The sequence below is a fragment of the Chiroxiphia lanceolata genome, chromosome 2 (genome assembly GCF_009829145.1).
Source record: "Chiroxiphia lanceolata isolate bChiLan1 chromosome 2, bChiLan1.pri, whole genome shotgun sequence".
In the NCBI taxonomy this organism is placed as follows: Eukaryota; Metazoa; Chordata; class Aves; order Passeriformes; family Pipridae; genus Chiroxiphia; species Chiroxiphia lanceolata.
Window position 1 is genome coordinate 60,665,196 of NC_045638.1, and position 288,358 is coordinate 60,953,553.

Below are 288,358 nucleotides of genomic sequence, written 5' to 3' on the forward strand. Positions count from 1 at the left end.
TATCCGTGATACCTTAAGGCAATATATTTTACAGTTTAACTGTTCACCATGAAAGAAATAACACCCTTTTTTTTTTTTTAAACATGTTAATTTAATTTGATTTCCTCATACTGGTGAGGTAGCAGTCACTTAGGATTTTCCAGAAGACTAGTTTGTCCCCACCCAAGACATCTCTTCTTTAGTCTGACTGTCCCAGTCTATTTAATCATTTGAAAACTATTTTATGTCTTCATTCATTTCTGTTGCCTTTTTCTTTACCTTCTTTACATCCACATATTACAAGATTGCCAACGTAAACAGGCTTTTCAGGGTGAGTGCTTCAGCTCTAGATAGCATAGGCATTAGTATAAGCAGATGGAGATATCCATGGCGTGTAATCACAAATCCTTGCACTACACCAGGCACTCAGTGTTAACAGATCCTGTTCAACCCCTTAATAAACTTGCACCTACTTGATTTTTAAATTATAAAATTAAGAGCTCTAGATGCACTCGGGACTCCATTTTTGTGTTCAAAAGCCAGGGAGTATGGCTTAGAAAACATTTACACAGTTCTAAAAGTAACTATGAAGGAACACTGCAGGCTGTATAAGAGCAAAAATTGAATTGGTGCATTTATTTTTCAATGCTTTTAACAGAGAAGCTGGAAGATGAACCTTTCTCAAGCAAACACAGAGCTACAAGTGTGAAACATTTCTGAGAGCACAAAACCAGACTGATTTAGCTTTTCAGTGTTATTGTAACTTTGGTACAAGAAATACTAAAGTGTTTCCCTTCTCAACCTCTCATAAAGTCCAACTTTCCATTCATTATCCTAAGCCTAAATTTGGAAAACTGTCCTGACATTGCCACATACTGTGCTAGCACAATGCACTGACTGACATGCAATTTAGACAGGCAAGCCAGCACTCTTCTTCCCAAGCTTATTCTGACATAAGAAGAAAATGCTATCTGTAAGAATGCATCAATATAGCTGCATCTACGGTAGTGGCTTTTGCCAGAACAGCACACTAGCACAAATCCTATTTTATCACAATCAACATAGGCTGTAAATAGGAAAGAGTTATAAAGTGTTCCTCAACTTAGAAGTTCCAGCATGATTAATAACCTAAAGTACGAAGCTGCTATACTTCCATTCATTTGAATACATCAAGTTGAAATATAGCCAGTACTCACAGTCCAGCAACTCAAGAATGCTGGAGTAACTCCTCAGTTGCATCAAGATTTCCAGCACTGACCCAATCAGCTGTTGCGGTTAATGTAATACTTGTAGGCCAAGATCATCACGGACATCTGCACACACAAGCCTTTCTGACACTGTAAGGTTTTGAGTCCATTCTGGTACGTATAATATTTAACCACAGCCAAGCCAGACCTCATCCAAAGATCATTTAGTCAAATAACAGGACAAGATGCAGGAGAACAAAGTACTATCACACCCATTTTCCACAGTAGTGTCTTCAAAATCATACTTTTTCTTAAGAGCCTGAAATATGTAATGTAAGAATTTAAATTAGTATTTTTGGAGCTACCTTCTCAAGAGATTTTAAGGATAAAAGTAATATCTGAAGGATTAACTACATTGATAGAGATCTTTTGTAAATTTTTTTGTTAAATTAAATGGGCTCATCCTCGGGACAGAAACCCCAGGAGAGAGGTTTACCTTACCCTACTGGGCAGTACTGTTCAACCACTTGACATCCATTACTAGCTTCTCATAAAGTTGAATTTAAGGTTGATTCAGAGGCACTGAAACAAACAGTTGCAACAGTTTAAGAAGTGTTTCCTCCCCTTACAGTTCCATCCCTGACTGAAAAGATAGCACTGCAGGAGAGGCCAAAAGATACATACACCTAACCTTCAACCACACCACATCAGTTAGGAGGATTAGATTAAACAACAAACAACAGATAGTGCTAAAACACAATAGTCTGAACTGTTCTATACACACATGACAAAGTGTACTTGCAATAGTCTTGGCACTGGATAAGATTTTGCAAAGATTAAGTCTTCATAAACAAAAAGATCATTCAAACTATCTACAGATAATATGGTTAGAATTTCTTTTGCATTGCTACATATTCATATTATCAGAACTTGCTCTTTTGGCCCAGTTTCTCCTTGATCCTGCAGCGGTGTTTAACCTAAGCATGACCATGGGAAGAGCAAGGTCATGAATTCAGAAAAACAGAAAAAGCTGGGGTAAGCAGGAAACTCTCTGCATCTATTCTTAAAATAGGTGTAGCTGGATTACATCAGACACCGGACCCTAATTTATAAAAGGCACTTCTCATAAACCTGCAATTGCTCTCCAATACTACTCTAACTTCAAAACAGAAGTTGTTTGCACTGAATGATGCCTTTAGGAATGGGGAGAGCTGGCTATTTTTTTGTTTCCCTTCCCTTAAACATATCCTCATACGCTCCTGGTGTACCCTCATGATCCCATATATGCCAGTGTCCAGAAGACAGTCATTTTGATTTCTCCAGAGCCACCTTTTACATGATGCATCACCAAGGGAGGAACTCAAGCACAGATGGAATTTGAAAACTTGACAAGTTCCTCATACAAGATCTTTGAGGACTTTGTACAGAGTCATTAAATCCTGTCTATCCTACTAACCCATTAATCTTTTCAGCCTAAATCAGTGCAGATTTGTGACACAGACTTTTATTTTACAGAACTTCCTGAAGATCTGGTCTGCCCACTTACACAAGCATGCTGTTTTCTCACCAGGCCTTCTGCCCAGATAGAGAACACTGTCATTTTCCTCCAAAGATCTTTCTTGTCAATTCTAACAGAGCAATTTTACACAGTTTTTGAGGTTGAAGTTTTCTGAACCATAGCAGACATGCTAAGTAACTGCAGATAGTTTTATCCATGCAGTAAGTTCTTGATATTGGGTTGAGAGTTTTTTTGCGGGTTTTTGAGGGTTCTAAACAGTGGAGTATTTCACTCTATCATTATAAGTGTCTAAATTGTGAGGTACAATGAGTGCATGTGAGAGGTTAATATATAACAACATGGAAGACTGCACAAGAAATAGTAACACTGGGGCTGTACTGCTGAAGTTATTAACAGACTTAGAACACAGCTCACATAACTTCAGTTCAGATCTCACCATAAACACTCCCAGTCATCCAAGACACAAGTGTTCAGACTAAATTGGGCACACGTTTCCAAATCTTCCTTGCAGGGAAAGAAATACTAACAAGGAGTGATTCGTCCACTACACCATGAAAAGCAGAACAGTACCTTGATCCCTGTACTACAGAAAAGACCCAAAGGCACTGCTAGGCAAGGCATCCATGTTCAGGGCAAGTAAAACATTGCCCATCAGTGAAATAAATCATATCCATGCTGATGAAATAAAGGGCTCCGATAATCTGCAGAAGCTATGCTTTCACAGCTTAAGTACTAGGAAGATAGTATTAGTGTTTTAGCGCTAAGTCAACAGAACTGCACTCTTAAGTCCCTGAACTGATAGAGGCAGAATAGAAATTAAAGGAGCAGGCTTATTATAAATAGCTGCAAAATAGATAAGTTTCATAAAGCTTCCTAGGAACTAAAAAACCTGGCTATTGTTCACTGTTAGCAGAACTTATTTCTGACAAAGTAACCTACTGTTCTCAAAGAGAATAGCAGTTTCCATCCAGACTCACTGTCTGGAACAGAAAAGATGTTTTCTCTCCCTGATTATTAAAAACACTAAGAAGAGTTGAACGTTTTTCCAATTTAACTAGAAACAATTTAGTTCCAATTCTATATTTTCTTGCTCAAAGCACCTCTACACCCTCCCTGTTCCATTTTCTGCACACACCATTCATATATACATCTACTGTACTTGGGCACAATGTAACTTAAAATTAGCACCTCTGAAACAGTGATAACGCTATTCCATCCAGTTGGATGGGTAGATCCAGCTAACGAGAAATCTGGATGTGTTTCCACCTGTTGTAAAAAGCACACTTTAGTTCACTCTCTTTCAACAGATACTTTTGGCTACCGAGAAACAATACACGGTCCCTGCGAACCTAAGATATCTTTTACTCCAGACGCCGGGACAGCCGGTGTCCCGCAGTCGGCTGGCAGCACGACCTTCTCCCGTAGAGCGCTTTTTTGCGCTCATCTGCCCTGCATGTGGCTCCCCTCCAGCCACTCTACCCTCCATTCAACACCTCAGAGTAAAACCAGCAGGATCGGACTTCTCATCCCTGCGACTTCTTATCCAAAACGTTAACGAAAGGCATTGTTTTTAAAGAAATAGACTGGTTTCTCGCTCCCCGATCCCTGCCTCTCTCAAGGAGGGCGACGTGTTGGTTTATCGCTCGCTTTGGAGCGTCGCTTCCCGCGCACCCCCCACCCCCGGGACATGCACAGCCGGTACGGACGGACCGACGGACACTCACTCTCGGAGTCGCTGAGGCCGCTGCCGTCGCTGACGCTGGCGCTGCTCCGCCGCTTCATGCGCTCCAGGTGGTCGCCGTAGTAGAAGCGGCGCCGGCCGGCGGGGCAGGAGAACTCGGCTAGCACCGCGTCGAACTCGCCCAGCGCCTCCGCCAGGCCCCCGCCGCCGTCCGCCCCCGGCCCTGCCGGGCGGCAGCAGCGCCGTCAGATCGGGATGTGCGCTGCCCCACCACGACCCCCCCCACCTCCGCCCGCCCCGGCGGAGGGAAAGGAAAGGGAGGGAAGAAGGAAGGGGTCCCGCCCGCCCCCTCGTCCCGCTGCTCCCACCTTGCCCCGCCGGCCGCTGAGCTGCCGGAGACTTCATGGCGGCGGCGGGCGGAGATGCCCCGGTGACGCTACCGCCTCCCGCCGCCAGCATGAGCCGCCCGGCTCCGCCGGCCCTCTCTTATAGCCCGGCCGGGCCGGGCCGTGGCGGAGCGGCGGGCGGGGGGCGGTGCCGCGGGCGGTGCAGGTGTGCCGTGCGGGGCCGGGGGCAGCGGCACGCCCGGGGCTCGGCCAGGGTGTCCGGGCAGCTGGAGCCCGGCTAGCAACGCAGTCACCGCCGGGAGGTGTCGCTTCTTGTCCTGCGCCCGCCACCCCGGCAGCGGGATGGGGGCTCCTCCGGGGTGACGCCGGTGCGCTTTCTTCGGGACCGGGTGTGTACCAGGCTGCTGGCGGAGGAAGGATACAGCGAGCGTCAGAGCCAGCTGCAAGGAGGGACTCTCACGGGAACACAAGGCTGGATCATCCTCACCCAGCCCCGTGGCTGCTCCCGACCGAGGACACACAGCAGGACGAGGTGGCAGCAGCTCGCTCTGAGTGAGCCAGTGGCTTTGCACGCAACTGCTGCTCGGCCACCCTGAGAGTCCCTTCCATCTCCATCCCCATCCTCACCGCATTGTGCTGGCATCTGTCCGTGGTTATTGCCCTGCTCCATACGTTAGTGAGCAGTGGACACGGCCGTGGGGACAGCTGAGCCACTTTATTCCAAGGGGGACCCGAGGAGAGGAGCAGGTGGCAGTGGAAATGCAAGGAATGCTTAGGCACAGGGAGCCATGGCCCCAGGTGCCTCAACCGGGGTGTTCTCCGGTGGAGTGCTTTCCTTGTTCTTAGGAGAAAGATATCAGCACTTGTCCTGAAGTCAGGTTAACCTGGTGTTTGTACATGCCATAGCTACCGAGTATTGCTCTTGTGCTGTCTCTTGCTCGTTTTAAATGAAAGCTGTCTGAGCAGCTAAAATACCAGTTCTGTTAAATACTCAGCGGGGAAGAGTGTCATATTTAGTTACACCCAGAAATACTGAAAACAGACACCAGGTGCTATTCCACGAGAACGCATCAGGAGCTATAATTATGTTTGTGTGTTGATGAGAGTAGAGTTAGAATAGAAGTGTCTGGGACAGGGAGAAGGAAGGAAAATCGTATTTCCAAAACTTTTTGACATTTTCAGACATGCTGTCATTGCTCCTGCAAGATACAATATGAGAAAAACAATATTCTAGACAATAAACCAGATTTGTTCACCTCTCCTTACTGTCTGATATAGAGGCATTTATTTATTTTTGCAGCGAATCAAAAGAAGTTCTCATGGTGAAGTTCAACTATTATTTATTCTGTGGCTTCCTCCTCCCTGGTCGTCTTCCTCTGTTTTTCTTTCTGCTAATAAAAGTGGCTACAAACAATCCTTTTTAAAGGCCACAGTGTCACAGTTGGAAAGCGAGGTTAAAAAGTGGGGAACAAGGAGATACAAGAGCATGACATCAATAGCACGAGTAGGACGAAAGACAATAGACATAAGGCAAAAAGGAGAACTGTTGAGTATGTAACTAGGTAGAACTCACAGCCCAAAAAGACAAGGACTTGGCCCTGCAGCTGATGTCAGTTCTTTTTTGCTCAAGCATCTAAATGTGTGATCAGCCCTACCTGTCCACACACATCCCAGCCACGCGCTGGTCCTGTGCTTGGTCTAAAGACGCGACTTAAGGGCAAAAGATGTTTGAGGCTTGAATCTATCCATTTTGTGAGGAATACAGGCAAAATAACCAAAGGATAGAAGTCCTCCTGTGCCCTTCCTGTTATTTCTCACCAAGATGGTCAAGCAATCTCATAGCTTTTTGGAATGGGGTCTGAGATCACGTCATAAAGAAAGAGCACAAAGGGGGATGATGCTGTACAACAGGGCTTGAGTTGCTTGAGGCCTTGCTGCCACAAAAAGGGAAATGACCTGCCCTGCTTCTCCCTTCTTGTACTCCTGGCCTAGACCAAAGCATGTGCTTTGAGCAGGTTTGTCTCATCTTCTGCTGAGCCAATTCAACATGCTAGAACAGCAGAAAACTAATCCGCAAGAAAGTGAGTAATTTTCAGTTGAACTGAGTTGAGCGGGCTCAGCGCAGGGAGCTAATAAAAGGAGAGAGTGGATGGGTAGGGGGAAAAAATAATTGCTTCCTTGTAGTAATATAAGAATTTATCCCCGGTATTCTCTTTAAATTATTATTTTGCATTCAAATTGACATTTTCAGAATAATTTTTAGGCACGATGTAGAAATTATGCCATAAGCTTCCATTCTTTACAGTCACATGTTTGGGAAATCTTCTTTCCTTAAAGACAATCTGGGCTTAAAAATCCTTGGTCATGCTTACTGCTCCATAGATGAGTCTTTTAACATTTCTTTCAGTAAATACTTGTGTTTTCTCCTAAGTAGCCTTGATTCTGCTGAATGCAACTGAGACTCAGCTGGTGAACTTTAATTTTCCTCATAAACCATTAGCCCTTACAGGAGGAAGCAAAGATTGACTTTTATGCTTATCAGTTCTATGTCATAGACCATGTAGCCATGCACATCCATAAATATTCTTGAAAGGCCCCAACATGCTCCTGCTGAACTAGCTGCATTTTTGTCCCTAATGCCAACAGGAGGAGTCCATGTCTGGCAAAACGAAGAAGTCACTTTTGAGTGCAGTGCCCTGAAACACTGCAGGCTGACACGCCTGGCTGCTCATGTTTACTGGGAGAAACATCCAACACAATTTATAACGTAAACCTCAGCTACTGAATCCCTCCCATTTTCTAGGCCGCTGTCCAAGCTGTATCTAAAGTGAGTTTCTTCTTGACCATTCAACACAGTGTCTCCAGATCCTCCCCAGCTGGTGACACAATGTTTACAGTGGTTTCCTGCTGCATTTTTAACCTCGCAAACTTGTAAGCCACACAGCTGTTTAAATCAACAAATCCTGCCTGTAAGTATGCTTCAGGGAAAGAGTTTTAAACCAGACACTCTCATATAACCAAATTGCAAGGCTCACAAGGTATTAGTTTTCTAAATGAAACATGGAGCAAATTGGGACACCAAACAGAATCCAAGGAGGGGTTTACAGAGGCATTGGTGCTGCAGATTGACTAATCTAGTGGTTTTCAAACCATGACCCAGACACGACCCACCCAGAGATGCTTACAGATCCATGAACAACTTCTGAGGCATTCACATAAGACAGGAAATAAAAACAGGAAGAGAAATTTACTGGAAGCAGGTTAAAATTCACAGTATATATGCAGCACCATATGCACTTACACAAAAACTGGAACTGCAGAAGGGGGAATCTGCAAGTCCAAAATGGCTGAAAAGTTTTTGTCTAATGAATCATTTATTTGCACCACTTCAAAGAGCAAGAATACCCCAAAATATCATTCCTGTTGAGTAAGCACCATGTTCCCACAGGTAAAAGATGTTTTGTGGAACCTAAACCTGTCTTCTCACTGGTATTGATACTAGACAAAAGCCAGAGTGCTAGACCTCTGCCCATGGAAGCAGCCTGGAGTTTTGAATACATAATTTCCACAAGTCTTTTAGTATTTATTAGTCTGTGAAAATAATAATTCTTTACAAAAGTATCAATACCAAGTTGTTAGGGTAGATACTAAATCTAAAACCTGGGAATGACAAACAGACCATCATCACCAAACTTTTAGCTGAAGGAAAGTAAGGGGACCAAAAATTTAGACATCTGTGAAAGAGAAAAATGAAAACTGCCAGAGGACGAAAAAGCACAGGTGTCAACCAGACTGACACACAGAGAAACCCAACTCCTTGGGCCACAGAGCAGAAATAGACCAAACATCATCAGTACAACTTGTCTTCCTGTTCAGCACATCAGGACCCTGCCCTCGGGATGCTTGTTTGAAGGGAGACAGTGGATAACACTCCAGCCTATTTTATCCTTCACGCTGCAAGTGGAATTGCCTATGTGAGTGAATTGCTAAACTCGTTCTGTAATGAGGAGAGCTGTCTAATTAAAACTTGGCTGAGATGAGCCATGCATTTTACATAGGCTACCTAACTACCATCCAAGGTGTTCTGATTCATTTGCTGACAGCTGAGCTAAATACAAGCCTGTAGCTAGCTATGTATTAGCTACAGCCTTGTATTTAGCCCAGCTGTCCTGTAGCTCAATCCACAACACCAGTGGGAAGAGTGAGTGACTCACAGCGATATAATCACTCTTGAAAAACTGCCAAAATAAAAACCAAAAACTTTTGCCAGAGGTCTTTCATAGGATTTTCCTTCCTCTTCTCCCAACCTGTTCCATAGACCTTAAACTGAAACCTGAAGTTACCACAAACTGATGCAATTCCTTTTGGTTTTCTCTCTCCCTCTAATGCAAACTCATGGACCCGCTCACTGCCACTCACAGCTAGAGCTTTGTGAGCAAAACGTACATATTCCTGCTGAATTCTGCCAAAACCTGAATTCACTACTCTTCTAAATTTTCTGCTTCTCAAATTAACCTCCTAAATGTGAACACAATGTAGCCCATACAGTTTTCTCTTCCTCTGTCTTTCAGTAACTAGAGGCAGAAGCTCTTGGATTTTTTAATGGATGTGTTTAAATAAGTTGTTGGCTCTGAAACATGTTTATGGCAGTTTAGTTTCAATTACTATTGTTGCAGTTGGATTAAAAGTCTCTGAAACTGATAAAGTGTAATCATAACCTATATTGACATTTCTAGAATGGTGAGTTGAGTATGAGCTTCTGTCCACAGCAAAAAGATACGAAAAACTACTCAAGAATTTGAAAGTTCTGTGTCAAGGGACTTTGGCTGAGCATTACATGGGAAAGGGAGAGAAGTTCAGGTAAGGAGAGGGATGGTTGTGAGTAAATAGGAGATAAAGAAGTTTCAAAACAACCATTGTGTGCCTTTTCAGAGAAGATGAAAGGAATAGTGTTACTTAATGAAAAATACGTACATACTACCAATTCAACTTGGGTCCATAGTAATTTTGATGCAGGTCTGGTATTGTTTCCAGTTGACTTCTGTTGTTTTCAATTTCTAAGCATTTTTCTTGTGCATGAGCTGACTTCTCATTCAGCGGAAACTGAAGACTGGAAGTGAAACTGAAATGGAAGACCATCCCAAATGTATCCTAACTCTACAGGAGACATGCAGGTCCCAGTCAAAGGCTAGGAACTGAAAACATTAATTGCTTTTCTTATGCACTTAGGAAAGTACTCCCTGAATGTTCTTGGTATCAGTTTAATTTTTTCTTCACACTAGTGTAAATTAGAGCTAAATTTTAGGTGTTTGGGTCAAAAGAGACAACTGCTGATAACCTAAATCCTGGTCACATTTGCAGAAACATTTTTGATATCAAGCTGCATGACAAGGCCTTTTCCTCTTTTCCTCACTGCTCACCAGTTTTTTCCAATGATGTCTATGTTTGTTTAGCTACTGCAAAACATTGGCTACATCGTGAAAATAGAATTTGTAGAAGCAAAGCAAATCGAATGGAGTGTGCTATAAAATTAACACATGACTTACTGGGCTGTAACATATATTACAGCCAGGCTTGGGGGAACCTTCCATCTTGAGTTCGCTAAAAGTCACAGCAAAAGTTCATGTCCCTCAGAAAATCCTCAAAATCCAACTGCATAAAACATGCACTGACTGCAAAGTATGTAGGCAGTAGATAATACAACAGTGGCAATGGAAAGAGGCTAAGAAGCTCCTTTTCAGTGTGAGATCACTTCAGAGGTAGGAGAAACCAACCAAAACACTGCTTGAAAGCTCTACTAGTGTTTCTGGATCTTAATGCAAGGAGATGGATGTTGCCTGGCAGTGTAAAGGAGCAACCAGAGAACAAGCAGACAGAAGTGGTCAAAAAGAAAAAAAGACAGCAAGAGAAATGTAAGGAAAGGGACTATGGCAGTAAGCCAGGTGGGGGAGAGGCCTGGTGTTTGGAATGCTGTGTGGCAACTGAAGGTGAAGAAATTGCCTCTGTTCTGACTCTGTTTTCAGTAAAACAAGGCTGTGCACGTATCCTTTGTATGGGCACATGGGACTCTGCACAAGACTAAATGAAAGAAAGAGTTTGTTCTTCCATTAAGTCCTCCCTCAGCAGCAGTCATCCAAAAAAGTCCAGTAGCAGTAAATATCAGTTTTAAAGGATAATATGACACAACTTAAAAAAAAAAAAAAAAGAAATTATTCATATGAATACAATGTAAGAACTTTATTTTCTGTGTTAGGTTGTGGGCTCTAGCTGAGGGCAAACCACTGTTTCTACCTCTACCTGATGCTGCTGTCACCATAACAGGGGTGATGTGTATTAATGTGCTGGATCATGAACTGGAGAAGCTGACTTCTTTACTTTTCAACCAGTTTTGCTTCAAAACATTTAACAACTACAACTGCATCAAGAAATTTGTACTATTTCAAATGAAAATGAAACACAGTTGTTGTTTTCCACCTACTCTGAATTGTTGATAAATGAAGATAGCTGGATACGGTGCTACTTCAAAAAAAAAAGAAAAAGAAGGTAATTTTGTCCAGAGGAGAAGGAATGTTGACTGAACAGTGGGTGGTTACCTACAAGAAAAAAATGGGAACCTAAGACTTGAGGGGCTTGTATTTAATGAAAATTATGACACACAAACCACATGAGAAACAAATTTAAAGCCTTGTCAAGTGAAACATATAAGGGAGCTCTTATGTATTAAAATAATGAGACATCTCTCCTAATTCATCTTCTCCATAAGTAAAATAATAGGCAGTGACATTTTCCAGCAGATGTATTTCACATTAATGCTATTTGCTGTGGTTAAAAATTACACATTTTGTACTGTTTCTATTATAATATTTCACACACTCACAGACACAGAGCCTGTTTGGCTGAGTCATCTTGTACTTCATATCCAACACTGTTGGGGGACTGTGGGTTTCCAAAGCCTTAAATCTGGCCAGGAAGTATAGATTCTAAATAGATACAATTAATAACTACAATGATAATAAAATACACTCATGACCAAAATATCTGACCAAAAAGATACTAACTACATGTAAAGAAAGAAAAACATTCCTTGCCCAAGAAGAATTCTAATTAGATTTTACTGGGAAAATTGAATATCCTCTGGGTTTTGTGGTAGGTTTTTTGTTTGTTTTTAAAAATGTACATGGGTTTTCATTTTGTGTTTTACTTGTCCTTGTGTGACTAAACCAATGTTTTGGTTTTTCCATGGTCCAGAAGCATCCTTCTCTTGTTTTGCACCAATCTCAAGGAAACTCAGACCAGTACAGCCACAAGAACAGGGGATGTCAGGAATGGCAGAGGGTGTAGGATGTTGATCCTATCCATCCCACTGAAGCAAGCTGCCAAAGCAGGCTGAAAAAAATCAAGCTGTACTCTCCCTCCCATGCTCTGTTGGCTTTAAGGTAGTAGGAGGTAAGGGAGAAGCCAAGATCACTTGTTTGCTGAAGGTATGTGGTTGCATACATTAGAACAGAAGTGGAGCTCTTCAATTATTTGTGTTGCAGTAGTGCCAGTCATGGACCAGGACCCCATTGAGTCAGCCACCACACAAATGTGGAACAAAGCAATAATCCTTGAGCTTTGGTTAGCCAGTAAATCACCCTCCTTTAAGGGATGGGGATTTGCATATTTATGGTAGGGAAATAACTATGCTTAAATCCACTGGAGCCTCTCCTATTATGAGTGCACGGGGGTTGTGTAGATGGGAAGAAAAGAATCAGTGTTACAGCCTAAGTGACCACATGCAGCATTCAGTTCTTTCCTTTGACTGAGGAAACTGCATTTCAATTTGGGAATAATTTTTAAAAGTCCTGTGGGTTTTTTCCATTTTTCTCAGCCTCAAATAATTTTTGTGACAAGTCATAGCAGCATCCTGTCTTCATCACAAATGGAAGTAAAGTAAACCATGATCTAATTTTCCCAGCCAGAGGGAGGATCTGTGACAGCAACTTCTTCCACATGCTCATTTTCTATTTCCAACTCTTCTTTCATAAATAACAGGCTTTCAGAATTGCCCACTCTATACTGCCCAGCACTGATTTACTAATTGTATGTCTACAACAGAGGATTTCCATACAAAACCAGAGTCAGAGCATTTACTCAAGAGGACGGCAGGTTTTGCCACAGTAGAGACTTAAAAACACAGCTCTGCACATTGAGGTTTATCCTGCCATGGCATTGAAAAACACAGGCATTTTGCCACTGTATGCAGGGTTACTTAGGCCATGAGTCTTCTTGAAAGCACACTTCAAGGAGCACACACCTACTCAACACTTACACAGTGTGGTTCCAGGCTTGGTACTTGACACAGATGTGAGTTTCATGTTACTAAAGCAAGATTACAAGCCCTCAGCAAGTAGGAGGAGACAACAGAGAAAAAGAGATGATCACCAGAGAAAGAAATAGTATGTTTTCTGTAGAACCTCTTCAGCCAGTTTATGTCATGGTAGGCCATGTACCTGGGCAGACCAGCATGGCCACTAGTGACTGTGGTCCTCGCTCCTCAGCAAGGCCAGAGCTTCTGTCAAGATGGTCAAAGCTCATGAGAGAGTATCTAATAATAGAGCAACATGCAGAGGCAACTTTCTTCTGATCAGTTTTTTGTTGCTGTTAGTTCCCACACCCCCACATCCCACCTCCTCAGAGAGGGCCAATATTGCGAGATTGTCTGTGAAACATGTAAGGAAGAGCCAGGCATGGTCATAGCAAACCCAGAAGGATCAAAATTTCTTCTAGAAAAAACATACTTCCTATGCTGGGAGGTAACTCAGAGGAATTTGTACCTTCCTTAAATAGAAGGCTATGAACAAAATACTCATAGACTGATATACCTATGTATGGACTGTTCCACAAATATTTGATCAGACACTGCTCCCTTTTCATTGTCTATCTCTCTCTACTTGGTAGACAACCAACCTAAATTTGCCATATTAGGTTCATACTAAGCTGTTGACTTGAATCTGTTCACACAAGCAAGCAGCAAGTGCCAGAGCCTGGAGAAGTATAGTGGGGAGAAGACAAAAAGGTTTTAGCAACACACTGTCAGATCACTCAGGAAATCACATGGATATACATCTTTCAGCACAATGTGCTGTAGTCTAGGTGACACATCAGAAGCAAAAAGAAAATCAGCCTTGGAGGTCTTGGCACTGCAATAACTATTTTTAGATGTCTGGCACCCTGAGGTGGCCACAGCTTCGCATTGTATATAGAGGTTCCCTGACAGCAGAGCTGTCCAGCCTTCTGATTTTTAAGAATTCCTTGCTTGCTAAAACAGAAAGTCTTCAGTGAAGGTTACAGCTCCCAAAGAGAAGATTGACACGTATTGATGTAACTACAGGGCTGTTTGTTTTCCATTGTCTATGTCCCCTGGAGAATCACCTTATGGATACTTCAGTATTCACAAATGACACAGCTGAGCAGTTCAGAGACAGCAAGGTATCTGCTGACATTTACATACTACTTCACACATGGATGCTCTGAGTGCACGAGTTAACCACCAATACATGGCTCACCACCTGGATTAGTGCCCTAACCCCTGAGCAAATGAATCATGGTGTCTCTTATGAATCCCAAGTAAATCTGTATATGGCAAATCTAACTGCTTCAGCCCACTGGTTTGAATTCCCCTGGACAGACATTTAGACATGCAGGGAACATGTTATTAATAGAAATAAAAGTTCCCCCAACTTCAGGAACTCTCAGAGCTCATTTTAAATACAATCAAATGCACGGATCACCTAAAATTGATCAAACATCTCCAGTGACAGTTAACAGACCCCTTTGGTGCCTGATGCCTATTGTGGATTCCTGGATATCTTTTGCACTACTATTTACAGAGCCAGGCCTCAAACACATAGAGTTTGCTCACATTTACAGATAGGTTTATGACAGTTTTATTACTCGTGGAATAAATCCTTGTCTCAAACTAGGAATGCTCTGTGCTGTATGGGGAATGCACTGTATGGGGAATGCACTGTATGGGGAATGCACTGTATGGGGAATGCACTGTATGGGGAACAGGAAGACAGCTCCTGCTCTGATCCTAGCTTCCTGGTTTGCTTTAAATTTGACCATTTATCATATGAAATTAGTCCTAGAAATAACCATATTTCCTTCTCCCACCTTACTTCATACCTAAAATATGTTTAGGAACCTCTCAAAACCTGAACCTCCTCATAAGTGTTGCCAGTACATTCTCAAATACTTTGAGAATGTACTTGAAATATGTTTAAGCAGCAAAGTCCAAGTGGGGAACAGAACTACATACTGAGTTCATGATAAATTCACTGGAGCGAAGGCTAATCTTCAGGGCTGATAACATTCTGCCTCTCTTAACAGCCTGAAGGTAGGAACTGGGTTTAATGACACTTCTTGCATAGGACATGGCATCTCCCAAAAGGCCAATCTGATCATCTGTGGGCTCAGATATCTTTCTCAGTGTCTCTGCTCTCAGACGGTATAAGCCCAACCAACAGTGCTTTCAACTTCAGATCCTCACATCAATGCCTACAGACAGCTGGGTTATACAAATACAGGTCTAATTCAGACATTTAAGGTCATACAGAACACCAGTGACCTCTCTGCACTGCCTGAAAAGGAAAAATGAAGATAAGCATTTTCCTATGCTCTTACAGCAAAATGAGAAAACACCTGAAAATATACAAATCTTCAGCCTTCTGTTACTGTGAAAATATTCTTGATGCAGGCTTCCCTCTAGTGGAAAAACCACAAACTTTTCATTAACAGCTGCAGTTAAGCTGTGGAAAACCAGATGCCAAAAGCACGTATAATGTTGCTGTTAAAACAGTAAGTGGTGAGTGCATTCACACATGACAGCACGATTATGCTTGAATATTTTGAGTCACATTTAACACTTGACCTCTCTCTAGATACTAGAGCTGAAGAGAAGTGAGAAGCTGCCCCTTTTGCCTTAATTGCTAATTCTGGACTAAACTTTTGTTATCATACTTGTATCAGGTCAGGCTTTTCCATTAGGGCCTTGGTTTTGGAACAAACTTATTCCCTATGATGAGAAGTTTGTCAGCCCTGGGGTACACCTGCCTGTCAGGCTGTAGGAATGAGAGAAGGAAAGAGATGGTAGATTGGTGTGAGATGGCAGTAGCACTGCAGGACCTTATGTGAGACTAGATGATGGGTCAATGAGTTCCCTTTAAGTTTATGCCATTAACACAATTATTTGGTTTGTGCAGGGATTAGCGATAAGGATTTTAAAAAATCCATAACAAACCAGCCCCAAACAACTGGTTTTCAAATATCCACAAAACGAGACAGGTAAGTAAATAAATCTACTGTAACTAATAGCAATCAAAATTAATGCATCTATAGTTTCATATCCAGACTATGTAAGGCATTTTGAAGATGTTGCTAAGACTGGTAAAGAACAAATGTAGCCTAATTAACCTATACAGAGGGAGAATATAGCAGAATACCTAACACAATCATATAGGTGCTATATGAGTGCAAAGGTTGTAGAATGAGGATGTCAGCAAACCCAAGAACAAGTCAAAACTGTGCCCCTGCCCTGTTCTATACACATGCCAGTGGTGTTAGTTACTTAGGAAGCACTGCTACTACTGTCTTTTTCAGCTCCTTCTAACATGGTTTCACAGACCTTGAGGAACAGCACAGCCACAGAGGACCCTGACTGAAATGCTGAGCCATAGAGGTGCTTCTTGCACCAGAGGTGCAGCATTTTTGACAGCCTGCTAGTGAGTGCGGATAAATCCCGAGCACGACAGCTCCTGGTTCCATCTGCAGGCACAGAGTCCCAAGCAGCAGCACATACACTACCCAACCCCAAGCTTGCACTGCAATGGAAGAGGAGTTGGGCTGCCTCAGATCGCTCCTGCCACTGCTTCCCCTGCACTACTTCTGGCCTGATGAATTCATTAACAAATGGAAATTAGACCAGTCAAAAAAAACCCCATTTCTGTCAGTTCAGCAAGTTGATTTAGCTTTTTACTCTGAATGATCTAATGCTGCCACACATGTTGAGATAAACAAGGTCCTGTACTCTGCCAGCAGCCTTGTGCTGCATTTGCATATTTTCTTTCTGCCTGGACACCTTGAGGTACCAGCAGGTTGTTAGGGCACGCAGCACACCATGCTCATCTGCAACACAGACAAAGTTTGGAGGAAGTTGTGAGAATGCATCACAAGACTGTAAAGCATTTGAATATGGTATTGATAAAAACAGATACAAATTTTAGGGACATATTGATTAAAAACGTTTCTTATTGATCTATTTAAAATTTCCATATAAACCAGACTTACCTCTCAGCAAACTAGTAAGATCTCCTTGATTACCCAAAATCTTCTATCCTTTTGAAACAGAAAAAACAAAACCAAAAACAATTAAAAAAAACCCAAACCAAACCAAACCAAAACCACAAAAAAACTCCAAACAAACAAACAAAAAAACCCCCAAACCAACAAAAACCAAATCCAACCTTAACAAAAACCCAAAACTAACCAAACTACTCAGGCACCAAATCTTTACAGAATAATTTTAAGAAATACCTTTCCTTGACATCTGTTCTTCTCCTTTATTTTGTAATCCTTCCCCTACCTGCTCTCTGTAGTGGTCTATGGGATTGCCAAGCATCTATTATCCCGGAAAGATCACATTTGCAATGACAGCCCTGAGGAAAACTCAGCAGCTTATGCCTCCAGCAGTTCTAAGAGAAAATCAAATCACACACTGGGTGACAGGAGATTAAATTTTCGGAATTCTCAAAAAGGTTCCTACAATTCTTAGTCTAGAAACCAAAACTGTTCATCTGCATTCTCAAGGAATCAACTGCTGAAAAGATCCCAGGTGTTTTTGCTCAAGTCTGATTTAAAGTGTCAAGCTAAACAGATAGCAGAGGGCCGAGGAGCAGTCCTATGTAAAAGTGCCACAGCCTTCTTTTGAAGGCCTGGATTAAATATCTAGCAATGGAGATGTTATCACTAGAAAAAGACAGAAGACACTGTACCACTTTCATGCCTTCACTGAATGCGGCTGGTAAAGCACTTCTAAGGGTGCTACTGAGCCAAAACAATCTTCACTGTGGTCAACTACCTCTCCCTGCTTGAGACACCTTTGAGCAAGTTGTCCCACAGCATATGGTAAGTGGTGAACCCATAAGATAAAAACACACCACCATTTCTCAGGGTAGTATGTTACCATCACAGAATGGTTTGGGTTGGAAAGGACCTTAGAGATCATCCAGTTCCAACCCCCTGCCACGGGCAGGAACACCTTCCACTAGACCACATTGCTCAGGGCCCCATCCAATCTGGCCTTGAATACTTTCAGGGATGGGGCATCCACAATTTATTCGGGCAACCTGCTCCAGTGCCTCACCACCCTCATAGTGAAGAATTTCTTCTTGATATCTGATCTAAACCTGCTCTCTTTCCCTTTGAAGCCACTACTATTTATAGATACATGTCTCAATGCACTAAAGAGTGCTGAACATTTTTTTCTTAACTACTTACAGGGTTAACATTAAACCAGTGAACGCTGCAACTCAACAGAAAAAAAACCCCAATGACTGTGAAGGGACAAAGTTTGGTGTCCATAAATATGCAAAAATTCCAGACCAAAGGCAAATGTGTACAAAATAATTTATTACAGCATAACATATGTTGGCAATATTTTACAGTGAATTTTCCATTCAACAATTTTTAAATCTAAACAGATGACACACAAAGGAGAATTTTAATTAGAACAGTTTATTTGTCTTAATAAAATCCCCTCTTCATGAATTGGTATTTGCCTTTGAGGGGCTAGTTAATATTACTGAAATTATTTACACTGCAGTGAAATAAAAACAAACTGAGATTGAATGATTCCATTACAGTTTCCAGAAAACAGATTTTCTGTACAAGCCACAGTATAGTTATTTTTTGATAGCAGTTCTTACAGAATGTAAAGCTGTCATGTGATATGTAGCCATTTTGTCTAGCAATGCTATGCTTTAAATAGGTATATTAGATTTAAACTTCCATTTTGATGTGTTGTATAATTAATAGTTAATGCACCAAAATACAAAGTAAGGAAAAAGTTCATTATGATTTGTAGTCAGCCTCTTTGTGCTCCCTTAAACAGTTTTAAAATGTAAAACATACTTCTCAGATACTATTTTGCCTTGCAGCACCTACAGCAATAGTATTTAGGCATGAGAAGTACTAGAGTATTTGCCGTGAGTAGACAACTAAGACTTTTAATGGAGGTAATACAGCACAACTACCAGTGAGATTTTATGACGTAGAAAAGAACCATATTTCCCATTACTGTACCTTCTGCATTTGCTCATAACTGGAGCAGCTTTTCCAACCTAAGTGTCAACAGATGGGCAGAAACCAGAAGGAACAGGAAAAAGAGGGAAATGGAACAAAGGACAAACAACAGTATCAAATTCATTACGTTTTCTCAGGGAATTGCTTCAGGATATTAAAACTTTAAAATGTTAAATGATCATAAACTTAAGCAAACAATAGCTAAGGAACACAAGGTAGATGGAATAGTTTTCAAAAAGCCTTAGTTATTAGTTGTTTTGTTTTTTACACAAACTTAATCTTCATATCTGTCAACACTGGTTCCATATAAGACGCACACCTGACAAAAACATGCAACCCCCCAATGCTTTAATTGTTACTGTGCTTCAAAAGAAACCAAACTGACGAAAGATTAAAAAAGAAATCCAACCAAAACAACCCAGAAAAAACCCTAAAGAACAGTAAAGACAAAGAGGGCAATTCAAGCAGCACTTCAGTCTTAATCTGCTAAAAACGCTCAAATGATAATTTATTAACAAGATATGATCACATTTATCTGTATAGGTAACAATACTTAAGTGAAAGCATTCTTCAACATCCATATTTTTTGTGAGGGAGGGCTGATGAATTATTAAAAGACTTAAACCTGTACAAGTATAAACATGAAAAATGCTGATTAAAGATAATGTTTACATAAATATTGGCAGTTCTCATTGGGAGGAAAAAACCCTAATAGCATACTCCATTTAACTATCCAAATATTTTGTTTTATACCTGTTAAAGATATTAAAATACAACCTGGAAAAGTAACCCTGATCTTTATCCAGCCAGCATGTAATGAGAGTCGGAGCTTTGTATACATGTGTGCATGTAGGTATACACACACACACGGGCTTGCACACACTACTTCAAATTTCATTAGACAGCAAATCATGGTTAATGGCCGTATGATTCATAGATGCAATGCTGCTGTTGTCCTCATTTGTGGCAGGCATGAAGGCAGATGTAAAAGGAAACAGTTTATGACATGCTGCTTGATATTCTTCACATTGAGCATGACAGCTTCCAAAACTGCCATCAAGCAGCGCCTCGAAAACCTTTGTTAATGTCTAAAGAAACAAAAGTAACAGTTAATAAATGTGACTTCGATTTTCCTATTCCTAAAAGAATATACTGTTAAACCATACTAATCTGGGCAAACTGGTTTCTCTGTTGGTATTCACATATCTTACAGTTACAGTTAGGAAAAATCTGAAACCTTGTTCTTTCAAATATTAATTTATCATGATATATGAAGCATGTACATTATCCTGTATTAAAGTATACACTATTTAAGATCCCACACTTTGGGGGGCTTTATATACTTTTTATCTTTTACCTTCACATTTTTGTCTCTCATGTTTTTATCCAATCTAGTAGCAACAGCAATTGCTTTTTCTTGTCTTGATTTGTCCAGGAAATACATCATCTTTGCACCTTATCACAAGAAAAAAAGCACAATGTTTAGCTTTCCTAAATGCCATACTGCATATACAGACACACAGAACCTGAAAACTTGTAAATAAATGTGAATTATACTTCTTAAAAGTTTTAATAAATCATATCTTCCTCCCTTATTTGTAACTGAAAACTAATAAACCTAAAGCCATTCTGAAATTTATTAGAAGCATAAAGATTGAGTAACACAGGAGATCTGCTCCTGCAGAAGTGAAATGCTTCACTTGACTGACAGGTCTTTAGTAAAGAAATGTATCACAGAGTACATCGATGATGAAACCCTTCAAATCAGCAGGCTAAATGAAATCCATCCTACAAATGTAGAAGCAAGTAAAAGATGTTCTCTCAGAGACACTCTGAATTCTTTTCAAAAGTACTGAGAGTAAGTGAACAACACAGTTACTAAACAATTGTGGAACATGGTCCAGAAAAGATTCAGACCAGTATATGTCCATATGGCAGAAAGTAAGGCCAAGGGAGGCTACTAACCCAGAGCTAAGTGAAGTAGCTTAGGTACAAGGAAAGTGTAATGCAAGTTTGGTGCTTCACGTGGACTGGGCTACATCAGTGAAAAGTAAAACAGTGCATTATGTTACTATGCAGCTTCTTGGACCATAAGCATTTTACCAAAAGTGGTCTAGGCATCTCTGCAAAATTCTGCTCCTCGTATCATAGCTGCCTTAATTTAAAATCTCATCTAAGTGAATGTGCAGGCATTTCATGTGTTTTCCTTTACCCAAATACAAAATCCAGATTCACCCCACTACATAATCTACTGCAAAAAACAAAAAGTTGAAGAAATCATTTTACTGGAGAAGTTTAAACCCGACATTCTGGGTCTTTCGTTTCTTCTTGTTCAACTTATTTCCCCAATTACTAGTTTTCCCAATTAAAGTAAGTTTCCTAGTTGTTACTGTTTTTGTAGGTTTCAAAAATTGCTAGACTGAATATAGAGCCATTGTTGCTCAAAATAGTTATCTTAACCTAGTAACATTTGCTTACAGTCAGGGAGGCTATGGTACAGAAATTGAAAAGATTAGAATCCTGCTTATGGTTTCTTCTCTAGTAATTTTAAGCTAAGAAAACAGTCTTTGTGCTCTCAGACTTACAGTTTAGGTCTTTCAGACCTTCACATTTTCAAACTTTAATTAAAGACAACTGTTTAAGAACCTTAAAAATTGTACCGTAGGTAAGTCAATTGCCTCAAATCTGTTTCAGCATAAACAGAAGACTGATACACAGGTGAAGACCTAAAGCTACCAAGGACCTATCTAGGGACTGTACTGTTTTCCATAATAATAGAGGACCAGAAAATAGGACCTGGAAAGTTAGATGTTCAACAATTACAAGAGTGGAAGAATATATCTGTAAGAATCAGGAGCAATTGACTGCTCAGGTATCTGTACTTGGCTTCCCAAATCTGGAGTCTGCTCACAGGAAAGCGGTGCAAGTATTCCTCTCAAAACGCCATCCTGAAACATGGACCTTATAGAGACCAATGAAAGTCTGTAGTAAGTTACCTAACCTTCCTTTAAGTGAGATGAACAATCCTCTGAAGCTAAGTTTTTCCAGTGATTCTGGACAGACCCTGGGTAACTTTTAAAAGCCAGGTGAATTTAGCACTACTTCAGGTGCCTGATAAAGCTACACTTACAGTTTTGTAACTGCTGGAAATGCGTTTTCTAAATAACCTTGCCTTAAGGGACTGCAGATAAAGATTCTGGATTTGTATTACTTAAATCATCTCCTTTTCAAGAGCATAAAAAAGTTAAACAAACCTGACAGTTGGTGCTGAATGGAGGTAGCATTGTGTTTGAGAAATTCTTCATTAAAACTCTCCAAGTTTTTATTAACAAAGATTTTCTGCATTTCTTGAGTTAGGACCTTACTCACAATTTCTGGGAGGTTACTCTGGTCAGATACTAGAAGGGGCAAGGTAAGAGGGAGAGAAGTAAAAAAAAAGTCACTTAACTGTAGAAAACTGTGAAACCACAGACATCACTGCTAAAATACCTCATTTTAAAATCTGTGCACAGAAACACAAATTTCAGATAAAAATATGTCAACACAAGCACTGCTGATACATTAATAAATAAAACATTCATTAAGCTTTCTCTTACAAGTTCATAACACACTTTGTTTCAGTCAAAATCTCTCTCCTGTATCTGCCACTTATTTTCTTAAAACTTAAAGAGCTTCCAGGATCTTTGGAACACTTACTCCTCCATGAAATCTAGTCAAAATGAGTTGTTAGGTCCACCTGGTGGATTAAGGGAGGAAGGAGTATAATATAATACATACACAGTACCCTAGGTAGCATAACCTGTGTTTTCTTTGGTATTATCATGGAAAAAACCTAATTTGTTTTTATTTTTCTTCTTTTCAGTTTGTGTACAGAGCATACATTACAAACAATACATAATTATGTCCTCGTAGAATGTAACTTTCTGTATAATTACATACATACTTCCTACATACATACCAGCTTTAGAGAATTTAATCAAGCACTCATGTAGCCATGGGTTATTACTGTTGATAGCAAAAGCTCTTTTGACAGACTGTAACATTAACAGAAACTTTCCTGTGGGAAGGAGAAAAAACAAAACATTAAGAAACCAAGATTAAGAATACAGAACTTTTTTTCTTTATATCAACTACTGTTTTCTTCAGTAAATCTAGTACAAATATTAGAAACCTCAACGTCTGAGCAGAATTAGAAAGGAAATTTATTTTTCCCCATTCAAATCGCTTAATAAAACAGAAGTGCCTGCTGCTTGAACTCTGGCAACACTGTTACTGTCCATTTGGCTTTTTTTTCCTCTAGATAATAAAACATCACACTGCAAATATCTTTCTACGGTATTTATTACTATATACTACAGCTTATTTTGCTCTTAGTTTTTTTTTGTTTAAGGGTGTCTAAATAAAAATCTTATTTCCCCTATTATTACTGGATATGATGCAAACCTCAGCTTTAGTCAGTTAAGTATTTATTCCAGATCATTTTAGGCTGCACTCTGGCTGCACTGAAGGATTAAAATTTTGTAAAGCAAAAATAAAATTAAGCAGTACTTTACCTTTTCTAAAGTATATTTCAAATGCTAATAAATGTGTTTCTATTTCATCTCCGATAAGATTCTTAAGTGGTATAAGGAACTTAATGGCTTCTTCTAATGGATTTTCTACCTGTTTTAATAAAAACACAGTGAAATTTAAAGCTTAAAATAAATGTCAAATAAAACCCACCATTGATAGTTTCTGTTATTCAGACCATTTAAATAATTACAGGCCAAAGGTGAACCGAAGCTAGCTTTCTAAATTAAATTGAACTACAACATTTTTATTTAAACAGCAAGATTTTAAAGTGTTAACAAAGACAGCATCATTGCTAACTCTGGCACTGCTTGTGTAATTTAATCAGTGTTGTAATTTACATTCAGAAAATTAAATACAACAACCTTAGACAAGCTTGAAGTTATAAAGAAAGTAGTTTTGTGTTTAAAGAAATACTAGCTTGTCTTTTCAAATTTTGTAATCTGCAATAATTTCTGTTACTTTTTACTTTATTCACTGTATGAAAACCAGATTTTTTCAGGCAAAAAACGTTTTTTTTCTCAGTATCTATTTTAATGAATGATGGTCTATTGTTTCAAAAAATCCCTGAAATTTAAGGAAAGTAATAATATTATTAACATAGACCTCGGATTTATTGAGGAAAAATACTACTTTTCTTCAGTGTAAATAGAGGTAGACTACAAAAAGGTATCTTTGCATGCAAAAATGATTTTATTAAAACACCTAGATTCTTTTAGGAGAACCTGATAGTAAACCTGTATCATAGGCTTTTTACGATAATCACATGAATTTAACATGAAAGACCATGCTAACCCTTTCCAGTTTTTCAGGAACTAGCTCTTCCCTGGGTCCACTAGTTTCCTCCTCCTCTTCATCTCGCTTTTTCTTTTGATTTTTTTGCTGTCGTTCTCTTTCTGCATGCTTTCTTTCTTCTTCAAGTTTTGCTTTCTTCTGTGCTCTTCTTTGCTTACTAAGCATTTTCTTCAATTCTTTGGCTGAGAGATTTTCTACAGATTAAGATAATGTAATTTATGTTAACAGTATTTAATTACAAATCTTTTTTCCCCTCAAACAACTCAAGACATACCATTATGCTTCTCCCCATCTCAAAATGGCAAACTTTCACAGTGATTTCCACAAATGCTAGCACTTCCCAGAGTATCACCACCACATTAGACCAACATTACTGCTGGATTACTATTTACAACCCAACATACCACTTGATCTTGCATATTTTCTGTTACATAGCTGTTATAGAAGCCTCAGTGATTTGAAAGGTCAGCTAAACTGTTACATCTGTGACAGGTTTTAATTTAGGAAATGAGCAATGGTTTTCAAGGGTAATACTAAGCTCCAATATTGACTGTAACTCACCTTACTTCCAATGCCATCTAGAAACATCCAGATGGATTTACATTCCATCTTAAAACGTGCTTGCTATTTTCCATTAAAGTGTCTGAACAATATACAGACATGATAATTGCATTTATTTTCTGCAAATGGCATGGGATAGCTAAATGGAAATGATCAGTTTAGCCAGAATAATACTGTAGTTTCCACTCTGTTTACTGTGGTGTTTCACCAAGAATAGAATTTGTGCTAAAAATGTAGGAAGGCACAGAAAAATCAGCTCCTGAGGGACTAACACATTGTTTTTATGGCTATAGCACCCTGACCTCCCTGCTGGGGTCAGCCACCATTCAGAGACAGGGAAGCAAGTGTTCTTTTTACCCCATCCACACAGTGCCATCTTTCCCCACAGACAAGCCTCCTGAATCCCAGTGCACAGCAGGTAAATGAACTAACATGACTTCTTAGACATTACCCACCTTTGTTTCTACGATATACTGCTGTCAAGATCCTCTGTCACACCCTAATCTTACATTACATACAGAAACAAATTAAAGTTGGAGAGAAAAAAGACCCAAGTTCAACTTTTCAAATGTGCTTCTTCTTATATTTACTTCACTATACATAATCGGGTATGGAAAACTTGTCATTCACCTCTGAATTAAAGGTAAGATTGCATGTGCAGTACTAAGTGGAATTTTTGGTTTAGCTTCACTTTTTCCTCTGTCAAATATTCTCCCCTTTAGAAAGAGCTAAACATTAATTTCACTGCTTTAGTCAACAGCCACTGCAGTGCTGACAATAGTTGCAATTCCACTAAAGGAAAAGCAATATTTATCTTAAAGTAAAAAAACATCCAACTAATTTGTCATTGAATCCTTAAGTTTCCAAACCAACCCTACTGGCTTCCTAAGAACGTCTGCTAGTTTTAAATAATTTTCTAAATGCCCTGATATTGCTAACACACTTATCCATGTATTCTTTGGCCCTGAAGTTATGTGAAAAATGATAAAAGTTAATGCAGTGTTAACTAGAATTACCATGTAATAAATTAAATACATTTAATCACAATTAAATTCTTACAATTTAATTTCTTTCCCACAAAATCTATTCATTGTTTCATAACTCATTGGTTTATAACATTTATCTAGTGGCTGAACTGAATCTGATTTTTCCTCTTAATAACCTTCTCAAGTATTCCAACTACAGCGAAGTTAATGCATGCACTAGTTTTACAAAGTGATGAGTAGAGAACAGAGAGAAGAAAGCTGCAGCATGTTATCTACAATCTCTTTTCAGTTATTGTGACAGAAAAGAGGAAAATCTTGCATTCTAGTTACTCTGTAACACATAAATTACTTAGCTTAATAAGCTTTCACTTGCAATATACATGTGAGCCTCCATTACAGTTTAGATACCTGAATTCACTTCTTGTTCTTTGCTTTCATTGGTAAGAGGATTATCATGGAGCTTCAAGTAGATTTCAATTGCTGATCGAGCAGCTTTGAAGTAGAAGGCATGTCTCCTGAGCACATCTTCTAGTCTCAAGAGGTCTACATAGGCACGAAGAGTCATCTTTCTCATGCAGTATGTGTGGAAGTCAAATTGATCATCTGTTATCTCAAAAAAGTGCTTCAAGGAAAAAAAAAGACAGTCATATACTCATCCCTTGCTTAATATATTTTTTTTATTAGATAGAGGTGAATAAAGTTACAACTGATATTATTTACAGGCAATATTTAACAGACATAGAAATGTCTGTCCAAAGAACCTATCGGGAGGGGAAAATCTCAGTTTGTTAACAAAAACTACAATGTGATTGTTCAGACTTAGGTACTGTAAGAGCCAAGAGAAATGTGACTTCTGATTGAAAACACAATTGTTAGAAGACAGCATAAAGTTAATGTATGAATAGTTGTATAGTTAGGAGACATGGTATTATATTGAAACCTTTTCACTTCAAATAATAGTCTTTCATGTAATGGCTAGAGATAACATCTGTTACAATAAATCATCAAGTATCAAGTTGTTTTTAGAAGCCAACATACTAGAAGGTTTATACGCTTCTATAGCATATAAAATCACGTTGATTACATCAACAAATATCTTCACTAGTTTATGAGAAATACTGAGGAAGCAATTGATGGTGTTTGCACCTACTTACCCTTTCTACTTCATGACATTTTTTCAAGGCATCACCATACTTCCCTAGCCTTTGATAAGCTGCAGCACATTCAGTCTGGAACCACATACACTGCATCTCATTAAGGTTTTCCATAGCAGAAGTTCCTTCCTGAAAGAAATGTCATTGTCACTTTTTGCTCCTATAATTTCCCAGCTGCTTCTTTCTACTATGGCCAGTTTCAGGCCATGAGTAGCAAACAATCAATCCTTCAACTACTTGGAATACAATAGAAAACAGACAAACACTCAGTGGCTGAGGATAATACTTGTGATATTCTATGCTCCCCAAGATTGAAAGGAATAGATTGAAATTATTAAAAAACCCCAATTATCTGAAGATTAGTGTCTCAATGGATTTTTAAGATTACCTCATGCTTGTATACACAGTCTTACTTTTACAATGTGATGGCAGAAACAAGACTATTTAAAAAAATTCCTGAAGTTCAGCAAACAATTTTAGCTGTTTTTTCCCTATCAGGCAAGTGGCATCCACCAGTCTAAAAACCTACCAATATATTTACTGCTTTATCATATAGTATGAGTTTCTTGGAATTTGTTAGTCTAAATAAATGAAGTTAGATTTACACTTCATATTTTGACAAGAAAAAATCCTCAGATTGAGACTTCATAGTTTCAATGCTCTAGATGAGAATAAGTAAACTGAAAAAACGTTCCACATATCATGAATACTAGCCACCAAGTTTTCAGAACAGTCTTTAGAGCAGAAAGAAGACCCAGTTCAACTCACAACATTTAATTACTTAGGATGAGATTTATCCTATCTTTCCAGATACCTATGATAAAGTTTGTGTTTCTAACACTTCTGACAAGCATACACAATGAGTTGTCTTCATATTTAGTTATATAAGTGATATAGAAATCTGGTCTTTAGGAATCCAAATTTTGTTCAGTGTCAAAAATACAGTTATCCCATCTTTTAAGGACAGACCTTGTTTGAACAAAGTTTTGGTCAGTAATACTAGCTTAAAGGAATTAAATGTTCAAGTCTAAACTAATTTATGTTAATGCTAAATCATCCCGTGCAGTTAGCTCAGATGAGATAGTACTAACAGGAAACAGCAGGTTTTGCAAACAAGGTATCCATTAGATGCATTTCCAGAGATGTACTTAGAAGAATGGCAATAAAAGGTACTTTTTGAACAACCATTTTTTCCATATTTACTAGGTCTATACAGCTCAAGTATTGCATCCATCTCTGGGGCCCCCAGTGTAAGAGGAACATGGGTCTATTACAGCAGATTCAGAGAAAGGTCATGAAAAATCAGAAGGCTGGAACACCTGTCCTGTGACAAAAAGCTAAGGGAGTTGAGGTTTGCCCTGGAGAAGAGCAGGCTCCAGGGAGACCTTACAGGAGCCTCCCAACATATAAAAGAGGTTCATAAGACAGACAGGAAGAGAGTTTTCACCAGGGTCAGTAGTGACAGGACAAGGGAAGTTGTGAATGCCCTGTCTCTGGAAGTGTTCAAGACTGGGCTGGATGCAGTTTTGAGCAACCTGATTTAGTCAAAGATGTCCATACTTGTGGCAGTGGGGTTGGTCTTTAAAAGGCCTTTTTCAATACAAACCATTCTATGATTCTATATAGTTCTTCACCACTAAATGTAAGAACATTATATTAAAAATGGACTTTAATAGAAGAATTTTTTTATCTGGGTCAAAAAGTTATGAGTGAAAAATAAACCAGCAGAGAGCAAAACCTCTCTTAATTAAAGCAATATACTTGCCCTCGTGAATTTAGAGCACATCTCCTCTGCATCCTTCACCATATTTGCTCGCAGCATGTATTTAGCGCATTTAGAATTGATAAATCTGTCTGCAGTATCCAAAGACTGTGCTTCATCCATCCATTTGGCAGCTTCTTTTATATTACCTACATGCTGTTAGGGAGAAATTAAATAGTTAACTTTCAGTATAAACCTACTATTGACCAACTCCTGAAATCTATAGTTACTGGTATTTCTCTGTCAGAAGTAACAAAAGCCAGTATTATTGTTCACTCCCCCCACTCCCAGAATTTTTTTCAGAATGACAAGTTTTTGTAAGTTGTGACTGGCTTTGCAAAAGCCAAACAAAAGGGTTTTCATTCTCTTCTTGACAGAACAGTGCCAAAAAACAAACCCACATGAAAACTGATGCCCATAACCACTGCTAACTGAAACACAATCCACACATTCACACCCGCTTGATGGGTTGATTTTTTTTTGTCATAAACAAAGTACTCCACATGTCCAAATTCACTTTTTACCTTGTAAATTTTTGCTTTTAAATAGAACAGTTCTATTAACGTTGGAGTGCTTGCAATTGCAGCATTAATGTAATCCAAGGCCAAAGAACACTGGCCAAGTTTGTCAAAGTGCTGTGCCAGGAAATACCGAACCCAAAGCAATGTTGTTGGGGGCTCTTTCTCTCCATTTTCTGCAACAAAACCAAAAAGGTTACAATAACTGGTAAGACTGAAGACTGCCATTTGAAAAACAAACACAAAAAACAAAGCTTGGGAAATTCAGCAAATATTTCCTGTAATTAATTCATTTACTAAAACATATAACTTTTTTTTTTTTTTGCAAAAAGTATCAGCATCTGAACAGTTCTTCATAACTTCCATGAACAGTATTAGTAATTACAGGGTAATTAATATAAGACCATAGAAACTTACCACATGTACTAAAAAGGTCGCAAGTTTTCAAAGAGGCTTCATAACCAGTAACAAGCTCCTGGATTGTAGAAACCTACATATAAAAAAATATGTGCTTAAGTTATGCTTTACTATCATTTTAACAGAAACTAACACATTGAAAAGAATACTTCAGCAAATTAGAGAAACTATATAAAAAAACCCCTACTTAATTTGATAAAAAATGGATGTGTCTTTATATAGTTTACTTCACTTTTTAGAAGCTATCTTTGATCATTCGTTTTAACAGTGACGTGGCAGGAAAACAGGTTAATCTTAGGCAGTTTAAGCCAGAAAAGAATCAAGTACATTTGCTTAGTATCCTCTTGAACAAAAACTCCTAAGTACAACTTAATTTATGCTATTAATTTTGAAGCATTGAAACTCAGCCAGTTAAAGAAAGCTGATTTGAAAAAGATTGCATGAACTTCCCACAGCAGCGAAAAACCAGCCGAGACTTCTGTGGTTTTCTGGCAGGCTGATGTGTACTATTAATGATTTTTGTTTTGTTTGAAAGGTATTGTTGCCTAGAACATGGACTGCGTCTTTTGACATAAAAATCTATATACTGATTGATTTAAGGCTAATGCTTTCTGAAATCAGACCCTGCCAACAATATGGTTTCTCAAAATTCACCCATTCATATTTGAGCTCACACTATACAAGTCTGAATTTACAGTAAACACAAATGTTAGTACCTGTGCATTTCATGACAATTAACTATTCCAATACCAGGTCCATTGCTCAAAATGCCACTTAGTACTTCTAAACATTTTATGAAATGCTCAACCTGTTCTGTAGCTACGTTCTAAACATGCCTGCCATATGCAGCAAGTAACCAACCGGCCTCATAAGAACAATACTAAAGAAAGAAATATGATCTAGGTATATATACTTAAAACACATAAGGGACTTAAAAAATAAGATCTGACTGTAAGCATCACAGGATAATGGCTACATTCACCGATTAGGTGAAACCTGTAGATGGTAAAAAACTACAACTTCAATGGTTAAAAGTAAGATGATCCTATATGTAAAAGAGTAAAATAAAATTGTGGAGAGACAGCAAAATTTAAAAAAAGTACATATTGACAATGCCTGCATCTACTTCAAGATGCACTTTGGGACAGGTGGATAAGGGAATAAACCTTGTTCTTGAAGACTGAAGCATACAATTTGAAGGATACTACTTTATTTAACCTAATTCAGCACAACAGGCATGAATTGCCAAACATATTGTGTCAAAGAGACCAGATAAGACAACACACCCAAGTCACACACAGTCAGTGTAAATGTCTGAAAAGTATAATAAAATGTATAAATGCACATTTTGGAAAGTTCTGGGCAAATCTCACAAGAAATGGGTTTTGGTAGCAAAATCTCACAAAGTATAAAACCTTACTAGACTTCAAATAACTACAAAATGATAAAGGAATGTGAAGAAGTCATAAGTAAATGCATTTATTTGCCTTTGTCCATTAAGTTGTTCTCTGGCCTGCCTCAGACACCTGTTTGCTGAAAGAAATCTTCAGCAACCTCAGAAAATATTTGAAGATTGTCTTCGCTAAAATGAGGTTAAAAGCAGAAGCATCTGCTTCAGGTAGCACGTTTGTAGTGTGTATATGCAATCGTGTGTTATTTCCTTGCTGCTTTTCATTGCAACTTGCAAGTACCCCCAAAGTTATTCTCATCTGGCTGCTAGTAACCTCAAACTCCTCTGAGACCAGCTAGCTTTGCTAGACTGTGAGTGAACTGTAAAGAGAGAAAGACTCCTTCCTTTCTTTAAAAGCACACCCCACCACCAAACTCGACATAAAAATGTTTCAATTACTGCACACTTGGGAGTATGGCTTCACACCTGGACAAAGACCATGCTACCACCAAAACCAAGGGTGCCACCACTTCTGAGCCACATGTGCCTGGTCCCTGCTTTGGGTGACTGTGAGTGGTTGTATCCAGGGTTATGAGTGATTTCCTCCCTATTCCACCTCAGCATACCCACGCCAAATTATTAGTTACCTCATCGGGGGAACTGGCAGTGGACAGACCTGGGGCACCCTAGTATGAGGGTCTTCAAGTAGCTTACATTAACAGTGAAATCAAATACTCTGAGTATTGAGGAGATGGAGAATACCAAACTGTACTGTGTTTTAAAAGATGTCAAGTTCTTCCAAATTCAGAACTCTGCAGTGATTTTGGGTTTTACAGCTCAAGAAAACACATTGTAACTGCCATTCTGAAAGCTCCTATGAACAACAAATTTGGAAACAAGTATTCAGTGAAAGCAACAGCTAAAAAAAAATAATTCAAATGAGTTAGTTGGGTTATTGCAGACATCCTTGATGAAAACGACACTATCTTTGTTTCCCAAAATTACTCAATCTTTTTCCCTTCCTTTTTATGCTTATGCTTTAGTCTTTTGCTAGTAATTTAGGAAAATAATTCCAGGTTCACGTGCCACTTCAGGGAGCAAACTATCTGGAAATCTGAACCCTAATTTCTGTGTCCATACGAACTGCAAATTTAGCAGCAGAATCTGTCTTTTGAATTTGCTACCATCTACTACCTGTATTCTAAAGTCACCACTGCCATCTTAAAGGCAATAACATCTTGCTATTTCTAAAAGCTACATCATTCTTCATAATTTTATTATTTCTAAAGATTAAGCTGAGGTATCTGTAAATACCATGACACTGACAATGAGCTGATTTCAAACAAAATTATTTGAGGAAAACAGTTACAATTATTTTCTTAAGTTATTACAACAGCACAACTGAAGTCATGAACAAATGTCACGTTTCATATGACAAGACTGGAGCCAATTCCAAAACTGGGGCCACCAGGTTCAAAAGTCTCTTAAGTAATCAAAATTCAAACCTCAAACCTTTTCATAGTTCACTGTCTACACCTTTCATTTCATTACAGAAGAATAATGAGCTAAGCAACAGGAATCCAAGGAGAGAAAAATGGGCTTTAGCCTTCCCCATTTGCACAGACAAGTGCTCATTTTTCCACGTATACCCTACATAAAGAAAAAACTGCACATGCTCACAAACCACTACAGATTCCTGCCAAGAATAGTAATCCTGAAAGTTAAGAAAGCATCTTTCACACTTTGTACTACTTGAAACAAAGACTCCATAGAAGTCATAATGCTCTTTTTTCCATTCCTGTGCAGTTTGTTTCCACCAAAAAGGACAGTTTTGTAAATGAACTTTGAGTAAATGCCTTAAAATGGGTACTTGAGAAATACAAACTAAGACTGGAATAAATATAATGCAAACACACCTTAATTTCTTTTTAAACTATAAGTAACAGGAATACAATTAACTTGAACCCCAATTCTGAACTCCTTTTTCTGTGAGCACTAGTTTTTATTTATCTGATTATATTGAGAAATATTTTGTGTCCTCTTTTGTAATGGAACACCTAACAATGTTATTGTTTTCTAGGTAAATGGCCGATGACTAGAATTCTTTTATCACCACTTGTAGCTATCACAGTAGCACCTATGGGCCAGCCATTCAATGGAAATATCCAGTACATGCCCTGAAGCAATACTCTAAATGTCTCATGGGAATACAGAAGCAACAACAAAAGCATTCCATAAGAGTACTATGTGAATACTTGGAGCCTTTGCTACAATGAGATGTTATCTAAAAGAGTGATAAGAAGGTGCTCATAACGTGTAGAAGCAGTATCACTGGACCCTGAAAAAAATACTTATGAACTTAGTTTCAAGTAAATTGAGACTGAAAAAACAACGCAGTTGCTAGATCAGAGTTCTGCAGAAGGCCTTTGATGACAATTTTGAACAGGGTTTGCAGTTGGTCTGTGGTACACAGTTAATAACACCAAAACGAGCTTTTCTTGAGTTGTCTCCATTGTCAGTCCACTTCCAAGACAGTGGTTATCAATTCACATGTGCACACAAAGCCAATCAACAGAGCTGAAAGCTGAACCCACAAAACAATGAAGAGGTCTACTAGAAAAAGTTGGTTCCTTGTTTTTCTTTTGATTCTATGCTGTCCACACTATTTTAAACAAAAGCTTCCCCAGCAACAGCTTAGCACTAGAAAAAGCTCTGATGCAATAACAGCACAAATAAGAACATCTCCCTTTGCTCACAGAGACACCTTCACAGCCTCTCTGTTGTCACTCAATTACTTGTGATGAATGAGACAGACATACAACTTGGCAAGGAACTTGTAGTCTCTTCTTGGAAAGGGTGCCTAGAGAGACTGTGGTGGAGGATCATGGGGTCAGACCCCATTAAGCTCTGCCCACATGGTAAATTTGCAACCTTAAGTCCCCATCTCCACAAATGCAGGCACTTAGATGTGAAATTTCAGGCCTGCAAAAATATTTAGAAATGGTAGCAGAAGCACACTTGGATAATCCACTGTATCCACCATGGACCCATCACATGATTAATAGTATTTCAATCCAGGGCATATTAACTATACCTTTCTAGATGGAAATACTGATGGGAAGGAAGTTTCAAATAAACAAACTGCCAATAGACTCAAAAAGGAAAAAGCTCATAAATTCAATTAACCGCATGGCAGGAAAAAGGGCAGGGGCAAAAGGGCAGCTATACATTAGAAGTGTTTTACTACAGCCTAATGAAGACAAGACGCAACTTCATCTACAGCCAAGAGTTGACTGGCATGAATTGAGAGGTGCTTTTTATTCAGGCAAAGAACAAAGCATGCCAAACACACGAGCCAGCTGGCACAGTTGCACTGCACAAAAGGTCCAAGTTCAGGCTCTTCCAATGTATCCACACAGGAAGGTGTTTATGGGCAGCCACCTAGAAAGTTGCATTTCAGTATGTAATTTCACATCTATAAGCTTACACAGTTCAGAGAAGAACCAAAAAATTTCTGCAGCAAGGTTCACACTGGTTGATTTTGACTGTTTTAAAGCAACATTCCTCCACTATTTAAAATATGTCCCATCTACCCACTTTGAAACTTCAGATTTATCAGTATAAAAAGGAAAAGCTGTAGGGTATGCAAGTGACTGCTTACTTCCATTTTTAGTCATGGCAACTTACTTGGAACAACTTCCTAGTCTCACTTGAAAAGTTTCTGCTCCACAACCTTTTATATAGCTGATACAGATTTCTCTCACCCAATGAGGTTATGAACCACAGAACAAGCTTACAGAATGTTCGAATAAAGTACTCCAGTTTTGAAAGCCTATTCAGCTGCTTACAGAGAACTTCCATGGCTTACACTTCAGTATATGGCTAAGATTTGAATGCAATAAAAATCACAGTCAATTAAGAATTATTTTACCACCTCACGCCATGAAAATAAAAATGGAAAACTCTAAAAAGCAGCCTTTTACTAAACACAAATCGCACTAAATTTCTTATCCACCTTTTGACATATGTCAAGTACACAGCTTTACTATGTGTACTTTTAAAGCAACAATGAAAGTGTTGCTTTAAAACTATCAGCAATTCAAATGTAGGTGTATCTCTGGTTTTAAATTTACTGAACTGAGCCATTAATCCTCACTCCTGCTTCCCTAAGAAAACCATTGTTAAATGTGTGCATATGCTCATACATACACAGGGAAACAAAAATCTTTACCTACACTAAAACACACATCTAAAGGCAAGTTTCACACCCAGTTAAATTCATCTAAAACACAGTCAATGGCCAAAAAAAAGTGAAATCAGTGAGTTTTCATTCAGATCTGTTCCTCAATTGAGTTTGTTAAGCAGCTGCTCAGAATCTTGCACCCTGTTTTGGTGAACACCTAGGTATTCTACAGTCAGGTTCCTGTACCCGTAGAAACACCTTTCTAGTCAGCTTGTAATTGGCCATCTTGACCCAGATAGCAGAAAAATGTTATTCTTCTTCTATAAAGCTAATCCTATGGCATCATGGTTAGTCACCAACTTCAGCATTTCTCAGTGTGTGGTAGCTAAGAAGACATTTATCCTCAGGAATTTCACCAGAGAGCTACCAGCTTATAAGGACTGGCCAGCCACAAAGCACTAACTCTGCAGCACCATCTTTAAAACTGTTACTGTCCCTTGCTGCCAGCACTAACAACAGCTAATCCTGAAATAAAACGAGTGATACTTTTTCTAGTGTCAAAAGCACAAACGAACACACAGGCTATTTGAAATACTAAACTCCAGAAGAAAAAGCTTCCACCATTTATATTAGTCTAATTTGTTATTTGTCATTCAAAAAGTAACTTGTAATATAGTATTCTGAACACTTGCTCTGCTAAAGCAGCACTCCCTTAAAAATAATGCTATGTACCAGCATAACCAATCAGATAGTTTATAGTAGCAGTAGTATTTGATAAACATGGCAATTGTTTTGTAATTTTGACTAAACCATGCAACATTTCTAGTCATATGTGACTGCATTAACCAGTTTTTGTTTCCAGCTTATACACTGGAAACATATTTTTGTCCCATATGTAACAGGCTTTGCACTTCCAAGTTATTCTTAGAGAAAAGAACTCTCAGCTAGGGGAAAGCTGCTTGGCACACCAGCTGTGTAGACAGCAGAGCACTCAACCAGAATGGCAAACGAGTCACAAGAACATTCTTCATTACAGAACTTACTGCTGCTATGAAGAGGTCTAGTATGGTTATGTTTATACATTGAAAGTACAACTGCACAAGCTCATTCAGAGCCTGGCAACAGTATTAGAAGATCAGTCTCATGTACAATGACTATAAATACAAGAGCCAGACATGAATTTTCAGTGCTTCAAACGCAACAATTTGAATATTAAAACAAATTCTTAAAAGTTATTTTAAAATCAATACTCCAAATATCTTTACAACAAACTGTTATGGTATCTACTTGGGATGGAAAAACATAGGATTGATTCAGCCAGACTTGAAAATGGGGTCTTCTCTTTGTTAGGAACTTAGAATTCCTCTAATCTTTTTCATGACAGGTAGCATCTTTCCATTCAGAAAAGAACAAAAGTATGACTAAAGTAGTTAAACAATTTTTCAAATTCAACTACACATCTAGCTGTTATCAATATAATAGTTTAACTTCCCTCAAAAACTTTTGGAAACTTCAGTGAAAATGTATATTGGCTATAGGTGCAGCAATAGTAAAGCTACAGAACAAAGTAGGAACATGAGTGTTCAGCTGTATCATATTAAGTAATGTGACTATGAGGATCATATGTCATTTCTACACAGGCCATTTTTTTTAAGAGAAAGCTAACACAGATTAGCAGTTTACAAAACTGGCAATGAGAAGTTACACAATTTAGAAAATGTCAGTGTAGGCCTCTACAGTTCAACAGTACCAGCAACACCACAGTCAGAACAGACTTACTGTCCAAGGAAAACTCTCCCAATAGTGGTCAAGTTGCCTGTACAACACAAAGTTAAAACGCAAGCCTAGGGACTGCATGAAATACTATTAAAAGTTGGTTATTTAAATTTCTTTTCTGATTTTATACTTGGAAACACTCATCTTTTACTGCATTTTCAAACTAAGCTGTAGAAATTTAACATGTCAGTCTACAACTGAAGCCTGCATGTACTTTAGAGAAGCCTACTCATTTATGTGCTATTTCCAACTACGCAAAGAGCTCAAAAAAAAGCGTATTGCTTAAATGTATTAGACATCTTTCATCTAGGAACTAGCCCAAAAGGATAGACAGACTATAACTGGGATATTGTTTTTCCCCAGAAATACTGTTAGAGACATGATGAAGCCTTATGAAACAGACTCCCACAGGTAGTCATAAATTGCCAAGTTGTGCTAGGAAAGCACTTCATATGGAAGACTGAGGATCTGATGTTTACCCATTTTTTTTAATGCACTGCACCCCACTCCAGATGAACATGAACTTAATAATCAAATATCTGCAAATATCTGGTAAGTTATAAAAACTGACACTTTCTTGATATGAGAGTAGTACAGAAGAAAAACAATACTAAAATTCAGAGCTGGCTAGCTCAGACTTACTGTTCTAACAGCAGTCCTGTGTCTGAGTTACACTAAAGCCAAGAGGTTGTAAGGTACAAATGAAGCAGCCATTCTAAAGCAACTACAGACACCAAGCAACACAATATAAAGCATTGTTATATGTTTTTTCCTGAAGAGCACTTGTCTCATTTAACATACACCTGAGAGTGAATGAAATGGGAAAGAAATGGTATACTGTTCTATGGAAGCACTGAACACCAATAAAAATTTTTTCATTTTCATTTGCCTTAAAATATGCAGGACCAGATTTTCTAATATGCTGAGCATTTGGTATCAACTGAAGTCAGTGAATGTTTCTGAAGATAAACATTCCTGAAACTATAAATCCTAGGCTATATGATCAGCGTTTGGAGAATTCAGCCTTGACATCTTACTGGCTATTTCAAATGTGTCAAATGGACAACATATCCCCTTTTTATTGTATTGTGTCAAGACTAGTAACTTGTGAAATGTGTCATAAACCACAGCATATGAGAAAACTGCCAAACAAAAAATTTGCATTATATCACAGTATGTAAACATTCAGAAAAATACCGTTAATTTTAGAGCATCTGACTTTCCAGTTAGTTTTGCTATTACTAATGATCCAGTCATAAAACTGTTGACACAATGAATTAAGATAGCAATAGTAAAATGAGCTTGTGCTGAAAGTTTTAAGACCCATAGGAAAACAAATTCAGAGCAAACCAATACTCTAAGATGTCACTGTGGTCATCACACAACTAATTTAATGATTTTTTCTGAGAGTTTTTGGAGAAGTTTGGGGACTGCACTAAAAAAACCAAATCATTCCACACGAGCAGAGCATCAGTAGGAACAACTATGAGCAGAGATATTGAGAGCATTTCTTCTGGGTCTTCAATCTAACTGTTATTTAGAGCAGTTAATCTCAACACAGATTATGCAGACTAAAAAAGTTCTCTTGAAAAAGTAGTTTGTAAGTCAGTTGGGTTACACTTGTCAGCTCCTGGCTTACAAGTTACCTCACAGACCCAAACTGTCAGCCATCAACATGTTTTACACTACCCATTCTCACTGCAGAGTGGAAGGATCCTATCCTTGCCATACCTACAACAAAAGTTCTCATCCTTCTCCTTCCTTCACTTATTTTAAAACTTTCTTACTCCTCCTTATGATCCACTTCTATAGTAGAAATGCTATCTTTTGCTATCAACACGCCAGTTGTTAACCAGATCCTGAGAAAGTCCACTTCCCAGATTTCCCCTCCTGGAATTTTAACTCAAAGACACAACTTCCTAACACTTGCACTGATGGAGTCAGTATGAACAAAAGGCTGTCCTTGGTTACTCTTACAGAGCTATTTCTCGTTAAAATGCCAGAAGATTTTTAGCAGAACTAATGTTTTTCACTTCCTTATGTAATCCACCAATAATTTGCAGAGGACATCTAACTTAAAAAAAACAGTGGCAATTTGCTTTATATTCCTTTAGCTTTCCACATCAAGGAAGAAATATGCCTTCTTTCCAGAAAGGGTTAAAGAAATATCTTCACTGAAGACAGCCTACCTTCCTGTGTGGACAGTCCTACACCTTTTTTTGAGACTGTTGTTTCTGACGTTTCTTCCAGCCAGACATTTTCTCTCATCCAGTACTTCCTCACAGTCTCCACAATTTTAGATACTCAGAAAAAGGGCACATGTGCACTAATGTCGAGCTTCAATGGAATCAACCAATGCACCTGCAACACAATCGACGTAAACCTTGATGTTTACTAATTGAAGATCTTCACTCTTTGGAATTTTTATCTCATGGATAGAGAGACCAGCACATAGAAGGAACCAAAGAGTATCTTTGAACACTGTTCAACTACAAAAAGAGTTTTCTGGGGAGGAGGTGGGGGTAGAATTCCAAGATCCTCCTCTTGTGAGGAACATGAGCACATAAGGCTGTTCACAGTTATTTCTAATACACCTGGACAGTAGCTTATAGAATGTGAAAATTACTATATCCCATGTAATTGCTTATACTTGGTTATTAGCTTCCAGAACAAACATTCTGCCATGTGACACAGTTACATTCACTCTGAACAAAGACTTTGCATAAACAACAAAACTCATAATAATGCAGTGGCACTTCTAAACACTAGCTGTTGCTTCCCAAATATGCAAAAAAGCCTACAGCTTCATCCTGACATAATGAGTGTTATACCAACTGTGTGAATTTTATTCAAGCAGAAAGATATCAATAGAAAAAATATAGTTTAAATAGCCAAGTACACTTGCTATTTAGAAACTGAAAGAAGCCTGATAAAAAGATTTAATAAGCCTCCATGTTATATAGTAGGTTTTTTAAATTAAAGGCGTAGCATAACAGAAAATTCAAGGAGAATGGCTATACTTTGCTGATACCCATATTTTACCAACCTACTTCAGATAAAGTACTAAGCAAAGTATAAAAACTATGAAACCACTTGTAGCACAAAAGAAGAGCCCGGTAGCTCAATAGTAAGTCCTTTTCCCTGTATAGACTAAGACACCCATACCACAGTACTCCATGTACACACAGACTACATTGTGTTGAGACATTTTCCTTGTAAATGCTCCATGTTTCTTAGCAGGTAAATAAACCATATATAAGTCACATTTCAAAACTTTTCATTAACATAATAGTACTTGAAGTGGTTATTCCAAAAGTCTCCACAAATCATGAAAATGAAACTGTTCATACTATTTCAAAAGTATCAACCCTAAGTAAAAAAATCCACTACATTTCTGTTTTTCAAAGCCATGTTTTGTTTAGATAACATTTGGAAGTTGTAGAGGAAAGCAGGTTAATAAAAACCTCAAACCACAACCACAAGTTTCCTTATGTAGGATGAATTTTTTTATTATAACCTCTCCTGCTATCCTCCCGTATATCTCATTTGCTTAGAATTAATTCATTTTAGTTACTCACCTACAATTCTTACTACTTAGTCCTTGGTTTAAAGTCAAAAAGACAACAAATTCACTTTAAAATGTAAGTTACCTCCAAGTATGCTTATGAATTAATGATGCAAAACTTTAGTATTTTATGGCAAGATCAGGAATATCAAGTGAATAAATCTCCAAAGGCAATACAAGAACAATGTGTTTTAAATGTTAAGTAAACGAAACTATTTTTTTTTTCAGAAATAACTACAGTTCTTCAAAACATATTATCATCATTGGCCTGACTACAAACAAGCACTTCCTGTAGCATGTGAGGTTTTTTTGAATCATGTCTGTTGATTTTCCAAATGAGGACAGCCAGTATCTTTTACTTTCCCATGTTCAATCCAACCATCTTTTCAAGTTTGCCATTGCAGAAATGGTTGGTTGAGCAGCTCCACTTTTAACTAAATAGTACAACATATTAAGAAAAAAGTTGAGCACATATTTATAGCTGTACAGATTCAGAAACTGGTGCTCAAACCCCTGCACTGTTCTTTCAGCAAAAATGGCAACTGAAAGACAGGGTGGAATAGACAACTGGGAACGTGAAATACTCTGTCCACAATTCAAGGCTCTTGGATAATCCATTCTGAGTTGCATGACAGACTCACGAATCAGTTCCATGAGTAACATCATCTGTTGGAGTCCTACAAATTCGGTGCCTGTTATCCTCACCTTCAACACACATAGTATATAAAGATCAAGAACCCTTCCAGCATGGAATTTCTATATATTAAGACTTCAAGACGAGGATGACAGATCATGGGACTTGTGTAGTCACCTCCATAACGCAGGCTATTTTTGGGTAAAAGGCTATCTTCTCTTTAAACATATGCCATTGCAGTTGTCACTGTAGATTACAGTGAGACAACAGGTACCGGGAATAGTGAATATAAGTAACAGTCATTAAAAATTGAAGTACTGATCTCCAAAACATAGCACCTCACTTGTAACCTGGCATATGGCATCTGTCAAGCATCAGACAACTGCACCACTGAGCACCTCTCAACAGCTCTGCATTTATACTGCACAGCACACTGACCCCACCACAGTCACACCAGTAGTTCCTGCTGTATAATGTTACAAACGCCACCAGATTTGCTAGAACAAACCGTCTTCATCAGCAGGCAAGGTGAACGCAAGGTGAACGTGAGCTATCTGACTCAAGAAATAATCTGGATGGTATTACAACTTTACTAGAATTTTATCAGTCCTCCACTCTACCTTCACCAACTACAAGAGCATCACCAACTACTTCAGTGAGCATCTACATCAACAGCCTGGCCAAATGATTGCTGATTTCTAAGTTGGAAGCTTTAAGCAGCTCTTTCTCTTTAATTGAGACTATGAGCAGATGATCACTGACAAAACACCAAATGCACAACATTGTCTATTAGAATTTGCACTGTGAAACTTAGCAGAAATAAAGACAGATGCCGTATGTGCAACTTTGAGAGCTCCAAAATCAAGACTGACAGATGAAGGACTGTACAGAAACAATTACTAGATCCCTTCATATCTGTAGATCACAACCTCAGCCTAACCCTGTTTCACTCCTGAACAACCAACCTGCTCTTTTGGCAAGTGCCTACCCTGAAGTAGTAAGGCTTTTGACACTGTCAAAATTATGTACTTCCAACAGGTTGTCTGTGTTACCACAGACAGGGTTAAAAGCCTTGCTGAAGTCAACATACACAATATCAATTGCTCTCCAACCAACATACAAGTGCTGAGATAGTAATTTTGTCATACAAGGCTATAAAGTTAGTCAGGCATGAATTCCCCTTCACAAATACATTGTACCTACTCCCAACCACACTTTCTGGGTTTCCACAATTACTTGCTTCATCAGCTTCACAAGGACTGAGATGAAGCTGACTGACCCATAGCTTCTCAGATCCTCCTTTTCATACTTCTTGAAAATAAGAGTAATGTTTGCTTTCCTCCAGTCCTGAGGAAACCCCATCCATCATAATAAAATTTCAAAGACTGACTGCAATGACACTGTCCAGCTCCAGCAGCAGTTGGAGATGCACCCCGTTCAGGCCCAGTAAGTATGTGCACACCCAATCTGTTTAGCAGTTCTATAACCTGATCCTTCACTGCTGAGATTGTATGCATTTAAGAAAGCAATGGAAATGACACCCGCATACCCTCAAAAATCACAGAAGTGGTGTACATTCTCTATTGCCTTGATATACTCAACTTGTTACTTGATCAGCAACTCCTAGAAGACCTGAAGACGAGTTACCACAAGTGTTGAGCTTGAAATGAGAATCTCATTAGGAAAGATGACAAAAACAATTATCACGAAAGGTGCTTTGAATTTCTCTGGATTCTGTCCCATGAACAAGTTTGTAGTTGTGCTTTGGTTTGCTTTTTTTATTTAGCATAACAGCAAAAGTTGTCCATGAAGTCATTGGCAACTAGTATCTTCTGCTTTTCCTTGACACGTACAGGAATCCACTCTTAGGTATGTATAAGAATAAACACAAGTATCATCAAGACAGGGCTAAGGGCAACAACCAGGCATCAGTTAACCATCCACCGCCATTTTGTTGCACATAGTCTACTACAGAATACATGCAGATGCCCTACTTGACTCTCCTGTTCTAAGAAGTGCCCTATCAGAGAAGCAAGTCATACCCAGAAGATCAAAACAAAATATCACCATATCCAATGTTTGCCTTGGCGCTAGCAGATGTGAGAAGATGCAGGTTGAGAAAACATAAGAAACCCAAGTACCTGCCTGGGACATGTCTTCCTCTCAGGTGTAAGGATTTAAAAGAGCACAGTTGCCTGTCTCAAACACTGTCAAGGCCACAGAAGAAACTTGCCATAAGACAAGCCACCACAGCAGGAACATAAGATAAGTATAGAAGGGAAGAATTTGCAACAGGAAGGTGTTAGTTCCAGGTCTGATCAAGGTAAGATCTGGTTAGCACATTCTAGTTAACACATCCTGACAAAAATTCCCACTGTGGCAAACTGTGGGAAAGGAAGCAAATGCTCATACACATACCACCCCAAATTATGGGAACGGCACTGTGACCACCCTGTGAATACCCAGAACTTGGACTGTATAAAGGTGTTACCGCCAGAAGAACAACTCCAGGACTCCCACAGCCAAGAAGCCCTGGATGAAGGACCAACAGGATGCTGGTGGATCCATGGGTGGTGACTACCTTCTGCTTGATCTCTCTCTCCCTCTTTTTTCCTTTTTTTTTTTTTTCCTATCTCCCTACCTCACATTTACTGTCAAATAAAATCCATACTGTTGACTTCAGCATATTGTCTCATTTGCACCTTAGTTCAGGCAGAGGTTTCTCACTAACTGAATCATAACATTATTACATCAGGAAGATAAGACAACTGCTCTATCTGCCAATTAAAGCCGTAGATGCAATGCATGAAAAGTCTAAACTGCAGATTTAGTGTCAACACCACCACAATTAGCATAGAGTGCCTTTTCTTTACAGGTAACTCTTACCCCAGAAATTCTTCCATTTTGTGATAGAAATTACCCAGATAAATTTAATTTCTTGGGGAAAGGTCCAAGAAAGACACAAACAGGGAATGAACTTATAGTTTTGCAGAGCAGTAGGACATTCAAAGTTGCTTCAGGATATCTTAAACAATAGCCAAAAGCAAGAATGCGTTTCAAGAGGAATTGTACAAACAGGCAAAGAAAGGCTGGTACTTGAAAAGGTGACTGAATTCATAGCCACGGTACACATGTTTACTGAGGAATCTCTGTAATAATTCTGTATTCTAAAAGCTATTTTAAAATCAGATATGCTTGAGGAACAGAACCCAAGTGGCTGGTGTCTGTTTTAATACATGCAACAACATGCAACAAATTATAAAAACACTTTGAGTCTATACTCATATTTTCCCCACTTAGTTTCTTCCTTCAGTTTAGAAGCCATACACTAATGTAGGTGACTAATTAAAATTTGATTAACAGATTAATTAAAGCATGGTCTTATGAGGACTGAATTTTCTATTTTTGACAGAAAACAGCAAATTGTTTCTTAATAACAGGTAGGAACCACTTAAACACCAAAAAAAAATTAAAAATATTCCTCTCTGTTATGTGTAATTTAGTAAAATCATGCTACATAATATACTAATAAAATTTTCAACTCAATCCAACATGCACAGCTACAGTACCAACTTATGCAGGAAAGTGTGTGAACTTGATTTTGAAAAGATACCTGGTTTTGCCTTTTGTTTGTGATTCTTTTCCAAAGGCTATTTTGCTGCACTTGTTCCATATGAGAAGAGTTCATATAAGTGATATTTAAGAGTCTGCAAGCTGTTAGAGCAACCCTGAAGTCAGTTGACTGACACACGAAGTGAAACACACTGTCCTTACAAGACACTACAAAGATCAGTTGAGAAAAATTAATATCAAGCTCAGAACTGAAGTTCCTTAACACTAGTAACCTGTAGGGAAAGGTCTCAGCTCTTGTCCAGATCACCCATTTCCCTTCCTTTATCCAAACCCAACAGGTAAGTAGAACCTTGTACAGTGCTTTTTACATTTGTGAGCTTTGCCTTTTATGTAACCACACTCCCTTTACCCTACTTCATTATGACCAAGAGTTTTCACATTTAAAAAGCCTCAGGTTGCCATATAAGGAATAGAAGGAAAGTATAACCAATTTCTTCACAACATGCAGTGGTTACTTCAAGAGATATATGAAACAAACATAGAATGATGAACATTATTCTTCACCATCAAGCATTTTTTGAATGAACAAAGCCATTAAAACAGTGTTTCATCAAATGATAAAAAGTGATCTATGACTGAGTATCAATGATGTGCCACTGAACACAGTCTACATGATATTATAAACTTGCTTTCAATGAGACACTGAAAAAACACTGTAAGACTCAGTCTGACACCCTCCAATCCTCTATCACCCTCCAATTGACCTTGTCTTCAGTTGGGAAGACATAGAATCTGGCTGTGTACCAAGGTAGCAAGTTAGGAAGTGATTAGTGCATGCCTTTGGTATCTGGAAAAAGGCAACACAGGCAACACAAGGCAACAATTATCACTTGATAAATAACTTGAACTCTTTACATAACTTATCCTTACTCACCCATATAACCTGTAGAAAAGCAGTTACCAATACTATAAAAAACGTAAACAGACATCATCTCATGTCAGCCTTTGTCCGACATTTCATCCTGCAACCTGATGCCTCTCTCACTTCTTATTTCGATATTAATTTTATGCTACAGAATGGTACAGATGTGCAACCAGGATACTGAAGAGCTAGCATGATTTTTTAAATGATACAGTATTTTTACAATCAAAAGCCCTATCCACAGCACAATACATTGAGCAAGGTAAAATGGCAGTACAGTTTCTAGGCAAAAGACAACTGGTAGCTCCATTTCTTCAGTCTAAACTACTTATGTCTCCTCCAGTCTAAGCGGTTTGACAAAGAGGAAAAGACAAAAACCAAACTAGTTCACACGCTACTTATCACATTAGCATAACAGTGCAAAACCTGAAGAATCACAACCTCCTTTGAAGAGCTTCGAAGGATTAAACCATGTATTGGATAGATCCCTTCTAAAACTAGGGAGAAAAACATTAGCCACATCATTGACTTGCAAGCAGTAATGGACTAGAAAGTCTGAAACTGGATCTTGTTGCAGAAGCATGTGCAGCAATTTACAGCAAAGCAAGTTTAACACTTTCTCCCCATCAGCTTCCAGTTCTTTTCAAGTCTCCTTTAACACAATCATCAGTGGATTAACAACTTCCTCTTAGAAGGTAACAGTACTGCTGAGAATGATGAAACATCCAGCTAATCTGCTTTTCCCAGGTTTCACAATAGCATCTCTGTTACTTTCTCAAGCATCCAAGTTTCACGCAGTTACCAGATCTTGATTCCTTTTCGACCCAGTTGTGCAGTCAAATATAAACCTCTGTCCATCACAAACTGAACACGAGGCCAATACGTATATTTTTTTCTGCTCCAGAATTACACATACACTGCATAATGCAATATGAGGTATATTTTATTTAACTCATTATAGTTATTATTAAGGAATGTTGTACCTCAAAACAAATCTTAGAGAATGCCAAAAAGCAACAAAACTATATGTAATCTTGACTGAACAGATTTCAGATCCTCATGCCTTTGGTTGCTCAAAGAAAGCTTCTTCCAGCAAAAACCTTAAGATTTATTTTTTTCCATGAAACAAACAGCTTTACATTTCCCATTTATGGCACCTTTCCATGATTTCACCCAAGTGATCTTAAACAGTTCTACTTAAACTGTAAAGGAAGATTAAAAATACCTTTCCTCCTTAACCAAGTAAGGCATATTCTTCAATGAAGAGATGAAAAATAAGTTGTACTCCACATCCTTCACCACACCAATATTGGTACAAGTATGTAAAAAAAATTCCAGTTCAGTAGTTGAAAAAGTAACATCCCTTCCACCCACTTAGCACTGCAGTGCTTTGACTTTTATTTTTGGTGGGGCATTCAGTACTTCTTTCTAGAAAGAACTGGGAAAGCTTCCTCAATATTAGTTTCATAGGTATGAAGTACTCATACAATGGATACTTTGTGAAGAAGTATAAATTAAAACACATCTATCAGTCCTACCTCGCATAGCTAAAAGGAGCCTTGGGAACATCTACTGAGACTGAGTAGGAAACCACATATGGTGGTGAACTGAAGAGTCCTCTACAGCCTCTGACCTAAATTCCCAGGCCTGAATCTGGAACTTAATGTTACTCCTTGACTATTAAAAACATATTCCAGAGAATCTGGGAGAAAAACCACCGAAGTTTCTGAAACATGAACACACCTGCCTAAAATAACTCACCTACTCCCCCAAAAACCAGAACCAATAAAACAGAGATAAAGGTAACTACTTCAGTCATTCTTTTATGGGATGACAATCATGCTAAATTTTTCACTTTGTCAAAAGTTACGCCTAACATACAAGGATTATACTTTTTTGGTTTAATCAAATACACTGAAAATTATTACCCAAGGGCGGGGACGTACAGAAGGACAACATACTCTGTGATAAACTATGCAAAGATAATATCCTATAGGTTTTTTCATTTTCCTAGAAATGTTCAAACAACAAAAAGACTACCTGTCTTCAGGGCCCTTTAGACACAGCTTACTGATCTTCAATGAAGACTCAGATAAGATTTCAAACAAATAAACAAGAAATTCAGACAAATACAAGGCAATTCTAGTTTCCCTAAAACAACTTAATCTAACAAACATGTAAAAATAGCACCAGAGAAGGATTGTGTCAAACAATTCTCAAAAGAAAAATGAGTGTAGTCAAAAAAAAAAAAAGTTGATGTTTGGCCAACTTGTAAATTAAAAATTAGTCCAGTGTATTCTTGGTGGATTACTTGTTCGTTGAGCAATTTACCTTTTAAACTCCTTATTTGTTTAAAGGATCTTTGATCAAGTCAATGCTAACATACTAGAACACAAACACTGACGACTGATCATCATAAAACACAACTGAAATTTTAACTCCTTTAATAGACAGAAAGAAAAAAAAAAAAAAATCAGAATTTTTCCCACCTTGTTTTCTGATGTTACTTCCACAACTTCAGCAAATCTGGTTTAGATGTTTATTACAACAATGTCTGTACTGGAAGACAAAGCATAACTCCCAATCTATAACATTGATATTTGGAGTCTTTCTAAGCAGTGTTAAGTACTGAAGAGTTTGTAAAACCTTCCTGAATAGTCTTCATATTGACCTGGGCAAGCCCTAAAGCTTTGCAGCTCTGTGTACCTGAAGCTAGATTCCACCCAAAACTGATGTTAGTAGACTACAACCTGTTTTTAAATGAAAGTATGCCAGCAATTTTATTTAAAACATTTAGTATGAAGTACAAACTTACAGCAATTAGATAATAAACAAGGTTTTCCTGAACACATCCGACCAATGTTTGCCTTCAATACAACCACCCTTTTTTCCTTGCCCTCCATGAAAGATCATGGACCCACACGGACTTCTAAAAAAAAAAAAAAAAAAAAAGGAACTTTCTAGGCTTAAATACCAACTCTTTCACGAAGTCCTCACTCATATCTATGCCACTTCAAAATGCAACTGCAGTTGACAACACCAAATTGCACCTGCTTCCTAAGACATACACGGTGAACTGTTTATTCCCAACTGGTACAGAACTCAGAAATTTGCTAGGTATTTTCTGGTAGGCACAACATGATCCTGACTACACTCATCTTTATTTTCAGTCAAAATACGCCTGTAATTTATGTGAGAAGCTAATACTATGCTCCAACTTAGACAAATTAGATACTGAAGTGTAACGTTTTCCTGAAAGGTGTAGCACACGTTAGTTTGTCACAATTTTCTGCCATCAACCCCTAAATTTTAGCAGTTCTAAAATCAACTGTCAGGGACTAAAAGTAAGGTTTCTCTAACTTTCAAAAGGTTCTTCTGTTACACTATAATTATCTGCAAATCCAACCAAGTAAAGTGTAAAAGACAATCTGTGTTGGTAACAGAAGAATGTAAAATATAATAAAAATGCTTTTGCAGAAGCTGGTAGCACAAACAAATCCAAGCATGTTTGGAAATGGTGAAGGTCCTGATTTTAATAACTTTTTAGGATGAAGCTGGCAGTTTTGAACAGCACTGATTTGTTACAATGAAGATAACTAGCAGAAAGGCACCCTTCTGTTTAAGTCTACCCCAAAATACGGTAGCCTTCATCTTTTTAATCTATCATGTCAAAAACCAAATAAGTGCTAAAAAGCTTATCACATGTCAAATGAATGCATATGTATTTTTCAATTTCTGGATTTTTCATATTTCAAATAGTAGAAGTAAAACTTTAGATAGAAGTACAGTCAATGCTGTGCAATAGTCAGCATATCACAATTAAAAAAAAATCAATTCCATTTCAAATGTTTACATTGAAAAGTGTGTATTAGCAACAGGCACTGCAGAAAAGCTTGTAATACCCGTGTGTCCTGGATTCAGCTAGGATAGAGGTAATTTTCTCCTTAGTAGCCAGTACAGTGCTGTGTTTTGGAATTAGAATGAGAACAACATTGACAGTACACTGATGTTTTAGTTGTTGCTAACCTGTGCTTACTCCAAGCCAAGGACTGTTCAGGTTCCTGTGCTCTGTGAGCCATAAGGAGCACAAGAAGCCAAAATAGAGCATTGCCAGGAAAGGTGACCTGAACTAGCCAAAAGGATATTCCATACCACAGAACATCTTGTCCAGTATATAAACTGGGGAGAGATGGTTGAGAGCTGCCAACACTGCTCAGGGATAGGCAGTGTTGGCAACTGGATGGGCAGTTGGTCAATGAATGGAAAGCAACTGTATTGTGCATCACTTATTTCTCTTCAATTTTATTCTTCCCTCTCCCCTTTTAATTACAATTATTATTATCACTGGTATTATTATAGTTTGGTTTGATTCAACATTAACCTGTTCCTATTTCAACCCATCAGGTTTACTTGTTTCTGATTCTGTTCCCCACTAGGCAGGGGTGGAGTGCGCAGGAGGCTGTATGGTACTTAAGTTGCCAGCTGGGGTTAAACCACAACAACATGATACCAGAATTTACTAAAATTACATCAACTATGGAGAGAAAGTAGAGATTATAGAAGTGAACTGAAAATTTCCTGTTAGGACAACTAGCAAAGAAACTGTTAGAAAGAAGAATAAACTGTTAGAAGAATAAAGAAACTGTTAGAAAGAAGAATAATCAGTCCAAATAAAGCAGCATGCACTGCTTGTTGTAAAGCCGCATCATGTATTAAGGGTTTTTCCAGATACAAAATCCTCTTCTCACCTAGTCATGAATGGTTTAGAATACCCAGAGTTTTATTGTTTACAGCAAAGATAGCAATATCTGAAGACACTGATCTTTAATTTATTTTCTACACATTTTAGTAACATGCTTTAGTTTGAAAATTTATTTTCACTGTACCTTACCGTCAAGTTTAAAAGGAAGAACTACATTTTAAATAATAGTTCTAATGTGACAAAATTTTGCCAAAACTGTGAGAGTTCAGAAATACAAAGATTAAACACTGACATTTCAGCTAAAGACTGAAATAAGAAACAAGCCTTTGAGGTAAATACTAATGTATTACTGCAATTTAGAAATGTACATAGAACAACAGCCACCTGCGTTACATTTTAAAATCATTACTTCTGGTGACATCATAAACCATAAGTTGAAAGAATCCTGTAACGCTTGCACTTAAAGTACACAAAGCTAATGATCATCTTTGATTTTTCAAGAAAATTCAGTGCATTCTGCACCAATTTAACTTCAAGCATTTTGACATCAAGTGACCACTCACGTACGACAAAACAGCACATTAAGGAGAAAAACGTTCAACTGTATTTGGTAAGTTACAGGAAAAGCTACACAAAAACTCTTTGTCTATTAGAAATTTAATACAGAATACTTCATTAAAACCAAATAAATTTTACCTTTTCTGGATTGTAATATAAAGATTTCAAAGTGGTAAACAAGGGTGGGCAGCCTTTACTGAAGTTAACCCTCAGGAACTTATCCGTTAGTTCTCTAAATTTTTCACCTAGAAACAAAAGTGTGTTTGGTTATATGTCAGTGATTGCAAGTGTTATATAAATATACGCACTAACTGCTGTGCAACTCTGGATAACAGAGTAACTGAGAAACTGCAATTAAGGGTTTTAAACTTTCCTGTTCTTTAATAAGACACAAATATACTCCAGACTTTAAAGAAAAAAAAACCCCAAAACCAGAGCAAAACACTTAAACTGCTAGTGTTTAGATGTTTAGGAGTGTGCTGGCAGACATGGTAAGAGTCCTCAATCCTCTAAAGTCTATTAAAAAGAGAAAATATTAAGTGCTGGCTACCAAGAATGTAGCAAGGGTTACTTAAACAAATGTTGGAAAAAACTATAGTGTTAAGAATAACAATGGAGATCTTGTAAAAGCTTGTAAAATTCCATCATTGGAATTTTTTATGATTAAGTTAGACAAATGTGTTAGGAGCAGTGCAGATATAAATTATCCTGATTTGAGGAATAAGGATGGATGAAATTAACCCTCTGTCTCCCTTCTGGTCCTATTTTTTATGAGTAGGACATGACTTGTGATATGATTGTTTCTGGAATCAGGAAAGAATAGAAGATTTACTGTTTCAGAACCTTAAGCTCTATATCAGAATCATCTCTGTCCAAATATACCAGAAAAAGCTAACAATCCAATCTTATTATATTTTCAGAAAAAAATTACTTTACTTGCAGTATGTGCCATCTTTCTGAGAAATGTTGCTTAAAAAAAAAGAAAAAAAAAAGCAGGACTTCAAAAAAAAAAAAAAGACATCCTGCCAGGAAAATAGGTGGTTTTCATGTTCTTATCCCTATGATGAAAAGTGATTGTTTTCAGTTGTGGTTGTTTTGTTTGGAGGTTTGTTGTTGTTATTTGGCATTTTTTAAATTGGTACTTTTTATTGACTTTGCTTTGCACTGGGATGAAGTTGCTACACTTCAGTGCCTATTCAGTTGTGGACTTCTCTAACTCTTTAAACAAGGAAGCAGTATACTTGACATAATGCTAACATACACACATAAAACTGACATATAAAACTGTTGAAATAAACTTCAATCCATTAAGAACACATTAAAAATGTGATTTACAGATTGTTTTATAGATATGCAGAAAATGCAGACACTACTGCTTTGTATTTGACATTCTTATGTACTTCCACCACTACTTAATTGTCCTACACTTACTGTTATCAGCACTGTTGCTGATAAACAACTGAGACTAATAAAAATAACTCATGTTTTCACCTCGCTGTACTAAAATAAACTGCTATATATAGAAACTCTTACTACCTGTGGATGGGGATCCATAACTGGACTGTAAGCACATGCTTTATGACAGAGAGATTAATTAAAACATATTTTCTCACACTACAGAAACTCTCCTATGTAACAAAAAAAAAATAAATAAAATCTCCGTTTCTCCTGTTGAATTCTTTTAATTTATTTTCTTGCTGGAAGAATTTGGGAAAGCAAGATTCGCCCTTTCATTAAGTACTTATTTATTTACAGAAAACAGAACAGCTTTAAAACAAAATCTGAAAAAAAAAAAAAAAATAGCACAGAGCTGTGCACCCACCTATAACAAGAAGCCAAGTTCACAATTTAGTCTCTAAGGGACAGACCTGACCACAGCAGCAGCATAAACAAATCTAAAACTGCATGGCCACACGCACACTTGATCAGTCTGAAAATTGATTGTAACAGCCTTCCTCCATAAAGGTGGTTTCCAGTCAGATCAAGGAGCAGATTTGTATCAAATTCAAGGTTAGTAAGATGGCAATGGCAAGGTCTGGGCAAGGACTGACCTTTTAATATAAGCCTGCACTTTAGAGTATTTTAATTCTTTAACGTAAATTAAATCTGAATCAAACAGAGATGGCTGCGGCTGGTTGGTGACCACACTGGAGCAGCAACCGCATTTAGCTGGAAATTCTATTGTCTTGAGATTTGCAAATATTTTTCTGCAAACAAGTTTATTTCTACACCTTCATATTCTCACCATTAACTTTCACCTACACCTATCTCCTGTACTTATAAATATAGATCATTTACTAAATAGATTAATTTCTACAGGATCAAAAACAGTCTTACACATTCATGCCTGATACAAGTTTAATCAATAAGTTAACAGAAACAAGTTTTAACTTAGGAAAATTCTTATTTGTTATGAAATGCTACAGAAAGTAGCCAAGAGATTTTTTTTGATCAATCTAGTAATAAATTTTGCTTTCATTTAGCCTATTGCTACAGCATGAACAACTAATCCTTGTTACTATACATATTCCTACTTAAATTAACATTAGCTGTGACACTACACTGTCAGATACAAGGTAACCTAGGGCAAAACAGAGAAATGAAGTCAACAGCAAAACACACTATTAATAAAAATATAAGAAAGCATTTTGCAGACTATTTCCTTATTTGCTATGTGTTATCATAACAATCTTATTACAAGAGAAAACCAATTACTGTCACCTAGCTTTTCAAATCTAGCTGAAATGCCTTAAAATCAGCCCTTGTATCTTCAAAGAAACTGAAGTATATAGGATTATAAAAGGCACAAGTGGCAACTTTTCATGAAGCAGTTAAAATCTTGTGTTTTACACAGGAAATCTCTATGCATGTTCAGACTCATGAGGAACAACAGGGAAGTAGAGTAGCTGTATTCTGTAACATTTAAAGGTACCAACAAATGCAGTGCTCAGTAAAAGAGCTAAATTAAAAACTAACCTCAAAAGCATGAGCAGGTATGTTGGGAACTTGCAGTTGTACACAAATTTCTTAACATTTGAAATCTAGCTTATGTACTTTATATTTCTTTCCTAAAGTCTTCTATTGGAGTTTCAGCAGTTAGATAGCTACATCTTAAGTGTATATTTTTATGATGTTGACCATTTCACTTAGTCTCCTTCCTTCTATTTTGGAAGATCACAGCTTTCCATTTTAAAAAGTATATATATATTTTCCTTCCAGAACTGAGGATATTTGTGCACTGTATTTCAAAGCAACTTTTGAAAGGACTGAGTCACTGAAAGAACTTAACTATAAAATTAAATAATTTGTGCTATATAATACTGCAGATCCACTTTTTTCCCCTATTCTTATTAAATTATCAGCACAGATAGTTTTCATTGTAGAATTAAGTTCTAATGGCTCTACAGCAAAGTAGAGCACAGTAAGTGTACATTTGAACACCAAAACTATGTGTATTAAAGATACAGTAGTGGGTATGTATATATACACACTTACACCTTTAATTCAAGTGTACTATACCCTCTACCTTTTAACTTGTGAGTCTTAACTTGTGTGATGCAGAAAAATTATGTACAAGATTTCCTAAAATCTACATACAATTCTGTACTGTAGTTTTATCAATACAAAGTTATATAACTCATATCATCATATTCGAGTGTATGACATTTTTCTATCAATGCCTAAAACATAAAAAATTGTCTTTTCCAAAAGAAATGCATACATCTGATTTGTGTACATGTTCAAGTAAGTATTAAATGTACAAGAAGGTATTAAATGCACATTAAACAGCCTGATGAAAACTTCAGAAAAAAAATAGGAAAAAAACTATTACAGAACAGATATGCAACTTGTTACCTGAAACAAAGTTTAAAGGTAATCTTCTAGGTGAAACTGCTCTGGGATGTCTTTTACTAACTTCTTCATAAATCTGAAGCCTCTCTTCTAAAGTGCCTATTATCAGCAAATATAATAGATATAAGTAACAGACATAAAAACCTATTCTTTCAAATGTCTTTAAGTGTTGAGAATTTAAGTGTTGAGAATTAATTTAGCTAGAGTCCATATCTGGTTTGGGTTTGAAACAATTTAAACATTTTTTTTTTCCAGTTAATCACAAACATTACTGTATAAAACTGTACTGAGAACACACTGTATACACAATACAAAACTACCAGCATTAAATCACTCTACGGATAAACTACAAACAGGACCATTACCTTGCACATTCAAACACACAGTACTGAGTTTGGTTTCTTTCAGTTACGTGGTGTGCAGACCCATTCACACAGTGTACAACATTCATAGCTTCAATTAATGTTTTTTCACTATGCATCCATTTCAGACGTACTTAAAGCATTTCAGAGAAATATATATTTAAACCTTAGGTAAACAAATAGCGTACTATACAAGCATGCCTCTGTTATAGGTCCTCTGGTGACAGCAAAACCAGGGTACAATACTGCCAGTGTAAGTACCGAGCACCAGAACTCTTTATACCTTAATGTTTAACAAAAATAAAGCTACTTAAAGATTTTCTTCCCACTCCTCCCCTTTCCCCCATAATATGCTTTGGAGCTCCAATGTGGTTAGAACTTAAATAAAACTAGTCTGTTGCTTTAAAATGCCACTTTCATGTAATTAAGATCAGTTTTGTTTAAATATTAAATTCATCAAGCAATTTAAAACTGAACGTACAGATTAAGACTACAATACATATATAATAAATATCTGTTTTCCTTTCATAAGAAAAACAATTTATCTTGTCACTGAGCTCAGATGTTGGGGAAGAGGGGGGAATCTATTAACCAGTGTCTCCAAGAGATGTAGAATTATAAAAGTTACACTAAAATAATGTTTGGATTGGAACTAAAGCATATAAAAGCCCTAATTGAAGTCACAAGTTGGAGCTCCAGAACTTACCATGGGGGAGGAAATAGTCCTAAGACCACCTAAAAAATAAAGTTGCATTATTAGTTTTATAGAATTAGTACCATTTTAGTCTACATAGGATAGTAATATGTAAAAAACTACTGGACTGGTTCTTTGTTAAAAACTACATTCTTTCATCAACACATTTATTCTACCAGACAGAATAATCAAGTTCCTGAGTAATTTATTTTCTGAGACACTAATCATGGAATTCAACTCTATGGATATACTAGGAAAACCATTCAAAGGGCAAGACTACACTCTGCATATGTGTAACAAATGCAATCTTTTACATTACTCAATTACCAGTCATATTCCCAGACTTCATGAGACCCAACTGTTAAACTTTCTAGAAGAAAGTTGGTTGAGAATCTAATGCAGCTAAAATATCTACAAATAACATAATTGTGGGCTTATGATTTATGATGTCATCAGAATAACTCCAATAAGTTTTCACTAATTAGTCAAAAATTAAATACAAAGAAACTATTCCTGTGTAAAGGTAAACACTCAGAAAGTTATCAGTGCAAAACACTTAGTATAGTACAAATAGTTGCAACACTGTAATTTTTTAAAATGAGCTGTTTTTCCTGGAAAGACACAACAGTAATAATGTGAACTGGCATTGGAGTAAAAAAGGTTTTAACACATTTATCACCTTTACCCCCAAAGGAATTTTTTTTTTCAGATGGTCTATCTTTAAAAGACCATTTCGAAATAAGTATTTGAATATTTCTCTACATGCCCCTAGAAAGAGGTAACACCTAAACAAGTCTCAAAATAGCAATTTTATGTTGTGTATTGATAGTAGTCTGACAATCAGCTACTAGACAGGAATTAATTGCTATTTGGTTTCCAAGTTCACGTGTGGCAAGGAAAGGTTCTTCATGCAAGAACTTTAGCAAATGCCACTCTTAACTCCAAGAAGATAAATACTTGCTGTGGTATTTTCATGCATACAGGTTTCTCAGTGAACATTTTAAAAATGAACACACTGTATGATATTCAAGACTGGAAGGTACATAATTTTCTCACAAGTACAACCTTCTAATCTAAAGCAGTAACATAATCAAACAGGAGTATATCCTATATCATATGTATTTTTATTGTATCTGTGTAGCTAAACTTACTAGGTTGTAGGGCCTTTTCCAAGCCTTCATAATAATACCAGTTTTCTGCATTACGCTCAATTAACTCTTTGTATACTTCACCAGCTTCTTTCAGTCTTCCCAACTTCAGTAACATCTCTCCTAAAAGCAACACAGGAAAGAGCTATGAATAACATGAGAAAACACTTGCAAGTAAAGAACAGAATACTAGAAATACTAGAAAATTAGGCTTAATTATACACAGGTACTTAAAAAGAGGCTTTATTTTTCCCAAGGTATTTACTGTATGTTACAAGTGTTAACTGAAGCTATCACACAGAGCTCAGAGCTTGGAACATTCACCACCTGTGAAAAATATTACTTGAAGATGTGTATCTGAGTATTTAAAATAGTTACTGGGATTATCAAAAGAATAAGAAACTCTTCCTTCTAGGACTCCAACACATGACTACATCAGTTTCTACCAGGCTGTTTACTTAAGTGCATCTGTATTTTTCACACCAACTAACCAGTTTTTAACCAGTTAAATCACACTGGTTTGCTAATAAGTAAATGGTTCTATCAGATCTAGCTTCCATGAAATTAATTTTCTCTACAGTAGCTCATGCTGCATTGTGTTTTCATATTTGTGACCAGATGTTGATAACACACCAATGTTTTCACTATTGCTAAGCCGTACTTGTAGACCATCAAGGCTTTGCCTTTTTACCTCCACTCTGCCACTGAGCAAGTAGGCCAGGATGGACAATAAGCTGGGAGTGTACATAACCTGGACAGCTGACCCAAACTGGCCAAAATTATATTTTATGCTATATAGTATTAAAAACTGAGGAGAAAGAGTAGGCAGGTGGCCATTGCTTGGAGACTAGCTCAGCAGTCTAAGTAATTGCCCTTCCATCAGTTGAGGGTCTGAGATTGATTTTTTTTTTTCTTTCATCTTTCCATCACTTAACATATCTTGATTTCAATGCACGAGTTTTCTTGCCTTTGTTCTTCCTATTCCCTCTCCTGACTCAACAAGGCAGGATGGGGAAAGTGAATGAGCAGCTGTGTGGGGCTTAGCCACTGGCCAGGGTCAACTCACCACAACTGTGCAAGCACGGAGTAGTTGAAGAACATGTGCCACTACTTGCACATATTCAGAACTAGTTAGTAGTACTCCAAATCCACAAAAAAACTGTGAGTTATTTTTAACCAAAAAAAGTCAGCTTCAGTATTCACTTAGATAGGGCAATAAAAATAAGTGCATTAAAAAAGCTTAAAAAGGAAACAAGAATTCGATACTTCAGTCAAAAAAGAAAGAAAAATAATCAGTGTTTGTACTTCAAACAGTATTCTTTATGAAATTCTTTTTCATAAGATTAAAACTGGGTTATAGTAGTCCTGATTTATGGAAAGCTATTCTAGTATGTACCAATATAATAATCTCTGAGATCTAACTACTCCTGTGTCATCCCAAGTTAAACAACCTGGTGCCACTTTCTCTACAGTAAGTGTTCCAAATATATTAAAGATTTCACATGTTTTTGTTTTTTTCTTTCACTGATTTATCATATCTGAAAGCCATTAGCAATACTTTACAACAAAATTGGCTGAGGGAAGAATAATGACTTACCTTTTATTTCTTCTACTATTAATTTATCACATATTTGCTTTTCATATGTCTCTATATGTTCTAAAGACTCCTGAAAAAGATCTGCCTCTCTCATCACTTGATTTTGATATAAAATCAATTCACTATATTCATAATCTATTTTATTAGGAGGAATCTGAAGGGAAAAAAACAAACATATGTTAGTTAGCATTTACCTGTACCTCACAGTGTATGCAATATCACAGAACAAAATTTAGGCTATGGAATGTATCAGGTCTACTTATATACCCATCTAAACATTCAAAATGTAAAACTCCCATTATTCACAATCCAATCAGATTCATTCAGGATATCCCCTGTTAGAGAACAGTTCAGAAGAAATCCTTTATTTCTCTTTTCTCTATCACTATGGTAAGCTAATTAAAAACTGAAATCTTGGAAATTTTATTGAATTTTATGAGAGAAAGCAAAGATCCTCATAGTATTTTCTTTCTGAAGGACTCGACAACAATTTTGACTTAAGTTCTACAGCACACGGCTGGGATATCACAGTATTATTTTCAGCATACCAAAATTCTGGATCAAACTATTTCCGAAAGCAATGAACCATCCAAACAGTGTCCACAGCTTGACAACGGGAATTTTTCAGATCAGAAATTTACACTATTGCTCTCTAACCAAGTGTTCTCTGTACTACACTTCAATCCCCCTGAAACTACAGTGCACAAGCATGCAGAGTGTTTTCGAGCAACAGATAATTATTTTGATGTCTACTCTCGGTTGCACACCCAGGATTTTCTACAGGCTATAGTTAAACTAGTGGATCATCCACCTTGCAGTGATACAACAGACAATGAAGCAGGGTGACATTCAAAATCATTCATTTCAGGGATCAACTCCTTAAAATGTATTTCAGCAATGAAAAGTCTTGCCAGAGTTAAAATATTTTTTTCATACTAAATGCTCTTCACTAATATACTCAAAAACTACTCCCAACAGTAAGTAAATTGCAAGAATTTCAGAGGTCTCCAGACAATGCCCAGCAGGTCAATACAACAGTTTACTGTATGAACGGTACTGTGTCAATAGGAATTGCAGGAGGAGACAGTTTTAATCTAACATGATTTTTTACATAAAAAAATCAGTAAGAAGCTGTTGAGTCTGACAAACATTAATGATATTCTTTCCCATGATAGTACATACTTTGTTTCTTCCTGAGCAAGCAGCACTTTGAAGTCACATTGGTCATGAACAGTTTACTATTACTTTTCTGTTCCCCAGTCTCTACAGAGCCAAGTAATTTAATAAACAAAAACAAAACAAAAAAAGCAAAACATTAAACTGGCTGAAAGGAACACTCTTATTAAGGATAGTGTCCTAAACCATTACTTCCAGCCCTTCCCTAAGCATAAATTCATTTTATAGGATTTAATATTTTTGATTACATGCTTTTCAAATTTTGAGAGTCAACTTTACAGTACTGGGCATTTTTAGAAATATTTGCTTTTACATACAAGTGTTCTGAAAGATAGCATAATTAAATAAAATACTGTAAAGATGTCTATACCTGACAATGAACATGGGTTTGGAGGTTGAAAAAAACATAATTCAAGTACTTCCTCTTTAGAAGCTAATACAGTATAGCAAGTGATAGCTATTGGAATAAGACTATACCTTGCACATACTAGTGAGCGGGTAGCATGAAGTTCAATCTACTTCTTAAAGCGTATCTCCTCTATCTACAGCTCCATTTCTGTTTCCACCTTTGCTCAATTTTTATCTATATTACCCACTGGAAATCACTAAAAAACATTGTTACTGTGAAGGCATTTTTAACTGCTTCACAGAACTGGCACATGGAACAGGGATTAAGCATTTAAGCATGTCTTCTTGCTTACCCTTACTGCAATGCCACGGAACAAAACTTCAAGGCACCAGTTTGGTTCTTTTGCCTTCGCTTCCCCCCCTGAAAATATCATTTCCTCCAACACAATACACGTATCTAAATTCTGAATTCCACAAGCAGCACAGCTTTTTGGCATATCATGAATTGGTTTTAGGCCTTTCAAAACACAGATAAGCCAAAAAACATAAATATATATAAGACACAAGAAGCAGTTTTAAATTGACCTCCCTCATAGCTGTTTTGGCTCAGTAGGATTAATAAAAAGATGATATATTAAAAAAAAAAAAAAATCAAATTACCTCCTTCTTACATACAGAGCAAATCTACCAGGAAGATACTACACTTACTGTTGCTTCATTTAGAAAGCTATTTTTAAAAGTAATTTTAAGAAAAGCCTGTTTTTGAAGAAATTTTAAAATCTCATCAGGTTAATGACAGCTTAAATGTGTAATTCATCAGAAGGCAAGCAGCTAATAACCCCAGTACTAACTCTGAATAATCAGATTGTCTTATAAAGATTAAGATATTCTATAAAGAGTTTTGTCCACGTCATTGTTATTGCTGCACAACACAGTTTTACTCCTCCATCCCCCTGGAAGAGTTATAACTTTTGCACAGATGTCCAACTTGAACTTCTGCCATTTCAGAATAAATTTCTTCCTCTCCTCCTGGACCAAAGAAGAATCAACTTTACAACTGTAGATGCCCTAACATAGCTGTCACTGAAAGAATGTGACAAGATGCAGCCAAAACATACCTAAGAGCAGACCCCCAAAACTCCAGAGGTTTTCTGTCCATATCTGTATTTGTGGGCCTGATGCAGAAATTAGGAATAAAATAAAAATTAAGAATAAAAATTTTGTTCTGGAAAAGAAGAAAGGAAAAATGGGACATACAACAGTAAAACAAATTTCATAGTTGTTTTACACCTTGGTTCCCAAAATTTAAATTCTGAAGTGACTCTTAAGTCATTTAATTTACCTTAGGACAGCACAAGCTGTTACACTTCCTGCAGTGATATCTGTCTTCAACCTCATAACCCTTTTTTGTGCATCTGGCCAACTTACAGCCTTCAGATGACAGGCAACATTGATACTAAGAGACAGAAAACTCACCATTTCCAGTGATAACTCAGCCACTAGAACAAAATTGTCCACAATAAAAAGCAATTTATCACTTCAATTTGTTAATCGACTTCCTTACACTACTCCATCTTCCCCGTCATGCAAGCTTCTTGTCTTTCTTCCCAAACCCAGCATCCAATCTGTACTAAAATCACCTAGGTTTCTTCTGCTTACAGTAACCAAAGAGAATCTCTGCCCTTCACAGACAGTTTTTTCTCTAGTCCTCTTATCTTGCCATATTGTTCTTTTAATTTTCTAACTTTTTTGACAACAGGCTCATCAGTAAGTCTTTATCTCTCAGTAATCCATGCTTTAGAGAAAATCTCTGCTTCTCAGAAATAAGGGTGTGTTTTGCTTTCACCCATAAGCTTGCCCTGAGAGACAATTTTGCAATAAGCTAAGTCAATCTAACTGCAGCCTGGATCAACAAAGGCAGTTCACTTCCCTCTATTATTCCCCTTCCTCTTTCCCCTCTCACCTCATAGTTGTTCGGTTCAGCCAATCAATCCTTCAAAAGAGTGATTATTTTTCTGTCACTAACTTCCTGAACCAGCCCTCCACAAGTCAACCAGTGCTGCACAAGGAAGTGCAAGCACACAGGAAAGAGTCCGATTGCTGGTTTTGGCAAGAGCTTGTAGCTAGATTACCTTCATTATTTTGTAATACTGCATCTTCAGATATTCACCCACAATCACTAAAATGACAGTTCCTTCATTTTTTTTTTCCTTAGTTTTACTGTTTCGCTTTGGTTGTTTTAATTCACACATGAATGGACTCAGCTGTCTGAGTAATTCAAGTAAATAAATATGATCACTGTACATCACCATTATTTACCAATTACTATGACAGCAGCATTTTATATAGCATGTTACATTTCCTTCTCTATTCATTAACATGAATGGTAAACAGTACTAGGTTTAATACAGAATGCCATAAAACTCCACAAAAACATCGGTTTGCTGAAGACTCCCACTTGCTATCCTTCAGTCTTTCAACCATCCTTTTAAACCTTTTATTACAGTTACATACAATATTCTATGAAGTCAGTCACAAGTTCATCTATTGAGTTGAGTGCATACAAAGTACAGAGTAAGAGGGCAGATTTGGGAAGTAAAGTAAGCAAGAAGTGTAACTCCTGAAAGATCAGTGGAGTATCCTGGACTTAATTATTTTAACTGCAGAACTGAAATATCCAGACACTGAAAAACCAGTACATTTGGGGACTATAAGCCAAAGTGTGGTAAAATTGAGCTGTGGGTTTGCTTGGCCTCTCCTGACTGCTCTGGACCCAACATGTTGATTCTCTCTTCCATTATTTGGGGTTCTACATGGGCCTGCACTCATCAGGGAGCCGCACAGCAAAGCACAAGATTATTTTCAAAAGAAATGAAACTTATGTTTTCATATGTATTTTTAGTGTTTTAGACAGTTAAGCTGATCACTTAATTGCCTCTACCAATCTAAAAAAAGAGAGGAAATGCTTGACAGGACTAATTTTCTATAAAACTATGTTGTCCAACACATGTAGCATATTTCTGTCCTTCAATGCTTAAGCAGCTTTTCCACCACTTGCCTATGTCTGATATGATGCTAATCAACAATTAAACCAGCTCATTGTTCATGTATAAGCAATCTTCCTATTTATGGGAATTCCCAAATATCTCCAGTTGCGTCAGAATGTCGCATGACAGCTTGAGATCTTCCCAGGATTTCTTTGGTTTAGGGTGAGATTTGAGATTGTGGTAACTTGCACAGCACACTCAACTGATTTTAAATGTTCATCTATAGCAGATGGTATTTAAATCTGGCTTAGTCAATAGACTGAACAGTGTATTATGACTGTCCCCCAAACAAGCATATTTACACACAACCTTTGAGAAAAGACAACAACACTAACAGTATCACTTCCATTTTCTCCAAGGGACCAATACCACTATTAAGCCCTCTTAGTCCTTGAAAGAACCTCAATTTCTCATACTACATTTGCAGTTTTTCCATCTATTATATACCCTAATTCGAACAGTCATTTTGACACTAAACTCATATTGGGCTCTGCTGACTCATTTGAGAACCACGACTTCTTGGTTGTCAACTACTCATAATAGATGACCCAATTTTGATTTAAACTTACTGCTTTCAGTGTTTACTCAATACTGAAGTTACAGCTCTTCTGAAATATCAAGCTATATACACCTGGCTTGCAACATCCTTTGTTTGACTATGATACACGATTAAGACAAACACTAGCCTATTCTAGCAATTTATTTTCTTTCTTACAGTTAATCCAACATATAACAACTCAGAAAGGATATGTGGGTTTTTCAGAACAAAAATCTCAATCTATAGATCAGGTAATACCTCAGTATTTTTATAAAATGCTTCCAGGATGCCTCCCCAGCTGAATGCAGCTATAAACACATTTTTTTCTTTCCATATTACAGAATAATCAACCCATTCACTCTGTTCTGCTAATTCAGACTTTATAGCTCTGCATTACCAGTAACACAACAAGGGAATAATCTCTCCCTTATAAAAGGTTACACTCAGTGACTTTAGTATTTGTACCATTTGATTTATTCCACGTTCCAGTAACACCAAATCTGTTCAAAGTATTTTCAGCTATACTTTCATGTTGCTTTGAAACCAAGCACTGGTTTAAAGTGTATTATATACAGATGCATAAAAACCAATGAAAGTTTTTCATATTCTTTGCAGAGCTATAACAGCATCCAGACTATGGTAAGAGAAAGGGCAAATGAGCACATCCAATATTAAACAGTATTTTCTGTAGTTTCATCTACTGCAAAAGGGCAGGGTCATCACAGGTTTTCTTTAGCTACAAGCCTCACAAACATTAAGTTACTCAGTTACTCCACGTGAGACTACTCTTGTATCTTCAACCCTAACAATCTATTGAAAGGGGGGAACAGTATTCCTGTATAATTTATATCAGCTGCTAAGCTCCTGGAACCTTTCTGCTCAAAGCAGAAAGCTCCACAAATAAAAACCTGCTTCCTAATTCATAACTGATTCCTAATTATGAAGAAATAATTCCTCAGATTCTTTCTGATTACACACTGATTCACTTATACAAAAAGTGATCTTTCCACAACAGGAATTCTTACCTGCTGGGTTTTCCTAAACTCTTCAAGTAATTTTAAGGCCATATCATAATCTTTCAGTAAGTGGTATGCAATGGCATATCCAATCCAGGAAGCCCGTTGTGTGGGGCGTAGTTGAAGCAGCTGGTATCTTGTCTCCTTCAGTAAAGGAAAAGCAATTTTAAAACAAGATGTCTAAACAGAGTTACTACACATTCATCATGGTTTACCACCAGTACAGCTCATATTTTAAAAGAACCTTTAAAAGCCCTAGGAAATTTTTTAAATTCTAACAGCATGAGGAAAAGCAGCAAGTTTCTGTCTTATAAATCTGGGGGATACATTCTAAATATAGGAGTCATGGCACAAAGCATAAACTCTGTTTGTTGGGACACAAAAGGTGTCATTTTCAAGAACAACTCTTAAGGTCCTAAATTATTTCCAGAAATAGAGCATTAAAATCTCAGAGAGCAGTTTCCATTAGAAAGCACGAGCTCACTGGCACTGAAAGAGCAGTCCCACTCTCCTCATGCCTAGGCACATGGTCCTCATACTGCTGCAGCAGTTCTTAGAACCTCTTCCTGAGTCAAATCATATCCTTAAGTCAGCTATTCCCTTTTCCCTTTGCATTAACAAATTCAACATCCTCAGTAGGGAGACCAACTAATGCCAAGCCCAGAGTCCAGTCCTCTACTTCCCATGAAACAGCCAAATCAGTTCAGCTATTTTCAAATTACTAACTCTGTTTTTAGACAAATATTAACATTTTAGTTATGATAATAAACAACACTGGGATTCAAGAAATCAGTCATCATGGGCCAAGTTACCCACATACTCAGAAGAAACATGACAGTCTGTTTCTCACAAAAAACACCTCAGCATATGCACCCAAAACACCCTTCGAAGTACTTCACATTAGCACAGTAAGTACTCCCTTTTTTCTTTTTGAGTGAAAAATGAGTTGAGAACTAGTTTTACAAGGTGATCCACAAATCAAATTCACAGAACAACTATTTCTATTGCTGTTCTCAACATTATCTGGAGCTCTGCTGCAATATGTTTTCATGCTTTCCTAAACAATAGTTTAAAACACTTTTGAAACAGAAAAAAAGGAGCAACAATAGAAGACTTCATAATGAAAGAGAACAACGAGGGAAGGTTAACAGCAATAAATAATTCAAAGAGAATACTTACTCTATATCCTTCTAAATCCCTCATCTGAATCTGCAACAGAGAAAGATCTCTCAAGATCTGTAGATTATCTTTATCTAGTTTGAGTGCATTCCGATAACACTTGATGGCTTCATCATATTTCTTATCTGAACGCTGCAAAAGACCATAGACGTGCCAACCTAATGCACATTAAGGAAGATACATTTACAACGTTCACAAAGTAACTGTCATGCATTTGTGTTACAGTCCAAACAACTTGACATCTTCCTTGAAAATCAGCACCCTGATAAATGCAGTTTGATTACTGCAGCCAGACTTAACTGACACATTTTAAAATATTAAATGCTTCCAAATAATTTGTTAAGTCACATTCACAAACCCCTGAGCATTGTTATACAAATTAAATTATCCGAACTCCACAAGACCATAAGAGTTATTGCTAGAGATTCATTGTTTAAAACATGCTACTGCAATTACGGTACAAATTCTTACTCACAGAAGTGTTTCATTCTAGCAATACAATTGGTGCACAAGTTCTACTTTTTTTCTCTTGCCTATCTATAACCTCGATTAGACTCCAGATTTTAGAGAGCTCCACTTTATTCATTGTCAAAGAGAAATCAGCATTTCTGTGCATCAGAAGTCTTTGTCACAATCTCAACATCTCAGATTTCCATCAACAGTATGTCATAGTCCAAAGATCAGGTTTTGTACTGCAAAGGATACAGACATGACTCTTTACATCATTACGAAGTCCTTTACGAACAAATTCATACGCTTCTTCCTTCTTCCCTAAGCAGTTCAAGGTCAGTCCTTTCATTGCGAGCGTCTCTGTAAGAAGCATTATATACTTATGTTTCTGACTCCCCATATGTCAGTTTCACAGTGAAGATATCCTTTGAAGTTCTTACACAGTGAAGTTCCCCATTAAAATATAAATTTAGATCAGGACAGCAGCCTAGCACAGTTGAAGATAGCTGGATGGAAGCATTTCCTTTCTTGAAGTGAGTCTTAAAAAGACCACTGCAGAGCACCATACAGATGTGACGAACACAGATAACACAAACTTTTATTAATTTAAAAAAACATCTAATTGGCTTTAAGGGAGTTAACAATAAGCTGAAGCAAATTTAAAGAGCTTCTGAATGTGCGTTTAAGTTCCAGATAGGCAGACCAAGAAAAAAAAATTCATTAGACTGTGTCACACCATAACGAACAAATCTGTCAGTCAGCTCCACTGTTACAGACTGCTTACAAAGCATTAGTTAAGGGAAGAGTATTTTCTGCTATCATATTTGGGATCTAAGAGACCTTCTCAATGTAACAGCATTTTTATCAACATTTTGAGAGGCACGAGATTTCAAATTCACATTTCAGTTTTTTTGTTAAATAAGAGATCACTTGTTTTGGCCCCTGCCAGAAGATTAGTACAGTACTCTGGTTTTCCTCCAACTGCAACCTTTTCCTCAGTATTAATGGCAACAGCCCATGACCTCAAGGTCAGCTATAGCAGCAGTTTGAGGTTTTATTGATAGACCTGTTTAACATTTTTTCTGTAAAAATGCACCTAAAGTGAACGATGACCCAAAATGAGTCATGTGGGGCTTTTTTGTCCTCCATCCATGCTATAAGAACAGAGAAAGATAGAATGATATCTTCCAGACAATATCAAGAAGCTTAAAAAAGAATATCCCCACTGTGGGAAGAGGGCCAAGGTACTCCTGCCTTCCCACACCAAAGAGATAACTGCCCAGCCACAGCAATCCATCTGTTTGCCACCTTCTCACTAAACTTTTGACATTCCTAGTCTCTGAAGTTAAGTGTGACAACAGTGCAGCTTTCCATCAGATCATTTCGCTGGCTTAGTTCTGCTTCAGCTGTTCATTCCAGGCTTTACTCCCAAGCTTCAAAGCCATTAGTGGCTCAGAGCCCAAGTAGTACATGGATTGCCAAGGCAGCTAGTTGTCCTGGAAAAGTTTAAGAGGCAGCAAGAGCAGGAAAGACAGATCTGTGTACAGAGATGTTACAAAAACACAAGTGCTAGTAGAGATGAACATATCAGGTCAGAGCTGGACAAAGCAATCTAGCTTTGAGGCATCAAAACTTTTATCTCTAGGGAATTAATGAAGACAAAGAAACAGCAGACATTGATGGAAGCACGAAAAGGACTAGTCAAACATTTTGCCAAGATTTGACAACATCAAATAGGAAAACAATTTTATTGATACAGTACAGATACACTCAGTTTGGTTGCTTCAACATAAAAAACCCAAGAAAACTTTCCCTGTATCAGAAGGAAAGACTGTCTGAACCCTGTAACAGAAACCTGTAATACAGTAAGACTAGAGAAGCTTACTGAGGATGTAAATAGAAGTAAGATTTTGCTGCCCTGTTTCCCACAATACTTATCAGAACAGGATCTCCAGATTCTGTCTTCAGCTTCAAGTCTTAAGAGCAACAGTGTTACACTTAACTCTGCTCCTTATAAGTAGCAATTTGTATGCAGCACAGGAAATTTAAGAGTATGAACTTGAGGAAAAAAAAAGGCAGATTTTTAATTTATTGGCAGAACACCTTCATGCAGTATCCAAAAAAAGGCTGGGCCTGCCTTAAATAGGAACATAAGAAAAACCCACACTAGCATTCTGACCCAGAAACCTAGAAAGGCAACTTGGAAGCTCCACTGAAGTGTGCTTCCACCATATATTTTGATCTTCAACATCCCACTGCTAGGAGTTTTTGACTGAGCTACAGTGGAAACTCGGTCTGAATACACAAAGACTGAAAATCCCGAGTAATTATTCAGTCATAAGGACAGAATCACACCCTGCAACAAGCTCCTTTCTTTGGTATTAGCATGAAATAGACTGATTAAACATTTAAGCTCATGACAGGAGAAAAAAAAACAAATCTTGAGTCTGCAGTTACCTCCATGTTCAGCAAATTTTGGGTTAGAGAGGATCATCTTGCAGAACTTGAGTCCATTTTTGTACTGCTTTTGTTCGTAACATTTCTGTAAAAGAGGTGAAACACAATCACTGAAATGTGTTTAAAGCCAGAGTACCTTAACACACTATTACAAATGCAGCCGTTCATTCAGCAAGGTATGGGGATCAGATCACCAACAAGCTCTAGTCAAATATGGCCATTCATATCACATTGCCTTTGTTCAGCACTCAGAACATGCAGCCAATATTCTACCTCACGATCTACTTTTTTATTAAAAAACCAGTAATTCCTTTTCAACAGAAATAAAGGGAAGTAGCAATGTCTACTTCGATTTAGAAATTCTTAAAATGGAGAGCCAAGCTAGAAATCTTGACTCAACAGGACTTTTGAGAAGAGTTAAGTCTTAAAGAGTCTAGATGCTCCTTTCAGCATCCCATTTCCCTGGCCTAGTCACCTCCCAGAGCAAGAAATAAGACAGAAGACTTTCCTAGTTGCCAATATAGACTTTTGGAAAGAAGAGAGAAAACTGAATTAGGATAGACCAATCATAACCTCTGAAATCTCTACATAGATATCAGGGTGGGAGAATTTACCAGGTTATTAAAAAAAATAAAATATCTAGTTTCTACCTACCTGGAATAGTACAGCTAAGGGCTACTTTTATATTTACTTAGAATATCATTTACCTAATTACTAGGTAAACTGGCAAACAATGTGGTTCAACTGTGGAAACATACAGAAGAAACAAAACATGCGAACCCGAGTCCCTTTTCTTCTTTAAAAAGATATTACTTAAGTCAATAAGGTTCTAGTAATTTAAATCAGCTACTGATCACTACAGTAGATCAATAAAACAAGTTATTTAAACCAGTTAAAGGCAGGCTTGTATCGACAAACATGAAAATTATATACGGTCACTTAAGATTTTTAACTGCAGGAAAACCACCAAACCAGGCTTAGTTTGGCACCATTTTCAGTTAATAAGGAGTATTGTCCTGCTGTCATTTAGACAGCTATTCTCAGGAGAAACTATGTCATTGCAGTTATGTGCTTGAGTGTTTTAACAGTCTCTCATCGATCATTCCCGCTCCATCAATCTTCCAGGACAGAGGTAAAATCTGTGTTAAATTAATACAGAGTGCAGTAACTCCTTTGCAGTCAGAACAGATCATTACATTGCTTTCTGGGCACAAGCAACAGAAACATGCCTGGGATCACTTCTGGGTAATCAGCTAAGGTGACAAAACAAGGGTCCCCCTCCAATCTGTGAGGAAGGGCTTAACTGCAGACAGTTTTTAAGTTCTTGTTGCCTGAAACTCAAGACACCTGCAGTTAACCATGACCAAGTGCAGACCAAATCATAGAATAATTTAGGTCAGCAGGAACCCTTGGAGGTCATCAAAACCACCTCTCAAAAAAAAAAAAAAAAAAAAAGAGAGAGCTAACTTTGATAGTAGATCAGGTTGCTCTGCCTGACTGACTTATGGCAGGATGGCCACAGGGTTCCCCTTAAAGGCAAATAATTATACTATGGGAATTAACATCTAAACAAAAGCAACAGAAGAGCTTTGAGATTTTTTTTTTTAACTGACAACTAGCTTCCACACCTTATCTGAAATAATGCCGGTTGTGGCAAAACTTGGAGTCCCTTCTAGGAGAAGGTCAAATTTTCCCATTCATCTACTTGCTTTGTTAACATAAGCTGCTTAATACAATATTTTAAAGAATCCTAGAAAAATACCAAGAATGCTCCAACTATGCTTTCTAAACAGGTAAGCCTAAAAATAACAGAATAGTGAACATTGATCCACAATTCTGCAATTCTTGAAAGTTCAGTGAAACTCCAAATATACAGCAGTGCTTAACCAGAAGCTATTTGAGTCAAGTGTGCACTTAAAATAGATCCATTATCCTTGTTCTGACATTTTTATCCAATAGAATTCAGTTTCAGGCACTGAATTTAAGATAATTATAGACAAATGTGATTTTTGGAGAACAGACAAGATTACATTTTCCAAAGCCCAACAGATGAATGGGAGAGAGAAATTAATGCACTCCACATTGAGAGGAAGACTAAGTTCAATATTCACAGGTTTTTTGGCTTGCTGGTAAGATAACCAGCATACTTTGTTTAGGTTGAGAAAAGACCTCTAAGATCATCAAGTCCAACCTTTAACCCAGTATTGCCAAGTTCACCACTAAACTATATCCCTAAATGCCACATCTAACATGCCTTGTAAATAGCTGCAGGGTTGGTGACTCAAACGCTTCCCTGGGCAGCCTCTTCCAATGCTGGAGAACCAATTCAAGTGAAGAAATTTTTCCTCATATCCAGTCAACCTCCCTTGGTGCAATTTGAGGCCATATCTATCTTGTCCTGTCTCTTGTTACCTGGAGAAGAGGCTGATCTCCACTTTGCTACAGCCTCCTTTCAGGTAGCTGTAGAGCATCATAAGATCATCCCCAAGCCTCCTTTTCTCCAGGGTAAATAATCCTAGTTTCCTCAGCCTCATAAGAATATACTTGTACTCACAGTGCTTGTCAATAAACAGTTTAGCCCAAAACCAGACACAAAGCATTTCTTGACCACCTGCTTGTCAAAAGACAGTCTGACTACAGAAACATAAGGAGCAGGAAATACAACTTTGTGCATTCCATGCTTATCGGTCAAGTCTTGCTGGTTAATCAAAAGGTGACTTACTAGCACCAGTGCCCCAAATACATATATGCACATGCATTTGGAAATAAGTTCTGTATTTATAACAATACATTAACTTAAAAGTATACCAATACAAAAGGGCTTTGCTCAGCAATACAAATTATTTGTCTCTCATCACATATACCTACACACATGCACACACTGAAAGGTTGACAGATTCAGTGACACGGGCAAGCTTTTAAAGCATCCAAACCTCATGAATGGACTACTTTCAAACTTCTCTGTCAAAAAACTACAGATGAGCACACTATGCTCCACCCGCAATTTGTTTACAGGAGACCAGAGTTAAATGGTACATGATACTATCTTGTTTTGTAGTACAGATGGGCATTTCATAGATGAGAAGCCTGATGTCTCCATACATGTTCTCAAGTCTTTTTAGTAATCAGGGCAAATGTAGCTAAAATACATGCATTAGTATCTGTCCTACTATATTAAGTCTTTGGTTTACTAAAAGCTCAAGTTAATATGCTGAGTTGGCTTTTTTTGTTGTTTGTATTTTTTACATTGCCTTACCTGTTGTTTGTATTTTTTATACTACCTTTATGTGATGCTCTCCATCACCCTTTTATGGCAATCATTTCCTGCTAAAACTAAAGCCAAATCATGAATGTTTACACACTTGAAACCTCAAAAGGAGATTCCGGCAAAGCCAAAGTGTTATCCAGAACTCTTGCTACCAGATGCTCCTGGAAGGATGTTACCCCCTCTGGCAAAAATCTCATAATTATTTATTTCCTTTTTCAACACCAACTCAAAGATATCATCTACGTGCATACTTTGCCATACAATTAAGCTACACATAATTTTTATACTTTCAGGGGAGTATCAAGTGCCTCTACAAAGATGTCAAATAGGAATTGCATCTAAGAAGTACCTAAGACTGTAAAGGTAAAAAGTAATAGTAACAAGAATAAAACTGAAAAACTTTAGAAGAAACTAAAGAAGAAACTTTATTCCTGTATTACAGTGCTTTGCTGCTTCTATTTAAGGAACTGCCACTCACAAATTCTAATTTATTTTTTTGCATGATGTCATTTTTTTAAGGACATAAACACTTCCACCCTTAAAACAGACAAACCCCCCTTTGACTACTAAATATAAACAGAATCAGGGATCTGAATCACTCACTAACATCACTTATAAAACAGGACTTCATGTATCACTATTCAATCACATGTTATTCACATGTACATTAAGTGTAACTGTTTATAACATCAGGTTAATAAAGGGATTCTTTTACAAACTACATCTCCCTAGACAAAGCATTTGCTACTTTGAAAAAGGCCTTGCATTTAGAGAACAGCTACATGTTTCACATACTGAAGCCACAGTTTAAAACACAGTTTGGCAATTTTGTGGCTGAACAACATCTCATTATGGTCCTCAGATATTAACACTCACTTCTGAGAAGTCCTCTAACAAAAAAAAAAAAAAAATCTCAACTAGCTACTCAGAGACTGCAGCAATCAACTCCCTTCCTCACTTCATGGCCCTGAATGTACTAAAATGACATTTCATAAATCATTTTCACGTGAAGGCTGGATAAAAGGTGGTATCCCATTCAAAGAACGAGGACAGCTATCACATCAAACAAAATAGCAGTGTTACACACAGCACTCAGGTTTCCTTGATCAACTTAAATGTTTTACTAATTTTAAATTATTTAAGATGGTCTGTGACTAACAAAGCTGCAATGAAGAGGGTCAATCCAAATTTTCCACTGACTTGTCTCATTGTGAGCAAGTGTAAAGGCAGCTTATAAGAAAGACAGAGACAACTTTTTAACAGGGTCTCTTGTGACAGGACAAGGGGTGATGTTTCTACACTAAAAGACAGTCAATTCAGACAAGACATAAGAAAGAAATATTTTACAATATGGATCGTGAAACACTGGAACAGGTTGCCCAGAGGAGTTACATATGTCTCCTCCCTAGAAACATTCAAGGAGCTCTCAGCAACCTGCTTTAGTTAAAACATGTCACTGTTTATGGCAGAGGGGTTGAACTAGATGGCCTTGAAAGGTCCATTCCAAACCAATGTACAGTTTCTTTAAAAACAATACCACAATTTAAAAATTGGTTTTGCTGTCTCCTGACAAGAACTTATCAAACACAAAATCCAAACCACTGCCAACATTTTAACACTATTCTCAGATCCTCCTGTACAGCTCACATTCTATTCATATAGGTCTGCACATCAATAGGCTGCCTTGCCAGAAATGTGCTGCAACATCAGAACCAGCAGTGTGAGAAGTAGGACTTTCAACTGGTGTAACTGTTTTTTACATAGCTGAATAAATACAGCTTCAAGCTTTATTAGAAGAATACAGAATAGGAATATTAGGTTGGAAAAGACTTATCACCAAGTCAAACTGCCAACTCCACCAACCATGTCTCTAAATGACACATCTACGTGCCTTGTAAGTACCTCCAGGGTTGGTGACTCAACTACTTCCCTGGGCAGCCTCTTCCAATGCTAAATAACCCTTGTGAAGAAATTTTTCCTCATATCCAATATAAACCTTCCCTGGTGCATCTTGGGGCCATTTCCCCTCGTCACATCACTTATTACCTGGGAGAGAAGACCGACCTGCACCTGACTACAATCTCCTTTCAGGCTGCCGTAGAGTCACCCCTGAGCCTCCTTTTCTCCAGGCAAAACAGACCCAGCTCCCTCAGCCACTCCTCCTAAGACTCCTTTAAGTTAATCTTCCATGCTACTGTACTTCCATATAATCCTGCTTGCAGACCTCTCAGCACTTGAAAGTTTCAACATTCTTCTTACCAGGTAGTGTCTTCACTCCTGTTGCCAACATTTTGGTGTAAAACTTGGCGGGGGGGGGGGGGGGGGGAGGGTGGCAACACCTAAGAGTAGTTTAAAAAAAAATTACTCTTAAGTCCTTAATGGTTACATCTTCAATTTTTTCAACTCTGTGTCTGCTGTGCAACACTGACACAGGTGCTGCATAAGGAAGGAACTCAAGAACTAAATGTGGAACATTAGAGCCTAAGGAAAAAGGACAAGGTTTACACACCAAGCCTTACAGAAAGAATGTTGGAAGTCTCTCTGAGTCACAGTGGTGAACAAGTTCAGTAACAAAAAAAAAAAAAAAAAAAAAATCTCAGTTATCAATGACTCTGATTCTGATCAGCAACTTTTCCTGGGAGCTACTTGACAAGTATTTAGGGGCTGATCAAATTACTAATACACATTTCTGACCAAAACCAGGTACAATCAATACAGCAACATCAGCACACTGTCAGTATTCTTAATTGGCATTTAACACTGGGACCTTTTAAAAAGCCTTCCTTGTTTTATTGCACATCTGTAAAACAATGCCATTTGCACCTAACAGATAATCTATGTTTTTCACTGATAAAATTAGTTGTCCAAGTACCTTTGTTAGATTTCAGGCAAAACTCACTATATAATGTTTCTACGCTAATAAATGATAATTACTAAATTATTCACCAATTTGACCGCAAGGTCTGACAGTAAATTGTTTGAACTATATACGGTAAGGTTCTGAAAGAGTTTGGCATGTTGGAAATGCTTCTCATATCACAAAATATATGGATACTATGTAATACTGATACAGGAAAAGAAAGCATCATGATAACCACTAAAGTCCAGAGACAGACTAGGGACCTCTGCATGAGGTTTCCCAAACAGCAATCCTCTCCACACTGATTTCAGTCCACTGATGTTTCAGAGAACGAAAAATAAAAACAACTATCAGCTGGAAGGGGCTTCAGCTCATGAAGGCCAAAAAAGCCCTCCCACAGCATCTTAGACTTATAGTCCCAGGACAACACTTCCAGTGTAACAACATGTTCTTCCACCCATTTCCCATGCCTGGGCTGGTTTAAATGTAAATTGGCAGGAGAAATGAGCCCAACTCAAGAGATTACAAGACAGAGTTACAATTTACTAAAAAGAGTAAAATAAATACAATTATACAGAGAAAACTTGGTTTGAACCCCCAAAGACAGATGGATAACCCAGCACCCAGGGACAAGAACAGAACAGTGTTTCTTAGCCCCCGTGCTGAGAACCACGTGGCCCCCATGGGTGCAGAGCAAAAGGAAAGGAAAATCTGTTGGTTCGGATGATGGTCACAGTTCTGTTGAGGTAATGATTGCAGTCCTGTCGAGAGTCGCAGTCGCATTCCTGTCGGAGTTTTGGTCCTTGTCTTGATCCGACAAAGTGGTACCAGAAGTTCCAAAACCCAAAGTTTATATATGCTCAAATTCAGGTGGGAATGCCCAGGACAGGGAGCTTCAGTATGGGTGATTTAACTCTGTGAGTCACGGGATATTTTTGGAATCTTTGACGGTCTAGGTCATTGCAGCTGCCTATAATGCCAGTCCAGTATGGCCCATTAGCAGAGATGACCCCTCAGGCTGGGTGTGAAGTGCAATGCCTCCCTGGAGGGGAGTTATCTCAGCTGAGTCGGTGGTGTGAAGACAAAGAAACATTCCCCTGCCTCACAGCATTTTTTAACACCCAGCTTGTAGCCTGAGGTGTCAGGTGTGCCCTGGGCAGCCGCTACAAACAATCCATTTATTAACAGTCTATCAGAAATTACATAGAGGGTGTAGAATATACAGTTTTGGTTATAGTCACACCATGATAAACTGATCCCAATCCCTGTAACTAGGACAATGCCCTACAGGTATATTACACATGCACAGACACCCCCACCATCTGCTGCTAAGAGCAGTTAACCTTATCAGCTGAAAGAAAAAGAGGAAAGCAACTTAGATATATCCTTTCTCACTTCAATTCTCAAAATGGACAGGCCACATCATTCTTCTCCAGACCCAGGGACTTAGCAATGCAGAACGGTGCTGAGTCACATCACAGACAGTGGTGTACAAACAGAACAAGCTGCCAGCATTATACATGGTAACATTTTCAAAGTACTAATGTCACAGTAATATCTAAGCTTTCATTATCATGATTCTCTGTATACAACAGAATTGTTTCCTTTAACCAGCTTTTCCCAATTATTTAAGTTCAAATCTACAGAAAACACAAAAACACCACCACCTGCATTATGTACAATAACAGTTGTAATCACTGCTGTCTGTATTCTTTATTATCGGCAGAATAAAACTGATGTATTTATTATTTGAAAGAACATGTATGATAAGAGAATGTTGTTTCAATATTTACTATCATAGGCATCTTTAAAAGCCCTATAAACTATACCTCTTTTAAAATGGGAAGCTATGATCAATAAGCTTGCCCTAAATTAAGACCTAGCCTAATTTCGTGCTGCACACACACTCAATACTACTTTAATCCCTAGAATATCCTTTGCTTCAAAAGAGCAGAAACAAGAGAACATAGAGCAGAAAGAGCTCTTTCTGAGTAGTTAACATCTGTAACTTTGTCACTACTTGAGGCAGTAGTGTTCTCTACTATTCATGAACATGCACGTGCCTCTGCAAAGCATAACAGCAACACTAGAAACTAGACCCTGTCACATATTTTTCATTAGTTTTCAATCTGCACTTGGTGTACAAGTACTGGAGAGACCCATCTGCCACATTTCCTGGGAAGAACTGCAATTTGCCTAGCAAGAACCCAGACCAAGCAGGTGGCTCCACAAGCTAGTGGAACTGCATCTGTGAGCAGTTAAGTAAATTAAACCATGAACATCAGCACTGTTTTGTGGGACTCGATACATACACTCAAAAATAAACATAAGGCTTTAAAAGTTATGCTTTTATTTAGACATCTTAAAGCAAGTTCAAGATAACTACCAGTGTAAATTTCCAATTTCATCTCAACATCCCATACTCAATTACACAGTGATTCAGACAAAAAGTTGCATGAATTATACAGATTTGTCCAGAAAGATCAGACCCACCTGGTAAGATACAAGTGCTGGATGCATAAACAGACCCTTATGAGTAAGAAGTGCATTGTTGCAGTTCTTACAGAATGTTCAGCCTCCAGCTATTTGTATCTCACCAATCCTCTGAGCCAAAGGGTGTACCTTTACACACACAAAAAAAGCAGTTGCCCACACACATACCCTATGGCATCCAAACCTCTTCTTAGCTAATACATCATGCTGCAAAGAGTTCCACAGTATAACTACCTTTTTGCTAAGAACTTTTTGTTAGAGCCTGCTACTCTGCAGCCACTATTTCTACCAAAATAAAAAGTAGGCACGATAGCTTGAACATAGGCAAGACCCTCCTTAGCTTCTTGTCATAGTCTGAGATTGCCCCCCCCCCCACCCCCCTCCGGGGAGCTGGGGGGACTAGAGGTGATTTGGTGCCAGGGTAGTTTTCCCTGGAGGGCCAATCACCGCTCGTCTTGTTCGTTCCTGCTGAAAAATCAGATATACACAACCGGGCGGAAGTTGTTGGCAATCAGTCTGCCTGGCTGCTGTTGTGTCTGCTGCTCTGTGTGTGTGTGTGTGTGTGAGTGTGTGTGAGAGAAGGCCAGGGGTGGCAGGACCCCTTTCTTTCCCCTCTGGGGGAGAGGGGGGCCCTGTGGCCCACAACTCTGCCTAAGCCAGGGTTGGAGGCATCATTGGAGTGAGTGTGTTTGTTGTGAAAGAGACTCACAACATAAGGTAAGTGGGAGAGAGAGGGGCAGGCCTTGAAGCCAAGCCCTCTTTCCCCCCCCACCTTTTGCAGCTAGACTGCAGAGGGGGCCTTCTTTTATTCCTCTCACTGTAAAGTGGAGGAGAGGCTCAGCATTGGAGCGGAGCCAAGTGGACGGGCAGAATGCAGCCCGGTGCCAGGGAGATAACCCCAGGTGAAATTGGAGATGGACCAGAGAGAGGCCCGGAGGATGTCCTTGCAGTGATTTAAACGGAGGGCAACCGAAAACTCGGAGGAGGAATGAAGATTCCAGGAGGCATATGTACGATAAGCTGACTGAACTACAGCAGCACAGAACCGAAGTATGAGAGAGAGAATCACACAGCAGAGATGGCACGGAAACACGGAGAAAGGACTCAGAGTTATCTTCTTGGACTTTGTGAGGAAGAAAAGACTTCAGCAAACAGTTGGAGGTTGGTGGGGGAACCTGAACACTCCCATGAGAGAGAGACCGGGTACCTATCAGCCCTGAAGGGCTTTTTCCTGGACTGAATTGAAAGAGAAGCTTAAAAGGACTGACAGAAGTGTATAATATTATATATATAGTTGCTTTTAGTTTGTATGGTATTTATTGTGTAGAATAAATGTATATACACTTCCCCTTTCCCCTACAGAAGCCTCTTGCTTCAAAGTTTTCTCTTCAGAAAGTTTATCTCTGTTGAGATAAAATTGTGGGAAGGGGTGGGGGAAGCCTGGAAATTGGATTTTGGATTTTTATGGTGGCTCAAATCACCACACTTCTCCAGATTGCTTATAACTTCTGCATCTTCTGTTCTTCCGTTTGGTAATTTCATACTTGCCTCCTTCTTCTCAGGAGGCTTGGGGGCAGGACCAGGGGAAAGAGTAAAGCACACAACACTGCAAATGTACACTTGCAATGTACTGGAGCAGTGGCATAACAGCGTTTTTCTTTTCCCAGTATTCAGTGGTTTTCAACTACTGCACAAGAAAACTGTTTTAAAAGAACCTCAAATATCCCTAAAACTGCAAATCTTAGAGGCAATCCATCTTACAGCCCACAGTAGGTCCGTATTAAATTAGGATTTCCAAATAATTTATAACCAATTTCACTTGTTATGACTCAACTTACTCTAGAAATGTGAAGTACTTCTGCATATTTGCAGGTGGCCTTCACTTTTTGTGCACTGAATAGTTCAGTACAACTGAACTCTTCTTGCTATTCATTGCTATAACCACCACCAATTAGGAAAAATATCCAGCACAAGGGGAATTAACTCTGAAAAATTACCATTTTTTAAAGGAAAATTCCTGTATGAAAGTCCAGAGTGAAGAAACAACCAGCATCATTCCATAGAAGTCTGCTTTATGAGCCTTTTATGACAACCTTCACAAACTCCTTTTGAAAAATTAAAACAGGAATATTTACTTAGGATAAAGTCTTCTCCAAATCAGACTCTCTCAAATTACTGACAAATTTGTAGTCTCATCTTCCCTTATGAAAGTCTTACTAACTATAATCATTAGTCTGTTATCTATCCTCCACAACTCTGTCATATTAGAAGAATGCAGCTGGTCAGGCATCCTCACCACCTCTCTTCAAAGTCCATATGAAGGAAATGGCCCGCACTCTTCCTAGGCTGCCCGTCCTTAGCAGCACAAGAAACAGCCACACCACTAATCAGTCTTATAAGTTACACCAAGAAGACTTTACCTGACTGCTCCACACTCCTCTCTGTAAAAGAAGGCATCTTTAATGACTTCAAACACCCACTACTCCAGTGGTGGATTACAATGGCTACCTCAGAGATGTTATTCATCTCATTTGGGGGGCACTAATTAGCATAACAACATACCTTCACAATTATTGAGTTTAATAGTTCCGTAACTCCCCCACATCATTACTAGGAGACTGATTATTTGCATGCTTATAATCCATTATTATTTAATTAAGTAAAAGCTTAAAAAAGCTCTTAGAACTCTACAAATAAGAATTAATTGAATTAACTTCTACAAACACTTGTATATTTATATTTTATCAAAGAATAAATTTCATAAGATTATTGAAGAAATTATGGAACAAAAAGGACACTACAGAGAAGTTAAACAACTCCTCAGACAGGGCACTTTAAATAACTGCTAAGATCTCCTCACTTCAGAAAATGGAAATTACATGACTGAATGAACTATGCAGCAACAAGACACTGCTGCAAAGGGATATACTTGTGAACTTTTTGTGTTTTATTACTTGAAGTCAACTGCAATTAAAACAGCAAACCTTATTTGATGCAACAACAATAAGTGGAATTCACTAAGAAATCAAAGGATTAGTTATTTACAGTCATGATACTATCCTCAGTTATTAGACATGAAACAAATATCAGGTAAGACCTTATACTGTGTGTTACCTGGGGACACCAATAGTTACTAGAAGACACTAAGCATTCCTTAAAAATAGAAACAATTTGGCAAGTAAGCCAAGAAACTACTACAAGAAACCCAAGGCTTTTCCCTAAAGCACTTATAAAGACTACTAACTGTACTCTATCCAGACAGAGCTGATTTGATTCCATAAAGCCAATGTTTAAACTAACTCTAAGATTAGACACGGTTTACAATCTGGATTCTAGGGTGAAGGGGAGGAAAAAAAATAATCAAAGCAGCTTAAATGCAAATGTACTCTCAAGGCAAGCTTACAAATCTATTTTAAATACAAAACACAGAAGATCTGCCTAAGCTTACTAGAAGTAAACACCCAATACACATTACCAAACTTCAACCTTAACAAGAAACATTTCCAAGTTACCACGAGTATGTGTTTTAGACTGCATCTGCCCCATTAACTAAGAAAATCACCTGAGCTGAAGTCTGATTTTAGATGGTAAGAAACACACCAGCATTCCTGTATTAATTCTTGTTTATGATGCCTTTCTCTTTCCATGACAGGGGAGCAATACCTCAGATACTTCATCCATGCTTTCTCTGACACTGAGAAGTGGAAGATAAAAGCTTGAAGCTGCTCAGCCCCTTCATCCCGAACAACATCACACCTGCAAGCACCAGCAGATCTTCCAGAGCAAGAGCAACTAGTCTGAGAAAAAGTCTCTGCAGAAGAGTCTTAATCCAAGCCTAAGAAACAAAACAGACTTGGAAGTCAGGACAGCAAAAGAAATGAGCTCTAGCACTACCTTACAGTAGTCCTGAGCAAACAGAACTATTACCTATGCTACAGTTGCTACTACTTCCCTAATCACCCAACTGCTAGTTTTAAGTCAGCTTCTTCAAGCACTGCCAAGCATGCATGCACACAAACTGATGTGGCTTAGAGACTATTTACTCAGCTTCTTGAGCAGACTTCACAGCTTCCCCTGAACTCCAAGAGGCCACAACACTCAGGGCAGCTCTGTCAGCTTGGTTGTGGGCATCTTGTTCAGACCGTTGATAACCTGTCTCATATGTTACATACACACACCACGTCACTCACTCTGAAGTATTTCTAATGCTCTCCAAATGAGTTTCCCATTTCACAACTGCTAATTCTCTGCAGAGCATTCATAAAAATACTTAAGTCTTAATATATGAGTACAGTTTCCTTGCATCTGTTCCATTTCATTAAATCACTACATGCTTGTAAGGTCTTATTATACAGCCACCCACACAATCCCCCAAAATGCCCCTAACTTTTGAAATTATTAGGGATGTTACGGGCATTTTAAGTATTCTGGCAGTGCCAAAGTAAGCAAGAGCTGGATCAGTTTAAGAGCCTTTAGCACCACAAGCTATACTACTACATTAAAATACTGAGACATGTCAAGCAGCCAAAGGGTTCTCTTTTTACTATGTAGACATTAACATTCCAGAAAGAGAGTGCATCCTGAAAGAGAGCTAGCTAGAAAAAAAGTAATAAGAAATTAAGTTTCAAGAAGCAACAATATATGAAGAGCCAAGCCAACAGTTTTGTGATTAACACTTTAGGAACTGTGATTTGACACTACACAGCACCACCTAAAGCCTTCTGAAAGCTTTGAAAAGAAAGTAAATCTCTGTATCCACTGAAGTTTTATGCATCCCTCTTGTCCTTGCCTAAGCACTAATTCACAAGTTTTATCCACTGCTTAATAAAAAAAACCCCTCCGTCTAAAATATGATCTCCCAAAAAGCCCTTCAGTTGAAAAAACTTTAGAAGTGACTGCTACTGTGAACTTGTTCGCTACTAGTGAGAATAATCACTTAACTGTTCTAATATTAGTCATTTATTTTTAGCAGAGAGAAAGAGGAGTGCTAGAATGACTTACTAAGATGCATACCATAAGCATACAGTAGGCAACAAATCCCCATTAAGAACCATTAAGTTTTTCAAAATCTGCACACTACCCAAAGCAGGTAAAAGAAAACAGCTCTGAAGCACCTGCTGAAATGCACCAGCTCCATACTGAGTACACAGGCTTACACAGTGTTTTGAGCTCAGCTTCCTGAAGCCAAAATGCTCACCTCTCAATCACAAAGTTATTGAAACCAGCCAAACCAATTCAGGGATAACTCAAGAAATTTGTGCCTGCCAACAAGATTACTTAGTGTGCTGCACAGACGTCCTCCTCCTGCAGACTGGCAAACTGACAAAAAACACCTCAGTTTTGTTGAGGCTGGAACTCCATTACTATCACACTGACAAGTTCATGAAAAGGGGAGTGTGTTTGCTTGTGTGGAGGTTGTGTTTTCTTCTGGGGAGGGAGGAATAGGGGCTTTTTCTTTCCATAAAATGTTAGCATTTTAAAGAATACAGTGATTGAGTACAAACTTGCAGCTAAAGTGAGCTCCTCCTTTAAAGTTCTCTCACAAATACTCAATGTCCTCTAGACCCTGAAGTCTCAAAGAGCTCAAGTTGCCCAGCACATAAGAGTTATGTCTTCCAAAGGACGTACAGAACCAGGAAAACTTCAATCCGCCAGACGTCTTCAACTACATTCAAAACTGCTGACAGAGTGAAATTGCTTTAGCGTGGCCTCTACACTGAAACCGACACTCTTGCTGGAAATAAACCACCGATGTAGATCGACTCAGCAACAGCAAAGCCCTGCTACGCCTGCCCCCTGCTTCGAGGTCTCCTTCTTCCCCGCTCCGCAGGCGGGAGCGGCGGCGCAGCCCCGGCTCGCCCCGCACTCCGGCGGCGGGCGGGGCCGGAGGCGCCCGGCGGCCCCGGGGAGGTACTGGCTCCCCTCCTCCTTCGAGCCCGCGCCCGGTCGGGGGCCACACCAGCCCTTCCCGGCCCCGACACGAGCAGGGGGGGCTCGCCCGGCCTGCTCGGCGGGCCTCAGACAAAGGAAGGAAGGAAGCGGGGACGAACCGGGACGAGGAGCCGACGGCAGCCCGGCCCCCCCCGGGCGAGCGCGGCCGCCGCATCCGTGTTCGCTCAGCCGGGGCCAGCTCCGGCGGCGGCGAGCGGAGTGACCCGGAGGGCACCGAGCGAGGCTGGAGTGCGGCAGGGAGGAGGAGGAGGGAGAAGCGGCGACGGGAGGAGAGAGGAGCGGGGCCGGGGGCTCACCAAGATCCGCTTAAAGAGGTTGCTCTCCTTGGGCGGCAGCGGCACGGACGGCATGGCGCGGGCGGCCCCGGGGCAAGCACGGCTGGCGGGGGTGGGGGTGGCCGGGCGGCTGGCGGTACGAGGGGCGGGAGGACAGGGGAAGCAGGGAAGGAATATCCCAAACTCGGCAGGGCGGCGGCAGCTCCTGCCCGAGCGGCGGCGGCTCTTTAACTCATAGCCCTGCGCCGCCCGCCCTCCGCGCCGGCTCCCCCGAGCCCCTCTGCGCAGCTGCCGGGGCGGCCTCGCCGCCCGCCTGACGCTGCAAAATGGCCGCCGGGGTCCCCTCCGCGCAGGCGCACCGCCGCTTCCCCCTCACGGACACCCCCCTCCTCCCGCCTGGCCCCAAGGCCGGGAGCGAGGATTCCCTCTGTGATTGCCGGCGTGTCGGCTGGAGCGTTCCTCTCTCGGCGCTTGGACGGCCGCCCCGGAGAGCCAGGCTGCCCGGAAGCCTGTGAGGCGGTGTTGGGAGGCAGCGAAGCCTCTGCTAACGGCGGAGCTCGGGGAGGCTCTGCGGGCTTGGTGTTGCCCTGACTGGTATTTAAGGAAACAACAGCAAACTTAAGCAGTCAGACTTTGAGTAAGCGGGGACGTCATTAGTGCATTTTCAGCAGTTGGTTATGTAAAAGTTCCCGGCACCATCCTGCATGCATGGAACGGCGGCGTTTATTCATCGCTTGGCTCTTCCGAAAATATGTTTTTCTTCTTGTTGTTCCGAGAATTCGTCCTTAAAAAACAAAACAAAACCCCCACAAAACAAAAAACAAGCAAACAACCCACAAAAAACACCAACAACCAGGAACACTAAAACCACATGGCCTGGGGCGTTATTTAGAAGGAAAACTGGTTAAATTGTCAAGGTTACAGCTAATTAAAAAGACCATCTTACAAGTGAAAAAAACCCCGGTGGCTTCAATTAAAATCTCTGTTTATGTAATTACCCTTTAAAAATATTAATTGTATTTTGCTATTTCTTAAGGTATTTTAATTCTGTAATAATATGGTTATCCTCCTACAGTCCCAGATGATGAACCTGAGAGATACCTGCAGTAAAGCAAGGGTGCAGAAAACAGGATATCACAAGAGTCAGTTAGAAAAACTATGTACTTAATATATCTAATTTGGTTCACAATAAGTAGATGACTGTGCCTGAGGATCCTGAGCAGCATGTCCTTGACTTGACACAAGCCTTGCTGAAGCTGATGTCATGATAGCTGCTTTCCTTTCAGGCTAAAGGAGGGAACAAGAGAGTAGACAATTTCTTGAAAGCGAGTAACCTGGATGTCAGCCTAACTTAAGAACTACTAACTAAGAGAAGAAAAAAAAAAAAAAAGATACGTTTAGGAAACTTCCAGAGATGAAAATAGCAAACGTATGGAGAATATAAAGGATATGCTTTCCTACAGTTCTTCTTAGCTGAACATTAACTTGTGGCCACTGTTTTTTGTGAATGATGGCTGGTTTTCATCGTGTTTTATTAATCTGTCTAGATATATGGTCTGTAATAAGGAATATCTTTATTGTATTTATTTCTCACTTTTTTGTTCTGGCATGCTTTTAAATTATGTCAGTCACCTGGGTCACTGAGAGCATTAAGTGTATTTTCCACACTCAGTACCATCATCCCCATACCACCATTGGCGAATCAGAGCTCAAATCAGTCCAGCAGTTTAATTACCTGTGTAGCCTCATCTCCTCCGACAGTAAGATTGACAGAGAGATAGACAACAGGTTAGCAAAGGCATATAGTGCCTTCAGTAGGCTTTATGAAAGAGTTTGGCGTAATAAACACTTGAAGAAAAGTACAAAGATCAGTGTTTACAGAGCCATTGTGCTGTTTACTCTCTTATATGGATCCGAATCATGGGTCATCTACCGTCACCACCTGCCACTCCTAGAACGCTTCCATCAACGTTGTCTCCGTACAATCCTAAACATTCACTGGTCAGATTATGTGACCAATACGTCTGTTCTAGAACAAGCAGCAGTCACAAGTATTGAGACCATGTTGCTGAGAACTCAGCTGCGCTGGACAGGACACGTTTTGAGGATGAAGGACCACCGCCTCCCTAAGATCTTGCTTTATGGTGAACTTGCCACTGGCTGCCGCAAGAGAGGAGCCCTGAGGAGGAGATGCAAGGACTCCCTGAAGCAACATCTCGGCCTTGGCCATATTGATCAACATAACAGGTCTACTCTGGCCTCCAATCGGGAGGCCTGCAGACACACCATCTGTAACGCTGCTGATGCTTTTGAGAACACACGCAGGATCACTCTTGAGGAGAAAAGACAACGCAGAAAGAATTGTATCTTGCAGAATATACCATCTAAGGAGTCTTTCTGCTGTGCCTTTTGCAACCGGACATGCCTGTCTCATATTGGCCTCTTTAGCCACCAGCGTGCTTGTAACAAACGTGGGTAGACTCCTTCCCAAATCTTCGTTCATGAAGCCCAGCCATGATGACCCAATTCACTCTTCTTTCTGCTGTATGGTATAGTAGTGTTGTACTGGGTCTGATTTTTACAGAGCAGGAGAATTGTTGACAGGGACGGACAACGTGGCTTTGCCCTGCAGCACCATTTTGAGAGCCTGTTTGTACCATGGCATGTCTTCAGCATTTTTTATAACTAGCTGAAGCCTTGAATTTATGAACTCTAGTTTCTGTCTTAGCAAAAGGCATGTTTTTGCCTCTGGTTGAGTGATAAACAGATGCACCACCGAGATGGGTCAGGCAAATATTATGCTAGGTAGACCTTTGGTCTGAAGCAGTAAGGCTGTTCTTGACAGTCAAAGGGCTCTGTTTCCCACTAGTCCAAACACTGGAAAGAATGCTGTCTGAAAATAGGCAAATTGCAAATAAGAGGCAGGGGTTCAATTTGCATTTAGATGTGTCCGTATTAGAAGTCTGTGTTAAAAGTGGCAAGAAAAGAAAAGTGGGGAGGCAATAAAAGAAACGTTTGTAGACTAGCTGAGAAAGAATAAACAAAGAAATGAGCTTTGCAGGGAGGCAGAGCTCCAGTTGAAAGTGAGGTTTGGGAGCACAGTCAAGAAAACTTCTTGTCATTTAATCCCACTGTGCTGGGCAAAACAAAGCTCTTGCTACAGGCTTTGTTAATAAACAGCACTGTATTCAAGAAGCGTATGATTCTGTCACCAGTTTGTTCTTTAAACAGAAGGAATTCAGAAGTCTGTTGACATCTGTTTGGGCTGAAAGGGGGAAGCAATATTAAAGTATAACAAGCTTGTGATTGTTGCCCTGTAGCTCACTTTACTCTGTGCCCTGTAGAAGTTGTGGCACAATGCTTGCACATTGCTAAACTCAGCTGGGGCCCCCTGAGCGAAAAAGTGCCTTCGTGTGGGCATGGACCTGCCTTCAAGCCAAGCGTGTTGTAAGGCCTAGAGCCTGTTCTGTCTGATAAGCCATTTCTTTGCTTCCGGTTTCTAAAGCAATTGGTAGGTTGGGATTGCCAGGTTTTAAAGTACAGGACTGCCATCTCTGTCCCAAATCCTTGAAGACCGTCTGTCTTTCTGCTGTCACTCTTCCCTTCTGCCTCCAATGGCCCTGCAGGCTGCCATGGTTGTTGAGGAAGGCAGTGGCACCCTGCTTCAAGCAGCCCATGCTCCATAACCCTTGGTCCTCACCAGCTCCATCACCAGCTTCTGCATCAGCCACACAGGTTTTAAGGCATCAAAACAAACCGTGAGAGGTGTGAAAGCACAGACAACAGTGCAATTTTCCGTCCCTCATACTCTGTTCCTATACTGCAGTCTAAAAGCGTACAGTAAACTTAGGGAAAGAGTGTATCTTACATGTCCAGCCTTTGTCTCGGCGGTGTGGCCCCTGTGTAATCTGCTGCCTGATGGGAGAGGGGGGATGTGGGAGTTTGTTATGGTCTCTATTTTCACAGGTAATTTGAAGAATTCACTCACAAGGCACAATAAAAATTGAACCATGATCACATTTAATCAGAGGATTTAATGCAAGAACCATTACTGGCTGGAGTAGAAGCTGATTTGATTTTCCTTCGCCTACTCTCTTCTTTTGAAACCAATTTTGAAGCAGGTGGTCTACTTGCAGTTTCATGTTCTTATTAGGTTCTTGGTTGTCCTTCCCAAGATTCTTAAGTATCTAACTGCATATTTGATACTTACCAATGCAAGTGTAATTTTATTATTTCATTTCACTAAGTCCCAAAAGTCATAGTGGAAGATGAGTGAGGCACAGCAGGGATGGTGTCCGACCAATAGCATCTCTCATGGCCCATCACTGCAGGCTCGGGCCTGGGGAAGCAACTTGGAGGTTTCAGGGTGCTGTTTGCTGTGGCCCTTTTGTAGATTGGACCAGTTACAGGGTGGGTCCTGTTCTCTTGAATAGCCTTTATCTCCATCTGCCTTGACTTCTGTCGCAGGGGGTGGAGCAGAGCCAAAAGCTGTCCTCAGGTCTAAGCGAGAAGTTAGTTGTCATTCATGGTCTGAAGTTTGATCCAAATCCTCCCCATCAACCAGTCTCGTTTTCAGTCTTTTGGAATATTTACCACACCAACCCCCAGTGATGTTTTACATGCCAAAACCCAAAGTTTTGCCTTTTTTTTTTTTTTTAAAGTCTTGTTGTATGTCAGTAGCTGGGAAAAAAGCTTTTTTTTAAGTGATTATAGAGATAAAAAAGCCAATGCTACTTAAGTATTTTGAAAATTTTAATTAGGGAGGTAGTTGTATAATCTGTTTAATACTATCTACTAAAATGTGTGTTTTTAAACATATCTTATTAGGAAACTGCAGCCAACTAACATAGTGATAATCAGAATGGTTAAGTTCATTAATATTTTGTAACCAGTGTTTGTCTTTAGTAACATAGTAATAATTCATTTTAAATAGCTTTGACATAAAGTGGAAATTAATGTTATTTTCTTCAGACTTACGTGAAATTAATCTTTAATAATCAGATTTGAAACAATGTTTATTTTCAGGCCATGTTTTGGGAAAATACATGGAATGACGTGTGTAATTTGTTCTGACTCTTGCCATTCCTCCCAAGGTGTTGCTGAAGTCAGAGTGTGTTACTGTGCAGCTCTGAGGAAGGTACGAAAACAAAGACCTATTTTTCAGGTCACATTCCCCATTTTTTTCTATTTCGGGGCTTGGGTTTCACATAGCAGAGCAGAGGCTGCCTCTCCTGCTGGCAGGGGTCAGGCACTGCCCGCAGATGCCGGTCCCGCCGTGCTGCGGAGGGCTGGCCGGCCGGCAGCACGCCGGGAACTCTGCTTTTCCGAAGGCATGCTGGGACTCGAAGTTTGCCCGCTGTACTTCCCGTCTGCCATGGCCTCGCGCGTGGAGGCAGGATCTGTGCGGCGCCCGTGTGTGCGGACGGTGAGTGCCAAAGCTCCCGGACGGGTCCGGTGAGCAGAGCTCGCCGCGCTGCCGCCTCCGACCCCCCGCCACCTCCGGGGCTCCCTGCTCTGGCTCCGGCTCCTGGCTCTTCCTGCGTCTCCCTGCTCCAGCCTGCCCCGTCCGCCCGTAACACCTGCACCGGGGAAGGGCTGCCAGGGGGGCTTCGTGCGGGGCGTTCAGGGGTTTAGCTCGGGGTGGCCGTGGTGGGGGGCAGAGGTGTGTGGAAGGTGGCCTCGGAGGCGCGGCCTCGAGCTGATCCTGGTTCAGTCTTTGTGCACTGAAACGCATCCTCCTGTGTATTCCTCTGCCTCAGTTCAGCTGCATGGAGTTACTTGCATCTTCGATTGCTAGAAATGGTTTTCATAACCTCTTAAAGTGTTCACGATATTGACAACTCTTTCCTGTCTTGAAATTACAGTTTTATAAATTATTTTTTTAATGAGACAATTGCAGTTGTCACTTTTGCTTACCGGTTTTGATTTGTGATGTGCACAAGATAATTTTGTCAAGTAAAAAAGTTATTAAAATCTGTTTTGGAAAGCATTTAATAGGTCATTTACTGCTCATAGCTCTGTAAAAGCTTCATATGTGCTTATTTCTGCACAAATGTAGTGCAGCAACATCTGTCTGAGAAGAAGATACCTGTTTTATTTAGCATAGCAAAGCTGTTTTGAAATTTCTGACTTCATTGAGGGTCTGTGTCACGCCATTACTCTTTTTTTGTTTTAGGCATTTAAAGCTAAGAATTTTAATTTCTGGGAGCTCAGGCAAAGCAATACTACATATCTATTATTATTTGAGTACATTGCTTCTTAACTACACCAGTAAAAATAAGTTAGATGGTTACAATTAATATGTTTAATGAATTAATTAAAATAAGATATAACATTAGTATTGTAAAATGGAGTTAATGATGGTTAGCACTTGACCAGACAAAAATGGCCCATGCTGACCTGGAGCAATTCCAGTATCATCAGTAGCATTAGGTCTTTTGGAACTGAGTCCACTTATGCCCCTGAGCAACTAAATCCAGGATTGTAGATAATGAACCCAATTTGTGCCTTTTACTGTGTTCAAGGTAAAGGGAACAGGATCTCTGCTACAGCTGGTTTTAGTCACTAGAGCAATCCATGAGAGGTATAATTGGCTTTCTGTACATTAGAGCAGTTCTGAAATTACTGCTGTGGATTCAATAGCACCTGCTGGCTGGGGAATCTGGGAAAGTGCAGAAGTAGAATAAAGGTCCTTCTCTCCTTCTGTAGATAGTAAAACAGGCATCCAGGCAAGCAGGGTGCAGTACTTCTGGTTTTGCTGCATATTGCTCTTTCTTCCTTGTGGACAAATGGATGAAAGTAAACAGGCGAGAATAATGGGTGAGTTGAGTAGTTAGAGTGTCACAGTAATTTGTTAATAAAAAGCCTGAAGATGCATAGAAGGTCTTGTCACTGATAAGTGACATAATTGTGTCAGGAAACTGAAATGTATGTTCCAAGGAAATCCTGCTGCAAAAATGTTCACGCTCTTATTTTCTCTGAATCCACTTCTTTGTAAAAATCAACAGGCAGATGGGACTGTGGCAATGGCAGAGTTATTAGGGAGCACTTCTTTGTTAAATCTTTTCTGTGTGAGTAGTCCTAGAATACGGATGATTTCAATTTAGTCTTCTTGGCAGACTCTTGTGCTCCAATACAAATTTTTAGAGCACAGTAGTAATTCATAGCATAGTTTGCAATTTTGATGATACAAAATGAAAAGATCTTTCCTAGAGCAGTAGTGATGCTAAGGGGAGCATGTGTCCTGAAAAACTGTAGGGCGAGTGTCTCAGAAAAATACAGGAGTTGTATTTCAGAGTACCTGCTTCTTACTCACTTTTTGGATGGAAAATATCATGTCACTTGCATGTAAATATATCATGGTAAGGAGCATATAGGTGACATAAAACACTGTTCCTATGTCTTACCTTCTGCGTATATGGGAGAGTGATTTCTTGCATGTTGCAGTCCTGTTGACTAATCCGTTGTGTGGTCAGCTACTAATGTCCTCCTGTCATGGTAGTGGATATACCTTGGCACGTAATCCTGGACATTTCATACATTCTATACATAGAATTGTTTACCTCTGGTATAGATTTGTCTTCTTGGCAACATTTTTCTTTTGCCAGTAAGGCATGAAATGGTTGGATTTTTCTGATGAGACATGTGGCAAAATGAAGCTGTTGTCTGTAAAGCCACGTCTACAGTAGCTTTTCCACAGCATAAATAAACCGTTTGAGGATGTGAGAGAAGAGACCTTTTCCAATCCTCAGTCAGTACAAGGGTGTTGCTAAGAGTTTAAACCGGGAATAATTTTGTCCATGACAGTTGCATTTGTGTTGGTGTAATCAAAACTAGGATTTGGACTTGATACAGCTCTTGCATTTGTTTGTTGTTGTGGTTTTTTTTCAGTAGAATGCTTTCTTTTTCTAGATAATAACACTGTCTACTTTTAATTTCAGGTGGTGGAAAAATAAGAAACAGAATGAAACCTTTCCAAAGGATCTATCTGTTCAAGAGCCTGCTTGCCAATTGCTACTGTCACAGTCAATTTCCCAGCTGTCTTTTCCCTCCCGTTGCAAAGAAGATAGAGTGTGTGGTGGGACTGCACAACCATGGATTTTGGAGGCCAAAGTCTTTATTGGACACAGCTAGATTCACTCTGTCTTTTAACAGTTGGCATAGGGAAATCCATCAGGATTCTCAAGCTTTGTGGAAGCATGAGGCTGTGCAGAAGTATCTGGAGACTTTAAGCAAGGAATACCAGCAGGTTAGTCATCTGTTAAATGCAGACACATTAAATGACTTTGAGCAAAGAACCCTGAGGAGAAGATGTGCTGATCTATCCCCCATTGCAGCTGCATTTCAAGAAATCAAAGAAGCTGAAAAAGAAGTTCAGGAGTTAGAAGCTATGTGCAGAGGTAAGGAGAACAGTTTCAAAACAGTAGCTGTGTTTGTGATAAACTTCATTGCCCAGCCTTTGAGAAAAGCTTGTGAGTAAGTTCAGCCAGCCCTGGAACACCCTCTGGTCCTCCCTGCTCCTGGGTTTTCTACACCCAGCCACATGCTTTCATTTTTCGTCTCACTTCACTTTAGTTTGAGGTCTTAATACAGTCAATTTAGGAGAGTAGGGATCGTCTGGAACCTTACGACCATCTGTCTAACAGAAATGGCTGGGAAGTGTTTGTATTAAGGTTATTTTTTTGGTAGAACCGAGAGCAGTTTGAACTGAAGCAAAGTATTTACTGAGCCTAAAACGTTTGATAGATGCAGACTTCAGCTGTGTTATTTAAAATGGGAGTCCATCTGGCTAGTTCATTGATATTTATTGACCAAATTACATGAACTTTCATTAGGCTCTGAATTGTCAGCTTCCAATATAAGCAGCAAAAGCTAGTATTTCTTTGAAAATATTTGGGGAGTCCTTTAAGGAATAAATCTGATGGTTGTCTAAGAAGCTGTTGCTTTTCAATGCTCTGCTACAGTAGAAGTTGAGGTAAAAAAGAATTAAAAATTGTTGCTGGTTTTTGTATCATGTGGGAATAAGAAAGTACATGGAGGATAAAAGAATTTATAAAATAAGTAGTGATGCAACATTTGGGAGAAAAAAACCATCGTTGTTAGAAGTGTGAGGAGGCACACACAGTAGGAGAGGAAAGGAGAAAGGAGAAAGTTCTCCTTTCCAAATAACCATTTTGGAAAAAATGGTTATTTAAAATGTTTTAATCCTCAAACCTCTCTAATTCTCTTCACTGGCGAAAAAAGGAGAAAGAGTGAAGGAGACAAGGGACAAAAATTTAATGCTGAAAAAGAAATATTCTTGAAAGAATAAGAAAGTATTAAGAAAACTTTGGGAAATTCATACTGCAACTTAAAAAGGCTATTTTTAGATCAAGTAAATATAATGAAGAATTTTTCCAGTTCCATAAATTATGATGTGGATGAATAGAGTGCATTCTTCTTGAAAGAAGGGAAAAGAATGGTAGAAAATTGCAGCCAATAAATTAATTAAATGGAGCCAAATTATTTTATCTTACTCTTTATCATGTGGCCAAGTTAAAACACAGATGTTCCTTTCATTTGACTGCTCTTTGTTTTCCATTTAGCTCCGTAACTGACCGTCTTCTCTCTAGTAACTGAATTCCTCACTATTGATGTAGGATTTTATATTTGCAACACTCAGTGAAGCAGAAAAATATTTCCCAGTTTGCCACTGATGATGTGAGTCATGGGGTAGATTAAATGAATTCTGTTTTGCAGGGAGGTAGGAATGGGATATCAGTCCTTCAAACTGTAAGCTTACTGGTCACCACCCGACCATTCTCTCACCTCTGCTGACAGCAGTTAATTTGATATTGTGTGTCTGATTGATCAATAATCATACTTTTTGGACCAGCTAGAAGCCTTTGATTCAGTAACAGTTTTAGGCTGGAGTTGTGACATACTGGCAGGGAAATTTTTACAGTTCTGAGGGGGGAGCTTATCAGTGTATACAAATACCTGAAGGGAGGGTGCCAAGAGGATGGAGCCAGGCTCTTCTTGGTGGTGCTAAGAAGAAGGCAATGGGCAGAAACTGATACACAGGAAGTTCTGTCTGAATATGAGAAAGAACTTCTTTACAGTGCAGGTGACCATGCACTGGAACAGATTGCCTGGAGAGGTTGTGGAGTCTCCCTCACTGACATCTGGACACAATCCTGTGCCATGTGCTCTAGGATGACCCTGCTTGAGCAGGGATGCTGGACTAGATGACCCCACTGGTGGTCCTTTCCAACCTTACCCATTCTGTGATTCTTGCCTTATGTACAGGAGATGCCAGGTTCAAGTCTTGATCTGACATAAATATTTATTTAAGGAAAAAAAACCCAGAGCATACATTAAAAACTGTGGTATGGAACAGCTGCTGCTGTCCTTGCCCAGGATACAAAGCTGATTCAACATACCAACCCATTTAGTTCTCGAGGGTTGCTGCTGAGACCACCAGTAAATGTGTGTGTGTGTGTGTGTGTGTTGGCTGCTGCAAAGAGGAGCCAGGCTCCAGATGCCCAGCGATGTGGAGCCTGCGGTACTTGTGCCTGCTGTTGGGATACCCAATTCCTGCTGCAGAGTCCAGAGCTCAGGTCCTGCAAGGTGAGGAGATGTATTCAGTGATTGAGTGTCCAGATTTATGCTGCATCTGAGGCAGACCTATGGTTTCTATGCTGGTCACAAGGGAAAAGGCTTTCTCCTCCTCTTTGTTGCTTTCTTCCCTTGCTCTCACTCCCAGCTGTTCAAACCTGTCTTCACCCATTCCCCCATTTGTGCTGGTAATTGTCCAGTTGTAATTTAAATCCAGTTCAACTTGGCATGGTAAAAACATGTATTTATTTAATCAGACTTGTTTTATATCTTCTGGTGAGTTGAATTGTTTTACTTTCTGATGAGTGACAGAGTCACTCCTCAGCAGGTAGAACAGTGGGAAGAAAGATAAAAAGGAGAGGATGATCCCTGTTTCAGCAGTGTTGGGTTTTCCACTTGACTCCAACTGTCTTCCAAGTTTCTACTTAGTGTATAATCTAGTGTTAAGTGATCAACATTTTTAGTGATTGTAAATTGGAGCCTCCGTAGCAGAAAAGGTTTGGAGCTTCTGTAAGCTTTACCTGAAAATGTTTCCTAGTTTGTTAGTAAGCTCTAAAATGTGGGAAGGGGCAGTCTAATCACAGGTAAAATACATGCTACTCCTTCCACCACACCAGGAAAATATGATCATTTAGTTAGCAATGGACATCACGGTTTGGGCAGTTCTTATTTGATATTTCGTGCTGGTAAAATGCTGCAAGCTTTTATGTGCTGCAGTCCATGTCTTTGAATGGCCGCGTTATAATTTGCTCTAAGATGGATGAGATTGGCTAACATCTATTCATGTTGTTGGAATTTAGAGCTAGACAGGAGAGATGAGAAACAACTTCTAGAGCTTGCCTTAGAAGAGAAGGAAACTCTGGATGAAAAAATGAACCTGTTGTGCAGAAAGGTGAGCCTGAGGTAAAATTTTACAGCTTTGTAAATAAAGATGTCAGAAAAATGTTCCTTTATGATCTTACCAATAGACTGACACTTGTGTTAGATGAAACAGAAGTCCAGCTTCTGTATTCTCCATGAAAAGAAGTGGCAACATTAATTGTTAGTAAGATTCTTAGTGACAATTGTGTCTTAGAAGCTGAGTATTTTAGTAATTTTTCTTACTTACTTGTCTGTCTGCAAATGCTGAAGGGGATTAAAAAAATGGTGAGTCTGCGCTACTGAAACCTAACATGACACCCTAGTAACTGTTTGTGGCAGCAGAACATGCATTCTTGAAAGATTTCTGATTGAAACCTTCCATGTTATCTTCAGCTGAAAGTACCACATGAGTGGGGAAATTAATTATAAACAGAGAAGCTAAACAATTCAGTGGGAACTTCTGTGTTTAAGCTCATTTCTATGTTCAAACTGAAATAATATGAAATGGCACTTTCTGAAAAATAAGACTAATGCAAAGATTGGCTGGATTAGCTAATACCTTTGTGTTCATAGGTAGATGGGGCTGACGGGGGTAACCTGACACCTGACTTTGCAGGACTGAATTTTCATGTGAATGCACCAGCATATCCCATTTCCACACAGACTGCACTGAGTTGCAATGGCCATTGGACAGCTTTTTAGTCCTACTTAACTAGCTTGCCAAAAGAAATTAGTGGTTGTGTGTGCTGAAGCTGTGGCAGTTGCAAAGGACGGCTGTAAATTTGATTAAGAGGAGATAGAGAGTCATGAAGGAGATAATAGCATTCTTTTTTTTTTTTTTCTTTTCAGCTTTTCCAGCTTCTAGTGCCAAAGGAAAAATACGATAGAAGTCCTGTCATATTGGAAGTGACAGCTGGCAGAACAACCGGAGGTCAGCAAAGTCCCTCCAGTGAAGATTGCTTCAAACCTCTATCCAACTTTATTAAACCTCTTATGGGTTGTTCTTAATGCTTTTTTATATGTTATTGGCATTACGTAATGCTTTCTAAAGATGAGCATTAACCTGTGTAATGAGTGGGGTTAGAGTTGCAGCGAAATCTAAAAACTGGTGACTGCCATTTTGTGAACTGCTATTTATGTTGTAGTGCCTTTATATTTTTAGGAGACATCTGCCAGCAGTTCACTAAAGAAATGTTTGAGATGTACCAGAACTATGCAGACTACAAAGGTTGGACCTTTGACATTGTGAACTATATGCCAGCTGAGATAGGTACAGTAGTTCTTCAGACATTCCACCAAGACAATGAAACTAAAGGCGGTGTTTCTCTGCTATATTTGTCACACACTTTTTGTCTCTCTAGGAGGGTTGCATCATGCTGCTGCTCATATTTCAGGAGAGGATGTCTACAGGCATCTGAAATATGAAGGAGGGACTCATCGAGTCCAGCGAATCCCTGAGACAGGCATGTCATCAAGAATGCAGCGTATTCACACTGGGACAATGTCAGTTATTGTCCTCCCTCAGCCAGAGGAGGTAAACTGTTAATTGGGGTGGTAAGGTGATGGTGTGTCCCCACTCACCCATTTTGGCATTGGACTAGGTGTTATTTAAAAGCATGTTACTGTTTTGGGGATTTCATCAATACCCAAGTGCTTTGTGCAAGTCCCAGCAAAGGAACCACAAGTGCTCTGACTCTGGAAGATGATATCCTTGGCTCTGTATCTTACATGTGTAAATGGATCATCAGAACCAACTTTGCAGAGATTTGCTGTTGCCTGAAATGGCATGTAAATGAATGATCATTTCATTAAGTGTTCCAGCCCCAACACTGGCAAGGCTCGCTGTAATGAGTAAGCCAATTTTAAATTACATCTTGTATTAATACAGGGAATATATCCAAGAAAATACTCAGTGTTGCATATTAATGTGATTCTGCAGGTCCTTTTGATTTTTTTTTTTTGTTCATTTTAATTATTGGTGTCCTTCTCTATTAAATCAAGGACAATCTCCTTCGAATTTGAATGAGTGTGTTGGCTAGTCTTTCTGAGATCTCACTGATCTCACTTAAACCAGATATATACACATAAAATGAACAAACTCAGATCCTGTAGGCTTTCCCTGAACCTTCTCCTCCTTCTTTGTAATACTTTTCTTGCAACATTGATCAGATCTGAATGTTCCTTTCCCATCCACTGAGCTCAAACTATGGTCCAGGTCATCATGGACTCATATTTCCAATGTGGCAATCCTTACTTGAATGGATCTGGATATACCTATTTTTTCCTTGGTTAGATGAGTCTAAGTACTGTTGCAAGAATCATTCAGGCTTAACTCATGAACAAGATCTTTGCACTGCTGTTTAATAGTAGTTTTTAAATATTTGCTTATTTCTTAGTCTCACTCCAAAGCAAGTGGTTTTACAAAACGTTGATTTTGTTTTCTTTCATACACACACACACACACAGAGTAAGAGTTTGAAAAAATAAGTGAAATATTTAAAGCATCACTTGCTTTTCAGAGATATTTGACACTGCATTTTTTAAGTTATAATGATTATAGCTGTTACTCAGGTGTAGAGGAGCAAGATTTTGAGAAGTGGTTTTTTTTTTTAAATGCTGAGTATCATTGACATTCAAATATTTTTAGAGTGAGGACAAAGTAGTAATTTTCTTTGATTCTAGGTTGATGTTAAAGTGGATCCCAAAGATTTGCGTATAGATACATTCAGGGCCAAAGGAGCAGGAGGGCAACACGTTAACAAAACTGATAGTGCTGTGAGAATTGTACACCTTCCCACAGGTAAGTCTGGCTGTGTTCCGTACTTCTAATCACACGAAATCTGTATCCCGAAAAGAAAGCTGATGAATCCTGCAAGTTGTCTCTTGCAGATTGGGCCCTATACCAAAGAAAGGAAGTAGCCCTTTCTGGTTTCTGCCCCTTTTGTAGCAAGGCAACATGTGAGAAAAGGGCTGTGTACCAGTGGCACAACAATTACGCCAGTTTGTCTTCAGAGGGAGTGTTTAATGAATACACTGTCTTTGAAGGATGAAAGAACAAATGGAGGGTGACAGAGATGGGATGGAAGATGTAAATGATTTGTGCTGTGTGCTCTGTACCTTCAGGCATAATGGCCACTGGCAATCCGGGGCACGCTTCGCTTGGCTGAAACCTTTGTAGTTACATGACTGATAAAAAAGACGGCTTAAAGATTTTCATTCAGTACTAGATAATGCTATCATACGTCGAATAGGAGGGAAAATGTATGCTGATGGGAAGGTATCATGTAGGCCAGACCACTCTGTCTTTCTCAGGATTTGTTTTTATTGAAATTCAGAGAGCTTCTGTCTGTCCAGATGCAGAATCCCTTTAAGCACAGGAAATTCCAGTAGTGACCTGAAAACAGCTGTTTCCTATATGCCTTTTTCTTTCAAAAATCAAATGAGAAGTAAAAATAAGTACTACATTTCTTTTAAAGACCATTATTTTGCCTTATTTCATTATTCATAGTTCAAGACGCACCAGTTTTGATTGGGAACCTTTTTCTGCCAGAATAATGAATTTTCCAGTCTCCTAGAGCTTATCTGGACTAAGACTTTAAAAACTTGTGTTACACTGTTTTATACATGCTTCTGTAGACTGTTCAAATTGCATTTTTAACATATGACAGCTAATTGGAGTGAACTCATTTTCTGGAGGCAAGGTCAGAAACTTGTTTGCTTCATGAAATTTTAAAATATCCCTGATTTTTTATAGCACTGAACAAAGCCCTCCAGTGCAGCTGTGACAAGTTTAAAAACACGCTAATGGTTCTGGCCAGTGTGTTAAAATGACTTTTTATCCCACAGCTGAAAGGCCCTACAAACCAGCACTCCAGTAGATTTCATTTGCCTAATGTGTTAGAATTAATTTAGCTTGTTTGTTCTTTGTTATAATGGGCTTTTGGTCTGAGTTCTTGAATCCCTCTGTAAAGGACTGGCAGTGGAGTGCCAGCAGGAGCGGTCACAGCAGCTGAACAAGGAAATAGCTCTGCGGACACTGAGAGCTAAGCTGTACCAGCAGATAATTGAAAAACAACTAAGTCAAGAGCAGAGCGCCAGAAAACTGCAGGTGAGGACATGTGATGGTTGAGATTCAGAGGGAGTACTGTGTTGTAGATTTGTTTCTGATCTTTTTGAGTGATTGTGACAGAGCAAGGAAGAGTGTGTGTCTAACCAGGTGTGTTTACAAGGGAAAATCTTGTGTTTTAAAATGGTAAGTCTGTTTCTGCTTATCCCAGTTCCACACTATTGTAGACTTCTCAGGCAATGAAAAGAGATGTGTAGCTGGAAACAAAAGAGTCAAAAGAATAACTGGAATTATCCAAGAGGCAAAACTCAACATCATATATTTAATGTCCCTGTTAAGGCCAGAGTTACACAAATAAAGCATCAGTAAAAAGTTATTTTGTGTGAAAAACTACGATCAGAAGTTCTCAGAAGTTTCTAAACCAGAGTATATGATATAGCCATTCAGAGGTTTTGAAAGAAACAAGTAGATAAACAATCCTGCTACTACATATGTAGGTAGAAGTATATTTGATGTGGTTTAGGTAACCTTTTAAGGAAGAAACAGCTTCCCTAAGAGTTACCTCAAGTTAGGCTGCGAAGTGTGCATTTCTCTCAAAATGTCCTGTCATTCTTTGAGTATTTTCCCATCTGTGGTACAAAATTCAGCAGTGATCAATGGGAATGAAAAACTTTAGAATTAGAAAATTACCTCCATATTTTCCAGCTTAGCTATTTAATCACTAATTTCAGGTTGCATTTACATGTATTGTTCCTGCAGAGTATTCCCCCATCGTTGCAAGCAGTGAGCCATTTAACTTTTGTTATTAATTTCAGCTTGAGAGTCTTCAAAGTTGCATAAAGGACTTAGATGAACCTTTATATAAATACTGTGGAAAATCAGGCAAAAGTGACTTACCTTTCCTAATATCTCAGAATTTATCCCAAAAATCCCTTCTTTTGAATTACACGTGTTGAGTGCAGATGAGTGCTGCTTGCACTCTCGCACTTTACCACTAGAGGGTAACTTAACCTCTCACTCCTAATTTACTCTTTTGGTGCTAATTTCCGATAGCCACGCGTTGACTGTGCTGCTTCCGTTATTAATGGAGATACTTTCATAATTTTTTTGTGAGAGCTATAATCCAAAAAAAAGGAAAAATACTTACATTTTGGAACTAAGGACTCATATAGACATATCTCTTGCCTTACATGACTTTTGAGAGTTAAGTAGTTCTTCCAGCTACAGAGCTGGAACAGAAATGTGCTGGAGGATATAAAAACTTGGCCTGTGATACAGAATCACAAACAATACAGTTTAGTAATGCCACAATATTTAAAAAACCCCCATATGCTAAGCCAATGATTGCTAGGTTTGTGGTTGAAAGAGGCTCATCCATTAAAGTTTATTCTAAATATGCTGTTCTAGAGAAGTACTTGATTTTTTTAAAACATAACATAACAGAATTTAGTTTTTTCTGCTTTGCTACAGTTGGGAACAAGAGCCCAGTCAGAGAGAATTCGTACTTATAACTTCACCCAGGACAGAGTCACTGACCACAGGATCTCATATGAGGCACGCAATATCAAGGTAATGGTTGCTTATGAGAGTATTTAAAGTTAGATACTTAGGTGTACCATAAGAAGAAAAAATAATTTAGTGAAAACAATTTAATATATATACATGAAGAAAGTAGCCAGTTGTGCTCTGACAGAACAATGTAGATTTAGAAAGCTTAAACTTTCTTTCCTGCCTTCTTGTAGTGTTAGAGATTACTGACACAGGCTATAGCTCACTGGCCTACTTCTCTGTGTATTTCTCTTCTACTGTATGAGTGGAAAATGATCAAGCATGTAGTCCTCAATGAGCTCCATGAGTTTCTCGGCCAAACTAGGCAGGTGACATTTGAGATTCTTGAAGCATAGTACATCCAAAAGAAAAAGCTGACATGAGGGACTTTTTATTTTTGTTAAGCCATTCTTTTCTCCTCTTAAAGCTGAGGTGAAAAACAAAAATACTTTTATGTTTGCCTCAGAGGCCAGACTTAAAAGAAACTGCAACTGAATTGTTTTCATTTTAAGATTATCTGAGATCTTATTTCTGAGTAAATATCTACATATGGCTTGAATCTTATTGATCGTTCAGCCTGAAAAAAGAGAAGGCTCCGGGGTGACCTAATTGCATCCCTCCAGTATCCAAAGGAAGCCTACAAGAAAGGTGGAGACTTTTTACAAGGGCATGTAGTGACAGCACAAGGGGGAATGGGTTCAAACTCAAAGAGAGTATGTTTAGATTAGATATTAGGAAAAAATCCTTTACTGTGAGGGTGGTGAGGCACTGAAACAAGTTGCCCAGAGAAGCTGTGGATGCCCCATCCCAGTAAGTGTTCAAGGTCATGTTGGATGGGGTTTTGAGCAACTTGGTCTAGTGAAAGTTGTCCCTGGCCACAGCAGGGGGGTTGCAACTAGATGATCTTTAAGGTCCTTTCTAACCCGGGCTATTCTATGGTTTCATGATTCAATTTATTGCAGTTTTTTTTAAAAGTGAAAAAGACTCCTGATAATGGATTTTTGAGTATTAAATTTATGTAAATGTTTTGAATGTCAGAACAAAGTTTAGGGTGATCCCTTGATATTTTGGCTTAGGTATCCACTTACAGCACTTAGTCATAAGTGCTATTGCATAAGGAGCAACGCCTTTCAAACTGCGCCCACATGTGTCCTGGGTAAATCCAGAGACTGCAGGGCATGCTCAATGGTTTATATTTAATGGAGTGCAGAATACATGGTGGAGGAAATAGTTCCATGATTGCATAAAGGTGACTTTTCTTAGTCAGTTACTTTGTGCTGGGAGCTCGTTACTTTTTTGAGTGAAACTGGAACCATAAATTGCCTAACAAAAGTTAGTTGCACTTTGCTTGCAGAACAGGCTAGTTTTTGGCACAGACAACAGCATTAGAATTAGGTTCTTCAGTCCTTGATTGTTCTTATAGGGGATTTTCATGTAAGCGCATGGGTTACATGAAAATATGGTGGGAAGGCACCAGTAGCTCCTTTTGTTGCTACCAGAATCAATGTGCCTTTCACAGGCAGCCAGCCAAGTCCCACTGCTGTCCACCACGTGTTGCTTTCACACAGGCAGAAACTGCAAGAGTGAGCAAGTGGACAGGCTGCAGAAAAAGAGCATTTCAGGGGCTCCTCATTGGAGTAGTCAGCATTTCAGAATAGTACTGAAGTACAGTCAGTAATGCTTTTGTCTGCTTTTTTTTCCATAGGAAATTCTGTGTGGGAAAGAAGCACTGGATAAGCTAATCAACAGACTACTGGAGTTTGCAGAGATAGAGTCTGTCACTGAATATCTAGAAAATCTGCAGGCTTCCGAAGGTGGAGGCTGCTGACAACGATGTGTAGAGTTAAACGAAAATGTTGTGTTCAGTAGCGAAATAAAACAGGTGTGTTTGTTGGATGATAGGTTGATTAAAATCTATTCCTCTGTTTCTCAATGTGTGATACTATTCTTTTTATGTTTTGGTGCAAATGGGTTGAATTTATTACAGTAGACGTGGCAGAAAAGAACAGGCTTGAAGTACTGTGTGCACACTCCTTGCATCTCGGCAGCTGGGCTTTGTTAAGCTGGTCGTCTTGACTATATTACAGCTGGAAAGAGACAGAATCGTGGTGGTGGAGCAGGGAGTGCACTTTTTGTTTTGGGGGTGGAAGATGTTCCTCTGCGGGTGAAAGAAACTGAGCTCCCCCAACAGAGTCTAGAGTCTGGCCTCCTGAACGCTACTTCTTTTTTATCCATTTATTGTGTCAGCTTCCTAAATGAAATCCCTTAAAAATAACTTTGTATTATGATACTTTAGAGTAAATATACAAAAGCAAAGGGATTGATCTTGGTCAAGGGGCCAGAGTGTTAAGAGAGAATCCTGTCATCTTTCTTCCAGCCTTTCTTGGGTCAGCTTAGGGTGGCACTGGACCTTGTGCTGTGGTGGTGTGTAAAAGTACATGTTCTAGTTTTAAACTAAGGAATAAGAAGCAGCTCCCTGCTTTTTGGCAGAGCAGACAAGTTCATAGTGTAGATGCATTTTAGCAAACCAGGTAGCTCTGGAATTCAGCTTCTGCCTTGATGTCTTTGTCTGCCTGTCCCTGAGGGTGATGCAGATGTCTATGAGCACACTTGGCTTTACTGGGGCTTGGGTTTATGTTTTTCCCTACGCGCGTGTGGTGCTGTGTGCTGACAGGCACCGACCGGAGGCAGGCAGACGTCACACCCAGTGACTCAGGAATACTCCATGTTCAACGTGACACAAAAATAGGTGCTCTGCTGAACTCAGTTGACTTGCAAGATCACGGTGTTTTCTTTTTATCCCGCTCGTCCTAGGTTCTGTAAAGCTCCTCTGCACAACCTTCTGCACATGAAGAATCAGTTTGTTGTTATGATTTAAATTATGCCTTGCAGCTGATTTATATTTGCATATGTATTTTGTAACTATGAATGATACAGTGTGAGAAAATATCAGTTATTTTAAGAGAAATAATACTGAGTTCTCCTGAATGGTGTAGTTTTTACTACTGTATATATAACAACAGTTTTAACATTATGCAGCTATATAAAGAAAGACAGAATTTGTACCAGGAAGAAAGCAGGAAAACTATACTCATTTCCTCAGTTCTGGAATTATTCTTCAGTTCTTTTGTGTGTTCCTATCAGCAAGCTTTGTCTGACAATTTCTGACTTGCTTCCAACACTTTAATTACAAAAGCTTCTGGGATTTGATTTTTTTTTTAATTGATAGCTCTGTAAATCAATCAGGAAATGTATTTACCATGCAATCCAGTATTCATTTGAACTTTGACTTTTTGCAATAAGCAGTTCAGAATTCAGAAAAAAAACCCTCCATGAAGATCTGCAACTGAGCTTGTACTTCTGCCATACTGACAGACTGGCAATAACAAATATGATCAGCTGTAGTAGGAGAGTATCCAGATAATATGCTTATCCAATTACCATGCTCACTTTTGTTACACAAACCAATTTATTTTATTAATGATATCTCTTGAATAATCTTAGAAACTTCTTAAAATGTACACATTTTAAATAATCAGATTTCACTTCCAGGATTAATTAATACCTATGAAGTACTTAACTATGAAAAACTATTGAAACACTTAAAAAATGGTCCTCATTTATTTTACTGGAAGAAAGATGGTCATATTTCTGCAGGACCTTAGGGATATTTGTGATTAATTAATTTTCTGTAGTCCTTTTTTGTTGCTTGTTTGGTGCAGAGTGATGAGAAATGGAAAAGCAGACAGCAGCTGCCCTCTTCTACTAAGTTTTGGATGTCCCAAAGACAGGCATTGAAATTCAGCAGCTAAACCCCTTCTGCCAGCCTGGCCTGGGAGATTCTGGAGATTCTTATTAAGCTTCTTCTGCAATCACATATATGTGTGTGTGTGTGTGTGTGTTAGCAAAATATGGCTACAAGAGAATTCGGGATAGAGCAGACCTACTTCTACAGGAGGTCACTGCCTGCAGTGCAGGAATATTTGCTTCTCCTCATTGAGAAAGCATTATTTGAAACTGTTTGCTCCTAACTTAAAAAGATTCGAAGCCGTATTTTATTCTAAGTTCTTCCACCTTAGTCTTTCTGTGGGATGTAAGAGCTGAGAGATTGTGATGGGGTTTGACTGTGGGCTGGCACTTGTCCTCAAAGAAGGGATGTGGGGCATAACACTTCCATTTCTGAGGTGCTTTCAAGATGGAATACTCTGAACTTGGGCTTTTTGGTTCCTACAAGCAATCACGACTTCCAGCAGTGAAATCATCAGCAGGAAAAATTACAGTAACAAAGCACAGGGAGGAAAAGGGGTAACAACTTCTTGGGGGCCAGTGAACAGCCCCTGTGGACAGTGTGATAGAGCAAGAGCAGGTTCCTCTGCTAGAAACAACAGCTTTCTCCTGTAGCTTTGCATTTCCTTGTCAAACAGTGTTACAACAAACATAAACTACCACCTATCTGCCTGGCTTCCCCTCCCCACCATCAGTGTGGAACTGGACCCTTACCCACAGACGTCATGTTACAGGTGGTTCAAGGCACCAACTTCATCGCTCTGCAGATCCTGTCCATTGATATGAAAAGTAGTACCTCGATCTCTTTCCTTTCCCTGCTGAGGTCTTGTGCAGCAGCATCTCACTCAGCCAAGAAGGAAGCCAGACAAAAGCTGTGTGTGCCCTTGGAAGTAGCCCTTTCTATGGCAGCGGAAAGATGGATACTTACCTTCTGCAGAAGGAGAACAGCCCAGGTAGCTCACCTTGATTACTTCCATTTAGTCATCAAGTATGTATCTAACTCTCAGGGCACTGCTCATTGTTCTTTAGATGAGCAAATTTGTAACTACTGAATCACAATCTGTCATCACAAAGTTCTTATATTCAGCTTTATTCTGAATGTTACTAACAGTAACTGCAACAAACCTTACCTGAACTCTATTACAAATAATTTTTTAAATAACAATTTTAACCCAGGCCTTTTATTACTCATAGTTGGTGCACAGAATAAACAAATTTGCAGTAACCACTTAATGTGCTACAGGAAGGCACCCAGACACCATGTTGGTGACCAAAAAGTATTTCTTTTAAGAAGCATTTCCATATTTTTATTATATATTTTATATAGTTTTTATATATCTATATAGTTCATATTTGCCTCAGGCCCCACTTTTACCAGAATATGCACCCATAAATCTTCCAGGTTGTCCTAACCCCCCTGAACAGATGAACAGTAGTAATGCAGATTGTTCAAACGAAAGCTTTATTCTGTATTTTCATATAAACTCCACATCAAGAGCTTGCAATATTTTGTAATTGCAACTGAGAAGCAGTTGAAGATAAACCAGCTGTTTAACTTTGCAGATGTTACTTATAAACTAAAACAAGCACTCTTCAGTCACCCCACACAAGCCATTAAAATCCACTCTCATCATCCCGTGTCTGTACAATGCTCTCTTCTGGTTTTTAACATAGACTGTTTCTGGTTTTACATGTAAAATCAAACCCACTTTTGCTGACGCTCTCTGGGAATCCTCTTGGGCAAATTTAGCCTTTTTGAGATTATTATTTGCAACATTTCTTGCTTTGTACAGAAAATTTTATTCAAGCTCTACCCTGAAACATTTCACAAAGCTAAACCTGTTAATCACACAAATGGTTAACACAATTTCTAAGTTAAATAATTTAGCAGGTAGAAGGTAAGGTGACTAAAGAGGTAGATAGAGACTGAAGAGGTACGGCTGACAAAACAGAACCCAAGGGTTGCTGCAGCTCATAGCAGAAGGTATAGGCAGCTTTTGTACCAACAAGTAGAAGGATTTTAGGGCTGCAAACCCCATAGGAGGAATGGAGTGGAATCTGTCTCAGAAAAATGAATTATCAAGGAAATCAAAAGAGCACATGTAGTCAGTCTTGAAATAGTTTGTGTTGTGTGGAAATAGACATGGTTGTAGTTCTTCAGGGCACAGTGCAAACAGGCAGCAGAAGTGGTTGGCAGGAGCTGGGACCTGGAGACACCTTGGCCTACCTAGGAACGCAAAGCTTTCTGAAGACCTCAGCAGAGCAGGGGATGAGGTGAAGGTGGATGCCAGAAACATGGCACAGCAGCCACACAGAGATTTGTGTATCTGAGAATACTGGAAGAAGATGATTCAAGGAAGACAGCAATAATAAGAAAAGTACTACTAAAAAAGGGAGGCACAACTCAAAAAGCAAATCAAGGAAACCAAGCAGCGTGAAATAGTTTTTTACTCCCTTTCTGAGATGCCAAAATTTGCACTGAAATAAAATCTCTTTCAGGGGAGAAAAAAAAAAAGGAGAAATGGTTTTATACATGCACAGATTAGTGAATTTAACTCACATCCATGTCATGACCAGCCCTCCCACCTTCTAAATCTCAATATCGGGACTGGCTGATGCTGCAGCACAGACTTTATCTATGATGGTCAAACGAAACTTCACCCTAGTGGGGAAGTCTGGATTTCAGTCTACCAATCCCCAGGTGAAGGGTTAAAATTTGTCTTAGTCTAAATAGGAACAAGGATTATTCTATAACACGGGTAAAACTGAGCAGGTCTCCGCACAGCTCCTGGCATAGCAAATGCACAATAAAATAATTTTTCTGTTTTCCGTATATGCAGTATGTTTGCTTCTAAAAGCATCACCAACTTTAGAGAGGACCTGCTGTAAAAACATGCACAAAATGTCCTGTACTGTGAAGCTGTCTTTCTAAACAAACAAGGCAGGTGAAAATATTAGGCAAAGGAAGAAAAATACAGAGCAGTGAATTGACTTGCTCTAAACTACACAACAGAAATCATCATCAGAAATTGCAATGACTCCCTTTCTCTTTGACTCTCCTTCTCATACTGCTAATGATATCTATGGCAGCCTGTAAAACCAAGGATGTAGTCCTCACTCGAGCTTGCAATAAAACCAGGCAAGCAGATAAAAACATGCTATAGGATAGAAAATGGATTAGTCAGAAAAGAAAACACTCATCTGAAACAGTAACATTCCTTTGTCAAAAGCCAGTGCAGCCCAAGGAAGGATTAGCAGATGAGGAGCGTAACTGTAGTAATACCTAGAGAATTCGTACAGCAAATTTCAAAAGCAGAAGACTTTGCAGGGAGATAGCACAGAAGGGAGAGAGATCTGTGAAAAACCAGATGTCTTAGAAAAGCAGTGTCTGCCTTAAATCTCAGACAAGACAGTATTTTTGTGTAGAACAGAAAAATATTTGGCTTAGATACACAATAAGGAAAATTGAATGACAGCATGCAGCAAAATTAAACAGTGGCTTTGCCTATATCGAATTTAAATCAACTGGCCTTTTTTATAATTTACAGTTAGGAATAAACTAGTCTCTGACTTTCAGAGGTAGTAGAGAGCAAAGGGCTGTATCTGTATTTCTTTGTGAAACACAAGCTTTAAAAGTCACATCAGCAAAACCAAGCATAAGGTATTTAAACTAACTTTACTAGCAGTGAGCAAAGAAATCTTTTAATCTCTTTTCCTAATGTTTTGGTTTGTCTATTTAACACAGTACAAAGACCTTTGGTTCATATTACAACTAACAGCAGCTCCACAAGAACAAAAGTTTTGAACACTCATTTTCAGATGTTTTTAAACATCTACTCAAGGGATGTAGTTACAGGTATCTTAAATCCCTGCCTGTGACTTCAATGTGTCAAAACATTTTAAAGGAAAGACGTTCATATTTTGGAAACCTCATAACAAGAGGAAAGATGCCCTCCTCAGAGGATATTAAAAGTGGAGCCTACCAAAAAAAAAATGCTATGCTACTGGATAAAACTGTACTAATAAACAATAAAATAATTTTTCAGAAATCATAATGAAATGTATATATCTTAGGCCTGGAGTAACAGAAGGAGGATGACTACAGCAGTACAAAAAAAAATTGTGCTTGAAAGGAGAGCATGACCAGCTGTTAATTCATCAGCTGGCAATGGCAAAGGAGTAGAGAGAGCTGGTTGTACTGTTAAGTCACAGGGCACCCGTGGCAGACAGTGTGATGTGGTCATGTGAAAGGCAAATGTGGTTTAGGGACATATCCAGAGTTACTTCCAATATGCTAAGGAAGTATTAGTGACATCATGTGTGGCCTTATTCTAGGCAAACTAGCCCAAGCAAAATCACCTAGGCAGATCTAGTCTAGGCAGACTCAGGCTGGAATGGATGAAGAGAAGTGCTGGTGGAGCACTGAAGGTCCTGTCACACAAGGACGCTTTTTGTGATTTCCAAGAGAGCAGATCTGATGGATTCAAGTTGAAGAAAAGCTACTTAGCTCAAGGACAGTACTTGTGTGAATTAGGAGGAAGAGTGTAAACTGGTCACAAACATAAGGAGACTAAGTTAGAGCAGGCTCCTAGCTGCCAGAGTAGCATTCAAATAAGAACAAAACCTGAAAAATTTGATTAAGAAACCTGACAACCTCTCCTTGGCAGGAAAGACGCTTCTGTTCTCGCCTTGCATGAGAGGTCTTTCATGTGGAGTGCATGTTGTATATTCCTGAACTATGACTGTGAAAGCATCCAGCACGTCCTGCATCTCTAAATGACAATCCAGGGCCAGATTTTACAGGAAACCTTCAAATTTATCAGAATAAACATCAGAAAAAAACCCCACAACCCTGATGAAGCCAAGAAAACACACAGGATTAAATATAATACTTAATTCTCTTCTACACATAAAGCAAATGTCACATAATAGAAAAAAAGACTTCACCTCCATTGTAATACACAATAAATCAGATTTCCTGTCTTGCACTCCTTTCTCCACTGATCCAAAAGATTAACAGTTGTTTTCTCAAAGCAATTCAAGCTCAGTAGTTACCAACTCTATTTTGCTGGACTCTTGACAACAGTCTTAACTGCACCTCTTTTTGACTGAGACTTTCCTGAACAAAACACTGTGAGCTTTAGGAATAGAGACATAGTTTTTAATTGATTCATTATTTGAACCTTTATGGTCCACTGTTTCATTGCTAGAGAAGCAATAAGTGCAGCTGTATTGTAACACAGGCAATGAATCTTGATGATGCTAAATGCAGATCAATGCCACCAAGTGAAGAAATCAACTCTACAAGCCTTAAGAAAATGTCCAAGTCATCTTGGACAGTACAGCCATCAGATCTACTGATCTTTTGTTTTCCTCTCCTGTGGTACTGAAAATGATCAAGCTTCAGTGTACTTAGTCCCTCTCAGCTTATCGAACACTGCAACTATGCAACACACTCTTCTTATCAGCAGACAAAACACATTCACCTCAAAAAGGGTCCTGTATGCTAGAGCAGGGCCAAGTCTCTAGAGTATTTTTTCATTAAAATATCAGGCAAGCACTTTTTTTCCTGGGAAAGAGACAAAAAGAAAGCAAGACCAAAAAAAGAAAATATTATAAGCAACAGCTGAAGTAGACAACAATAAAGCAAAATACAACAAGAAAAAATGTCTACTCCAACAGGGCTCTGGTGCTGTTACTACAAGTTAAGATTCATCAGGTTTAAATCTTCTGCAGAGGTTTAATGCATCTATCATGCACATACAGAAATAATTTTTCAGAACATCATTTGGAATGGGTGGCACTGATGTGACTAACTCCTCTAAAAACAGCTTTCAAATGATCAGTTTGAAATGTTGGCAGTCTCACCACCTACTCTTCGGCAAGCGATTGACCAAAGGTTAGTAAGCACAATATTTTTATTCATTAGTGGGGAAACTACTCCACATAAACAATCTTGGGGGATGATTTTGCTCTCTAGTACATGCTATTGATCCAGTTCCTCTGTAAAAATAAAAGATCTGCTTCATTTTCCCCATATTAAACATTTCTACATTCGCACATACTTAGAAAAGAAGTAAAATATGTTATGCAACATATTTAAAACAGCATACACAGAGCAAATAGAACTTAGGTGGCATGGTTAAAATAAAAAGTACATGTATTTACAATATTGCATAAGTAACACAACACAAACTTCCATTCCAAAACCAATCACATCAAAATAAAATAACTCACATATGTTTTAATACCTACAAATCCTCAATTTCTATCCAACATTTTCTTTATAAAAGCCTGTTTAAAATATTAAACTTTTGATTCACTGTAGCTTAAACAGAATCTAAAATGATTTGTTAAGTACTACTGATCACTTAGTCTTTGTCTTAAGTTTCTAGATTTTCCATTTTCAAATTTTCTCTTTTTAAATGTTGGCACCCCTTCTGTCAGGTCTCCAAGGGAGGTGACTGTCTTCTCTTTAAATATCACTGTTTCCTCTTCTGGAACCTCTAACACTGGGAGTGCTACATTGTCACTCTCTGTACTTGGAAGTTCCAGGTCCACTTTTTCACTGGGAGGAGAGAGGAAAACATAAAAGGGTTAACAAGTTACAACATGGTGTACTGCAGACCGTAACAGCTATTTTTATTTGTCAAAGCAGCTTTCAGCTAGATGCAGTCTTCTAGTCAGCATCATGACAGGCATCAAGAAAAAAATCCATGTTCTTTGTTTCTTCTGTGTGGGTTGCCATAAAAAGTAACAAACTGAAACCTGGTTCTGTGCTGAGCTTAGACCATGGACAAAGTACTCATCATGTAAACAGTCCCGCAAAAGATAACAGGGCTGCATGTCTGTAAATACAAGAATATTGACAGACAGTAGTCAGTGAGTAATTAGCAGTGGTTCTCCGCCAAAATACCATGGAGTAGTTCTGCTCAAGTGTCCATCCTCAAGGGACTGCACGACAGAAGAGAGGACAAGCTTACCAAATCAGCCAGTGACCCCAAGTTGGGAGAGGTGGCTTTGGAGGCCAGGATCACAGCTAACAGTGATATGAACAAACTAAAAACATCAACTAAAAATGACCAATTGGTTTTAAGTGGTCAACAGCAAAACACTGTGTTCCACACAGATAACCTGTGGCACAAATATATGGTAGAGAAGAACAAAACATTTCACAGAAAGTTACCTAAATCACAAGTCCGTCAGGAATCACACCAGCACAACACTGATGCAAAGAGATACACATTGGCCAATCCATGCAAGAATACTCTTGGTACTACCAAGTGTTAGTCTGATGTCAGCTCATGTATATACTTAGTTTCAAGTCCTTCCTTCAAGGAAGACATGGATCAGCTCGAGCACCCAAAGAAGAGCCACGAGAATGGTTGCAAGTCAAGTACGTCAAGAAAATGCAAGTGCTGCCATATCCTGAAAATATAAACCTCCTGAAAGTGGTTGTCACTGTGCCTAGACTCAATTTAAATTAAATAATGAACTGCATTTGTCTCATTGACATGTGTTTATCTCAAGCCTGCATGCTCATGCAGAGACTCATCTATAACATTCAGTAGCTGAAAGCACTTTTTACTAGACAGTGCTTTCCAAAACCCCAAAAGAATTTTTCAGCTCAGAAGTCAAGGAGCAGCTAGCCGATCCAACACAGGTGTTATGTGGAGAATGGAGTAAGCATAAGGAAGAAGACTGTTTTCATTCTCCAAAACGTATTTTCTCCAGACTCCTAGAGGGAGCCACAAGAAAATGACAATAAAAGACAGCATGCTTCGCTATAAAAAACAAAAACAAACCCCAAACAAACAAACAAACAAACAAACAAAGCTACCTCAGGCACTATGCAGTAAAACAAAAACAACCCTCCTGATCAGATGCACATCATAAAAACATCTGCTCAGGCATGGGGGAGGGAGAGAGAGAGAGGGAGAGGCAGCTTCCCGATTTAAAACTGGCATAACTACGTTAGACATATTTCATCTTTCATCTCCCAAATAAAATCATTAGAGAAAGTGTTTCCCACCCCATTTTAATAGTCTTCAGGACTTAGTCATTGTGACGGTAGAAAAGGCTGTAGTGGATTTTGTTTTGTTTTTGGTTAACTTTGTTTTGAAATGAGAGAAAAAAGGGAACAAGAAATAGTTGAACCAGAAGTCTTTTACTGCAATACTGGGTGAAAGTAAGATAGAAAATGTGAAGTGTCCTCTAGGCTGTGTCCTTCAAGCAAACAGTTAAAAGTTAGTACAATACCACAAAGTGAGAAATGATCCACTGCTTGTGGCAGTAGCCCAGACAAACATACCAGTGTTAGGTAAAAACTGTTTGGAGTCTAAAAAAGCACACTCATTATATCAGCAACTACTGATCCCATAAGGAAGGAATTCAAAGCAGTGCTAACCCACTACGATCAACATAAAGTTGCTGGTGGTCCTAGAAAATCAAGATAGATCTCAAACTCCAGGTGAAGTCTGCCCAACTAGTTACCCATGAAAAAGAAACGGAATTTAGCCTGAAAGCTGGAGGCCCCAAGAAAGCTGCCTCTACTGTTCCAAGGCTGGAAGCAGTTCAAAAAGCAGTCAATAGAGTGCCTGAGGAAGCTGAACCAGATTTATGAAGGAGATGATGTTAAGCTTAGAGTAACAACATTTAAACATTTGATACGCAGCCTCTGAAAAAATGATGCATGACTAGAACTCTTAAATCACTTTAATTTACTCGGTACTTACAGTAAAATTCTACACTAAAACCAAAACACCGATATATGCAATGGAGAGCTATTACTTAAAATAATCATGGTAGAAAGAATTGTATTCCAATTACTGCTGTGCTAATGCTTCCAGAATTCAGAAGAAAAAGCTTCAGCTCTTGAAAACAACATTATGACAATAACCAAGGTAAAAAAGATACTCACCCTTCTTCTTCTTCTTCTTCTTTTTCTTGTTCTTCTCCTACTTCCTTAAGTGCTTTCCATTTTCCATAAGGGTTGGTCGTGTTAGATCCATCATTAGAGGTTTCTTGGGAAGCTGATGTACTCTCCTCTTTATCTCCAGTTTCTTCTGACCTAACTTCTCGCCATTTCCCATATGGACTTAACTTTTTAGCTTTAGGAGATTTCTTCCCTTCCTCTGATTCTTCACCATTATCTCCTTTCCTCTAAAGAGGAAAAAACCCACCTTAAGCAAAAATGCCTAAATAAAAACATAATGTATCTTTATTTTACATCTTTTATTTAGTATTATCTACTATTCATAGTTTTCAACCAAGAGTAACTTGAAACAAGTTCATATTGTAATATAATTTGCAAATTTTTCTTCTTGAGCTTTCACTACATAAAGTTGAAAAACAATTCTTAAATGTTACAAGAAGTTCAAGCTGGAAAATCCCATCTACCAAGGCTGAAGTTAGCAAGGCATAGCCAATTCAAACTTACTTAAAAACAAAGCTTAGGGTGTCTTAAAATAAAAAAATGAGGAAAAAAATTCACATGCAGCTTTATGTACATGCAGATACACGCACTTCATTGCTAATACCTCATAGCAGTTTATAATGATGCACAGTGATACAAAAATGCATATTTTAGAATTAACATCTGCCTATGAATGCATTTTATATTTAAATTGTCTCTGTTCAGAAAAACAATTTGACCCAACCAAAGCCGTAATTACACACTTTTATCTAAAGTTTTACATTTACATTTTAAATATTTAATTGATATAGATGTTGTACTATGTGGTGTCAATGCTTTTTCTCAATTTAATAAGGAAACTACAACCATGCCATTTTTGGTCCAAAGCATTCCCTGGAGTCCATTGGCAGTCACATTTACCAATGAAGGGTTGAAGTCATTCTCATACTGAAATCCAAACTATTTTGTGGATTATCTCAGAGAGATGACAGTGACCTTTCTCAGAGAACATCACATATCTTGCAGAATTCAAGGTACTTCTGGTGAGATGAAGGAAAGAACATGCTTTCTATCCTGGAACAGTGCCACTAATGAGCCAAACAGTTGAACAAAGATTCATTTTACTCTTTAAAGAAGTGCAAAATTCTACTTTCAGTCATACGGTTTAATCTCATTTCAATGAGTACAGCCTATCACAAGAGATAAAAGATACAGCAATAATTTTTTAGTATAAGATGATGTATATAAAATAAATCTGAAGAAAAATTACCTTGGAGTTTGTTTCTGAACTCTTTGCTTCATTTTCACTGTCTTCTGAGTCTGATTCAGATGCTGTTTCTTCGGAATGCTTGTCACATCGACTCTTCTCATTTGAAGATGAAACAAAACCATCCGGTTTCTCCCATGTGGATACTGTCCAAGACATTTGAACAACCAGATTATTTATGCTTCTAATTTTGATCTCTCATTGCTTTGACAACATTACCTTTTAGAAGCAGTGTTGCCTTATTCAAAAATACAGCAAATAACTTAGCATGAGGGTTTTGCCTTTGTTGGGTATGTTGGTTTTAATAAACATAATTAGAAAGATAACATTTCATTTCCCAGCAGAGATACAGTCATGACAGCTGAGTTCACTGTTGATAAAGCTTGTTTTAATTAGCTCAAACACACGGTGAACCGTGGTCTGCAAGACTGTGGTCGCTCTCATCCCTACACAGGACCAATGAATTAATTACCCTCTAGATGTGCCTATTTGATCTGAGTTGTTCACTGATTACAAAGACAGGATAAAGTAAAGAATGATAACTGCAAGCCTCAGGTCTCCAGCACGATAAACCCCTTCCGTGTGCTCCTTTGCTTGGTAACGTTAAGTCTCTAATGAAAAGCTGTCAAGGAAACACAAACATCAATCTGAAAATACATGAAAGTATGTATGGGATATGTACATACATATCCTCATTTTCAATTTAAAGGTAGTATTCCAGTAAATACATCAAAAGGAAATATTTAAATAGAAGTTGATTCAGTGGTCTTAAAACTGGTTTTAGTAAGAATAAGGCGAAAGTAGGCCAACTTTCCACTTATAATTTTATATAAGTTTTCAGATGTAACAAAACTACTACTTTTCCAATTATTTTATCCATTTCCAAGGAAATCCTTAACTGCAAACAACATTTAACAGGCAAGCGTCTAGATGTATCCTGAAGAAGTAAAGGTGTAAAAAACTGGCAGTGAAGAACTTTGCATGAACAGCACAGTCATTTAATGATACTGCTGTCATCTGGCTTTAGATTAGTAAATGAGAAAGTTCACTTTCTTAGGTGCCACATACAGTGGAGTAAAGTACAGCCTCCCAAAGCACGACTCACAGCACTAAGTCTAGAGATATCAGTCTCCTAAGTTACATGTCTAAGATGAGACAATTATGACTATTTACATCAGTTAAAAATTGGTCCTGTCTTCAGAGGATGGGATTACTCTTAGCAGAATTGACAGGTTATTCTCAAACATTTCCAAGACATTTACAGCTATATAAAAGTAAGGGATCAATTTGAAACCTCACAAGCCAAAATTTTACTAAATGCAATGACTATAAACACATTATTCACAAGTGTCATATGTCTCTGAAGAACTTAAAAAAACAATACACCCAAATGCATAAAATGCATCTGAACTTAGATAAGCAACACCCCCTTTCCAAAGAAGAAACCACAAATCATTGGGGCAGGGGAGTGACTGATTTAAAAAGTGAAAGGTTTTGGTTGGGTTTTTTTTTCTGTTCTTGGTATCATGAGGAATGCCACTTCATACCCAACAGCAGTAGAAAAACTCATAGCCAGCACAAAAATCACTTCCTCTCCAGAGAGGCCTCATTGACCTTAAAATGATTCAAACAGATTTAGTAAACATTCTGAGGGAGTCACCACAAAGTTCCCATGTAGGGAAAAAAAAGGGGAAAAGAAGTGGGAGGTAAGATTCTGGACTCTCTTATCAATGCTATGTCAGCAAGATGAAAAGTTTAGGAGATTCTTATTTAGTCCTACATACTCGTGAAAACAAAATCCCCTTTCCAGTTTCCTAACTCTAATTTCAATATACATATAGAAAAGAAGAATGCTTAAAGTTACAAGCTGAAGTCTAAAAAACCCTACGAAGCTTGAATTTATATACACTGACAATACAGCTGTAAAGCCAGCAGTGACTTAAGCAACAAGTACATTTCAACTAAGACTTCAGCTTAAAAAATACAAAACTTAGTAATGGCCTTAAAATGCAGTTAATTTGCAAAACAAAAAGCTTCTCTGAAAACCCTCTCTCCTGAAACAGAGCTTAACAGAGTTCTCTCCTTACCTCCAGTTTGTGTGTTATAGTAATAGGTATGACCATCTTCAGTGACACCTTCTACCCACTCTGCTCCCTAGGAAAAAGATACAGGAGCTAATGAAAAAGTTTTCAGGATCAGCCAAAGCATCACTTGTAAGATTATTCAACTCCTGAGTATTTTTTGTCTGTGGTTATTTTACTGGTTTAAAGCTTGAACCCCTAATGTTGTTAGAACATATTCCCTTTGACTCAAATGAGACTGAATTCCACGACTTAAAATATTGCAAGTGCACATAAACAATTATTTTTCAAACAGTGGATAATCTGTATGAGCCTCTATAGTAAATGTTGCCATAAAGTTCAAATTATTATATAGACTATTATTTTACATGTTTTCTTTATTTTCCAAAGTATTCACCCCTGAGGTTGTAATTTCCTATTTGTGTTATTGTCTTTACTAGAGACTGATGAAAAAATTCTCTAGAAGACTCAGGTCTTAGGGTTAAAAAAAACCCCAATACCAATAAATACTATCACAAATTAAATAAACAAACAGAAATGCATCCCAAAATAGATTTTCACCACAAATATAGAATCAAACTTTGTATGAATGCACACCAATGATTTTACTTCTTTCGTAAAGCACTGATTTCAACAATGGACTGTTTTTCCCTACTGATTTATAAATACATATGAAATGTGGCAGAACTTGCTGGCGTATCTTTGTGAACATGTAATTTTTTTTTTCAGAATTAGCTACAGCTAGATGATCAGTCATTAACCATGACCTAAAATCTTGCTTTAGAACCCGATTTTTAGCTACATTAGCACATACAACTACTTCACTGCTCCTTAAGTACTAATACTGCCCGCTCCCCTGTGTTGGGCAGAATATCTGTGCTGCTTCACCATACCTTATTTTGGCATTAATAACATCTATGTTTTGCACACGCATATCTCTACATTTGCTTAATACTCTTAATAAAACTTGTTGTTTTGTTTTTTTTTTAAACACAACAAAATCAGAAGTTAAGCTTCTTGCACCCACTCTGTAAACAAAAAAAAAAAAAGTACCAGTAGGTTTAGAGCAAGTAAAAGCAAAAAAGCCTTCAGTAAGCAAGTTTCTTCAAGGTTTTGCCCTCAAAAGTTTCAGTGTGCTCATTTCAAGAAAAGAAGCAAAAGGAATGTTTCTTTTATGTAAGTAGAAAGTGGATCAAAAAAGCAGTCTTAAGTACAACCTATCCTTTTTGTTAAGTGTTAGATCCTGATCATTTTAAACCTGGCGCCTGGAGGTTTTCAGCAAATATTTGACACTAGGCACACTGAGTATCCTATGACACGAATGCTAACAAGCACGATGTCAATCTAACTGGTTATAGGTAGTCTTCAACATGCCCCTTCATCATTCTGTTCTTCCCACCTCTTACAAAGTCTGAGCAGCAATGTAATGTGCTGTAAAACCAGGAGGGCTCCTGAATCTCACTTGCATGGCATATTGCAAGCATGCCCTTTAACTTCTGGGCAGTGAGTCCTTGTTAGAGATCTGGAGCATTCCCAATATGTTTAGCTCAGACTAAATAAGGGAGCAATCAAACGCTTGTTTTTAGCTGTAGCGAAAATAACTCAAGACAGCACAAAGTCACCGAGCAGGGTGAGGAAGGAATGGCAAAATACAGCCATGTGGTATTAGAGAGATATCCAAGGCTGAAGGTGTGTGTTTATGATATAGCTGAGCTAACTTCAATCTGTTGCCAAGAAGGGAGTGCCTTTTCCCCCCAGTCTGCTCTCCCCACACTGGCATTTCTCTGATTAACCAGATAGCCAATGGCAAGGAAATAAGCCTACAAAGCACTAACCTAAACTCTGATGCCTTCACTCCCTGAACTAGTTCACTGTCAGGGTAAATATGCACCAAAGACCATACAAGATTAGCTTCAGGACCGCCTCCTTCTGTGGAAGGCTACAGTAAGATTGGCTTATAAATACTGCAATGCTATGCCTTGACTGAAAAGATAAAGTTGAAGTGCTGATTAACAAGTGGTGCAAAACCACAGGATAAGGGAATCAGAAAGCCAGAGCAGCATGTGATGGGACAATATAGAGCTAGAGAATGTTAAGCACTCTGAAAACACCAGTTTTTTCTGAACGCTAATGTAAAATCCAATACTGGCAAACCAAAAAAAACTTACGTTAAATCATAGTGTATATATGACACCTATCTTGAAAATGAGAAACATTACATCACATAACAGGAGATCTGGAAAAATCCTGGTTTTAATGCTGCAAAGCACAAAAATCCTGGAGTGATAAGTATCAGGGGAAAGCCCATTAATAATAGTCTTTCTGTCTTTGGACTATTCTGCAAGTTTCCCTGTGCCTCAAACAAGGAAAACAGAGTAACATGCTAAATTTCTCAATATGTTAAATAATTGCTTGTACATAGGTTCCATGATCATAATAAACCAAGGAAAACCAGAAATTATTACATAACTGTATTCTAAAGTAAACACAAAAAATAGGCACTCTTTTTTTTAACTACCTGCCAATGCAATCTCAATGTTTCTTAAGATAAAGGAGGTTTAACTATTTCAAATATGTAAGATTTTTTAAATTACATTTTGTTCACAAAAGGTTCAACAGAATTTATTCAGAATTTCCCCAAAGCTTTCAATTTTATGGGCTGAAGCATAAGAAAAAGCATATTCTGCAAGAACCCAACCACTATTATCATTACTCCTCCCTTGATAGACAAATTAGCCAAATAAGATTTGTGCAGTAAAATTTCAGTTTATCATAAATGATTCTATGTTTTCTTAAGTTTATAAAGGGCAAACAATTTATTTTCTGCAATCAAAAGACTTGCAGATTGCTTAGATTATTTCTGTTAAGTGTTTACAAGGACAAAGAAAAGTATGAATAATAGTATTTGATTACCGTTTGTGAGTTTTGAGAGTTGCCTTGGAATCCTTTAGGTTTCTCCCACTGTGATTCTGAAAAAACAAAGGCACATTTCACCCATCATTCAATCCTGTTTATGTTTAACAATCTTTAATAAAACGAGATCTAAAAGATATAACACTGATGTGTGCACATATATAAACAAATAATATAGATACACCTCACTGGAATATGAATAATCCTTGATAAAACTATTGTATGAAAAATAAATCAAAGTATCATAATTACACCTGGCTTTACTGGAATTAGCGACCCTTCAGACTCTATATGGCTGATACACAGATACTGGAAATTCAGTTAAAAAAAAAAGGTGGGGGGTTTGTTTGGCCTTTTTTAAGTGTTAGGCCAGAAGAAACCAAACACACAAGATTTTACCTTTTGGATGTTATCTTGTATGAGGAAAGACTACAGTAAATACTAGTGCCAATCCTTAGATTTATAAGAAACAGTTTGTAACATTCTGGTTAATCATAAAAGAGGGTGGCTTTTATGCTCTAAAGTAGATCACAATACACAGTTCTTCAAGAAAAGTCAGTTAGATAAAGCCTGTAAATTTGGAAAGAAAGAATTGGTTTATTTCACATTCCTGATCAGAAAACTTGTTTAGGAAGAACACAGCTATCTTTTGTATACTTAACCTCTGACAGGCTAAACATTTCCAGAAACTGTGGAATTACTGCATTCTTCTATTATTAATCAACAGCAAAACTACTCCGAAATTCTGGATGCCTAAGTCTTGAATGTTAAATATCAAAACTCCATCAAATCGTTCACATTTTAATAATCAGCTTACTTACTACTGAAAGAGTAGAAGAGTAAAGAAATGCAGGTAGTCATTTCTCACTTAGATCCAGTAACTATATCTGCATTTCCTTTTACCTCCAGTTTTTGTGTTGTAGTAATATGTATAGCCTTCTGGAGACAGTCCTTGCACCCACTGCTTCGTTTCAGTTGTCTTCTTTTTCTTTTCTTTCTTTTCCTTTTTCTCTTTCTTTTCTTTCTTTCCTTTAGTTTCCACTGTGTTACTCTGTGTTTTACTTGGTGTTGAACTGGGACCTACAGCATCTTAAAGAAAACAACACTGCCCTTATAAAAAAGAGTAATAATCTGCACTTAAATATTAGTCACTTGCACAACAGAAAATAGGAAGTTTTGTTCTTATGAGTATTTTCACTAATGTGTGACAGTCATCAATATTATACTCTTAGCAAGCATTCTTAAAAGACTATATTCAAAGAATCTTACACTGTAGCACTTCCATAGTGTCATAAAAAAGTCCAGATTTAAAAAGATGAATAACAAAAACCATTTGGATCAATTAGCTCGAACCAAACAACAAAAACCAAACTAAAAGCGTTATGAGAAAGACAGCTGGTACAGCAGCCTGAAACTACAAACTTTTTTTTAGAGGATAGTATGTCTTCACAGGGACAGAACCTTTAAAGGTACTTGCTGAACTGCAAGCTGAGTAGGAGATTCTCATCTCCACTGTCAGACACAAGTGGGAACCCAGTCTTCTCCTACGCATAGGAACTTTTGTCTCCAACTGGCAAAAGTGAAACATAAAGTTAATCAAGGGAAGCTGCACTGGTCATTCAAAGCACCAACTACAGCCTATTTCTTTTTTTGTTATCACATTGTTTAATTTTTCTACTCGGAATTTGATTGTTCCACGGATCAGAGGATACCACAGCTGAAAACATTCTGGGCTGCCACTTCTACTACTTGCAAATTCTAGACTACTCTTTTTTTTTTTATTATTGATGAGCAAACACAGTCCTGGAGGCCTCCTCTCATGTTCCTAAACCCAATTTAAGACAAAACTTTCCTATTCAATATTCTTTCAATTCTGCCTTTTATCTTTTGGCAGCTATGTGAACTACCTGGCTTAATTCCAAGCCTTTTCATATCCTCTTGATATGCTTTCATTGCAGCCTCCTCCATTGCCGCAAATTCTTTTGACATGTTTTCTTCTTCTTTTGCCTTTTCCAAGCTTTTCTTTTTAATCTAAAACAAAACAGAAAACCCCCAAGAGAATAAATTAAACAAATATGATAAGAGAGTAAAAATAAGCATTTGTGCAATTAAGATATTTGAGTTACCTCACTAATTCTTTTTGCCACATTTTCTTTATGATTCTTTCCTCTTTCATGAAAATCAATGCTCTTCAAAGTGAGAAAAAACCAAGAAAAATTATATGTATTATACAATTTAAAAATAATTTTAGTTACTTAAAATTTAATTAGACTAAGTTTAGTTGAACAAACCTAAATGTAACCTGTTCTGAGAACACTTACAGCAAAACTAAAGCTATGAAATGGGTGGAACACAGGAACACTGAGAAACACTCAACATAGAAATAATGAAAAATCAGTAACACTCCAGGATGGTATCACAGAATCTCAGTGTATTTATAAGATTTAAATTTTTTTCAAATAATACTGTTCAGCAACATATTAGAGACAAGTAACAGGGAACCCGGGCTCCCTCTTCATGCTATCCTTCCAAGTGATGACACTTCCAAGTGTCGTTAATTTTTTTTTTATCCTGTTCTCATGCAAACTTTTAAAAACCATATGGGTTAATTAGTGTTCCAAATATTAGCTACCACCCTTAATTAGATAATGTTAACTCCACAAATATCTCATGAACTCGAACTGCAGGTCCACATATCTGAGAAAGAGAGAGAGAAAAAGAAAAGGCAAAGTGGGGGAGTTGGGTAACTAAGGACAACAGAACAGTCCGCAAGCCAAAAAGCTGCCAGGAAGACAAGCCAGTAGGAGCTGGAAGGAGTTCAGAAGCTCCCTATGGGCACAACAGTGGAAGTCCTCCTGTGGTTCTCAGAAAAAAATGTCTGAGCTCATTCAGGTGTTCATATGTTAGGTGCCTAAACCTGACCTAGTAACCCTAGAATTTCTTTCTTTCCTCTGCATGAACTGATGTGCAGAGGATGCACATTCAGGGATAACTCATTTGAAGACAGACTTTACAAGGTACTCATATCTCTCCCTTTACATGTAGTTCTCTTCACTGACTCCAAGAAGATACCTGCAGTTCTTGTGAGCTAATTAATTGAGGTATCTTACTGTAAGCCAGATGAAGCTCAGCTCTAAGAGTACTCCTGGCATCCAATCAGGAACGCAAAACTTATTTCTAAGTAAGAAACCAATGGGTCTAGTAGTCTGCAAAAGACATCTACAAGTCAGAAACACCTGTAATATTTCCGTGGGCTGTGTGAAATGAAAGAAACCTGCTTTAAATGCTCAAGACTGCTGGCTGTACCATGCCTACCACATAGAAACAGTACAAATGCCAGGTTTTGCTTTCTTCTTGCACATGAAAGTGAGGAACAGGAGCAGACAAAGTTTCAAGATAGATCAAATGTTAAGTTACAGAACTCAAAGAAAAAGCAGGGTCAGATATTTCAGTTATTATCTGTACTGCCAAGTAGAACAGCACACACCATCTTGTATGCAGGTATCTGGCTCCCATGCAGTATATTTTAAGGATCACAAGTATTACAAAGACACTTTTTAAAAACAAATTTCATGCATCAATAGACTAGTATCAAAAAGTGACGTTAAAAGTCTGTAATTCAAATTCCTAGTAATTCAAAATAATTGACATAGTATGGTAGACCATCGTACAGGTCTGTTGTCTGCTATCCAGCACTTGCAGTAATCGCAGAATTTTTTTGGCTGAGATTTCCAGTAATCGGCCCTGGGGAAAGAAAAAAAAAGATCTTTAATCTGAAACAATAACCAAAGCCACAGGTTTTCATATATATCTATATATCTACATCTTCAGAAACTAAATTTAGTCTTCTTTGGGTGATTGAATGCTAAGAGGTGGAGGGTTTTTTGCTTGTTTTTTTTTGTTTGGTTGTTTCGGGTTTTTTCTTTGGTTGTTTGGGGTTTTTTTTGTTTAGCAAAGTCTGGAGAGCCAGCAAGAGTAGCTATATTGACTACTGTGTCCCATAAAGCACAGTTCAGTATTAGGATTTCGCCCATCTGACCCCTAAAGACTGCAAAATTTTTACAATGGAGGTGCTGCTTTAAGAATCAGAAATATAAGACAAAGCAAGTCAGAGATAAAAAAGCGGCTCTAGATACCCCAATTGAACATAGAACAGTCATAAAAGTGCAACTTGCACTCTTTCCCATAAAAATGTATCAGTAGATGTTTCTAAGCGAAACTTCAGATTTAATGCTGAATCCTGCTTTTGAAACTGTACACAATGAACTCAGCAACACAAAGGTGCAGCTCTGGACACTGCGGAATGAATCCTAGACCAGATTCTGACTTGCGGGGTCACAGACATGGCAGTAAATTGTTTGGATGTTTCAGTGTAAAAATGCAACTATTCTTGAACCATGCAATTAGATAAGTGAGGAAACTTGAGGAAAACTTCAGAGTTCAAAAGCTAGTATATAAAAGTATTTAACAACAGAATAAACAATCGCTCCAATGGCTGTTTCTTCATCAAAAACCACTTTATAATGCCAGATAAGACTTGTGCAGAAACAATTCTATTTCTCATAGGCTTGCAGCAACAGATGCAATGCATTGATTCAACAGTACACAATTGAGCAACAGACTTCTACATTTTTTAAGTTAAAAAGAGAAAGAATGAGGGACAAAATAAAAAAAAACCAAACAATTCAAGATTACACTGACAACATTAAAAAAGGTCAGCCCAAAAAAATTCATCTTTGTCTTCTGTCTGAAGATCAATGCACAAAGTCCAAGGAAAATACATTCTCATTCAATGAAACCAAAACTTTTTCCACACACAACAACAGCACCCTCAATCCTCATGATACCTGCAATCAGATCTTTAATTACAGAAACAGACCTGATTGACCCAATTCCTAAAATTTAAGCAGGTATCAAAATACGCTCTCCTACCAGTGCTCAATGTAAAAGTACAATTACCATGAGGCTACAATTATTTAAAAGTGTAAGTGCAAAGGATATACTCTGCAAAAATGTACCAACCTGTAAGCAATACTGTGTTAGCAATGTGCAGCTTTTCAAGCAATTTTTTGGAAATCTAGAAAGCAGTAGCTGGGCTTTCCCGAATTTAAACAGAAATCTGGTCATCCCTAAATGGTGTATTTTAAAATTGTGTGATTACTTAGTCCCACATTTAATTCAAAGGCTTTTTCTGTGAGTTACAAAAAAGTGTACCAGGGGCAAAGCCTGAGAAATCAAATGCTCTGGCTGAAAAACCAGATGAGTGGAAGGGAAAAATTCAGAGCTCAAAATACCTTGAGATCCTTTTTCCTGTTTGAGCTATAACTCTTAAATTGTCTCTAAATCCTTCAACATCATTTATAATAAATTTCCAGCTAAAGGCAGGGTTAACCTTTCTACAGCAATGGAACAATTCTGATATAAAACACATAAACTGGAAAAAAGCCACACTGAATGTCTTGGATATGCAAGAATCTCTGCCTACTTCTAAGTTTAACCTAACACAGGAGGCTCTTTCTCTTTAACAGAATCAAGTGTAAGTGCTAAAATTAAGACTGTACAGCTGCACCCACCACAGGTCAACACCTGAGAGTTTGGCAAGCTATATTTTCACAGCTATATTTTTCACTGATTTTTTTCCTAAATGCTACTGGACATCACATCTGTTGCAAACCACTGTAGCTGCACATAGAGTAATCATGCTGGAGAACTTGAGGGCACACCTATGCATTCAGTACAAATCCACATCTTGAACACAGAAGCCTTTTGTCTTCATCTTCTATTGTTACATACAAAATAAATGTAAATGGTACTCTGTGCAGAAAACCAGATATCCTAGGAACTTTAAATTCTGCATTTCAAATTAATTGTGTAACTTACAGTCTCAATTCTGTGACTTATGGGCATGAGAAATCTTATATACTATGTAATTCTCTTAAAGGTTTTTCACTTGAGTTCACACCACTAGAAAAAAGAGCAAGCACCGACACAGATGGGTACCGGGCAACTTCTGGACAAACTGCTGTAAACTTCCATCCAGAATTGGAAATCCTATACTAACTAACAGCACCTGCCCAATTTGCCATTCCAAAAGACATGAAAATGATGAAACTCAGAGAGAAAACACGGAAACTCGGGTATTTTTACTGTGCCTAATTCATTTCTTGAGCCATGCGGATCATGCAGCCCACGCTGCAGTGACTGGGACACTCCAGTGTGGGAACCACGTTTGGGAGCACATCAAGGGGACAGGTTCTGTCAACAGTGTAACCTGCAGAGTAATGCCAGCAGTACCAGAGTCCAGGGCCCCAAACTGTCTACCTTCTTCTCCTCACAAGCTACTATATTATTCATGTTTAAACAGGTGGTGCAAACAGCAGGCCTTATATACAGAGGCTTAAGAAACCCTCATAAAGTAGCTATCTTCAGCTGAGACAGCTTTGCCAAACTTTACCTGGAAACTGGGCTGGAGGATTTTGTTCCTATCACATACTGAAATTAAGGGGAGAAGGAGGAGAGAGAACTGGTTTAGGTGGTTCTGAACACAATAAAAAAGAATTTGGCTGTGCAAACAAAATCTGGAAGCATTTGCTTTGAACGGTTCTGTTCTAAAACAGACCTGAAATCTGGCAGGGATGCAGGGGAGTTTGTATCAGGGATCTATTTGTCCAAATTATAAGCCTTCAGGGGGTAAAAACCCCTAATATATAGGCTCAGCACTCTTTTTTTGGTTTGAGTATCTACAACCTCTGAAGACTTTAAAGGAAGTTAACATCTTACAGCTTTCTGCAGGTTTGAGCACTGAACAGCTGCTGCATGTATCATCTTGAGTATAGGTGTGTGAAGTAAGTAAGACTCAAGTTTTTGACAACACAAAGATAGTAACTCACAGTAGATATTGTGGCTGCTCTAAAACAGCCACCCAAAAGGACACAGAATCTGTTACTATTTCTGAATACTATTTGGGAATGCTATGTCTGTCTAAAGAAACGTAATACTTCTGTAATTGAAAGAAGTAGAAAGAACAAAAGAAAAAGAAAACAATTACATGTATTTCACAATAGACCCTCCTCCACATGGGAAGCCATTCCAGAGCAGCTAATTCCAATTCCTATATCCCAGTACCGTTGAGATCTAAAAAGGCAGTAGTAAGATTGGCAGGAAAGAAGGGCAAAAAGGTTTTCTTGTGAAGTAGGTCCCAGTGCCATGGCTCACACTCTCAAATAATTCACAGCAACTCCATTCACTCACAGTGCACTACTCCTACCTTAAAATCTCTTCTTAGATATGTACCCTTAATTTCTGTTTTTTAAAAATGGTATTTAAAAATAAGGACTAAAGAAAACAGCATCCCTGACACTGTGAATACACAGGACTGTCCTTTACCTAACCTTAGCTTTTTGGCTTTCTCATAGATCATGTATATGTCCACATATGTCAGAGCCCACATATGTGGACACAGAATATATGTCTGTATGTGGGCTCTGAGAGAGTAGTACTGGATGGGAGCTTCATCCACATGAAACATGGCAGTTCTCTATATGGCTTTGTTCTTTTCGCTCTCAAATCAATTATATTGTTTGTAGACCTTCTGTAAATTCTAATTTACAACCCAAGTGGCTGCTTCTTTTTATTACTGTGTTAGCCCCCTCTGAACTACATACAAATCACAATATCCCATGGAGAGCAGAGTTTGCAGAAGGTGCTAAGTCTGACCTGTATTGGCACTGAAGATAATTTTCACGAATCTGCTTTACCAGACCTCTTCTCTAAATTGGAAAAGACCTCAAAGATCATAGAGTCCAACCCTTAACACTGCCAAATCCATCACTAAGCCATGTCCCTAAGTGACATATTTACATGTCTTTTAAATATCTCCAGGGATGGTGACTCAACTACTTCAAATGCTAAAAATATTTTTAATAATATACAAGAATGCACAAGGCTATCAGGGAAGGCAGCCTTCTGCACGTATGGAAATCCAGTTCTCTAGATCATGTCCCATAACTTCAGTTGTCCAAATAGAGAGATTAGCATCATCTTAGTTTTCCAATTCAATGACAGAAACTGTAATCTCCAAAATATTGCTCTTTCCATCCTAAAGAGGCACTTGAGAAGCAAACTCCTTAGGCGCATGTTTCTTCCTTATACAGGGAACCTAAAAGCAAACTGCCTCAGTCAGCCTTTAAAAGTTAAATATCTGAAGTCAGGGATATCTACTGAGACCAGAGGTCTGCTGCTGTAGATGCAGAAGAAAGATATGGGCTATGTCAGGAAGAATTTGATAAGAATTAGAAGAGAGAAAAAACCAGCAACATAAAATGGGTCAAGAAACTGTTCAGATATAATTTTAGCAATACCTAAAATTAAGAACACTGCTGTACATAGTACCAGTCTGCAAGACAGCCTCACACAGCTCACCATCAAATATGGCCCCAGAGAAAGACCTCTGAAGAAATTTTTGACCAGTTTAAGATTTTTTTTTTTTTTTAGCAGGGAAGTTAGGATATCCTGAAAAGTAACAGAAACGAGCAAATGCCATTCATGTGCCATTCGCACCTAACAAAAGACCTCAACCTGGATTTCTACCCCCCCACATTTGCTCAGGTACTAACAAAAATTTCCTAATCAAAGTCTTAAAGGAGGTAGCGATGGCCAGGTAAAACCAAGGTACAGAGGCTTTTCTTCCGCGCGATTCACCCTGGACCAGAGACGTCAAAGGAGCCTGAAGGGTGGAGGGGGGACCTGGGGGAGAAGGGGTGAGGGAGAGGGGTTGCAGGAGGACGGAAAGAGGGGAAGGAAGGGGAGTGCAGGGGGAAGAGGTGCAGGGGAGAATGGGGGGTCAGGTAGAAGGGAGCGGGGCAGGGGAGGCGGAGACAGGAGGAGGAGGAGGACGGGGGACTGCAAGGGGACGGAGTGGGGTCCAGGAGAACGCAGACCCCCTTCCCCGCAGCCCGCCCAGCTCTGCGGGCCGTCGAGTCCCCCGCCGGTGGGAGGCGCCGCTGCCCGCCGTGTGCCAGGGAGATAAGGGGAGCAAAGCGCAGCAAAAACAAATAAACAAACAACCCGAAGACGGAGGGAGGACGGCCGGGAGCAGAGGCACCTGAGCGACGAGGAAACCCCTCTCTCAGCGGGGTGGGGGTCGCGGGCCGCAGCCGGGGCACCGCCACAGCCCCGCCACCCCTGGCCCCCACACGGCCTGCGGGGGCCCGGCCCGGCCTGGCCCGGCCCCGGCACGCAGGGCGAGGGGCTGTGCCCGCTCCCTCCCAGCCCCGGCACTCACATCGCCGCTCTCCAGGCAGCGCTGCCCGTCCGCTCCGCTCCGCTCCTCTCCCCTCGGCTCCCCTGCGCCCGCCGGGGCGGGATGGGCGGCGCCGGGAGAGGGAGGGAGCGCAGCGACGGGAGCCGGGAAGGCTCAACCCGCGCTCTCCTCCCCCGCCTTTCCCCACCTCCTGCCCTCGCCCGCTCCTCCTCCCTCACCCCTGGAGCGGCGAACGCTCAGCGGGAGCCGCTCGGATAGGGAGCGGGAGCTGCCGCCGCTCGGTGAGTGCCGCTCGAGTCCCGCGCTCGGGGGGACGGGGAGGCTCTGCCCCTTCCCCCGCGGCGGGGAGAGAGCCACCGCGGGCCATGGGTTCGAGCCCCGCCAGAGGCAGCGTCCCGTACCGCGCTGTCCCTGCCCCGCCGTGCCCGCGGGAGATGGGAGGTGTGGGGAGCAGAGGGGCGGTGATGGGGTGCGGAGGGGCTTGGGAGGCGGCGGGCCCCGGCCGGGCGACGGTGCGCGCCCTTGTGTGGCGGCCGGCGGAACCTCGTCCCGCAGGACGTCCCTGCCAACTTTCTGGGAGTTCGGCGGCGCGTGTATCGGGAGGGCTGTCGCTGCGTGACGGCTTCGCCTCCCCCTTCTCCCCGCTGACCCCGGCGCCGCCGCCCTACCCTCCCTCCTTCTCTCCCTGCCTATCTCCCTCCCCGCCCTATCTCCCTCCCTCCCGGCCGTCGTGGGGCAGCCGCGACGGGGAAGGGGGGCGGGGGGGGGAGCCAAGAGGCGCCGTCCCGGGGCGGGGGGACGGGCACGACACGGTCGCGCACGGGCGTCCCCGAGACGCTGGCCCCGGATCGTCTCCTCTGCTGCTTCCCCCACAAATACAACTCACCCCGGGCTGGTATTCCACACCTCCGCGCCCCCCGCCCTGTGTGACTGATCTCCCCACAGTTCTGCGAAAAAAGTCCTGTTAATTCACCGGCTGCAGCTGGCAGCCTGTTTGCTACAGTCACGCACAGGGGTGGAGGAGAAGCCTGCGGAGTGAGTCATGGCTGTAAGAGGCCCTCCGGTTGTTTATGGCAAAAACAGGAGGTGGCTCATTCAACATGTGGGAAACACGGGTTGTAAGAAGTTGCCTCGATCCATCGTACAAGGATAAGGCAGAGGTACCTGTACATACCACCCTCCACCCCAGCTTGCTGTCGAGCTGCCTGCAAAAGGATGTGGGGAGGTAACGTTGCTTTTTCCTGAAGGAGGGCTTGTGGTCAGACTGTCATAGCTAGCTGCAGGAGTTATGCATTTGTCAGCATTTCCATTATAAGTGTAGTTTTTATGTAGTTTACAGCTTGGTTATAAAAATATGCACTGGGTTGAAATTTGGTTCACAGCCTCTTCTGCAGAAACATCTAAGCAACTTCTGAAATGGTTCTGTTTAGATGCTAAGTGGAAATACGTGGAAAATACTAGCTTTTTATGTTTCTTTGAACTTTAAAACTTAGCTTTAAAACACGTGGACACATTTACAGCTGTTAGTCCAAAACAATTCCTCCCTCTCCCCCCGCCACCCCCCCCCGAGTTTGTTAAATTGAGGAAGAGTTGAGAGGCTTGGCCTCTGTAGGCATTACTCGTTAATTAGGGCAGCAGAGACTCTGAAGACTCACAAGGTCCCTGTCACCTTGCATGAGGGTACCCACCTACAGAAGAGATGTGGGGCACCATGAGTCTGCACAACCCTGGCCCTTGAGTGCCAGAACAGTTCCAATGCCTCAGCACTGTGGACAAGAAGCTGGTGTTAAAATGGAGGCAGAATATGTTAACCTTGCTCTGTGAGATTTTTAATTTAATTTTTTTTTTTTACCCTGCCTGTTCAGTTGCTGCTTCTGAGACAGGGAACAAGCCCAGTATTTAGGAGCTTCCGTTTGTATACCTCTGTATGTGTATGTCTCTGGACGTGAAACGTCTGCCACCCAGTGGATGTCGCTGATCTCTATACACTATTCTATACATTTATTACCTCTCCGCCCTGCCCGGCCCAGCCCTACGTCGTCGGTGCTAAGTTTGCAAAGGGAAGTACTCAGGAATTGTAAAAAAGCCAGGCTCATCTGGCTGCCGCGGGCCTGCGCACGATGATGGTGTCGGTTGTGACGGGATACACCACGTCCTTCCTGGCTGGCTTGGGTGATGAACCAGAGGTGAACCTCCAAGGTGTAGCGGCTCTCTGGCTGGGCAGCAGTGAGAACAGGTAACATGAATGAGGCAAACAATGATATGTGGAGGGAGATGCAGCTTCATGCCTGAGACAGCTGGAGATTTGGATTTTGCCACCCCTGCCTTTGCCAAAGGATTTCAATATAAAGGTTGTCACCCATATGCTGTTGGATTTTCTCGGAGCCTGGCCTAAGTCCCTGGGATCTGCTTCACAGTTAGGCTGAACTTATCCATCTGGAACAGAAGTGAGCGGTTGTTTGCTCTTGACATATAGAAGATGTTTGTAGGTCTAAGTGTGTTTAAAATACAAGTTTTGGGTGTCAGAATTGCTCGCTCCATGTCTGTAACTTTTTGCTTTAGTCTTTTCGTATCTTAATTTCTCATATTAAAAAAACATGGATAGCAGTATCCTTTATCTTACAGATCATTGTAGTTATGAGACCCATAACAGAACCTGAGAGAGAAGAAATAATTTCCTCTGGGATTTAAAATGTGTGGTGATGCTCTAGAGAACAAGGGCAAAAAGAGGAATTTGTCTGTTAATTATCGCAAAGCTTCAGTGGGGAAAAAAATGTGACCAGGTCAGTTGCAATTAGAGATTGATCTCCATGCGTATTAGCACTAGGAGACATTTTTAGTTACCGTAGACCACTTAATTCTAATAATTCCCAAATTCTCCTGTCTTTGTCATGTTTTTAATACTGCGTTCTGTAATTTCCTAGGTTTTCTTTCCCTTAGGAAAAGTGCCAAAAAGCAGATAGGCAGCTTAGGATAGTGTGTGTGTGTCACCATCCTTTGTCAGCTGGATTTGTAGTGTAACACCCAGGACTCTGCTGAGAATAACCAGTGGTGATAGGTCATGGCTGTGGTCTGTGTTGCTGTACTTGCTCATGTCTCAAGTACCTGGTGCTATTGTGGCCTCCAGCCTGATGTGGAAAGCCTGGAGCCTCCTGCTCTTCCCTTTCAGCTGCAGCCTTGTCCTGCACCAGCTCTGGGGGAGAAGTTGCTTATGGCTGTGGGGAAGGCCTACGTTGTCTGATCAGCATGAGGATTTGAGAAGAATGTGAACATGGCCTAGCAAACACCTACTGAAAATGCACACAGTGCAATTTGTCTTTGTATGTTTGACCAAATGCAGGTGGACTTTTCATGGGGGCAGCAATATATGGGCCCCACCCCTCATGTCAGATCTGTCACCAGGAACTGGAAAGGTGCTACAGCCTTTAAAGTTTGCCAGAGATACATTGAACATATAGCATTTTCCGTGTTCTTCTTCTGAAAACAGCTTAAGTGTTTCAGCTGAGTTCTTGTAATCACAGTCTGCCTCTTTCTGCACCCCTCACTCAGAGGTAACCTTTACAGCACATGGAACAAAATTTAGCCTGAGGCAGACATTCAGCTTGGAAAATTTCAACCCAAACAGTCAAAGTCTGGCCAAGTTACAAGCAGCTGGAAGCAGCATATTGCTTTGGAAGTGTTCAGCAGCTGCCTAACAGGCGATGCTACAAGCTTCATCAATACTGTGTGTATGTTTATGTACATGGAAATACAGTGCTGAATTACGATATTATTTGATAGGTTACCTGATCCACTGTCAGCCAGTTGATTCTGATTTTTTAATTTTTTTTTTTTTTTTTGTTAGAGAATGGAACCTAAACCTCTTTGGTTAATGGTATGAATGCCTTCCCTTACTCACATTATTCATTGTTGTTTTCTGGGCTGAAAAATTAAAAACTTTAAAATGGCGCCTCTGAAATAAATGACAAGCCGGAGCTTACTCATTCTGAATCTTTCAGAATGACTTAGTGATTGTTAAAGACCAGTTTACAGTAGAACTAGAGCAAGTTGCTTCCCAGTGTTTTGAATTGTAAAAAACCACATCTCCCAAATTCCTAAGCTATTCATCAACTGTTCTATTGTAGCAGACTCACCCTATATTGTGTCCCTGATATATCTATTAAATCTGCAGTGAAGTGTGAGTTTAAAACAGTGCCATGGAGTCACTGTGGAATAAATACCACAAACATTGGCAAAGTTGCTTCATAAATCCTTCTTAGTTTAGAGAAGAACTTAGGTGTGCCTTTTTTCTATGGGAGTGCAGCTGTTTCTTGTAGGGTTCCCCAGGGGCTGGATCTTGGTGTAAGGCTGGTTAATATCAATATATTCACAGCTTTTGTGATGATACCACATTGTTACCAGTACATTACATACAGGTTTGTGCACATACGGAGCAAGTTATTAGCATGCTGTACTCCAAATAATTTTTTTAAATGTTCGGTATCCATCAGAAGGCATTTTTCATGCAGCCACATACAAAGGAACCAGGACTGTGCTTACACCAGCAGGATAGTCGACTGTCTTCAAACTGGTAATTTAAAAGAAGATTTAAGAATTTGTGTGGACAATCATCTCAACAGGAATTTTCATTGCAGTTTTGCAACTGCAGTGTAGCCCTTGGCTGTATAGCAATATAAATATTGCACAGAAGTAGAAAAGTACGTGGCATTAGTAAGATCACAGGAATTCCATGTCTGGTTTTGCTGCTCTCACGTGAGGAAGGATGTGAAATATTAGTAAGAGTAAAGTGACAAAAGTGATCCAGGGTTTGGAGACCAGTCTTCACAATTTTAGATTGTGCATCTGAGAGAGGAAATGATGCCTGTATATATCATACACTTGTATAAGGAAAATACATGATATTTACTTGACCATCCAGTGTCCGAGAGATGAAGTTAGATATGTTGTACCTTGAAATAATAAGTAGCCATGAGGGCATTGTAGTGGATTTGCTGTTGGTGGGAGTGTTTAAAGTGAGATGGGGTTTTCTTCTCGAAGATGTGCTTTGGCATGCTTTGGTGGGGGACATTTCCAGTGTGCGTGGAAAGGGGAAGAACTGTGCTCCATTCACCTGCATTCTTCCCTAGATTGAAAACCCAGTGCCTTCTGTGTATTGTAGCACGTGTTGCTGCTTTGGCAAAATTAGAGTAAAATATCATGCTTCAGAACCTGAATGGTTTTCTCTTGGGTCAGGAGGACCATTTTTTCTTGGTGCCTAATTTGACTTCTGGGATTATGATTAATTATTGTGTACTTTCCTCCAGAGCTTCAACATCTGGTGGCAGCTGGAGACAGAATATCGGATCCTCATTTACAGAGTCCCCTCGTATTCCCAGGTTGGTGTTTCATCTTTCTTTGTTCAGGATGCTGTCAGTTATATTCAGGGCTGAAAAAATTTTCCCTGCCATTAAACAGGCAAGGATGTTGCTCACTGTTCAGAGGTCAGCTGCTCAGTGCTCTCCCCTTAACCACCTCTCTGTCCTTCAGGCACGCCCCTCCTGCTGCCAGATCTCCTGTACAAGCGGACAGAGACAGAATGTGTGTGTATGGCTTGGCAGCTTAGTACCCCTGGCAGTCACTAAAACAAAAGTTATGGTGGTGAAATCATTTTGTAACTTGAAACATGACTGACTGCTTGAATCAAGTTGAAGCATTACCTGCAATTCTCCTTTTCAGGCAGCTTTGCAGTAAAGCTGAAGGTTTAATTTGGCCTGGGAATTGCACTTCAGCCTAGATGGCTATGAGATGATGTTTTATAATTCCATAGTTCATTCTTTTTAATATAACAAACAGACACATTTTTTCCTTTGGCAGCTGGACTAGAACAAATATACTCTAAGTGTAGAAGTATTTCTTTCTGTAGAAAATTTATTTTATTGCACCTACTTTAGGGTAAATAGTATCAAAATTCTGATGTTCAGTATTTCACACAGTGGTTTTGATTTGACTTTTTGATTCACACTTTAAAATATCCTAGGAATGTTTTAAGGTAACAAATTGCATTTTTTTATATAAGATGAGTTTACTGTAAGTTTTCTCATTGAGGAAAACTGGAAGTTGAGACCAAGTTCTTGTAAATCAGGATCTTGAAAACATGAGTGTTTCTGCTGACTTGGAAATACATAAGCACTAAAGCACTGCTCTCAAACATGATTTTTAAATACAGTTTCCTCATCTGCCCTACTGAGATGTGCATGTTTGAGAAGATAAAGACAGTACAGCCTTCAAGGGTTTGGCCTGTATGCCTGTTGCTACATGCATTGGAGTTAATGATAATGCACTATTGATTTCGAGGACATACAGGATACAACTTGATAATGAAGTACAAATCAGATTGGATCTTTTCAGTTTTTAAGGGCTCTAGTTAGATTATTTAATAAATTTCTTCTCAAAAAGCGGCAAAATCAAAGAACCAACAGTAAGTTAGAATTCTATTTTGATGTTTCAGTAGTTGGATAAAACTTGGTTTGCAGTCATGAGTTATAGATTGCCACTTTGTGACATTTTACTGTTTGTAATATTTAGTGAGTTTGAGTCCCTTCCTGGCTGTGAGGTGAAACAATGTTTGAGGCTGAGATTAAAGTTTTCAGCATTGTTAAGTGGCTAACATCCCTTTTAGGGGCATAGCAAATTTGAACATAATACTATTAAATGGTTGAGCTATATTGCTTACTGTTTGTATGCTTAATAGCACAAATTGTGTGTGTGTGTGTGTGACAGTTATGCACCCAGACAACCAAATTAACAAAGGCTGGAAATAGTAGTAAGACTGTTATGTTTGTCAGGTTTGGTTTCTCCTTCACCACTGCCAAATGTAGCTATAATCATGATAGTCAAGAGTTAGGTGTTTTTATTGAGTGTATTACTCTGTACCTGCTGTGTATGTACAAACTTTCCATGTGGTCCCTAATCCAGCACATCTGTGGCCACTGAAGATGTAATTTTGCCACTCCCCAGAATTAATTTAATTGCTTTTGGGGTGTGTTTGGGCTCTTTGGGGAAAGGGCATGAGCTGGTGGTGGAGCAGTGGAACTGCTGGTGGAAAGTTGTAGGATTCTGCAACTTGTTGCAGACCTTCAGAGACCTTTTTCAGGCAAGGGTGGAATTGAACAGCATCCTGGCATCTGTTCTGTGCTGTTTAATTTTGTTAAGAGAAGTTCAAGGAGAAATTGCAGTCTGTTGTTTTCAAGGTCTGACATTTATCAAGAGAATTACAGCAGATATGTTTGTTTTGAGGGAAACTGAAAGAGCAGACTTTGTCACCACTTTAAACTGCTGAAGAGTTGAGTAGGTTATGTTACCCTGCATCATGGGATTTGGTATTTTTTAAGATAAATGACAGGACAAGTGGTATTGTGGCTAAGAGGACAGCGAGACTAGTCAGAAAAAGGATGGTGACAGTAGTTAGTGTTCATGTACTGCTGTAGGAATACTGACTGATCCAGCCTTCTTGTTTTTGAATCCAACATCCAATTATGTTATAATAGTAATGTGTTGTCTAAGGAACAATGAATCTCTAGAGCATAGTCCATAGCTGTGATGGTTGCCGTCTTCTTCATCACTCGCTCCCCAGCAGCTTGTCATTCCTCTTCTGCCTGCATTTACTGCCCCCCAACCTGCCAGCTGAACACAGGAACCCTTCTGTTTCTGCCAAAATTATTTTGCTTACCTTACCTGGTTAAAATAATAGATTTATTTCCCTCAAAATGGACTGAGGAGCATAGGTGGCAAAGCTGTGGCAGGTTCTGGTGACTGAACTGAGAAGCTGCTGGGGGAAGTGTTGAAGAAATTAGTGATGTGTTAGTGGAGATGTTAGAAATGAGATGTGTCTGGGATCTATAGAACTGTAAGGCTTTCTCCAGCCTTGTGCTGGCAGACTTGTGCCAGCATTTTACTTTTATGTTTCCTTCTTGTAGAGGGAAATTATACCACCACGTCATTTTGTGCAGAGAACAGGTCCCCCAGCACCTGCTTACCTCCACTGAGGTTGTGCTGAGCTCTTTTCTTACATATTTGCATATCCATGTGCTCTGTGCATCTGTCTTTCATTGGATGACTTTTCAAGTGAAATCTTCATCTTGAGCCACCTAAAACAAACCTAAATGGTTTTTTTTAGGTTTTCCTAGTTGAATTAATTTCATGGGTTAACAGATTTGGTCTTTAGGATTTGTAAAAGTATTATGAAGAATTTTTCAAATTCAGCTTTCAACTGTTACCATTACAACCATTACAGATGTAATATTTTAATGAATGAGTGAACTGGCTTTTGACCATAAATATACTACAGCTATGATGGTGAGAGATAGAAATATACTTTTATATTCTTTGCAAATGACCTGTTGTGAAAATTTTCCAGGACATATCTGTTATGTTAAATAGTTTTCATGTCTTTAAGATTAAATTTACTTTAATGATACTTTTATCATTATTTTGCTCTTTTGGGAGGGGAGTGGGTTAGTGCCTACAGCAGAATGTTGAGTTTAATTCATTACCTGTAGTGAGAAATTTGCATTTCTCTCATCCAACTTAGTGGACATTTGTTTTGTGAAGGATTTTTTGTGACCTTTTTAAAAACAAAGTGTTACATTTTACTAAATGTGAGGAAAATGGACTCAAATCCGATGCTGCTACCAATGGACTGAAATCTGAACGCTGCTACCAAATAACATTGAGGAGCAGTTATCTGTATTCACAGCTTAAATTTTTTTTTCCTTGTTCTTTGAACATTGTATTTTGAGGAGATGAAGAGCAGAAATTGTTGACAGGCAGTTTTTTCACCTAATTAATGATCAGATTTTCTAAGTGAACAGTAGCCATCAGTGAAGCACCAGAGCTTTTCCAGTTGGATGTGACCAAGAACTCAAGATCTTCCAATTCCTTTTAGACAGTTCCTTTAAGTCTGGGCTTACTTTGTTGTGCTTTACAAATAAGGAAGAAGGTACAGAAAGCCCTGAGCAACTCTGTGGGGAGTCACGTGCTGTTGTTAGCTGGGCGTTGGTGCCAGTGATCAGATCCAAGCAGAAAGTTATGGGGAAAGTGAGGCAATAAGGCCCCATCAGGGACGTGGGAAAAAAGAGTATATGAATTAGCTCCCTGCCACCAGCTCTATTTTATCTCAGTAGTGATTTTTTTCCCAAAGGATTTCAGGTCTTTGGGTGTTTAATAAAAGTGAAAATAAATGGATGACAAGTAGTCATCTTCTCGGGTCTTGTGCAAGCACAGCTAGCAGAAGTGTATTTCTGCTCTGCTCAGTGCAAGAAATTGTGTGTATGAACGTGTTCAGAGTAGATGATTCTTCCCCTCTGTGCGAGATCCCACCTGGAGTGCTGCATCCAGCTCTGGGGTCCTCAGCAAAAGAAAGACATGGACCTGTTAGAGCAGGTCCAGAGGAGGGTCACAAAAAAGATCAGAGGGCTGGGGCACCTCTCCTACGAAGACAGGCTGAGAGAGCTGGGAGAAGAGAAAGCTCCAAGGAGATCTTATCATGGCTTCCCAGTACCTTAAGGGGGCTTATAAAAATGAGGGAGAGGGACTTTTTGTGCGGGCAGACAGCGGCAGGACAAGGGGCAGTGGTTTTAAAATTAAAGAGTGTCAACACAACTACTGAATAATTATATGCAGTTTTCCCCATTCCTCTGTTTTGTTTTGTCAGTGTAGATTAACACTTCTGTGCTGTATTAACTCTGGCCTGCAGATCTTCAGATCAGATCTTCAGCCTGCTCTTTTCTGCCTAGAAATGTGAATTGTTCCTTGGGCATTGTACCTGACGATTTGTACCCAAAGCGTGGTGTTCTCTCCTCTGTTTTCTCCCTGCATAGTATCCAGCTGCCATTTCAACAGAAGTGCGAATGTGCATTTTCTGATGATGCAAGTAGCATTTTTCTTGTTTGCTATCTGGTGTTGCTAGTTGCTAGTTTTTGTAGCATTTAATGCTACGAGTGAATTTTTTCAATGTGCTGTGTAATTTTGCTGCAAAATTCCTATACCTCCAGATCTGACTTTTGCCCCAATGGTGCACAAATGATATACTTGTGTAGCTTTGAAAACATTCACTGGATAATGTAATATACTTGACTAGAAAGGGGAAATTTATTATATTTTAATATTTAAGGGAAATTAGTATATTTTCAGAAAGTAAGTAGAAATAATGTATCTAACCCTGTTATAATCACCTGGAACCACAGGATACCTTAGGTAGATTATTTGGGATCTTCTGGGGAAGTGACAGCCTGCTGCATGCAAGTAATGACTAGCAATAAAAGAATTAAATTGGTGCTTGTTTAGGGCAGAGGAGTTCCATTTTGTCATAAAACAGAGTAGCAGGGAGTAAGCTGCTCCTAGCTTGTGCAAAGCAGCAAGGGATCATATCCTAAAACCAACAGGCCCGAGGATGAGGACCAATTAATGGAAAAAACCAAAAAAAGTAATTTTCTTTACTCTGTCCCCTTCCTGAGTGAGCTCATTGACTGCTGTCTTAAGGAAAGTTGTTTTAATTATTGTTATTCTGAATACTGAAATTAAATTAGTTTGATGTTACTCTTCAGTTACTCACACAGGAAGGCTTCTGTGACCACAGTCACAAGTGGTATATTTTTGTCTGATATGCAAAGCTGGAAAACATTTCTAATGCATATTGCTAAAATGGGGGAGCATTAAAAGGAAAAGTTCAAGAAACAAAATTAGTTACAGAGAAGCAGTGGATGAAACACTCTCAATTTAGGCTGCCATCCTAGAATGTGAGCAGTTCCTCAAATTAGGTATCTGTCCCTTGATGGTAGAGGGATATGAAATCAGTCCACTGCAGTGGGATGTTTTCCAGAGCACACATATCTTTAAAGCTGATGGACCCTCAGTATATGCAGGACAAAATTGATTATAGGGTTAAACATTTATAATGAAATGCTAAATGGACAATATTAGACTGAAATAATAAACATAATATAGTACTTTGAATGGAGTCTCCATGACAGGTTACTTGAGGATAATAGAGCTCCTTCCATTAATAACAGAATGACCTCTGTTAGTAGAAAGCAGGAGGAAAATCACATCTGTGAAACCCTGCCTGCCATAACGTCTTCTTGTTTTCTTAGCCTCTGGTTCCCAGTTTTGGTTTTGGGCTACCTAAACCACAAAACCAAGAAAGATGATTCCCGAGAGGCTTTTGGAAAACACATCACAGTAGCACCAATTCTCTGGAACCAAACTTCCTTGCCTGCGTTCAGTGAAATCTTCTAGGATATGTTTGACTACTGTACCTCACTTTTATGGGCAAGTGACAATAGCAGAGGTGCTGGGTTGGTTTCTTGGAGTGACCCACAGTATTTTAATCTTACAGGATTTGCTGGTAGGACTGCTTGTCTGGCTGAAGATGAGCATAGAGATGGAAGCTGCTGACTCAAAATGTGGCTGAGAGATCAAAATGTTGGCCTTCCAGCAGCCAGTTCACCTTCCCTGCAGTGCCAACCTCCCCAATACCCCTCCTTTTTGTGTCCTATGGTTTTTATTTTTTCCTCTCTTCTCCATGATTTATGTATTCACCAATTGGTTAATGTAGCATGTATTTGGATAGGTAAGCCTGTTACTTAAAGTATTATTTCCTGAACAAGCAAGTAACCGGGTTGTGTTTCTAGCTAACTGTTCTTTAATAGCCAGGTCTCTACCTGAGTGAGTTGCAATGAAAAATTGATTCATTCAGATGAGCTTACTTTTTTGCACAATTTATTTTCTTTCTCCTGCCTCTTCAAATTACCACTTTTATCTTTTTCCATTAATTAGAGCAACTGGAAGAGCAGTAATAAACATGCTTTCCTTCTCTTTGTGTTCACATCCTGAGTAGTGCAGAAAAATACCCTGTTGCATTCTCGTAAGCATCTAAAATATTTGTGGAACTCTAGCTCAACATTCTTCTAAAAACGATGTTTATCTAGATTTCCTTTAATTCCATGTATTTGGTCTGCAACCATATAGGGAGTCAGCACAAGTGTGTGAGGTAGCCAGTGTGGCCTGCATAGGGTGGTAGGATTGAAAGGATAACAAAAATGGAAATAGAAGCAAACAGTTTTTCATCTGACTGGAGCAGTGGAAAACCTTGCAGCAACCACACCAACATGTGCAAATACTGGAAGCTCTTTTTGTTATTGTCTAAAACACAAATGTGAATAAATAATTCCCTGGTACTTCTTTAAGATATCAACAATAATTTCCTGTAGCATGGCTGACTTTCTGGGACTGCGCAGCCTCCGCAACCTAACTCTCTAATCTTTAAAAGAAAAGTATTTAAGAAAAAAAAAAAAAGAAAGAGGCAGCTGCAGAAGTGCAGCTTTGGGTCCAGAGCTGTCTAGCTAAGGGCGGTGCCTGGTTGTTCTCTCTCAGGAGAGGGTTTGATGGGGAACATTATGATCCCTCCCCCCTTCCCTCTCCTCTAGCTCAGTATAAAGGCCAAACAATAACAGCAACACTAACACCACCGTGCTCTAACTTTGGCGTGTCTGTGTGCTTGTCTCTGGGTGTACCAAATACTTTGTCTGTGATTAATAGCATTTCTTGCATAGAAACTTCTACAGCTTCATTCTTGATTTTTATACTGATAAATACAGATATTAAAAAATCCAGTGTGAACACTGTTGTTTTTTTTTCTTCTTCTTCTTCCTAGTATCTGTTTATTATTCATGAATGTGTTGCAACATCCAAAAATGTAATGAGTGACTCACAAAATGAGAAGAGGAAAAAATACAGTTACAGCTTTTTAATGAGGCTTCCTCGGTCAGCTAAAAAGTGTCCCAGTTAAGAAACCACTAACTATATAAAACCCACCCAATACTTGGTTTTATCTTCCTTCTGGGTGTATTTACAACATAGTTTCACTTGGTATATATTTATCTTCATTCATATGCCTGATTTTTTTTTTTGTCTTGTATTGGGGATTACAACATTCCGACATCAAAAAGAAAAACCACAGAACAACATGTTTACAAATGGTTCTGGATTTTTCTGTGTGTGTGTGTGTAAGAAAGGAAAAGAGCAAAGGCTAAGTTTATGACTACTGGTGTAGTAACATCTTTAATAGTTTCAAATTGAGCTTTTATTCTTAAAAACTATCCTTGCAAGGACTCCAGAGCAAATAAAACCATCCTGTTAATGCAACACGGCTATACACAGAAGGAGTATACTAGTGGGAGATCTGAAGCTTGTGGGATTATGTTCAGTGCTGTTCTACTTCAAGAATCAAAACTGACTTTCTTTATGAAAAGATTGTTTCTTACTCTTGGAAAATCTAAACCTTTCTTTCATGTGTTTTTGAATTTTAGCAGGATTTATCAATTTTACTTCATGCCTTGTATCCCCTCACCTTTGTGTCTTTCTTGCACAATAGCGGGAAATCTGTATATTCTTAAAAGCTTTTTTTTCAGTGCAAATCTGTAGAAATAGATAGGCAACCTAATACTTGTCTTTCAAACCAGATGTACACCCAAGTGATCATTTCCTTTGTAAAGTTAAGGATCTAGAGTAATCTTACTGCAGTCAGGCTTGCATAGTCTTGTATATTATTGTATATTATTTTAAAGGAATTTTCAGGGCTGGCACATGTACTGCGTGAGAATTTGGGATAAAAACATCATATTGCTATGCCCTTAACTGGTTCTCTTGGGATATTCAGTAAGTATTACCATATAAAAATGAGTTTATATTAGCTTTGTTTTGTTGCAAGTATGTTATAGTGAAGTGTTCTGTACATAAAACAGTGTTGCCTTTACAGTGCAAAGCTATACTTGGACCTTAATTAGAGCAATACTATCTTCTGCCTTGTTTCAGAAATGGTTTCTGCCTTTTCAAGCATTAAGGTCTTCTAGATTAAAAAAATAAATTCAGATAGAGTTACCCATGTGTTGGTATACAATAAATTTCTCTGTTCATTTCCTTCTGATTAGTCACCTTATTTGTTGTAGGGTCCATGCTGCAACAGAGTCTAGAAATGACAGTCAAAGATGTAAGGAATGTTGGCCTTTTTGTTGACCAGTTTAGTGCCTCTGAATGAAGAACTGGAGAGTAGCAAATTATTAGTGAGTTGGATTTCGGGATACAGGAGTCTTAGCTGCCTGTCTGACTATGGTTAATGATAAGATTAGGTGAGGCATGATGATTTCTCCTGTCTGTCATCTGAGAAAAATGGGTAACATTGCATGTATTTTGCAAATATTTTCAGATCATCATTAATTATTTTTGTTTCATGATTTTTGTGCGGTCTAAAGCTCACTGAGAGAAGAAATATAGGATATAAATTTGTCCTGTCTTTATTTTAATTTCTTTGCATGACTTGCCTTAGAGCTGTGGGTTTGTCAGTGTGACTTCTGTCATACCTACTGGCAGGGGTATTTATAGGATGTTAAGTGACTTCCAGTGCACTTTCCAAAATAAATGGGGAAGTAGCTTGCAGAGGGAGGGCAGAACAAGAGCTAGCTCAGGTCTGAAAGCCATGGGTTAAGCAGCACCCCTGTCCTTCCTCTCTGTCTGGAGCATCCCCCAAGTAATGTGCCTTTTTTTTTTTTTTTGTAACTATTGTGCAATCATGTGAGTCTTAGGGTGAAAATTTACCTGAGTGGTGGCCCAGACTAGTAGTTCACTACCACCCACAGAGGAAGGTCCCATGTTCTTTGCTGGCAGTGCTCATCACAGTCTGAGCTGGTTCAAGAGCAGCCAGTGTTTCCCACCCACCGCAGTCAGCTTTCTGCCACTGTAATGCATTTAATAAGATCAGTGGAAGGTTTAACAGGTACCACATGGACCAGAACTAGTGCAAGGAGAGGATGGGAAGAGAAAAGTGTGGTTGGGGTTGGCAGAGAAGTGTCAGAGAGGAGCTGGAGCCTGCAGCTTCTGGATGAGAGTAGATCAGAGATTATCCTGTGTCAGAGCTGTATCTACTACCTGGATTTTTGCAATTCTTTCCCTGTAAAGGTTGCCTGTCAGTAGAAGGGAGAATATACCCACATGTTAAACCATTCTCAGAAATACCAAGGAGCATTACTTCTCAGTGGAGGCAAACCTATAACAAAAGGAGGAAGGAAGGAACTTGAAAGAGCGAGGAAAAGTGACTATATAAGTAGATTTTCCTGGAGGCTTGTCATCACTGGGATGTGACCTAGGAATACCTTAGAGATGATCCAAGAAGAGTTTGTGCAAGGCTGTACAAGGTCAGGGGTTTTAGCTGCGTGGGATGTTGCTGTGCGGCCACCTTGCCAAATCTGCCCTCACTAGGAAACTGTGGAGGCAAGGTTCAAAGCATATAATGGATGAGGTTAAAGTTGCCTGGTGCTTGGTTGTGAATTCATCTAATTTTAGACACCTCTTTTGCCCCTTCTGGTACCAAGGCATAGTTTCTGGAGGCTTGTGCAACCACAGACTTGAAAAACACTTCCTTATATATTTGAAAGAAGATGACATTGACTATCTGAAGGATTCCAATTAAGCACAGGATGGCCAGGATACTTTCCCTCTCAACTTTTGGTAAGTGTAGTGATCTTTTCATATGCACTTTGTTTGCTACCACCTTTCCTTTCCTACAATTCAACTCAAGTTCAAAAGACCAGCACAGTGAAAAAGTAGACTGCTTTCTCTCAAATCATTGTGCTCTACTTTCAGCCTATACTCAGCATGCACTAAAACAACAGTGAACTATACTTTTAAATTGCAAATTAAGAACTGATAGCTGCATGGGCTGCACTCCAGGTGCCTAGAACCTTGAGTTCTACATTTCTTCTTTGAGATGCTTTTTTATCAAAATCTCTGGAAATGTAAATCTGTAGATGGGAAACAGTTGTCTTAAAAATATCAGAAGTGTATGGTCTGAATTTGTGATTAAGTTGTTAAATAACACAGTTACAAGAATTTTTCTGTACCTAATGTCCTAGCAGAGACTTCCCTTGGGGATAGGAGTAAGTTACCTTATAATTTCCTGATACAATTTCTCCATGTCTAAATGTTTAGGTCATTATGCATCTGGCAGCATTAGAAACCCACAATAGTGTTCCTCTGTGTTTTATGTGGTACCTACCACAGCGGGAGGAGCTGGTCCACAGACCCAAAGTACCAGGACAGTAACGCCGTGATAGACGTATATTATATTTATGATATTAAAATGTGGTAGCAGTGCTACTGGTGTTTCTTGGTGACTTGGGTGAAGGCTGGTTCAAGTATTGTCCTTCCACACACAAACAGTGTGATCTTGGGTGTATCCATTGCTCAGGTGTTCTTTCCTGCCGTGCTTGTGAATGGGATTACTAGAACTTCCTTCCTACAGGGATGCCTGAGATTAAATATTTTGCAAAGCTCGAGATACTGGGATCCTACAGAAACAAATGCAAACCAGAAGTTCCTTAAATCAGATTTTTATCCAGTCTTGAGGCAGACTTTGATGAGGCCCCAAGCCTGTGCAAGTTGATTGTATGAGCCTGAGCTGAGAGCAGGGTGGTGAGATCTCTTCTTGCAATACTGGAAAGTAGTTAACAGCATCTCAAGCTGCTTTAGGAATGGTACCACGGGGTTTCACATAAACGGGGGCTTGGTAGGGCTTCTCATGTCGGGAACTTGTATAGAATATAACAGAAAAAATAAAAACCAAAGAGCTTTTAAATTTAATTTTTCTGTTCCCTTCAATACAAAACAATATTTTCTCCTCCCCACCCCCCATCCAAAAGTGAAAGCTGAGCGCAGTCACAAACATCCCTCTTGGCTTGTTTTTATGAGACTAAAATGTATGTCTTTCACATGGGGCAGGAAACTTCCAGTGCATATCATTCTGGTCTGTCCTCACATGGCTTCAGTCTCATGCTGCCCCTTGTGCAAGAGTGCTGCTGTAGTCGGCTCCTGTGACTCCTGGTGATGCATCCAGTCCCACCCCATCCCATCCCATCCTTGCAGACATATAGGTTTCAAAGCCAGTTACAAAGGAAGGCAGTGATTACCAAACCAGGGTGTAAAAAGAGAAGCAGCTTGCCTGGTGTCATGCTTGAGGCCAGCAGAAGTGAGAGCTACATCCAGATCTCTGCTACCCCAAGCCTGCTTGGCTGCAGTGCTCCCCTTGGGGTGTGATTTGGCATGTGTTTCTCTGGGAGCTGGAGCCATTGAAAATGTGAAAATTGTAGTATGTATTATTTATTTATTTGTCAAGTCTTAACTTTTCTGCTGCTGGGTTTTACTCTCTGCCACGCTGCTCGGCTGCACAAATATTTGCTCTGGGAAACAGTGGGGGGAGTAGCTCAGTGTGAGGAATATGAGGCTGGGATGGAGTAGAGGGCTAAAGCTGTTTAAATTGGCTTAAGCTGTGCTGTTGGTCAGTGTCTAGCTATGTCTTTTGGGCAAGCAGTGATCTAAGTTTTGTGGAAATACTCATCCCAGCAATGGGCAAGGTCACTTATTCTTCAAGCCAAAATTATAATTATCAAGAAACTTGATGCGGTTCCAGGGATGAACATCCACCTGCATTCTCTCTTGCTAAATATGTTTACATTTAACATATGCTTTTAAGAAAATATGGCTTCCATATTTAGCATAGAAGCAGCAAAATGTTTTCATAGCTTGTGCTCATACATCTCTCTACTAAATGATTTTTCAATTTAGTTGATTGCCTGGATAAGACTGTGTTGTTTCTTTCCCCTCTAAAACATAACTATTAGACTTTCTTTAATAATTAAAATGGCACTCTCCCTGTGCCAATGTTACAGTTCGTTGTAACTGCTGTGCACCTGGGTCAGATTTCTTCCCTCCACGCCCCATGATTTCCAAAGGGTTTTGCAGCACAAGAAAAAATGCTTTTAGGTGTAAGATTGGATTAGTCTTAAGTTGTTGGAGAGAAGGAATATACATCTGTTGCAAGAGGGGGAAAATTTATAGGGACTAAAGTAACAATGCAGTGTTTCTTCCTCGTGGTCTTTTTTCACCTGAGAAATACAAATGAAGACATTTTGATAAAGAGCTGTAGTGAAGATACTTTAGTAATTGATACCTTTAATCAGTAAGTCATAAAAAATGTGCTGCTGCTGCTTTTTCCAGATTTTCCACTAAAGCAGGCTGCAAAAATAAGATAATAAACTACAGCTAATAAAATCATACGTGGGTAGTTGCTCTTTAAACAATAAACTGGGACCTAATTTTGCCTTAAAGTGCCATGCAGGTATCTTAGGGACTAAATTACTTGAAAGTAACCCCAAAACTTTCTTCTTGATAATTAGTATCTCCAACTACTGGCTATGTTTAATGTCCATAAAACAGTGAGTTTTCCTCAGCACATTACTTGTGGGACTACTGTTTAATTACTACTGGGAGTGTTAATGATAGCTGTGCTTAAGCATATTGGATTTATTTCAGTGTGTTTGCTAGAAGTAGTTTCAGGCTTTTACTCAGGTCTTCCCTGCTCATTGGAAGGCTGCCTCTGCTGCTTCCGTGCTTCCCAGTTTCTTGGCCTGCAGTTACACCCTCTCATCTGCTGCATGGGCTTGGGTCCTTGTGACATGCCTTCCCTTACAGCTGGCATGCTGCTTTGGACTCTGCCCTTCTGGGAATTTGTGGAAAACCAGTGCACATGCCACCTGCAAACAGAGTGTGCACTTACCCATGCCACAAAACAAGGTGGAAGTAACTCTTTTCTCACCCTCTGCGCTATGTTTTTAAGATTACATGTCTGTCAGGCCTTTCGGAGTGCCCAGTGTGTATGCAGAGCCCATCCCAAGCCTTTACACTGCTGTGGGCTGGGTGGCTTTCAGGGTATTGTTTATTAGGCACAGAGGTTTGTTTAAAGAACGTGAAAAGCATATCAGAAATTTACTGGGGATGCTGAGAACCTTGGCTCTGGCATTGGCTACCTGTCAGTGCTCCATTGGGAACTGCACTTTAAATTTCTCTGAGCAATTTAGACCCTCCAGAGTTTTCCTTTTTTTCAGAGGATAACCACTTTGGTGTGAGCAAGATGACATTGGTATAAAATACCAAATGTTCCACAGAAACGTGTTTGTTTATTTAATTTAGAATGAGAGTAAAGGACATAGTCTTAAGCTGCTCCAGGGCAGGTGTAGGTTGGATATAGGGAAGAACTTCTTCACAGAAAGCGTGATTAGATATTGGAATGAGCTGCCACTCCATGGTGGAGTCGCCATCCCTGGAGGTGTTTTAAGGAAAGACTGGACATGTCACATAGTGCTGTGGTCTAATTGACTTGGTGGTATTGGGTCAAAGGTTGGACTCGATGATCTCAGAGGTCTTTTCCAACCTAATTGATTCTGTGAATTATTACTCATGAAGGGGAGCGGGGTGGGATGTTTCGTAAGGATCCGAGGTGTGGGCAGCCTGGCGGGACGGCCCGGCCGCGCTGGGCACGCTCCGCACACGAGGGAGCCGGGCCGGGCCGGGCCGAGCCGGGTCGCGAGGCCGCCGCCGGCCCCTGTCCGGCCGGGGCGCTGCCCTTTTCCCCGCACCCACGGCCGGCACGGGCCGGGCAGCGCAGCGGGGCCGCCGCCACCTGCGGGCCGGGCCCGGCGGAGCGGCGGCCGCCGCCCGGGGCGTGTCGTGTCGTTCCGAGCCGAGCCGCCCGGCCCCGCGGTGAGTCACCGGCCGGGGCTCGGGCACCACTTCCCCCTCTCGACAGGAGCCATTTTAGCTGCACGAAGCTGCGGGGAGGCCGGGGCGGTGCCGCGGGCCCCGCGGCCGAGCGGTACGTGCTCCCCGGGGAGGGAGAGCCGGGCGGGGGGGACGCGGCGACCCGGGGCTGCTGGCGGCGGCTCTGCCGCCTCGACGTGCGGCCGCGCCCGGGGCAGCGCTCCGCAGCCGTCGGAAGAGCACTGCGGGGAAAAGGGAACTTCTGGCAAAGCGCAGCACCGGGGGAAAAAACCAAAATATAAACTAGACCGTGAGTAAAGGGACGTTTCGGGGCAGCAGCGCGGTGGTAAGCTGCCTGAAGCTGAGCCTGTTGCTGCGGGCAAAGGGCACCCCGGCTGCCACTGTGCTGCTCTGAACAGCGTGCTGCACGAGTGTTGCAGCTGGTTTGTAATTCTGCTGTGTTTTATAGTTTTGTCGCCTTTGAAGCGTGCGGAGGTGTCAGGCAGGCTGCCGGCCCGAGCCCTCCAGCCGCCGCTCAGCGGACTGGTCAGCAGACGAATTTTGTTTATTCCGAAGCTGCTGTTACCTGGGCCCGGTTGGCTTGGAGCAGAGCACGGTACGGAGCGATTCGGGCTAAGTGTTGGCTGTCAGCGCTGCGGCTTTGAGCACCTTTGCTCCACTGCTGTTCGCCCGATGTGGTCCCGAGCGACTTTAAAATGGCAGGCTTGTCATTGTAGAGACAGATCACCCTCTGCGCCCGCGACCTTACATTGAGGTTCTGTTTCTGCCGAAACAGACTCGTTCAACGGCAGCCGCCCCGGTGTCCTCTTAAAGTAGGAGTTAAGTTGTTGTGTGGGCAGGTACTCGCCTTTTCCTGAAAATGATTAAGAAATGAAAGCAAGTGGGGATGGTGTACATGGCAGACCAATTATAAAATGGGCTTACTGGTACTTTTAACGGGAGAAGAAAATCCTGGAGGTAATTGCGGTGTGTCAAATTGCTTCTTAAACTTTCGGTGGATGAAAACCACCTTGATTCTCCTAATTATGTACTTCTGAACTCTAGCACAGTATTTTGAAAAAGAATCGGTGTTTCCACCTTCTTTGTTGAATAGAAATGTTCTTCTTTAAAAGTTTTGTCTGAGTATATAGCTTTGGACCCTGTATTTCAGTCTTTCACTTGAAAAATCAGGTTCGATATCTTCTTACTGAAAGTTAAATGACAGGGCACTCGAACTGTTGTGCACAGGGGAATGCTTTCCAGGGTCATTTACTATATGGAGCCTGTATCTGAGAAGTATAATGGAGTCTTGCTTAATACTGTGATTGGTTGCAGGGGAGGTAGAGAGGGTGGCAACGATGAAGTAAATGATCATGTTTTGGGTGAGGCTGTCTCTTGTCTTCAACCTTTCCGGTGTTCACCCATATCTGCCTTCTGCATCTAACGGTACAGTGTGTTTCCACCATCTTTTTATTTTAAATTTTGCTTTTTTTTTCTTTCTAAAAGCACCAAGTTTTGCAAGGGTTTGGGAGATTTATTTGGTGCATTGTTTCACGTTGAAAAATCACAGAGGAACTGGTAAAACTAGAGAGGAACCACTTGGAAAAAAGTGTTCCGAGTTAGTGATAGAAGTTTTTTCCTGAAAAATTCTTTTTCTCATCATGATATTTATTTTCAGATCTTAGGGTTCCATGCTTGGAACTGGCAGAACATGACCCTCCCTTTCTTTATATCTTTTCTCCCCTTCTTTCTTCTGCATTGGACCCTGTTGAGACATTCAGCCTTAAAAACTTGAGTTTTTAAGTCAGCTCTCAAGCTGCAGATGCTTATCTTGGGCAGACCTCTTTGTGTGCTAAAGGGTAAATAGCTGCTGCTACTTTCTCTTGATCAGGGCTTCACGGAGAAGTAGTTCCTCTTTGAAGGCAAAAGCTGCCATGTTCAGGCTTTCCTGCTGCTGTGCAGAAGCATCTGCAGTACAGTGGTGGAGCTAGGAAAAAGTGATTTGAAAGTCCTCCAGGACTTAGAGATGACAGCTTGGACAGATCTTCTAGCAGGCAGAGAAGTGGATTTGAAGTTACAGAGAAACGTTGTTAGTTTTTTTTAATTTGTATGCCTGTGTTTGTCTCCCAAAAAAAAACCCCCAAAATAAAGAAATAGTATTTCCTCCTCGCACACCCTAAGGCAGGAATCTTTCAGTTTGGATTGAGTTTGTGGTTGTTGAGAGATGAGCCGTGGGAGTGGTATCTTTAGATGGCAGTTAGCTTGAACATTATTTCCAATCCATGCTTTTACGGAAGTGTCTGTTTTCTAATGCGCTCTTTTTTCATCTGTTGAATATTAGAATTGTCAAGTCCGTGGTCTTGGCACTTGAATGAGAAAAATAAAGAAGTAAATGTCCAGATTTGAAGAATGTTGTTGGCCTGGTATAGCCTGATATTTTGGTATTGCTGCAAACTCGTACTTAAGTCGTGTGCGTTACTCTTTGGACACTTTATGTATTAAAAACCCCAAATACATGAGGTGTATAAGAGTACCCTTTTCTCTCTTTCAGCACAGCCATATCCAAGGGAGGGAACTACAGTAGGACCGTGTTTGGTGAGATGGTAGGAAAGACTATTTAAGAAAAGTGGAGGATTTCCCTCTGTATCAGAGGAGAAGCTTTGATCTCCAAAACATCTTTCACTTCTTACAAGTGTTAGCAAAAATTTTTCAGCTTTCACTTGCAGACTTCGTTGTTTTCACTGACACTTTTGGTAACTTGCTGGAGTTTTGTTGGGTGTGTGAGGAGGAGCAAGGACTTTCCCCCGCTGGGGTGATTCAGCACAGGAGTGGCAGGAGGTGGAGTTCACCTTTCCAGCCTTGGTTACAATCTGCACCGTAAGTGCTGAAACTTTACTACCATATGCCAGTGATTTACTGTGCTTATCATTTTAATGCCACTGATGTATTTTTAGAGATTACTTGCTTCCTTAAATCTTACTTAAATGTTGCTTTCTTAAATCTTACTTAAATGTTTCTCCACAGATAAATTAGTTGACAGAGACTATACATACTGCAATTTTAAGTCTTTTTCTTATCATAAGTCCGCAGCAACCATGTGAAGGGCTCTAGACATTTTCTCTTTCCTGATCAGATGTGATTAATTGTGTAGAGATAAAAATGATTTCTTCTTCAGTATGGGCCTGTCCTGTGGCAAAGCTTCCCACTCCATTAGCGTTTGTGAAAGGATCCCATTAGATAGGGTCTAAACTTTATGCATTCTTACCTTGATGTGCTTTGGGCCTTAACTACCAACCAGCTGTCTTCAGAGGGCTTGAGCTCAGGTCATTTATTTGTCCTTGAAGAAATCACTCATCTTGGGTCACATGTGACTTATACTAGGTTCAGGCTTGAATGTGAAACTGATAGTAGTTTTGTTAGCCTGGAAAGAACCTCCAGTTCTTAAATTTGCATGTAAAAACTATTTCTCTCTGTATTGGGGGAAAGGATATTATAGTTAAGATAATTTGCTAGGATTAGGAATACTAAATGCATAGGTTGGAAACTGTGGGAAAGAGTTGGTTTTAGATGGATTGAATGTCACTGTCTGCTTCTATAATGAGACATTTTAGTCTATTTCTAGAACACCCTATATTTAACTCATCGTCAACATTTCTGTGTGAATATACCAAGTACATTTTTTATTTTGAGGGGAATGTTCTGCACTTCTCGAATGTTACCATTAGTGTACTAATGGTCTCATCGCTTCAATTGTGAGCTCTTTCCACCTTTGCTTCACCTTCTTGCGTGGTTGTGGTTTGTCTTCATAGGGGGGCTCTGTGTAAATGTCATCCCACACAACACTGAAGTTCAGAATTGGAAGAAAGGGGTGAGCTCGGTTGATTCAAATTGTTGTCTGCTGTTGAGAGAAAGAAACATGTTTATATGTTGTGACTGCGTATATTGTTTTGTCATGCTGCATCTTCCTGTAAAGTTACTTGTGTTTTTCATGAGATCTTTTGACAGCGTTAATAAAGCTGACAGGTTAGAAGAAAACTACCTTGCTTTTCTAATCTTCATATCAAGTCACTTCTGCTGTTCTCCACTTCCTGGCTGACTTGATGTTTATCCAGTTTTATGTTGCAGCTAGGGAAAGAAGCAGAAAAATACGATTGTGAAACTACAGTTACAATTTGTGATACCCAGAGCTGACTACTGTTAGAAAATTAATGTTTAACTTGCTCTTTCAACCAGACTCAATTTCAAGTTAAAAGCAAGTTGACAAGGATAATGTTAGTTTTCTCCTCTTTGTACATGCTACATGTGCTGCACTACATAATTTTGGAGCTAATGAGAATAGTGTCCCAAAGATGCGATGACATGGTTTGTTTTTAGTGGAGGCTATCTTTCCAACCAGAAGATGATCCTCTTAGCAAGTGCTTTCATGATGACTGTGTCTTGAAGGCACCAGGGCTTGCACATTGTCTGCTGAAGACAGAATTTGCCTGACATTGCCCTTGGAGGTGGTGTTTACATTATCCACTCCCATTCCCTTGGTACTTTGCTGTTCTGTGCTGTTATTCTCCTCCCTCTCCAGAGTCTCTTTAAACTTATTTACTCTTTGTAGCTATTCAAGCTTTGTCACAATGCCTGTAATCTAAGCATACAAGTGAGAGTATTAGCTATCAAGAAAATAATTATGAAGCTTACATGCCGTGGAGGGCAAAGGGTGGCAAACTGCACACATTCGCTTCCCTGTCTCGCATTGCCTCTGAGCCAGCTTTTTGAGGGCTCTGTGAGCCCAGGAAAGGACTCCAGGTGTCTTGTTGATGTGCTACTGAGAGTGCTACTGCTGTTTGTTTTTTTTTTTAAAAAAAAGACCAACTTTTATTTATTTCAAAAAGAGAAAAGAAGGAACTGTAGAGAGGAAGTGCCTACTTGGTTTTTTTTTTCTTTACAAAATAGTGGTTTAGGCATATGAATGAAAATGAAACTTTCTGTGTTGAGAAGTAGTCTGAAGTTTGACTGCTCAGGATGGCTTGTGGCATTTTAAAAAGTGCTGGTCCTTTTCTGTGGAAAAATATTTCTTTTAGTATCAGTTAAAAGCAACAAAGAAATAAATCGCTTTTGAAGCAACTAAGTGAAATACAGTTTTAATTTGTCTGAAGGGGCCGTAATCTGAGCAACCTGATCTAGTTGGGGGTGTCTGGTCAACGTAGGGGGGGGTAGACTAGATGACCTTTAAGGGCCCCTTCCAACCAAAAGTACTTTATAATTCTGTGATTCTTATCTAGAAAGCCATTAATTTAGACCATTTAAAAATGGACCATGGAGGGATTTCCTGAGAAGAAACTAAGAAGAATGTTGGAAAACTTTTGCCAAACTACGAGATAAGTGCTTGGACTTGCAAATGTTTTGTTTCACAATAATAGGGATATTTGCAGAAAAGGTTTAATACTTTTGTAGCCACATGGTTAGAAAGGGTACTTTTTGTATCTAGATTCTGATATTGGTAATGTTTAGAGCTTCTCTTACAGGTACCTTGTGTTCAGGTGGACTTAGGAAGCGTTTTGTTAATTTGTACTTCCAGGCTTCATAAACAGAAAAGCTGTGATGGCATTTATTGATATATGGTAATTTAAAATGTGTACATTTGTGGGGAGAGATGTTAGAAGTTATTACTATAGTTATTACTACTTTACTAGCAAATAGCTAGCTAAGTAAAATAACACCCTCAGAGAAGAAACCCAGAATCACTGATCCATACGTGCTGCAACATGGCAGGGAAAAAAAAGAAATAAAAAAATTAATGGGAAGTTTTGTGGGTTAATTTTTGCTGCCTTTTATGGGATCTCTAGATGGGGTGAAATCTCCACTGTGGGAAGAAAGCAGCTTGCTTTCTGACAGAGACTGGCTTGGGAGAACCTGTTACGCTGTCTGTCGTGAACAAGCCTGGTGTTTACTAGCTACCTGGGAGAAGGATGCTAGCGCCTCGATGCTGTCCCTGGTATCTTCACACACCGTGTGTTTACAGAACTTATGTGCACACTGAAGGTTCCTCAGCCTCACACCAGCTGCTCGTTTTCGCTCCTAAATGCAGGCAGCGTCTGTAACCTCCACGGTGGCTTGGTGGCACATCCCATTAGGGATGGTTTACGTGGATGTGCCCTGAAGCACAAAAGGGAGTTTTGGGCCAAGCAGGTTTTACTTGGATAATGAACTGTCCTGGAGGTGATGGGTTGTAAATCCTTAAAGAGCTCATTTAGCATCTGCCCAGGCCCTTAGCTTGCCCTTAGGTAAGACTCAAGAGTAAGCTGCAGTAGTTGAGGTAAAGTTGCAATTTAAATTCTAGACATACGTTTTGTGAGCATACAAACTGGCACCGGTCTAATCTAATTTAAAATGTGCCTTTAGTGAAACAGTCAGAGGTAGGCATGATCATTCCTTGGCAGGAGCACTTATCCGGCTACCTCAGTGCTACTTAAGTGCCACCCTTGTTTTTCCTCGCTGACAGCATAGGTTGTTTCCTAGTACTTTATTGTCCTCCCCTCAAATCTGCAGTCCACACTGTGTGAGCAACCCCTTCCTTATCTTGTTCAGCTGAGATGAGCCAAGTTGGCAGGTCAGATGTCCACACCACAGGAAGTTGCTAGGCTGGTTGGCTGAACCAGGTTAGGGATTGATTTTGGAGTGGAGGGTCTGTGGAGGTTGTAAGAGCTGGGGTTGAGAAATAAGGGTGATAATGAAGAGGACCATTTTCCATGGCCAAACCTTCAACAAACTGATAATTATGGTGGTTAACTAACTCTTTTCTACACTCCACATCAAAACTCTGTTAAAAGCTTGTTTTCCAAATGAATTGTCTGAAAACCACAGCTGTATGCTTCTGAATGAGAGGAAGAGTGTGTTAACTAATAAATTAGATATTGCCCGAAATTATGTAGAGGCATAAGTCTCAGTAATGTAAAATGGGAGGAAAAGATGTTTGCTTGTTTTTTGGTGATCATGTGCAAATAAAAGCTTTTGGTGGAGGGAGAAGCTTGGGCTTTTTTGTTCCTTTTCCTTCTGGGAGGAGAAGGGGAAGGAAACGCAGGGATGAGAACTGCACTGCTGCAGTTTTGAAAGAATGTTAACTTCTTACTTTGTTTAAAAATATTCTAGTTATTCCTGTCTGCCAAATCAGGTTATTGAAATGAAATGATGACCTTTGCTCTGAGCCTTAAACAATCCAAGAGGAAAGTAGGTGTATGGAAAGATTAAAACTCTGACCTCAGCTAGAAAGTGTTCAGATAGACCTGAAGTTCTAAGGATGCCATATTCCAGTTGAGACAAAAAAATGTGAGAATGAGGAAGATTTTTACAAGTTGATTATGGTCAGTTGCTGTGAGCAATGCTGTGATAAATTATTAACTCATTGCGCTGTACTGCCTCGTAGTGCAAACAGAATAGCTGGTTATTGTGCTCTGCTTAGTAAGTCAACACTGTAAAAAATTCCTCAGTTATCTGGAAAATGTCTTCTTTGGGGTGTTTATTAAAGGGACACAGTAGAATTAAAAATAATGTTCCCCTCTGTTGTAGCTGGTTAAAACCAATAGAAACCCATCAAGGCAGTTTGTTTCTTGCTGTCCGGGGAGCCTCTTTGGTGGTTGTCGATGAGCTCGGTTTCGCTTATGCTCTTCTCTTTTCATAGTGCTTTGGTGAGGTGTGGTCCCTCCTACGTCCCCAGAAAGCACACTGATAGCGAGGCAGTGAGGCTACTCTGTGCAGAGACATGAGACAAGTCAGCTCATAGCTGTTCTGCAGGAAAAGCAGTTTTGTGGAGACCACTCCTCCCACATTAGCTGTAATTGAGTCAGAAGAATAAATGCAGGGGCAGGCTGTTTGGAGCATGCAGGTGCCTTGCTGGTGCCATGCAGCAGCAGTCCTGAGAAATAAATTTCTGGCTAAGTTAATAATGTATAATCAATATAATGGATATCATTATGCTTGTTAATATAACTTTTTGTATGTGTTATGCTTAGAGCTAGTACAGTAGTAATACACCATGAAAATAAATATGTATAATAATTTTGAAATGTTTGCTGTGATGAAATCTATTGTTCTGTAGCAGGACACAGATGAACTTTCAGGGTTAAAACGAATATCCAGCTTGAGAGTAAACTGTTTCTGGACGAGTTACAGCATCTGCCACCCTGGTTTTCCCAGGAAAACACTGAATCCTGCCAGTACACGTTGCAAGATATGACCAACGTGACTTAAAAAGTAAGAAGCAGATCTCCAAAATGCTGTTGGCAACATAGTATTGTTGGAAGCTGAGATGGAAAATACTTAAATACTTTTTTTTTTCAGTTCTCCATTTGCCAATCCAGCAAAATTTAGTAAGTCTCAGATCATGCTGCAAGGCTTTCTTGTTCAGAAAGGCTTATGTACAATCATTACTTTTTTGTATTTGTTTTTTTTAATTTGTTGGCTGCTTGGGAGTACTTGTCAAGGGTGGGACATGCGTCTGTCTTAAGTGGATGTCAGAAATGCTGCCGAAGCGAGTTTTCTCTTAGTGTCTGATGGGTCCTAGTTTAGGGCTTTCGTTCTGACTTTCAAGGCATGGAGGGGTCAAACACCCAGTGACATGCAGGGATGTAGTCTTGTCTTTTGAAGTAGTGGACAGCTGAAGTTCTGTGGAATAACCTGGGTGGTCACAGAGCTCAGATGGGAGCATGTGAAAGCTGTAAACAAAGTGTGATCTATCAGAGGAACCTACTTGCGGAATAGGTTTCTAAGTTAGAAATAAGAATTTAGAGCTCCGTCTTTTACAGGAAATTGCAGATCTCTGACTTTGTGTCTACTAACAGTGCCAGTCACCATGTGAAGGCATTTTTATTCTGAACAGTTCTGAGCTGGAGATGGAGAGCAGGTTAGGGTGGAGCACCTCATTTCTGTGAAGGGTAAAATGTGGTGGAAGCTCCATGAAATCCAATGCAGACTTTTTTACTGCTTTTAAGTTCATATAGAAAATGCTCCTAGACTATAGCAGTACGTGATGGTGTTAAATTTGCTAACTATCTACTGGGTGATATATTTTCCAACTTAATCACACAAGTGACGTGTCTTCCGTTGGCTTTAACTGGCCTGCAGAGAACAGCTCAAAATTAGTTTTCCTCAGTTTTATACCACCAGTTGGCCATTGGTGGAGGAAGGATATGAAGCCATCTTAATAATTTCTAATCCTACTTGAAAGTATAGTTTTTAGGCTGACTAAGGAGAAGATGTTTTCTGACAGATGATATTATGGGGAAACCTAAGACTGAGCAGAAGATTCCTTATAGAGGGGCTGCATATAGCATATTGCTTCACATACAGATACCATAGAAATTATAGATATGGTGGAGTTTCTGCTTTTCACTGAAGTTCTACTTTGTCTAGCAGTTGGTTTTTGTGCTTACCATGTGGATGCAAAATGCTTCTTCAGCATTTCAATTCAACACTGATAGGTGTGTTACTCTAGGTATTAGTGTTGGACAAACTCTGTAGATCATTTAACCTGTCCCCTTTTCTAGGAGTGGTCCTAAAAAATGCCGATGTTGTATTTGACAGTGGGTTTTTTGCTACTGGTTGTGGTTAATTTCTGAAGATTTAAGGAGGAAATCTTAAAGTATTTTGCCTGTTAAGTAAAGTAACTTGGTTTCTTGGCAGTGTACAAGCCTGTTTGAGGAAGACCAGACTCTAAAACCTCCAGAGCTGGCTTACCTGTTGTCCTGGGCCATGCCAGATGAAAATGGGCCACCAGTATTTTATACCCTGCTTTGGTGGCCTTCTGGGGCCACATTTCGATACGCTTGACATGATTACTGCTGGCTGACTTTCTGTGCGTGGGCTTAATTTACTTCATTTTTTTTGTTGGTTTTTTTTTTCAGAAGGTGTCACAGAGTTTCTGCCCCTCATGGGACGCCATAACCTGTGCAGGAGGACATGCGTGCGTGGGGGGCAGACCTGTTTGTGCAGGCAGGAAACACTCGCTGCTGGGTCCTGGTGTCTTCGGCTGTGCTTCCTGTCAGTTAAACCACGAGCCGGGGAGCAGATGCACCCAGAGATGACAACTCTGTTGTCTGCCCCAGGCAGCCATTGAGTAACCAACTGTCTTCCCAAGAGCATACCCTTGTATCTATGTTTTTGGCTTTGCTATCCATCCTAGCCCCTTCTTAAACACCTGAGAGTAAAGACCAGAAGTTAATTAGTTCAACAGAAAGCAGTACTTGAACTCTTAAAGCATGAATAGTAACCATGAGAGTTAGGATATCATCACAGCGACAGCTGAGGTCCACTGTTTCATTTTCCACAGCTGCAAGTGTGGGAGTTTTTATGTGAGTGCGAGAAACAGGCAGATTGGGCATCAAAGTCGTGCAATTCCAGGAGTATCTTTTTGGGCAGATAATTGCCACATTACTTGACGTGATGAGTTTTTGTTGTAAAATCTTTTTAATTATTAATTTTTTCATTTCAGTGCACTTGTGGATCTCTGTGGTTTTGAGACAACTCTGGAGTTCAGTTAAACAACTCTTTACAAGTGCACCAAAAACCCACATAAATGTAATGTTTTTTAAGTAGATTGCATGATTTCTGAAGGTATACACTTTATTATAACATAGCTAGAACTCAAATAATATCTCTCCCAGCATCAGATTTTAGAGAACCAAGTACTTTCCACATCAGAATTATTTTAGAACTGAAACTGCGGATACATTTCAACCTTTTCATCTGATTTGATGCTCTTTTCTTCCTCATATGACAGTGTAGCTCCCAGAATATTGTGCTTTTCCCTTAGACTGTGTTTACTGACTAGCCAGCATTGAGTAGAGACGTCTTTGCCGTGTGCAAAAATGTTTCTGTACTATATACTCTTTAGTATAGAGGCTCTCAGCCCGAGGAGGGCATTCCTTAGGGTTGGGAAGAGTAGAAAGGTTGTATGGGCAGTGAGATTGGATGGGTAAGGGGTTTGGAGGGATTTTTTCTTTTTTCTTTTTTTTCTTTTTTTTCTTCTGGCTTGTCTTGTGTTATGAGTCGCTGTGCATCGCACTCTGCACAGGAAGTTCTCATCATCATCATCATGGCTGAGCTTCGCGAACAGGAAGTTCTACACACAGCAGAAAAGCTGCTCTCACAGATGCAGTCACTGCTCATAGCTCTGAGCTCCTGGTCCCCTGTGTTTCTGCAGGGCCAGGAACCAACACCATAAGGGTAAAATTCTTTTTTTGCCTCTCTGAAAGGCGCTGGCTCTGGCATTTCTAATATAGTTGTGCTTTAAGCCTTTCACAGTGACAGGATACTTCTGCTGACCTTTCTCCCTTTCACTTTTGAGCACCGTTTTTCTCAGTACTGTCTTGTTTGAGAGAGGAAAGGTGCAATTGGGCACAACCCCCTGGAGCAAACATGTGATAAAACCTCCACAAAACTGCCTGAAGTCTATGGCGTCTTGGAAAAAAGCATAGGTTTGGGGTTTTTACCCACTCTCACGCAATTCTGATACGAATTCATTGTATCTATGGTCACAGCAAACCACTGAGACTTCACAGGAGATGAAATGTTAGGCAACAGAAAAGAAGAAAAAGAAAGGAGGGTGGAGAATAAATTAAAGGATGAATTAGAAACTATGTAAAGCAATCTCTCTCTGCTTTACCTTGTTTATTGTCCTAGTTAATCTTCCACTTTAACTTCAGCTTTCCCTTGTTTTTATTTTTTTTATTTATTTTTGTTTTGGGTTTTGTTTGTTTTTTTGTTTGCCCCCCCCCCTTTTTTTTTTTTTAGTTTTAGTTTTTTTGTGTGGGGTGTTCCACCCCCCATTCTTTTTGTCTTGACTCTGTACAGGTTGAATGTTGTGCTGGGAGAGGAAAGAGTAGGGTAGAAGTGGTAGACAGAATGCTTTTTATCTCTGGTTCCTACAATAATTCAGAAGTTTTCATAACAGAGATGATGTCTGCTGATGAGCTTTCTGCATGAGGAGGCTGTTGTACTGTGGAAATATCTGGAATGCTTACTTCAGATATGCTGTATGCTTGTTTTCCCAGAGATCTAAATGAAAATCGTCAGGGGGCTGGAACACCTATCCTGCAAAGAAAGACTCGGAGAGCTGAGGTTGTTCAGCCTGGAGAAGAGAAGACTCCAGGAAGACCTTATTGCAGCCTTTCAATGTATAGCTGAGACGTATTAAGAAAGATGGAGACATTTTACCAAGGCCCGTAGTGCCAGGAAAAAGGTCAATGATTTTAAACTGAAAGAGGATGGATTTAGGTTCGAGATAAGGAAGACGTTTTTGACAATGAGGGTCGTGAGGCACTTGCAGAGGTTGCTCCGAGAAGAACATGCCCCATCCTGGTGCATGTTCAAGCTCAGCTTGAATGGGGCTGTGAGCAATGTGATCCAGTGATAGATGTCCCTGCTCATGGCAGCAGGGCTGGACTTGGATGATCTTTAAAGGTCCTTTTCAGTCCAAACCGTTTTGTGATTCTATGCATTGGGGCCTGCATGAACTCCTGATAATTTAGACAAGTCAGGTAAGTGACCCAAGGAAGGGCCTTTCATCTCCAGGAGATGCAGCCTACCTTTCCTCCCACTGATTATAGGGAAAACTTAGGGCAACCTAAGTCCTTTCTTAGAGAAGTGCTTGAGGTTCTTAGGGTGAAGGAAAAGTAAAAACAATCTTGCTCTTGTAGGTCAAAGGGGGAAAAGCTGCTGTAGGAGAAAATTGTTTCCTGATGGTAGAAGCTGTGTGGATGCATGTCCTCTCAATGGCTCTGCTGTGTGTGACACCGTCAGGGTTTCTCTTTAGGGAGCTACAGGTGTACTTGTGCAGCAGTTCTGGTCAGTGCCTGAAAGAGGGGGCAAGTGCATGTCCATATTGTCTGTATGACTCACTCTGCAGAGCCAAGTGGAGGTAGAAAGAGGTCTCCAGGTTTGTGAGCCAGTGGCTGCAGTGAGGTTGCGCTGCTTCCTTTTGCAGAATGAGACCAAGTTGGGCACACAACTTGGCCCAAGGTGACTGGGCAATTCTGTGTTTTCCCCAGGTGATTTGGTTCTCCCTAGCCCTGCTGCCTTACTTCTCTCCACAGCTGGGATCAGTCTGGTTCACAGAGCCCTGTGGTGGGGGCTGCAGCTGAATAGCACAGGCACATGTGCAGCAGCCACCTCTGATGCCTGATTTAGTTCTGCAAAAGACACAGGAACTTGAATGGTGAAATGAGGAAGGGGTGAGACCTGAATTTCTCTACACCTAGTTTGTGGGAGCTCTAAAAGTTTCCAGAATACCCCAATTCTGTAGATGTTTTTATGTAACACTCATAAATTCTGTGTCAAGTTCATTAGCAGTGAATTCCTATGTCTCCCTGGAGCAGGTGCGTGCTCATATGAGAGTGACTTAGGCTTCAGAGCGAACACTTCCCCAGACATTACGAAATGAGAAATACTGGCAGGTCCAGACGCTGCTTTCCCTGGAGGGACCTTTGCAGACCCTGCTTCTTTTCCACAACACTCTTAAGAGAAATCTTTTTGCTTTTTTTATTTTGATCTTGTTGGTCTTTAAGTCATGTTTTTCGTCACCGTTTGAAACTCCATGGTGGGAATTGTTAGTCTAGCAACAAATCAGGAGATAATTTATATTCTCTTAATAGCCAAGTTCGCTAGTTTGAAATTCCCCAGACAAATAGTCTCCCTTCTTAATCCCACTCCATGCAAATACTTTAGAATACAAAATTTAAGCTACGCTGATTTGTAAAAACAAAAGTGTACAAGTGGCATGGGAATATTAGCTTCTGTCTTATCCTGCATAGCTGCAAGTTAATGTATTTATTATTGTAATTATGCTTAACATCATGAAGCATATACATTTTCAGAATAACCTGAATGAATGTGTTACATTTCAGAGTGCATTAAAATTGGAAGCTTAAGAAGTATTACCAAATTTTTAATTATGGCTTTACTGAATGTTCTTCTCCACTATAACTGCTTAAGCAGTCTCTTGCCTTGCAGAGGTTTTAAAGGCATGATTTTAGATGCAATATTCTCTGTTTGGTTCTTTACCTAAGATTTTTTCTGCAGACATTTAAATGACTCAGGTCTGTAGCATGTTATGTCCTCAACAGGTGTTCAGTACAGCAGAAATGCCTGTACTCTTCATAGTGTTAACTCTCCTTCTCCAATTTAGGCAGCCTTCAACACCTCATTGATTTAACCCAACAGTGGCTTTTGGGGAAGGGTAATACTGAACAAATAGGTGAAGGGCATAGTTTTAAAAAAAGGCAGCCAGTTGGTTCAGGACACTTGCTGTGCAGGCTTAAAAAGCAAAGACACCACCATACTCCCACATCTAAGTACTGGTGGATGAAAAGCTGGGCATGACCTGACAAGGTGCACTTGCAGCCCAGAAAGCCAACACACATCCTGGGCTGAATCAAAAGCAGCATGGCCAGAAGGTTGAGGGAGGTGATTCTGCCCCTTTACCCTTCCCTTTTGAGACCTCACCTGGGGTACTGAAGTACTCTGGGTCCTTGGCACAGGAGGGACATGGACCCATTGGAGCAGCTCCAGCGAAGGGCAACAGAGATTGTCAGAGGATGGAGTTGGGGTTTTTCAGCCTGGAGAAGGCTGCGGGGAGACATTATTGCAGCCTTTCGGTATGTATAAAGTGGGCTTTGTGAGAAAGATGGGGACAAACTTTTTAGCCTGGCCTGTAGGGACAGGGCAAGGAGCATCAGTTATAAATTGACAGAGAGTAGATTCAGACTGAACATAAGGAAGAGTTGTTTTATGATGAGCATAATGAGACACTGTCACAAGTTGTCCAGAGAAGTTGTGTTAAAGGCCAGGCTGGATGAGGCTTTGAGCAACCTGGTCTAGTGGAAGGTGTCCTTGCCCCTGGTAAGGGGTTGAACTAGATAGTCTTTAAAGGTCCCTTCCAACCCCAGCATTCTGTGATTCTGTGAAAACAGCACAACGATTCAGTGAACTTCTGACGTAGGTGATTATCTTTTGAAAAGCTGGCTGAAATGAGGCAAACGTATGCAAGAGGGAAATAAGAACAGCATGGAAGCATTTGCCTCTCAAAATGTTATTCTTAAAGCATATCAAGTGAGTAATGCTTAAGGTGCAAGGAGGAAAGATCGAGACAAAAATTGGAGATAAAAATCTCAAACCTATGGTTTCTCTGCAGGTTCAAAGGATTCATCTCTTGAAGGCTTAGAGACAAGCCAGTTCTATTCCTTTTTCCTGGTACAATGGGGAGATATTCAGTGTGTCTACATTGAATGAGATTATTGGGATAATCTGCACATAGAACTCTGTGTGCTATGTGCTCGACACCCATAAGCAGTTGGCTCTCTAGTAACAGGGTGGTTTGTGTACCAAACTAGTTACAGCGAGAGCCTAAGGTTCGTGGAGTTTTGGTGGATTTGGGGTTTTGTTTGTTTTTTGCTTTGTTTTGTTTTTTGAAGTCTGGCTATCTGGCTATGTAATATTCACTTTTTCTAACCAATACCATATCGCTCCCTTCATGTCTCAGCGTGTTTGTGTGTTGAAGTTGTTTCCAGTCTCAAGTTCCATTTTAAGCAATGTTTTGAGAGTATTCCTTGATTTCAGAGTAAACTGGTCAGCAGGTGACTTCGTTCCCTTTCCTGCATGTTGCCGGAGAGCTTATTAATTGAGTTAACTTGAACAAACTGGAGTATTTAGTTGCTTTTTGCCTTTCTCTGTGGTGAGCTGTGACCAGGAATGCTGGTACAAATTATCCATGCAGCATGTACCAGCTCAGAGCTGTGACTGGTTGTGCTGAGGGAAAATATACAGTTACAGCCTTCCAACTGAAATTAGCCCTCACCCTTCTGCCTGCGAAGTTAGTTCCATCATTCTATAATTTTCAATAAATTTAAGTATTTTTTTATTAGTCCTGGAGATGACACGTGAGTTGCAGCTACAGTGATCTGTAAAATACGATACACTGGAAGTCAGATAGAAGATTTCACCTCGGAAAGAAGTAACAAACCCCATGCCTTGTGAGACTGTCTTAAAGGTGTGGAATTTCTTTTGGTGTCTCGTTTAAGTGACCAAGTCTATCATGGCCTACATGAATTCTCCTTAATATGAATGCTTTCTGAGCTACAGTAAAGAACCTGATTAAGCCAAAAATAAAGTTGAATGCTCTCATGCTAAAAGCCCCCAGACAGTTATATTATAAAAGACAAACAGTGGAAAAAAGCACCCCAGACTCATCAAACTTGGAGGTTAGTGGGAAGGAGGTCAAAAGTCTGACTGACAGCTCTGATTTCCCTGTCTGCAACTGTTCCTTATCAATCTGCCTGGCTGTAGGTATGGTTTGATACTTTGCACCTCTTCTTAGATTACCTTTTGTTCCTGTTTCTACAGACTTTTGAATCAAATATTTCTGCTTGTGATATGTTAGGTGGTATTGTCATTGCTCTTGGGTTGGGCTTTTTTGTTGCTTTTTGGTGGTTTTTTGGAATCTGTATGAAAGCTTAGTACAAACATCAGTTTTGTGATTTTGGCAGTAGGAGGTATGCCTTAATTTTTCTGAGAGATTTGCTGGTGAATATGTGTCTCACCTGTTCCAACCTCATAAATAAATCTCTGTCTGTGTTACTAATAGTACTGGACTCTCCACAAGCCCTTAAAACAAAAAAGTTTACAGTACTACTTGCCTTAGTTTGCTCATCAAACTATTTCAACCAGAACTTCTAAGAAGTATTCTCAATGATTGTGGCTGAATGGGTGCCAAAATGGACCCTTGGGAATGTATAGGGAAGGTGTACGTTGGGGCACCGTATGGAAGCTGTGTCTCGTTATAGACTGGAGAAAACAGGTCGCCTCTTGCCTGGTGTGAAAATTCTCACTAATAAATTCCTATGGTATAACCATTGGAAATGTGTGACTGAGTGCTTAATTTCTTATATTTATGGGAAAAGTTAAATGAGGATCTTTGTGACAAATAGATTTAAAAGCTTCAGGCACGGTTTGCAAAAATGTGTTTAAACTGACAAGCTTTATAAATAAGAAAGACTGGAAATCTGATGTTTGTATTTATATTTTACCCGTGTCATTGTTAGCCACAGTGCTAACTTAAATATAAATGAAAGTGCTCTTATATATGCAGAGCTAGAATCTCTCAAAGACCAAAATGCTTGTTTAATGCTATGTTAAAGCAGCTTATAGATAAGTATTGGTTGCAGTGCTTTTTGATATTGGCTGTACTGTACCTTATCAGAAGCCCTCTTAGCCATTTATTTTTGCTTTGCTTTGGTTGGGTCTGTGATTCTTGATTGAAGGGTTAAAAGGTTACTTGAGTAAAGATTTAGGTTAAAGCAGTATGCAAATAAAATTCTTTTTGTGTGTTTCATCCCTGCTCTCTGAGTTAGCTCACTTGTTTGGATGTAATGGTGTGAGTATTACCTTATATTCTTAGCTTTAGCAAAATGGACCACTGGTCCCAAGAAGGAGGCTGCCTGAACAACTCTGGGTGAATTGTAAGAATATACATATTTATTTGTTAAAACTCTGTTTAATTCCAAGGTGCATGATGAGTGTGTAGGAAAGCTAAGGTACCTGTGATATCATCATGGCTGGGCTTCGTGAACGAAGATTTGGGAAGGGCTCTACCCACATTTGCTACAAGCGCGCTGGTGGCTAAAGAGGCCAGTGCGAGATAGACACGTCCAGTTGCAAAAGGCACAGAAGAAAGACCCCTTAGGTGGTATCGACAAGGCACGATTCTTTCTGCATTGTCTTTTCTCCTCAAGAGTGATCCTGCGTGTGTTCTCAAAAGAAGCAGCAGCGTTACAGATGGTGTGTCTCCAGACCTCCCGATTGGAGGCCAGAGTAGACCAGTTATGTTGATCAATATGGCCAAAGCTGAGATACTGTTTCAGGGAGTCCTTGTATCTTCTTTTCAGGGCTCTTCTCTTGCGGCAACCAGTGGCAAGTTCACCATAGAACCTGTGATGTAAGAACACGTGAAATACCTTATGTAGTCCTCTGAAGCACCACTATCACAGCTGATGGCCATGGGATGGCCATGCATCATGTGTAAAGAGAAAAATTGCTGCTCCTTTTTTTTCAGCATTACAAAGTTTGTCTTGCCACTGTCTAAATTGCAGACCCTAGACTGTGGAAATAGGATTAGCAGCACAAAGGAAGGTTGTGCTTCGGGAATGCCATCGGGGAGAAGGTGGAAGAGCCAAGCCCAGGGCAGCACCACATCCTGGCTGGACAGAAGGAAGCCAGTGGTGCTGGGAGAGCTGTGGGCTGGAAATGCCATCTGCTTACGCCATGCTGGTCACGGGCAGAGAACATGCCTGCCTGCCTCCTGCTCTGGCAGCAGGGTCTGAAGGAAGGCAAGGAATTAGTAGAATCAAATGATCTTGAACTCAGAATGAGCTGTTGGGGTTTTCTCAGACCTGCTAAAATAAGCAGGAAGTGGTTCCAGGCCAGGGTTCTCGTTCGAGGTGGGGTCTCCAGGTTTATTCTTGTGGGCATCTCAGAGCCTCTGTTCTTGGCGTAGCCTGACTGTGTTCTGCAGTTCATAAAATGAAATCTCACACTGTCCTGTAGCTGTGAGGTAAGAAGGAAAAACAACTCCTCTACTGCAAATGTTTTTTAGGTGATACATTCTAGAATAAATGTTTGTCTTGTTAGTAGAAAGGGTTAAAATTTGAGGGCAACAGGTATAGGCAGACTTAGGTATGTGATATGTTCGACTCTTTTGCAAGGTGCTATAAATGTTGGCTCCGTGTAATCTGATACCAGGGTAGGACAGGCTAACCTAATGGAGGAAAATAGACAGCAATGTAAAAGAACTGGAAATTCAAGTCTAGCTGACTAATACCAGCCTGCTCCAGAGTCTTTTGACTGTTCATATTGCTGACAGCTGACAGCAAATGAGAGGCAAACAACAGAAACATTGCCTAATCTGCTCTATATTCACACAGATTCTTTAAAGACACTGCAAAGGTAAGACCCTTTACGTTTCTCAACCTGGCAGTTGTTGAATGCAGCCCTGAACGTATTCATTACCATCAAGAGTAAAGTACCATACAGAGGCCTGAAGTCCGTGTCTGCGTGCTTTGGAAAGGGGAGGCTTCAGCAAGTTCTGTGTGGATTAGTTTGTGCCCCTTTTTAGCTGGTGCACATCAGTTAAATTCAGATTTCTAAAACTGCTCAAATACTCAAGCATAGAAATGCAAATCATGTAGCATTTGTATGGCTCAGAGAGTAATTTTGAACTTATTTAAATATTTTTGTTTGTTGTGCTTGACGGTCCAGTTGGAAAAGTTTTTTAAAAAAATTAATTGCAGAAGGAAATGCACAGAATGCTAAAAATCTGTGTTGCAGAAGTTGTAATAGGGTTTTTACTGAGCTGAGTCCTGTAGCAACTTCAGCAGAATGCTGAAAAAGTCCTGTGGGAGTTTAACTCCCTGATCTAGAGTTACCGATGCTTGGCTGGAAGAGGTTCCCTGGAATAAGAAACTTTTAGCTTGAACCTGATTTCTGCTGGCTATTTTTTTTTTTTTTTGCTTTCAGTTTTAATGTATATATTTTGTGTGCATTTATATTGCAGCTGAAAAAAAAAAAGTCATTGGTTTTGGTCATTGTTTTTTCTTCAGTAAACTTGACTTTTACCTTCAGATGATTTAAAAATAATGACTGAGTTACTAATTTATGGGCAAAGTAGTTTTTAGAGAACGATTGACAGTTTTATATCAGTATTAGGTACAGACTGGCAACTGGTAATTTGTGAAGTTTGGCACCTAGCCAAAGCAATTATATTTAGTTTCCCTGATCTTTCTTCCTCCCACTGCCACTACTTCATTCTCCTGTGTGTATGTTAATCAAAAGAGCAAAACATTTCAGGGTCAAACAGTTCTTCCCCTCTCCCACACCTCTTTTACAGATTTCCTCATATCCTGTTATAGCTGTTTTGGAGCTCAGCCCTTCATCTCTCTTTGTATGAGACCCTTTTCCTTTGAAATCAGTGAGATTTGACTGATCTGCAGCTTTATTGTTATAGTTGCTTACAGGATTGTGGTCTTAATGCTCCATAAAATGTGCCGTTAAATGCCAGAACACGTTTATTCTGTGCCACTGGAATAAGTCATTTGGTTTGCAGAAATTTCTGAACTAGATTTGGGATTTTATCAATTTACTGTTTTCTCGGTGTCTTTTTTTAAACCAACTTTTTGAGATTTTGTGCAGTGTAAAAAATAGTAAGATGTATTTGATACTAATACAAGACATAAAACCAGTCCTGTCTCTGCAAATTTATTTTTGGATAAGTAGCACATAGTAATTGTTGTAGGAGAGGAAGTAATGAGAGAGCTTTTGTTTTCCTTTCTCTCCATAATCAGTATCATTTACCTCTTGTTGAGCTTGACTAAGTGGACACTTGCAGTGTACTGTCAAACTTGCAGTCCATCTATTCTAATTTTGGAATGTTTAATATATTATTATTTTTCTGGTGGAGAATATGTGAATCCAGAAGTGAGCAGTTACCTGGAAAAAAATGACAGCCAAGTCCTGCATTAGAGATGTATGATTGCAATCTGTGTTACTGGAGGTTTGCTGTGTGTTATGACAGCTCTTTTCCATTGTTTAAAAAGAAATCCTTATGTAATGGGGCTGGTTTGTTCTAATTACATTGAGCTGTTTTTAAAACATTTTACAGTTTTCCTAAGCTTTTGACTTCTGTCATGTCTGTAGCAAGGAGTTTGAGGAAGTACATGTAGACTGATGCATTTTTAATTCTTTCCTTTCATCATTTCAAAACTAGTTGCTTCTCAATTTAATTGAATGTCTGATTGTTCTCATTTTATCAACCTGGAAATATGAGCACCTGATTGTCCTTCTCTTTACCAATAGTGATGAATTATCTACAAAGACAGAATCAGAGGACAGACCAAGTTAGTGATTGCCAAGAGTTTTGGACCAGCAAACCACACTCTCTGGCCTCTGCATTTACTGGACATTAGCTTGCACATTTGCCATTATGCAGAGAAGCAGGTCTTTGCTGTAAATGTTTTCATCTGGTCCTTGAATCCCTATTACATTGCTAAACAAGTCCATGCTTTTGGAAATATTCTTCATAATAGAACCTGATGGTTGTTAGGATAAGTGACCTTCAGCTAGTCGTACATGGAGAAGTTCTTAGAAAGATTGGCAGTCATGCTGTTGGCTGCCAGGAAGGTTGGTGTGACGGTGTGCTTGTGGCCAGTGTTTTTCAGGTGAAGGCCTGACTTTACATGCACACCTCTTCCCTTTTTGACTTTAATGATGCACAGATGTTATCTTTCAAGACCAAGATGTTAATGCTGCTCCGAGATGTTAGTGCTACTCTGTTTCCCCAGGCTGGTAGACTGACTGCTGAATTCTCTCAGGCGTGGCAGACTGTGAGAGCTCCCTGTCCACTGCCTGGGGAACACTGCCCTTTTTAGGGGCGGCCCAGTTCATCTTGTTTGTTTGGCTTTCGTGGATGAGGGGAAATTCAAGCTAAATGCTTTCCCAGCAGTACTGTGGTGGTGATTAGCAGCAGTGGGTGGAGGTGACTGAACTGGAAGCAGAGAAGGAGTACTTTTGTGTATCCCTATGTTGTAAAGAGATGTGGGAAGTTGTGGGTTTTTTGTATCTTTGGTAGCCAAAAGAGCTGCACCAAAAGTAAAAAGTCAAATCAGTAGAAGGGCACACATTTCATATGTATGTTTTAGTGTGTATGTGAATTCCTGTGCTTATGGGTATAAAGTGTTCATGTAACTGTGGCTGATGTGTGTGTGCATGCATCTACACAGGCATGTAGAGTAGGGGCCGTGCTGTGAAGCAACATTTATCTGGCTCTTATCTAATGGTAGTTCATGTACTGTGGTCTGTCTGTGAGCTGAGGCTTAATTAACTCAAATTCAATATGAAAAGTTTCAGAGCTGTATGAATAGCCAAGGCTGCTAGGTCACATAACCACTTTGAAAATTTACCCCCATCTTCTCTTTCATGTGTCTAATGTGCCGAATAAATGAAACAGTTTTGATGGAGGGATGGGGAAAGGAGGGATGGGGAGGGCTGAGGGGGGGCAGGCAAGGAGGGAAGGAGGTCCCATCTCTGGCATGATTTGGGGACAAGGGGTGGGTGGGATGGAGTTGTCATGTCCCATCTCCCTAACCTCATCTTATACCATGCAGCCAACCTATGGAAATGCAGGGTTCAGTTATTTTCATCCATGGAGAATGGGAAGTGGGAGAGAGGATTTGGACCCTCTATTCTCCCTGGAGTGCCCTTGTTCCCTTGCTTTAGCGCAACCTACAACTCAACTTTTCCTGTTGAGTTGTCTCTACTTTGCTAGAGCGAACATTTTGTAGAGAAGTGACTAAAACCCAGTGTGGCCTTTCTCTTGTCTGATAAGATTAGGGAGGCTTGCTCTTCGCAGATGTTCAGATACTTTATTCTGAGCTCAGGAGCTTCAGTAGTAAAGCTGGGTAGAGCCTTTTTTGCCTCAGTTTCTTTTAGCTTGCTCTTTAGGACTGGCCTGTTGGTGGTACTCTGATCTTTGTTGCTGCAGCATAAATCAGTTACTTGTAGTGCTCTCTGTTTACATGCCTACACTGATTTGGGGCTGCCTTGACATATCGAGGAGAGGCAGGAGAGGATACAGAGGAAAAAAAATTTTCAACTACAGTGTAATTTTTTTCAACTTTCCCAGGTCGCTGGGTTTGTGTATAGCAGCTGTGTAACATAAATGTGCTAAATAAAAGGGACTTAAAAAGTATCAGGAAATATGGGAGATAGGAAGAAAAGGATTTCAGGGGTGGGGGAGTCTGTAAAGAGTGCTGGAGCTGTTAACTGTTAATAGTCTGGAAAGGAATCTTGTGTCAAGTTAAATATTCAGGCTAAAAGAGGTAGTTGCAAAAAAAAAAAAAATATGAAAATGTGATTTTTGTTTTTATTTGTTTTGGTGATGCCAAAGAACTTGTTGCTTGTGTTTGTGCTTTTTGCTCTCTTTGGAGTAAATGTGTTTTTATGTGAGATTTAGGGTCAGGGGGTTAATTTAATTTCTTTTATATTGACTGAATTATGTGTCAGTTTTGGTTATTTATGCTTGTTTATGTTTAACAGATGAATCATCTTACTCTCTGTCCTCCTTTCTGTATAGGTAATGAGAGCCTGTGGTGACACAGGCTGGTTTTCAGCTGGGCTGCAAAACAGGGGGTTTATTGATACTGATGATTTTTTGTCCTTAATGAAAGCTCAGTGGAGGTCACTGTGTTGGCTTTTATGATGTCAGCTGCCATTTGCACAGTTTGCCATAGGCAGCGTGGATGCTTTCAGAAGGTTTGAGTCTGTTCCTTACATTGTTTCTTTCCTTCCTCAGTGCTACCCCCTTAGCATGTTGTTTTTCCATCTCCTTTAATTTGTGTGAGCAGTTGAAATACTGAGCCTTCAGAAACTCCTTGTGCCAAGTGACTTGTTCTTCTTGTTTGTTCTTTTGCCAACTGAAGATGTCATTTTGCTGACTGAAGATGTCTGAGAACATGGTTCAAAGCCCCTGTCCTGTGCAATTTCATAATATTACTGAATAGGAATAATTAGTCCATGAAGAATGGCACAGTAGACTATACTGTTAACATTTGTGCTTAGTGTGGACTATACATAAAGATCATTGTGGGTTTGGGACTTCTGTATTCAGAGAACTGCGATATCATTCAGCTTTGCCCCCCTGACTCTACGATGGTACTTAGAGATGTCACTCTGCAGAGGGTGGACTGACTCTGAGTTGATCCATCCTTAACCTCCAGTGGTAGAATGGAGTTAGAAACTTGAGTGAAATGATGTGGTTACCGTTCATGTGTTTGTCTGACCTCACCTGAGATGGTTTTCAGTCCTTCTGTTCAGAATTTCCAGGTGATGTCTTTAATCTTCCCTTTTCTCTCATTCACTCCTCTCTTCCTTCTCAACACCATCCCAGATGCAGAAGGGAGTTCAGCTTTGTCTTTCTGTTAAGTCACAACTTTGACATTTCTAGGCTAGAGCTAGTGCTGCAGTCTGTCTCAGGAAATCTGAGGGGAAATTCCAATCTCAAGCCATTTGTCCCTGTGCTGAATGACTTGAGATGTTTCATCAGTAACTCAGGATTCAGATCTGCATTTGAATCTTAAGGCAGCTAAGCTGGTTCTTATTTCAAATGTATGAATGATCTTACTAATCTCATGAAAAAGGCAGTGCAGGATGATTACAGTCATCTTTAGTAACCCTAAGTGGGACTGGATCCAGTAGCTTGCTGGAGACATGTTTCGGCTCAGCCAGGATGCTCTCAGTACCAAGACTTGAACCTTCCAAGTTCATAGCTGAGATTCTTCAGCAAATTTTTGGGTTTTTGCCTGGTACTTTGGTAACTGCTACACCTGCTCCAGTGTGGTGCCACTATGTTAAATTCCAGTGTTCTGCATTACAGGGCTTGAATGCTGAGATAGTATGGGCTATACTGGCTCATATTGTGACAGTGGTAGTATGGGCTGTATTGGCTCAGGAGTTAAAGGAGAAATGATGGCTTTGTTACCTCAAAGTTGGAACCTGGTTTCAGTATTGCAGCTTCACCATTGTGACCAAAAATGTTGATTCTGGAAGCACTTCTTACAAGCTTCTGAGCTAGTGGCTCAACAGGGCTAGGATTAAGTGCAGGGTATATGTGAGGAAGAGTGATGGAAAAAAAGTTATGATGTCTAGCTGGAAGGAATACTGCAATGTATGTTCTGGGATACCAGAGTAGCATGTACCAAGGGTTAAATTGAGTGAATGTGCATTTTGACAGACTGACTGAGGAGCTTGTTTCTAGATGTTGAAATCAGTGGATGAAGGGAATTTCCAGAGAAATTGAAATAATTTATTTTTGAGTTCAGTTTCAAAGATTAAGTAAAATTAAGATGTTTGTTTATATTGTAGTGTCTTAATACTCCTTTCTATAATATATTTTTACAACAAGTAGTAAAAATGAAAGCAAGACCTTACTTCCTCTATAGTTCTGAAAATTTGATGTAAATTTTATGGTAATATATACAGAGTTCCCTTTCTCCTAGGATTATTTGTATGTAGTCAAGCTTACTGTGCATGTGAATACAATTTACACATTTTATGCTGTTTGCAAATAACTTATTTTCTACTCACAGATGTATGTAAAATCAGATAAGTGGCATTATTTAGCAAAAACAATAGCCATGTTTGTGTTAGCCTATAGACAGCAGGACCCTGTGATAGTTGGAATAATGAAAGCACAGTTTATAAGAATAGATGTGGAGGAAAATATAGCTGTTTTAGAGTTCTGCTGGCTTTTGTGAAAAGCTGCTCTTGTTTTCTATATGGCAGAGAAAAGGATATGGATTAAAGGAAAATACTTTTGCATTATTTTGCCGTACCATTATTGCCCAATAGATCATTTGCTGTTATTATGTACTACTACAGAAGTAATGAAAAATATCCCGCAAATAATAATAGTTTGAGTCTCTAATCTTTATCAGGTTAGATATAAAAGCTTACTAAAGCCTGTTCGATCACGTCTCTTTGTCTTTGGTCCTAAGGTTGAGGTTAGATGTTTCTTTTTGTGTAAGAAGAACATATCATTTGACTTTATTTATAGAGTCCTTGGTGGCTTTGGGGAGGGGGTGTAGGGGAGAAGGAGTATACTTACATCACTGCATCACTGCGGGGCAGGATTTGTAAAACAGCTTTTGAATGCCTGTTCCTGCAGTGGTATCAGATGATTAGGAACTTCTCGTTAGCATGAAGTGTGACTGGTTTAAGTGGTGTTTGTATGGATCAAACACATTATGCTGCTGCAATCTCTTAAATGGTATTAAATCATTATGTTTAGATTTGCACTGGAGGTTTTATTATTTCTTTTTTTTTTTTTAAATAAAGTAAGGAAATGTTTCTTTATGGCTTTTAGTAAGTTTGCTGCCACAGCTTTTGGATCTTATGCATTTAGTGTGCATCTTGGTATTGTAGTATCTACTGTAAAATATTAATATTTTACAGAATAATGAATAACCTGGCACTAACGGAAGAAAATGTTATTTGTCAGTGGACATGGGGAACTTTAAAAATCTATCTTAGAGTGGCTTCACCTCTGGTTTTCCTTATACTTCATGAGATTGCTAGGGAGCCTATATCTCTAACTTGTCATTTATCCTGATTTTACATTGATGCTATTAATTGTTACTGACCTTAGAAAATTACTGGATCTTAAGAACTTGTAGTCCTTGTTCATACATGTGGCATCAGGTAGTGTAATGGCCATGATTATAAGCCCTTGCAGTATTCTGGTTCTGATTGTCCCTGGACAATTAGCTTACCCTAATTTAAAAATAAGTTCCATTTGGTAACGGAGGAGATTCTTGTATTTGCCTTGTGATTCACTGATTGGAGGGAGTGACTTAAAATATTATTTAAACTTATTGGAGAGTTACAATTTATTTCTAAGCAGTAATCAAAATAGAAGTTGTACTTCAATAAATTTCCATACCTGTTCTCTCTTCTGAAAGAGCTGGTATGTCCCTGTTGACATAGATTGACCCACTTCAATCACTGTCTGTAGGAAATGTTAAACTATATATTATATAGTTATGTACTTCATTTTCAGGCCGGAATATAGGATGGTAGGACTGTAGGATAGGCCAAGGTGGGCTAAGTTCCACTGTGCAGGCAATGTGTGTCTAACTACCTAACTATCCTTATTGTCTAAAAGGCAAGGCCAAATAATTGCATTTGGGAAAGTCACCCAAGATTATATGGTTGCATGTAGTGCTTTCAGTGCTATAATCCTGCTGAAGTATAGAGAAAGCCGTGTTAATTGTTCAAGTCAACCAGTAAAATGACAAGGGCTGAGGTTTAATAGTCGTGGTTCCTACAGCACATCCTTCTCTGTTCATGCATGTGACTCTCATTAAAGCAAATATTCTCTAATTAGGGTTGTGGCTACTCTTATGAGCCCTTTAACAGTTAATTAGAGCACACTTTGGAAGTTGGGGAGGTTCTCCTGTTTGCATAATCTTGGGTTTCCTGATTTCTTAGAAGGGTAGGGTCTAGTGACTTAAATGCTTGAATGCTCTGCCATCACTACTTAGGAATTTGGGAATACCACAATCTATATAGGAAAAACAGCTGTTACATTTCCTAGAGTGAAGGAGTATGAGTCTCTGACATGATCCTCCCTAATTAAATTGCTTGGCACTGGGATGAGGAAGATGCCCTTCATTTTTTCGAGTTTCAGCCTACTGCAAAAAAAAGGCCAAGTTAAACCTCCTGTACAAAGGCAGATGCTTATCCTTGCCAATGGCACTGAAGTTGCCCTGAGGCTTTTTTTGGGGGTCTCACTCTGGATCGGTATGTGTTACATAGACTTCTTCCCGTAAATCTTCTGTCACAGCTACCCTTAATCAAAGGCAGTGTAAAGAATTTTGCTCAAAATGTAGGAACTACACATTTTGCTTCCTTTAAAATACATGGGTTTAAATTCCTAGGCACCAACATACTCTCTTAGGTTCCTAATTTTAGGCACCTGGTCCTGTTATCCTTTTGAAATGGTAGATTTTTTTGTTAACATATGGGTCACCATAGTTGTATGCGAAGATGAGGTTTTGCATTGGCCTTTTTCCCCAGGAGTGGAGCAGCACAACCTCCTCCTAAGCTCATGTTCACTGTATTTACCTTTGGTGCTGATGAATAAGTGAAAACATGGGATCTGTAGGCACACATCCCCTCACTGAAGCTGTTTACATTCTGTAGTTTGGGAATTTTTTTTTTGCTTTGTACTGTGCAGTTTTTTTGCCGATTCTAATTTACCATGACGTGGTCAGTGCTGTTTCCTTCCGGCTGCTTGCGAGCCTGTGGTAGAGATAAGGGTAAGTGTACAGTGCATTTTTAACATGAGGCTGAAGATCTGCTTCATGTAGGAACTTGGGGACTCTCTGGATTGTACAAAGAATTTATTTATTGGTTTTGTCATTTTCACACTGAGAAAAGTCTAGAGCGCTTTGCTTGCAAAATAACAACTTTGCTAAATTTGAACTGTGCGTGAAGAAGAAAAGTGATGTACTTGAGATATCTACAGCCGAGTAGGTCAGTCTAGGGTTTGTATTTTTACTTTGAGTAAACTGTAAAGATGAGAGTTACTAATGAATGTGAAAACTGCATATATGAATCAAATGAAAACATGGATTTTCTTTTTGTTAACTTCTGTCACTTTTCCTTAGTCGCATGCCTTTAATACGAAACACTTTGAAACTGATGTCTTACTTCCTGAAACAGTTTTGTTTCAGGAATGAAAATTTGTTTCAGGGAATGAAAATTCACATATGTTAGTCAGTTAAACTAATACCTTTGGAGACACAGAAGTGTTTGACTTCCTTGGACTTGGATAGAACAGTTCTATTGCTTTATTGCAACTGCTACTATTTTGCATAGCTAAAGTAATGATAATTTTTTTTGTTTTTCTCTCTGCAGTGACAGAGGCTATTGAGGTGGGAAGAATAACTCAGGAAAGGATTTGCCTTGGTTTGTTTCACTTTGAGAAGAGAAGAACCCAGGAACACTGATGATCTAAGAAATACAAACACTGATACTCAATTCGTTTTGTGATCCTGCCTTTCTGCTCAGCTGGACCTGGGTGACGCTCTCCATTCTTTTGCATTTGAGAACATTTTTCTTTGTATGTGGAGCTGAGACCTGGGAATGCGTTATTATGGCAGCAGTTGTACAGCAGAATGAGCTTGTGTTTGAATTTGCCAGCAACGTCATGGAGGATGAGCAGCAGGTATGGGACTGTGTAAGAAACCATATTTGTACAAGTCAGTGCTAAGAGTATTGTTAAACATGAGGAAAAAGTGTGGTGTAAAACACAAAAAGGAAACATTGAGGTCATTATTGTTGCAGCAGATCTTTGTGGTGTTTCAAAAGCTTCTGGTTGCTTCCTGTAACTTGCATGGGCAGAACAGAAATTGGTTGAAATGCTATAACTTCCGTAGTATTGGAGAGACATACTCCTCCAAAAAAGTTTTTTTCTGTTTTGCTGATTTGTGCCACTAGAATCCATGTGTGTGTGATGTAGAATTTCCCAAATTCTGGTATTTTACAGTAGTCTCAACTTCTCTAGAATATGCTAGAATAAAATTCTGAATAAAAGTAATGGTCACGCTATAGATGACTGCAAGGGACAGTATGTACCTGCTTACTGTTATTTACAAATTGGTTTCTAAATTGTGTCATTGTTTATCAACTATTCAGAAATAAGCTTGAATGTAATTTAAATTGGTTTTTTTTCACACTGCAGAGAAAATATGCCTGTTTCTACCTGAGTAGTCTCTCAGTGAGATATTGATTATTTAAACCACATCCTAAGTCCTGAAGCTTCAGTGTCAGATTCCTCTTGTAAAAATCAGGTGCCTCCTCTGTAGCTGGTAGTTAATAGTAGATTTTACATTTATTTACAAGAAATTAGGTGTCTGGGCACTGTGAAGAAACAGTTCTTAAAAGACCGAGAAGTGCCATGACAAACTGTTCCTCTTTTTGTTAATGTGAAAAGCATTTATTCTCCTCTGTTTAAAAAAAGTATTTTTGGCTTTATAATCTTGTCTCTGTTTTTCTGTATGGCCTAATATCTGGCTGGGTCAGTGGCCTGTTTCTGCTGTCAGAGTCATGTGATCATTTCAATGAACTGAGTGTTGTCTGTCTGAAGTGCTAACTCAGTTTTGGGTGGAATTAGTAATGTAACTTCCTTCCCTGTATTTTTCCAGAGCTTGTGGTAGCCTGGGGATTTAGATATGGGAATTGCACAAGTGTAGTCGAAAATGAGCCTTACTTATTACCTCTGTTGGTTGTTCATTGCTGTCTTTACTTTACAAGCCAATGGGAGAGGGGAGAATTGAGAAGGGAAGGGTTACTTCAGTAGTGTGGTTCCTGGGAGGGGCAGTGCGAGCAGACATGGTTTTGGTCAGTTTAGCCTTGTGTTCTGCCTCTTGCAATGTCTTCAGATGCGCACCTGAAAAACTTAAAAAATACTAAAGAGCGCTCACAAGGACAGTAAAACCTCCCTTAGCAGAGCTTTCTTCAGCTTCGGAACAAACTCCATCGTGATTTTTATCTCATAACCCTACTAAATTCTGCTCCAGAGAAGCCTAAGGCAAGAAGGCATCTTGTAGCATACGCTTAAAGGTGATGAAATCAAAGGTAGAGAGTACATAGCAGAAAGTCTATCACTGCAAACTGTCAGATGCAAGCTCCTCTTAAATCACTGGGTTGACTTAGTTCAGATATCAAAGGTGCAGTTAGTTAGATCTGGAATACTCAGTTGTAGAAGAGAAGTCCTGCAAAGACTGCAGGAGTAAAGACTCCCTGCAGGAGTAAAGACCTGGGAAGCTGGAGCAAGATTTAGTTCGGACAAGGATTCATAGCACAACATTAGCCTGAAAAGGCTGCTTCTTGCTTATACTTGATGGATCTGCTTCTTACCACATAGGAACTGTTGCTACTCTGGAAGTTTTTAAATTCTGGATAGATTAAGTGTATTTAAGAATGGATAACATAATTTGTACTTTTCAAAAGTTTTAGCTCTGTAAGTGCATTTTTTTGATTTTCATCAGTATACAAAAGGCGACATTTACACAGAGGTGTAATTTAACTGATCTTTGGATAATTATTTTTGTGATGCCCCCACATCATTGCAAGTTGTCATTGCAAGAACTTTGGTACTTTTCTTCTTGACAAAGCTTTGCCTGGAGCTCAGTTGTGCCAAGAGCTGTTGGGACATGGAACAGCTGCGGGGAGAGGTTCAGGGTCTAAATGGCAGCTATGCTCAGTATTTCAGGGAAGTCATAATTCATGGCTATTTTGTTTAATTTTTTTTTTTAAGTCTTGGTTAAACAACCGTAAATTACGAACAGTCCATTTGCAAATGTAAGCATTCAGCATTCAGTGGCAAATGGCAATGGGAGGGGCTCAATCACATGGACCCGTGTGAACGGGAAAGGCTTGCTCTTATCAGCTTTATCCTTTGCAGTTTAGAACAGAATGACTTTTTTTTTTCTTGAGAGATTCCTTTATCACATGGTAGATGTATGGTGAGGAAGAAACAGGAAGAAAATATCCTCGTAATTTTGAAAAGGGAACAAGTGGCTTGGGCTAAGGCTACTGATAACCTGTCTGGCTTTTGCTACATGACAGAGATCTGGTTAAAATAGAGGGTTTGCTATTTTTCCTCCTTTCTGTGTTTTTTTTTTTTCTTTGTTTTGTTTTGCTTTGTTTGGGTTATATTTTTGTTGAGAGAGTGGGAGAGAGGGAGAAACTGCACAGATAAAACTGGCCAGGAGCTTGTACAGGCTTTAGCTGAGTCAGTGCTGCTCCCTAAACCTACTTCTCTTCCTGTCTGCAGCTTCTTCTGTCAACGTCTTTTCATTTAGTCCTTTGTGGACTTACAGCTAATGTGATATTCGATCAAGACATTCTTAATTTAAAATGTTGAATAAAAGCAGCCAGAGTGGCTAGATCCATACTAGGAAACTTTAAATGGTACCAGGGACAAGCTGAATCATTACAACCATTAAGTTGGTAACAGGGTTCCCAGCATGACTGTTCTTTGCCAGGACGTGCTCTCTCATGTGGCTCTGATGGGTGTAGTAGCCACTGCCTGAAGACCCCTTTTGTATCTCTGAGGGATGCTTCTCTCTTCCCTTCTTCTGTGGAAGAGAAGTCCAAGCCCTTAGGTTGGGCCATGACTTCTACACCATCATCTCATGCTTCAGTTTGCTCTTCCACATTCCCCGATGTCGCCATGGGCTTTCTGAAACATTGTCACCTGGTCAAGACCAATGTCTTAATTTTTTTTGGCTATTTCCAGCTTCTGCAGAAAGTTCCTTCCCTTATCCACTTGCAGTTTTATGAAGACTTTAAGGAAAATTGTGAAATCTGTAATGAGGTTGTCTCCCCAGGAAAACAAGCAGCATATACCAGCCTGCAGCATCCCTCAGATGCTGGCCGTGGGAATGCCTTTAAAGCCAAGAGGCTGCCTCTGCCTCCACATAGGAACCTTCAGCAAGAGAAAACTGAAGGCCGTTTTCTAGTCACTAAGGTCACTTCACCTAATTTTGTTTAGTTTTTGCGTTGTTTTGTTTTTGGTTTCTCTTTTAATAAATAGCCATCTGCGTTGTGAGTCTGAATTCTGTCATTTGGTTAAAAAGACAGACTTTTTTTTCCGCTGAGGTTTCTTTCTCCTTTTTTTTTTCCATGTAGCTTTTCCCTTCTCCTCTCTATTACATGTGTTTCTTCCCACCCATCTCTCACTTGCACAAAATTTATTCCACCCAGTTAGAAGCTAGTTACCACATTCCTGGGAGAACTTATCTTCCTTAGAAGACTTGTAGTATGAGAAGACAGTTCCAAAGCAGAAGAAGTCTCCTTCCTTATTTGCCATTTCCACAACCAGAATGGTATTTTGATCTTCTGTCTGTTGGTGACAGCTGATGAGACAATTCTCAGAGAAAAAAAGAAACACCTTGTCAGCATGTCAAACACACTGGAAGAATTTGAGAGCAGGAAGGAAGATTGTTGTCTTTGACCCTGGAGGAGGAGAGGGTTCAGTTTTCAGGGGGTTATGAAGCATGACTAGTGCTTTCAGGGACCTGCTCATGCAATTTTCCAGGGACTTCAGCATCTGTATGAAGCTCTGCACTCCTCTGAATTGTTAAAGATCTGTCCACAGGACAGGTTTGTAGATAAACTACAGCAAGGAATTTGGTGTCTGAGATTTGGGAGGGTTTCAGCAGTAGCTCAACTCCTTTATGTATCTGGCAGATATGGGAGATGGGCTGAAGTCAAGTCAAAGCTTTGGCAGAGCTAGGGTGTCATATTTTAACTGTATTTTACATAAGAAAGATGAAACAGCAGAGGTAGGCAAAAGGAAAAAAATGCAGAAATTATTCTTCTATGGATCTCTGTGTCAATTTCTTGAAAATCATTGCTGATTTATCCACTCTAATTTGGGACCTTTTAAAGCTTTGGGATAGTTGGCACTCTACCTTTTGGTTAGTGCATACAGAACAACCTTTGTATTAGAAATAAATTATTTTGCTGATGAGTGTGTGTGGGACACAGTTGCCTACATCAGAAATGAACACTCCAATGCCTCCCCCCTTTTATAGTCAATGCAGAGAAATAGGTGGTTTTAGGGCATGACTCACCCTATTGTAGCACAGGAACCTAAAACTGGGGAGGGGAACTGTGCCCTAGAAATACCATTCCTGTCTGTTGGCTCTGAATGAAACCTGGGGTTTCATGTCCAAGTGCCTGCACCACCAGCTGTCCGAAGTTAGGTGAGATGAACCTGACCCTTAGTGTCTATAAACTAGAGCAGGATGAGAAGACTGAAGCCTTCTTACTTGCATCTTCCCTACCTAAAATCCATAGTTCTTACGTGGTCACTGGAATACTGAAAAGGTATTTGCAAAGCATGTACTATTCTTGCTTGCAGATGACTGGAGCCTTGAGTGGATAGCTTTTTCAATTTTTCTTTAAATGTAGTTGTATATGGGCATGCGATAGATGAAACTTACATCCCCAAATTATGTACTCTGGCATATTACTGAATTTGAGGTATTTAAACTACTTTTAGAACATGAATTTTATCTCAGAAGGTTGTCATGGACCATCTTCCTGTAGCTTATGGAACGTATTGTTAAAAATAAAACTTTTTTTTAATGCATAGAGGTTTGGTTTTTTCTTCTCTCTTTACAATGCTTTATCTTTTTTTATTGATGTGGCTTTTATTTAATCTAATCTTGCCTGGAAGCAAGTAGGATCAAGGATGTTGGGGTCAGTAAACAAATAGGATAAACCATGTGGACATGACTCTTTCTGAGGAACAGCAGGGACCTCTTGGCCACCAATGATTTCTGGTTTCTCCGCTCCGGCACGATGCAGCGCTGGTTAGAGGTAGCCACAAAGGTGTGGGGTAGAAGCTATCCCATTGCTTGACTCAATATATGCCTATTATCTGGCAACATGATTGCACAAGAGGGCTTTAACTGGTCTGCACTTTGTTCATTTTTATTGATCTCCTACCATATTGCTCTCTTGTGAAGCTTATGTTTAACAGTCGGTCAGTTATTTGTTGGGATTTTTTTTAATTTTGGTTTTGCTGGCATTTTTTTGCTTAGCAGACTGTCCATGATAGAAGCCTATTAAAATACCAGTTTTGTTTCTTAGTTCTTCCTTTTATCCTGGTTGCTCTTTACCACAGTTTTTGCTGAGACATGTTTTACAAAACACAGAGCAATTTGAAGTGGTAATTACTGCCTTTTAAAACTTCTAATTGCACTTTCTACTTTCAGTACTTACTTATGGTCCAGACTCTTCCCTAGGGGAAGCTTTGTCTGTGTTGAGCCAACAGCTCTGATACCATTTTCCATTAGTGTCGGTGTGTGTAGTGGCAAGAGTGAGACATGAGCAATTCCTGACCAAGATCATAATCATATGGTTGGGATTTTACCTTGTGTTTCTTCCTTGTGTGGTTAAATAAAACTACCTGCTCTTCCTTCCAGTTCCTGAAGGGAACCTACAAGAAAGATTGAGACCATATACAGGAGCATGTAGTGACAGGACAGGTGGGAATGGCTTCAAACTAAAAGAGAGCAGGTTTAGATTGGATATTAGGAAAAAGTTCTTTACTGTGAGGGTGGAAGGGTAGTGGAACAGGTTGCCCAGAGAAGTTGCAATGCCCCATCCCTGGAAGTGTTTAAGGCCAGGCTGTATGGAGCTCTGAGCTACATGGTCTAGTTAAAAGTGTCGGGCAGGAGGGTTGGAACTAGATGAACCTTGCAACACAGGCCATTCTGTGATTCTGTAATCTGTACATATCTGTGCTCTTCTGTGGAGAGCAAGACCAAATGTACTTATACTGGTTCTCTCTGAAACGTGTTTTAGCAACTTTCTGGTTTGTCTTCTTGGTTTTAAGCTTACCACGTTCATAGCATGTTTTATTTTTGTAATGAGGGAACCTTGAAGTTACAGTAGACTTTCTTTGAACCTGCTCTGCTATCACCAGCTATGACTTTCTTCCTGCAAATGACATTTTAAAAGACTCAGTTTAGAAAATACTGTGTCTGTAGTAGATGTTATTTTCTGAAAACCTCTTCCTGTTGAATGGTTTCAGAGAGTGTGCATTTCATTATTATTGCTGGTCAGCTTGATTTCTGTTTTCCAGCTACCTCTTCTCTTCTGTACCTCTGATGCAAAATAACTATCAAGACAACAGGATGATGTCTGAAAGCAGATTTAGGAAGGAAAGTGGCAGGGAGGGTGTGGTGTGAGGAATGTCAAGTGACTAAAACCATAAGAATTAGAGAGGGAATGTACTAGAGCACTTATATCAACCTATTACACACCTTTATCTTTTAACAAGTGTGTCCTAAAATAGTGAACTTCAAATAACGTCTCATGGGAAACTTAGTGTCTGTGAGAGCTTCATCCAGTCCTGACAGCCACAGGACTCCTCCACCCCCAGCTTGATGGGAAGAGCAAAAGATAAAGGTGCTTGCAGCAAGTTGCTCATGCAGTATTATTGTCAGCAAAGTTTTTCACCTACTGTGCTATGCCACTCCTCTGTATTGTCAGCCTTAATGCTGTAAAATCATGTCATAGAAATCTGGTATTACGTACTGGAGTAAAGTCAATACATTAAATACTTCAGTGATATTCAGCCTCTGTCTCGTAATGGGACACTGCTGCTATTTGGTTTCATGTGCTAAAAATCATCTTGTTCTTAGGTGCTCTCTCCTGACAGTCTGACATTCAAGTGATGTAGTATAGGTCTGTTGAAGTATTAATCAATAAGTGGTTAAATTGGATGTGGTCTAACTACTGTTTTGTTGTTGATTTTTTTTTTTCCCCCATCCTCCAGCTTGGTGATCCATCCATTTTCCCTGCTGTCATCGTGGAGCATGTTCCTAGTGCAGAACTCCTACATAACTACTCTGGCTTAACCTGTGTGGATGAACCTAGTGACATGATCACTGAAAACTCTCTGGACGTCGCAGAAGAGCAAATCATAGAAGATGATGATATCACCCTCACAGGTTGTTAATAAAAACATTTTCTATGAGATGTTTTTGCACGAAGATGGCTGTGACTAATGGTGGAAAAAAGCTTAATGACAAAAAACAACAAGGGAATAACATGAATAGTTGTATTGAATGCTGTTTATTCTGTAAGAGACAGAGAAAATGGCATTAATACTGTTGGCAGGTGGCTTGCAATCCCAGTTGCACAGCTGATAATGGTGAAGAGTTTCATTCATCAACTTCATCCAGAGATTAAGACAGGGTCCTGCTCAGAGTACCAAGAAGATTTTTCTTTGCTCTTCATAGGTTTAGTTTGCTCTTATTTAATAGCCAGTACATTCCTAAGTAAGCATGTATACCAAAAAGCTGGAATATGCAGCTTGAGTAGATGTACTACTTTTAACTTTCTGAGAGTGTACAGTTAACTATAAAATGTGCACATTAGCGTGACTTACTGGTGTAAGTATGCTCAGCATAGTAATTATTTTGGATGTCTAATAATAATTAATGCCTAAAATACGCGTTTTGTGTAAGTTCTGTTAGAAAAGGTATCCCCAAAGAGAAAACAATTCTCAAGAGAAAAGCTCAAAGAGTTCACATTTTTTAAAAAACAGCTCCTCACTTAATGCATGCATTTGAAGCATTTTTGGAGAACAAATTTCAAAGGTGGGGTAGTCTCCTTTCATCCACTAGGCTCCACACCTGGACTGTCTCCAGGGATGCAGACAGCTTTTTGGTTTCACTCATGCTTTTGACATTGTTTCCGAAGGGATATTCTGATACAACCTTTTACTACCAAAAGCAAAACAAGAACTCAACATGACATGAAGAACAGTTCACAGAGTAAATTGACATGAGCTGTTCTCAGTAAATTGCTGATGAAAATCGCTCCTTTTTACTTTCTTAGTAGTGAATTATCTGAGAACAGACTGTGACCAAACAAATAAGTTAGGTTATTATTCAAGAAGGTTTTACATAGTCAAACATTATTTGAGACCTCTTGCCAACTATTTGCTTGCTGTTCATATTAATTATTCACACTGCAACTGCATTTCCTCGGTGTATTACTTAAGCACCACTTAATGTGTCTGTGTGAATTTTCATAGTGGATCGGTTTTGTGAATCCATATTCACTGTAATAATATCTTGTGTGTGAACTTTTACTTGCATGAGTAATTGTGAAACTCCGCTTTTGTGGAGTTTAAGAAAACTTCTTAAAGTTTTTTTTTTGTTGCTGGTCACATGAGAATGGTTTGCAAATTGCTGCCAGAAACTGAAAATATGTAATCCTTGTAACCGTTGGTGTGCAAGGGTTTCAGGGATACTTTGGAGGCAGACAAGTACGGTATTGTTCCTATCATCCGTTGTAGTTGAAGCAGTCTGGTTTTCTTTAAAAGCAAAGTCCTGAGAAATGAAGAGCTGCCACTTTGCAGAGATTGTTGTTGTGAAGGAGATGCTACCTAATGATCTGTTTCACATTCTCCATCCTGCTAGCTACTGTACATGCTGTGGGTTTCCTTGGAAAGTAGATGAATGCAGGCTGGGCAGGGACCAGCATAGCTGCGGAAAGCTTCTGCTCAGGATGCAAGACAGGCAGCACTGGTAGTAGCTCAGCCCATGGTTTCTGGCAGGGAGCTATCCTGCCTGACTCTGTTGGGGTAGAGTCTGGGGCCCAGGGCTGTGAAGGCACCCCAGAGGAGGTAAGGAGAGGACATGGGGGAAGAAGTCCCCTGTCACCTCTCTGCCCACTGCAGACAAGCATTGGCTGTGGCCACAGCTGCCGGCTTGAACTGCAAGACTGCTTTGTGGAAGAGACACAGTTCAAGCACAGCTTGCTGTAAGCTGCCTCTGAAATGAGGCTAATTGTAACTGGAATTTCCCACCTACTCTTTTTTCAGCTGATTTTTTTTTTCTTCCCTTCTTTAAAGTTTTCTTGATTTTATTCATGGGCATGTTTGGTCTCAGCAGTGAAATGAGTTGTTTTACTCTTTGAAGTTTGTACCAGTCTTTTCAGTCACTTCCACGTTATGCCTTTGAGAGAGGATCAGACATTGTAAAGGCTGTACTAATTCCACAGTAAAATATTTATAAGCCTGAAGTTCACAGCAAAACAAAACTGAAACCACTATCATTAATGACTAAACTTTACTAAGTGATGACTGCTTAATATGAAGGATTTGGGGTGTTTTAAATTACTGGTTTTTTCAGTACTGTTTTATGACTCTAAAACAATAAGCTTCTCTCTTCTCCTGGACTAACGGAAATTAGCAGTAGGCCTCATGATACTGAAGCACTTAGTTTTTAGGGATCTATGTGCAGAATAATGGATGCTGGTAGGTTTTTTCATCTCTAAGATGTAGCTTCAGCCTTTCAAAAGCACAGCTGTCACACATTGGTGATTACTTGCCTGTAGTATAAATTATAACCTACAGAAGACTGTAAGAACAGCATCTGTTTCACGTGAAGCCCTGCTGAGAGATGGCCAGCAACCAGCTTTTTAGTTATGTTAACGTTCACGCTGTAATTTTTTTATAATGAATAGGCAGACCTGCCTTATCACCCTCTTCTTTAAAAGCAGTTTTCCCTGGAAGAAACTGCGATAGCAATTTTATGGTCAGTTTGTTGCCAGTATTATGGAATTTTAAATGATTAACCATCAGGTAGTAAAGGGGGATTAACAAAATTAATGGGAGCATTTGGCTTTGAATTTAGTTTTATCTCTAAATGGAATATTGAAATTTTTTTTCTGTGACAAATACAGGGGATAATGTTTTGTGCACAAGAAATTCCAAGCCAACCTGTCAGATAGTACAATTTGCTGCACTTTGTATATTTTACCAGTGTGGCTAATTATGCTTTTAAGGTGCACAGGAAGAAAGAACTAATGTAATTCCTGAAACCATTCTTTTAATTATTGTTATAATTTTTTCTTTTAACTTTACCATGACTGGTGAGTTTAATTTAGAAAAAACAACAGTTAATCGAAGCCTGCCATTTTGTGGTTCACCTGTTCTGGCACTGTTTCATGGGAACAGGAAAGTGGCAGCACTGAGACAGTTTTGGGGGGAGATGACAGAGGAGGGACAGAAAATTTGCACTTAAGTGCACTGTGCCCTAGTCTGAATAGGGAGCACGGAGGTGTGCGTTTTCAGAGATCAGTAACAGTTATTACTAACCAGTTCTGAAGTTATTTTACAACATTTTGAAGTTCGGTAGCATTTGCTTTGTATGTTTTGTGAAGCTCTAGCGGTCCTGCACAAACTCAGCATCTTAGGTAGTCATTTGCGATGTACAAAGAAATCCAAAGGAGTAGTTAGGTGGAAACTGAACTTCAGTGTTAATCTGTAAGGATTATGGGTTGATGAGATGCCAGTTGTAAAAAAAGGGGTATGGTTTCAGTTACTTTGTAAAGAAATTATTCACGGCTGCCTGTGGCGTCTGGTTAAAAACAGAGAGGGTTTTTTCATATACGTCCCCAATGAGTAATTTTCTTTATAAATTGTAAAGCCTTATTTTAAAAAGAAAATGAAGGGTGATGTGCAGGTCTTCTTAAGTACTTGGGTTCTTAAACTGAGTTTTCCAGTGTCCGATAACAATCAGCTCAGGGTTAATAGTAAAAAGTGAGTGCTTAAATTTAACAGCCAGCTATGCTGCAAAAGGGGGCTCTGTCTCTGTTTTGTGGATCTCTTTATACCTTTAGTAACTTCAGATTTCTTCTGACATTATTTTGAGGCTCTGCAGTGCCTGGTTTTGTCTCTAGTAAAGCCAGCAGTGAATTTAAACACAGTTGTGACTACCACAGCCCTTATCTCGGCCTGAACATGGACTTGTGTTGTCCACTCTCCAGAGCTGCCAGCCGCCAGGGAAACAAAGGGAGGGGACAGGATTGGCTGGAGTGGTGTAAAAATTTCAAAAAAGACAGTAGTAAGGAAAGCAGGACTTTGGACTGAGGTGGAGAACTTCCAACATGAGGCACATTTACAGAGCAGAAAGCTCTGTTTGGGCAAGCCTCGGGCTAACGCTGATTCATAGCGTACCTGGATTCACAGTAACTGGGCTGTAATTGGCATGCAGATACAGAGGCTTACATTTGTGGCTTGCTCAGATAAACAAAAACTTGTAGAGGACCTTGGGAGAAAACTGAAGATATTTTTAGGTGTGGTTTCCCCCCTCCCCTCTCTTTTTTGTTTTCCCCTTTTTTCTCCTCCCTTTTTCTTCTCCCATTTTTTCTTCCCTGACTCTTTTTCCCTTTTTCATTTTTTCCTTCCCCATTTTTTTTACCTGTTTTTTCCTTTTTTTTTTTTAAAAAAAAAGCTTACACCTATTTAAGATGTTTGAAATGTGATACTTGTCAGAAATTATACCCTCCACCCTCGTTCTTTCAGTTCTGACTTTGCTGAGTGTAACAAATAAGCCATCTCATTCCAATTCTTCTTAAATCTGCTGCTTGTTGAGGAAGACATCTAGTCCAGGTAGGTTTGCTTGCAAACAGATTGAGATCTGGATGGGAGCCCAAGACACAGGGCTGTGAACTGCCAACCTTTGGGATAACAAAGGGCACGAAGATAGGTGAAGCCAACCAGGTGGATGGACACTGAGAGACACAGCAAGAGCCAAGAATTGCAGACCTTTTAGGTAACAAAGGAGAGAAAGACTGGTGACACCAGTGAGATGGAGGGACACGGACAGGAAGAGCAAGACTTGCGCATGGGTAGACTGTAAGGGTATAAAAGCCCAGGGGTTTCTTGGTTGGGGGTCCTCCTTGGAGGCACCAGCTCGGGCTGTTTCTGTGTTACTGTGCTGTGAATAAATGGCTTTGTGGAACGAGACATCTGAGACTGCCATGGGAAACCTGGGGTTGAACCAGTAAGGAAACCTGGTCTGACTGTGTGAGTGGGATGTGTGGGGAGTCAAGCTGGGCACCGTCAGCTCACTGGAGCCATGCCCTGTGAAGGGGCTTCTGCCCCAGCAGTGGCAGTCTCTGGCCTTGAGAGTGTGACTACCAGAGTCTCATGAATGGTCAGACTGGGTAGTTTCCTTAACATGCTTATGTTTTTTGTGAGCATCAAATTATATGAATTTCTATGCTTACGTTATTTATATGGCTATTTTAAGTTCCTTTCTTTAGTCTTGGATAAGGATGGTAAACCTTTAGCCATGTCGTATAACAGTGATGTAAAGCTGGCAACCTCTGCTGTCATTCGGGGGAAGAAGTGACTCTACTCCATAACCTGAAAGCCAGTGAGCAGGTTTGGTCCTCCTACAGCTCTCGGTGGGGAAAGAGAAGACAGCAGCAGCTCTCTCCTCCCTTCCTGCAGCACTGAGAACCTGGGGGTACCACTGCTAGCTTTTAAATTGTATGGCAGCGTAAACCAGCCGTGCTCCATGGCTTTAGTTGAGCTGGATTGTGGTGGGTTAACCTTCCTGTCCATTCAGTGTTGAAACTGAGAACAACTGCTTTGTCAGTGCTGTGTGCCTATATTTAGGGTCACATCCTTATTGAGGTCTTGGTAATGCTGGTAAATGGTATGGAAAGTTTGCATCCAGATAAAACTTAGAACCAGAAATGATCAAGTCATCAGCACCAGGCCAAGCATGAGCATGCCCACAGACTGCATGGGCTGTACATGTTCTGTCTCCTCCTCAGCTGGCTAGGCATTCCCTAGTGATGCTGTTTGGCCCTTGGGGCTGAGATGCTCTGTGGCTGAGCTCTTGAGCTTGCCAGCTGCCTGACAAAATTATCTGCAATTTGCTGTCTTGCTCTATGGCTTCCCAGGCCGGGAGCTTAGTCCGTTCTCACTGCCTCTCCTTTTCTCTTCATGCTGTCCTCCTCCCCAGCTCTGTGTTTCTCATTTCTTGAGGCTGTTTGGAGATGTCAGCAAGAAGGTGCAGACCCTTAACTGTCTGAATGTCTTTGCAAGATATGGGGTGGAGGTGTTCCTGTAGGCAACAGGATGACTTGCTGTGTGGTTCAGGGCTTCCCAACACCTATCTACTTTATTCTCTTTTAGCCTAAGCCTCTTACTCTTGGGGCTGGTGGGACTAAGGTAAAGAAAAAAATCCAGAAGGTAAGGAGTCTTCTGTAAAGCACAACTGGGTGGAGGAGGTAGGGCTCTTGTGTGCACCTCAGCATTCATCTTTGCCCTCTCCTAATGATACAAATGCTGAAGCTGTAAACATGTGGGGTGAAACCAGGGTTGGTTGGTTGTTTTTTTTTTAATTGTGTAATTGCTTATTGCTAACTGAGCTGGATGCTCTTGTTATTGCTCTGATATTTTTAAGGTTTTTTGTGTTTTTTTTTAAGTATAGAAATTTTGGCATAAACTTGCTTTTGTGCGAAGAAATGTAAGAAATGTTCCACGGTCATTACATTGTGTCTGAAGGTGCATGTCTGCCTTTTTTTTTTTTTTTTTTGTGACTGCACCACCCAAAATTCCTCAAAACTAAACAAGGAGTGAGGGCCTGAAGCTGACTTATTACCATTGCTGGACTGAGAAAGTAGATGAGGTTTCTTGGTGTCCTAGGGAGGGGAATACTAACGCAGCCATTTTTATCACTTTGATAGATGCAAGTGAATTCCCCAAAGTTGCATCAAATTCATGTCAGAGGATAAGGAAGCCCGGCCCATGCATTTCCATCCAACAAACAGTAATTTCTAAAAGAATGTGTAAACCAGTTTTAAATGTTTACAGCACCAGGAACTACCATCTGTCTTATTTTTCATAATACAATTATTTTTTAAAAATCCTCCGGTGAAGTACTCTTCCAGTTAAACCCATATTATCTTCTTGGGAGAGCTGTTATTTTGCAAAATGATATTTTACTGGATGTTTTTGGTGTGTACCCTCAGATGACCTTCAGATGTACCTTAAGCATCATAAATTAATGCTCAAGAGCTTTGGGTTTGTCTAATGGCTGCCGTCCTGAGATTGATGAGGAATTGTCTAGAAGTCAAAAATTTTGGAAGATTTGCCAGCCCTTTGTATTGCTTTTCATGTTTCATGTTTGCTTTCCAGTATGTTCTTGGAGCTTGCACTGTTAGCCTTACCTGTAATTCCTATGAGTTTGAATGGTTTAGGATTCATTTACACCTTTAGATCGTATGCTGTCTAATGGAACTTGTGGAATACTTTTTTTAATATCCTCCAGGCTAAATGACTGGATATTTTTTATGAGCATCTCTTATTTATGGAATTCACTTCCATTCATAGAACCATAGAATCATTAGGGTTGGAAAAGACCTCTTAGATTGTCAAGTCCTACCGTCAACCCAGCACCACCACCATGTTCACCATTAAATCATGTCCTCAGGTGTCATATCCACATGTTTTTATGTGGATAACACAAAATATCGACATGTGGATAACACTTTGGACCACCGTAAGAAGTTAGCAATATCATGTTTTTTAAATAATATTCTCTGGACTATTGTTTGTGATAGTGATATTTCTTAGGTTCATGGGTTTTGTGTTTTACTGCATAATCAGCAAAGAGAGGGGTTAGAACAATGAGACAGAAACAAAAGGTTTGTACTGGGTTTGGGTTTGGTTTTTTTTACGTGTAATCTGAAAAATGTACTGTACTAAATAAATTATTGCACTCTGCATTTTCTCCCCAGCTAATCTGTTTCTACTCATGTACTAGAAGACCATGTTTACTACGTTTTCTTTTTTTTTTTCCCCTGGAAATGAAATAAGAATAAATATTGTGTTAAGCTTTAAGTCCAGTTTGTAGCTTTTTAAGAATTATTTTTTCTCCTTTACTTTTAGTTGAAGCATCTTGTCATAATGGAGATGAAACAATGGAAACAATCGAGGCTGCTGAAGCACTTCTCAATATGGACTCCCCTGGTCCTATGTTGGATGAAAAAAGAATAAGTAAGTTTTTTATAAAAGAAAATCCAATTTGTATTTGCCTTGTTTGTGAAAGGAGGAGGGATTCAGTGCAGTGTGGTTGCATGGAATTGGTACGATTATTTTATAACTTCCAGATACCCTTTACGTACATAGTTTGGGTATCAGAAATCCAATGTTATATGCATTGAAAGATTTCATTGCCATGCCAGAGTTGAACAGGAAAAGAAAGAATCAACAATTACAAACGGAAGGTATGAATGAAGTCGGGTGGTTTAGATTGCAGTGTTTTGCTTGGCTGATAGAGGATTAGCATGTTGCAGGATAAAAGAACATATACTTATATTTGCAGATTGCCTTAAATGTGAATGTGTCTTCACCAGATAATTGTGCTTTTTTGGGGAGGTGGGTTATATCATTAAATTTTTCTATTTTAGTAGTGCTTCTGCTTGTGTAAAATGTTTTCAGCTCATATATTCCCTTATGAACTAGTCTTCTGTCCCTTGAAGGCCTGAAGTGTCATAGTTTTATTTTATTCTATGTTTAAATTTTTGGTCTAAAACCAACTTTTAAAAGTCCTCATGGCTGTGTGAAAATATTCCTTTTGTCCTCTTCTTTTAAGCAACTATGTTTGGCACAGCTGAAGAGGATGATATGGTGGCTCCTATTACACATGTGTCAGTCACACTTGATGGGATCCCTGAGGTGGTGGAAGCCCCAGACCCTTATGCTGAATCACCAGAGACTCCAGAATTTGAACAACCAAAGAAGAGAAAAGGTAAGATGATACCGGAGAACAGCAGTGTGGAGTAGGAGAGCAGGGGGTGGCATGGTCGGTTCCCCTGTGCGTGTCTGGAACCATTCTAGGTGTCAGGCCAAAATAATTGAGCGGACTCAGTTAGAATTGCAGAAGAAGCATTTTCTTCCTGAGTAGTGTGAGCACATATACTGGTGCTTAGACTAATGATGTAGTAGAGATAGCAAAGATGGCTTATCCTGCAGGAAACAGAAATCTCTGCTTCTTCCTATTTATAAGAATATTTCTTCTTCAGAGCAGAATTGCAATACAAGCTATTGTATTGCAATACAAGCTTTTGTTATTGTGAATCCTGAAGTACTTTCATTAGCCCTTACCTAGCTTCAACTGAAGATACTTGATCAGTTCAGAATAGGGGATGAGAATGAGGAGGGCTTTTTAGCTTTTCTTAAATATGAAGGATTTAATTTTTTTTTTAATAGCTACATGCTATAATAAGTGTTAATCCCATTTCCAGTAGATTACATTTACACAGTGTAGTGATGTTCCATTGTAGTCAGTGCTGTGCCAAAGAGTAATGAAGTGGTGTTAGCCAGACCTTCTGCTCCTGTTTTCCTACCCTACTTCAACGTGGACTGCATCAGAGGTCTGAAGCTGATGGTCTACAAGGAAAGAGAGTCATGTAATATAGGCAGATGTTAGATGCTGTTGCAACAAATAAAAAAAAAAAAAAGTAAACCAAGGGCGTTATGTTTCTGGAGCTAATCCTAAGGCTAACCCTAGAGCATGATAAATAAAAGCCTTCCAAAACAGGAATCCTGCTGCCCAGCCAGTCAGCTACCTACCCAATCAGCTATCCTGCTGAATAGGAGTGCGTTTTTACTGCTACTTTTGCTGCTAATTCCAAATGTTGGGAGTTATCTGTGAGAGAGAGCATAGCAGCCTGTGGAGATCTTGGGGAAGCCTCCTGAGCCTCATATGTGTCACAAGGTCCTGTAGGCAGGGGTGTGGGTCAGGAAGTCTCTGATTCCCCTAAGAAAGCTGAACTGAAACTGCTGTGGAAGGGAGCTTTACCAGCAGCTGCTCTAAAAGTACTGCTGGGAAGCTACCGTGCTGTGCGCACTACTGTGAGATAACCACAGCATTGTAAACTGTTTTTTTGTTTTGTTCTTTTCTTTCCTTCTTCTTTTATACTGTTGACTTCTGTGTGTGTCAAAACAAGGAGCTACTGTCTGCTAGACATTTAACCTCTTTGGTTTGATGCTTTCATACCCTCTTTCGTGTTGTGCTTCTGCTTACACCCACTCCTTCCTCCTCCCTAGCTGTAGGTTAGAAAACCAGTTGCTTCACAGCAAATGTGTGTATTTGTTTTAGAAAAAAACCACAAACACTAGAAAAGATTCATCAGCTTAGTGTTTCATTAGCTACTAGTTTTCAGTGAATTTCAGTGTTCATGGGGTAGGTGGTATGGCCTGAGTGATGTTGAAGTGTTACTTCAAAATGTCCCAGCATTTATAAGTCATTGATGTATAAGAATTGCTGCAAAATGTTATTAATTTTGCAGTGCACTTTAGGATGATGTGCAGTGGGTGGGTGGGGTTCTTTTGGGTGTTTTGTGTGTTTGTAGGGGGGTTTTTTAAGTGCAGTCTGTTTCCCTTCCTTTGGTCAGTTTTGAGGCATGGCAAATGGTGGTGGTCATTTTTCCCTATCCATGTCACTCATGATTTTATAGGGTTTTTGTAGATTTTATAGACTTCTAGTGTATTAACCCATCATCTAAACTTAGAGGGATGAATAGTCCAGAGCATTGCCAGCTAACTGGGCCAGAATGGCATTGTCAAGTAGAGCTTCCCCAAGAAAATGTTCTCCAGAAGTGATGAGGTGATTTCACTTCCTTTCCTTGTGGGCCTTACTGCTACAGTAGGAGAGCTGTATCCACCCATCTGCTCAACTCCAAATGTATTCAGTGTGATGTTTGTACTCATGAATGTCTGAGCACTGAGCTGCCAAACTACGCATCAGAAAGACAGGAAAACCAAAGGAGTGTCAGACAAAGAAACTTGGAAATTCGCTGTACTAATACCTTCAGTCTTGTATTTGTTATGGGAAGGTAGTGAAAATACCAATTATAAATTCAACTAGCTAGCTAAAACTATGGTAGCCCCACATAAGGCTTAGCTCTTGCATATTCTTCATCCTTCCTCTTTGTAAAATTCTTTCCTAAAAAGGAATTTAGTGATGTACTCCAAAAAGTAATAAATTCATGCTGTATTGAACCAAAGAAGAATGCATGCTAGTGCTTAATGTGCTTTCAAAAAATACCTTCTTTTAAACAAAGGAAACATATCTGGTGTGTCTCTGTTAATTGTTTCTCTTGATGGTATCAGTCAGCACCTGGAGATTATAGTTCACAGTGTGGTCTGAAACCATCGTCTTAAGTATCTCTAGCCTAGATATACAGCAGTAACATGGATACATTTCTGTAAAGAAGTTTCACATTCTTCACTGGTTGCTAATTTTGGTTGGGCTTCTGGTAGAGGACTGTCCAAATGAGATGCCCTGAAGTAGTCTAGGATGAAGAAAGAAAGCCTAGAATTGCTGTTGCTGGAGTATTCATATTTAGTAGCCTAGGTTATCTCTAATCAGAATTATGTAAATTACATGGGATCAGTACTTCTGTTTCCTGAAGCTTACCAGGATAGTTCAGTCATGACCTAATTGCAATCTCATCCACTTCATTGTGTCTTAAGAACTGAAGGTATTTAGAGATAAGGTCTAAATTAGTGACATCAAAATAACACTCCCTACTCCTTAATAGCTACATTTACACCTGTTCAAGAGGGGAAACAAGGCTAGCCTAGCACCCAACAGTCTTCCTGTGATACAACTTAAAGGGGAGAAAGCACTTAGCCAAAGTTACCCTGAGGGATTTCTTGTGCCCTAGAGGCTGATCCATACAGAGTGACTTCACCTAGACTTTTTAGGGAAAACTGACATTTTTGCAACCTATAATGATGAGTGGATAAAAACTTTCTAAAAATATACCCCAGTAGTTCTTTATCCTTTCATATCATGATATATGAAAAAAAAATGTAGGATTTCCTCCCTCCCACTTTCATTCAAGTCAAGGAAAACCTTACTGGCCAAAATGGTGAGTGTCGTTTGTGTCCTGTCCTCAGTCATGAATCCTGTCTGAATGGAAGCAAGAAAGTTAGCGGACTCCAGGTATTACTAGAGTTTCTTCACTATAGCTCTCTGAACGAACTATCCCTCCTCCCTCATACCCTGTCAAAAAAAGAGAAAGAAAAAGGTTATAAAGGTGGACTTAGCAAGACTGCTAATGTCAAAAGATGAGTGCTCAAACCACTGTTTCTTATGACTTCCTTATAGATACTTGGAAGTCTAGAACAAAGGAGATAGTGCAACCTGGCACTGAGCTTTTTTTTTTTTCAGAGCTAGTGAAAAACTGTCGCTCTTACTCTGCAGCAGAGCTGTTTCCTTACTAAAACAGCCCCTAAAAACAAAACCAAAAGTGGAAAGTTATAGTGTATGAGATTGCTCAGGCCTATCGGTCTTGCCTCTTTTTAGAACGTCAGTTCTTTTGAATTGCAATAAATAGAGAAAAAGAAAAATATTTTTCTTTAGATCTTTAATTATGGCAATATGCTATTTGGACTAGAAATATGTTTCTCTGAGTCTTATATGTGCTTAGTCTGTTCTGTCTCTCAAAGGATCATAGGCAGTAATTTAAGTAATTTAAGTAATGTCGATGTAGTAAGGGGTCACTGCAAAACCTGATAAGATAAATTGCTGTTTCATAAGAAAGTTCTGAAGGTTTCTGATTAATTACTTCACCTGTAAAAGCTGCCATTGCAGAGAATGAGAACTAATAAAGGAGTAGGTTCAAGGTTTTATATTGAAAAATATTTCAGCGTGACTTCGATTTTTTTATTTCCTTAAGTTTCAGTAGTTGATTTTGCAGCATTTTCAAATGAATGCTCTTCATTCTTCTAGTCGGTTGTAACTTCTTTCTTTCAGTCTTCCTTACCAAATAGAGCCACCATGCTTATGACTTTAAAAACTGATTTTTTTTTCAAAGGTTGTTACTGGTTCTTCTGATCGTTATAAACAAGTGACTTTCCTCTATGTGCAGCCACTGTTGAAAAAGGTGTAAAAGACAACAGGATGGAAAAAAATGTTTGTTTCACACGATAGTGTAGTTTGATACTGTCAGTGGAGACTTGCAATTGATTAAACAAGCAAGCAATCTTGTTTTGTACCTAAATTTTGCTGATGAGGGAACAAGATAGTGCTCTGTATTTTATCTGTCTTCTCCTCTTTAAACTCTTACCCAGAGTTAATAGCTTATTCTTCTCGTCTTGTCTGTTTTAAGTGCTCTTAAGAGTACCTAAATAGCCACAGAAATTTCCAAAGCAGATGGACTTCAGGAAAATGAATATAGTCTTTACTAAAAGTACAGTAAGAGCATAGGGGGTCCAATCCTGCTCTAGAAAATGAAGAAGTTCAGCATAGAAGTGAGTTCCTAACTTAGTAGAAATTGAATATTCTTTGAACTGGGGAAACATATCTCTTCCCTTTTTAGGTCCTTGTTTGTTTGGTTTTTTTTGTTTGGGTTTTTGTTTGTTTGTTTGTTTGTTTGTCTGTTTAAAGCTGCAGTGACTCACTGGTGGTTTATTTCAGGGAAAAAACCGAAACCATCTCGTTCTGAGTCCCCTACTACAACTCCAAACATATCTGTGAAAAAGAAAAACAAAGATGGAAAGGGTAAGTCAAAGAGTTGTCACTGAAGTTTTTAAAAGAACATTGTTTCTGAGTGACCTGTAAAAAGAAGTTCACCAGTTCTCTTGTGATGTAAACCCAAGTCTTATGTTCACGGATGGTTAACATATCTCATCATAAGGCAAGTAAAAGACAAACATATGAGCTTGGTGAAATACTCAGTTCCTAGGGAGAAAAATGTATTTGTCACTTCAGTTGCAAGGGTTCTTGGAAACTCTTCAACCCCCCACAGGGTCTGCTGTGTTTTCAGTGAAGTCTTGGGGAGTGCTTTGCATTGTATTAGTGTTTCTTGGGCTGTGGTTATTTTGACAGATGATCTTTGAAAACGTGTTCCATCTGTGTCTAATTCTGCATGAGGAGCTAATCAAGGCTGCCAGTCAGCAGCAGGAAGTACCAAGCCCTGAATTTGGAGAGAGGTTATAACACAGCTTGAAGACTTCAGCAGAAAACTTGGGGGTTTGATACTTTAATTCCTCCTGTGTTTAAAAGGGAGAAATAAAAATAGATGCCACATAACTGATACAATAAATCATTTCCTCCAGACTGGACTGTTCAGTAATGCCTGTCAGTTTTGTCAACAGCTCTGTTGCTTTGCTGTTGGGTCCAACGCCTGCACCCGTGCCATGTCTCAATGGCAGCCTGATGCTGTGGACCCAGCGAGTTGTGCTGCACTCAGTGGGAGCTGGAAATGAACGTCCCTCATGTCACAGCTGCCTGCTTGTATGCCTAGGGACTGATGGGCTTGCATGCATGCAGTACTTGCCGGGACAGAAGCCCAGCCAACCTTGGAAAATGGGGTCATAACAATGTCAGACTCATGAAGTCAGAAAAGTCTCTATACTGACAAATGAATATGTTGGGTTTTTTCTTTTTGAAGAGGCATTTTCTGCAATAACAGGAACAAAATACTATTGGCAGGCAGTAAATATTTGACATGTTAATGCCATTAATTTTAAGTACACCTTGTTGCCTTTTTTTTTTTTAATTACAACCTGATTTTTAAGTAAAAATGAAAGAAGAATATCAGAGGAACCTCCATGTGGTGGTCAAATGAAATAATAGAAAATATGAAAGCAGCTAGCCAAAAAAATTAAAAGGCAGAAGATTCTAATGTTTCTGTCGATGATGGCAAGGATACATCATAATTCACATTTGTCCATTGTTACAAAATTGCTAATTCTGAAGGAAATAAAAGGGAGTGTGTTGCCTAAAACCATTGCCTGCTATGAAGAACATTTGTTTTGCATTTTGAGAAACATAGAATTCAAGTAGAAGACATACTAATATGACCAACCGTGGCAGGGAAGAAGCTAGAAAATCACGAGAGCTGCCTGTGTATTCCCTAAGGGGAACTTGTATGCTAAAATAACAAGTTCTCCATATAATTATATTATACAATGCTTAGAGAAAACTGAGTTTTCTACCTTTTTCTTCTGTTGTGACTCAGAGGAGGTTAAAAAAGCCTGTCAGTAAAGCAGACCTGGTTTTTGCATCCAGTCGTTTTCATAGTGATTTCAGTGGCTAAGCAGTGACAAATTTTCAGATTACCTTGATGCAGCTGAGCATTTTTTGTCTAGACTACAACAAAAGCACCCTGGATTAAATCATAAATGGCTGGGAATGCTCTCACTCCTGTATGACAGTCTTAACCTTTACTTCTGGGGTATCTGAAGGCAAACAGACTATTTTATGTAAGCTGGGAGACATTTGCAAAGGCGTTGTTTTTTCTCTAGGAATGCTCACTTTTCAAGCTTCCACCTGCTGAAGGAGCTGCTAACATTTTTGTACTGCCAGTGCTGATGACTTTGATGAGTATTTACTAAATATAGCTTATAATACAGTACTATGGGAATTTCATTTTTTAGGAGAAAAAGAGATCAGACTGGTGGTTGTTAAAATGGAAGAAAATGTGCTGGATTAAATTGAAGCTATCAAAAGTGATCCCGTCACCTTCTGACGTGCTGGGCATCATATTTTGTGGAATTTATGAAACTTGCACATGCTGTCATTGCTGTGTTTTTGCACAGCTACTTCTGAGACGTGATACAAGCAGTTTTTACTTACTTTCTCAGACTATCAACTAAAAAGCCTACGTGCAGCTTCAGATTCCCCAAAGAAAGTCAAACACCCAAAAGCCTTAAAAAAAGAAGGTAGAAAAAAGGATCTAATTGGTTGTATGAGTTTAGACTCCTTAAATGTGGTTCAGAAAAAATATGCAAATTTTGTGCTTGTTTTAAGTACTCATAATCTGTGATTTTAATACTGTTTCTTTATACGTGGTAAACACTGAACAGATGTGACGGATTTCCATATATAAGTGTTTGTCCCTGCTTGTTTGTAAAATTAAATTTGAAGTTGTCTACCAGCAAGTGCAAGTGCTTACTGGATTAAAAAAAATTACCTTTTTCTGTACTTTATCCTTGAAGATATACCTACCTCAGCACATACCACTGATTGCCCCATATAAATCTAATTCTTAAAAGTAAGGATTTTGTTTAGCCTTTTAAAGGATTATAACACTCACCTCAATTCAGCAAAGCATTTAAGCAACAGCCTAATTTCCAGCATTTTTAGATCATAGACCTGAACATGTTCCTATTCAAGATAAAGCAGTAGTGACTGCTTCTGTGACCGGATTAGGCAGGAGGGAAACGGATACGTGTGTGACTAATGCTGTCTAATCTTGGTGGTTGGAATGGTGCAGCTGTAGGTTGACTGGTGCCTGACTGGTACAGAGAAAGTGGCTAGGGTGTTTGGGCATCCAGATTATAATAACTCACAGGAATCTTTTCCTATCCTCTTCCATCACTATTTCCTAGTCTTGATTTTATATATTACAATCTATTTGTAAAGATCCCAGCTTCTTACTTCTAAGATTATTTGCATCATTAATAAAATATGGTCAACTAATATTTTTTCTGTTTTTTCTGTGTTTTGAAATACTTTCACTTTAGGAAATACAATTTATCTCTGGGAGTTCTTACTAGCACTGCTCCAGGACAAAGCTACGTGTCCTAAATATATCAAATGGACTCAAAGAGAGAAGGGCATTTTCAAACTGGTAGATTCCAAGGCTGTGTCCAGGTTGTGGGGAAAACACAAAAACAAACCTGACATGAATTATGAAACAATGGGTAGAGCTCTCAGGTATGTGCATTTTTAATATAAGACTGGTTTTGTTGCCTTAGTGTTGTGTGCATTTAATGCCTCATCTAATTTGTATAACAACATAGTATTCTATTAGTTTGGAAAATGAAGAAATTATTTCAGGAAAATAAATTAGCTAACTAAAAGTAACCCTTACTAACCTCAACTCCAAGTCAGTCACCTTCACTTTCAGCACAGACATTTTTCAGTGCTGCTGCAAAAACTGCGTCTTCAGAGTCAGACACAGACAAAGTAAAAGACTGAAGATTTCAAGTGGGGCAAGCCTTTTACATAAATTTGAATGTCTTTTCTAAAAAAAAAAAAAAAGCTAAATGCAGGTGTATTCATTAAATTATTTCTACTTGTTGCACATGATCCCCTTTACAGTGGAAGATAAAGTTTTAGAATTCAGATCTGATTTCACTTCTCTGAACTTCTGTGTACAGACAGTTTTAAAACATAGAATTGGGTGCCACTGCCTATCAAGCTGGGGGTTTTCTCATACATAAAAGACTGCAAAATAAGCAGATGTCCATGAAGCTGCTGTCTTACCTGGATAATTGTCTAACTCAGCAGCTATTTAATTTCCCTTCCCTGCATTTCTTTTAATTTCCCTTCACCTCTCACCTCAGTGTTCGTAATTTCAAATTGTCATATTAGTTTGTAAATATAATAGAAGTAGTGCCCTCCTGTCCTGTTCCCTTTGCTTTGTTGTAGCTAAAATGTCTGCCTGTGCTCACTGGTGAATAAGCATGAATTCAGATAACTGAAAGAACTGTATGAGTCAACAGGAGAACTGAAAGTTTCATGCACCTTTTTAAAGTGTATGAGTTGATAGCAGAGCTGCCAAGTTGTGGAGTTCTTTTCTTTTTCTCCTCAGAGGTATTTAAGGTTGGAGGTAAAATGTGACATGAAATACCAGTAAATGAAAGTTGTTTGAGGAAAACAATATGCTGTTAAATTGGCAACTTTTTTATAATGAAGAAACTAGACACTTAAATGTTTACTTGTTAGTGCTATGTTTATTTTCTGGGAGTTTTGTGGCTTTGTTTTGGTTTTGGCAAAAAACCTGTGTAACTTGATGTATGTATGCTTTAAACAGATACTATTACCAAAGAGGAATCCTGGCTAAAGTAGAAGGTCAGCGTCTAGTGTATCAATTTAAAGAAATGCCAAAAGATCTCATCTATATTGATGATGAGGATGCGAGCCCTAGCACTGAATCATCAGATTCAACTCTGCTCTCGACTGCGGTGGCCAACAGAAACCAATCAAGCAGAACTAGAGCATCTGCAAACGCAGGAGCAAAGGGAGGATCAACCGCCATGCTAAAAACAGGAAACGCAAAACCTGCTAAGCTGAAGGAGCATGTAGAAGTTGGACAGCAGCAGACACCTGGCTTGACTTCAGAAGTTTTGAGGACAATGCAATCTCCGCAGCCAGTACAATCCACTCAGCTTTTTCGGACAGTTCACGTAATGCAGCCGTTGCAGCCCCTCACAGAAGGACATGCAGCTGTAACCAGTAATGTTCCGGATGAATCGTTGAATTCCTCAGTTCAGAATATAAGGTAAGAAAATGTGCAGAACATAAATATTTGAATAATAATAAAGTCACTGGCTGATGGCTAGATAGACTAGATTGTTTTGCTTCCAAGAAATGCTAGTCTTCCAGTTTAATTGACATGAAACATTGTCTTTGTGGTTGATCCTAGGAATTTAGAGTGACTACAGCATACTGTGACATGTACACACATAAACACTCTGCCTTTGGTGGGGGGAAGTGCATCCTTCCCATGGTATTAGACTTGATGCACATCCTTTCGAGAGGAAAAATACACAACTCCTTAAAATTGGCATTGTCAATTCTGTTCCACAGCAGAAACTGTGTTTTCATGTCTGTGCTTCTATACCGTTTGGTGTCTTTGCTTTTGAATTATACATGGTGGGTCTGCATGATCCCTTCAGAAGGATTTTCGTTCTTGCTTTTTCATCTTAAGAATTTTTTGTCATCTCTTTAATCTTTTGTATTGTCCCCAGTTACAGCAAGGGAAAGTTCCATATTATCTGCTCTAGCATTTTGCTGCTGTTATAAGAACAAGTTCTTTTGATTTTAGAAAACAATTAACAGAATAATTTCATGGGAGCTGTGTATCTGCAGACTGGTTTTGGAGACAGTCATGCTTCCAGGCTGAATTTGTAAGTCAACTGGCTAACACTACACAGTATCATGACTCTTTTGCATCTACCCCTTAGTAGCAGCATCCTAACTGAAGAGGCTTTAAAAAGTCACTTAAGCCTGATTTTACCCTAGCCTGAGGCGTCACCCAATGGACGGGTGCATGTGGAACTTGTTCATCTCAGCCATACTGATTACAAAAGACCTAAAACAAACAAATGTTCTTGCAATCTAGGCTCCTCACAGGAATGTCAGAGTTGTATATAGCAATTGTGGACCTTAAAGCTGTTTCAGGAAAGCTTCAGGGTATGATTCAGGAGCTGCACATTCTCAATCAATTATCATAACTTTTTTTGTTACTTGCTTTGTTAGTGGTTATAATTTTCTGCTGCAAAATGGCAGTAATGCTATTTCCTGCTCCCTTCCTCTGTTCTTTCCTTTGAAAATTACATCCAGAGCCACCAGTAGTTTTGGAGTGGTACTGACTCTCTGGGATAAACCATGCGTTTTTGTCAGAGAAGTGGGTAATGAAAGTAACGAGACCAAATAATTTCTTTGTTTCCGAAGAACAGGAGAGAGAAAGATTATATTTTATCAGAAGTTTATGTGAAAGATGATTTAAAAGGATTTAATAAAAAAATTGCAGTTTTGAAATGAATTTAGAGAATTAATAAAAATCTGTATCAAGGTGATGTGTTGTATGTTTTTAAAGCTTAGGGATGAAGCTACTCAGTACAGTGCAGTCCAATGAGTTCGGGCTTGATGAAGGATTTACTTACTTGTAAAAATTGACAAGGGCAATTTATAGTGAAAGGAAATAAGTACAGACATAATTGAGGCTATGCAGTACCACATAAGTCAGAAGAACAATAATATTAAACATTAATAGGGGGAAAATTCAGGAATTTGCAGAGTTAAATAGGTCTAGGCTAGACCTACACTAGATTATGTATCACAAAAAATGTCAGTAGTATAGATGGTATAAAGAATGGTAACAACAAACAGAAGTAAGACTTAATGCAGGCTAGAAGTCCAGCCTAACATTTGGAAAGCTGTTCAGTGACATTATGACATCCAGTTATTGCATTACAGTATTTCACAATTGGACATTGGGTAATAAACTAAGGGGAAAAAGGTAGTAGGGATGATATATGTGTGAGGTTCAAATTAAATAAAAACCTTAAAGCCTTATAGTTCTGTGTTGTGTTGGTTCACATCCATTGTTTGTAACTTAGAACATTATTCCATGAAGTCTTCAATTGCACTTTTCTTAGCCAAGATGACAAAGTGTCTTAAATGAAGGGGAAAAAAGGAACCCTTTTCAGAATGGTATAGAAGTATTACTGATTAAGAAAGATTATACTATGGCTTCTGAGCAGTTAGAATGAAAATAATAACCACGGGGATGGGACAAGCTGCAAACCAAGGTGCTGATGAATCCTGTGCCATAGTCACTGCCCATTCCAGGCTCTCAAAATACAATTTATGACGGATACATTTCTGCTCAACTTCAAAGTGCAAACTTAAGTAGTTTGGTGAGGTAGAATGACACACTGAACTTATTTTGGAGCATATGTTTTTTCTTGTTTTATAATAAGGCTGAAACAAAGGTTGGTTTGTTCAAACAGCTAAATCTCTAGCAGTCCAATGTGTTTGTGTACACATTCTGAATTGCTACAGTGGGGCTTCCATAAGGGTTGAAATGGATGGTCTACATGATTTGAAAATGTACAGCAGGTATGAATGCCATGGTAGGCTAAGAGTTGGCAGACCTTCTGATGTATGCACATGCTCTGTAGGATTGTGTTTGGAGTCACTTTATAGTAGGAAGAATGAGGACAAATAGCAACATTGGTTGCCAGTTGCTGTTCAGTGGTTGGGGCATGTAAATAGTCAAGGTCATTTGGGCAAAACAGAAACTAGGGTCTGGTCATGATTCTCGAAAGTTTTTCTGATGCATACTGGTTAGTGATTGGGCTCTGCCTCGAAGCGTGAACATCTTAAACCCATATAGTTTGTCTTATGCAATGTAGTTCTAAAGTTTTATTCATGTGAGTGTTCACTCCTCTACTTGATGGAAGTAAATGGCCTTCCCTCTGCAGTAATTTGCTTCTGTTGTGTTGTAAGAAGAAAAAAAATAAGAGAGAATATATTGAGCATCTTTGAGGTCAAAACAATTGGTTTCTTAACACTTAACTGTAACCTTCAGAGAGTAAGTTCTGAACCTATATCTTTGTTGAGGGATTTGGTAAAAGAATCACATTTGAAGACTGTTGTGAAGGGCTCATGTCAGCATCCCTGCCCTGCACTAGGCAACATTGTCTGGTACAGACTACTCCCGGAGCATCACTGGGAGAGTGTTGCAGCTGTTCCCCAGGGCCTCTTGGCGTTTCTCAAAGAAATGGGCATGCCAGTGAGAATCCACAGTTGGTTCTTTGCAGGAGACAGGCAGCAACTTCATTTATAGCTGCACAGAGCTTGTATCTTACTCTGAAATGGAAAGGTCTTGGCTTTTGGATGGCTTTTAATGTGCTTTTTATACAAGTTTTGGTGCTGTTGTATGAAGGGGAGACAAAGAGAAGTGTTACTTTCCAAGGATAAATGCCTCTTCAGCTCCAGTGCTTAAAGAGAAAGGCTGTGGTGATCTGTTAACTGAAGCTTAGGAAACAGGGCAGGAGCAGGGTCAGGTCAAGCAAACTGGATTTTGCTGACTGAGGAAAACATGTAGTATCCCCAGTGGGAATATTTGAAATTGTAAACGCACTGCTGTTCTGCAGATCTAACTGTTCTGGCTTGGTGTATGCAAGCACAGTTACTGTAGTCTCCAGTTGTGTAACTGGGAGCCAAGTTTGGCACCAAATGTTTGCAATGATAAGACAAAAATAAAAATGTCACTCTGGATGAGCATTTTATTGCTAACTTTTTCCAATGAGACACCATTTAGAAGGAAGAAAAAGTTTCTTTGAATTTAGTGCTTGTAAAACTCTTCTGTTTAAATCAGAATAACTTACACAGGTTAACCAGAACATCTGGTTTATTTGAGTAATTGTATTTTAACTTGGAATTAGGAGGCACCGGCCTCCTAATTGGGTCATTCTGAGGGTAAAGAGCATCCTTTCTGTTGCTCCAGAAAGTGTACCTCTCCTGTGAGGCTAGGGACTTACCTTGTGTAGGACATGATACAGGGCTGTAAGGTGCCTGTGTTTGGGCAATTAAATTTCTCCCTTAAATGATGAGGGCTGGAGATAAGATTCATGAAAATGCATTTTCATTTACCTTTAATCTAGAGTAGTAGTGATTTAAGATGTAGTGAAAAGAGGTTCTCACGTTACTTACGGTTCAGAGAAGATTATATAGTAAGTAATTTTAAATTATGTGTCTGTCTGTTTTATTGACTGTACGGGACATAGCTGAATCATGTAGCTGGCAGCTCTGTGTACCAAGAAACTTGGAATTAGCTGACTGCTGACAGACCTTTTACAATGCTTTAGCAGGCTTCAGGTATGAAACACAATGTTTCTATCAATATTCAGTTCTGAGTCCGAATTCTGGTCTTCTAATATGTTCTGTCCAAGCTACCACAATGACAACTCAACTTCTGGCTAATTTAGAAGGCTATCCTTTGATCGGCCACCATCAATGCCCGTGCTTTGCTTCTGTTTGCAGTTAGACAGTAGTCTTCTGTCAGTGCTCCAAAGGCAGGCCTGCAGTAGAAGCTCTCCAGCACACTGACTAGTAGATACCATTGGATCTGACTCACTGCTGCCATAGCCTTCCCCAAAGGAAGGCAAACAGGTGACTGTTACAAAGAGCTGATCTCTGTAATCTCTTAAGTGAAGGCTTGACTGCAATGTAGATTTCGGGATGGTGAGAAAAATGTCCTTCCTGAGGGAGATGTTGGTCACGAATAGACTGATGTGATCTCAGTGGGTTTCTACAAGAAACTCTCTTTATCTTACAACAAGGTTTGTCTCTCAGAACACATTTGTAATAGGGACGACTTCTGTCACAGCTATCTATCGTCTGTCAAGACTTCGGTTGTAACCAAACATTTCGATGTGATTTTCCTGCAGCTGAGAAGAACTTTTCTTAAACGCAGTTCTGATTTAGTTTCTGTGGCAGGCAAGAACGCAACTGCTTATGACAGGAAGGACTTCAAAATCCTCTAGTCAGAATAATTTTGTTTCTGCACAATAAGAAGCTATCCGTAGGAGCTCTCTTTCCATATCTTTCCACTGTTGAAAGAAATACGGGCTCTGCAGATTTCTGTTAGTAGCAAAGTTCCTGAGTTTTAATTCAGGTGACTGTGCAGTTTTTAAAAATTCTAGTAAGAAGAATGTAAAACTCCGTGGGTCAGTAAAAAGGACAGCCTTAAGAGCTGAGTCCTCTGTCCTCATGATGTTAAGAAATGATGTTGTTCAGGCAAAGCATTAGACAAGAAAGTGCACCGCCACCGCTTCAGAGGAGGCTGTGTTAAGACTGGGCAGGAGGGCATCAGCATCAAGCATGTTTCTGCCTCTCATGGACATCTCCTGCTGGACTGCTTAGCAGCACCTGTCCGTGTGGCTTGTGCTGTAGAACAGCCGGTGGCTATGAGAAAATACACTGGGGTGAAGTATTGATAAGATTGCTGATGACTGAGGATCATGTCCATGAGTGCAGCTGTGGAGCAGTTTGCAGCAACAGTAGAGCTCCTGAGTAGCATTTGGTTGATGCTCTCTGTATAGTCACTCAGAGGAGATCACCTCTCAACTTAGGCATCCACAGTGATTCTAACAAGGTCATCCCACCTCTTCACCTCCTTTACTCTTCCTAGCTTGACTGAATGAGTTCTGGCAACCAGTTAATTGAACAAATGGGCTAAGTCTCTGGAAATTAGCCTATTTACCTCCAGGTCGTCATTTCCCCTGTAGCTGAAGGTTGAACAATGTGTATGTTGAAGAGGGAATTCTGTGGTACATCTCTCTCTGTTTCGTAATATTGCATTGTTTCATTTTCTTACTGTGCTGTGAAATACTTTGTTTACCTTGGCTTGTAGCTTCAATTTTTTTTTTATATCTTCCTTGGCTTGTAGCTTCAGTATTTATTGGTATCGTTTCCATTTCATAATTTTCACGTAAATTACCATGAATAAACTTGGGTTTTTTGCCTGTCACTTACTGTTTGCTTTATCACTAGTTACTTCTTGATGAGCTAATAAGATATTGCACAATTCTAGGCCATTAACAGTAACAAATGTACCAAGAAATAGACCATAATTTTCTGCCAAGCTAAAATGACTTCTGAATTTTTGTCATTCTTTTCTCAGTTGTAACCAGATTGTTTTATGGCAGCATTTCCTTTTCATCACTGTTGCTCAATGTTCTTGTTCTTTTTGAAACCTCAGCAGGAACTTTTAAAATAATCGACCAAAAGATTTGTACCTTAGAGCAGAAATGGTGTTAGCAAAATATCAATGAAATTTGGAAGCATAGCAAAATATACAGTTCAAAGCACCTAAAATAAAGTAGCCCAGTGTTAACAAATCACCTTAATTAGTGTGTACATTTTTTTTTTAATGGAGAAAACAATTAACCAAGCTGTATTTTTTTTCAGTGATATTCAAGGCAAACAGTTTGAGCAGGTAGACTTGTAGTTAGTAAACAGATACACAGCTGTCTGTAGTTTTAACAATTAAGGAAAATGTCTTGCTTGGCCACCAGTAACGTAAATTAATATTTATGCTGTGCTTGTGCAGATGCCTGCTGCATACATTCGCTTTAGCAGGTTCATACTGTGTGTGTATGCATATATCTGTATGTACAGGTTTATATACATGTGTATCATATATCTATATCTTGACTGATGGAAAGGACAAAGCATCTAGAGTAAGCTATTAATCACAGTATGGTGTACAGGTATGGGACTGGCTTTCAAGAGAAATAAAATGGCTTAGCATCGATATGCAGATACTAATTATAGTATGCTAAGACAAATGGCCTGATTTCTTTTCCCAGAGGTGTTACTCCTAGTGCTTTAGAGATACTTTCTGCATTGATTAGATCCAGTTCACACTTTTCTTCGAGGTTGTCCTTTACAGCCATTTAGCAGTTAGAAGCTTTTATTTTTTACAAAACAACTAGAGAACAAGAAAGTAGCTTCAAAGTAATCCTTGGATGACATACCAGCACAAGCTATCAGCTTCAGGTGCTGCTTTCAAAACTGCAGCTATTGAGTTGATCTTAATCCTTCAAGCTCAGGTAAGTTTCTTCATGGATTAAAGAGCTGACTCAGTATCTACTCTGAAACTTTTAAAGCTTTTCTGATGACAAGTGTCAGTTGTCTTTCCTTCATAGCTGTTCCACTGGCATTCATTGGTCTCTGTGGACTTTCCTGGGTTGAGCTGTATGTATGTGACACTTTGGTTTTACTGCAAGTTTGTTTAACTGTAGGTAGTTTACTTCCCCCCCCCAAAAAAAAAAATCTAGTGGATGCCCTCATCCTATTACTATTTCTGACTTTTCTGTGAAGGTCCCAGGAGAATTGTGGGGGCAAGAAAAAAAAAAGAGAGTTAGCACTAATAACCTTTCTCACACCTGATGTGAGCCTTGGTATTGTCATTCTGAGCCTGGCACTTTAAGCTCCATGTTGGTATTTGCGGTGCAGCACCAAGTTCTCCAGAACTTTGAAAGAAAGAAGCAATCATTCTAGCTGGTGCTTCACCTCCAGCCTCATTTCCATGAGCTTCTTCCTTGGGCTGTCTCTAGTTTAGTGAAAAAGGAGCTCAAGATGACTCAGGTGTCAGTCACATCAAATTTTGAGTCCTGGTTATGATGGCCTTTGTGATGAGACCTGTGTGGGAGCCTCGTTGTCAAGGATTTGGATTTGTTTTGCTATTGCAGCATTGCTGGGTACTGCAACCTTCTTTCTTGGGAGGAAGAGAAAGCTACAGATGGAAGTTTTGTTCCTTGCGTTAGCAAGCTGTGTGGGAGCTGGAGGAAAAGATTGCATGCAGCAGGGACTGGCAGCTGGAGGCTGCTCAGAGAGTACCCATGTGCTCTGAGCCTAATACCAGCAGGGTTACTGGGGCTACTCTTGCTGGAGCAATCTTTGGAGCTCAGCTAGAGGCCTTTCCCAGAGGACTGAGCTGAGTAGGACCTGGCAAATCATCTACATATATTCCTTCACTTGCTTCTCCTGCTGCACTAAGGAAATGGGGATGCAGCTCCCTGCGTGGTTGGACTATGGCCAACAGCAGCATCTGCATCCACATTGCCCTGTAGCTTCAGCACCACATAAGTCCTGCTTTGGTAAGCTTTTTGTTGAAACTGGGATAGCCAGAGTGTGGTTTTAAATTGACATTTTGAATATGCTGAGTCAGAGTTGATTGGTCAATGGCTAAATGTTGGCAAGTAGGATTTCACAGAGCTGTGAAAAATAGATGCTACACGGATAGAAGGACTACAGAAAGGAGGATGTTCCATGGTAGATGTATGGTAGGCAGTCCTTAGAGCATATCTGATGTCCAGTCTTCAGAAGAAAGAGCAGGCAGAGCTGTGCGTGGACTTCAAAGTGGAAATGTTGACAGTAAATTGCTTTGCATCTAAAGTGATTTCAGCAGGGGTAGAAATAAGGTAGGAGGAGGAGATAATTATTTTTGTTTATCTTTGAGAAAATACAAGGGAGAGCTTAAAACTAAAAAAAGGGGAGGAGGGCAGGCAGGAGAAAACATTCAAAAGAAACAGGAAGGTTGGAGAGAACTTTGCATGACAAGCAGAGGGAAAGAAAGATTGTCAGAGACAGCGTGGCACAGTGGGCTGGAGCAAGCTGTAGGAGAATGTCAAAGCAGGTATCCTTCCCTTCCTCTTTCCCTCCCCAGTAACTATTTATGTTGTGGTTTGGATTTTTTGTTTTGGTTTTATTTGCTTGACTGGATTGTGTTGCAAAGTTTAAGTCACTGTCGTCCACTGCAGTAGCTGTGTACTCCAGCAGTACAGCTGTTAACCTTCTAATGTTGCCCTTGCAGCTGTATATCAGTTGAAAGTAATGTGGCACCCAAGTCTTTGAGCCTGCAACTGATGGAATTACTCCTAATTTAAAGAGATGTTTTTGGGAGCAGGTTCTGTTCAGTTGTTTTACCAGAAGTCATGTATGAGCCTGGCAGACAGAGAACTGTGTGTCCTGGGAGTCTGAGAAGGTCTTGACCAGATTTACTGCTGCAATGTGAATTCTTTTGCATATAGTTAGATGTATATATGGATGTCAGGAGAATCAAGGCCTGACTTATGAATTATTTAGGCTCATGATTTGTGAATTATTTAAGGTAACTTGTGAAACTGATGGCAGATGTGTAGTGGGTCACGCTTATGATGTTGGTTGATGCTTGAGATGGGGGTTCTTAGATGTGATTCCCAGTTTTTCTGATGACCTACTCAATGTCTCAAAGGCAGGCTGTTCAGTTTGGTGATGACAGTATTGTTCATGCACGTTACCTTTACTTTCAGAACATCTTGCTGAATTCAGGGATCAGGTCCAGTTCTTTTTTATTAGGAGAGATACTGCTACTTCTTTTGGAAATGTTGGGTAAATAAATGTTTATGATGCCAAATGATTTTTCTATAGTAAGTATTTTTTTAAAATTCAGCGTGGAAGTGTTCTGACCCTATAATCTTTTTTAATCTTAACAGGACTTTACAGACTCCAGCCCAGGTTCCAGTGGTTGTTTCTCCTGGAAATCAGCAGCTGCATACTGTAACACTCCAGACAGTGCCTCTGACTACAGTTATAGCCAGCACAGATCCAGCCTCAGTAACAGCAGCCCAAAAATTCATTTTACAAGCCATTCCGACTTCACAAGCCATGACGGTTCTTAAAGAAAACGTCATGGTACAGTCTCAGAAGCCAGTCTCGCCTCCTTCCTCAATTGTGCTGAGCCCAGCACAAGTTCAGCAGGTGCTCACCAGCAGTGTGCAGACAATTTGCAATGGAACAGTCAACATGGCTTCGTCTCCATCCTTCAGTGCCACTACCCCCGTGGTGACGTTTTCGCCTAGCAGCTCCCAGGTGATGTCTCATCCGTCGGGCACAGTGATCACTTCGGTTATCAAAGCACCAGAAACCAAACAGGTTGGCGTACAAGAAGCAGGGAAGGAAGGGGCTGACAAATCAGACGATACTGAGCAGTCGGAGCAGAGTTTCCAGCAGCAGCCATTTGTGATGGTAGTGTCCAGTTCGAATGGTATCCCATCTAACATGCAAGTGAAGCAAGAAAATGAGCCATTGGAACCCAATTTGTATTAATAATTAAATAATTAAAAAAAAGACCCTGTGGATGATTATTTTCATAAATGTGATGGGACCTTTCGGTTATGTATATATGATTTGATTTTGAAGCAAGATGTTGCAAAGCTACTTAATTTCTGCAGTTAATTGTTAGAATTCATGCTTTAGGATGGATTTTGATTTTCTGTTAATTGCTAAGTGTTATCATATCAATAAAATTATATATTACTCATTTTTCAAAATACAGGCATGAAGGAACATGCTTTTTATGCTATGAAGACTTTCTCATGAGGTTGTTGGCCAAAGTTTCAAACTTCTTATTTTACGTTTTCAGTCTCTTGCTGATTTACATTGTTATTGTAACCTTTTCTGTTTAATCTGTATGTGTATCACTTAACTTTTGAAGCAGCAGTTACTTTTAGTGAGACAGTTTCATTCCATGTGTTTGAATTTTTATGATCGAGTATTTGTTTCATACCAGTGAATTACATCAGTTTTAGAATTTGATAACCAGGTATCCTCTTGCATTTTTGCAGCACAAGCTCTTGTGTGTGCAAAATAGAATATACACTCCTATTGAGAGTACACAAAACATATATTCCAGTAATGGACAATGCCATGTCTATATTTTATATGAAAACATTGGATATATTTAATTACAGAAGCTAATGGCATCACTACAGGTGCAAATATTTCATGCCATTTTGTGACTATGAAGCTTAACAATCTTGCTTTCTACTTCAGATTATTTTGTAAGGGGGGAGGGAAATGAAATAGATACAATTTATGCAGGTTTTTGGAGATTAATACTGCAAAGAGTTCTTTTTTTTTTTTGATTGTAAATACTGTACATTCAATGTCGCAGGGAAGTTTTTTCAGCTAATTTGTTTCCATACAAATTTTTGATAGATGCAAATAAGATCATTATGTTTAGAGGTCTAATGTTATATGTATTCATATTACAGAGTGAATTTGTATTTAAGGACAAATTTTTAAATGATGGAGCCCACTGAACCTTGGGTCCTTGTCTTTTGTATTTTTAATTGGTTTATTATGAAAATAAATCAAATGAGAAAACATTTTTCTGTATTTACTCTGAAATGTTTTTATGTTATTGTAATGTTTTGACAATCATAAATAACAAAAATATAGTGAGAAACAGGACAAGGTGATTAGTCGGTGTGGGTCTGTGGTGGGACATGAGCAATTCACGAATCGCTTCTGAACAGACTTGAACACAACCAGCGTATTGTGGGTATCCTTTGAAATAGCAGTACTGTATGTTCTTGTAGCTCAGCTGAAGGTTGAGCTTAATTCAAGAACTGGACTTAAACTTCTCCTTTTCCATCAACTCCCACTACATTAAAGACAAACAACGTAAAATTTTGAACATAATTCTAGGGTGACATTCATTGCAAAGGTGTTTGTAGCTTGTGCCACACAAGTGATAGCTCAAACTACGAGGGCTTCAAAACCTCGCGTGTTGCAGTGTTTCAGCGGAAGGTGGATTAAAAATAAACATACCTGCTATGATTCTATCAGTGGGAGCTTTATTGATGGGTTGATAATGTTATTTATAACTTCAAGCATATGATTATCAGAAAAACTAATAGCAGAAACGTAGCAGAGGTAGTTTGTTCTAGTTGCACAGAAGTAACTCTACAAACAATTGAACAACTCTCTGCCACAGCTGAGAGTATTAATTCAGTATTTATTCCTTCTGACTCCCATGCAGTCAGGCTTCCACCTGCAAACACAACATGCTTCACACCAATTCCAGGAAGGCTGGCCATACCCAAAACCGTGGTTGTTTATCTGGCAGTGCTCCCTGCAGCTGGGGAGTGCTGGCAATATTGCTAGGAATGTGGACAAGTGTTGTAGAAGCATATCTGATAACAGTTCTCATCCTGAGGGCTATGTCAGATTGACGAAAGCACTGGAGAGGGAGGCTAGTTTGTTTAATGAAAGTATAAAATGGGGAGTTTTTCCTATACTACAAGTAATTCATAATTCTAGGAAACCTGAAGTGATAATGCTTGACTGACATCAGTGTTTTTAGATGTTGGGAAATTGTTCTGGTGATTTACTGGAAATATGAAACAAACAAAAAAAAGCACCATAAGGTTACAGCTTCAGCAACAAAACTTCATGCCATAGATACAACTATTACATGGGGAAAATTATTTGTCAGCTTAGTTTATGTCAGTTGGAGAAGTGGAGAAAATAAAATCTCCAGCAGCAGTAATGTGTCTCTAGCAGCAGACTGTTGTATAACAAACAGTGAATGGAAATCACTCTGTTCCCATATCCCTTAGGCTCTGATGTACCAGCCAGGTGGATCTGTACTTCAAACTCTCTTTGGTATGGTAAAGGAAGGGAGAAGCTGGAGTAAATCATAAAACAAGGCCCCACATTGGGAATTTGAGCCACCCCTCCCTTATCACAGCTGCCTTTGTGGCAGCAGCCAAACAAAACACGCCAGTGCAAAACCCAGCCACTTCTGAGTCAGAAATTAATAAAATTGAGGCCGCAGTTCTTTCCCGCACACGTGTGAGGCTGCAGAGGAGAAAAAGGCACTTTTTTATCTCTGAGACATTTCACAGGAGGGAGCTGGGGGAGGAGGAGGGTGGAGGCCTCAGGCTGCTTTTGGGAAGCCCTGTCCACCATCCAGGCACACTCCTGTTGTCCTGAAGGTGGGCTGGATACCCAGTGTGCAGCATCAGCTCACACACTGAGGCAAGGTATTTCTGGTTTTTATTCTGGTTTATGCAAAGCAGGGAGGTAGCTGGTAACCCACAAGAGGCTGGCTCTCTGCTTATCAAAACTTCACACTAATTACAAATTTTAACAAACAAGGTATCAGCATTCATTGGTTACAGATTATGCAACTTTTTCATTAATTAGTACTCTGACTTCTATTGCTAGTTGTATCTTAAGCTATGCCAGGAGAGGTTTAGGCTGGACATCAGGAAGAGTTTCTTTGCAGAAAGAGTGATTAGATATTGGAATGGGCTGCCAGGGGAGGTGATGGAGTCACCATCCCTGGAGGTGTTTAAGGAAAGACTGGATGTGGCACTCAGTGCCATGGTCTAGTTGACATGGTGGTGTTGGGTCACAGGTTAGACTCAATGATCTCAGAGGTCTTTTCCTACCTAATTGATTCTGTGATCTCTCGCTTCTCATGCTAATCAGTCCACAGGCACAGTTCTTCCCCCATTTGAGTCTGGGATCCGTTTCAAGTAGGTGCTCAATGGGTCAGTGGTTGCGATCTCCCACTGCCGGAATGGCCTTTCCCCCAGTTACTGCCCAGCCCTGCTGACTGGGCTCCTGGAGGCTCTTGTCCAGACAGTCCATTCCCCTTGAAATTGTCTTTGCTTTTCCTTTAAAACAAAAGATTAGACAAGCATATGATGCTCACAATGCAACTGCTTAATCATAACTGGTCCAGCTGAAGCTACCAATTATCAACTAAAAAAAATAAAATGCAAGATTTGTCTTGAGGGGCTCAGCATAAAGAGGAGGGGCAGACATTGATCTCTGCGGTGACCAGTGACGGAACCGAGGGAATGGCCTGAAGTTGTGTCAGGGGATGTTTAGGTTGCATATTAGAAAAAGGTTCTTCACGCAGAGGGTGACTGGGTGCTGGAACAGCCTCCCCAGGGAAGTGGTCACAGCACCAAGCCTGACAAGAGCTCAAGAAGCGTTTGGATGATACTCTCAGGCACATGGTGTGACTCATGGGGATGGTCCTGTGCAGGGCCTGGAGTTGGGCTCGATGATCCTTGGCGGGTCCTTTCCCACGCAGCATGTTCTGCGATTCTGTGATCGCTCCGGCAAGGAAGGAGCTGCCGAGCGATGCCCGGGCAGGAAGGGGCGGGCGCCAAGGGCTGAGGCAGAGGCCCCTCCTCCCGGCGCTCCCGTCGCTCCGTGTCCGGGCGGGGGCGGTGCTCCGGGCGGGGCTGCGGGGCCGCTTCCTCCTCCCGTCCCGGCAGCCCCCGCGCGGCGCGGCCTGGGCGGTTCCGTGCGACGAGGGCGCCGCGGCGGCTCCAGAAGTTTCCCGGGGGCGGCAATGGAGGAGGAGGAGGCGGGAGCGGGATCGGGAGCGGCCCCTCGGCGGTGAGCGCCCACCCCGCCCCACCCGGCCTCCCCCGCGGCCCCGCCGAGCCCGCTCACGGCGTTGTGTTTCCTTGGCAGGTTCTCGGACCGGGACGTCGACCGGGACCCGGGGGCGGCGGCGCAGGTGAGGGCCGGGCCGGGCCGGGGGGGCTCCCTGAGAGCCTGGCTCAGGGGAGGTCTGGCTGCGGGGGTGCCCAGCGCCGTCCTGTCACGGTACCTCTGTGGCAGAGAAGGAGGCGGGGGGGAAGGCAAGACAAACCAACTTTCTCTTCCGTGTAGGTAGGTGGTAGCTCACATAACTACATCAGTTGCGATTTGTGGTTTAAAAAGCCCCAAGCTTATTGGAGAAATGTATTCTGTCTTAGTTTTTATTCTGCCCTGGTCTATTTTTTCCTTTCCCTACGTTTAGCGGGGACCAGGACTGATTTTCATTTCATCTCGGCATAAAAAAATAAATTTTTTACGGTGAGAACGATCACTCACCAGAGCAACCTCCCCACGAACGTGATGGAGTCCACATCACTGGAGGTTTTCGACACACCAATGGACAGGCTGCTGGATACCCTTCTCTATGTTGCCTTTCCCATGAAGGGTTAGACGAGATGGTCCTTTGAGATCCCTTACAAGCCGACCTATTCTATGATTTTGCCCGTTAACATGTTTTAATGTGCTTTCTAGGGTTATTTTTACTTAAAGCAGATGGTTAATGGGAAGACAGAACTGGAGGGTGGATAAATATTTCTGTTTAACTGCTTGGAAGGGGAGAGGATGTAAATGGTTAGTTTTGCTTGAATAGAGTAGGTAATAGGACTCGAAGATGATACTGAATTATCTTTGCACAAAGAAAATGGTATGCTAAACTTTTCAGTTTTTTGGGGTTTACCCTGTAACTTCTAAAAGTTTTTCAAAAGATAAGTTGCATCTAAAAAAAAGGACTTGAAATCACCAAATATATATGGCATAATAAAACTAATTCAAGACCTAAAAAAAAAAAAAAAAAAGTTTTATATGGTGTGGTGAAAAATACCCACCAAAACAAGCAAATCAAAAATCCCTGACACCAAAGGGTCTTCAGAAGTATTAAAGAATATTGACAGAATATGCATTTGTATTGTTTCTTGTATTAACATAGTTGTTTTGCTTTTCAGTTCTTTGTACATTCAGTGCTTCAGAACATTATGTAACACATTGTGTAGGCATTATTTAATATCTGTCAGTGTCTTTTAAAATTTTTGTACCAGTGTCTTCTAAAATTCCGGTGCCTTTTTTAGAACTCCTGAATTGAGTAGGCAGGTGGTGCTTGGTAGTCTCTGAGGTGGTAAGTCCCATAGTTCAGTGTAGCATTTTGCTGACTTACAAGCTTGGATCTACAGGTGGTGTGCCATGCTTGCATGGTCTTAGGTGAGGTCTTCTAATTCATGTCCTTAATATTTCTAATCTGGGAGATGATTCTGTATAAGTGCTGCTGTGTAATGCTTCCCTACCTTGCTAGACTTGTGTCCAGTTGGCCTGGCATTTCTGCACTGTCTCTAGGATTTTTGATTCCTTTAGTTCCTGGAGGGCATCTCTTGGTTTTCTGCCCCTGGATCTGATGCAAGTGCAGGATCATCATCCTTTTTTTAATACTGTCTGAATGATAAAGCTTTGAACTCATCAATGACTTTTTTTTCGTTGTAAGTTGAAAAAGTAGATGGCTGTGTGGAGTCAGAAAGAATCTTTAATTCATATAAACTCTTTATCATTTAGCATGAAGGGACTTGGAAGTTCCCAATGTGTTTAGAAATAGATTTGCAATTTGGTGACATGGTAAGGGCCTTTAGAGTCAAAATATGCAGAAAACACATACTTGAGTGTGAGGACAAAGTCTAAGCTTGTTGCTGATGTCCATGATCTGGACTTTCTGGTGCTTGTCAAGTATTATTTGGCTTCTCAAATAGGTTATAGGAGTTAGTTATTCTGTGCATGTGTCTGAGTGAGATGAGGTGACTTACTGATAAAAAGCCAACAAAGAGACTAGTTTCACACTGTTGAAAATGCTTGGCTTTGGTTTGCTTTGCTTTTCTGGGTCTAGTTCAGTAGGAGAATCCATTCATGTGTTGCTGGCTCTAGTCAATGCTTCTGTCATCAACAAAAACCACAGGGAATAATGTTTGGAGGGAGAGGTGATCTGTCATAGAAGTGACTCTGCTTGTAAATGTGCCTGCAATGTTCAGTGTCAGACTCAGACCCTGCTTGGTTTTGAGCGCCAAAAGTGCTTCACCTCTCAGCATAATATGAACTAATTTTAATATGTGAGTTTCCTCATGTCCCTCCCATGTGAAATAGCTATAGCCACGAGTATGTCTGTAACGACAGCTGCTGTTGAATGACTCTAAATCTTAGGAGGGCATCAGTTACAATTGTCTTCTGCCTGCCACTTTCTTCAGAGACCCCTCCAAGGATTTAGATTTATGTGCTGCATCTATATATAGGTTTGTGTATCTTACACTGGTAAGAACTCATGCTAGGGCTAAAAGAAGCTGTTCATGCCACTTAACTCCTAGTTGGCATGAACAGTTTATGTGACATCTGTTAAACAGAAAAAAATACTGATCTGAACTAGAATTAAGGCAAGTCCTCCTTCTCTTCTTTTTTCTCTGGCTTGGTGGGACAGAGTTTTGGCAGCTGTGCTGTATGAATATTTATGCAGGTTTAAAGCTTGTATCTTAGCTACATTCATGCTTGCTAGATTCCAAGTAGAACTCTGAGTAGAAGTCAACTTAGCAAACAAAGTTACTGTACTGTAGCAATGTACTGTAGTGGCTTTGGAAGACTTACTGTCTTCTAACAAAGAGGAAGAACTTCTCTGAGCAATAAGGAGAGAATTGGAGGTGGTCTTTCCAGGTGTGTGCTGTCACTGTGATGTTACTCTATGTGCAAAAGTCATGAACTTTTCTCAGAGAGAGCAAAGTATGATTGTTTCAATTCATGTATCCAGTGATTTCTCCTAGCAAGGGACTACTTTATGCTTATTTCCCTTGTGCAACAATATATCCTCTGAGGCCTGTGCTCCCTCAGTCTTTTGTTCTCCTGCTTTTGTGCTCAGCATTTGAAACAATCTCTTATGCTCAGTAATGTGTTATGTGGTATTTCATTGGGTTACAGTGCTTTGAGCATGTTATCCCCACACAAGTGTTTTGACATAGTGTGTTGACTTCCAAATTCCTAATACTGCACTGCTCTCTCAAATCCAGTGGACCTGCTGAGAATTGTAGGAAGGTCTTTGGAATACAAAGGGTCATCTGTGTGTGAGATTTCACGTTTAAAGCATTTGAAAGTCCTGTTTCCTTCTCAATAAGAAACAGGCTGCTTGAATTTGATATAATTGGCAGGTTGCTTGTACTTCAAGCTCTGATGTTTAAGCTTTGTGGCTGAGAACTAAGCAACAGGTAAACAAATGCCAGTTAGGATGTTATCATCTGAAATGTCTTATAGTTGACAGAGTTTGGTATTTTTTTTTATGGGGGCTTCTGAGGTACCACTTAATTTTTTATTGCCATGTGTGTTTACAGGAACTGACAACAGCTTTGGAAAAGAATCCAGATGATGCTGAATGTTACTGTCAACGAGCTTATGCTCATATTCTTCTACAGAAATATGCTGGTAACATCTTCAGACAACACTAAGAATCCTCTTACCAAGTGTATTATAACACGTTCTTTACAGAAGATGTCTTCAATCTGAAGCCAAATACAGTAATGAAAGAAAGTGTTATCTGTAACTTAATATGATGCTTTTACAGTTAGTACATAATTTTGTAGTTTTCTTTGATTTGTTTCAGCAAAACTTACAATTAATTGGGTATACAGGGTCCCAGCTTTCTGTTTGATTTCAGCATACTATTATCTTGGCAGCTTTTTTTAAGTAAACTTTTTAGGCAGTTTTCAAGATTTGTGTTGTGAGTGTCTTCCATCATTATGTTCTTGGTAGAGAATGAATCCTGTCATAGTAGGAAAGTGGTAAGTGAATAATGCCTTGTAAAAAGATTAGCTGAATAAGATTTGCTTTGTTTTTTCTTTCCAGTAAAAACCAGACAAACAGATTCACAGTCTGGATCTAAGTAGAGGATTTCACTAAATGAAAGTCATGCTACATCTTACATAAGAGCTCTGCAACTGCATTAAGGGTTCATCCATAGCAGTTGTGACTAGATTTAATTCAAATGGTGTGATTTGTGTACAATCCAAGAAAGCTAACATAGTACAACCTGAAAAAAATTCACTGCTAAAAGACTGACAATTTGCTGCTTTTTGTAACATTATTATTATATTTCTCAACATTAAACTGACTTTCAACAGATGCAGTTGCAGATGCAAAGAAGAGCCTAGAACTCAACCCAAATAATGCTGTAGCGTTCCTTAGAAAAGGGTATGTATCATTTTTTGTACTTTGTGAATATTGTGATAATCTGTAGGTCAATACTAGTGTTTGGATTATGGTTCTGTACAAGCTTTTTGCAACACTGTGAATGAATAAATTTACTGCCCTGCCGCTTGCAGCCCATCTGTAATAAAGCAGTGGTTATGCAAAGCCATTTAATTTGAAGTGGTTATCTAAACACCCTCACCATTTCAAAACCACACCTCTTGGGTGATTTAAATTCTTACATGTGTCATTTTAACCAATACAGCACGCCATATATAGAATGTGTATTAGACTGAAAAGTAATTACCACTTTCTTATGTTTTTCTTTATTCTTGTCAGGTTAGGTGAATATCATATGAAAAACTATGCATCTGCTTTAGAGTCTTTCAGAGAGGGACAGAGGTTGGACAGTAAGTATTAAAATTTCTTGTGTGTACAGTACTCCTTTGTTTATGAGAAAAAAATGGGTAATGTATTAGATTATAGTGAAGAGTAAGGATTTTCTTTTTTATAGGCTAATGAATTAGATGCCTGACTTTAGATATCTGACCTTTGGGAGCATTTATGCAGTCACTGGATTAAAGTGTTAAACTGTTTAAAGATGTGTATCAAAGTTCTTAGCAATTAGTGTATGATTTCTTTCTTTCTTTATAAAATGGGGAGTGTTTTCCTACTTCTTGGAGGTCTTGCAGAAAAATGGTGGCAATGGTGTAATATTAAGTGTCATAGTAAAGCTTCTGAACAGAGCAGCCTCCTTATATATACCTGAAATTTCTTAAACAATTTGATATAACAGTCTTTAGAAAGAATGTGTAACTTGGTGGCTGCTCAAACTGGCAAAATGGATTTTTACCTCACATTACATACTTCTTAATTACAGAAGCATATTGATTATATCTCTTTTTTTCTTAAAGTGTTGGCTCCCCAGCTGGACTTGAGCCCTTTTTAGTTTGGGAACAATTAGAGCTTTTTTAAAACCTGACTTTATAAGCAGGAAAGGAGTAGTTTAAAACAGAAAGCTTTGGTAGAAGGCATGGGAAAGCACAAAACAAAGCAATTGCAAGATGGTCGTGGCTCTCTTCTCTTTCCTCCTATCCCCCACTGTAAATAAAACCCTCATTCCATTCCTTCTCTTCCAAACAGCAAGAGAAAATGGTAAAAAAAAAAGGCACCTTGAAAGGTTACACAGAGTGAAGCACTAATCTGATAAGCCTTGTCATGGTCTCAGATCTTCTAGTGTGTTGTCTGATCTGTAATAGTGGCTGGGACGTGAAGGCTTAGTAAAAAGTTAATTACTTTGCCTCTCCCATATAAGTGATCTTGATCCTCTGATTTAAAAGTGGAGTTTCATGGAAGTGTAAGTTAATTTGTGCTTGATGCCAAGTGATCATTCTCCCTACTATTTATGCTTGCTTAGCCTCTTTCAATGCATTAAGTCTGCTGCAACCTACTATTTTTGAAGTATTTTCCCCCTGGATAAATGTGTCGAAATGGCCCAATGAAGGGTCTAAGTGCCAGCAGAAGTGAAGTGGCAGAGCATTGTTGGGGCAGTGGGAGTGGTGGTGGAAAGGGAATGTGGTGGAATTGCAGCAAGTCTTAGCTGTCAGTTTAGGCTGCTCTGAAATAGGAATTAGAAATAAGAAATTTCATTAAGTTCTTTCTGTTTTGGTAGAGTGGATAACTAGGTAGTCTCCACTAGTTTGTTCAGTAGAGAGACAAGTTTGTCTTTGCAGTCAAGTTCTCTATTTAGTATCTTTCCATGAAGGAAGTAATTCCTTGCAGTGACTTACGTAGCTTTCCTTACTTGGTAGGTAACTTTTCATACACCTCCAAACTGATCAGTGGTGGATTTTGTTGAATGACTACTCTTTATTTTTTCATAGTCTTGCCTCACCCTAGGCAACCAATATGAATTTGAGTTTTTTATGTGCATAGATAACCTCACATCCTACTTATGTTATAGGGCACAACAGCACACAGAACTGCAGGTGTCTTTTTACCCGATAAGTCAGTGAATACCAAGATCCTCTTGGCTAATCCAGAATCTCTGAAATACAGCACAATATTTTGCTGTGTTAAATTGCTTGACCTCTACCTGTTTTCATTTATTTTGCCATTCTTTTGCTGCTTCCTCAGTTGAAATGTTTTTGAAGCTTCTTATCAGTTCCTGATTGCTTTCACATCTGAAGATAGTTTCTGCTGTGCTTCCTGTATCGCATTACAAAATTCTGTGAGATGAGGAGTCTTCTGAAGGCCTTTTTAAAATTACAGACTTAGTTGATTCTCTTCCATATATTGCCTAATTTGCTGGCAAGTTTGTCAGCAACAGAATTTGCCTTTGTGGAATGTTTGATGGATGCCAGGTGAAAACAGTTGTGACCTGAGACATTTTGGCAACACAATTAACTTCCAGCTAGTGCAGAATGAACAAAGGACAGAGGGAAAATTTACCGCATATTGCTAAGCAGTTGATGAAGAGAGAAGACTTTAGCTGTTACCGTCTTGGGAAGAATTGCTGTGTTGGGGAATTCTTAGCTGGCAAGTCTGATTTCTTTGCCACACAAGGGACAGAAGTACACTGGTAGACATTTCTGTTTCTTGCTAATGTAGGGACTGTTTTAAATCTTAGTCTGGAATGCTAACAATGAAGAGCTTTCTACTTGTGTAGGACTGACAAGCCCAGAGTATCACAACAAGCTTCCCATTACCACCTACAGGGATATCGAAATAGGACCTGATATGCTGAGTGGTGGATGTGCAATGTTTCTTTATTTTATAAAATAACATTAGAAAGCAATATTCCTTTCCCTCAATTATGCAACTAGATGCATGTGGATTTTTGGAGTTCATACTGCCTTAGATAGAAGAAGTGTAATCTGTTACTCCTTAATATGTTGTGTGAATTTAGGACAATTATACTCAAATTCTCTGGTGGTTTTTTTTTTTTTTTTTGCTGTGGCCATCCTGTGAATTTAGTAAAGGTGGAATGGGTCAACTTTTTAAAGAAACTTCTTAGTAGGTACTTTTCTTGTTTTCTAAGAATTAGTAGATTTTCAGTAAGTGAAGACGCAATTAGGTTTTCTGAGCTAGAATTATTAATAGAAATTACTGGTAAGTTCTTTGGAAGGATAATGCATTTATAAAGAAAGAAAATTCATTTGTGTCAAATTATAAAATGTGTCAGGATGCAGGGGAAGAGGCAGTGGCTGGTGAGTAGGATCCTCTTCACAAAATAGGGAAGATATGGTGGACTTTTCTTTTTAAGTTTGTGTCACATGGTGATCTTAGGCCATAGTTAAAAAGAGAATTCCTCATCTGCTGCTGAAAGAGGCCAGACCAGTGGAAACTTGACTGGGTTTCTCTTTGCGTAGGCTCCTGAGCCTGCTTAATTTCGCTTTTGATTAATAAGCTTTGTTCCCCACTGCAAAACTTGGAAGTCTTTTTACGTTATGGGTGCTAAATTTTGAAAATATTGATCAATTTAGGTTGCACGGGAGCTCTGGAGCTCATAGAATTCCATGCTCTGGCCAAAAGCAGTATTAACTTGGAACTTGCATGTGTTTGCTTGGGTCCTTCTACCATTGTTTTCCAAGTATCTCCAAGACTGAAGATTCCACAGTCTCTTTGGGTAACCTGCTTCAGTGTTTCACCACTCTTTTAGTAAAAAAACTTTTAAGATGTCTGGTGGGATGGCAGAAGTAAAGGGAAGAGGAAATGGCTTGCGGAGTGGGGTAGCAATTTTATGACCTCAGGTGCATCTCAAAATTTATGTACATTTTTATATGTGAAGGAGTTGGGGTGCATACTTTGCATAAATGCAGTGGAGTCAGATTTGGTGTTACATCCGTGTCTGTTGGGAACTCTTTTGTTGACCTTCTTCAAGTCCTTTGCTGGATAGTTGCAGCGTGAACTCCCTCAGTGTGAATTCTGTCTTGTAAAAAGAGAGGGAGTTAAGCTATTCTTAGTAGTTGGTCAGTTGCCACTTTTTTACTTTCTTGACTGTGAAAGATTTTTCTAGGAATTTTGATGAAGTAAGATGGTTACTCTGTTGTTACACTGCTACCTTTTTAACTGCTTTCCATTGAATTCATTTCTATCTGGGGAGCTTGCTTCCTAGAATATCAAGGTCCTCCTAAGCTTCTGGGATTTTGATTCATAGGGTAGAATTGGCACCTGTGTATTTCTTAAAACTTTCTGAAACTTTATTTGTGTTTGTTTGTATGAAACCATCTGGAGAAAATACTTGGTGTTTGTGAAAGCTAGCGGAACTTTGGGTTGTCCCCAGAACAGACTATTTCTTCTGGCATTTCTCTAGAGAGGAAGTGTGTGACTGTTTGAAAAAATAATTTGAAGAAAAATGGAAAAATGTGTAAAAACTGTACTTCTTGCTTTCTAAGCAGTTACACAGGGTTGAACAGGCTGGAAAGCAGTAGCGTACATGGGTCAGTTATTTAGACAAAATCTAGTGTCCTACAAATTAATTTGAATTTAATTAAATATAATTGAATAGTGGAGCTGTGCAAAAATACTTTATTTAAACTCTGTCACTGAAGTGGCAGAGATTACAAGAAGATAATAGGAAATACTACTTTTTTTAGTAAATTGATGCAATTTGATGCAAGTTTGGGATGGATTTGTTCCAGTTGGCAATTGAGAAGAACTTTTCTTCATGCAGTACGTGGAGTGCTTGAAGAGTTTTAACGTTACTGTGTTTGATCTCTTCTAGATGTAGATGATACCTTTACTATTTGGATTAAAAGATGTGAAGAAACATTAAACGGTAAGAAAAACACATTTACTTCATAAGGGATTTGATTTGCCCTCTGCTTAGAAGCTGTGTTATGTTTTTCAAAGATTCACCAGTTTCCTCTTACTTAAAATAATGTTTTTTTAAAAAAATCCCACTCAGAGCACTTGTGTACTTCAGATTCAGAGGAACATTAATATTAGGTTTTTAGCGTAATAATTAGCTGTGACAGGGCAGTACCTATTTAGAGTTCAGACAATCATAATTAATTTTAACTTACGTTCATACACAACTCCAAACTAATTTTAACTGTAGAAGCGTGTGTCAGCTTGCTGTCTAAAAACTGACATCAAAATAAATTTTCGAGTCTTACAGAATATAAAGTTGGAAAGAGGTGGAAATTTGGTGTCTTATAGTCACTGAGTGTGAGTATAGTTTCCTTTCATACCATCTTTCAGACAGACACCCCTGACAACTCATCCACAGTGCTTAAACTGTGGATTTTAATGAGCTAGAACAGAGTGACCGGTGTGGTTTTTTCCTCTGCCTGTTCTGACTTTCCCTCCTCTTTGTGGTGCACACTGGAGAACAGGACAGTAAAACAAGTTCATGTCAACCTGTTCACGAAAAACCAAATAAAGCAGAACCCTTTTGTGTTGCATAGGAATGAACAAATTTCTGCTTTGTGAGATATTTTTGACAAGTTTAATTTTATTTGGAGAAATTAGTTAAGTGATTGGCATGCACAGTTTTACTTGTAAAGAGTTATCTTGGGTGACAGCTTTCTCTGCCCTCTCAAGGGCGTTATCCTGAATATTCAAAAATTGTCTTTTTTGAGCCATTTTCTTAATTCTCTGATACACTAGCAAAACAAAACCAAACCACCAACAAAACAACAACTGATTTTTTTCATTACAGCTTAATATTCCTTTTTTTTTTGATCTTTCTCTCTTTTTGGCAGCGTGCATTACAAACAAGCAAAGAGAAAGTTTTTTTCTTTTCAAACATTTAATCTGAAGTTTAAATTTTTAAATTTTAAAAATTTTAAATTTAAATTTTTAGGAAAAAATATTTAGAAGAAGGGCTACTGAGCTATAGTTTAGATGCAAGTATTACAATATATATTTTAGGTCATACAAGTGAATTTCTCTGCCAAATTTTCATCTCATTCCTCAGTGAAGTTTGCCTAGCATGACATACAAATTTGATGAGAACTTTGTGCTCGCCCTATAGATGGATGGATGATAAGCCTAGTGCAGACTCCCAGAAAGTGATTTTTTTTTTTTTTTTTTTTAAAACTCGTGTTTGCTGTGATGTTGCTTTGATTAAAAAAGGTCTGTATTGGCTTCTGGTAAGCGAGGAAAAGTAATGGAAATTTTGTTCATTCAATTAATCAGAACGTGCTTTATGTTAGAGTTGTTCCTTTACACAAGTTGCTGATTGAAGTCTGGTTAAAAAGTAGAGTGTCATAAAAGCACAGTACTAGAGGTAGAACTGACATGTTTTTAAGTCTTCTACCGTTGCGACTGGAGTAAAGGCAGGATGTCTGGAGTAACTGAAGAAAGCTACAATAAGATTATGCCTCGTAAGTTAAATATGTCTCTTTCTGAAAGTGCAACTCTTTTCTTTCTGCAGCATCACAGACAGATTTGGTAAGATGTTTTCCTTAATATGTTTATTATCTTGATTTCTTTGTTAAGCTAAAGCATACTTTTGTGCTTCGGTGGTTTTCCAGGCATTAAAAATAATCTTTTTTTGTTGTATGCAATTCTAAATATTTAATTTTTCTTCTAAACATGAGTGCTTTTATTTGAGACCCAGGTTGCAAAATTTGAACCCTGAAAACCCTTAGGAATGGCATACGAATCTGGCAATTACTGTATGTTTATTGAGTTAAATTTTAACTTTCTGGCTTTCCGTCTGAGGCCTAATTTACAAATTAACCAGCTCATGGTGTCGGTACTAACTTGATTGGGATTGTTAGAAAGTAACTTTATTTTTCTCAAAGCTTGCAAATGGGTTGTGCAGGCTTTTCTTCTGCTATAATGTGCTCAGCTTTCGGGGGTTTCTTTATTGGAAGTATTCATAAGGAATGTTAACACTGACCTCTCCTTTTGTTTTTTCTTGAGACAAAAAAAGAAAGGCAATTTGCATTGGATGTTCTTCTCCCTCCTTAATAGTTACTTATATTTTTTATATTTTAAGAAAAGTGTGGAGGAGAAAGTGTACAGAAAACATGGTGATTGTATGTAACGACAAATCTCAGAGTTAAAAGGTTTTTATGTTTAAAGGTTGGACCTTGAGCTTTTAGACCTATTTCAGGTTTCCTTCATGATTTCTAGATTAACAGCCTAGTCACTGTATGTTTTTCGGGTATACATCTTATCCAGGAAGAAGGGAGTTAAAGATGAACTTAAGTGTTATTTATAAAATGACTGACCAATATATTCTGAGTTACAGATTGACATATTTAACGTAAATTGAACCTTTTTAATCTGGCATAAATGGCTAGGAGAGCAGTGAAGAGCTTCTTCACCTGTAAGTTAATGGTCATACAAAAATCAAGACAAGGGGAGCAGTTGAAATCAAGAAAAGGGGAGCAGTTGATATGAAAATTATTTGTGTCTTTGAAAAGTACTTCATGGTATATTTTCACTTACACTGATGTAACTTTCTTTCCAACTGAATATGCTTCAAGTAGAATATGCAGCAGCAACCTCTGCCACCAAAGATCAAGTAAGTTGACTTCAGCTTTACCATGAGATTTAAAATAATTGACATATAACTGCTCTTTGGCTTGGGGATTGGAGAAGCAAGATAATGACTGTAGAAATTTTTGGGGGGTAACTTTAAAAACGTGACAGTCTAAGTGAAGTCTTTCTCAGTGTCATCACTTTTGTTCAGACTGAATGGTACTTTCAGGAGAGTTAAACCTCACTGGATAGAGGGCAGTAGCATAAGCATTCTGGCTTCTGTTTCTAATTCTCATGCTGAGCTTAATTCAAAACCTGTCCCATTGTGCCTAGTGTAGGTAATCTTTTTAAGATCCTGAACTAAAAAGTGTATTTAATTTGTAGAAACCAAACATCGGTTAAGAAAGTGATCTAATTTTGATAATGCTGCTTGATTTAAAAACTATTTGTTCTTTAACTAGTTATCTTGTCAATTTTGCAACTGCTTTTTCAGAGGAAGGGGAAGAAATCTTCCTTTATATGTCTTCTCTCACGCATTAACAACCTACATGAGGTACTGCTGCAGGTTTTGCTATTCATCTGTTTAGCTCTTTGCAGTCAGTTTTTCCCTTTTTTTCTTTTTTTAGATATGACTGGTACCAAACAGAATCTCAAGTAATTGTGACTATAATGGTCAAGAATGCGCAGAAGGATGACGTCAGTGTGCAGTTTTCAGAGAAAGAGGTGATTTGTATTGGTTATTGATACTCATCCCTGAATTGCCTAAGATGTAGTACTTAAACCAGTGAACATTATGTGCTGTAGTAGCATGAAAAGAATGGTATGGTACGGATGGTCTTCTCTCTGAGCTTGTTTTGTGTACAGTTAAACTGTATTTGTGCATGTGCCCCGTCAAGTGAACCTGGATCAATGTCACAGCAGTGTCCATAGGACTGATACACAAGCAGTAGCGTGCTGTGCATGCTGTAGAGGGAACATCTGGTTTTCAGCTGCCTCTGTGTTGGGGGGGATAGGGGAAAAAGTGGTCTGGACTTTAATGTTAGAGTACCCATGCATCTGGAGTGGCAACAGACGGACGAGGTATTCTAAAAATAGGTATAAATGAGTAATATCTTGCTTTAGGACAATTATAGAAAAAGAATGAACGTTGGTCAGTGGGATTTTTTTGCTTTTGGCATCACTAAAATTGTTCATAGCAGCAAAATATGTATTTTAAGGAAGTGCAGTAATCTCTTCAATGAAATACCATATGTTGTACCAATGAAGTTCATGTTTAATTTAGCTGAGAATATTGAAGAGTTAGGTTCTTAACTAAGTTGATACTTCATGAACTGCTAGAAGTAGTTAGTTGTTATTATCTGCTTTAGGTTGTTAAAATTGTGTGAGCACTTGCCATGTAGTTTACATATATTAGAAGAGAAGTTGCAGATTGTTTTCATGTTCCACTATTAACATATTGATACTTCACTTGCTGAATAATTGTTTCCCCAAAGAGCGCAAATCAAGCTGACAAGGTAACAGGGGTTTTAAATACTCGCGGCAAGAAGTGAAATTTCCTCTTCATTTTCTAGTATATTTTAGAAATAACGTGTCAAATAATGCAGTAATTTAATGACATCACCTGAAATTATATTAATTTAATCACTTGATGATAATCTTGGTAACAAATGACTGTCCTTTATGGAACTGCTGCCAAAGATGACCTGATATGTTTTTTTAACTTTTAACAGGTGAATGCATCAGTGAGACTTCCATCAGGTGAAAGCTTCAACTTAAAGCTTGATCTTCTTCATTCTATAGTGCCAGAGCAAAGTACATTTAAAGTGCTTTCAACAAAGGTAAGCTTCTTAAAGTGTAAATTATCTCTTTGACTGTTCTGATTTTGAAATAGTTTCTGCTCTATCTCTCTGCAATAGTCATAATATCTTGCTTTTCATATAGGAATGCTTTTTCTTTCTTCAAGGTGCCTTTCAGGTAGTGGGAGGCTTTCTAAACTTGTGCAAATATCAGAAATAGTAATATGACGGTGCTTATTGAAGTGCAAATGATGGAGTTATGCTGAGGATTCTTTCACTTGTTGCTGTAGAAAGAAGACTGTGATCTTCATGATTAAAATAGAGGTATTAGGAAAGTATGAATACCTTTTTGCAAAACTTTCAGGAGACAGTATTGCCTTGTGAACCATTGTTACCTTTTTGTGCCCAAGAAATAAAAGTCAGACTTTGAAAATTTCAGTGTTGAAATAGTTCTTTACGCTTTTATGACTTCTTCCTGGTGAAGGTTAACCATGAGATTAACTGCTCATGGCTTTTCAAGAGAGTGCATTCCATGCTGTTGGTGGAAATAGTACATGCTTGGAGACACTTGAAACTTGCATGGTATGAGGGAATGCTTCTGTCTCAGCATCCTGTTTGTTCTGTATTACCGGTATAGAAAAATCAGAAACAGTCAGTGGTCTGGCACAGCATTTATTCTTGGCATAACCAATAGGCAGATATGTGCTTTATCCATTGACCCAAGCCTCAATCCCTGGTGCTGGAATGTGATGTTGATTCTTCCCCTGTGTTTCAGTAGTGGTTCTGCAGAGCTTATGGAAATTCTCTTGTGTACTCGTGTTCCATTTTACCTGTTTACTTCTCAGAAAGGTACCTATAATAGTTCTTGCATCGTTTCAGGGACAAGGGACTTGAAGATGGCATTGAGAGGATTATCACAGAAAGTTGGTCTTGTTTTTCCAGTCCTTGCACTAAGGAAGCCAGGCAGGTTGTGCGATTGAACCATGTGCGCTCTTATGCTGTGGGGGAGTAAGTGAAGTTCTCAAAGTACGTAGAAAATCTGCCAGTCCATTAGTATTTATATAAATTTGAGTGGAATGAGCACAAACCTTGTCAAGAAGGGTAGCTGTGAGGTCCTGTTTGCCTTATGTTCTTACCCAGCTTGTGTTACACTTTTCCTTTTGTCTTGAAGTTTACTGTTACTTTCTTAGGAAGCATCTACATGCTGCTGAGCACTGTGAAATTCACTTTGTCTTTCTATACTGCCATCTCTAGCCTGGGTTTATCTCTGAAATAATCTCTAGTAGTCTAGAGCCTGGTTTAGGTTGATGTTCCAAAAGTAGGCTGAAAGCCTTAGTTATGTTCAGGCAGTGTCTGAATTGTAAATATTTTGCATTTACTTTTCAAATGTTCCTAAATGTTTGTGAGAGAATATTTTTGAGGCTAAATGGGATAAGAGGGAACACAGAGGGTGATCTAACTACAGAAGTCAGTGCTTCAACATGTTCTTATTTTTGCAGAAAGAGTAGTATAAGGCCATCCGTGAAGGCATAGTGAAGGAATACAGTTTAAATGATGCCCCAGCTGGTTCCTGTTCCGACCACCAGATGGAGTCTGGCTGAAGAAAAAAAAATTAAAAGCAGGTCTATGTTAAGCATGCAAAGACTTCTTTACAGGTTTAGAATATTTTACTTTGAAAAATATTAAGCACTTTAGGAATGGTTCAGCCTTGGTATTTAAATGATAGAAATTCAGATTTCTTTTCTTAGGTTTTGTGTATGTACTTCGTTCTTATGAGCAGTATGGGAAATGTGCAGTTATTTGAATAAACTATCTAATTGATTAGAACATCTCAAACCCTTCACAAATTATTTTTTTAGTGTTTACATGAAGTCCTTTCGTAAGGACTTTGAAAGAGAGACATAATCTCATCATCTTCCCAATTATATGAACTTTTTACTACACACTATTAAAGACATTGAGTTTTCTTGGGATAGAAACAGATCTATTCCTGTGGATAAATAATTTCGGGTAAGAATAACTGCATTTGTTCACACTGCTTTATTTTGTGCTGCTGCTTTGAATGTGTGAGCCATGTTACCACTAGCATTATGTAGTCTTCACTGGGCAAGAGTCTGGCCTTTTTTTTTTTTTTTTCAATTATATCAGGAAATACATGAGGAAACAGTGGAATGTATGAGCAGGTTTGGATTTCCCTGAACTTTGTAAAACTAATAAATTTAATGGATAAAGGATGAAACAACAGAAGTGGCAGATAGTAGAACAATCCTGTGTATTTTGGAACTAAGAGAAGCAATAGAGGGCTTCCTTGATACTGCTTCAAATTGATCATCACTTGACAAATGCAAAGGCATAAAGGTAAAGATGCAACTTCAGGAGGAGAAAATAGCCTGAACTGTATTTGCAGAACTACAAATTCTAAAGTAACTACAAAGAGCAGAGAGAACTTCAAGACTCCGGGATTGGTTCTTTCAGGGAGCGTTAGCAGTGGTGAAAAATGCAGTTGATTGCATAAGAATTGTTTCTGTTCCATCAGTGAAATTAAAATTATACCTTTCAGTCAATCTGTGCTGTGTCTCGCAGAACTAGCAAGTGGTACAGAGGTAGCATAAATAGATGTTTTGAGCTGTTTGAATGATTTCTGTTTGAGCAGAAGTAAATTAGTGTTTATCATCTGCAGACTTTGACTTCAAGCTGTGAGTTAGAAGAGGAAAAATATTTGATGCCAACTCAAGAACTCCACTTTTTTTCTCCACTTAAGAGAAAAAAATCTTAAATCTCTTTCTTCATGCATTCTCTAGTGTTGTATATTCTCCAATTGTCAACAGTTTTAGAGATGATACAGGCTGCCTCTAATGGTGACTGTATGTGTTACTGCCATACTTGAGGCCATTTTTATTTTACCTAATTCAAGAGTTTATCTGCTGTTCAGTAGATAACACTGCCTGGAAGTTCAGCTTTGAGATAATTATGGCTCCTACTCGCATTTAGTTTGCAAGTTACTTAGAATTACCTGGTGTTGTTTAGCATGTAATTCTGATAATCTAAAGCCTCAGGTTAGTGTTTGTGTGAGAAAATGCTGAATACCACTGTATTGAGCCATTTTCTTGAGGGTATTGGTGTATCTGCATAGCATATTGTACATGAACAGCGCAGTAGATAGATCATAACAAAATCAATTGATGTTACTGGTTGTACTCCTTATCTGTCAAAGGTGTCTGACTATAGTAATCTGAGCAAGTAAAAAAGAACAGCTCCTCCAAAAAGCAGCATATAAATTTGAAATTTTTGTCTTAAAAATGGAAGGTGACCCCGTGTTTGTATGTAGCATGGCTTTGTATACCATAGATAGGATTTTGTGTGTTTTGGTGGTCACCCTCAGTTGTGTTCTGGTGTTGGGTGATGTGGGAGAAAAACTACCACGCTGAAAACTGCTCGTTGCATTCAGCATTTAATAGGAGGAAGGTGCTTTTAGTGGTGCTACTTGGTTTTTTTGCTTCTTTCCAGGAGGGGGAGCCAAAATATAAAGGCTGGACCAAGTTTGCTCTTTGGAAGTTGTGTATGTGCAGTTATCCTGTAGCAAACTGTACGTACTGTCATCACTCTTCCTTCCTAAAGGGAAAAAAGGCATAAAAACTTTAAATGAGTGACTAATATGTTTAAGACAAAACTAGCTGATCTGTGTCTGTCCAGAAAATTTGTCAGAAAAGTGGAAATGCACAAACAGTGTAAGGATTTCTAAGTTCACTTTCTTTTCCTTCTTCTGTTCAGTCTATCAGTCCATGTATTTGGGATTCCAGGGGAATACTCTGCAATGTTCTCTTGAAAACTTGTGTAATATGAGCAGTTTCCCCAGGTCTTCTGATGTGTTTTAGGTGATACCTGGGGTTTTCTTTTCCTTAGACCTAAAGGGGAGAGTAAGGATGAGTATGTACTTATAACACATGTGTTTATGAGCTTGAAGGAAACTTGAGCTGGTGCTTTCTCTATTTCTCCCCATCTACAAATAGTCTAGGGTCAATTACTATGAGTTCTCAGTTTTTAGTGGTTTGGGCTTTGTGCAAGCAATGACTTGCAGCAATTTAGAGCCATTTGAAAAAGTCATAAAAGGGGTTGCTTGTCCTTTAATTAGAGATCAAAGTTGTGCTGCAAACTGGGGAGGTGTTAGAAATCCTCAACCTCTTTTACAGTTGACATTTGTTGCTTAATAGAGATGTCTGAGCTGGAAGCACACTCAGCAGCTTCATGCCAAGAAAATGGTTGTGTGCATCAGTGGAATGTTGTTTTTTAACTCAAACCAATATTTTGCTTTGCAAACTCTGAAGTATCCTGTGAAGCTAACTGGAACTGATGCTAGTTGCTGAATGTAAAGAAAAAGACAAAGAGTGGAACTATTTCACACGCTCCTGGTCTGTCATCAGAGTTTCTATTCAGAGGCCAGTGTACACAAATAGATAAGCAGAGGAACAGATTGATTTTAACTGAAGTTGGTTCTTACTGTTGCAGTCCATTCTTTAAAAGATAGTTTCTTGTTTTGGATATTTTCATTAAATTGCTTGCAGGCACTTCAATGCATACATTTGTTGCTCTTGTGTACTTGTTTTCTCTGTGAGGCTTTCACGCAGATTGATATCTCCCATTCTTGCACATTTTCTGTAAATTGTAAACTGATAGTTAATATGAGTTAGGCACTTTTCTGAAATATCTTGCATCTTTTAGGCAGGTGTAGGTGGAGCAGTTTCCTGGATAGACCATAAGAAAACCTCCCCAATGATTTGTATGATATTTACTTGGCTCAAAATAACTTTGATTTTTTTTTTTTTCCTTATGTATGAATTCAGATGTAAGTAAGGCAAATTTAAACTTCCTAATACTCTGAGAACTGTATTTTAAATAAGCATAGAAGTCAGTGCCTGTGCTTTATTTAAATGCATAAAACTATGCATAAGGGGTTTTATCTGTCTTGAGAAAAGATGGATTTAAGAGCTATTGGGATAGTGATGGTTTACATTAGGGATGCATTGACATATGGCTTTAGAATACCTAAATGATCTGTATTGCTTCTTCTCTGAAATTCAAAAATGTAATAAGTGTTGGCAATATATTACCAGTAGGAGGAAACTTGAACCTTTTTTGCCTCAGTGCTCTATAGTACATGCCTGGCAAAGAAAATGAAGGGCACATTATAAATCCCTTCTGTTGCAGTATACTCCCTGTAGAATAAATTTCTTAATTATCATTTATGCGCGATAACACTGTAGAGTTCATTTCATCCTAATATGTTTAGTTTCAAGTTATGGACCAAAGATCTTGGAATTTAGACTATAAGCGATATATAAAAGGTTTTTGAATAACTAGGATACCAAAACTGTAAGTGCATGTGCTCTTAGCACAAAGTTTGAATAGGTCATACATTTTTAGAAGACTGTGCTGTTTTGTCCTACAGAATAATGAGATGACCGTAAAAAAGGACAGCTCTAAACATTTAAAATTTACAACTTGGCCAAGGCAGTCAGTAGTTCAGTAAATAATGAAGTAGTTGATTAGAAACCCTGAATTCTTATTTTCACGTGTTTGATATAGCAGAACATCAGAATTGAAAAGGGTATTTTTGATGGATCTCAAAATCAACAACTGAACTGCTACTTAAGCTTTGCCAGTTCTGATTTCCTTCGTCCATCTGATCAGACCTTGACAGAAATTTGTCAAATCCCATAGCATGGACTGTAAAATATATAAAAAAAAGTAGAAATTAGAAAAAAAATCTTGCAGCTTATCAGTGTACACCACAATCTCCTTTTAGGGAGGAAGATAAAAATTCTTTCCCTTTTAATGTATCTCAGTTAAACTGACGATGTCTGTCCCAGAATGTGAGTTCAAGTGAAATCTAGTTCACTGGAGGTTTAAACTTTAACAGAAACCTAGAAAATTAATGTTGGCTAACTAGTGTTGTGTTGATCTGTAGCAAAAGATAAATGGAGAAATTATTTCTTTAAAATATATTAAATGCTCCAATCATGTTAAGTAAGGGGTTTTTGTGTTTTTTTGCTGTCAATGAAATGGTTCACGATAGCTTTTGAGAGTAACTCTGTGACATCTTTTCTGATAGCTAGCACTTGGATTAAGCTGCAAACATCTGTATCTAAATCTCAGGCTTTAAAAAATTGAATACTTTTATGACTAGAAAACTCTGAGTAGAAATTTACCTGTGTCTCTTCCCTGTGGGTGGAATTTCTTCTAGACAAGATCCCCCATTTGACCCTCTTCTCAGAGGGTTAGGTTTCTCTCAAGACAGTATTTCAAACAAGTAGTGCATGAATTACTCTCAAAATTCCATGTTTCTTTTCCTCTTTGCTTTGCTGTCTTTGAACCCCAAATACAAGGGACTTAAAAGTTAAAAGAGAAAATTTATTATATCTGCACTGGAAGTTTTTACAGACTTGGAGTACTGTGTCCAGTTTTAGGCTTCCCAGTGCAAGAAAGGCACTAGTGCAGTGGAGCAAGGCCTAGCAGAGGGCTACCAGGATGGTCAGTTGACTGCACAGCATGAGCTACAAGGAGAAGTTGAGGAATTAGGCTTGTCCTTAAGTGGCATGCAAAGCATTTAATTTGCAGTTAAATTTTTCTGTATTTTATTCTAAAGTTGGCACGAGGCACACAGGCATACGTTTTATGAAATATAAATGTTAAATCAAAGTAGTTGGCAAAATGTTGATGTATTTCTCTTGCTTAAATGAATTTTTTTCAAAGGGGAGAAAAAGCTAACAGTACTTGTGTGCTAGATATGACACAAATGTCCGTACTGATGTGTTACTGTGTGATAGCTATTAGTATCTGTTTTAAAACATTCATTAAAATGTATTTATTGCCATTTGTGCACATAATTGGGACTCGCAAAGTTGTTCTTCCTTGGATCAAATAAAGCTCTCAAGTTGAAGAAATATGTGCCTTCAGAAGCAGAGTTTCATAGCTTTATATTTTTGGAAAATGTGGTTGTATAATGGTATGAAGTTAATGATTTCCCTAGTTTTACTCCTGCTTGCCACATGGCCTAATGAGTAACTTCAATTGAAGTGGATGGAATAGATGGGGTAGAAGTTTAATCATGTCAGAAATACGTTCTGTCTCAGTCCTTCAGCTGTCTATACTTGTAACTTGGTAGGGTTGAAATGGTTTAGATTTAAGAAATCTGCATCTTACACTGGGAATTAGTTTGTATCGTTTGCTTTTCTTTAGGTATGTTTGTCATGTGGTACTGGCTTAGGAACAGTTTCAGAGAGGAAAATGGAAGAGCTAGCAGATTAAAAAAGGAGAAGGGGAATTACTGCAGCAGCAAAAGTAAAGTTCTTTCTTATTTTCTTTTTTTTATGCCTGGGCACAGTACTCTGGGGAATAGCCAAAGGTCTTTATAAGGGCTCTTTGAGGTGTACTGTATTCTGACTAGAAAAAAGTCCGTGTTTAGTAGCTCACATCAAGCATTATGTTGCATTAGAGGTCATATTTGGTGTGGATGAAATAGTCTGTACTTGAGATACTGAAAGATACTGATGGAAAGGCTGAAGTGTAAGGGCAAGAGAAGATAGTGAAAGAAGAAACAGAGAAACTGAAGAGGTATAGGGCTGAGTATTTCAGTATCAAGCATTTGCTTTTTTTTTAAACGCAACCAGGGATGTGCTAATAATCAGTGTTAAAATTAGAGCCTCCACAACTTAAATACGCAACCCAAGTGATAATAGGGTTTCCTCAGGTTGAGAAGAGTTTACATAAGTAGAGGAGAGACAGGTTGTTTTAAATTAATACTCACTTTTTGCTTGTAACTAATTAGTGCCTTTGTAAGTAGCTAATTAACTTAAATGTTTGACTCATGAGATCCAAATCCACTGGGGGAAGAAACCCTGCTAGTGCTGCCACTTGTGGAACTACTTGATTGTCTTATATGTAGATATACAAATTTCTTTTGCTTCCTTAAGCTAATGGCAGAGCATTAAATTTATGTGTAGGTGCTAAAAATTAAACTTTTAGGTTGTCATTTCCAAAGTGATTTTAAAAAAGTCCGGTGGAGGCAGATTTGCTGAGTTCTTTTGTTTTATTAAAGAATAATTATTGGCACAGTTTGAATGCTTCTTCTGCACAGTTTAACAGAAATCTCTGCATCCTTACAGATTGTGATATTAAACTCTGGAATACAACCCCTCTTTAGGGACAGTAGGTTGGGCATCAAGACCTAACACAATATTTTAATTTTATTTAGTTATTTTTGGTTCTACAACTTTATTTTAAAAACACATACTCTGATACTTAGTTTGTGACTTGTAAAGTGGCTAAAAACATTGAAAATCCAACAGATTCAGGGAGTGGGAGGTCAAACATATGGGGATGTTGGACTTACAAATTTACTGAAACCCTCCCCTGCCTTGAAGGGCATTCCATACCTCATGTCTTAAACTTTTTGTTGTTCTCAGTACAAGTTAGTTGTGGAAATTCAGTATTTAAACTTGCGTAGAGAAACGGTAGCTTCACCGGGGAAAAAAAAAAAGAAACAATCATAAATGAATATTCTGATTCTTAAAATGTGGCATGATTGCAGACATGGAAGCTTTGAAACTTCAGTGAGCTCATTTCATTATTGCTTACCAGTGATTGATTCGAAGACTGGATTAAATAAAGTTAAAATTTCAGATCAGCATGATGCTGTGCAAGGAGCTTTCTGTTTGAATCTGAGCTTAGCTCTTACAGTGGTGCCTTTGTTCCTGGGTCTGCAGGGATCCCCAGGTTGTAGTGGCTTTGGGTAGAACTAAGAACTTGCCTCTGCTGAGCTGTTCACAAATAAGGAACTGCTGAAGTTTAGTAAGCAATTTCAGTTAATTAATAGCATCATGTGAACTTTGTGACATTTCCTTAAATGAATTTGAGTTAGACAGTCCTTGTTTTGCGGACATTGTTTTGCAACTTTGTAACCCTGTAACCAAAGGAGAAGGTTAATTACAAAGAAACATTTCAGTATTGTTGTCTAAAGGGATTATATGTAGTTGTGAATAATTTTATTTCTCCTATGGTAATTGCAACCATATCCATTTTTAATTACCAGTTTTGTCAATGAATACAAGACAGTTTTCTTCATAGCTGTGTTTGTTCATTGAACCAAATGAACACAGCTTCTGAATTTCTCCAGTGGGAAGATCTGCATAGTCTCAGGGTGTTTCTCTGGTTTCTGTACTACACATCAGACATGAAATGTTTTGGTAAATGAAATGTAAACTTAGATAAAGTTGGATTTTGTAGTCTTTCAAAACTGCTGTTTAATTTTTAGAGTTGACTGGCAAGAAAGGGATGCTTGAAAGATAATATCACCTTGGTGCCTGGCAGCATAGAGCCATTGGCATTGATCATTACTTTGGGGATGCCATAGTTTACAAAAAAAGTTAAGTGAATAGTAAACAAAAGAAAGTTAACTGGTCATAAGCAAAAGGGTACAAGAGCTGTGCAACCACATAAGAGCTCCGTTAATGTGTGACTTGAACTCAAGTAACTTCATCTTGTAAGGTAGGTAAATCCTGCTACAATACAGGCTTCACATCAGAGGCTGTTTTTCTAAAACCAAATATATGTATTTTTTTTACAGCTGCAGGATCCAACTACTTTGGAGCTATTTGACAGAACTGTTTGCCATCTGGATTAAGTTGTTCTTTGTCTCGTGTTTTGTAGGTTGAGATAAAAATGAAGAAACCAGAAGCTGTAAGATGGGAGAAGCTGGAGGGCCAGGGAGATTCTCCTAAGTTGAAACAATTTACACCAGGTTTGTTCTCTGAACTATTAAGTATTACAGGGTTTATTTGTATTGAGTTACTTGCAGTTATTAATAGTTTTATGCTAAGTATAAAATCACAACTTCATATCTGCAATGAAAAGCCTAATATTCGTGTTTTCACTGCTAAGAATTGACAGAAAAAGTCTGCAGACCACTACTGAAACATTGGTATTAAATTTAGTCATAACTTTCATTAATCTGGATTGTTAAGGATATATGCTTGTCATTAATTCCTCTGGGCTTGTCTCTTTGGCCATCTGTTTTGGTCACTGTTTTGCAGTTCTGTGTATTGTTATGCGCACTGTTGCTCTAATAAGTATTATTTAATTAAGTATTGCATTTCTCATGGAAACGCATGCACCTGCCTCCAAAGATGTACCTAAATTAACTCTAGCATGTTGGAATATCAGAACCATGCTTGATTCTGCGGATAGCGAACGTCCTGAGCGTCGTTCTGCCCTAATTGCCCATGAACTGGCTCATCTCAACATCGACGTTGCTGCTCTCAGTGAAGTTTGCCTTCACGAGGAAGGCAACCTCAGAGAACATGGGGCTGGTTACACACTCTTCTGGTCAGGTAAACCCAGAACCGAAAGGCATCTCTCAGGAGTTGGCTTCATGATCAAAAACTCTATTGTTCCTAAACTCGAAAATCTGCCGACAGCTCATTCTGACCGCATTATCTCCTTACACCTTCCACTGCACAGCGAGCAACACGTTGTCCTCTTTAGCATATATGCCCCAACTCTCCAAGCTGACCCTGCCAAAAAAGATAAATTTTACACCGACCTGCACCGCCTTACCCAAAAGGTTCCTGCAGATGATAAGATCATTATCCTTGGTGATTTCAACGCCAGAGTAGGTAAGAACTTTGAAGCCTGGAAAGGAGTATTAGGCAAGCATGGTGCTGGAAACTGCAACGATAATGGTCGCCTTCTGCTAGAATTCTGTGCGGAGCAGCAACTCACCATCACTAATACTATCTTTCAGCAGAAAAATAGTCTGAAGACAACCTGGATGCATCCTAGATCTAAGCATTGGCATCTCACTGATTATGTCTTGGTGCGACGGAGGGATGTCTGCGATGTCCATCAAAGCCGTGTGATGCCTAGTGCAGAATGCCAAACAGACCATCGACTTGTGCGCTGCAAACTTAACTTCAATCTTAAGTTCAAACCAAAAAGGGGCAGTATCCCAAGGAGGAGACTCCAAGTTAACAATCTCCAATCAGCCACAGTGAGAGAGAGATTCCAGGCAAACCTTCAAACTAGGCTCGAAGATCATTCCATATGTTCTACAGATTCCTCTCCTGAAACAATTTGGCACCATATTAAAACCAGCATCCAGCAGTCCTCTGAAGAAACCTTAGGGTTGCCCTTCAAGAAGAACAAGGACTGGTTGGATGAAAATAATTAAGAAATCCAGGAATTGTTGAGGAAGAAGAGAACTCACCAAGCACATCTTGCTCAGCCTTCCTGTCACACAAGAAAAACAGCCTTTCCTCTTGCATGCAGCAAGCTCCAACAGAAATTCCATGACATCCAGAACAAGTGGTGGATCAGTCTAACTGAGAAAACTCAATTATGTGCAGATACAGGTGATCACAGAGGATTCTATGAGGCCCTGAAAAACAACATACGGGCCTACATACCAGGTCCAAAGCCCCCTACTCAGCGCAGATGGTCAATCGCTTCTGACAGATAAAACCTCCATTCTGAATCATTGGTCTGAACACTTTCAGACTCTCTTCAGTACTAGCCATGTAGTTCAAGACTCAACAATTCAGTCCATCCCACAACAACCGGTGAAGGATGATTTGGATATTGCCCCCACTTTGGGACAAACCCTTAAGGCCGTACAGCAGGTGAAAACTGGCAAGGCAGCTGGGATTGGTGGAATTCCACTCGAAGTCTGGAAACATGGGGACCATGCTCTCCATGCTAAATTTCACGAGTTTGTGGTGCGCTGTTGGGAACTAGGCGAACTACCATCAGACCTTCGTGATGCAGTCATCATCACTTTGTATAAGAAGAAAGGAGTTAAATCAGACTGTTCAAATTACCGTGGTATTACTCTGCTCTCCATTGCTGGCAAAATCCTGGCAAGAATACTTTTGAACAGATTAATACCCGCTATAGCAGAAGGAATTCTACCTGAAAGCCAATGTGGTTTCAGAGCCAACAGGAGTACCACAGACATGGTATTTGTCCTCAGACAACTGCAAGAGAAGTGCAGGGAACAGAACAAAGGTCTCTATGTAACCTTTGCTGATCTCACCAAGGCTTTCGATACTGTGAGCAGAAAAGGCCTATGGCAGATTTTGGAATGTTTAGGATGTCTCCCCAAGTTCCTTAAAATGATCATCTCACTTCATGAGGATCAGCGTGGCCAAGTCAGATATGGTGATGCACTTTCTGAGCCCTTTCTAATTACCAACAGTGTGAAACAAGGCTGCATTCTTGCACCAACTCTATTCACAATGTTTTTCAGCATGATGCTCCAAAGGGCCACGGCAGACCTCGATGATCAGGATGGTATCTACATTCGATACTGTACTGATGGAAGCCTATTCTACCTAAGGCAACTGAAGGCCCACACTAAGACCTTAAACCATCTTATCCGGGAGCTGCTCTATGCTGATGATGCCACCCTTGTTGCCCACACAGAAGCAGCTCTGCAGCGTTTAACATCCTGCTTTGCAGACGCTGCTGAGCTTTTTGAGCTGGAAGTCAGCTTAAAGAAGACAAGTTCTCTATCAACCTGCACCTCAGGAAGTCTTCCATCATCCCCATATCACCATTGGCCAATCAGAGCTTAAATCAGTCCAGCAATTTAATTACCTGGGTAGCCTCATCTCCTTGGACGGTAAGATTGACCGAGAGATAAACAACAGATTAGCAAAGGCATATAGTGCCTTTGGAAAGCTTCATAAAAGAAGCTTTTCTTCATAAACACTTGAAGAAAAGCACCAAGATCAATGTTTACAGAGCCATTGTGCTGTCTGCTCTTTTATATGGTTCCAAATCATGGGTCATCTACCGCCACCACCTGCGTCTCCTAGAACACTTCCGTCAATGCTGTCTCCACACAATCCTAAACATCCACTGGTCAGATTATGTGACTAATACATCTGTTCTAGAACAAGCAGCAGTCACAAGCATTGAGGCCATGTTGCTGAGAACACAGCTGCGTTGGGCAGGACACGTCTCAAGGAGGAAAGACCACCGCCTCCCTAAGATCGTGCTCTATGGTGAACTTGCCACCGGCTGCCGCAAGAGAGGAGCCCCAAAGAGGAGATACAAGGACTCCCTGAAACAACATCTCAGCCTGGGCCATGTTGATCATCATAACTGGTCTACTCTGACCTCCATTTGGGAGGTCTGGAGAAACACCATCTATAACGCTGCTGCTTCCTTTGAGAACGCCCGCAGGATCACTCTCGAGGAGAAAAGACAGCGCAGAAAGAACCGTGTCTTGCAGAATTTACCACCTTGCAGAATTTAAGGAGTCCTTCTACTGTGCCTTTTGCAATTGGACATGTCTATCTTGTATTGACCTCATTAGCCATCAGCGGGCTTGTAACAAATGTGGATAGAGCCTTTCCCCAATCTTCGTTTGCGAAGCCTAGCCATGATGATCTCATGGAAGTTAATACTTTGGAGTTTTTCAAGAGAGATTAACAATCTGTCTTTGGGAGAATTTGAATTACCTGCTTTATTGATTTCAGATATTTTTTGAAATTTAGCTCAACTTTTCCTATGGTTCTGGACTGCTGTTTGGGTTTTCCTGTCAGCCTCATTTTGACTTTAATTATCTGTGTTGCTGTTGTCCAGCTTTTTTTCATGTTAGGTAACTAAGTTATGTAACTGTTTACTTAAAAATAAACTTTTGTGCTTCTTAGTTTCCTTTATTTTTGTTACTGAGATGCTTATATCATTTAGGAGGAATCCATTTGCATTTTCATGTTCCATTATCATCTCTGATTCATCAGATACATATGTGTCTGTGTTCTCTGCCGCCCTAAAAGTCGTGAGAAAACGTTTAGTTAACTAACACTTCTGTTTTCAGATACCCAGCACTTATATCCGTCATCCTCTCACTATACAAGGAACTGGGACAAACTGGTAGTTGAAATCAAAGAAGAGGAGAAGAATGAGAAGTTAGAAGGAGATGCTGCATTAAATAAACTATTTCAGCAAATCTATTCAGATGGTACAGATGAAGTGAAACGTGCCATGAACAAATCGTTTGTAAGTCTTCATTCTCTTTTTCTGAAGAAATGTGTGACTTTTGCACACTGGCACAATTTACTTGACTTTGCATCAGTTGGGAAGCCAAGCCATCAGTTGGGCCTATAATGAATGCCTATGGTTCTATTGGAGATATTGGTACAAAAGCTCTCATTGAAAGCTACAATGTTGTACACTAATGAATGTGACTAAGTCCGAGGTTGTGCTTTGTCACTGGTCTCTTCATTTCAATCAATGTTATCAAAGGAAACAGAGTGTTTGGCTTGTATAGAGCTTGAAAGGATCAAATTCCTCTTGATTGCTTGTATCTACTTTAATTTGTAGTCATCACAGGCAAGAACATGACTCACCCTTCAAAAGTTTCTTGTTAATGAAGTAGCATCTCACTGTGTCCAGTACTGACAACAGTACTGTTGAGCTGAAGATGATGGCTTTGTCAAACTTCATTCTGTATGGACACAGAATTCTTGTGTAATCACTACTCTTTGAAGCTTACTGTGAAATGTGGCTTTTTTATTATTAGAGTTCTCTAGCAAACTAAACAAGCTTTCTCTTGTGTTGCAGATGGAGTCTGGCGGCACAGTTCTGAGCACCAACTGGTCTGATGTTGGTAAAAGGAAGGTAGAAGTAAATCCTCCTGATGATGTGGAATGGAAAAAGTTCTAATCCTATTTTTGATCTTTACCATCCGTGTGTTGCCATAGTCATGTACTGACCACTGTATATGGACATAGTATTCTTGGATTCAAAGCACTGAATGTTCCCTTGAAAACAGAAATTGTCTTTACATTTTGTGTGCTCTAGAAATTCCTTCATCCACAGATGTTAAAGATATATTCAAAAGTGGAACCCTATTTTTGTCATCTCTGTCTAATTTCTGGAAATTGAGTCAATCAGTCCAAATTTTCTACCGCCTTTATCAGCTCTTCTCTTTGGGATAGGGTGATCTCTAATGGCTGGTCAGGATTTCTGCCTTACACTTGGTGTTTCTGTTCAATAACTTATTAGATCTTGGCAACTTTGGGTAAAAACACTTTTCAACAACAGTGTTAAAATTGTTTGCTCTTTAACTCTGCTAAATAAAACTGTAAATACAACTTTTTCTATACGGAAGTTGCTTTATTTCATTTTTAGTATTCTTGGGTTTTGTTGGGGGAATCACTTAGAACATATAGTTAAGGATGTGAATACACTGCTTAAAAAAAACCTGGCATGTATAGGAGTAAAATGTACATTCAGGGAAGAGGATGACATTACTATTCTTGATGCAGACACGAAATACCCACTTTTGGAGTCCTTCCACCTTGGCGATAGATAGCTGTAGTCATAAGTGATGGAAGGTAGAAAATTTGGTGTGACTGGAAATTCTTAAAGAAAAATGGGTCCTCTGTCTGCCTTGTGTATTCCAAAAGAAGGATCTTTTGCAATTGCCTGAAATCAAAGACAGCAAGCAGTTGCTTTAAGTTCTATAATTTCTGAATACTGGCGAGTGTTTAGAGAAGAACCTGTATGTCCTTAATTGTGCAGCTTTTTTTGTCATGGCCAAATTGTAAATAACAATATATACAGAGAATATTTACGAAAGAACTGAGAATGTAAGTACTGTCTACGTTTGTACTACCTAGATGCAAGTCTAAAAGGCCATATAGATGCTCAAAAGCCACTTGGACATGGTCCTGGGCACCTGGCTCAAGGTGTCCCTGCTTGAGCAGGGGTGTTGGACAGGGTGATCTCCAGAGGTGCCTTCCAACCTGAGCTGTTCTGTGAACAGCGATTCTGTGAAAGAGACATGAATTCGCAAAGTTGTGCTAAACGTGCCTAGTCCATGTGCCATTGTCTTTTGGGAATTCAGAGATACCTAAATATTCTGTGATCATAGAAAACACCATGAATTGCAAATATTGACAGCACCCTGAAAGCCACTTCATTCCTTACTAACCATTGGATGCTTCTCTAAGTTTGCTGCTTTTCCTTGCTTTCCTAATTATGTGCGGTTTTCCTGATTGATTGTTACTCTACCTGTTTTCTTTGTATTGAATAGGTTAATTTACTGCAGTGTGAATTGGAGGAGCTTGGTATAATATAAAGGCTGTTAGAACAGGTGTTTGAATAGAACGAGTGAAGTCTGCAGCTGTTCAGTAATTAATGATGATTGAAAACTAAAGAGGAGGAAGGAAGGATGTATTCTGTCCTTCCTGAGGAACGGGAATCTAGATTTTGCAGTGATGCTGGGAAAATGCAGTGGCTTTTTTCCTACTGTTGTTACTATGCCTGTACCAAGAGAGATACCAAGATTTTAAAGTCTCACAAATCTCAAAAAGAGAGTTTGTTTTTGGATGTATGCTGTAGCAATGAACTTTGGATAGTTATTGTGGGCAGCTGTAGCTGTGACTACTACTATGTAGCTTGACATAACTGCAGTTTCTTCAGGCACTCTGATCCTGATTATCCTGTAGTGCAAGCTGGGCAGTGGTTTCTTTTGCATCACTTCTGGATTCAGAATTGATTCGTTTTTTCCAAAGCTCAAATTTGATAACCTTCAGAACTGAATGTCACACTGCTGTTTGAAACTATGAACTGGGGTAGATTGGATTTAGGACCGACTTTGTGTGTGCCTTACCTCTTGGCACTTACTGAACAGCATCTGCTTCTTGGAAGAGTTTCTCGAAGAATATACTCCTGGCCTGTTTCAGTGATTTGTTAGCTTCAGTGGAGCTTTTCTTGACCTTCAGAGAATTCTGAGTAGCTCAACATGTAGAGCATTTGCCATCCGTATGGGATACTAACACTGAAGTTGACTTGATTTGGGATAGGTACTTGAACTCAATTCTCCTGGATAAGTGCTTTGCTGCTTTTTATTTATGCTCTGAAAAGCATTTCTTCCTTTCTAGTGTAGAAGGAAGACAAATGTCTGAGTGCTTCTCTTTGTCAGAAAATTGGGTTCTTGTCTCCTGGCCAGCCTTGCTTTATAAATGTCATTTGGAGCACTTAACAGTGCTTAGCAAAGGCTTGCTATGGGCAAAAGCCTAGATAAAAATCTCTTAAATAGAAATTAAAAAGTAATGTGAGGATATTTTCTGCCAATCAAGTTGCTCTTACTTACCAAAGAGAACACAGTAGAAGTTTCTCTGTCTACTTTCACTTACTGAAAGACCATGGGAGTATTTCGTCAGATAAGCACAATATATTCTTGTATTAAGTGGGTACTGTTTCACTGCTTTGAGATTCAATTCACTTAGCTTAAGGCAAAAAGTAAAATAAAATGCATTGCTATTTATGTACTCCTGAGGCATATGTAATGCAAATATAATGCTTTAGCTTCAGGCTAAAACTTGTAGCAATCAAGTGGTAGAGCTCCCTGTCCATCTCAATCCTGTAAACCAAGTTTGCAGGTCTAAACATAATTCTGTCATGTTTCTGAGCACAGGCAGATAATCTGTGTGTGTTCCACCTTAGAATTTAGGTGAACTAGTAATGCAGCTCTTTTTGCCTTTGGGAAAGGGGAATGTGAAGATACGTGTGTTGAATTTTTCTTCTGTTTGGAGGGGACTGGATTAAAGCAGTAGGCAAAATTTTCTTACAGAGCTGGGGAGAAGGTGCTTCATGAACTTTGTGAACAGTATGTTTTGTTCTTGACAAAACGCACGCAGAACAGTTCCGGAAGCCTTAGGTCCAGAGAAAGCTAGCGGGAGCTTGGAGGTTGAATAGAGACTCTGAAAGATACAGTGGCAATGAGTGCCTGCAAGGACAGAGTCGATAATGTTTTAGTTGTGTTCAAACCTCTTGAGGGTTTTTTCCCCCCAAGCCTTTTGGTCATCTGTAAATAGTACTGTCTAGAAGACCCAGGTAGTTTCACCTCAGTGCTCTGATTTGTGCATCTGTCGCAAACATGGGAACAGGACAGTGAGAGGTAACAGTAGATTTGTCGTTTAACAGCAGAGATGGGGTTACTCTGCTCCTGGTCTGGAGGAAGATGCCTGTGTTGCAGCTTAAGGCTGTGTCTCTCATCTTTGGTACAGGTACAGTGTTTATAAAAGATCACTGAAACTTCCTTGGAATTTGTTTGTGCTGCAGTAGGAGTGAAGTGTTACATGGGAGGCAGAAGACAGATTCCTTCCCCTACCCCCACTTCCATGCCTCCCAGCTTCTTATTGATTTTTCAATGTAGATACAAGTGGAGGGTGATTCCTGTATCAAAAAGGACAAAGAGAGAGACTCTGGTTCATTTGTTTTAAGTGGGGAGAAAGCAAACTGTAGGTTCAGAAAAGAGACTTCTGCCTTCCCATCACTGGCTTTCAGTCTTTTTAACCCTATGGCATTGCTTCCCGTTTTCCTTCTCTTTTCCACCAGCCTGAAGTTATCCCCTTTTTCTGCTCTAATCTGTTGTGCCATCCTAATCCTCCTAGTACACAATCACATGGGTAATTAAGTTTTAAGGATAGTAGAATTGCAGTGCTCTGACAAACATCCACCCACCTGTGGTGGGAAATACAGTTGATGACAAGGTCGTTCCTCTTTCTCTCCTCCTTCCTTAAACTTTGGCCAAGAGGTTTCTTCTAGCACAGGGTCAGATTGCAGGGGAAAATCCCACCCCCTCCAAATGCTGACGTGTTGGAATGCCTTTAGTGTGCCAAGGTATTATATTTGTGGTGGCAGTGAAAAACTTCAGCGTGGGTAGTAAATACTGTATAGTGGTGAATCGGATCGCTCCAGATAGTTAGAGCCGGAGCCTGAGCCACCACTGCAGGGAATATCACTGTGTCTTTTCATACTGTTGGCTTGTTGGTTTTATTGTTGTTCCTGTGTCACCTCGGAACTTTTCCTTCAAAATTAGATGATGTGCTGAAGTAAGACTTTTCAACCTTGCTGCACCACAAGATCTTTACTTTTCTTTCCTTGAATCTGGTATGAGGGTAAATAGGAATTTGCTTGTTTGAAGCTTGAGTTGAGGATGGCATTTTGTCACATATCTTTTGGAAATGGATAAATTTTATGATCACTCGGGCTTTGTTGGCATTGTGCATACAGAAGTGTTCTTGAGACATACATGCTGTATGTGACAGTTTAACGCATCCATGAGTAGGATGCTTTTTTTACTTCTTGCATGCTTTGTGACTGCCTACAGAAAGCAGCTGATGCAAGCTTTTGTTTAGGAAGAATCAATTTTGTTAAGAATGTGTAGACAGGTAAATCACCTACAAAAAGGGTTTTTGTGTCTTCAGAAGGAGACTTTGTTTTATGGGGGGAGACAGAGAGAAGCAGGTCACAGGTTGCCTCAAGATGCAAGACAGCAACAGTCTAGTTCATCTATAGTCATATTTCCCTCTATTTTGCCTTCAGTGTTTCACTTGCTGATCCCCTTCCTTTCCTCTCTAGACAGTTCTTGAATGAGTATGTAAAGGAATTGTTACAGTTTCTACATTGAAAAAGGCACAGAAAGCGATTGTTGTTTTTCAATGTATTTGTTTAATGTGCAGTAAAAAAAAAAAAGGAAACCTGACTTTTCTAAGCATATGAATGACATACTGCTAAAACAACATAATGATCAAGGTCATTTTCAGTTTAAAAAGGAGAAACTGAAATTTAACAGACCTTGAAATCCCACTTTAAGAAGTTTATAATTTAAATATTTCAAAGCGAGTCTGTCCTTCAGATTAAGGGAAGGTGAAGCTTACATTAAAAAAGCTACAATAGAACAAAATACTGAATTCTAGTCCCATCTTATTCTCATTTAACACTTTGCTTTTTAGATATGCAGTTTAGCATTTCACATGAGGTTGTCTTTATTTTCTTTAAGCCATGATTATGTCAAATTAATTCCTCTTTTCTGTGTGTCACGCAGTGTTAATAACATTACTGGGCTTGCAACATCTCAAGAGCTGTTTAGTCAAAAAAATGAATGCTCCAGAAAGTGAACTTTAAGAAAAATTGGTCCCTTTTGTTCATAAAGACCATCTAGATGGCTCCATAAACTCGGTGGTAGGGTTCAGGATGTATAGTATGGATGAAGGCAGTATAATACCTCTGTCTTTGGTTTTCAAGGCTAGTCAATACTAAGTCATTCCATCTTTGAGTGTTCTGCCTTAGAACCTTCCTTAGAGGTTTAACATGTAATAGGATCAATCCCAATAATTGCAGAGTTTGCCTAACCAAAAAGGGTGAGATGATAAACCCTTTTCTTTTTTTTTTCTTTTTTTTTTTTTTCTCTCCTTGCTGGTAAGCAGTTTCTCTTCAGGGAACAGAGGTTAGTTTCAGTGAAGCTAAAGGAGCTAGTATGAATGGCTGCTATCCATGTGGAATAAAGAGGAGTTGTAATCTTGTGTCAAAAGTGTCTAATTCAAGGATTTATAAATAACAGTGGCTGTTGCAGATTCTGAAGGGCCTTGAGGCTCTTTGGTCTGCATGTAAATACTCTTGCTGTAGTAACTGGATAGCAGATACTTGTAAGACACTACAGTGGTATCATGGATACAAGATTCTTAATGCTGGGGCTTCTTTGATGTTGGGATGTGCGAAGGGTTTTGATTCTGCAGCCACGCACATTCCCTTCTACAGCCCCTTTTCCTGCTGTTTGTTTCCGATTTAGCACAATGTGTGCTTTCCCGTGTCCCCTGGAGCAGCTTTGGGGGAAAGGTATGCTGTAATTGGTTTATAACCATCCATAATGACCTGGCAACTCCAAATAGCAACGGGGAGCAACTTAACGGGGAGCAACTTAACTTGTGATTTATTTAAGTAAGCTGCATGGATGAAAGGCACTCCCAAGCGTACAAGTTCAGCTAGTTGCCTAATTGGATGTAAATTTTCACATGTAGCTTGGAAAGAGAGGTTTTTGTTATGAAAGGCTGAGTTTATAGGCAAGGTTCTGGACTGCTAAACCAGTTTGTGAGCAAAGTTTATTATTGTCTTTTTTGGGGAATGTCTCAGTCTTTTAATTCAGCAAGTGCTAATATACCCTTGTCACTTGTAAATCTAATAGAATATTAACTTAAGATTTTAGTTTGAAGTTAGAATATCTGACCTTGCTTCTGGCGCAGCAAAACATACTTTGATTTTGAAAAACAGGATCGGTACTGCTGCTTTGGTTGTAGGCTGTTACCAGTTTGTCGTCATTGCATTCCTGCTTATATTGTCAAGTCTCCTGATTTTTTTAAAAAATTTTTTTTGTCAAGGCTTTCTCTCACACAACACCCATGATACGAGCAACCCACCAGCTGCAAGGCATGATGATTCGGCAGGCAGTGCGACACCCTTGGTAGTTGTAAGGCCACGGGTAGTAGCCCATGAGGGGCTCGCAGATTCTCTGGCACTGTGTGTAACTGCGCCGGCATTCAATGCAGCACACGCCCAGGTGATCCAGCATGGGGTCAAAAGCCATCCCTTCACCTTCCAGCTGCTGAAATGTAAAATATTAAATGTCATCCCAGTGTTCTCATTCTCACAGAATGGCAGAACAAACCCATGCTCCTGTTAACCCCACAAAGGGTAAAAACTGAAATCTTGGGCCTGTGGAAGTTAACTAAGCTCCCACTAAGTGACCTGTGCATCTTGCTTTATTATTTTTTTTCTTTTGTTTTGCTATCTTTGGCAGAAGTGGAGAATTGGTGCAATCACTCATATAAAATAAAAGGAACAACAGGCAGCTCTTACTTCCTTGTTTTTCTTCTACAGTCCTTGCAAAAGATCCAGCAACAGAAAGCTCCGAAGTTTTAAATATTAGTGATGAAAAAGATTTCAAGACAGTTATCTGAGTCTTTTGTGTAGGTGATGATGCCTGAAGCATATGCTGTGTCTTTTATGTTTTGTTTTAATTTTTGTATTTTAATGATTTTTACAGCATTCCTAGGAAACTGCTCTTTAAGGTATTCCCCTGGTCCCCTGCAGTTTTCTGAGTATTTCTCCCTTGTCTCTGTCTGCTTCCTTCCCTCCCACTCCCACCACACTTAGGTGTGTTGGGGACAGTGAGAATTCTGCCTGTTCTGTAGCTGACAGTAAGGAGTTAAATGGAGCAAAGCATATATAAAAGCCTTTACCCTTCAAAATTCCTTTCCTCCTTTCTATGGGAAAAAGGTAACCTGGATATTCTGCTTTTTGCAGCTCAGTTGTTCTTTGCCCATTGGTGTTATTTCAAGAAAAGCAGCAGCAAAGAGCAAATGCTGAAGTACCAGTCAGCTTTTTACCTGAGCGTTTGTCATTCGTAAAACTTAGCAGCACAACAAAAAGGTGGGACACGGAAAGGTGCCATCCCTTGACTGTGGTTGTACAGGACACTGATGACAGCTGGGTGTTGTTTGGGACCCCAGCAACTCATTCCCAGTCCTGAGAGCAGGGAGGATGTTGGTTCCTTGGTCAGGATTCATCATCCTTGAATTCAGATACCTGCACTGTGAACTTCTACACCTGAGCTCGTTGTCCAGGCTCCACTTACAGTGGGTGAAGAGAAATAGCTCTAGGGAGGATTCATTTAATCCTTCAGGAAAGACTTAGGGTATTACTAATGGTCCTTTTCAATCAAATTATTTGGTCTCTAAGGAAGGTTGGATATCGGCATCTGTGCAGTAACTGTTGGTGAAGGTGAATCCTGCTCTGCAGGCTGAAGGAAGTCTGATGACCAGTATCTGGCTGGCCATTCTCCATTTGGCTTGGCAGCCCTTGGCTGGAAGAACAGACCTGTGGCAGTTGCTCTGCCACTGCCCTCCAGCTCAGACCTCATGGACATGTTCACATCAGTAGCTGTGAGAAGTTATCTTCCAGTGCCACTGCTGTTTTACTATCTCGTGAGAGAGTCGATTTAGATCCACTTTATTTGGAGTGATTAATTTAAGTTTAATTAAGGGATGTCAACTCTGCAGAATGCTGTCACAGTATAATGATCTCCTGCTGTTGCATAAATGTCAAGTCAAAGCTGGGACTTGCTTCCAAAGCAGGAGGCATTTATCTTGTGACAGTGTTGTATTAAAATGACTTATTCCTGCTGCACCAAATGATGGGTGTAAATTGTCTGGCGCTGGTGCAGTAGACTGGAAGGTGCCTACTGTACAGCCAGCTTTCCTGCAGTGCAGCAGAGGTGTTGGGACACGGCAGGGTGGCTCCCGTGCTCTTTCTGTGGGCTGCTGCTTCTCAAAGGGTGAGAACAAGTTTTATGATAGTCGTCCTCCATCCACTGTTGCTGTCTCTAAACAGATTCTTCTCTGCCAGTTGCTTGCTAGACTAGAGTTGCTCACCCTGATAGAGAAGAGGCTGAGAGAAGCAAATTTATTTGGTTGGACCATAATCTCTTTGCAATCAGACACTGCTACTGCTTTCCTCTGTAGTAGTCACTTGTGATACTAATTTCTGTTTCAGAGCAAAGCATGTTTCTAGCTACTGGACTCTCTTCTTCACATAGTAAATGATGGGTTTCAGCTGTCTGATCAAGACCAGCTTCGGTTTGTTTTCAGAAGGTGCTATCCTTGTCAGATCTCCAGTGCTGTTTCCATATGAACCTGGAAACCCCAAAAAGCAACTTGTCATCAACTTGCCTTAACCTTGTGATCTCAAGCACTTGTGCTTGTTTCAGACTGAAATCTAATCAAAACTGGACGAAGAGGACTGAGGGAAGACTTTTTTTAGCTTCTTAGGTGTTTTGCAAGTCTGGTATTTCAGAGTAAAGCTGAGCAGGCAAAATTGCGCAGATTAAAAAAAAAAAAAAAGACAAACCCCGTATCACCATCTGAGCTCTGAGAGAAGATTGCAGTGCGAATACTTACATTATATGGGTTGTCTGGATTAAATGTTTGATCTGTTTCTCGTCCCGCTGGCCTGGTGTCGTTAAACTGGCGACCAAGCTCTTGACTCAGTTGCACTGTAGGTGACCTGGGGTTTACTTCTTCAGCAACAGCTTCCAAGTCTTCCTCATCAAAGTTTGATCCTGTTTGTCGCTTGTTTCTCTTCATTTCTCTCCTTTGGTTATCTGAAGAAATAATCACCAGAGGATAATCTTGAACATTCAAAGTAAAGATAAACAGAAGGTTCCTTGTATTTATCTAATGTTTCAGTGATTTCTTTAAATACTGAAAAAAGGAGAGGACGGAGGGCAGAGAGAAAGCCAAAGCTGTGTGTTAGTAAACCATGAGCATCCCCATGGGAGCTGCTTGCCTTTCTTTGTTGTATCTGCAGCCAATGTCAATCCAAACCAGTATGATTACCTTTTTTTCTCCCCTCTTCCCCTCCTTGAGGCAAAATGTGTGTGAGAACATTGGCTGGGGGTTTTTTGACCCACCCTGTGGTCACTGATGCCAAGTCAGCAGCAGTTGCTAGCACTAGCAAGACCAGTCATACACATCTCATTTTTTAAAAATGATTTTGTGACAGAATGGTGCCCTGCTCTCAAGGACAGCTGGGGAACCTTGTGGAAACAGGTTCTGGACAACTTTGATACTGCTCTTTTTTTGCCCAGTGGGATAGGCAAGGTCATGAGGAAAGTGGAAAATGTTGGTAGCTTGGATCCACAGGTGCTCTGAAATGTGGTGAATTTTTTTTTGCTTGTGTTGTCCTCCCCAAGTGTTCTGATATTAACTGGACCAAGGAAGAATAAATCTTTTCAAGCCTTCTCTCCTCCTAGGCCTTGAAGTCACCTGGAGCAGTTGCTGTCTCCCTCGTGATTCCTGAACACCTTTGCTAAACTTGGCTCTGGGTGACAAGAGTACTTCAGTGTTGGGACTGCCCCCAGGACCTCATAAACCATCCACCAGTTGGGTAGCTTAAAGCATCTCATTCTTCCACTCCGCTGATATCCTCTGGAGAAGCAGGGTAGGAAACAGGACAGGCTATGGTCCCAGGCCAGTAGCTTGATATTCCCCAACTCTTGGCCAGGTATAATGTTCCTGCTATCTGGTGTCAGCTACCTCAACGTTTTGGGGGCTAGTTTGAGCTCTTGTCATTCTGTGGAAGGAGGCTAATTTCTCTGGGAATGTTTCATCTCATAGACACCCACATGGGCTGTATAAATTGTCTGAGGAAATACAAATATGGAAAATCTCTAATGGATAAACTTCAAACCCACAATCTCGGCATGAACCCACACAGGCATGGGAAAACAGGCTGGGCAAGGGAGGAGAGGAGTCTGGTTTCCCAGATGTGCAAGTTTCAGTGGCAAACATGATGTCGGGAAGGCATTTAGATGAAGGGAGGGATAAGATACTTTTTAAATAAAAGAAGTGTTACCTTTGGGATACGTTGGTCGCAACCAGAAAATTGGAAGATCCCCGCAAAGCTCTAAAATTTTGGGGCTTAGGAAGCTGTTATGCTTGATAGGCTCATCTGCAGCCACCCAGATAAGGGAATTTTTGTCAAATCTCACAGGCATGATTTCATCTTCCTGCAAATAGAAGAGTGTAAATCCTTTGCTGCTCAGTGAGCAGTCATGTGCCTGCTTTCTGTTAATTCTTGAGCACCAAACTGTATAATCACCCGCTGCAACTAATACTGAGCATCCTTCTGTTGCATGAATGTGAACTGACTTTACAGAGCCAAGGCCTGGGGAAAGGCTGCCGCAGCTGAAACAAAGGGCAAAACTACTGTCAGCTTCTCTGGGGTTGTGATTTCACCCATCTCACTCCTGGAAGGCTTTTGCCCCACGTGCATGGGGTGGGTGTCGGAGATCTTTTCAGCGCAAAGCGTCGGTATTCCAGGTGGTAGAAACTGTGAAGATTTACCACCTTCAGCAAAGCAGCAATGAAATACTCCAGCAAAACCCAAGCCCCTAATCTTTTATTATGCCCCGTTCACATTTGATGTACTCCCACTATAACTGTATTTACAATGTGTGCAGGGGATGGGGGGCGGAATCTTGTTCAGAAGTTTTAGAGAGGATTATAGCTTGAGAGCTGCTCCAGCTTCTAGTTCTAAGTCAACGTGATCGTTCTGATTAAAGGTCTTGTTTGGTAAAAGCAATTCAATTGACCAAAAACTTGAAGTGCAAGTTAAAGGAGCCTGCCTTTTTGAAGTGTACCCTGCAGGTTTTTGGTTCATATCTTCAAAGTAATGCAGGAAAATGCCAGTGATTGATTCTTTAAAGTTGTTAGTTCAAAGTATTATTTTACATAAAATGTGTAAGTATTTTATAGCAACAGTGAAATATTAAAAGAAAACCAACTTTTGAATCATGAAAACCAGTATGGTTTCAAAGTTAAAATTCTAAATTGCTTTCATAAAAGTCATCAAAACTTGTTATATAACTGACTAGATCAATTTATTCCCTTGGGTTGTTGTTTCTTTACTGTGTTTATTGATTTCTTTTGTAGGTCTCAAGTCATTTAAATTTGCTTTCCAATCTGTCTACTGCTCTTTATTTATATTCTCTCACTTAAGCTTTTATCAACATCAGAAATATCTAAGTCTAATTTTCAGAAATAAAAATACCCGTTGTTTTTGTTTGAGATGATCCTGACTTGTGAGCAGCCAGAATTTGGGTATCTATAAAACTCACTTTACTCAACCATTTTTTTAAGCAATGTTATGATACGTGTTATAAGAAAACAGCATATGCATACTTTCTCCTAAATACTTGCATATGAGAGAGAGGACTTGCTCTAGAAAAATAAATACTACTTTGCCATTCCTGTTGTACATATAGCCTGGAAAGTCGAATGTCGGGGAAAGGTTAATGATAGCACTGAGTTGCCTGCTTGTTTTGGCCTCGGTCCACACAATTCATTGCAGTGTTCATGTAGGTGGTGCTTCTTTGGAGAAAATGCACAAAAAACAGGACAAGGAAACAGGCTTGTTGTCACCAGGTAAAGTATTAGAAATAACTTTTTGACTCTTTTAGGATAATGTCTTCAGGTCTATGACTTTGTTCTTACAAAGAGATGAAAAATTCAAACTGTCTTTAGGCAATAGTGCTAGTGAAGACAAAAAGCCCAGCTGCCTTTAAAATAAGGCAAGGCAGGAAAGATGGAGCTCTCTGTCTGGAATTTGTGCAAGTTCTCTTTCCCACCATGGAGAAAATTCCACCAGCTTCAGGGGGCTTTGTAACATTTCTGCTGCCTTGCTGACTTGGTTTGGAGACCTTTTTCCCCTTAGTTTTGAAGTAGATGTTCAGTAATCGCAGCACCCTTGCAGGTAGGTACAGCCTTAACAGTGCCTCTCTCCTTGCTAATTGTATCTGCTTTTATTCTCTTGGGACCAGAACAAGCCTAGGGAAAGAGGTTGTGAATCTCCTGTGCTCTCCTGATAGTAGCTGAGCCCCCACCAGTGTCCAGGCTCAGACATACTCAAGTCACTGGAGCCACTTCTGTGTGAGAGATGGGTTTGGGAGTCTGAGCTCTGGGAAACTCAGACTTTGCTCACATAAAGCTATAGGCTTTTTTTGCAAAAGTGAGGTGAGGAGACAGTTTGGCAGTATCTGGGTGAGAACTGCAGCCTTTTTGCTGGCTGTGATACAGGTTCTATGAAATTTAGTTGCCATGTTGTAAAATTGTTTGACACTAAGAAGGCAATTTCTTAATTTTTTAAAAAATTATTATTTCTTCTGAGTTACCTGAACTTTTGCCATATTTTCCACAATTCCCTTTTATTGACTATTTCAGAGGGCTTGAGTGATGGAGTCCATGCTTCTGTTCAAGAGCACTGATCCTGGGATCTACCATGATTGCATTGACTAAAGAGCTGCTTCTTCCATGCTCTCCCTTCCAGCCTTGTGCACAGCCTATTCTCAGACAGGTGCTTTTGTCATGGAGGTCTTCTATGGATCTGTTAGAGATTGGTCAGTGGCTTCCTCACTCACTAATCTGCAACCTCTCACGATGTCCCTGGACACAGTGACATGTCTGACACCAATCTTGCTTTTCAGGGACCCCTTGCAACCAGTCAGTGAATCCTCAACTATCATTCACTATCCTCAACAACCCTACAACTAGCCACAGTGGCTTTCAAATCTCATTTTTAGTTGTATTTAAATACCACTTTAAGACCCTCTCTGTACAAAGAGTAGTTGAAAAATAAATAATTAGATTACCCCTTACCAGCTCAGATGAGAGGCTCGCTTTGGTCATAGCATCAACTTCGGGGACATGAGCTTTTGGCTGAGCTTTGATGTAACACTTTTCTCCTTCAGCAAAACGGATTCCAGTTATGCCCTGCAAAAGCAGAAGGCGGGGGGTTGTGCACAGCCCTCCAGCTCCTCGCTACCCCAAGAAAACACCTCAGCTCTGCTAAAATTGCCACTGAATTTTCATTCTGAATGCTAATCTTATTTAAAACCAGATGCAATATAACACTCTTCTCTCATCATTTTAGCTTCACAATTTTGGTCAAATGGGTCTAGAAGTTTTTGCTTCATTTCTGAAAGTGGGGGGTGTTTTATGTAAGTGCTTCCATGCAAGCTGTAGGCTACTTGGAGTAGCTCTGTTAAGGAATTACTTGACATGATTTGAACTGTAACTTAGCACCTAACGTAGGAAGTCTCAAAGTTGTGTTAGCTGGTGGTGTGGTACCCTTGTGACACAGATTTACAAAAATATGGGGGCAGCTTAGTTCAATTTATACACATAAGTGGCTGTGACAGCAAGGGGAAGTTCGTGATGGGAAATTTGGTGCAGAAATCTGTGTGTGGGACTTCGTCTCGCCTGCCAGGGTGAAACACAATTGCATAAACCATGGATGTCTAGTTTTGAGCAAGAGAAGGAGCTCCAGAGGGAGCAAGTCTCTAGAAAGTCTTGGGGTGTACCTTCCAGACCTGTGCCAGAACCTCAGGCATCAACATTTTGCTTATGGGAACCTTGTCCGTAGTTTCTACATTTCTGCTGTAGGTTTTTGGGTATCCATAAAAGGACTCTTTCTTTATGTTATAAATTTAGATAACTTCTTGTAAATGACAAAACTTCTTGTTTTTCATACAGTTGCACATGCTCCAGCCAACCACCGAAATACAATTACTTAGTGCCTTTTGAGATGTGCTAGTTTTCTGCCTGGCCTCTAGCTGCCAGGACAAGGGGGCATGGGTGTCAGCATGGCCCCTCTCACCTGCCCTGAAGGGGCATCGTGGGTGCCCTGGCCACCTAGTGCAGCATGAGATGGATGGTACTGGGACACCTGAGTCATGTCCTGTGTGTTGCAGGTCCTGAATTGCTAGGCACACCCCCATCAAAACAAAGTGACTAATTGTTGAGCAGTAAGAGAGGGGATGGCTGTGCAGGGATGGATGCACTAGGAAATAAGGCTTTGTGATGCACCAAGTATGCTAGGAGTACCCTAATATTGCCAAATCCAAGTCTTCACTGCCTGTGCAATCATTCCAGCAATGCCAGTCAATTGAAAGCTACTGATGTAAATACTAATCCGTTGGAAGCACATCTCTTCAATTGCTTTCACCTTTTTGTGCATTCTTAGCTCAAAACCCAAGGGGCAGCATCCCTTTGCTCTCACTGAGCCTGATCCTGGCTCTCTGTAATTACAAGCAGGCACTGTCCCTGGGAGGTCCTTTTAGCTGGTTGGTGTTGGGAGCTGATTTCTGACCTGGGTACGACAGGCAGTACTTACCAGCAACACATTTGGAGGCAAAATGAATTCAGTATCTCTCCAGTGGACTGATGCTTTTGAGTGGATTTGAAGTCGCAAAGGCAAATGAGAAGAGCTCACTGTAGATGCTCTTATTCAGCTGCTAATAATGTTGCTATGGTGATGTTAATGAGAGTTCCATAAAGGCAGAACCGCAACTGTGGCTGGGGTCCTGTGGTTGGGGTCCAGGGTCTCCTGGCATGGATTTGTTTGTACTTGCAGAGAAGCCAAGGAGCTGAATTTCCCTGCCTTTCTAGATCCAGCAAGGGGAAGGTGGCTGCTCCAGAGGGCAGAGATGCTTCCTAGCAGCAGCATCTTTATTTTCAGTGCTGCTTTGACTTACAGAGGACTTAACTCTGAAGCTGAGTATTTTGCACCTGAGAACATTAACTGCAGAGTCTGGGCCCTGTAAATGGGTTTCTGCAGCATCACATAGATGTGCCTTTAGTAGCTCAGGGGTAGTACAGGTCAGTGAACTACTCTGTCCAAGCTGTTAAGCTGTGCTGAGATTTGGCATCTGTTGGTCCAGGCTCTGTGCTGAGCAGCCACAGCCGAGTTGCTGGTGTACCCAAATGTGTTTGCTTCAATCCAAGTGACCCAGCACCTTGCATTTGGTGAGTGGATGCATAATCTGTGCTAAATGCCTCCATCCCCTCCCCTGGGGATGAACTTAGGCCAAGCCATGGAGAGCAGCTCCCATCCTTGATCTCAGGGCAGAGCAAGCTCTCCAGGTCAAGTGCTGTATAGTGGTCTCTCCTTGGTGTCTGGTTGGCTTACTGTCTTGACCCTATGCTCCTAAAACAGGTATGTTTGGGGGAAGTGGTTTTTCCAGTTCAAATGACAGGAAATCATGCAAGGGTTGTTTCACAGCCTGCCAGAATGTTTTTCTAGCAAGATCTCAAGGTTGCATGTTGTAGTTCTGCTCAGTGGTGTGAAAATGCAGAGTGTTAACATGGAGCCAAATCTGATGTAGCCTAATCCATATTACTTGCCGGAGTGGTACATGGCATGGCTTATTCCCAAAAAGCACTTAAATTTTGTTTAGGAGGAAACTGCCTGTCTCCCTGTGAAAGCAAGCCAGGAGAGTAAGAATGTTTGTGCGGATGTTTGGAGGCTGGAACCTGAGACTGACTGGGGTGGAGAAGTCAGGGCAGGGCAAGGTGTCCTTGGAGTCCAGCAGTGGAGCATGTTACATGAAGGACAAGGGTGACAGTACTTACGATCTGAAAATCATGAACTTCAACAGCCTCTTCATTCCCACTTCCTGTTTTGAATGTCTCTAAGTTATTTCCAGCATCTATTTCCATTGATCCATCTTGTACTTTTCCATTAATGCTCATAGTGTAGTGAACATTGTACACCTGGAATTGAAAAAAGAGCAATGGCACATGCTAGTAGTTGCTTATTGCTTTCCTCCTACACTGGGCAGTGGATCAATCTGACTATCATATCCCTATTTAGCTCCTAACTTTTGCTTCTGTAAGCATTTGATAACCCTCCAACAATCAACACTGCACTACTGGACCATCGGGGCAGGCTGGTGGTGGGGCAGCTAGACCAGAGAGGTTGTTCAGTCTCCATCCTTGGAAGTTTTCAAGGCCCAGCTGGATAAAGCCCTGAGGAACCATTTCTGACCCCACAGCTGTCCCTGCTCTGAGCAGCAGGTTGGACTAGAGACCTCCTGAGGTCCCCCTTCCAAGGGAGTGCTCACAGTTCTACACAAAAACAATGTGAGGTGAGTCCACATCCGGGTTCACTCTGACCTAAAAACCTTCCTCTAGGTCATATTTTAGGAATTGCTTGTTATGCTGACATGATTCCTAAAGGAAAGCAGGAGTGAATATCCTACTCTGAAGGAGACTAACCCCCTATTTATGTATTAGGATGTTCTGCTGAGGCACAGAAAAACAGGTTCCTCTTGAATACAAACATGCTTCCCAGCTTGTAATGGATATGAACTTTGTTTAAATTGGATGTGAAGTTGTATAGGCTTGTATTTTCCTTGTCAGCGTATTTGCTCTTATCCTGTTTTCAATGAGGAAAACTGCAGCGTGGTTTGTATTTGCTGGAGGACCACAATCTGTGGAGGGCTTTTGTGATTCTCTTGTGCAGCTCTGCCAGAAGTGCTGCACAAGCAGTTTATTTTGGGTCTTAAAAGAGCCTTTGCAGCATTTTAATGAAAAATTTACACTGACAGCTAGAGACAAATTTCTTCTTCTCTCACCTTTGCTCAAGAAAGTCTAAGGTGCTAAAGATTCATGGTTCCTCAGTTATACAGAGTCATTCCCATATTCTTAGCTGTCTAGGACTCCTGTTGAATGTGGTTCATAGAACCAGATCAATGTGACCTCCCCTGGTAGGGGCTGAGCTTGAGTAGAGACTTTGATACTCCTGTCAGTTAAGGAAGAATTTAAAAATATTAAATAAAAATAAGGATTAAAAAATGCCTTATTTTTTTAATGAATGATGCTGAATATAATTTTTACAGTTGCTTCCTAAACATTTGCAAGTCAAGTGCAGCTTTCTGAGATTGAAGGCAGCTTGGAAAAATAACTCTCAGGTTTCTCAGTGTCTTCACTGGGAGATCAACTTCACATCTAGAGATCAACATTGAAGCTTAATGACTACTCTGAATGTGACATATTTTGCAAGGCTGAATTTAGATGATAGCAATAAAAAAAGGTGAAACTTTTTCCTGTACTCCACAAGTGCACCCACCTCCTCAGAGCTGAATGCACTGTATCCCTATTTGTGTCCTTCTCTCTTTTCAAAAGCCTAGAGAAGTAGATGGCTCTTGCAGCGTGTCTTGGAGGTCAGCAGCGTGTCCTGTCTTTCTGGGGGAAAACCTTGTACTTTTCTTTCTGATTATATGAATTATCTCTCTGTGTGTGGGTGTGTCTCACAGAGGAACCTCTGCTCTGGTTGCTGGAATTCACACAAGGCTCTCCTTGATGAGGACTGGCGTGTGACCGGAGGCAGCACAAAACTTCTTCCAAGGTAAATTCAAGGATACTAACTTAATTTATGGAGTAAGTTACATTTATGTGTTTACCATCATGTCTCAAATATGCTTTAAACACAAATACTATGTAAACAGAAAGAAAAGTTAATCTGTAAACATGTTCTAATGCTCTGAGGTTTGGTTCTTACACTGACCAACAGCTTCTCATTTTCATGGGTTTTACGTGTGCCCCGGAAACCGTAAATAACAAAACTTACCAAGACTTTAAAAATTGCTCCACAGCTGCTAAGCAAAAGTGCCTAAGTGTATGCACAGTCATACAAAGCATCAGAGTGAAATAATGGTGCCTGTTACTGGGTTAATTATAGCATTATATACTTGAGGGTCTAGGTAGAATGTGGATCAAGAATGCAGATGATGTGAAAAAGGAATTTACACATTTCAATGCTTTTTTTGTCCTGAGAGCTGGAGCTTGCCCAGGATGTGAATCCCCAGGGACTTCTTGGGGTTTGAGTTCACTGAGCATTTGCAAGCAGAAATCAATGTAGCATCTGTGCTTTCAAAGATGTTTCGTGTTTGCTAGTAAATGTGCTTTCAGGAAGCTCCATCCAAACAGCCACCAAAGATAGCGATTATGGGTTTGGATTTTAGGTGTTTGGAAATTTTTGAAAGCGTGGAAAAAAAATACAAGAGAAAAATAAAGACCTCTTTATAGACCTCGCAAGAAGAGTTTCCAGCCCATGCCTTCTCCCTACGTGCAAGAGCTCCAAGCCCGCCCGCCTCCGGGTGCGGACGTGCCGCTGGGCCCGGCGCCAGCCGCGCTCACCTGCTGCTCCGTGGCTTTCCAGAAGTAGAAGGCGCCGATGGCTCCGGCCAGGAGCAGGAGCGCTCCTGCGATCAGCACTGCGGCTCCGGCCTTCAGCAGCCGCCCGGGCCCGGGGGGCGCCGCCGCCGCGTATGCCTGCGGAGAGAGCGGGGCTGGGGCGGGGCGGGGGCCCCCGGGCGGGCAGAGACCCCGGCCCGGCGGGACCCGCGCCCCGGCACCCCCGTTCGAAGCCCGACCCGTCCTGAGCCCTGGGCTTGACCAGACCCGACCCGTCCTGCTACGACCCCATCACGATCTGTTCGGTCCGGATCCGATCCCACCCGACCCGTTTTGTCCCGATCCGTCCCGTTACATCCCGACCTGTCCCGACCCGACCCGACCTATCCCGGTACCCCACTCGTCCCGTCCCCTCCCGACCCGACCCTTGCCGTCACATCCCGACCCGCTCGGTCCCGTTCCCTCCCAACAGGTTTTGTCCCCTTCCCACCCAGTCCCGCCCGGTGCCGCCCCGCATCACTCACGGGGGGCAGGCACAGCTCCACATCGTCGGGCCCAGCGTGGGCGATGGGCACCTTCTCGGAGCCCTCTGCCATGGCTACCGCGGGGTGGAGAGGTGCCCCGGGCTCCGCCGCCGCCCCGGTCCCGGCCCCGGCCCCAGCCCCGACGGGGGGCTGCACCGCCCCGGCCCGCCCCGCTCCCGGCCCCGGCCGGCGGGGAGGGTAGGACCGCCCCCTCCAGGGCACAATGAGCCCCTTGAGCTGCCCAGCGGCCGCCGGAGCTCCCCGGAGCTGTGACCTCCTGCCCCGGCCCAGTCCCCCGCCACCCCACCCTCGGGTCTGGTCTCCAGCTCCCGAGCAGGGGGTGTAGGGGACACACACCCCCTGCGTGCCGTGGCCGAGAGGAGGGATGCCCCGCCAGAGAGACGGCCGTCATAAAAAAAACAGCTTTTAAAATAGAACAACATATTAGCTGCTTTTTTACACTTGCCACAGGAGTTCACAGGCGCTGGAGTTGACAAGCTGCTTGTTCGGTGATTGCTCTGCTAAACACCTCGCTGCCTGGCACAAGGCAACAGCCTCGTATCCGGGCTGGGCACAGCCTGGGAAAGGGAACGCTGAGCCCAGGCCTGGTATAGGCAAAGGGGCAAAGGATTTGCCTTTGACTTCAGGAGGAAATGCTACACAGCGTTTTTTAAAGATTTTAATTTATTAAGGTCATGGATACCTTGAGCCTTTACCTCTGAAGTGGATGTATCTCAGATTTCCTGTGTTTCCTGTAATTCGACATGCTCAGTTTTTGTTTTGTTTTGTTTTTTGAGCATCTGAAGTACAGTAGGATTATAGGAAATTTTACTTGAAAGTAATGTTTACCTGCATCTGTTTACTCATCTTAATATTGTACATGGCAAGCTTTTAAGGGCTACAACTGGCCATGTGTGTCTATTCATGTGTCTGTCCATGTCTGTGTTTCTTTCATGCCCCATATGGATGTCCTGCCTGTACTTACATGCTCATGCATGTGTCTGCATGTGCACTTTGATGCTGGAAAATAAACTGTGCTGAATCCATTTGGGGCTGATGGTGGTAAATACCAAGCACAGCATCCTTCACCAGGCTGGAAGCTGAGAAAAAACAACTGCAAAAAGAGCATGAAGGGGGGATGTCTGAGTTGTGACCTGTCCTGCTCTGCCTTTCTTGCTCAGTGGCCCAGCTCCAGCTATCCAGACAGGCAACAGCACTGCATTGTGGTGGGGCTGTTGATCTGGAGAGAGCCTGCCACATGGGGCCCCATCTAACTCCAGAGCAGTGCCTACACTAACCAGATCTGCTGTAGCATTTTTTTTTTCAAAGTATGCATCTCCATTTATATTTCTCTTCCCCTTTCTTCTCCATTTTGCTTGTCTGTCTTGTTTTGTTCAGTTGTTGCACGCTACTGACATGTCCCCCCATTTAAAATTTTCTGGGATCTTGATAGCAGAGGCCAGCTGATGACCTCGTCCCACCATGGCTCATCCCTCAAGAGGCAAGTTTGGCCCCCACAGTTGATTTCCTACACCTGCCTCTCCTCTGTGCCCCACTCCATAACTGCAAAAATCTTATTTTTTTCATATCTAAATCCCCTTAACTGACTTGACCAGTAGTTTAAAACCCATCATCCAGCACTGCAAAAGCAGAGAAAGCTCAGAGCCTGCTGGCAGCTTTGAGTCTGCGTGCTTGGGGACTGACTATCAGAGACATACAGTCTCCATTTTCCTTCCCTTGAACCCAAATTCATCCTTCCCGTCGATTACTGTCGTTAACGATCAGACCTTCAACCAAAATTTAACTGGCATAGTTTCTGCTGAAAATAAACACAATCACAGCTCATTAAATCAAAAGCAAAGCCTACTGTGCAACTTCCTAAACTAGGACATATTCCAGCCTGCTCTCAAATGACATACTGTGCTAGGTTGGGGCTAATAATAAGATTATGATCCTCTTCATTAGCAAGTATTTTGTTACACCAAAAATCTCGTGAATGGATATGTCTGTCTTGGCAAAATGTGAGAATCCCAGTCTTTGATCTCAAACCTTCATTTAGCATTGCTGCTTTAAAAAGACAGATTTATTTTAAGGCCCCTGTGCTTGTCTCCCACGGGAAAATGTGCCAGGGAAGGAGTGCTTGCCTGGGAAGAGATGATGCTCATTGGGGTTTCAACTTGTTTGAGCTGCTTCCCCTGAGACTGAGGTGGGGAAGCTGCTGCCCCTCCCATCCTGACACTCATCTGAGTGCCCAGTGGCTCCTTCTTTGGGAGGTGACTGGAAGGACAGTCACCCAAGCTGTTTTGACAAGCAAAAGTGCAGCTCAGGGTGTGGTGTTGAGGAGGAGTGTCAGCAAAGACAATATTGGTGAAAGACTGAATAGGTGGAATTCAGTCATGCTGGATATTCACAGAGGAGCCTTCACTCCAGGTGCTGTGTAATGAAGTGCAATATCCCTCCTGGGGCAAACAGGATGGGGTCAGAGGGCCGCTCCCCCACCCCCCCCACTGATGGAGCAGTAGCGACCCTGTTGGGTTTTGGCACGGGCAGATTCCAACAATTCCAAGCAATGATGCCATTTATGAGCTGATCTGCAGGGATTGGTTGTTCAACTGCCAGTCCTTGGATGGCTGGGGTGTGAGCTCACCTGGGGGGTGTGAGGTGGTTGCTGCTCACCTGGGAAGGTGTGGATGGGAGAACTGGTCCTTTGGGAGGGAGCTGTTCTGCCTAAACCCCAGGAGAGAAGCTGTGCAGCATTCCCTGCTCAAGTCAAGGTACAAATCCCTCAAGTAATCTTCCAAACATATTTTTCTCATGCAGGGAACAATCCCAGATTATTTTTCCCAACTCTGAGCATCATTGCCTCTTCTTCTTTTGTTCCACAGACAGAGGAAGAGCAGCATGAAATTTCAGGCAGACAGAAAAGAAAAAAAATGTTCCTGTTACACGGTTCACAGCTTACCACGTCTCGTTAACCCCTATACTTATGCTTTACCTTTTGTGTGGGCACAGAGTTGTTTTCCTTGGAGGGTGCAGGGAGTGCATCTTTTGCCATTTGATTGATTAGGCGACGAGAGAAAACAGGATTTTTTAGACAGATGCAAATCTGTGCAAACAGCTCAGCATTCAGCAGCTCCAGACTCTTGCTGCAGAGTGCAAAGATGAGTGCAACAGCCAGTGTTTGCAGGGCTTAGGACAAAAAAACGTGACTTGCCTTTCACTGGCTGAACCCTTCATTTGCAATAAAGATGATGATGATACAAGTGTCTGAGCCCAGTCTCCTCTCTAAATAACATGTGTGTGCTCAGCTGGATTAAGCCAACTTCTGAGACTGGAAATCATAATAACAGTCTTTTACAGGACAGCCTTTCTGGTCGTCTAATACTATTATCCTCTGGGCTGAAAAGCATTCCAGAGCACTTGGAGTGCTACAGTGAATGTGAGGTTGTTTAGCTGATAGTACTGGCTTGTCTCAAGGAAGCACATTTTCTCATTATTTTTCAGTTTAAAGAAAAAGTTTAGAAGGAGAAATAGGAATATTAAAAATGAGAAGGATTTGGTCATGCTGTGTGCCTTTCTGTAAGTCTCTTATGGTTCCTTATGCATTTCATCTTCATTTTCTAAGTGTTCCAAATAGTTATTTGAATTCCATGATGGTCCGAACAAAAATTTGTGAGGGCTACTGAGACTGGGCACCTGATTCACTGCTCTGCTTTTCCATGGATTTACAGCACCATAACATGGTGCCAATTCAGATGCCACATACTTGATGTCTTTTCAAAATAACCAAAGAACTTAGGGGAAAAAAATCCTACGGAATAAGAAAATGTTGACTTTGATTTGATTGGTAGTAAATTAAACTAATCTTGCCCTGTCTTTATCTCAACCCATGAGCCTTTTGTTATATTTTCTCTCCCCTGTCCAGCTGAGATGGGGAGTGGTAGAGCTTTGGCAGGCACTCGGTATCCAGCCGGGGTCAACCCACCACAATAGCAAAGTAGGACAATGGAAATGAAATGAAATCATAAAAACATTTCCCCCCCCACCCCATCCTTTTTTCCAGGCTCAAGCTTGCTCCTGATTTTCTCTCGCTTCTACGCAGCAGTAGCACAGGGGGATAGGGAATAGGGGCTGTGGTCAGTTCATCACATGTTGTCTCTGCTGCTGCTTCCTCCTCAGAGGAAGGACTCCTCACACTCTGCCCTTGCTCTAGTATGGGGTTCCTCCCACGGGAGACAGTCCTCCATGAACTTCTCCAGTGTGAATCTTTCCCATGGCTGCAGTTCTGCATGAACTGCTCTAGTGTGGGTCCCTGGTGGGGTCACAAGTCCTGCCAGCAAACCTGCTCCAGCTGGGCTTCTGTCTCCATGGGGCCACAGGTTCTGCCAGGAGCCTGATCCAGCATGGGTTTCCCACATGGTCACAACCTCTTTCTGGCATCCATTTGCTCCTGGAGCATCCCCTCCCACTCCTTCTTCACTGGCATTGGTGTCTGCAGGGCTGTTTCTCTCACATATTCCCACTCCTGTCTCCATTTGCTGTTTTGCCAGGTTTTTCCTTCCCTTTCTTAACTCTGTTACCCCAGAGGTGCTAGTACTGTCCTTGATGGGCTCAGCCAAGGCTAGCAGTAGGTCTGTCTTGGAGCTGTCTGGCATTGGCTCTGTTGGACACTGGGAAAGCTTCTGGCAGTTTCTCACAGAAGCCACTCCCACAGTTCCTCTGCTACTGAAACCAAATACAGTTATTTAACACAGTGAGAACCTAAGAATTTTGATAAACTCTAAATATTCTTGCTGGTACTGAGCCAAAGGATGAAAACCCATATATGGCTCTCATCTCTGTGGTGTCCCTGGACGTTGTGGTGCCCCTGGAATGCTCTCTTTTCCACCTCTTGTCCCCCACTGACAGTCTTCCCTTTTTTGACCAGCGACTTATGAAATTTTGAACACCAAACCCATTGTTTTTCCTGGAAGGCTGTGAAATTCTTTCTGGAAAACCCTGCAATGTCCTGTGCTCTAATGTTACTCTAGGAGAAGACAGGCATCCCTGTTTGCTCTGTTTGGGAGGTATCCCCAGCAGGACATCCCAGTGCAGCTGAGCTGGCCCCACTTGACAGCATGGCCTTAAACGTGCTTGGTGCAGGATGTCACTCATCACCCTTAATCCTTCCTCTTCTCTCCTGTGGTCGAATGAGGACATATGGGCCATCAGTTTGCTCTTCCTCACTCCAGGATGCTAAAGGCTGATTTGTCTTTCCCCAGGGCTGAATCCCGTCTATCCATATGTCTTCGTCTTATTCTTCTTAATTTAGCTAGTAGCTGTGCCTTCTGTTTTCCTTGAATTAAAGAAATAAAATAAAATAACTAGCTGTCATTACTTGCTTTCATTCCTACCTTTAACGATGTGATCTCTTTTGTAGATATTCTGTGCAAATTGCTCATAGGCTGCTTTCTTTCTTAACCTCCAACCACAGCTTTGTGCTTTGGAGGTAGTTATTATCTTAAACAACTTGGTAGCATCAATCTGTTTCTTTCCCAGAGGCTTCTTTACACTTTGATGAGAAATCTGCTAAGTTTCTTTTTGCTTTGTAGGAAAGGCTGAGCCTAGTGGTTTTTTTTTCCCCTCACCAAAAAGCACCCATGAATCAACTATAATTCTTTTTTCGATCTATGCACTGTTCTTCTAATGATTTCATGACCTGACTTTAGAGAATATTTCCAACGAGATTGTCCCAGAGGTGTCTGCAGTGCCAGAATGTTTTTTACAAATCCAATCTCTTGAACTGTATATTTTACTCACCCTTCTGATAACAATTTAAACATCTTTTTTGCTTTCATCACCTTTATGAGACATTTGCAGGAGTTGATTCCAGCAGATTTAATCCTTATTCCCCTATTCTCGGTTATTTTATTTAGCCTCTTACATCAGGCATTTTATTTAGCCAATCTATAATACTTCTTTCCCCAGATTAGATCTTTACTTAAAACAAAATAAAATTCTTCCAGAATACCCTCTCTCACATCAGATTTCAGAACCTAAACCTAGGAGAGTGAAAAAACCAATAAACAACCATGACAAATTTTTGTGTTGTGGGACTTTTTATCTTCACAACTCTTTTCTTGAGCTTCCTGTCCTCAGAAATGACCATGGAGACTATGACATGCATCAAGGTGTTCCAAGCCCTCTCTGTTTCCCACTGAGGGCTGTAATAGCTGCATTGCCTCTAAGGCTTAGGTTGGAACATGGATGAGAAAATGGGTAAGTTCTTACTGGAAAATCCAGTAAACAGTGCTACGGCTCAACCGGAGCTATGGATCACTTGGATAGATACTTCCCTGAGAGGTAAAAGATAGGGTAGACAGCGACCAAGACAATCATTGTTTCTGGGCCATTCCTGTCCTCCCTCCATGGCTTTCCTTACAAAATCAAGCTTTATCAGCAACAACAATAATGATTTTGGCCTGGCTAGGGCCAAATCTCCTATCTCAAAGATGTGATTTGGTAAGCCTGGAGCAGCAGGGTCCTCATTTGTGTCCAGTGTGGACTGCTGAGGGGAACAAGTGCTTGAGAAATAGTATGAAAAAAGCTGGGGACCTTTCACCTTGAACATCCTGGAAGAATGAGGGATGGAGGGAGGAGAAGCAGCCTGTGACCTGGAGGCCTGATGAGCTGGGAGAAGGGATTGTGAGCTCCTGGGAAGAACTGACTGCTGTGGGGCTCACAGTTGCTGCTGTCCGGAGGACCCCCAACACAGCCCTGTTTCTCATAATAATTTAAGCTCCACATGTTATAGCCCATCTGCTCTGGGCCATGCATGGCATGGGGAGAGCTGAGGATGGAAAACACCACTGCAGGAAAGGGGTCTAATTGGAGAAGGGATGGCAGTGCCCTTTGTCCACAAGTTTGTGGGGTCCTGTGAGTTCAAGCGCAAAGCCCAATCCAACTGGTTGGGGGAACACTGAGGAGGGCTGAGGATGGGCATGGCTTTTCCCTGCTCCTCAGCAGCAAGACTTTCTCCTTGCTGACAGACTTCTGGTTGCTGCCTCAAGCTGCTGCCTGTTCTTGCACAGTGTATTAGGGACAGTAAGGACTTGTTATCAAACACTTCTGGGCTTGCTTTTGGAGAATAAGAAGAATTAGCTTGCAGAGAGCTAGGTAATTGTTCTGCAGCATTACACTAGGTGGACAGAACTGCCTCACAGCTGCCTTGATTTCCTGTCTTCGAAGGTCTCCACCACACATGGCCTTGGTGGCCCAGAGCAGATTCTCAGCGTAGCTGATTTCCTGGCCTCCAAGCATGGATAACCAAACTTGTGGTCCTTACCACACATAGCTCCCCCTTTCTGCAAGGAGGTGGCTGCAGCTGCCCCAGAGCATCTTGTGGCCATAAGGGAAGCCTGACTTTCCCATCTGGGACCAGCAAGTGACTCTGTGGGAGAAATGTTCTCTGTGCAAGCTTGGCCTCATGAAAAGAGCTTTGTTCCCTCACTGTCTATGCTTGTTGGCTCTGAAGAAACCTGGCCTCCAGCTGTGGCAATACAGCTTTAAAGGCAGAGCTGACTGGTATAGCATTTGCTCTGTGGTCTAGATGCAGCTGGGTGGTCCCTTGTGTGATGAATTAGTTAATGTGTGAAGAGGTCTGAGGAACATGCAGAGCACTGAGCGTTTCTCATGCCTTCTGAGGATAATGCATTTTAAAGATCAACTTGGGTTTGCCTGCAGTGTGATTTGTTTAATTATTTAAAGCCTGTTAGCATATTTTCCTCAAGGGATGGAAAATCCTCAGCAAAAGGATCCTTATGGCAGAACAGAGATTTCCATTGTATGCGGAATACCTGCGCTCACACCTAGCCACCCGCACCCATTCCATCACATTGTACAGTGGAAACACTGTGTAAATACCCACCTTCCCAACTCCATAAAATGTTTCATTCCAGCCTCTTCTCCACACCTACAAGTCAACAGTCACTAAAGGGCACTTTGTAGGGCAGCTAAGGTTATAAGTGGTAGGTACCTGGTATGGAGAAGGATTTAAAAGACAGTTCTCAACCTCAGCCCTTTCCAAGCCTGTGCTTGGCTGGGCATGTCTGTGTGGTGCAACGTAGAATAATGTTAAGACAGAAAAGTAGATCTGGGATTCTTGTTGATGCACATGGAAGATCTCTCTGGTTCAGGAGTCTCATCTCCACATGGCTGCATAGTGCAGATGCATGAGGAGGTACAGAAAAGGTGTGGGAATGAACGGCCCTGCCACAGGACTGGATTGAATGGATCCCAGGTGCTCTTGCTCTGTTTGAAAACAGTTTCTTGTTCAATTTTATTAAATCTGCTGTGACAAACAGTGTGTGCAAAGCTGACTCCACACTGCTGAAATCCCAAGGGATGATGCCTCTCCCTTCTTCACTGCCCCCCTGCTATGAAGCTTGACAGGCTCTGCCTCCTCTATGCCACCTAAAAGTCTGACCAACAACCTCCCATTTAACAGAGAAAAAGCTCCTGATTGTTCTCAACTTTGAGAGAAATCACTGCATTTCTTGTGAGTAGACATGTCTGTGTATTGGGCAGGTTCAGGTGGCTGAGGCAGGACTTCTTTTCAGCATCCCTCTTGTACCTAGAAGGTATTACACAGCAAAAAAGCTGTACCAAACGTGAACTCCTCCTTTCATCTCCCTCTGTTGCACTGGGCATTGAATGCTAACAGAGGTGCCATCCTGGCTGTGGGACACTTTGGAAATATTTTGGACTTGGTATGAGAGAGCACTAGGGCTTTCCTGTCCTTGGCATGCCAATTTCTCCATGAGGAGCCTTCCTGGATAGGGGTAGAGATATTGACTGTCTTGCAGCTCGGAGATTTAGAGAATAAGGGGGACCTTACTTCCCCTGGCTGGGATTGCACATGCCACCCAGGGTTTTCCCAGCACTGCTTAGAGCTGCAGGTGCTGATGTACGCTGATACCGGAGGTGGTACCACATTGCCTTGTCTGTGCTGGAGTCTGCAGCACCATTTTTTTTACTGCAGCACAAATAGCAGGGACAGCTCTTTGATTTGCTCTGACATTATAATAGGGCACCCCAGAGACTGACGTTGTTTACACTGGCAAGCCCTGATGTCCTAGTGGCATTTGAGCTGGGTCACCACAGATTCAAATTGTTGTTGATTTTTGTTCTGTGTTTACCCATGAAACCTGGACTCAAGGCTCAACTGGGGCACGGTAGCTGGTTTCCAGGAGGTCCACCCTTCAGCCAGTGTTACAGCTGAGTTGGCCGAGGTGCAAATAGGTCAAGAGCCTCGAGTGAAACATGATGAATTGGCGGCTCATTAAGGCCTGAACTCCAGACCTGTGTTCCCAGTCCTCTGCTCTAATCACTAGGCAAGACATGGAAGAGCCTCATGGGGCTGATGATGATAAGAGTCAACAGCTTTATTTTGCAGCTTTATTAGCAAAACGATGTAAAGCCAATGTGCCTGACTCTATTATTCAACCCGTAATCTCTGCATGCTTCCATCCAGAGCTTCCCAGCCGTTTAACTAGGAGTCTGAACAATAAAATACGTTCAGTCCGAAATGGCTAAAGCAGAGGCGAAACAGGAGGTAAGCTGTCTAATTGGAGAAGTTGCAGCGGGATTCTCACCCCAGGGGTCTGTCCCTTGGGATTAACAGTTTGCTGACATCTGGGTTGTGTGGCACTGCTGCCTTGCCCTGGGTCCCAACAGGGTTGATGGCAAGGAGCCAGAAAACAAAAAAATAAGTCCTCAAACTCTTACAACAGGGAAGACGAAGATTTTTATGCTGTCAACCTTGAATCCTGTGTTCAGCTTTGGGCACCTTGCTACAAGAAAGATGTTGAGGTGCTGAAGTGTGTCCAGAGAAGGGCCATGAAACTGGGGAAATGCCTGGAGCACAGTTCTAATGAGGGAGCTGGGATTGTTTAGTCTGCAGAAAAGGGGGCTCGGGGGAAACATTATAGCTCTCCTCAACCACCTGAAAGGAGGTTGCAGTGAGGTGGGTGATGATCTCCTTTACCAAATAACTAGGACAAGAGGAAATGGCTCCAAGTTGTGCCAGGGGAGATTTAGATTGGATATTAGAAAAAATGCTTTCATGGAAAGCTTTGTCAAGCATTGAAAAAGGCTGCCCAAGGAAGCGGGCAGCCTGGAGGTAATTAAAAGACATGTATATGTGGCACTTAGGGACATGGCAGTGGACTTGGCAGTGCTGGGTTAAAGGTTGGAATTGATGATCTTAAAGATCTTTTCCAACATAAATGATTCTATGATTCTATTTCAACCACTCAGAATGGCACCTTCATGGCAAATGCATGGGTGCTTCTTGCAGATCACACCCTCTCCTGCTTTGGCGAAGTGGTCCCAGGTCCATCTCTACCTCTTTGCGGTATGACAGGGTCTCAAGCTAGGGCTCCTCCTTCTATCTGTGTCCTCTCCCAGCTGCAGGCAATACTGAGCCCTTGGCCACTACCAGGGACAGATTAATTTTCCCTAAATAAGGTGCATGAACTAGTTAAGAGAAAGAGGGAGAAGCTAGAAATTGGAGGAATCACCATTTAGAAACACTATTTCTTTCCTTCCTCCTGTGAATGAGACACTGCTGGTTATTAGTTCAGATGCAGATCTTTGACACATAGGCTGTGAACACCTTGGGAGGATCATCACCCCAGGTCATTGCTTCTCCACAGCAATGTGCAGAGTCTCACACAGGCTCAGAGCTTGCTATAAATCCAACTAAAGTACTCAGCCTGGTGTTTGAAATCCACCCACATCCTTGCTTTTTACAAACTCGGGAAGAAAATGGCAAATTAATCCTTCTTTTAAAAGGATGAGTCGGTTCCTTGTCATTTTCTGCATGGCTCAGGATATGATAGTTCCTGCTGCATAAATACAGATTGTTTCTTTTCACAACTTCCCTTTCATCAGACTGCTAGGAAGGCCTGGAGGTTGTTAAATAATGTGAAAGATACTTGCTTCCCAATTAAGGTCAATCTCTTTTATCAGCGACTTTGCATATAAACTTCACTTTCATAAGGATTTCTATAAACTCCATGCCCAGCTCTGACAAACTGGGAGATGCCCAAATCTCTGAAGGAGCCAGAGAAGCGGCTGACTTCTTTCCCGGCTCTCAGCACAAAGCAGGGATCTGATCTGTCATGATGACTGAGAACATGTCACAACAATCTGTTTGCATTCTTCAGGAAAGAAAAACATCTTTCTCTCCCCAAGCTGTAAGCTAATTTGGAGATTTTGCAAGCTGACATGCAACCTGATTAAAATGACCCCAGGCCAACAATTCTTCTTAGGCAGCTCGACAATTAAAGTCTAGACCTATCTGTAGCTGAGGGATTTTTTTTCCCCCCTTCAAATCCCTTTTAGGGAGGAGAGAGTTCTGTGTTTTTATTTTTAAATCTACATATTTGGAATTTTTCTTTTACACTTCGCTTCTACTGTAGCAGAATGTGCTAAGGGGATCTATATTTTTTCACATTTTGAGCAGATGAAACTTGTACGCAGAAGCCCCAGTTTCTTGCCTGCTGGAAAAATATACTGAATTTCCGAGGAAATAATACATGAATAAACTCGGGGACTCTAAGAAATACCCAAGGCACTTTGTGGCCTACATAAATCTGCCCTCTAAGGTAAAAATGTTGTGCCCTCAATTTTCCAAAGTCAGTGGATATTTTTGTAATGACCATCACGCTACTACTCAAATCACTTTTTTGCTTTTCTCAATTAGTTAAGCACTGGGATCAGTTTATTAATCTGCTGAGTTTTTGTGAGCACAGCAATTTGTCAAGCAGCAAGCAATGAAAAATAAATGGGCACCTTCTGGCAGGACGTTTTTCAGGCCATGAGCAACCCCTAAATTTAATTCAGTGATCTGGGGAGATTTGGTGATTTGTCCATGAATATTTTAATGCCTATTTCTTTAAAAAATCACTGGTCATTTGTCATTAGTCATTCGTCCAAGATAAATCCAGGAGAGATTTTTCTTTCCCTTTGCTGATTTGGCTCAGCCTGGACCATCATCTGGTTTCTAGCTTGTCGACTGGCTAAACTGATTGACAACTTGTATTTTGCTAAAGCTCTTCACAGAGTAATCAGATCCCCTAAAGAGTTTTATTTATGATTCAAATTATATACTTTTGAACTATGAACTAAACTAGAGTGACTTGCAGACTAACTTTTTAGCATCACCAAAATACCCTGTTCTGCTACTGTTATTTGACATGGGTTCTGAGCTGGAGTGGGAGCTTTCCTAGGTGCAAGGGTGGGATGGTGACAGAGGATGCCAGTGGCTTTACACTGGAGACCCACAATGGGTCATTGTGTGCCTATCCCAGCCCAAGTGGCTCATTGCCATGTGTTTCTCTATCTGCTTGGGGGGTATGAGCACATGGGCTTTTCTCACCTCATTGCACGACCCTGCCTGGGCTTCACTTCTTGCAAGACTTTTCTTCTCGGATTACTTCAAGTGGAATTTGCCTCCTGGCCCGTTTCTTTCTGCAGACACTGCTCCAGCTCAGAGGTGGAAATTTCCCCTGAGCAGGTGAAGGAGATGTCTCCCTGGGGCACAAACGCTAGGAAAGTCAGATGGAGGCTGGCTCCCTGCTCCGTTAGGCTGAGCAATCCCTCCTGCTCCCTCATATGCCCCTGGAGAGCCCCTGTTCTGCCCTGTCAGGGGCTGCTCTTCCAGCCTCTCACAGGGCCTCAGGTCCCAGTCCCGGTCCTGGGTGGGAGTTGATGGAGCCCACTCAGCTGGCATCTGTTTGGGGAATATTGCTGCCTTTGGTGAATTTACACCAAGGGGAGAAGGGTACCTTCCCTGTCCCAGATTGCTCCCAGGACCCTAGCCATTAAGGAACAAGGCCAGAAGCTTTTTAGAAATTATAGAGTAAAATAATGGTTTCTGTCCTTTAAAGGGACCTTTAAAGATCATCTAGTTCCAAATCCCCTGCCATGGGCAGGATCACTTTTCACTAGATCAAGTTGCTCAGACCTCCATTTGACGTGGCTTGAACACTTCCAGGAATGGGGCATCTACCACATCTCTGGGCAATCTGTTCCAGCCCCTCAGTACCCTCATTTCTTCTTAATGTATAATCTGAACCCATACTCTTTCAGTGTAAAGCCATTTCCCCTTGTCTTGACACTACACATCCTTGTCAAAAGCCCCTCTCCATCTCTCCACTGTAGTGCCTTTAGGTATTGGAAGGTGCTATAATGTCTCCCCCTGCTTCTCCTCCCCAGCCTAGAGAACCCCAGCTCTCTCAGCCTGTCCTCACGGCAGAGGTGCTGCAGCCCTCTATCAGCAGCTGAACCCCGTTGCAGTGGGTGTAACGCAGCTGCCGATTTCACGGCTGAGCCTCCTAGCCCGCGCCGGGCTGGAAACCCAAAGACAATAAAAGCTCCGTCAACCAGAGAACCCCTCAGTCTAACCAGACACCATGATTTTAGCGCAACCCTCTCCCTCTGGGCTTTCCCGGTGGAGGATGCTGGAGTCTGCCGACCCCGCTGTTCCCGCAGTTTCCCTCCCTTCGGCGGGGCCGGGCCATGCCCGCACCGCCCCCGTGCGGCGGCACTGCTGGAGCCGCCGGCAGCGCCCCGGGAACGCGGAGTCTCCCGGGATTTGTCTCCGGCTCAGGCATCACATCCACCCCCTTCCCCGCCAGGACACGTAGGAGAGTTGCGTTAAAAGAAAGTAAACCCTGACTGGAAGGTTCTGCTCAGAGAAACCGCTCGCCCCGGGCACGCGGCGGGGCGGTGAGTGGGAGCGGGGATGGGGTAAAGGCTCTCGGGTACCAGACGGGCTCGGGATGGCGAGTGCGCCTGGATGGGTTCATGTGCAAGCTGCTGGTGGCAGCGCGGGTGCCCGGGCGCAGCTCCGTGCAGGGCTGGCACCTGCTGCAGGCTCCGGTGCTACTGCGGCCAGAGCAGGTTCCTCCGCTATCTCATCCATCATCATCGCTTCCAGCCCCGTTCTGTTCACGCCTTACCCTTCTGATTGTCTTGGATTAAACGTTACCAGAGGAAATAATACTAATAGCCTTTCACAGCGAAGAAATCAACTTCTAAGGCATTTGTTATGGAAAGGATTATAATAAATTAAATGCTTAATCTAGCACTGTGCAAGCATTTTTGTCTTGGATCAAAATGTTTGCACTGGCTGTTTAAACATTTAATTTATTATAATGAGAAATATCATTGTAAAAATAAGCATGTTAATTAAACCTGAGTTTTGCAAATGTGAGTCATCCCATGTGGACACAGTATAATGAATATAGACAGGTAGAGTCTGCATGCCCTTTTTTTTCTCATTAAGAAAATTAACATTTACATCTTTAAACCCTGCAGCTATTAGTTATTTTTAATGAAACGTGTTGCCATTTCAAAGTTAAGCTCTTATATGATGCAATCAGATATTGCTAGGTCAGGGAAGAACTTTGCTAATTAAGTTGCAGAGAAGTTCTTTGGCACAGATAATTGATTAAAGTTGTTACATGGATAATCAATTTACTCTGTTAAATAAATAAAAATAAATAACTGCTAAGAAAACCCAGGTCATGCCAGGGTGGTAAAACAAAGGAGCACTCCGACCATCCTGGGGCCCAAAGGAGCCATGAATTTGGAAGTGACAGACTGAACCTCTTTGTTATCATCTGACATGGCACCAAGGGATCATGCGGACCTTTACAAAGGCAATTTGGACAGTGATGGCTTACTGCTGGTGTGGGTGAGAGAGGATGGAGGCAAGAGCCTCTTTCAAGTGAAGTGACTGGAAGAAATTTTTTCTGTCTTCTCATGCCACTGGTCTCTGGTGCATCCATCCGGTCTTGTCCGGGACTCACTGTATGTGCCAGGTTGTAAACTGATGTGTAAACAAAAAGCACTTGGATTTACTCCCAGCTCTCTCACAGGTGTGTTGTGTAGCCTTGAACATTTTCCTTTACCTCCTAGTTGTTCAGAAAATGTTCTGAGCTGTGGGTCTTCAAAGGGTAGAGGTAGTGTTACTCTCTTTTAATTAGCATCCTGCCAAGCTGTGTGTTCAGAGGTATCTCAGTCCTCTTGTCATTGTACATTACTCCAACAGCCAAAGGTCACAGCAGGCTGCCAGCTCTGGCTGAATCCCGTTTCTGAAGTGATCTAGCCCCCATGGGAGGGAGGAGGAATGTCTTTGGTACAGAAGTGAAATTAAACTCTGGAGAGGGAGGAGACATGGGTGAATTATTATCTAGGAGCCGCAGCAAAGAGTGGGGGATGGGATGCCCCCACTTAGGGGCCACATGCAAAAGGCACTATGTACTGTTGTTCCACATGCAGGGATTCAGGTGGTAGTATATTAGTAGGAAAAAGCAATTTTAAGATCTTGATTTGCAGAGGTGCCTCTTCATGCTCTTTTCTAGCTAGTTGTCCACTGAACTTGCTCTTAGTGTCTGCTGAAGGACTTCTGGAAGGTCAAGATTCTTGAATTTCTTCCAAATCCAGTGGACATGTTTTGCATGGAAAAGGAGGATGAATTAAACTGAGGATCCTCTGTACATAATTAAACTGCTTATTTTACTGGGGATCATTCTCTCAGACCATTGTGTGTTTGCAGCCTCTAGATGGCTTAGTCCCACATCATGTGGGTCCCTCTCTCCTGTCTTCCCAAACTACCTGCTCTTTTTGTCTTTTCACTGTGCTACCATCATGACTTCTGCTGACCTCCTGCAAACCTCTCTTCTTTGCAGGAGCAAATTCAAGTTATCCCTAAGCCATTTTGCTTTGCCCATAAGCAGTATTTCTGCACAGAGCATGAGCCTGTGGGGAAAAGGGAGAACTTGTCTGCAGGGCCATTCGGTCTGGTTCTTCTTCAGCAAGTTGCCCCATCCTAAGTGGATGGAGAACATAGCTGGGGTTACAGTGATCAACCACAGAACAGCCAACCCAGGCAGGGCCAGGACTCATCACCCTGGCAGAAGGCTAAAGCCAGCAGTCGGGTGAGTGAAGGATCCTGGGAGCTGGACTGCAAAGATGGGCAGGGGTTGCCTTGCAGACACCTGCAGGGACCAATGTAATTCCTTGCACCCAGCATGGGCCATCCACCCCAAGACCCTGGGTAGCTGCAGAGGTGTTGGTGCCCATCTGCCTGTGGTGGTACCACTATGTGTCCACTTTAAATCCAGCATAAAGCTCAGAAGTGGCTTTACCATGGTGGGAACTGGGACCTCTTGCAGCCACGTGTGCTCCTGCCAGGACAGAAATGCCCAAATCCCATGGCATTCGGGTAACTGAGAGGGTAAGTGTGACCTTACTGCTGAGACCCAGTACCTTGATTTAAGAAGCACCTGTAAACTGTTAATCAATTATTTCATGGCTGGAGGTAGCTGGAAGGAAGATGTGTTGGGATCTGAAGTAGTCATCTGGGAGGGGAGAATGGTTAGGAGGCAGCCTCTGCCTCTGGCCTCTAGCACGTTCATCCCACATTGGTTAAGGCAATGGTGCACAACTTGGAACAGAAACCTGCCTTCAAATCTGAAAGATGGAGTTGCCACAAATACGTCTGTATTCTTAAAGAGCATTTGACTATAGCACCACACAGGATTGCTTCCCTACCTCACATGTGGGGCTGGTAGGTCCTCCCTACTCAAAACTGCCTGCAGGGCACAGCAGCTGGCTGGCCACTGCAGCAGGAGCTGACAGGCAAGTGGGGGTTGCCTGCTGCAGGCTACCATGAGTGCTCATGCCTGTGACCCCGAGGATTCTAATGCCCACTCAAAAATGATTAATAATGATAAACTGAATGAACGTACTGGTTTCCCACATCCAGGCTAAGCCACCACTTTTCTCAACTTGGTGGCCGTCTGCTTCCTTTTCCGCCTTCCTTTGCACCCTGGAGAGTGATGGGGATACTACTGCCACGGGCATCATGGGCATGAGTGCAACACCAGCTTTGCGTGTCTATCAGGAGTGTTCTGTATCACTGCTTAAGGAGTGGAAACCCAACTCCAGGGAGCTTCTCCAAAGTATCTGCTTAAATAAAGAAGAGTTGAAGACCTTAGTGTATATGATGGGAAGTAATACTTAACTTCTCTTCAGTTACTAGTCCACATTCTTCAGCCTAAATCTGGGCTTAGGTGATGTTTGAAGAGTCAGTGGGCATTATCACTAGTGATGCCAAGCATTCAAATTATCCAGAAGGCACTATGTTTCTTCTTGACCAACCTTGAAATCAATTAGAAACCTCTAGAGGTTTTATATTACAAATAGGCTGATCTACTTGTTAGCTGCTGCCCAAAAATACAGTTCTGTCTTCTTCCCAGGCCCTGGGGCCCTCCTCACTCTCTGTCCCTTCCCTGACAGCATCTAATACTTGCTTGACATCTGAATCAGCTAACTGTGCAGAAATCTACTTGATTTTGGTACTTTTGTACATCTGTGCATGGGCAGATGACTTTCCTGGGTGCTGGTGTCAAAGGAGTCAGGGGAAAATTAAGCTGGAGATGGAGAGAAGGATGGACCATCCCCTTTGGTGACAGCACACCCACCTGAATTTCTATTCACATACCACAGTGTGTGTGCCTATGTGTAAGGTAATTGCTTAGCCTGCTGTCATATACAATGGTGAGGAAGTCAATGCAGTTACGGGAGACTAGAGAGCAATTTTGCTAAGCAAATGCAGGTGCCTACTGTGACATGAGTCAGACAGCCCCTCTAGACTTCCCTGACCAGTCCTCCTTGTCTGGCGCAGGAACCCGGATGCCTGTTGTTCATATAGATCCTTATGCATTGGATACAAAAGTCACATCTCTCTGAATCTTCAGCTAAATCCCACCCTGGAGTCTCTCTGCCTTCAGGGTGTCATCCAGGTAGCATTTTCTGAGCATCTCTGGGATATGCTGAGATCACAGGACTAAGCCCTCACCCCAGAGGTGATGCCATATCCACTTATGACTGTGAGTGCTGCCACCCTGGAGGAGGAATCCTGGATCTAGAGCATGCACTGCAGAAGCCAAAATCAGGCACCTCACAGTGATGATCGACTCCATCACACATTTGTAAACACAAAGCATCCTTGAAGGCATTCAAGAGGCATAGGAGGGAAGAGCAAGTCAATGGCAATTTGACAAATTTTTTGTCTGAAGCACCACAGAAGGCAACTCTAGGATCTTGTCTACTTGGTGTGTGTAGTTGGTTGACCTTGATCAGCAGTCAGATCCTCTCCCAACTTCTCACTCACTCCCTGTCTTCAACAGAACAGGGGTAGAAAATCAGATGTAAAAAGCTGATGGGTCAAGATAGATACAGAGGGATCACTTACCAATTACTGCCACAGGTGAAACAGACTCGACTTTGGGAAAATTAATTTAATTTATTGAGAGTTAAAACAGATTTGGAGGTCTGCCCAAGGTCTCCAAGGTGGCAGATGCAAGCCTGCAGTCCCAAAATATTTCTGTGGCACTCAGGAGACATAATGCAACTACTCTTAACGGCTGTGCAGGTAGACTTGGAAAAGATTCTATGGGAATTATCCACTAGTATGTTTCTGTTGTTTTAGTATCCTCCCATCACAGAGTCACAAAACCACAGAATTGTTAGGGCTGGAAGGGACCTCTGCAGATCACCTATTCCAACCCCCCTGCCAAGGCAGGGTCACCTAGAGCAGATTACACAGGAGTGGATCCTGGTGCATTTTGAATGTCTCCAGAGAGGGAGACCATGATCTCCCTGGACAGCCTGTTCCAGAGCTCTGGTGCTCTCAGCGTAATGAAGTTCTTCCTCATGTTGAGGTGGAACTTCTTGTGTTTCAGTTTATGGCCATTGCTGTTTGTCCTCTCACTGGGCACCACTGAAAAGAGTCTGGCACCTGCCTTAGAGATATTTATATTAGTGAGATCCCCTCTCAGTCTTCTCTAGACTAAACAAGCCCAATCTCTCCTCATAAGAGACATGCTCCAGTTCCTTAATCATCTTTGTGGCCTTTCGCTGGACCCTCTCCAGTAGCTCCTTGTCTTGTACTGAGGAGCCCAGAACTGGACACAATGACTGGACATCACTTCACGATCCCAAAGAACTTGGACACTGTCAGCTGATTCTAAGTCTGCTGGTCTCCACCATCCTGGCTTGATTCTACTGATGCTACTAGGTATCTTCATCTAACCTACTCTGGTTACAGCTCCCTTGTTTTGTCATGCTGTCAGTGTGCTCACATTGCTAACAGCAAACTACCTGGCAGTTTTTGGAAGCACATGGGGTGAGATGTGTTTCACTAATCATTGGATGCTCACAGTGTGAACATCTGCTGTCACTGTAGGCTGCATGCAGGAAGGGATGGGGAACTTCTCAGTGCAACTCACCAGAACTATTTGAGTTGGCTCATTCAGGAGGAGATGATTCATGTCCTAGAAGTGCCTATTTCTCCCCACTGACTGTGAAGGGAGTTAAGGGTGCTTGGCTCCATCACAGGTGACTACCAGAGACTTCTGCAGGAGCAGGCTTAAGCTCAGTGTTAGTGCTTTTGTGATCTCCAGGTGCTGTAGCCAGTTTGGGCCATGGAATTAATGCTGGTTCAGTGAAGGTGTGCTGTCTCCAATCCTGTGTCCCTGCAGCCCCTCCTCACCTCTGCCTCCTGAGCCAGGGAAAGGCAGACAGGAGAAGGTAGCTCTTCCTGACCAAGAGGTTGTGTGGTAACACAGTCCTGTCCATCTCACATGACATACAGCTGATGCCACACCATGCTTAGCAAATATATAGAATTTAATTGATAGGCCTGCTGCATTAATTTCTGAAGTATGTTAGCAAAAATCTCAATTATGTTAATCAAAAACTAAAAGAAAAAAAACCTAGGACATACACATTGAAATAGCATCAATGGAGCAAATGTTTGATCCAAGGGGCCTTGCCCAGGAGCTAAGCCTTGGGCTCCCCTCTCTGCTCAGCTGCACTTTGAATGCTGCGTGTTCTTATCTGATGGAGCTTGGGGATTTCTCTCACCTAATTTTAGGCATCTAAAAGTTAAAGAAGTCTAAGCTACTGCCCCTTGCCCTTACAAGAAAAGAGGATATCAGGAGCTTCAGTGATGCACCTGAAATATCCCCATTGCCTGGCCAAGCCAAGATGGAAGCTCTCAGAAGAAGTCTGTATCTTTCCACTAATCAGAAAAAAAGCAATGGGCTCAGATTTAAATACTGCATGGCTGAATCCCACATTTTACTGGCAGTATGTAGGACTCCGGAACAGACAGATCAAAGCCCCCAATGAGACTGTAACTGCTTTCTGCTGAAAGCTGTTTTGGGAAAGGGAACAGGTGACTTTATTTTTCTACCATTTCCAGACTGCCTTGCATTGGGGTGGCCCAAAGTCCTGGTTAGGCAGTGGAGAGCATCAGTCTAGTCCCAGAAGCACACAAGCTCTGCTGCCACCAACAGCGCGAATTTGGGACCTCAATACAATGTGATGAACTGTCCTTCTGCTGTGACTACTTCCTGTTGGCCTCCCCCAGGAGAGCCTAGGGACCTGCTATGGAGGTGTTGGTGTATGCAACCCAAGCTTTTGAGCTACATGAGGGAGAACCAGCTTATCAGACTGCCCTGCTTTTTTTTGGACGGAGACTAATTGTTTCCCATGCAGGCATGCTGCTCTGCATCACTGATGATTAGCTGGCAGGGAGGCTACCAGCTTTCCTTTGCATCACCCACCTTTCAGACGCAACTTCAGCTCTAAATTTAACTAAGAACACCCTCTTAGTTCATTAGATGTATCATGATTTTTACTAATAGGTTTTAGATGAATCTCCAGAAATGCTCACCTGTTTTCCTGACCATAAAATGTGTATAACAGATGTTGCTTCCTGGTTGAATCTTGCATCAGCCTGATTTCAATTCCCTTCAAGAAGCTCTCTGCCCACCACAAATCTTCATGCTACAGCTTTTATGAAGCTCTGGTTAAAACTCAGACCCTGTGTACATAAAAACTTGGTCAGGTTCTGCCACTCTTGTTACATGGGCTTCAGAAAGCTGGAAGTTGGGGAAGAAAGGGATTTGCTGTTGGGTAAGGGACATACAGGTGAGATAATGTTTTCTACTTGTATTTTGAGACACAAATCCTAATAGAGCCTTGTTTATGTCTAAAAAGGCTTTGTATTTTCTTGGTGAGTCATTTTATATATATGGACCATAGTAATTAGATATATAATTAAACAATTCACGATAGACCTCAAAAGCTTTGACATGTACAAATTTTTGGATTATTGATTTGTATAAAATGTGAAATTACATATTCCACGTAAGAAGCAGTTAACCCTTTTGGAAAAGTTCAATCTAATATTAAAACTCCAATAGAAGTGTTAACGCTGGTATAAGCATTTTTTTGAACAGAGGAAGAAATACTTGTGCTTCAGTTTGTTTCACTAAATGCTATACCTGATTTCAGCAGAAGGATTTACTGTCTGCTTTTAGCTTGAAACCCTGATATAAGGCAATTTCAGAGCCCTGTATCATTTTGTTTTCAGGACTGTCATTTCAAGGAGGAGCAAAATATGTATCTAGAAAATCTCCACACAATCAACATTTTTAATTTCTGTTTAATGCACCTTCCTCCTGATGTGTAAATATATGTACACAAAGGCAAGCTCTGTCCTTTGGTAAGGCTGCCTTAACAAGAGAGAAACATATAAGCACATACCTGTGCAGCCTGACTCAACATCTCAGCAGAACAGAAAGCAAAGTGCATGGGTGGCTGCTGATGCAGAGATATTCGCACAGCATGGACACTTCTGTTGATGAACGGAGCTTCATTTGCTTCCTAAAAATTACACCACTTCCCACCAGTGAAGGATTAAGTTGGCAGAGCTCAGACCAGGCAGTGAAAAGTAAAGGCCAGCTCTGTCACACAACTCTCCCTCCCACTCAGCATTAAAATCTCTAGAGCTAAACGTCCAGTGAGGTATTGTCAGAGATGAAGGAAGGATCAGCAAGACTAACAGTAGCATCATTCATGCTCTTTCCCACATTGTGCATTTCCCTGCACAAAATACTTTTGTTGACCTGTAGAGACCTCTATGCTCTGAAGCATAAAATCCATGAACAGATCTCTCTGACACATCACAAGACCTTTATTAGTGTTTATCAGTGATACAAATTACAGGAACCAAAGGCAATTAAATAACATTTAAGATGACCACAGACTCAAGAAATACAAGTCACATTTGGCAAGGCAAACTTCTCAGTACACTGGGTTGCTCAGGTTATTATTACACCGTGAAAGAGGAATTTCCCTTACAAGGTTCTACATATTCAGGATATTATTATTAATTATTACTATTGTGTCTTTCAGATAGTTCCTTTGGCAAGAATTCCCATTTTTAAGTATTTATTTTATAAAAATATAACCAATTTTCATTATATACAAACATTACATTACACAATGTACAGGTTAAAAACACTACAAAAAATGGCAGGCCATGGCTGAACCAAAAGCAAAAAAAAAAAACCCCAATGTAGAAAACATGAACAGAAATTTAAATACTGCACATTTCATAAAAATTACATTAACTACAAACAATTTTTTTGTTTGCAAATATCAAACAGTACTGATGTGATTGGAAATCTTTCCCAAACAACTTCATTTTTAAGGCACATCTTGCATATTTACACATACAACACCGGATCTGGTCAATAACTTAAAGGCTCTTAGGAGTGACCTAGTTGTGTGCGCACAGGGATGGGTGTACTTGAGGGGGAGCATGTTGGGTTACGCTTTCTCAGTCGTGTCAGTCTGGGGGCCCAGGTATCTAGTTGAGGGGGCTGGGAACAGGGGCACCCCAATCTCCTGAAGGTCGGGGAGCCGTGCAGGGCGTGGCGGGGAGAGGAGAGTGATCGTCCGGTCAAAGTCCCTGTGCAGCACCTTCTCGTAGACGCTCTGAAGCCCTACTGTTTTGGGCAGCTGGGCTTGATAAAAGTTGTCCCTGCGAAGGGGATCCCTGGGCAAGGACGTGCTCTTGCAGAAGGTGGAGAGGGGTGCTGAAGGATGTGGAGAAGGGTGAGGGTTGGCTCGGCCACAGGAGGGGCTCCAGCAGCGGTCTGAGTGGCCCAGGATCTTGCACTCAGCCGTGCATGCCCACAGACCTAAAGAGAGACAGAGAGAGAGGAGGAGAAACCCATTGTTACTGCAGGAATAAATCCACATAATTTATAATCCTCAGAGCTATCAGTCACAGGATGATTCAATGCACTGATGGTAGGAGTGGGGAGGTGATGCTCTACCATACTACAAAAAACCCCCCATGCTTGGGAAGGTTATATCGTTTTGCTAGGGACACTCCTCACAATTTTAACTTAAAGGGAAGCTTTTTGGGGAAGAAAAACACCCAATCCTACAGCACTTCCAGCATCTGCTAATCTGTGCTGGGCTCTCACTGCAGAGAGGAACCAAGATCTAACAGCCTGCTGAAAAGAGATGGGTGGTTTGAGCCGTGCAATGTCACGTTTCCCCTTCCAGCTGCCCTGCCTGACCACTGTGCCCCAAGGATGGGTCCCTCCATCCACCTTCCCATCCACCCATCTGTCTGTCTCAGGGTCCAGTGGGGAGCAGAGGTCAAGCCCTTACCGTTCTGCATGTGTGTGATGAGATCTTTCTTCAGGGCATCTCCGCTGACATCTGAGTCGCTGTCGTTAAAATCACTGTCACCTTTGCCACTGTCTTTGCCACTGAACTTCTCTGCCTCCCGGCCAGAGATAGTGTTGAAGGAGTGTCCCTTCCAAATGGCCACGGGGGGAGCAGGCTCCTTGTTGTAGCTTGGAGTGGCAGCAAAAGCCTGCTGTGGGGGAGGGAAATTAAAGAAGATGTGAGAGGG

At 40.2% G+C, this 288,358-nt stretch overlaps 8 protein-coding genes across 25 annotated transcripts in view; 3 read left to right on the top strand and 5 right to left on the bottom strand.

Annotated features, from left to right (window-relative positions):
* Positions 1-4,867, bottom strand: part of RGCC (regulator of cell cycle) — a 13,768-nt gene extending 8,901 nt beyond the window's left edge. The window contains exons 1-2 of the mRNA XM_032680595.1: positions 4,735-4,867; positions 4,410-4,589 (exon numbers count right to left, since the gene is read on the bottom strand). Coding sequence (XP_032536486.1) covers positions 4,410-4,589; positions 4,735-4,825 — 271 coding nt within the window. The 5' untranslated portion in view covers positions 4,826-4,867. The remainder of the gene's footprint in view (positions 1-4,409; positions 4,590-4,734) is intronic.
* A 13,500-nt stretch (positions 4,868-18,367) lies between these two features.
* NAA16 (N-alpha-acetyltransferase 16, NatA auxiliary subunit) lies at positions 18,368-84,113 on the bottom strand. Of its 4 annotated transcripts, XM_032678426.1 has the most exons (20): positions 83,855-84,108; positions 68,986-69,070; positions 66,784-66,888; positions 66,079-66,236; positions 64,909-65,043; positions 58,775-58,928; positions 57,181-57,300; positions 54,977-55,072; positions 51,260-51,366; positions 29,819-29,891; positions 29,408-29,577; positions 28,887-29,039; positions 27,122-27,250; positions 26,376-26,589; positions 24,421-24,614; positions 23,610-23,718; positions 23,015-23,113; positions 22,311-22,454; positions 20,414-20,511; positions 18,368-20,144 (listed from the first exon to the last, which is right to left on the bottom strand). In XM_032678426.1, the coding sequence occupies exons 1-20, from the start codon at positions 83,906-83,908 to the stop codon at positions 19,944-19,946; spliced, it is 2,598 nt and encodes an 865-aa protein (XP_032534317.1). In that variant the 5' UTR covers positions 83,909-84,108; the 3' UTR covers positions 18,368-19,943. The 4 variants fall into 4 exon arrangements, 3 of the variants coding, with proteins under 3 accessions (XP_032534317.1, XP_032534318.1, XP_032534319.1); XM_032678427.1 differs by lacking the exon at positions 54,977-55,072 and having other exon boundaries at positions 83,855-84,109; XM_032678428.1 differs by lacking the exons at positions 51,260-51,366; positions 54,977-55,072 and adding an exon at positions 56,042-56,070 and having other exon boundaries at positions 83,855-84,109.
* MTRF1 (mitochondrial translation release factor 1) lies at positions 83,758-102,837 on the top strand. Of its 5 annotated transcripts, none has more exons than XM_032678429.1 (12): positions 83,758-83,872; positions 87,800-87,954; positions 88,859-88,970; positions 91,774-92,232; positions 95,230-95,321; positions 96,140-96,221; positions 96,453-96,560; positions 96,652-96,824; positions 97,973-98,090; positions 99,262-99,398; positions 100,827-100,925; positions 102,610-102,837. In XM_032678429.1, exons 4-12 carry the CDS (start codon positions 91,797-91,799, stop codon positions 102,730-102,732), a joined length of 1,368 nt encoding a protein of 455 aa, XP_032534320.1. In that variant the 5' UTR covers positions 83,758-83,872; positions 87,800-87,954; positions 88,859-88,970; positions 91,774-91,796; the 3' UTR covers positions 102,733-102,837. The 5 variants fall into 5 exon arrangements, with proteins under 5 accessions (XP_032534320.1, XP_032534325.1, XP_032534324.1 ...); XM_032678430.1 differs by lacking the exon at positions 83,758-83,872 and adding an exon at positions 84,197-85,262; XM_032678433.1 differs by lacking the exon at positions 87,800-87,954 and having other exon boundaries at positions 83,855-83,872.
* Positions 102,838-106,135: 3,298 nt separating this feature from the next.
* WBP4 (WW domain binding protein 4) lies at positions 106,136-129,324 on the bottom strand. 3 transcript variants are annotated; one of them, XM_032680783.1, is made up of 10 exons: positions 129,149-129,324; positions 123,537-123,609; positions 121,992-122,054; positions 121,773-121,896; positions 120,769-120,954; positions 119,866-119,921; positions 116,959-117,025; positions 114,875-115,017; positions 113,618-113,852; positions 106,136-111,259 (listed from the first exon to the last, which is right to left on the bottom strand). In XM_032680783.1, coding segments are annotated over exons 1-10 (1,158 nt in total). In that variant the 5' UTR covers positions 129,151-129,324; the 3' UTR covers positions 106,136-111,050. The 3 variants fall into 3 exon arrangements, with proteins under 3 accessions (XP_032536674.1, XP_032536672.1, XP_032536671.1); XM_032680781.1 differs by having other exon boundaries at positions 113,615-113,852; XM_032680780.1 differs by having other exon boundaries at positions 106,136-111,258; positions 113,611-113,852.
* ELF1 (E74 like ETS transcription factor 1) lies at positions 129,271-213,930 on the top strand. 8 transcript variants are annotated; one of them, XM_032680773.1, is made up of 11 exons: positions 129,271-129,408; positions 134,431-134,502; positions 144,532-144,667; positions 177,254-177,563; positions 184,698-184,872; positions 192,627-192,734; positions 193,333-193,488; positions 198,169-198,252; positions 201,222-201,414; positions 202,517-202,984; positions 212,259-212,871. In XM_032680773.1, exons 4-11 carry the CDS (start codon positions 177,492-177,494, stop codon positions 212,869-212,871), a joined length of 1,869 nt encoding a protein of 622 aa, XP_032536664.1. In that variant the 5' UTR covers positions 129,271-129,408; positions 134,431-134,502; positions 144,532-144,667; positions 177,254-177,491. The 8 variants fall into 8 exon arrangements, with proteins under 8 accessions (XP_032536664.1, XP_032536668.1, XP_032536662.1 ...); XM_032680771.1 differs by lacking the exon at positions 144,532-144,667 and having other exon boundaries at positions 129,272-129,408; positions 212,259-213,930; XM_032680775.1 differs by lacking the exons at positions 129,271-129,408; positions 144,532-144,667 and adding an exon at positions 130,222-130,287.
* Positions 213,931-216,850: 2,920 nt separating this feature from the next.
* SUGT1 (SGT1 homolog, MIS12 kinetochore complex assembly cochaperone) lies at positions 216,851-245,775 on the top strand. The gene is made up of 13 exons (XM_032679737.1): positions 216,851-216,969; positions 217,048-217,093; positions 220,521-220,611; positions 221,307-221,376; positions 221,713-221,783; positions 226,100-226,153; positions 227,756-227,772; positions 228,822-228,856; positions 229,440-229,536; positions 230,544-230,651; positions 240,315-240,405; positions 244,486-244,667; positions 245,232-245,775. The coding sequence occupies exons 1-13, from the start codon at positions 216,923-216,925 to the stop codon at positions 245,331-245,333; spliced, it is 1,011 nt and encodes a 336-aa protein (XP_032535628.1). The 5' UTR covers positions 216,851-216,922; the 3' UTR covers positions 245,334-245,775.
* A 5,097-nt stretch (positions 245,776-250,872) lies between these two features.
* On the bottom strand, positions 250,873-264,672 carry CNMD (chondromodulin). Its single transcript, XM_032680953.1, has 7 exons — positions 264,517-264,672; positions 263,996-264,130; positions 261,428-261,568; positions 258,674-258,787; positions 255,873-256,026; positions 254,417-254,619; positions 250,873-252,063 (listed from the first exon to the last, which is right to left on the bottom strand). Exons 1-7 carry the CDS (start codon positions 264,586-264,588, stop codon positions 251,848-251,850), a joined length of 1,035 nt encoding a protein of 344 aa, XP_032536844.1. The 5' UTR covers positions 264,589-264,672; the 3' UTR covers positions 250,873-251,847.
* Positions 264,673-286,596: 21,924 nt separating this feature from the next.
* Positions 286,597-288,358, bottom strand: part of PCDH8 (protocadherin 8) — a 4,376-nt gene continuing 2,614 nt past the window's right edge. Inside the window, exons 2-3 of one of the 2 annotated variants that reach the window (XM_032680909.1) lie at positions 288,112-288,322; positions 286,597-287,630 (exon numbers count right to left, since the gene is read on the bottom strand). In XM_032680909.1, the coding sequence (XP_032536800.1) occupies positions 287,257-287,630; positions 288,112-288,322 (585 nt within the window). In that variant the 3' untranslated portion in view covers positions 286,597-287,256. The remainder of the gene's footprint in view (positions 287,631-288,111; positions 288,323-288,358) is intronic. The other variant, XM_032680910.1, reaches the window with a different exon arrangement.

What these genes read in the sequence shown, in the direction of transcription:
- NAA16 (XM_032678426.1), bottom strand. Translation starts at nt 83,908, where the DNA reads ATGCCGTCCGTGCCGCTGCCGCCCAAGGAGAGCAACCTCTTTAAGCGG. An exon ending in GGGATTTAGAAGGATATAGA is followed by an intron (nt 65,044 to 66,078) that starts GTAAGTATTCTC and finishes CCTTTACTGAAG; the next exon opens with GAGACAAGATACCAGCTGCT. An exon ending in GATTAAATTCTCTAAAGCTG is followed by an intron (nt 22,455 to 23,014) that starts GTATGTATGTAG and finishes TGCCCCTTCTAG; the next exon opens with TATCTGACCAGAGTAACCTC.
- MTRF1 (XM_032678429.1), top strand. Translation starts at nt 91,797, where the DNA reads ATGAAACCTTTCCAAAGGATCTATCTGTTCAAGAGCCTGCTTGCCAAT. An exon ending in AGCTGGCAGAACAACCGGAG is followed by an intron (nt 96,222 to 96,452) that starts GTCAGCAAAGTC and finishes TTATATTTTTAG; the next exon opens with GAGACATCTGCCAGCAGTTC. An exon ending in AATTGTACACCTTCCCACAG is followed by an intron (nt 98,091 to 99,261) that starts GTAAGTCTGGCT and finishes CCCTCTGTAAAG; the next exon opens with GACTGGCAGTGGAGTGCCAG.
- WBP4 (XM_032680780.1), bottom strand. An exon ending in TGGCAAAAAGAATTAGTGAG is followed by an intron (nt 121,897 to 121,991) that starts GTAACTCAAATA and finishes GTTTTGTTTTAG; the next exon opens with ATTAAAAAGAAAAGCTTGGA. An exon ending in ACTCTCAAAACTCACAAACG is followed by an intron (nt 117,026 to 119,865) that starts GTAATCAAATAC and finishes TCTTTTTCCTAG; the next exon opens with GGAGCAGAGTGGGTAGAAGG.
- ELF1 (XM_032680773.1), top strand. Translation starts at nt 177,492, where the DNA reads ATGGCAGCAGTTGTACAGCAGAATGAGCTTGTGTTTGAATTTGCCAGC. An exon ending in TGATGATATCACCCTCACAG is followed by an intron (nt 184,873 to 192,626) that starts GTTGTTAATAAA and finishes CTTTACTTTTAG; the next exon opens with TTGAAGCATCTTGTCATAAT. An exon ending in TCCTCAGTTCAGAATATAAG is followed by an intron (nt 202,985 to 212,258) that starts GTAAGAAAATGT and finishes TAATCTTAACAG; the next exon opens with GACTTTACAGACTCCAGCCC.
- SUGT1 (XM_032679737.1), top strand. Translation starts at nt 216,923, where the DNA reads ATGGAGGAGGAGGAGGCGGGAGCGGGATCGGGAGCGGCCCCTCGGCG. An exon ending in CCTCTGCCACCAAAGATCAA is followed by an intron (nt 228,857 to 229,439) that starts GTAAGTTGACTT and finishes TTCTTTTTTTAG; the next exon opens with ATATGACTGGTACCAAACAG. An exon ending in TGCAGTTTTCAGAGAAAGAG is followed by an intron (nt 229,537 to 230,543) that starts GTGATTTGTATT and finishes AACTTTTAACAG; the next exon opens with GTGAATGCATCAGTGAGACT.
- CNMD (XM_032680953.1), bottom strand. Translation starts at nt 264,588, where the DNA reads ATGGCAGAGGGCTCCGAGAAGGTGCCCATCGCCCACGCTGGGCCCGAC. An exon ending in GCGACCAACGTATCCCAAAG is followed by an intron (nt 254,620 to 255,872) that starts GTAACACTTCTT and finishes TTATTTCTTCAG; the next exon opens with ATAACCAAAGGAGAGAAATG. An exon ending in ATCCAGACAACCCATATAAT is followed by an intron (nt 252,064 to 254,416) that starts GTAAGTATTCGC and finishes TTTACATTTCAG; the next exon opens with CAGCTGGAAGGTGAAGGGAT.